Genomic DNA, 254477 nt, shown 5'->3' with positions numbered 1-254477 from the left:
GACACAGATTTATTTTTAATTATGAAATCTTGGCCTGTAGCTTAGGCTTGTCCCACAGCCTCTTATAACTTAAATTAACCCCTTTATATTAATCTATGTTTTTGCCTCATGACATTTTACCACTCTAGCATTTTGCACTTCCTGTTTCCTCTCCTTGTCCTTTGGTGTCTCCCCCAAGTCCTGCCTAACCTATTGGTCATTCAGCTCTGTTAAACCAATCAAAGGGCACCTTGCAAAGACACATCTTCAAAGTGTACAAAAAAGATTATCCTGCAACATTTATTTATATTGCGTCTGGATGTTGGGGGATGCCCTACGTGCCTAGGCACACGTGTGGAGGTCAGGGGACAGACAACTGATGGAGTTGGATCTCTCCTTCTTCCATGTGGGTCCTGGGAGAGGACACTCAGGTTGTCAGGCTTGGCAGCAGCTGTCTGAACATCTCACTAGCCCACGAATAATGCTAACTCTTGCTCTGTTATTGAAAGCATAATTCTGTGAGAACTTCTCCCATGTTCTTGCTGGGGATCCAGCTTAGTTGAGAGAGTACTAGAATGGACAGTCCTGGATTTGCTCTCTAATATCACATAAACAGGAAGTGGTGGGCCTATATTCCCAGTACGTGGGAAGTGGAGGAAGGATGATCAGAAGGCCATCCTCAGCTACACAGTGAGTTTGAGTCCAGCCTGGGCTCACCCTGACACAAAACAATACAAAAAGAACACCTCCAATTCTTGAAATGCCAGTAAAAAGATTTGAAAATTGTGTGTGTCTACCCCATCTACTTTCTTTCTACAAGACAGTATTTTTATTTATTATTTGAGAACTTCACATCATGCCCCTTGTCTAGTTAGGGTTTTTATTGCTGTGAAGAGACACCATGACCGTGGCAACTCTGATAAAGAAAACTTTTTTTTTTTTTTTGGTTTTTCGAGACAGGGTTTCTCTGTGGCTTTGGAGGCTGTCCTAGTACTAGCTCTTGTAAACCAGGCTGGCCTCGAACTCAGAGATCCGCCTGCCTCTGCCTCCCAAGTGCTGGGATTAAAGGCGTGCGCCACCAACGCCCAGCTAAAGAAAACATTTAATCGGGGTGACCCGCTTACAATTTCAGAGGTTCAGTCCATTATCATCATGGTATCGTGCAGGCAGACACGGTGCTGTAGCTGAGAGTCCTTACATCCTACAGGCAACAGGAAGTCAGAAGTCGATTGATTGCCATACTGAGTGAAGCTTGAGAAGAAGGTCTCAAAGCCCACCCCCACAGTGACTCACTTCCTCCAACAAGGCCACACCTCCTAATAGGGCCACGCCCTTTGGGGGCCAGTTTCTTTTCAAACCACCACACACTGCTCACATTTTCTTCCCAGTTTGCTCCCACCCTTGTGACTCCTCCACTCACCCCCCCAAAAAAAGAAAAAAAAAACATCCAAGTCCAATTTGTGTTGCTCATATACTCACTGGATCAGGGTCAAACTCCCAGTAGTCAGCCCCTTGAAGAAAACTGAGCCCTTCCCCACCCCACTCCTGCCAGAAGCCATCGGTTGAGGAGAACTACACCTCAGGCATACTTATCATAACTTTTCCTTTTTCTTTTTTTTGGGGGGGGTTCAAGACAGGGTGCCTCTGTATAACAGCCTTAGCTGTCCTGGAACTAGCTCTGTAGACCAGACCGACCTTGAACTCACAGAGAGATCTGCCTGCCTCTGCCTCTGACACTACTGCCTTATCACAGTTTCTTAGAGCTCTCTTCAATGTTTTCGGGTCTGGGCTGTTACTTTTTGGGGGGTGGGAGTATGGATTATGACAGGAACCTTCTATGTCCCTCTTTCTCATCCGTGATTCTGCAACCACCGATGCCACTGTCAACGTTGCTTCCTTGTCCTTTATAGTCAGTGGGAACATGGATCATGAACACCACATGGTCTCTGGTGTCAGTAAGTGCCACAGACCTCGGTATCTAGCAGGCAGTACACACCCCAAACATCAACATGGCCCTTTGCTGGAGCACCACAGACACCATCACAGACCCGGCAGCTACACAGGCCAAGGACTTCAACGTGGCCTCTGAGCAACACATGGCCACACCTACTGTCAAACTGCGTTTTCTCTTCATTCCTCTCAATAGTTCAGAAATTGGCAAAACTTGTTTTAAGAAACAAATTTGTTTGTTTTGCAGTTGCGGTTGGAACTGAACCCACGCCTCTTTTGTGAGGGCTAGACAAGCGTTCTACCACTGAGCTATACCTCAGACTCTACAATTCTTATTTTCACATACGGGCTTTTGTAGAATAAGTCAACAGTCTGCACGGATGTCACAGCAGCAGTTTCTGCGCGCTTTAAATATGCACAATTTTGCTTGAATACTTCTTCCAATTTACTTAGGGTGTTAGAGACTTCAGCAAGATGATGTTGCAGATTTGTAAACAAAATAATGCTTTCTGCCCCTGCCCTCCACTGGCACTCTACTGACATCCAGCCATGCAGTGGGGATCAACATTTTTATTTCAACTGTGGAATTGTAATACCACCTAGAGTTGTTCAATATCTGTTCTTTGAAACAGTACCAGGCACACAGTAGACAATACTAGGGGTGTGTTTCTTAGATCAGTCTGTTAATTAGCTTAGTACATTGCACATTGAGAACTACGGTCCATGCATTGAGCCAGGTGCTTGGAATATGATGGTGAATGAGATGGACACATAATCTCTTCCCATAACTTTGAGCCTGTAGAGACAGGCCATTTAAGATGAGGCTACAGGGCTGAATAAAACGTGGACTGTTTTGATGGAGGGAGGGAAAGGTGTTATGAGAACACAGCATGGGAGATCCTTCTAGCCAAGGTCACGTGGAGGTCTTGTTCTCAGAAGGAATTTGGCAGACACCTAAGGAGGTGTAGTCTACAGTTAAGTGATCCTGGGAAGCCCAGCTTTCCGCATGAGTACCACAGCATGGTGCCAGCTGCATCACTTAATAAACTCTTAAGGAGTGAAGATTAAAAGAGCTTGCACATCTCAGACAAAACTATTTGCAGAATATGAGATGAAAAACCCCAGGAACCTGATGAGTATTAGATATTAATATACAAGAATGAGTACTAATTCATGTGATAATTGGATAATAACTCCATAATGTTGATGCTATCAATTTTGTCTTCTTTAAGTAGAAAGCTCACCTCATCTTTCACCTTTTGTGAGCAAGGTAAACATTTTAGAATGATATACATTTGGGGGCCTTGTGAAGGTGCTTACTGGAGACTGACTTCAGGGACTTATGTATGCTAGGTAACCTCTACCAATGAGCCACACCCTAGCAGTACCTTGAGCATGGTAATGTTCCTGCCTCTTTTGCTTAAGTCAGTGTTGCAATCACTCTCTTTATTCCCCTTCAGTCTAGCCTTTAGTAGAAGATTTAAAAGAGACCTTTGTGGAAATATGAAAATGCAGTCTAGACTCTAGAGCTTCTTAAATGCACAGATGGCACCAGCATCACTTATAAAGGATTTCAGCTTTCTTCTTCTTCTTCTTCTTCTTCTTCTTCTTCTTCTTCTTCTTCTTCTTCTTCTTCTTCTTCTTCTTCTTCTTCTTCTTCTTCTTCTTCTTCTTCTTCTTCTTCTTCTTCTTCTTCTTCTTCTTCTTCTTCTTCTTCCGAGAGAGGGTTTCTCTGTATTGTTTTGGAGGCTGTACTGGGACTCACTATGTAGACCAGCCTGGCCTCAGAACTCACAGAGATCCACCTGCCTCTGCCTCCCCAGTACTGGGATTAAAGGCATGCGCCACCAACGCCCGGCTAAGCTTTCTTTTTCTAGAGGAACCTTACAGTTGGATCACGTAGGCTATGTCTAGCTGTGATACTTCTTGGATGACCTAGACAGGTCAATTGACTTGTCTGATCTGCAGTTTACCCACCTGTAAAATGGTCATGTATTGAACCTTTATGAGGAAAATTGAGTCGATACATGCAGAATGATCCTGCAAAGAAAGATCCATCCATTTGGAAATGCAGCCACACACATTTGTCTGTTGTTACCTGCTCTACTTTTGACGGCCGCTTCCACGAGCTATTCATATCGCCCCGTGAATTCTAAACTACCTGTCCCAAAAATTTGACTCCTTACTTTAATTCCACATCAATCCAAGAAGCCTACCTAGAGTTTAAATTCTTGGGTAGGGGTGGGTTTGTGGATTCGAGGAAAAAACCCTGAAGGATTTCTTTTCTTTTCTTTTTTTTACCCCATTCTCTTTCTCCCCTCTCTCCTTCACTTTTTGAAAATCCTTCATCTACTCATTCAATGAAAAAAAGAGACACAAGGAGTTTTATTCCCATCCTCTTATCTAAATTTCCATGGTGCTTTATTTTATTCGTTTACTCTTTAGCCTGTGGTGTGTGTGTGTGTGTGTGTGTGTGTGTGTGTGTGTGTCCATATGACCATATGTGCATATGTGTGTGCAGGTGCTCACAGAGGTCAGAAGAGGACATCAGATCCCTTGGAACCAGAATTTCAGACATTTGTGGTTGCAGGAATCAGGCCTCAGGATGGAGCAGCACATGCATTTACCTGCCTAGCCTTGTCTTACAGCTCCCCACGGTGCTTGCATTTCACAAAGTCGCTGGTGTGTGGTTACATGGGGATGCATCTATCACTAGCACTAGACCTCTTTCCTCTCTCCGTTTGTTTTCCTGAGTGGGGGGGAGGGTCTTAATAACTGCATTGAGACTATAATATAATTGAAGCTGTTCTGAGCTCAGAGCACAGTTCACACACTTAGATCAAGTGATTTACTCAAGGGAGTTTTTATGGGAGTTAAAAATAGAGATCTGAATCCAGACAGTTTTGTTCAGAGACTTTTGAGGGGCTGCAGACCAGGGTCTTTGTTAAGGGAAAAAATGCAACATACAAAGAACTGCACAACACCACTGGGGAAATGTCTGAATATTTTCGGCCCTTTGGCAGGGATGTGTTTGTCTGGACCACACTTCCTTTCCAGTTTGACCACAGTCCCAGTTTAACTCAGTGGCATATAATATGGTAGCAAAACTTGCAGAAATCTTTTATTAATCCAGATTCTTTGAAATTAATACCTGGAAATTCCTTCTTGCACCAAGAAATCAAGACAATTGCATGTCTTGGGTTTTTTTTTAACAGTTTCGATTTAAAGTACTTATTAGTATTAAACTTTGTCCCATTTTGGCTTATATTTTTGAAGGTCTTTTATGAAGAAAATATAATTTCACTTTATGAGTATGTGAGTGTCTGCATGTGTTTGCAAACATGCCTGCTAATGCCAGTGTAGGCCAGAAAAGGACATCGGATCCCCTAAAGCTGTAGTTACAGGCTGTTGTCACTGGCTTGATGTCATTGCTGGAAATCCAGCTCTGGTTTTCAAGACAGATCAGTGACTCTTCTTGACCACTAAGCCTTCTCTCCAGGCCCTGCTGTGAAATCCTTACTTACAAAGACTTAAACAAGCTGGGCACGGTGGTGGCACATGCCTTTAATCCCAGCACTGGGGATGCAGAGGCAAGCAGATTTCTGTGAGTTTGAGGCCAGCCTGGACTACAGGGTGAGTTCCAGGACAGGCTCCAAAGCTACAGAGGAACCCTGTCTTGAAAAGCAAAAAATCAAAACAACAACAACAAAAGACTAAGACAGGAGCTACTCTGTAAACTCAAAGCTGAGAGGACAGGTTTATAAATTACTATCGGTGCAGTCCACAGATCCGTGGTGTTTTTGGTGCTGGAACCCATGGCAGGGCGTAAGCGGGTTAGGCACTCCACCGCCATGCCATAGCTTGTACCCCAGAGAACATTAAAGTGCCATGAGCAGGAAGCTATCAACAAACCAGCCCCTCTTTTGCAAGCAGCTTGACTATCATCAGCGTTGGTTTGAACACTTCATAGACACTGTGGAGAAACTACCCCCTTTAAACGCCGGGAATACTGCTGCCTCAGCTCCTTACTGTGACTGTGTTTCAGGTCTTACTCAAGTCACCAGCATTCCAGGCAAAGTACACTGGCTTCGGAGGACTTCTCTTCAGACATCCTAGAACTCAAGGTGACCCTGATCACCCTGTGACTGTTTTTGCTCATACCCCGTGGAGGGGGACACGCTCCTGACACTCCTGACTCCACAGGAAGTTTGTGGTTCAAGAATCATAGTGTTAGCCGGGCGTTGGTGGCGCACGCCTTTAATCCCAGCACTCGGGAGGCAGAGGCAGGCGGATCGCTGTGAGTTCGAGACCAGCCTGGACTACCAAGCGAGTTCCAGGACAGCCTCCAAAGCCACAGAGAAACCCTGTCTCGAAAAACCAAAAAAAAAAAAAAAAAAAAAAAAAAGAATCGTAGTGTTTTTGACTGCTCATCACATAAGGCTTGTGGCTGGCAGTTTTCTGTGTTGTGACCGGTGGCCGTGACATCTGCATCCCCGTACCTGCCGCACCTTTTCTGGCAATACAGCCAAGCAGGTCCTCTTCTGTGTCACAGCACTGGGCTCAGAGAAGATCTTCTCTTTATTGTTTTCTTCTTGTCTGTTTGTGGCCCCAGTCACAAGTAGAGCGGACTGAGGCGGTAGCAGGATGAGAGAGTGACCGAGGTGGAGCAGCAGCAGTAACTGTTCCCTCGGACACCCATTTCCGTCTCGTTCTGATTGTAAGCCCATGCTCACCATTTGTTTTGTTTTTTTGTTTTGTTTTGTTTTTGTTTTTGTTTTTCGAGACGGGGGTTTCTCTGTATTGTTTTGGAGGCTGTCCTGGAACTCCATCTGTAGACCAGGATGGCTTTGAACTCACAGAGATCTGCCTGCCTCTGCCTCCCGAGTGCAGGGATTAAAGGCGTGCGCCACCACCACCTGGCTCATGCTCACCATTTGTAAGGTTGAGTTCAATCCCAGCCTCTTGACCCCACATTTGTTCTTTCCCTCTTTATGTGTGTGTGTGTGTGTGTGTGTGTGTGTGTGTGTGTGTGTGTGAATGTACCTGAGATTGATGTTGGGATTTCTGGATTTCTCTTTCACCTTATTCATTGGGCAAGGTCTTTTAATCAGATGCAGAGCTCAATGATGCGTCTAGTCTCCCTAGCCGGCTTTGCTGAGGGACTCTGTCTCTACCTCCGAAGGCTCGTGTGATGGCTGATCTTGGTTGTCAAGTTGATTACATCTGGAACCAACTGAAACTCAAGCAGCTGGACACAACTGTGAGGTGTTTTCTTGACTAGATCATTTGAGATAGGAAGACGCATCCTAAATCCTGGCCACAACTTCCGGTGGCAGCCCACATAAAGGGATATGGAAAAAGAAAAATTTCTGCATTTTTCCTGCTTGTCCTTACTCTCACTGGCAAGTTCATCTATGCTATTGCTAAGGCATTCCTTCACAATGGAGTTTTCTTAGGAGTCCAACATGGACTGAAGACCAGCAGCTCTCTGGGGATTCCCCAGGACTTCAGCACTAGATTGGGATTGCTGAGACAGCCAGTCTCACAGACTGAGCTACTACTGGATTCTCTGTCTTTTTGACAGGAGAGAGCCATTGTTAGACTACACAGACAACAACCTCCAAATCAATTTAATAAAATCGCGCGCACACGCAAGCTCGTGCCCACAGTCATACACATGAACACACACACATTCATTCGTAATTTCTGTTCCTGTAGAGAACCCTGCCTAATAAAGCTGGAATCACAGATTGGCCACTACACCACACAGCATTTCTGTGTGGGTTGGGGGAATCTGAATTTCAGTCATTACACTTGTGAAGTGAGCATTTTTTTTTTTTGTGGGTTTTGGTTTTTTGAGACAGGGTTTCTCTGTATTGTTTTGGAGGCTGTCCTAGAACTCTCTCTGTAGACCAGACTGGCCTCGAACTCACAGAGATCCGCCTGCCTCTGCCTCCCGAGTGCTGGGATTAAAGGCCTGCGCCACCAACGTCGGGCTCCTGAAGCGAGCATTTTAATCACAGGGTTATCTCCTCCATCTCAGACCCTATGAGGAAAATTGACTTGCTTCTGTGTTGTCATGCTTATGGCTGCAGATGGTCAGCGAGCACATGTGCACATGTGTGTTGTTCTGGATTGCATCTTAGGGCACTGAACATCTTAAGCAAGTCCTCTGTCACAGAGTCACAACACCAGAAGAGATGGGAAGATTAAACTAAGAGCAAAATTCTACTCTCCAGTTCCTGCTGACACGCAAACTTATTTTAGAAGCATTCAACTTAATCTTATTCAATGTGTACTTTAAAAACGTATAGAGCCGTGTAACACTGTAACATAATTTGTTCATGTGTTTGCATCAAGAGTGCCACGAGAACCTCAGCAATAGAATTCATTGATGCTGTAAGTGCTGAATTGATACATCTTTATTCAATAGCCCCTTTCATTTTTTTTCTTAATCTCTGTGCTTTATTCTCGGAATTCCTCTATGTCATCATCTTACTATGGCCAAGAATATCTTTTAAGTGCTTTGTGCTAAAGCCATATTTCATCGAATCCTCATGGCAACTCAAGGAAGAATTGTTTCTGTTTTAAATGGTTAAGAAACTCAGGCTCAGTGGAGTCAAAAACCTTGCTCTCTATCATACGGCAAATCACTGGCGAGTTAGGAGCTAGGTTCAGAGCAATTTGTTTAGAGAGTGTCTCCGCAAATCCACCAGCACCCACCCCATGGCCTCCACTGTTCCTCGTTCCCTCTTCCTGACATCACAGTGCTTTGGGAAATGGGAAGAGAAGGCACAAAATACACATTGGCAAAAAGTCACTGTAAGTCAAGGGAAGAGAAGAAAGGACACACTCGACAGTGTCGTTTTAGTCTAGAATTGTCTTTCTCTGACTTATTTATGTTTTTTCTTTCTCTTGCTCTTTGTTTTTGAGTTTTCATCATGTCCTGGGTAGTTCAGCAGTTTATTTGAGTTGGCGCTTTCTTGTTTCTGAAGGAACAGTTGCCTTGTGAGCATGCTTCTGAGGGGATAAATGCTCGGCTCTTTCCTTACCTACAGATCGAACCCCCAACTCTCCCAACTCTGCCTGTCCAGGGTCAGAACCACACAGTCATGCTACTCCCATAACACAGTCCAGGCTTTGGAGCAAAGGCTGTATAATGGTTATTATATTTTACCAAGGCACTGGAGAACCATGCAGTGTTGCCTTCATTGGTGGCAACTCTGGTCCAGAAGCCTGTACACTCCTTTGTAACTGATCTGTGACAGCGAAACCTTTCATCTTCCTTTTGTTTACTTCTGCATTATCTTCAAAACAAAGAAACACCCTATCTTTTCTTCAATATGACTTTCTTAATAAAATTAGCATAGATGGGTGGACCCTTCTCTTAGCTCTGGTTTGCCCTTTTTGGTTTTGGTTTTGTTTTGTTTTTGAGACAGGGTTTCTCTGTGTAACAGACCTGGTTGTCTTGGAACCCACTGTGTAGACCAGGCTGACTTTGAACTCACAGAGGCCTACTTGCCTCTGCCTCCATAGTGGTAGGGTTAAAAGCATGTGCTACCACACCTGGCTCTGGTTTGCATTATTTTTAACTGTGGCCCTCACTGTGACATCCACCAGCAGCAGGAAGTCTGTCCATTATCCCTTCAGTCCCTTCACAGACATGGTATTGCCAGCATAGTTGATCATAGCTCCTACTGGGAAACTCAGAGAAATCCAAAATTTCACTCTGGAGTACCCACCATGTCCTTGATTCAACATCTTGAGCACCCAGAAAGAGTGTAAAAGGAATTTATTTATTTAATGTATATGTATTTTTGCCTGCAAGTGCGTATATGCACCACGTGTGTGTAGTACCCACATTGGCCAGAAGATGGTATGTGATCTCCCCGACCTGGAGTTACAGCAGGTTGTCAGCTAGCATGCCAGTGCTGGGACTCAAACTCAAGTCCTCTGCAAGAGCAGCCAGTGCTCTGAGCCACTGCCGAGCCATCTCCGCAGCTTCCAATCCCGACTCTTTTTGATCATATGAATTGATTTGCAAATAGAAGTTTTACTTTGCATAACTTGGTGTTTTGTTTTAGGCTGAGTAATTATGGTTCATACCCTTGTCAGGGTTGGGGATTTGAGAAAGTATGGAGTGATCCACCCTTTTCATAGCCACACTTGTCCATCTGGTATTGGGAAAGGAATTCATCCTCCTAATCCCGGAATTTTTAGATATTCTCAAGAGAGTATTCCAACAGTTTAGTATGTTGGTGCACACCTTTAATCCCAGCACTCAGGAGGCAGAGGTAGGGACCTGTCAGGGTAAGGCTCTGTCCCAAGAAAACCAAAACCAAGAGAGAAAGGGAGGGAGGAAGAAAGGAATAGAAGGAGGGAGGGAGGGAGGGAGGGAAAAGGCTACCTGCTTACAGACCTGTCTTCCAAAGCCCAAGGTCCACTCTGGGAATGCATATGTGTTAGATTTTTATCACTGCAACAAATTGCCCAAGGCAATAAATAAAGAAGATTTACTTTAGCTTAGAGTTTCAAAGACTTTAGTCCATGGTTACACGGCTCCTTTGCTTTGGGCCTGTGGGGAGGCAAAACATCAAGGTGGGGAGTGTGGAGCGGAGCAGAGCTGCTCACCTCATGGTGTCCAGGAAGCAGAGGGGGCTTGCTTTTATAACAAAGTTTTGCCTCCTAAACATATTGAGCCACAAATCCATAAATGAAGCAATTCATCCATGAAGTCAGAGCCCTCACTTTCCAATCACTCCCAAAGACTCCACTTTCTGAACCTTGCTGCACTGGGAATAAGTTGCCAACACATGAGCTTCGGGGGATGAGACCAGGAGGGATGGAACTCTCCTTTAGTCCCAGCACCCAGAGCCAGAGTCAGTTGGATCTTCATGAGTTTGAGGCCAGCCTGGTTTACATAGTGAGTTCCAGGACAGCCAGGGCTACGTAGAGAGACTCAGTGATAACAAGGTGAATGATAGCAACCTTCTTTGCTCAGCCTTACTCATCCGACAGAAACTTTTATTCATTATTCACGGGGCACTTCTCTGTGTGTATATTTCTGTTCAGAAGGAAGAAGTTGCAAAAAAGTATAGTACATGGCAGGAGAGCACAGCAGGGCATTTTAACCCAGCCTGGGCTAGGAATGGAGTGAGGGAAGATAATACCTTAGTTGAGGCTTCAAGGCCAAAGAAGAGTAACACGATGAAGAAGGGATGCTCTGCAAAGATCTAATCAACAAACATTCAGAGAGAAAGAAGAGGTGGCAATAAGGAGAAGAGGAAGAGTTTTAGGAAGGGGCTGGCTATAGTATGGAAGATGAATTGTGAATAAGTAGGAGTGACTGGGGACATAAGGATGGGGTCTGAGGGTCTGCCTTAAGGGAAGTTGCCTTTTCACAAGACGGGTTTGCTGCATTGTGACCGTCAGTCCCTGGGGGCAGGGACTCTAAGGTAAAACATGTACTTCCTTCTCCACTACAAGATTGTCAGTGTTCCAGGGCAAGTGGGACTCAGTGGGAGCCTTTTAATACCATTGACTACAATAAGCTAATAGTTTTAGTGGGAGGATAAGTGTCATGGGACATAGGACTATCACGTAGATAGGTAAAATAGGGTAACGGGGAGAGAAGCCCCCAAGTCAGCTCTGATAGTAAGGAGGAATTGAGGATGACATCATGCAGTTTCCACTAGACCGTTTGACTTGGAGAAGTGCTGTGATTGGAGGACACGTTTGTGGGTGCTTCTCAGAGGGAAAGAACTCAGAGGGCAATTCAGACAATAGGGCTGCTGCAAGGGCTCTGGTACATGAGCCAATAAATTATGTTGTCCCAAGAGGCTGTCCACCATGCTCAGAGTAAAAGACACTAGAAAGCGGGTGGGAGGTTGAAGAAGGAGATTGTACCAGACCTGTCAGGAACTTGCCAAGACATTTTCAAATGACAGTACTAAGGAATAAAATATCAATGAGGACAAAATGTGACATCCATAGATTTGAAAAGCACTTTGGGAGTCTTCGAGGGGGAATGAGATGGAAATCAGGAAGACTACTTCAAATGCTGCAAGGTATCAAGTTGAAGATGGGATCTGTGGAGAAGAATGACATAGGAGCAAATAGAAAGAGGGCTCCCGAAATGTTTGTAAGGTAGAAATGGCCAAGTGCTGACAACTGAAGGAAACTTAGAGACAGACTCTTATGTTTCTGGCTTTGGCATTTTAAGGTTAAGAATGACATTACACCTGGGCAACAGTCTTGTTCCCAGATAGAAATCACAAGTGGGCCAGGCAAAGTTCTTTCCGTATGAGAGTCTTGCCATCCTGGAGGACCCAAGGCCTAGGATGCCGAGAGGAAGGCCCAGAGGCTTACAGCTCTAGGACCCGGAAGCAGAGGCCTATGGCTCCTGACTTTTGACGTTAGAGACCTACTCAAAGTACTCTGGTTCGAGATTTATGGCTCTGCCTTTACCCTCCGTCTCAAGTTTGTTTTCCTGTTGCTGTGATAAAAGTAAAAACAATGCTGTATTTGCTGCCATTGCCTTTCCCTGTCACCTTGGCTTCTTTGACTGATCTGCCGCCTCCTCAACTCTCCTGTTACCAGCTCAGCATGCTGTCCTAACCTTACAGATCAAAAAATATATTTTTTTACTTTTTGAGAGAGGACCTTTCATGGTCTTAAGGATGCAACAGCAAGGGTCAGTACAAAGAGGGTGTTTCCCAGCTGACTTGAAAAGAGAGCCAAACAGCCGGCTTGTATACCCAGAAAGGGTGCGCAGTAAGTAGGGGTGTTTGCACCAGTCAAGCCACAATACTTCATGCATATAAGAAATTATGATCGCGACCAATCAGAAACGCCCCGATGAGCCAACAGCAGGAAGAGTGCTCCCGCTGTAACCTGGGTAAAAATGACTCCTGGGTCATTTAAAGTTCACTTAGAGCTGGGCAGTGGTGGCGCACGTCTTTAATCCCAGCACTCGGGAGTCAGAGACAGGAAGATCTCTGTGAGTTCGAGGTCAGCCAGGTCTACAAAGAAAAAGGCTTTGCATAATATCTCAGTGCCAGAGTACTTGATCAACATGAGTTAGCCCTAGGTTTAGTCCTTGGTACTGTAAAAATAAACGCACGCGAAAGCATGTAAGTTAGCAAACTAAAATTTAGCAAGTGAGTTTAGTAATTTTGGTTGCTTAGGTAGAAAAACACTTGGTGTTTAATGTTGGGGACCTGGAACCAAATAGATGACATTTTTGAAATCGGGCAGATAGTGTTCAGGTTTTGTAGGTGTCTGAACATTCCATAATACGATGTGACTACGTCTACACAGTATACTTACCAAATAGAAATGCCATAATACCCTAGACTCACTTCGTTCTGCTCCCTCAAGGTAAGGAAGATATTCCAATAAAATCGAAATTGAAACGAAGGCAGTGACTTGTCTCTAAGAATTTTATAAAACCGTAAGTGGGTGTCTTTTGAAGAACTTTTCTTCTTTCCTACTATTCCATTATCTGCTATGCTTTTCACACTAGACAACGGTAGGTCTCCCCAGAGGTAAACTACAGGTCCCAGGATGCACTGCACGGCGAGTCTCGGAACAGGCCGTCCTCGCCTTATTTGAACCGCAATGGTGGTCGTGAGAATCCGTGACCGTGGGCCGGAGCAGAGCCTGGAGTCTTGCGTAACCCCTGTCCCCGGTCCCCCGCTCGAGCCTCGCACGCTGTCCTCAGGCGACCTCGGGACGCCATTCTGTTCAGGCGCCACCGCGGACAGGCCCTGCGGCCCGGGGTGGGGTCCTCCCTGCGGCCTGAGCGCTCCGGCAGTCCTCCTCCAAGATGGCGGCGCTGTTGGCGGTAAATTCTGGTGAGCGAGCGCGCCGGGGCCGTGGGGCGTCCACGGGCGCTCACAGGGGCCCACGGGGCAAGGGCGGGGCCTGTCCTGGGGGGGAGGGGCGGGGGGCGCCCGCGCGGCGAGGCTCTTGGGAGTGCGTGCGTGCGTGCGTGCGGGCCCCGAGACCCTGCGCGACGCCGGCTCCCGGCCTGCGGCCCCGCGGTTTGAATGGCGCGCGGCGCGGCTGCCTTCCTCTGGAGGAGTGTGTCCCTGGCGGAGGCGGAGCGGCGGGCCCGGGGTGAGTGGGGCGCGCGGGCCCCGGAGCCGCCTTCTTGCCGCCTCGCAGCCGTCGTGTGCGCCGCGCAACCCAGCTTCCCCGCCCGGGGACCGCGCCAGTCTCCCGGAGGCAGGGAGGCCGGGAGGCCGGGAGGCCGGGAGGCCGGGCCCAGGCTGGAAGGGGAGTTCGCCTCCCAGAGCAGGCGGCGGGGCCGGTCACAGGGCGGGGACCGGCACTGGAGGTGCCCGGCTAAGGGCGGGGGCGGGGTACGGGCACCGAGGGGCTTCGGCTGAGGCCTCCCGACTCGGCGGCTGTCGTCCCCCGCCTGCACCTCCGTAACCGCCGAGCGCGGTGGTGATGGAACGCTGGGAAAGGTTGGGGAGGGACGCCTCTCAGTGGTTGGATCCTCCGGGGATGCTTGAGAGACGGGATGGATTTCTTTTTTGACTTGTCACAGTACCGCAACACGTTGTTGGCTTGGTCATTAGCGGGGAGGACGTAGATGTCAAACACTTCGTATGAGCCGTGGCACTCCGAAAACAGATTTAGACACTCGGTTCCCGGGCCCCATTAACAGTCGGTCTAGCGAACGCGGACAGTGTTGTTCAGGAGGACCCTTGAGCGTTCTGCTTCTGAACCGGTTTGCTACCGGTTCTTGCCACATTGCCAGTAGTTCTAAAAAGTGCCCAAGTTTGGGTCTTGCACATTAAACCGTCAGAAGTGGTATGGTAAATTGCACTGTACACGTGAAACTTCCCGTTTATTAAATACGTAGTATATATGCCTCAGCGCTGGGACAAGTGTTAAGACTTGCTTTAAATCTCATTTAATCCCTTTATGCCCCACGGGGTAGTGCAGTGAAATAGCTCAGGTTTCATTTTTGAAACAAAGACTCCCATTGGTTTATTTCTTCAAATTAAACAGCTAATGGTTTTAAGCACAACTGCATTGAAATGTGACATCACATCATGCTTGCCCCCACAGGTAGATAAATAATATACTACTAATTTTTTTTCTTTTTTGTTTTTACGAGACAGGGTTTCTCTGTATTGTTTTGGAGGCTATCGGTCCAGCCCGGCCTCGAACTCACAGAGATCCGCCTGCCTCTGCCTCCCGAGTGCTGGGATTAAAGGCGTGCGCCACCACCGCCCGGCAATATATTACTAAATTATTTTTTTAAGGCACGGCTTCCATGTGGTAGCTGTGTTACATGCATTTTTAGCACATACTCTAACACACACCATTGAGGGAAAGAAGCAGTTGTCAGTAGCTCCCAGGAGTACACGTTGTACAGGAGAGCTTTAATTGGCAGCAAGAAAAGAAAGCATTTAAAAAAGCCAGGAGTCAAGAGAGTTATTTTCTTGTTATTTGTCATCTTCGGGAAGAGCTTAAGCATCCATAGGTGAATGGATGATGAGCAAATGGATGGATTAACAAGACAAGATGTGCACATAAAGGACTCATTCAGTATTAAAAAGAATCCTGTCACATGATACATGCAAGACCTTTGAGGACATTAAGTGAAATGCACCACAAGCACGAACAACAACAAAACAACTACACTTATCAAGTGTAGCTACGGTAAAAAGAAAACACCAACAAAAAGTAGTATTAGAATAGCAGTTGTCAGGGGCTAGAAAAGTGAGAGATGATAGTATATTTAGTGAGTGTAAAGTTTCAGATTTTTAAAAAAATGTGTGTGTTGGGCGATAATCTTATGATGTAGCCTGGGCTGGCCTGGAATTAACTGTGTAGCTCAGAATAGCCTTAAAACATAACATTCCCTCCCTCAGTCCCCCATGTGCTGTGTGCTTATTGGTTATAGACATGAACCTCCAGGCCTGCCGTAGCGGGATTAAAAAAGGCAACCCTATGTTGTAACAACTGTGTGAATAAGCTGAATGCTGCTGTTCATAAGAATAGTTAAGTTGCTATTGCTTGCCATGTTTTCTGTTATTTCTGCCGTCACAACATCTTAAATAGTGTGGAAGGAGAAGAGGGTGGTTAATGGCTGTAGAGTTTTATACCTGTCTTGGGTGTAACTGCAGGGCTCACACTGTTGTGACCTGTCATGCCCACCGAGTAGGTACATTCCCAGGCTTGTAAGCAGCCACCAACACTGCTAGACAGCCTGGTCACCCGTGCTTAATTCACTTCTCAAACCTCTACCCTCCAGTGGACCTAGAGAAAGAAAGCCAGTGGGCATCTTCTCACTCTCCTGTCTGACAATCTAGAAACTTCCCACACTGCTTCCTCTGCGACCTTGCCGTGGTAAATCTTCCTCTGTCTCTGTTTTATGTGGCTTCCTCTTGCTCCGTTTTCGCTCGCAGCCTGCCTTTGCTTTGATGTCGTGCTCAGTTTATGTGCCATCCTCCTCTTCTCTTCTCTGTCAAGCCTTGGAGGAGATTGTCAGTGTGCACTCCTGGCTCCCTGCCCACACTTCCTAGTGCTGCCAGCATTTAGTCTGCTCGTACCCTCCTCCGTGTTATAGTTCACCAAGTGTAGCAGGTGTCTTACATTGTGTGTGGAGTCCAGAAGAGGGCATTAGAGTCCCTGGAGCTGGAGCTCCGGGTAGTCGTGAGCCTTTGTAAGAGCAGCACTGACCCATCTCTGCAGCCCCAAGTTTAGCAGATGTTTTAAACTGTCACCAGTGAGCTTTCAGGATAAAGACCATAATCATACAGTACTCCTGCTGTCTTGATCTTTTTAGGTCTTTCATGGTGTGACCTGCTTTTTTTCCCCTGTGGAACCCTCTCTCAATCCTTAGTTCCTTGAATGCAAATCTTACCTCACAATATCGGTGCATTCTTATTTTTTTTTCAGATATTAGCTCAGACATATTTCCCAGGTCCTTCTCTCCCTGACCTCTCTGGCTAGGTCACAAACCCTTAGTATAAGCCCTCTTGCCCTGATGTCTCCTTTTAGGCCACTTATGTAATTGAGTTTGTTTTCTTATTAAGCTGAACTTACCAGTGTCTCATACATGGTGAATGAGTAAATGTGATATGTTGGAAGTATCCCAAAATATTAAAAGACATAGATGTGTTTCTCAAGCTGAGTAAGTTATATTAAAAAATACACATTTGGAGGTTTGACCTGTCATTTGTTACTTGTTAGAAAGATACTAAAATTGGGAAACTGTAGATAAATTTTATGTACTTATATATGTTGACGTGTTGATATACATCATGGACTGAGTAGACCAGTGATTTGTGTGCATATATTTTTGATCTGTTATTGACTGACTCATTAACAGGAAAAAACAGAACTTTTCTATGTAATTTACTGAACTTGTACACTAATCATGTATAATATATAGACAGTTATTAGTTCTTCAGAAGTCCTTTTAAAATATTTACCTTTTTCAATTACACGTATGCATATGTATGTTTGCACAGGAGTGCAGGTGTCCATGGAGACCAGAAGAGAGCATTGCATCCCCTGGAGTTGGAATTACAGACTGTTGTGTGTGAGCTGCCCGGATGGATGTTGGGAGGAACTTATCTTCTCAGAAGAGCTTTAAGCATTTGGCTATTGGGCTGCTTCTCCAGCCTCCTAGTCTGTGTCTAGTATTTTAAGGGAGAGAACTTGTGTGTGTGTGTGTGTGTGTGTGTGTGTGTGTGTGTGAGAGAGAGAGAGAGAGAGAGAGAGAGAGAGAGAGAGAGAGAGAGAGAGAGAGAGAATGAACATGTTTGTCTTACAATGTGGCCTAATCTGGGTCAAAGTTTTGATTCTCCTGCCTCAGCCTTCTAAGGATTGGGATTACAGATGTTTTTGAAATCTCTGTAATGAGGCTGTGTCTGGTTTGCCTAGAACTTTTTTCCCCATAACAGGGATTGAACCCAGGGCTTTGAGTTCTACACTGAGCTCCACCCTGAGTCAGTTTTGAGATTTTTTTTTCCTTTGTATCCTGTGCCCAAATAGTTGCCAATTCTAATTCCTTTCTACTCCTACAGGACTTTCATATTTTACTGTTCTTACCTTAGTTTACCTTTCATTACCACCATAATCTACTTATTAATTTGGCTTTCCAACATTTCTTAGTCTACTATCCATACTCTAGAATGCCATTGGCCATCCTGCTAATTGCATATTTGTGGTTTGGCTTTGTTTATTTTGGTTTTAGGTCACAAACTACAGGTTGAACCTCACTTATTTGAATAGCTGAGTCAAGAAGTGTTTGTGGGTCTTTCCTTCCTCCCTCCCTCCCTCCCTCCCTCCCTCCCTCCCTCCCTCCCTCCCTCCCTCCCTCCCTCCCTCCCTCCCTTTATTTTTGGTGTGTGTGGGGATGTGATTATATGGAGTGTACTAGTTGAGCAACCCTGACCTGTAGTATGAAACTTTTTGAGCCTCATGTTGCTGCTCAAACTGTTTAGTGTGTGCTGCAGTCCAAAGCTCAAACCTACGTTGTCCTTGACCTCTACAAAGAGAGGGCCAAGAATATGGGGGAAGTTACCAGTGTCAAGGGATAGGTCATCCTCTAGCAGTTCAGAAAAGACATGTAGGCAAGCATGCATGACCATGATGGTGGTAGCAGTATGTGTGCATGGTGTTTGTGTTACTTTTTTTTCTTTGTTTTGTTTTTTTTTTTGTTGTTGTTGTTTTGGTTTTTTGAGACAGGGTTTCTCTGTGGCTTTGGAGGCTGTCCTGGAACTAGCTCTGTAGACCAGGCTGGTCTCGAACTCACAGAGATCCGCCTGCCTCTGCCTCCCAAGTGCTGGGATTAAAGGCGTGCGCCACCAACGCCCGGCTTGTTTTGTTTTTTTACGAGACAGGGTTTCTCTGTATTGTTTTGGAGGCTGTCGGTCCAGCCTGGGGTGGCTGTCGGTCCAGCCTGGCCTCGAACTCACAGAGATCCACCTGCCTCTGCCTCCCGAGTGCTGGGATTAAAGGCGTGCGCCACCAACGCCTGGCGGGTGCTTGTGTTACTTTGTTAGCAGGCTCCTCACAGTAAAGAGTCACGTGACACGTTACAGTTTGTTTGGAAATGGGATCTTGACGTGTTATTCAGGCATGTCTCAGCCAAGGACTCCAGCTATTTCCTGCCTCAGCTGACTTAGTTGATATTTGTTAAAGGTTTGTACCACCACATCTGGCTGACAAAAAGCTATTCTTTTAATGAAAAGGTTAGCAGATAGGGGATTGGAGTAGAAGCAGTGATTGAAGTAGAAGGATGATCTTCCTAAGGAAGACTGAGATGTTGACCCCGTTTCCCTCATCTCACACAGAAGACCTGGACCTGCTTCCTGGTCCTGGGGAGTGAGCCAGGCCTTTTCATGATGAACATGTCTTCCACCGCCAAGACGCTCTCGTGGCCCCAGGCTCTCCCATTGGTCTCCTAAACTAATTGTGTTTGTGTGTGTGCTGTGGGTTGATCCAAGGTCCCCCACATGCCCTAGTCCCACTTACAAGTCCTGGCTCGTTTGTCTTATTGCCTGTGGTTCCACTTGCTGTCAGTTTGAATAAACAGTCTGGTTTGGTTCAGACAGGCTAGATCAATCTGATTCCCTCACTTATGGTATTTGCCACATATTTCTGGCATCCCTAATTCATCTTCTAAAATTTCCAACTTGCTAAGTATGTACAGAGGCGGTGTAACCCAGTGGTTAGGGAATGGATTGGTCAGCTGCAGATCCTCTACTCTGGTGTGACTGGCTGAGTGTTTCGACCGTCTTGGTTTTTATATTTGCAGCAGAGGAAGATACAATGCTGAATCAGATTTTGTAAAATACATAATGAAGCCGGGTGGTGGCGGTGCATGCCTTTAATCCTTGAACTTTTGAGGCAAAGTCAGGCAGAGATCTATGAGTTCAGAACAGCTTTGTCTACAGAGCAAGTTCCAGGACAGCTTCCAAAAGCTACAGAGAAACCCTGTCTAGAAAAACAAAGAAACAAAAGAAGGAAACTAGCCCACAGAGGTTACAAAGTGCTAAAACCAAGTTCAGCTGGCATTTTATTTTAGTTTCTGTTTGCTTTTTTAAAAAATCTTGTTAGAAAGCAAGTTTATATTGTTGTCAAAGAATTCTAATAAACTATACTGTTATTTTTGGCTGGTGTATATAACTTTTTATATTAAAAATGGACATTAATACTTCCTTTTTCTTAATTGTGTACTAAAAAGTAGGAGAGTGTGACTAACATGTAGAGACATTGATTATTTCACACTGGTTTTATTTTTTCTTTAAGCTGCCAGTTTATGGGGACCCTACCAAGACATTTGGCATACAGTCGGAAATGCTCTTTGGAGAAGACAACCTGAAGCTGTTCACCTTCTTGACATGATTTTGAAGAAACACAAACCTGACTTCATCTCACTGTTCAAGAACCCAGTAGGAAATTTTCTTCTTTGCTTCTTAGATTTGCTGTTTTGGTTTTAGATCTTTTTAGTCACATTAGTTTGTATTTGTTTGTTTGTTTATTCTGTGCCATGTGGGCATGAGCGTGCCGTGGTACACACGTGGAGGTAAGAGGAAACTTGTAGGAGCTCTCTCTCCTTTTAGTGCAGGGACCCAGGGTCTGACTGCAGACCCCCAGGCGGGGTGGCAGGAGACTTTGATGCTGAATCCTCTCACCAGAATAAAAGACAAGTAAAATCTCAGTGTGTCAAGATGTCCTTGAACTCTGTTGGTAGTTCAAGCTTTCTAAAAATGCCACTTTCCCAAACAATTTTTGTCTTTTTATTTTTCATAGAGCTAACTATTGAATTTATCTCTAGCTAAGTGGTAAGTGTAGTATCTAAGAATGATTTAGGAAATGTAGTATATCCCCAAATACTGGTTGTCTTACAAATTCTGCCTCTACTAGTACACATAGCCTTCATTGATTAAGTATTTCCAGATACGCTTCTGAATTTTAAATCTCTGTAGTGTAATGAATATTATGTTAGCTGAACTAATTATTTCTTAGTGAACACATCATTAGTCAATGTATCTTGAGACCTCAAGTCGGAAGGGACTGCAGTAGAGGGATTCACTTTTGCACACTTCTTCCCTTGTTCTTGGGAAATTTCCTTTTTTTTTTTTTTTGAGGTGGTATCTCACTCAGTTGTCTCTGTTTCTAAGGCTAGCCTGGAACTCTATGTAGCTGAGGCTGGCTTTTATCCTTCTGCCTTAGCTTCTGGAATGCAGGGATTATCACGTGACATGAGCAGTCATGTCTGTCTGACAGGTTGTTTTTGTAAATGTACTATCATCTAACATTTGCAGCATTGTATTATAAGAAATGACTTACTGCTTTAAAAAACTATATTTGTGTGTGCACACATGTGCGTAAATCCGTGCGCGCACACGTACACACTTCTAGAGATTAAATCTTATGTCCTTGTGTGTACTATGAAAGTATTCTACTGTTGAGGTATATTACCAGACCTTTTTGTACTTGATTTTTAAAAATCTTTGTATGTTTGAAACAGTCTTGCCAACTTGCCCAGTCTGGTCTTGAACCTGTGATCCTGAGTAGCTGGAATGGGGGCCTGTTCCACCAGGCCTGACTTTGTTGTGGTTTTCCTTAGTAGAAGGAGCCCTGGCTTGGAGCTGGGAACCAGCGAAGCTGAATCTCCTTTCTTGGCTTTTCCACTTGATGGCTTGCTTACCTCGGTGGCATTTCTGTCTGTGAGAGGAACTGGACTAAACAATCCAGGGAGTTCTTCAGGATCTAAACCTCGCCAGTTTGTGCCTGTCAGAGACTTCTCTGTGTCTTGTGTGAATATCTTAGTCAAGGAGTCTTTAATGGGAGCTAATGAGGTAGCTGGGTGCTAGAACCCTTGCCTAACATGTGTCTGTCTGTCTATGGGTTACAGCCCTACCACCACACACAAAAGACTATAGGAAATAAAGTCATTTTATTAATCTATGATTCACCCTACAAAGTGATACTATTGCTTGTTACTTAATATAATTCATATGTCCATTTGAATTACTGGTATGTAACTGGAAAAGTCGCTTAGACATGTAGAAAACAGAACAGTATTGTTTGTGTTTTCTCTGGGTTTATAGTTTAGTGGAAAGTTTTGAGAAGTAGTGTTGGATTAAAAAGTTGAAGGTGGTACCCTCCAGTTGTAGATTATTGGATAACAAACACCTTAGTTTGTCATGCTACCAGACTTTATTGTTTTTGTTTTTACCCAGGCTGCTCTTGACTCTGCTTGCCTGACTCTAAGTGTTAGAATTAGAGGCATATGCTACCATGCAAGCCAGTCTTCTGCCAGGGGTACCTATAGGACCTTGCCTCCAATATGCTATTCATTACTTGATTATAATTTTATCATTCTAGCCGAAAAATGTTCAACAGCATGAGAAGATTCAGAAAGCCAGTACGGAGGGTGTTGCCATCCAGGGGCAACAAGGAACCAGACTTCTCCCTGAGCAGCTCATTAAAGAAGCTTTTATCATCAGTGACCTTTTTGATATTGGGGAATTGTCAGCTGTTGAGCTTCTCCTTGCTGGTAAGTTGACATTTACCTGGAACTCTGATATGTATGTAATATTGCCTCATGAAGGTATGCACACCTAACTTAGAATTTTTATTCAACCATTGGGTTTTAAAATGTTTGTTTATTTCATGCATGCGTGTGTGTGCCTGAGTGTATGTATCCATCATGCTCATTCAGGAGCTCTGAGAGGCCAGAAGAGGGTATTAGATACCGGAAACTAGAGTTAATGGTGATTGTGAACCACTTTGTGATGCCGGAAAGGACTCTTAAATGCTGAGCTGTCTGCCTAGCCCCCCAACGGATTGTTTTTAAAGATATCATTTATTTGACAGAATGATTCAAAATATTTAATTTATCTTGGATTAAAGGGCAAGCTCAGTGATGCCAGTTGTTGATGAACTGCCTTAAGCTAGGCCTCCACATAGTAATTTACTAGCAAAGATTAAGTTGTATCTCTAGAATTGCATGGCTCAAGGCAAGTCCTTTCATGCAGTGAGTAAGGGGGCAACATTTACTGCTTTTTTTGGAGTGTCTTCTGCAAGGGGCTTTTTAGATAATGAATGACTAGGTGAAAAATTATAGAATTTTAATGACAATACTAGGAAGACAGTAAACTGGGCATCTGGGCATAGAGGCATCAGTGCTGATTAAGATAGTTTTGCTTTGTGGGCTTAGTCAAGGCCCCTCCCAGGTGAGGACATTTGACCCGAGGCCTCAGTCATGTGTCGATGCCAGCCACCCAGGCTTCTTGGGGAAGGCTGGTAGAGGTCTGAGTGAATGCATGTTTAAGGGAAGAAGATTCCTGGGCCTGGGGCCTGTGAATAGGGGAGGGTGGAGGAAAGTGCAGATGTTTAGATTTTATTCTCATCAAGGTATTACTGGAGGATTAGCACAAGTGTATGTAATGTAACCTCAGATCACTCAAAAATCAATTTGTGACCGCGATGTAAAGATCACTAGTTCCATAAAATATGCAGTTCACTAATGAGTGTACAGAGCCATGTAAAGAAAATCAGACGTCCTAGTTGAGCCGTAGTTTAGCTTGTTTAACTGTGTCATGTGACTCTGACTGAAGACAATCAGCTAATGAGAACGAAGAAGGTAGTTTTCCCTTTTGTGAGGGGTGCTGACTTGACCTGCTTGGGTTTTAATTTCAGAACTTTGATCTTTTTTCCTGGCAGTGCTGGAGGTAGAGCCAGATGGCCGATTTAACACACATGCCCTCTGGCTACGGTGTTCTGGCTACTGGGGGAAGACTTGTGTAAAATGAAGACAGATAAAGCCTCATTTAGGGTAAAGGAGCACAGTCTGACGGCTTGGGGGAGAGGTGGGGAGGATTGGCAGGAGGCAGTGCAGATTAGAGGAGAGTGGCCTTGCAAGGAGGAAACCCAGACATCCAGGAGTTCACATGAGTGAAGACAAGTGGGCACATCACAGGAAATCAGGAAGAGAGTTTGGAAAGTGGTCAGTTCTTTTTCTTATTACTATGTAGGGGTGGCCGGCCCTGTGAGTCTGCCATGCCAGGAATAATTCAGGGAGCAGAGGTCCTCAGAGTCCCCTTAAATCTGAGACTCTGCTTATTTGAATCAATTTTGGTGTAAGGATTTGCGTCTCATTTCAAACACATTTGAGCTTCATTACTAAACGATCAATTCCTTTTTTAGGAGAACATCAGCAGCCACATTTCCCTGGCCTCACCAGGGGATTGGTAGCTGTCCTTTTATACTGGGATGGAAAGCGGTGCATTGCAAACTCTCTGAAAACCCTGATACAGTCTAGACGAGGGAAGACATGGACATTAGAACTCAGGTCTGTTTGCTTTTTGGGACTGAAGGGGTTAATGTCAAATTACTTGAATTTGAATTAGTATATACAGTTTGAGTAAACTGTGATCTCAGGTCAGTAATATGCTGCACTGCTCTTTCCAGAGTGATAAGTTAGTTTAAATCTGCCTTGTTTGCAAGTGAAAAATCACTCAGAGGCTTATTTAAATCCAGTGACTGAGAAAGGGTAAAAAGAACAAACTGTAATTCATCCTAGTTGTTTGAAGTAATAGACTTCTGTCAAAACAGTATTTTAGTTCAAATATTGTTTATTTCTTTTCATTACAGTCCAGAGCTGGTTTCCATGACAACGCGCTTTACAGATGAGCTGATGGAGCAAGGATTGACTTACAAAGTCCTTACTTTGGTGTCACAGATTGATGTGAATAATGAGTTTGAGAAACTACAGAGAGATAGAGGTTTGGGCAGTGAGAAACACCGCAAAGAGGCAAGGGTTCTATAGGATAAATCCATGGGGGTCTTTGTCAGATCTGGGACAGAAGTGTAACGGTTGGAATATTCATTTCACTCGGGCATCTCATCATCATCATCACTGTTAGCTTTTTTATGTTTCATCTATCTTATCTTGTGTGTGTTGATCATTTGCCTACATATATGTTACTGTGAGGATGCCAGATCCCCTGGAACTGAAGTTGCAGATAGTTGTGAGCCACCATGTGGGTGCTGGGAATTGAACGTGGGTCCTCTGGACCATTTGCAAGTACTCTCAACCACTGAGAATTCTTTCCAGTCCCCCCCATATTTATTTATTTGTGCATGCACGAACGCTCAAGTACGTGTGCGTGCATGTGTGTGTGTCTGTCTGTCTAGGCTGCATGTATGTCTGTGTACTATGTGTATGCGGTACCTGCAGAGATCACAGAAGGGCAGTGGACTCCCTAGAACCCTAGAACTGTGTGAGCCTCTGTGATCCTGAGACTCAAACTCAGGTCCTTTGGAAAAGCAGCCAGTGCTTTTAGCCACTGCGTCATCTCTCCAGCCCCATAAAACAGATTCTTACTTTGATTTTGAACTAGGGTTTCTCTGGCTCTCCTGGAACTCACTGTGTAGACCAGGCTGGCCTGGAACTCAGAGATCCACCTGTCTCTGCCTCCCGAGTGCTGGGATTAAAGGTGTGCGCCACCACTGCCTCCCCTGCCCCCTGCTTTTTTTGTTTTGCTTTGTGTTTTTTGAAACAGGGTCCCACTATGTAGTATTTGACTGGTTTAGAACCTGCTATGTAGAATAGCTTAGCCTCCAATTCAGAGATCCACCTGCTTGTGGGATTCAAGGCATGAACAGCCATCCCTATTGAAACCCTGCATTTTAAATGTGTAGACGGCTCTGTGCATGGAATTGGTTTGCGGTTGTTCCGGTTGCTGTGTCACTGTTTCTGCCTCATCCAGGTCTTTCTGAAAGGAATTGAGCACCACAGTTTCTTAAGGAATTGAATAGAGGTTTACACCGTAGAGTTTGTTCAGAATTCCAACAATTTTCAGATCACTCAGGGATTGAAATTAGCTTATTTTGTTAACCTACACTTTGTTAACCTACATTTTGTAGTAGCAGACTTTGCTAAAATTTATATCACAGTCATGTTTTTACTTGTAGGTTTCTGACCTCATCAAGGAGTGCAGGCAATCTCTGGCAGAAAGTCTTTTTGCCTGGGCTTGCCAGTCACCATTAGGCAAAGATGACACCATCCTCCTTATTGGACATTTGGAAAGAGTGACAGTTGAGGCTAATGGCTCGCTGGATGCGGTGAATCTGGCTCTCCTCATGGCTCTTCTTTACTGTTTTGACACCAGCTTTCTCGAACAAGGCACAGAGGAACGAGATGGTATTGCATCTTATATTTATACCTTTTAATGCTGCCTTTTCCCTAGGGTCTCACTGTGTGGTTCAGGGTAGTTTATTGTGTGTGTGTGTGTGTGTGTGTGTGTGTGTGTGTGTGTGTGTGTGTGTGAGAGAGAGAGAGAGAGAGTGACTGAGACAAGACTACCTTCAAGAGTTAATTGTCTCTCTCCTTTCCCCATGAGTCCGGGAGGTAAACTTAGGTTGCCAGGTTTGGCAGCAAGCACAGTCACCCACTGAGCCATCTTGCCTTGAACTCTTGATCTTCCTGCTCTAGCCTTCCGAGTGCTGGGATTATAGGCATGTGCTACCACACCCACCAACGCATCTATTTTCACGAATCAAATTTTAAATTGGTGAGAGAACATTCAAGAAGGACAATATTTTAACTTCCACAATTAAAATTTTCCTCTTTGTTTCTGTCTGTGTAACTCAAGCATGTTTGAAACATTTTTAATGTACGATGCACATTTTTGTTGTTGTTGTTGTTTTGTATTTTGAGACAAGGTTTCTCTGTAGCTTTGGAGCCTGTTCTTGAATTCACTCTGAAGAACAGGCTGGCCTCAAACTCATATTACTGGGCTTAAAGGTGTACACCATCACTGCCTGGCTTAGGACAGCAGATTTTAAGGCTGAGGTCAGAGCTCAGTTATAGAGGGATTGCTTAGCATGCATGAGGTGCTGAGTCTGTTCCCTAAAGAGCCTTAGTGGTAGTTGTTCTGCCCCCTTTTTTTTTTTCTTTTGAGGCATGATCATTCTGTACCCCTGGCTGTTTTAGAACCTTTTGTAGACCAGCCTGGCCTTGAATTCACAGAAACCCCCTGCTTCTGCCTCCCAAGTGCTGGGTTTAAGGGTTTAGGTGTGTGCCATCATGCTTGGCTTTGTTCCTGTGCAGTTTGTTTCTTTTGAGATTTGAAATGGCTGTCTTATGTGATCGTTAACAATATGTTCACGAGTACACATGCCTAACTTCACTTTTTTGTTCCGTATTCACATTTTTAAAACTTAAGTGACAACACAATCTCTATTTCATCTTTGACATAGTTTTTTTTTGTGCGAAATATATAATTTATCTTTAGAAAGCATTTGTTTGTATTTTAGAAATCTTGACAGCCTTCAAAACAATACAGAGAAACCCTGTCTCGTAAAACCAAAAAAAAAAAAAAAAAAAAAGAAATCTTATATACAGGAAAAAGTGAGAGCCTCTTTTCTAATTTCTGCTATGTTTATGAAAATAATTTAAAGTTGTTAACTTAAAATTTAGGGTTATCTTTTCTTTTAGTTTTTGTGTATATCATACTTAACAGTAATAGGGATTTTTGATATATCAAATAATAATATTACTTAGTCATAATTCCTTTTGAAAATGCTTTTTTTACTTTTACATGTTCCTGTGTATCAAAAGTGAGAATTTATTTCTGTTCCTTTTTGGTGAAGTGATCTATTCTTGTGTTTTCAGATATGATTCACCACCTTCCACTGTTGACAGAGAGGCAGTACATTGCAACAATTCATTCTCGTCTCCAGGACTCGCAGCCTTGGAAGCTTCCTGGGCTGCAGGCCACTGTTAGACTTGCCTGGGCACTGGCGTTGAGGGGAATATCCCAGCTCCCTGATGTAACAGGTAAATTGGAGGTGTTCTTGTTATAAGAAAGGATGTATCAGCAGCTAATGAAAGTTTGAGATAACTGACTTTGTGCTGCCACACCTAGCAACGTTTCTATTTTCTTCTTTAAAACTTTTGAGATTGATTTTGTGGGCATATATCTGTATACCACATGTGTGCCTTACGTTTCTTGAGACCCAGGAATCCCATGGAGTTTGGAATGGCTTCTAGTGTGAGCTGGGAATGGAACCTGGGTCCTCTGGAAGAGCCGCCAGTGCTCTTAGCCACTGAGCCATCTCTCCAGCCCCAACTGCATTTATATTCAAATGTCAGATTTTAAATCAGGGAGAGAGGAGGTGTAAATATGAGAATGAGGAAATACAAGTTCTGTTTGTTTGATGAAAATTTGTAAGCCAGGAACTGTGTCCTATGCTAGCACTTTAATCCCAGCACTCAGGAGGCAGAGGAAGGTGAATCTCTGTGAGTTCAAGGCCAGCCTAGTCTACAGAGTAAATTCTAGGCCAGCCAGGATTACATAGACTATCTCAAAAACAACCCCCTGCCCCCAAATATTCACCAAAAAACCTTACAAAGTAGTTCTGAGATGCATTATCTTCTGTCTTAGAGAACTTCATAGGTTATTTCCCTTTCTTTTTTTTTTGTTTATCGAGACAGGGTTTCTCTGTATTGTTTTGGAGGCTGTCCTGGAACTCACTCTGTAGACCAGGCTGGCCTCGAACTCACAGAGATCCGCCTGCCTCTGCCTCTGCCTCCCGAGTGCTTAGATTTAAGGCGTGCGCCACCAACGCCCTGCTGGTTATTTCCCTTTCTTGGATCTAGTGATAGAGCCCCTTAACCTTCATAGTAAGAGTTAAAAGTTCAAAATTCCAACAGGCAGTCATACCAATTTTGTTTCTTTTTTGGGATGCTGATGATTGAATTTAGAACTTTCTGCATGTGTTAGGTGAGGGAAGGCTCTGCTACATTTCTAGTTCTTTCTTTTTTAAACAGGATCTCATGTGTCCCAGGCTGCCCTAAACCATGTAGTTGAGGATGTGCTTGATCCTCCTGCTACTTACCTCCAGACTTCTGAAAAATCCCAAGTAGACTAGCACATGTCTTTAAATTACAATTGTAGAGTACCGTGTTAGTGCAGTAGCTTCAGCAGTCATGTTCACGTTTTGGTCTTCACTCATGGCTTTGACATTGTTCTTGTAAGACCCAGGAGATTTCAGTGGAATTAAAGCCCTTGCATTGTTTTATTGTGTTAATGTTTGTATTAGCCAGCTCTTAATTAACAGGTCACTCATAGGAAGAGCATGTGTTTTTGTTTTTGTTTTTTTTTTGGTTTTTCGAGACAGGGTTTCTCTGTATTGTTTTGGAGGCTGTCCTAGAACTCACTCTGTAGACCAGGCTGGCCTCGAACTCACAGAGATCCACCTGCCTCTGCCTCCCGAGTGCTTGGATTTAAGGCGTACTCCACCAATGCCCGGCAAGAGCATGTGTTTTTGTTTGTTTGTTTTTGGTTTTGTTTTTTTAGAGACAAGGTCTCACTATGTAGTTCTAGCTGGCCTTCAGCTTGCTATGTAGACCAGGCTGACCCGAAACCCATAGAGATCCACCCATCTCTGTCTACTGAGTGCTGGTACTAAAGGCATGCACCACCATACTCACCTTCATGTGTTTCAGATGTACTACTCTTCAGTAGTTTTTGGAGTTTGTGAGTCCATTACAATTATACATAATCACATGTTGTGCATAGCACCTGTTAGGAGGCTGGAAAAATGTCTGAATATGAGCCACCAGCATTCAGTCATGAGATAGAATTTGAGTTAAAGATTTTTTTCTCAGTTTGCTTTTTTAATGTTCTAAATCTTTCTAGCCCTGGCTGAGTTCACGGAAGCAGATGAAGCAATTGCCGAACTTGCCATTGCTGATAACGTCTTCCTGTTCCTCACCGAGTCTGTCGTGCTGTCCGAAAACTTCTGTCAGGAAGAGTTCTACATTCGCAGAACCCATACTCTCATTACAGACTTCCTTGCATTTATGCCAATGAAAGTAAGTGTAGCAGTGTAGGATGAGCGTTTTAAGACAGCAACTGATAAAGTCAGTACAGACTAAGATCTGACAGTGATGCTTTACAAGTACAGTTTGGTTGGTGAGGTGAAATGATACAAACCTTAGTAACTGGAAAGATGTCTTCCAGAAGAAACATTGGATACTGAGGATGCAGAAGTAATGGGATTTTCAGACAGTAGTGGGTTAATAAGAATCTCTGTGGGTAGGTGATCACTGTTAATTCCCTGGTGCCTTGGGCAGCAGGTAACCTAGGGCCGAGGGTGCCGTGTTAATGCTCTTGGCTCTGTATGTCCATGTGTTCTGTGTTGTCAGAGTTAGCTAGCTTTGACTTGAAGTATTCAGGCTCAAAAAAGTGTCTGTGTCAGGTGTGGTGGCACACACCTTTAATCCCAGCACTTGGGAAGCAGAGACAGGTGAATTTCTGAGTTTGAGGCCAGCCTTGTCTACAGAGCGAGTTCTAGGACAACAGGGGCTGTTACACAGAGAAACCCTGTCTCAAAAAACCAGAAAACAAAACAAAAAACCCTAAAAAACAAAAAACCCTGAAACTGTCTAGACTTGTTTTTACTATTTCCTGTTTCCTTAACAATACAGATAATATATATATATATTAATTGCATTAGTTATTGTAAGTCATCTAGAGATGGCTTAAAGAGTAGATGGGAAGATGTCTGTAGGATGTATTTAACTTCCTTGCGTTTTTGCATAAGGATGTGAGTATCTGTAGATTGTTTTGGTATACTCAGGTGGTATTGGAACCAATCCTTCATGGATTTCAAGGGATTACTGTATTTTTGATACCTGAATTGGAAGAGGCATAGTGGAAAATCTCCTTTTATAGGTAGCTTAGACTTTCTATTTGTGGTACGCAGATGAATGAGCATGCATGTAAGGTGACATACGGATTCGGGAATGAATATAGCCGGGAGGGGTGGCTCAGACCTGTAATGTCAGCACCTATTCATTGTGTTCTCCTGTGGTCCAGGTGCTGGGCTGGGTGTGGAGCAAACGGATAAGGCTGGTACAGCACAGTGCTAGGTCCCCTAAGCCCCACTCTAAGGAGCAAAGGACAAAGGAAAGAAAGACTGAGAGCCAAATGAGTAAGACACTGTCTTCCTCGTAGCAGACCCATAATCCAGCAGGAAAGATGTGTTGTCTATAAGGAAAAGTGTGGATTACAGTAGCCCCTCCTCACAGGGACAGGCAGTAATGACAGTGGGTTTCTTTAGAATAGGGTTAGCTCAGTGAAGGACTAGAGTAGTCAGGATGAACAGGTAAGCCGGGACTCCAGCAACACTGAAGACAAAGATGAGCGGGACAGTTGGGAGTAGGAAGAAGCCTGCCTGTGCTTTCATTTTGTGTCTGGGGAAAGAAACCTGTAGAAAGGTTAAGGCTTAAAGTAGTTCTTCTGAATAACATCCTTCATGAGTATTTGATTCTGGAAAGATAAGACTGTCTGAAAAGATGAAGTTGAGGGAATTGTGCCAGAAGAGCCGGCAGTGTCTTGGGCAAGGGAAACAACAAGTTTAATCGTACAATTCTTGGATACTAGAATTCACTTAATAGATAATAGGATGACAGGGTTTTTTGTTTGTTTGGTTTTTTTAATGAGCATTAGTAATCTGTGTTTGCCAATGAATATGTGGGTTTTTCTCTTCTCCACCTTGTGGTTCTGGCTCATACTGGGGTTATCAGGTTTTGCAGCAAGCACCTACCCACTGAGCTGTCTGGCACACCCCTCCCTGAATTGCTTTTGGTACTGCGAGGGTGAGACACAGGCCACAGTCATACAAGGGTTTCTCACTGAGCCACTCTCTAGGTCCCTCATGTTCTCTAGATTATTGGTTTGAAACCTTCTTTGTAGGGTAAATACTTCAATGCTATGCATTTTCCTTTTTTTTTTTTGGTTTGGCTTAATACAGTTTTGCATTTTCCCCGAGTTGACTTTGTTAATTTTTAAATTCTTAGACTTCCTAATTATTTCTCTTTCACTAGTTCCTAGTCTAATCCTTATAGTCAGAGAATATACTTTACCATATTGCTTTAATGTTTAGGTGTGATGTTCTTCACAGCATGCTGGGCAATGAGTTTTGCTTGCTACCCCGCTGTAATATGTTCTTAGTAGTTCCAGGGATGTGAAGTTTCGTGCAGTATTTAGGACAGTCCATAAGTAGAGATGGGCTGCCCCAACTGTTAGTAATGTCTCAACTTCTGTGAAGTGGAAAACTCTGTGATTGCTGTTTAGTTTTTACATTTTATTATCTATTTATTGTGTTGTGTATGCATATGAGCATGTCGTGGTGGGCAGGATAGAGTGGAAATCAGGGCAACCTGTAGGAGTTGGTTCTTTCCCCTGTCTTGAGGTTAGCTGGCTTGGTGCAGGTGTCTTTACCTATTGAACCATCTCTCTGGCTCCCTGTGATCCTCAAGATACTATAATGTTAGTATTTTAGGGAAATTTCTAGTGTATTTTTCATGTTGCTAAAATATACAGGTGTTTAAGTGATGTTTTCGTATGTAGTGTTACTTAGTTACCTAATTTCTTGGTTTTGTTATTAACCAGTGCATAAGATAGATATTTGCATTAAGCTTTGTCTAATACATACAAAGGTGAAGCAGCTGAAGAACCGGGCAGATGAGGATGCTCGAATGATTCACATGAGTATCCAGATGGGTAATGAGCCCCCCATTTCACTTAGAAGGGACCTGGAACACTTGATGCTTCTGGTAAGTCATTCTATTGGAGAGTTTTGTTTTTTAATCTCTTTTCCATTATTTTTTCTTGAACCTTGAAAAATTTTAGCAAAAAAATTCAATACTAATGTTTTCTTATTTCTGTAATTTTTTTGTTGCAAACATTTCTTCATAGTTTTTGCTTATTCCCTGCAGATTGGTGAACTTTATAAAAAAAATCCTCTTCATTTGGAACTTGCTCTAGAATACTGGTGTCCCTCAGAGCCTCTACAGACTCCCACGATCATGGGCTCTTACCTGGGAGTGGCTCATCAGCGACCCCCTCAGCGCCAGGTGAGTTTTACGGCTTCTTATTTACTTTTTTGAGATTTTTTTCTTTTTTCTTTTTCCTTTTTTGGTTTTTCGAGACAGGGTTTCTCTGTGGCTTTGGAGGCTGTCCTGGCACTAGCTCTTGTAGACCAGGCTGGCCTCGAACTCACAGAGATCCGCCTGCCTCTGCCTCCCAAGTGCTGGGATTAAAGGCGTGCGCCACCAACGCCGGCTGAGATTTTTTTCTTATTAATTTACTTTTTACATTCCAATCCCAGTTCCTGCTCCCTCTTCTCCTTCCACTCTCCCCAGCTTTTTATCTTTATTCTCTGATTTGGTCATTGAAGAGTTTTGAACACAGGCAATAAGTTATTTAGAAAGCATCACTTATATTTAAGAAAATTTGAATCCATAATTTAAGTTCAGATCATCTTGAGTTTTATATAGTCAGTCCTTTATTTCATTCTAGACATGTGATAAATTGCTAGGGATAGAAAAGTTCCAAGCCTCATTATATATTTGAGATATTTTTTGGTGTAGTTGTCCTCTATAGGAGTGACAATAACCAGTACACATAATTCTGACCAGGTTGGGGAAGATGAGGTATAAGCATTATGGAAGACTTAGAGGTCATCATTGATGACATCACCCTGGGAGTCTTCATACATGTAGACAAGTACCATTTTCTGTCTTGTATTCTCTGTAATGTAATGTACAGAAATAAATGAAAATATTGTCATGTCAGAATTCATCATTTGGGATTTCACTTTTACAAGTTTGCATGCTGTGCATTCATTATCCCCTCCCTGGAGTCTAGAATGCACGCCTCCTTTTATTCTTACTACATTTCTTAGGCTTATTGTTTTGGATTTTTCCCCATGTAGAAAAATGTGTTCTCTAGAGGGATATATTAAAGCTTTCCAAAGGCTAATATGAAAAATAGAATAATTATAATGGATTTCCAGTGTCCGAATGTCACATTTCAAGTTGATATATTGCCATATTTGCTACATCTACAACTACAAGTGTATCTTGAGGAATGTTTTAAAGTAAACAGTTTGCAGCAAGATGTTTACCCCTCAGTGGTTAAATATTTTTCTTAGAAATAAGGATACTTTTTCCTACAGTATTATAAAACTGTTTTATATCTAACACTTCACAATAATTTCCAGGTATCTGAAAATGTACTTAGTTTTTAGTTTCACCTAGTTAAAAAATATGAGTAGTTGGGGGCTGGAGTGATAGCTCAGCAGATAAGAATACTTGCTGCTCTTCTGGAACCAGAGTTCAGTTCCCTGCACCTATGTCAGATGGCTCCCAGCTTCAGATCCAGAGATCTGATGCCTCTTCTGGCCTCTGGGGACCTGCACATATATACAGACACAGACATGCATGTGTACAAAAATTTTTAAAAATCTTTAAAATTATTAGCATTAAATGTTGTGACACTGAGGTGGAGATTGGACATTGGAAGAAAATGTGTTGAATGTTTATGATGTTCTCTAATTGTCTTATATTTATAATAACAACTTTAACAGTTTTTCATAAACAAAATAGCAGCTACTTTTGAGTTTTTTTAATGGCAAAGAATTAAATGATAGTACTGAGTTTGATTTAGTTTTTATGTGGTTTTTATTAGTTAGTCCAAATTACCTAATACATTTTTTTCTAAACTTTTGTTTTTCTTAATTTCAGGTTGTCTTGTCAAAATTTGTTAGACAAATGGGTGACCTGTTGCCGCCAACTATTTATATTCCTTATTTAAAAATGCTCCAGGGCTTGGCCAATGGGCCTCAGTGTGCGCACTACTGTTTTAGCCTGCTCAAAGTCAATGGTAGTAGTCACGGTAAGGGCAGTCTGCACATCAAATTTGTCTTTATGCTGCTGAGTTTGTGTACTGTTGTGTAGATTTTACCACAGGTATAAATTGTACTTATAATTGAGGGACAGAATTACACTGTGATTTTCATGCATGGTAATGCTTTGATTATGGTCTCAGAGATTGGGGATTTGCCACTTACCTTGTTAAATACAGTTAAGTGTAACAAGTCTGAAGCAGTATGTATAGTTTTCTAAGAACACATCTGGTTCATAAGACCAAGTCTGTTTCCTCGAAATGGAGGTCTTGTTTTGTTTTGGTGTACTTTGTTTTGAGATGGGGTCTCATTCCATAGCCTAAGCTGTCTTAGAATCACTCTAAAGCCCAGACTGGCTCTACACCTGTCACCATCCTCCTGCCTCAGCATTCACAGTACTGGAGTTACAGGTATAAGCCATCATGCATAGCTAATTTGATTTCTGTAATTTATCCTCATAATTCTTGTTTTCTTATTACTAATTTTCAGACTCAGGTCTGGTTAAACCCGATATACTGCTAAAAGGGAAAAGAAACTAAGTGTCTGCTTTGTTGACTGTATTTTTATATTCACTTTTGGATGTGAAGAAAATGAGGTTTGGACAAGTTAAGTTTTAGTATAGCCATGGTCACAGGTTGGGGGAAGAAGCCACAATTAAAACAGATCTGCCTGGCTCCCAAGCCAGCGTATGGGCTACTCTGTCAGTGCCTGTTTGTCTTATTTGTGATGCTCTGCCCCACAATGTTTGTTATATACTGGGATATTATAATTTGTGGCTCTACTCTTGTGAATTACTTGGTGGGGAGAAGTAGCCATTTTGTCACGTGGCAGCACAGAACTTCTGGGTAGGAGGCAGGTAAACAGCCGCAAAGTCACTTTATGTGGGCATCCCCCTCCTTACCATGTTCAGCATACTTCTTACCCGAGCAAGAACACTGCTCGTTGACTGTCTGCTAAGACAAAGGCGAACTAACGCCATTATAAATTATTCTTAGACTCCAAGCAAACAGCAAGACCGTTTGTTGTTGTGGGGCCAGTGCTTGGTCCTAGCGCCTCTTAGTGTGGTAGGCAGTATTCTACCTTTGAGCCACGAGTAGGCAGTGTTTGAAAGAAAACGCTGTTGCTTTTCTTTTCAGTTGAAAACATTCAGGGAGCAGGTGGCAGTCCTGTATCCTGGGAGCATTTCTTTCATTCCTTATTGCTTTACCATGAACATCTCCGAAAGGACCTGCCAAGTGCAGATAGTGTCCAGTACCGTCACCTTCCTTCACGTGGCATCACCCAGAAGGAGCAAGATGGACTGATTGCTTTTCTGCAGCTGACATCTACCATCATAACCTGGGTAGGTAACCCCACCCATAGCATTTGTGTGGTAGTGTGGTGAGATCTTAAGTGACCAAGCATTTCCCTTTAGTGATTAGTGTTTACTTAGCATTCATCCTTATGCTCTTGTTTCCTAGCCTCTAGAGGATATGTTTTTTTGCTAATTCTGTTCAGTAGCACAATCTTAATTTGAAAATTTATCCAGAATATCTAAGAAAGTAATCAAGAGAGGAAAGTAAGAGTAGGTTGTGTATGCATCCTTCTAGAACAGTGGTTCTCAAAATGTGGGTGGAGAACTCATAGGGGGCACCCAAGACTATCGGAAAACACAGATATATTTACATGTAACAGCAAAATTATGGTTGTGAAGCAGTGATGAAAATAATTTTATAGTTGGGGGTCACCACAACATGAGAAGATTAGGAAGCATTAGGAAGGTTGAGAACCATCGTTCTAGAAGGTAATTCTAGTAGAGGTTCTGAGGTAGACACATGCATTGATATATATGTGTGCAACAAGAATAGTTTTCATTAAAAAGGAAGTTACAGGGTTTTTTTGTTTTGTTTTTTCCAGTCAGGGTCTCTCTGTTAACCTGGTTGTCCTGGAACTTGCTCTGTAGACCAGGCCGCCTGCCTTTGTCTCCCAAGTGCTGGGATTAAAGGCTGTGCCACCCTCACCCCACCTCCGGCCACCCGCCCCTCCAGCAAGTTACAGTTCTTACCACATCATTCTGATTACTAAGTGAGGTGGGACTGGATTTTGAGGACCCCAGGCTGGTTGCCCAGAAGTCAGCCCTTGAGCTAGAGTCCCTCTGGTCCTGTTTGCACATCTTTCCTCTCCCGACCCTCTTGACACAGGGGCCAGGCAGGTGGCCTTGCAGAGTGCGTGTCCTGGTAGATGACAGAGCCGGGTTCCAGCCAGGCAGTCTCTCCAGCCTTTGCTTCTGAGCAGTGAGACATTCCTCCTCCTTCTCCTCTGGACTCAGGCTGGTTACACCCACTTGAACTTGTGGGTCACATGTGACGACTTTCTTCAGTTTTCTTAAGTTGAAATGAAGCCTATGTCTGTTTTGCCGTATCATGGAAAACACTGTGATACCAAGTCCCCTTGTGCCTTCCTCCTGCCCCCCCCAGTGTGTGTGTGTGTGTGTGTGTGTGTGTGTGTGTGTGTGTGTGTGTGTGTGTGTGTGTGTACGTACTTCATTTTTTTTCACCACTTAGAAATCCTAGTTGATCACTGCTCAGATTGACATTTTGTCTGGAGTATAGAATTGTATTTTTTAGATTTTTGATTTTTCTAATCATGTTTAGTATTATGCATTAAAATATCAAATTATTATAATGCCTTATTGAAATAAAATGAAGTTATCCTTGATAAAATATTTTTCATTTTTTTTCTCAAAAAAGAAAAGGTAGCCGGGCTGTGGTGGCGCACGCCTTTAATCCCAGCACTCGGGAAGCAGAGGCAGGCTGATCTCTGTGAGTTCGAGGCTGGGCTGGACCGATAGCCTCCAAAACAATACAGAGAAACCCTGTCTCGTAAAAACAAAAAAAAAAAAAAAAAAAAAAAGAAAGAAAGAAAGAAAAAAAGAAAAAAGGCATTTGTTGACTCATTCATGAATTAGATATATTTTAGTGTAGTAATACTATGTTGTTGTAGAAAGGACTTAAAAGTGCCTGAAGTTTGTCGCCCTATAGATTAGACTACTTATCTGTTTGTAGTAGTATTTTCTGTTCCTGGGTCTGCCAAAGAAGTTCTTTGAAATTTATCTTCCATTCCTTCCATAGCCAAACTAGTAATTTGATTTAATCTATCAATAAGCCTCAAGCTAAATGATGAATTCTTTCTTTGTTTTAGTGTGTATTCAATGTATATAGCTGATACAATGTGTTACTGATCATTTTTCTTAGCTGTGAAAACCAGAAAGCCGCACTTGGTAGTGGGTGCCTGTATTTACATGTTGAGAAGGTCAAGTCAGGAGAATGACTTGAGTTAATGGAGTTGGAGACCAGTATACATAACATAGCGAAAGCCACTCTCATAAAACAAAAGTCCTAGGTAAATAAATACAATAAATTTCGTCTTCAAATCTCAGAGTGAAAATGCTCGCTTGGCCCTTTGTGAACATCCTCAGTGGACGCCTGTGGTGGTGATTCTGGGACTCCTGCAGTGCAGTATTCCCCCGGTTCTCAAAGCCGAGCTCCTGAAGACACTTGCAGCTTTTGGAAAGTCTCCTGAAATTGCTGCTTCACTTTGGCAGTCATTGGAATATACTCAGGTATGCATGTATAGCTTGGAGAATGATTATTCTGTAGAAGCAAGAATATCTGGTTGAAACAGGGTATTCCAGGGAATTCCCATGTAGGAAGTTAGCATTTGGTAGCCAAGCATAGCATTAGAAACTGATAGTCTGGGTTATTTTCTCCTGGCTCACAACCTTACTAGGTTACCAAAGATAGGTTCTTCAGGTAACTCTGAAGATCTTGTTTCCCGAGATCTACTAGTGTGCTAAATTGCCACAGTTGTCTTTGAGACCAGACTAATTAATGTAAGACCTCAGTCCATAGCTCTAGTCATTAAATGCAGGAAGAAGATATTCGTGTTTCTCTACTGTTCCCTTTCCCCTATGTTCTTCCTGTCTCAAACTAGGAGAGTTAAGTTTTTAGGTAGCCTTCTATAAAAGGGCCACCCAGCTGTTTGCTGAGCTTTACAGAATTTTCAGAGCAGCTGGATGACTTTTCACTGGTGGACTTAAAGGCTCAGATTGGGCATGAGTGGAAGTGTGGTAGCAGGAACTCTTTTGACATCTCAGGGAATGATTTTTCTTTTTTCAGAAGCCAGTTCTGTTGGAATTTTTCCATTAAGTATTGTTTTCTCTATGATTCTCTTAAGTAGAAAAAATGTTTTATAGCAGTGGTTCTCAACCTCCCCAATAATATGATCCTTTTATATAGTTCCTTATGTTGTGGTGATCCCTAACAATAAAATTATTTTCGTTGCTAATAATGTCAATATCTGATATGCAGGGTATCTGATATGTGACCCCTGTGAAAAGGTCATTTGACCCTTAAAGAGCTCATGACCCATAGGTTGAGAACCTCTTTTATAAAAACACCTCCAGGGAGATGCTTAGGTAGAATATGCATCTGTCTCAGAGGTAATACAGTATAAGGGAGCCTGTGATTCTTGTTATTCACACAGACAACCACTTTCCAGTAGCTTCTGGATTTTTTCCAAATGTGTGTCCTGAAGATGAGAATAACAGTTACTAATAGAGTTGCTGTGTGCTGGTGGACTGAGATTGATGCCCTCTCCTGGTTCCTAGCCATCCAGTACTTACTTAGCAGTGTTCTGTGTGCTCACTGCTGTGTGTGACGGGGTGTTTTGTCTCTAGAGCAGCACTACTGTTGGTTGTTGGTTTTAGTCTGTATAGTAGGAGTGGCCCCTTAACTTTCAGCAGAGTAAGGATCTTGAGTAAGCGTGGTTTATTCTGCTGTGGAGCACTGAAGGGCTGTGGCACAGTCAGGAAGAGCTTTCCTTAGACTTACTGTTCTCACACTATTAGTTACGTATGGCTGGCTGTGAGCAGAGTGAGTCAAATGCTACTGTAAGATTCTCTTAAGAGCGAATTCCAGAGTGTCCAAGAGGAATTTGCTGAGAAAAGTAAATTGTGTGCTCTTAGAACTTAGCAGTTTTCTGTATGTTACAGTTCTGTCTGCCAGAACTGCTGCTGAGAGCTGATCAGGGAGTGGTGGGTGAGATGTGTAGCTGTGGGGCCATTACTGCTCCTTGGTGGACAAGGATGCTCTTGACATAGTTTCTTCTTCCTTCCAGATACTGCAGACCGTCAGGGTTCCAAGCCAGAGGCAAGCTATTGGTATTGAGGTAAGGTTTCCTTTTTTAGTTTCAACATTACATTCATTCATACAGTAGTGCCAAAATAAGATTGTCTGAAGTTATTTTTACACTATTAAGTTTCTGTAATTTTTATATTTAATATATTTGCTTTTGGAAGGTTTTCTTTAAGGTTCATTATGTATATGGTGTTCTGCCTGCATGTATGCCTGCAGGCCAGAAGAGGGTGCCAGATATCATTACAAATGGTTTTGAGCCACCATGTGGTTGCTGGGAATTGAACTGAGGACCCCTGGAAGAGCAGTTGGTGCTCTTAACCTCTGAGCCATCTCTCCAGTCCTCATAGGAAATTTTTTTAGTTGTTAGTTCTCTCTTGCAATGTAGATTCTGGGGATGAAATTCACATCCTCAGACTTTTGGTAGCAAGCACCCTTACCGACTGAGCCATCTATCACACTATCCCCTTCTTCTTCTTTTACTTTTGAGATTAACATTGTATTGTTTCTCTGGTTCCTTTCCTCCCTTCAAGCCCTCCCATATACGCCCCTTTGCTCTTTTTCAAAATCATGGCTATTTTTTATTAAGTGATATTAAACGCATATATGTATATAGACATATATTCCTAAATATAATGTGCTCAGTCTTTATAATGTCACCTGTATGTGTAATCAGTTGATGTGCTGTTCCCTTGTTTTTAAAAGAAGTGTGTAAAAATCTGTTTTATTCAAGGTTGAGACAGTATATGAGAATTTGAAATTCTCCTGACTCGTAAGAATGATATCCTTTGTTGTCTTTCCTGCTAAGTAGGAAGTGTTATTTGTTACTTTTTTGTGTGGTGATATATCATTGTTCATGAGTTAGTATCAGCAAAATGCTTTGTATTTCATAGTTACTGACTTTGTATTGCTAATTTTCTGTATTTTTCTTTGAAGGTTGAACTCAATGAAATAGAGTCCCGTTGTGAAGAATACCCCTTGACGCGGGCCTTTTGCCAGTTGATTAGTACCCTGGTGGAAAGCTCATTCCCTTCCAATCTGGGCGCTGGCCTGCGCCCCCCTGGCTTTGACCCTTATTTGCAGTTCCTCAGAGATTCTGTGTTTCTCCGATTCCGTACAAGAGCTTACCGGAGAGCAGCTGAAAAGGTTATGTTCAGAGTAACCATTTCTCTCCTTTTAACTTATTGTCACTTTGTGCACCCATGGTGTAAGGGGCTGTAAATTCAGTTTGGCTTTGGAAGTTAGTAAAATTTATAGTCCTAATTCTGTAATTCCCTACTTGGATTAATTCATGTGTCTTACAAATAACTTTGGGCAGTAAATTGGGCACATTTTAATGATCAGGAAATTTATAGTCTTAATTCTGTAATCCCTACTTGAATTAATTCATGTGTCTTACAGATAACTTTGGGCAGTAAAATGGACACATTTTAATGCTCAGTGACAGTTTCCTGACAGGAATTCACAGTCATAAACTGAACACTTTTTTGAGATAAAATTTCATCACGTGTCATTGAGTAGATTTTAACTAAAATTGAACTAAAACCTTTGCACCCTTGCTGGAAACACATGGGTGCTTTAGATAGGAACTGTATCAATTCCAGCTGAATTGCTATTCCAGCTTGCTAGTTCTCTTAGCAGTTCAGGGTTGTAGATTATTCACCCGAAGGAAGCTGTTTAATCAGTTTGTGGACTTAGCTACCCTGGGTGAATGCTGAGGGCAATGATGCTTACATACAACTTGGCTCTACTCTTAGATACCACTGAATTCATCGTATATATCATTTTATGTAATTCCAGTATTATCTCAAGGCAGGTACTATTAATGTTCCAATTTTTCAGATGGAGGCTTAGCAAAGTTAAGGAACTTGCCTAAGGTCCAGGACCAGGATTTGAACATAGGACTCTGTCTTCAGATCCAAGCTCATAACCACTAAGCTATGTAAGAGACCCTTCCAGGTTCTTATGTAGTTCACCTTTAGTATATAATACTGTTTATTATCTCACAGAATGTCCTTGGATGTAATTTATAGGACTGTTTCTGTTTTATTAGTTTGTTTTCACAGCCTGTTGGGTGTTTTGCTACAGTAATGATAATAGAAAGAACTTGGTTCATGTTAATATTGGACAATTCAGAACATAAGAAATTTTATCACCCCAAGCTCTGTTATCAAAAGAAAAATAATAATTTCCTGTCCTTTTTGTTTTTGTTGTACACACATTTAAATAACACTAGAAAGAATATCTTACATTACTTTGTATCTTCGTCATTTAGTATCATGGAGATTTTAAGTAATTATGAAGATTCACTTAAAAAATGGCTTTTAGATGGCTGCATAGTATCCATTCCTTATGTCTATACCTGGCATAGTCTGATGCATTGCATTTTCATCAACAGGGGTCATACATTTCTAATATTTAATCATAGAAACAGAAGTTCTCTTAGCTTTATAATTTATTTTTTAGTGATGATAAATGTAAGGGAATACATTTTATTTCATCTCTAGAACTTCCTTGTTAACATAAATTTCCTGATCTAATGACATATTAATAGCAACCCTGCTTCATTAAAGGTCATTTCAGATGAGCCAGCCGTACATGCGTGATCATTACAGTCTTTTCAGCAAAATGCTCTGACACGAGGTCATTATGACTGCAGTGATTGCAGGTCCAGTCAGCCACACTTGTTCCAGACGCTTTTGCCCGTGTGAAGCTAAGCCACCCCGCAGACAGTGCTGCTTTCTTTGCTGCCACTTACTTTCCCTGAAAAATCTGGTTTTTACTTGAAGCTTTCTTTAGTTTAGTAATTCTAATGACAACAATGCTTTGGGTTGAGATGAATACTACAGTGTTAGAGGTAGTAGATTTAACAATCTTCAAAATCTGTGGTGTGAGAATGCCTATTTTTGAAAATTCAAAAAGGCCACAGTGTAGTCCCATCCTAAAACTCAGCCCTGATAAACTTATATAGTTTAATGACTTTAAAATTATCATTAAAATAGGCAGTATTACCAGACATCTGTGCAGGGGGCTGCAGGTGTGTTGTGCTAGAGCAGTGGCCTTGCGTGTCAGCCTGTGTTCAGTCTCCAGCGCCTCAGAAGTAAATGTTGAAATACAACACTCTGTTCAGTGGGTTTCAAAGCAAAGCTTAAATTCTGCTGGACATAGCTGTACACACGTGTCCTTCCATGTAAAGTATTTTAAGTCCATCTTTAAAGTGAGACGGTCCTGGGCTCATTTGGGGCATTTTGACTGGTTGTTGGGTAGTGAATGAACCCTGCTCTGAGCATGTTTGCAGCTGAGCCATGTGGTCTGAGGGATTCTGTCAGTTTAGAGAAACCTGGTCTCGTGTACTTAGAAAGTGAACATGGCCAGGTGCTAAATACCTTAAGCTTGTAAAAGAGCTCAAACTTCAGCTAAAGACACTTAATATTAGAAAATGTTCTGTTTGGGGAAAAGGCCAACCTGTTATCCTTTGACAAATGACAACATGAATTAAGAATGTTTGCATAGATTAGTAAAGTAGACAAGGGACTTTTCTGGAGAGCAAAGTGGAGGGAGTGGGAAGTTGTGCAATTCCCACCTTGGACTGTTCATCATTGCTGAAATACTTGTTCTTTCCTGTAGTGGGAAGTTGCCGAGGTTGTCTTGGAAGTGTTTTATAAGTTACTGAGAGATTATGAGCCTCAGCTTGAAGATTTTGTAGATCAGTTTGTGGAGCTACAAGGTAATGATTATGTATATAAATGTAAGTTAAAATCTATGATTTAAATTAGAACTTAATCTTTGCCTTACTGTTTTAATCATGTTCTGTTCAAGAGAGAACGTAGAATTTTACTGTGTGAAAGATGAAATACTTAGCTTGTAGCTCCTTCCATGAGTTCACTTATTGATGATGGCACTGGTTCCCACCTGCATATCAGTCATTCCTCTGTGGGATTGCTGCTGTTAACGGTTTGTGTCACTGTCATGGCTTGAGGCTCACCTTCACCTGTGTTGATCCGATTTAAGTTCCAGTGCCATACATTTCACAAAAGCACAGGGGCGAACAAAAATTGCAATTGAGGGGCCAGTGAGATGGCCACTAACTGATTTTTATAGGTAATGGCACCTGGCCTGCACGACCTCCATTCAGACCTTGGGATTTACAATGGGAGAAAACTGACTCTTGCAGGCTGAACTCTGAACATGTGCGCGCCCGTGGACAGACGCACACGCACACACATACAGACACACACACACACACACAGACACACGCGCACACACACACACACAGACACGTATGTACGTTTTATGTCACTGCTGACTCACCATCTTACGGACTGTCTTATTTAGGAGAAGAAATCATAGCTTATAAGCCACCTGGCTTTAGTCTGATGTACCATCTTCTCAATGAGTCACCGATGTTGGAACTTGCTCTCAGTTTACTGGAAGAAGGCGTTAAGCAGCTGGATACCTACGCACCTTTCCCAGGTATGTGTCTGAAGGTCTCTGTGACTTCACAACTGATGACACCTTCGTCTTCTGTATTGGAAGAGTGTCTCATCTAACAGTGGTATTTTCAGTGAGTCATTCTGAGTGAAAATAGACTGAATTACAGGGACTCGCTCACTATGACTATCTCATTGTAGGGTCTTCTGCAGGTAATTAAAGTGATCTTTCTATTGCTGTCACATCTTTAACCTGAATCCTGTGATACCTACAGAAACACGTACTAGTCTGGTTCATAGTGTCCAGTAAATGTTATTTATTTTCATTGCCATTATGTACTATTAAGTGCTGTCTATGCAGTTGGCTCTTGAAACCATAGCATATGTTTTGATACATTTAACCTTCAAAGTAGCCTTATGCGGCAGATCTTATTTATATGTAACAAAATGCTGCACAGAGAAGTGACACGGAGAGCTGGAGTTTGACCCTAGGCAGTTGGGCCCCAGAGCCCGTGCTTCATGCTGCTGTGCAGCATTGTCTGTGTGGTCTGACACAGAGAAGTCAGATCCTAAACATAGGTCTGTAGCTGTATTATTCACAGGTAAGAAACTGTACAAAGATTGAGCCCAGCAAGTCATCCTTACTGTATTTTCTGCTTCTTTATTTCCTTTAAAATTTTTTGGAAGAGTTCTTTTTATTTTATGTGCATTAATGTTGTGTATGTGTGTTTACATGCACTTTGTGTGTGCCTTATGCCTGTGGAGGCCAGAAGAGGCTGTCAGATTCCCTGGAATTGGAGTTACAGTTGGTTGTGAGTTACCATTTAGGTGCTGGGACAGAACCCAGGTTCTCTGCAAGAGCCAAATACTTTTAACCACTGAGCTGTCTCTCCAGCTTGCGAGCACCTTTATTTTTACAGTGGTTCTGTCTTACCTGAAGTAACTTTCCTACCGTCAGCACTGTTGACAGTTTAGCTGATGGTTGTTTGTTGTGGGCGCTGTACTGTGTGCTGTATGCTTCTGTCCCCTGGATTCCAGTTCTACCTTCTTAGCTAGGACAAGTAAGAGTGCTTACAGTTGCTGTCAAATGTTCATTAGGACAAGTCACCCGTTCACTGAGCCATCATGGTGAAGCCGTGGTTCCCAACCCATGGGCCACTACTGCTTTTGGATCACATAGTGCATGTCCTGCATATCAGACTCTTACACTGCAATTCATAATAGCAGCAAAATTAGTTATGAAGTTGTAAACAATTTCATGGTTGGGGTCACCAAAACACGAGGAACTGTATTAAAGGGTCACAGCATTAGGAAGGTTGAAAACCACTGCCCTAGAGGATCAAGGGAAAGACATGAGAGAACCTAATATCCGAATAGCCTGGGTCACAGAAATAGCTGGTTCTATGTAGGTGAAAGCTACTGTGAAGGTGCTGTTGAAAAGTTTGTAAAAACAAGGGCTTTTTGATATTAAAACTTGCCTTTTAGTTTGTTTTTTCTGCAGCACTATGTTTCCAAGATTCATTTAAGTTCTAACTTCATTTGGGTTCACAGGAAAGAAACACCTGGAAAAAGCAGTTCAGCATTGCCTAGCACTTCTCAATCTTACTCTGCAAAAGGAGACCCTTTTCATGGACCTTCTGAGAGAGAGTCAGCTGCCTCTCATTGTCTCACCTTTGGAACAGCTCTTGCAGGGAATTAATCCCAGAACTAAGAAGGCAGACAATGTGGTTAACATTGCCAGGTAATTTCCATTTGTCAGTAGAGCAAGAGAATGACAGGGATATTCTAGCTTTGATTCTCTCTCTCTTGTTGCATATTAAAACATCACAGATTATTGGTTTTGGCCTGTTTTAATCCTATCTAATTTCATCCCTTTGATTTTAATCACTCTGAGCCTTACCATGTCTTTTCTTCTTTTTCTTCATAGGTCATTCTATATCCTATAAGTTTTAGTTTCAAAATGAGTGTTTGTTTTCTGTAGGGAAACGGAGTGTTTTGGGCGTTGGGGTGGGGATAGTCATCCCTAACATTCTGTTGGTTTGGTGTTGCATAGCTTGTGGAATCAATCCTTCACCTTTGCTTCATACGGTGATCTGTGGAAGTACTTCTGTCCACATACCCTTTTGTGAGGACACAGTCTTGTTGTACCCTTGTCTTAGTTAAGTTTCCCATTGCTGTGATAAAACAATGTGACCAAAAGCAATTTGGGAAGAGTTTTTCATTTTATAGCTCTCTGCTTGCACTCCCATCACTGATGGAAGTCAGGGAGTAACTCAAGGCAGAAATCTGGAGGTAGAACTTTTAATTAGAGGCCATGGAAGAATTCTGCTTGCTGGCCCTGCTCCTCATGGCTTGGTCAGCTTCTTACAGCATCCAGGACCATGCACCCTTGGGTGGTACCGCCCATAGAGCTGGACCCTTCCACATAAACCATCAATCAGGAAAAATCACTGGCTGGCCCATGGCCCAGTCTGGTAGAGACATGTTAGTTGAGATTTCCTCTTCCATAATGATTCTAGCTTGTGTCAGGCTGACATAAAACTAACTAGCATAATCCTTGTTAATCACCGTATCAGACTTGATTTGTGTTTGTGTGTGCCTGCTTGACTCTATGGGCGTCACTGCATATGTATACTGTGGAGGCCAGAGATGAGGGTGGATCCTCTAGAGCTGGAGCAAGCACATGGAAGTGCCGAGAGCCCAACCCGGTCCTCCTCAAATGCTCCTAAGCATTGAGAACAGTGAGAAGCCAGGCTTGGTTACATTGTTCCTCTTTGTTTTCTTCTGAAGGTATCTGTATCATGGGAACAGTAACCCTGAATTGGCATTTGAAAGTGCTAAGATCCTCTGCTGTATCTCTTGCAATTCCAACATTCAGATCAAACTGGTTGGCGATTTCACACATGACCAGGTAACTGATTCTGTTTTTGATGCGTTGTAGTGTCATGATATGTTTGGATGAATTGTATTTTTGTTTGTGGAGTGATCCTCAAAAGAGTGAGTACATTTATAAGGGATAGATGATGAACTAACCATGCACTTGACTGTGATTTGTCTTTGAAGTTAATGCATTTTGTCACAAAGCATCCTCTTCAGTGTGCTCTGTTAACACTCTAGTAGGTGACTATGGAGCCTACAAAATGGCTATTACTCTCAGCGTTTGAATGATTGATCTTGTAGCCACACTGTTTGCTAGCTAACTACCTTTGTTGTTTTGTGGTGATCCACAGTTGTGTTATATTGGCTACTATAGACTGCATTTCTTCTTCCTGAGACCATCCCTGTGTCGCTCCAATGATCCTCCTTGTGGAAAAGTTGACACTATGGGTCTGTGTTCTCTAACAACTCAGATGCTCCCTTTTCTTTGGTTCCTGATAGTTTCTGTTTCTCCTTTTCTCGTTTCAAATGGTGTTATGTGGCCTTGGCTGGCTCAAGATCCCTGTCTCATCCCATGGTGGCTTCGCTGCCTCACTGTCCTTGGTGGGTCGCTGCAGCTGCATCCTGGCTCTGTGTTTTTCCTGTAAATATCCAGTGTCTGTAGGCAGCTGTACTTGATTGAAATCGAGGCCTTTACTGCTTCCTCCTCAGCAGGGTTTTAAAGCAGGAGCCATTTTGTCACTTTGGATGAAATAGATCTTTATTTTGTTTGTTGTTGAAGTCAGCCTACTCTGCATAAAGAAAGCAGATCAAGTGTGGTGCACACCTTCAATCTCAGCCCTCGGTAGGCAGAGGCAGGCAGATCTCTTGAGGATGAGTCTGGATGTGTGGTCCACGTCGGATGAGAAGCTGTGGTCCTTCTCTGTCCTCTCCTCCCAAGTGCTGGGTTACCGGTGCGAGCCACCATGAAGAGCTTTAAATTAAATATAAGTTACCATTACTGATCAGAGCGTACTGTTTTCTGACAGATTTCTTTCCTTCCCTTTTCTTTTTATTTGTTGAGGCAGGGACTCACTATGTAACCTTGGTTGGCCTGGAACTCAGTATGTGGACCAGGCAAGTCTTGAAGGTGTACACCACACTTGGTCTGCTTTCTTTATTCAGAGTAGGCTGACTTCAAATTCAGATCATCCTACCTCAGCTTCTTGATTCCTTGGACTACAACTGCATGGCACTGTGCCTGGTTTAATTATTCATAGAATGAGCTTATGTGTAGCAATCTAAATAGCTAAGTTTTCTTTTAGTTAAAACAACTAAAATCTGAGGGTGGAAGACAGACAGGCAGACATACGTACGTAGTGGTAGTTAAGAGCACTGACTCCTCTTCCAGAAGACCTGGGTTTAAGTCTCAGGATCCACATGGTGTTTGTAACTCCATTTCCAGGGGCTCTGGTGGCTCTCTTTGCTTCCTTGAACACCAGGCATGTTCTTGGTGCACAGACATACATGCAGGCAAAATACCCACACACATAAAATTCAAAACAAAGCAAGCATAAAATCTAAGCACTGGGGCAGATTTGCCTTTGTTTTCACAGGTGGATGGCTGTGGATGTGCCATTTATCGCTGGTTGTCTAATATGTAAAGTTTGTTAACTTGTCATTTTTCTGTGTATGACTTCAGAGTGTGAGCCAGAAGCTGATGGCTGGATTCGTAGAGTGCTTGGATAGTGAAGACACGGAAGATTTTGTACGTGTGGAAGAGGGTATGGCTCTGATGACCCATGTGCTTTTATTTTATATACGTATGTAGTCTAAAGAGAAAAACCTTGAAACACTTTTGATTGTCTGGTACTGATGTAAGAGAAAATGAGAATTTGCTAGAATTTAAGATGGTTTCAATCAAAGCAGTGTGTTGAGCAGTCAAGAATCATGTAGATGTGAGTTTTCGAATACATGCTGCTTTTTGTTTCTGTTTTTTTCCAAGACAGGGTTTTCTCTGTGTAGCTTAGGAGACTGTCCTGGAACTAGCTCTTATAGACTAGGCTGGTCTTGAACTCTGCCTCCCAAGTACTGGGACTAAAGGTGTGCGCCACCACCACCTGGTTTATATGTCTGTATTAAAGTTTGGTGTGCTTACCTTACAGTGATTTGTGATTTTGTTCTATGGTTTCTGTATTCAGGATCAGAATCTGAAAAGAAGGTAGCTGTAATCCGCCATGAAACCAGAATCCACATCTTGAATCTTCTCATCACATCTCTAGAACGCAATCCACCCAATCTTGCTCTCTACTTGTTGGGCTTTGAATTGAAGAAACCTGTCAGTACCACAAATCTACAAGACCCAGGTATAGCTGTACTGAATCATTTCTTACATGTTTGCTGATGTAAGTCGTCATTTATTAAATATTGGGTTCACAGTAGTTCACTTAGAAAATAAGTGACATGTGGAAGGTATTGTGGTCAGACTTTAGGATCAAAGCTGTCTAAACAGATTTAGAGGATTGAGATTTGTAAATATTTCCCGTAGCATGTTCACACTTGAGCTTTTTTTTTTTTTAATTTGACTTTGATAAGTGGAGTCTCAGGTTTGTGATGCAGAATTCCTGAGAAAACTTGGGTTTCTTTTGGTTTCCTGTAGGAGTGTTAGGCTGCCCTCGGACCTGCCTTCATGCCATCTTCAACATCCTGGAGAAAGGGACAGAAGGGAGAACTGGTCCTGTGGCTGTGCAGGAGTATCCTCAGCTGGCTGAGCTGTGCTACCAGGTACGTAGTAGATAATACCTCGAGGAACTGAGCAGAAACTTGAGCAGCTGAGTTCATAGATGAAAGAGTAGCAGTTAGGAGAGAAATAAGTTCATTTAACAGTTTCTCCAGTCTTCATTTATGGATAAAATCCATGAGGCAAAGACATCAAAATCCTATAGAGCTGAAGATGCTGACACTGTGAGAAACAAGAACTATTAGGTGTTTTGATGGATTTTATAAGTGGTGCTGTATTTAAAGTTGCTTTTTGGGGAGGGTCTAGAGTGGGTGTGGGGCAAAAGATCCCTGGTTGCCACCTGTGTCCCCTGGCAGGCTGAGCTAGCTTGGGTAGGCTTTGTGGCTTCTCTGGTGGTGAGTTTTCTGTGTGTGACGTACGTGGATTGCTGAGGCACAGAGTGACAGTACAAGCAGCGCCTTTGAAGAAACATGAAAGGAAGGAAGTCCCGCAGCTGTGGAGATGGCAGGGTCCGATTAGAGTTGCTGGAGAACGTTCCCGTGCTTGTGTCTCATTTCCATTTTACAAGCGTGCTGAGAACTACACTTTGTCATTCTGATGGATTCCTCAGCCGAAGAGTGCTGTGGCTCACATTCCACGGCTTAAAATGTAGGGTTATTCTCTACATAAATGGAGGTGTTTCTCTTATTCTCATGCGTATCCTTGTAATTTTTCAGTATCACTTTTGTTCTCTGTGTTTTCCAAACATTCATACTCCTTTGAATCTGAACTAGATCTTCCTTAACGAGAGATCTGAGGTAATAGAAGCCCAGGGTTACAGAATCTGATATATTTGCAGAAGCAATTGATAAGCTTTGTCATCTAAACCAGGGCAGGTGAGGGTAAATGAAGCCAGGTTTGAGACAAGAAGAGAAGGTGAAAGTGCTCTCTGATCATTTAACCGATTGGTGTTTTGTTTAGCTGACTGGATACCAAAGCTGTCTGACGACGCATCCATATATCTGCAGCAGAAATGTTTGCCCCCCCCTCTCTCTGTCTCTCTCTCTGTCTCTCTCTCTCTCTGTGATTATTGTTTATTTTGTTGAGTTCAGCACACAGATGTTTTTGTGTTCTTTTAAACCTTTCTGTAATTCCTTTTCTCCCCCTTTGGCTATATTTTCTGTGCTATCAAAGTATAATTTACATGTACATTTTCCTACTCTCTTCTAGTGAGAATGTTATTGTTTTGTATTTCTTAAGAACATATTTTTAGGGCCTGAAAGATAGCTTAGCTGGTAAAAGTGCTTCCCAAAAACCTGACAACTGAGTTCAGTCTCTACTTGACACACTTAACCCACACATAAAATTAACAAGTAAAAACCAAAAATAAACATGGATTTCTTTTTTTTCTCCCCCCTGAGACAGGGTTTCTCTGTGGCTTTAGAGACTGTCCTGGAACTAGCTCTTGCAGATCAGGCTGGTCTTGAACTCACAGAGCTCCACTTGGCTCTGCCTCCTGAGTGGTGGGATTAAAGCAGCATGCCACCACCACCTGGTTTTTTAGGCAAGGATTTACAGTTATTTCTTCCTGGCTGTGGCATGGTCTATAAGGTCACTGAATACTGAACTGGCAAGTACTGCACTGTTGCTATTAGTGAAAATTCAGTTGGATTCCTACATTTCCCTGTTGCTACCGTTCTTGTTAACTGGTAAACCTATGGCCTTATTTTATATGCATTTCTGTTAAAAGGATCTTATATACTATGTATTGATGCTCCACTAATGTTCAGTTCAGATGGCAGTGGCACTGTAATCTGGGCTGTGTGGAGTTTACTAACAAGTAGTTTCTCTGAAAGGCAGTTTACCTCGCTGTTTTCTTTGACTTTAGAACTAAATAATACTGTAGAACTATGCTTGGTCCTGTTTTGTTTTATTTGTTTGTGTGCACGAGTGTGGGCACACACATACCCCCACACTAGGATGGAGGTCAGAGGGCATTGGAGCTTTGTTGATCCTGATGAACTGGCGTGAGCTGACAGATGCTATCACTGAACTGTCCAGCCTAAATTTAAAGACCAAGTGATGGGAACAAAGGACCTTGTTGTGGAACATGTGTTGCCTGTGTAAGTCACTGATCTTCTGCTGGAAAGATTGTATGGTTTTATATAAGTTGTCACCAAATTTAGATTCAACTCAAAGGAAGAATAGTGCTGATTTTCCCAAATAGTTAGACAGTTAATGTACTGAGGATGTAACCTAGTCATGAAAGGATTATAGCTAAAATGGATGACCATGAATGAAATACTAGTTTTTTAAAAATTATCTGATAAACAAAGTTGTATGATCCTTTGTGCTTCATTTATTATTTTTATTCTTTTTCAAGACATTGAGCCTGACGTGCAAACTAGCAGACTGGTTCAATCTAGCCTCTCCTCCGTGCGGGATACGACCACAGCTTTGATTATGTTTTGATTTTGGACAGGTTTTGGCAGGTCTTGGAATTTACTCAGTAGGCCAGGCTGGCCTCAGACTCAGAGATCTGCCTGCCTCTGCCTTAAAGGTGTGAGCCACCAACGCCCGGTAATTTATGTACTTTTAAGAGACATATTCTTCTCTTGCTTTCTCCGCTACCTATATTCAGACTAGTAGGCTCAAGCTTTCTGTCTTCTCCAGCTTTCCAAAGAGCTGGGATTGGGTGCTTGGCCACCACAACTCTCTTGAGTATTGTCTTTGTTTTATACATGCGATTAGCCATTTGTTTGGGTTATTTATCCATCTTAATTTTTTACTCACATTTTGTTATCTTAAAATTAGTACAAGATGAACTGACTGAGAGATTTTCTTACATTTCATTAGGTGATATATCAGTTGTGTGCGTGCTCTGATACATCGGGTCCTACTATGAGGTACTTGAGAACCAGCCAGGATTTCTTGTTTTCTCAGCTGCAGCATCTTCCTTTCTCTAACAAAGGTAGGACATTGTATTGCTTTATTACTATAGGAAGAGAACTCTTATCTGAAAGGCTTGGTATAAGAAGTGTTTCGGGGGGGGGGGTGTGCAGGAGGAGGGGAGAGAGAGGGAACTGGGATTGACATGTAAAACAAGCTATTTAAAATTAAAATAATAATAAAGTGTTTCAGAATTTGAACATTTGAATGATTGGTTAAGCCTTTCTCTGGACCTGGGCTTGGGATTTAAGGTACTCTTCCTCAGCTGGGATTATATACCACCATGCCCATTCCAGTCCCTTTTGATTTTGGAGTTTTTCTTACATATGAGGTATCTCGGGGACTGTACCCAGTTCTAAAGACGAAGTTCATGTGTGTGTATGTATAAACCTGATAGGAGTTGCCTAAAGTTAATTTTATCCCATAATTTTAGTCAAGTAGTCTTGATAAAACTTTGAAAAGTAATTTTAGAGGAAATTATAAATCCAGTTTGTTGACATGACTAAGAAGTGTTCTAGCATAATTTAAGTTTTATCAAGATTGTTTTCCTTTTCAAAATAAAAAAACATACATTTAAAAAATGTTTGTATTTTCCCTGCATGTATATCTGTACACCATATGTGTATATGTATGCTTGGTGTTCACTAAGGCCCAAATTCTATCTCTCCAGCCTCTATTATAAATAAATATATTTATGTTTGGGGTGTGTGTGTCTGTGTGTGTGTGTGTCTGTCTGTCTGTCTGTCTGTCTGTCTGTCTGTCTGTCTGTGTGTGTGTCTGTGTGTGTGTGTGTGTGTGTGCATTCACGCAGGCATGCACATGTGTGTTAGAGACAGGGTTTCCCTGTGTAGCCCTAGCTGTCCTGGAACTAGCTTTGTAGACCAGGCTGGCCTCAAACTCAAAGATCCAACCTGCCTCTACCTCCTGCGTGCTGGCATTAAAGGTGTATGCCACCACCCAGCTCTTTATTTTCTTTTGATTAACTATTTACAAATTCTTTTTCTTTACTTGTTTGTGTTAATCTCTTACACATATAGTGGACCTTACTATTTTTTATTACATTTTGCACAACAGCATGCCTGTAGACATTGAAAGACAACTTTCAGGAGGTGGTTCTCTCCTTTTACCTGTGTGTCCCAGGGATCAGTCTCAAGTTATTTGGGCCTGGTGTAGATGCCCTTATCTGCTGAGTCATGTTACATTTAAACCAAGAATGTCCTGAATTTGTGAGCTCAGACTGTTCTTCACTGCCTCTGCCTCCTGAGTAACTGGATCCACAGGCCTGCTCTAGCATACAGACCCGGAGCTTACCTATGTCACCATCATTTTGAAATTGAGGTCCACACATCCTGATAACACATTTCTCTTACTAGTAATTGTCAAATTCCTAATTTACCAATTAGAAAACTGTAACATCCCTGGGAAGTATCTAATTGACAAAACAGTCCTCTGTATTTTCATAATATTCACGTTTTTAATTATGAGATTTTGCTTATATAAAAACATAGAGACTTTAAAGTTTTATACATGGGTAAATCCAAAAGAATAGTTACTGTGTGTCTTGTGTTGCATGTGTTGTAAAGGACTTAGCTTGCTGTGTCTTGGCTGTGGCCTCTGTTGCTGTGCTGCACACCATGACGAAAAGCATGCTGGGAAGGGAAGGGTTGTGTTGTTGTACCAGTGTCAGGTCACACCCTGTCACTGAGAGACGTCAGGGCAGCTGCTCAAGAGCCCTTGAGGAGCGCCGCTTCCTGGCCTGCTCATCTATCCTCTTACCCTATCCAGATCAGGAGTCCACAGTGGGCCAGGCCCCCACATCAGTCTCCAGTTAAGACGGCGCCTCACTCCCCTGCCTACAGCCTGAGCTCTCAGTTGTGGTTCCTTCCTGGATACCTCTTACCTGTGTCAAGTTGGCACAAAGATAAACCAGGACAGACTGACATTTGTTAATATTATTATTTGGTCAGTTATATTTGCATTGTCATCATTTAGGACTTCAGAGCATAGGACCCACCAAGCGTAAAAATAATACTGAGCCAGGAATGATCACGCATGCCTGTAATCCCAGCATTGGGAGGCTGAGGCAGGTGAACTGTGTTCTTTTTTTAAGGATTTGTTTTTAAATTTTCTATGTGTGCATTTACCTTTGTTTTTACATGTACTGTGTGCCTTCAGGAATCCATGGAGGCCAGAAGAGAAGTGTCAGATCCCTTGGAACTTTAGTTCTAGGCAGTTGTGAGTGGCCACATGGGTGCCGGGGACTAAACCAGGGTCCTCTGCAAGAGTAGGAAGTGCTCTTAACTATGGAACCATCTCTCCAACCCCTTTAAATTTCTTTTATATATGGAATTTATAGCCCTAATTATATGTGAAGGCAAGAGCTCTACCAACTATCTTACCATATATCATAAAATTAATGTGAATTTAAGAATGATTTATGGAATAAAATTATGATTGTTTTCATGGATTGTTATATACTTGAAAATTACTTTTAAAGACAAAATATAAAGGGCCATTAATGTTAAATTGTGGCATATTTATAAGATCTTTGTGAAATTACTCTGATAATAAACTTTTTTTTGGAGACAGTGTCTTGCTATATATCTTGTGTTGGGATTAAAGGCATATATAACATCTGGCACTAATAGAAATTTTATTGTTCTTTTCATCTTTCATGGACATAGAATAACTTCTTTTTTCTTTGTATCCTGTTTTGATCATGCATTGCTAAGATGATTACTGTTTCATGAGGAAGTATCTGAAGATTTGTGGACTTTCTGATCTTGCATTACAGCTATGGGAGATGAAATGCTATTTGTTTAAATTCTAGAGTATGAAATCTCTATGCTGAATCAAATGTCGTGGCTCATGAAGACTGCCTCAATAGAACTACGAGTGACTTCTCTGAATCGCCAGCGGTCACATACTCAGAGGCTTCTGCACCTCCTCCTGGATGACATGCCCGTGAAGCCGTACTCAGGTGAGCGCTAGCAGACACTTGGGCTATGGCGTGCTCAGCGCCCTTGATGAGTGCACATCTTAGACTAAAGGTAACACTTTAGACAAAGCTGGTTCTTCCCAGCTCTAGTATAGTTATCCTTAAAACATAAAAATTGCCCCTTGGCCAGGTGTGGTGGCTCATGCCTTTCATTTCCAACACTTGGGTGGCAGAGGCAGGTGGATCTGTGTGAGTTTGAGGCCAGACTGCTGTATGTGTAGTGAGTTCCAGGACACACAGGGCTATGTAGAGAGACTGTTTCAAAAAGAAAACAAACAAAAAAACCAAAAAATGTCTTTTGATGTTATTTTGTTTTCCTCTTAATGCGTTTGCAGTAGTCACATTTTATACAAAATAGTTTGTCTCACTGAGCCAGTATGATCTGTGCTATTTCAATAACTATTATACATGCAAATGAAACATAAGCTCCTTTTTAATCATTTCCTTAGCATGATGGGGTCTTGCCAGTTTTGAAATTCTAATTATCCTCTTCAGAGTTGTGAATGAGTCCCATAGGGATGAAAAAAGTTAGATGCACATTGCTAGTAAATCCTTTTCATATTTGCATCTTAATTATCCATTTACAAAAGGCTCTTTGACCCAGAAGTAAAATTCATTATGTTTGCCATTTCTAAGTAAATGTAATTTCCAAGAGTGTTTTCCTTTTCTGATGTATTGCTATTGGTGCTCCAGCAGATGGTGAAGGAGGGATGGAAGAGGAAACGAGGTCTGTCTCTGGCTTCCTTCATTTTGACACTGCCACGAAAGGTGAAGAAGCCCTTGGGATTGTTGTACGTTCTAGACATACTATACTCCTTGAGACTGCAGGGGAGTTTACACATCCCTATAGATTCTGACCTGCATAGAAAAGCTCTGTAAAGGCTTATTTGTTGTCAGTAGCTAAGGGTTTACAGAGCAGAGGGGAACTACCTTAGCGAGTGGCCATATCAGAAATAAGTCAGATTTGGATTTCAGCAAGATCTTTGGTTTCAGAGAATAGCATGTTCAAAATGAGCTAAGTATGGTGGTTTGTTATTCACTTCAGTGCCTCAAATACAGTTTGTTTACTTCTTTTTTCTAGTACGGCGAAAAATTCTAAGTATTCTTGATTCGATTGACTTCAGTCAGGAGATTCCTGAGCCTTTGCAGCTGGATTTTTTTGACCGTGCTCAGATTGAGCAAGTCATTGCCAACTGTGAGCACAAGAATTTACAGGGGCAGACAGTCTGCAATGTGAAGGTGAGGGTTCTTTTAAAGAGCCTGCAGGGGCTGGGCAGTGGCAGCATACCTTTAATCCCAACACTCAAGAGGAAGGTAGGCAGATCTCTTTGAGTTCGAGGCCAGCCGGGTCTACAGGACAGCCTAAACCCAAAACCCAAAAACAAAAACAAAAACAAAAAAATAGCTTCAGACATCCAGCTATCAGAAAAGTGTGACCATTTTACATATATAATTTCCATTTATTAGCTTATTGGGCTGTTTTGTCTAATGATATTTTCCCATCCAGCTAAGACTACAGAGTTTTTCACCATTTAGTTCTCTACCAGGTGAATGGTAACATCCTCAGTAAAATGAGGAAGGTGTTGAGGCACCCAACATTAAGTTACTGCCTGAGTCCCCTTGGTACTACTGCTCCCTGGGACAAGGGGGGTGGCCTTGGCATTGTTATAGTGTGTGCACAGACACCCGGACCTTTACCAGTTAGGGTGGCTTTTGGTAATTGCTACTTATTATCCTACTGACATCTGATGATACTGTTTTTCTCTTTTTCACTAATTACTTAGCTTCTTCATAGGGTCCTCATAGCTGAAGTCAATGCTCTTCAGGGTATGGCAGCCATAGGACAGAGGCCTCTCCTGATAGAGGTAAGCTGTTTGTACTACTTTTGTGATTTTTACAGTTTTTCTAATAATGAATTTTTGGTCACATAATGAATAAATGTAATTTAAGTGAGTTTTCTGAATAAATGACAGGATTAAAAATAGAAAATTGTTTAACTCAGATACCATTTCCCTGAGTGTTAACCAGTTTGAATACTTATGATTTTAGGAAATCAGCACTATTCTTCAGTATGTTGTAGGAAGAAACAAGTTGCTGCAGGGTCTTCATGCAAAGCGGCATGCTCTGGAATCATGGAGGCAACTGGTAGAGATTATCCTGACGGCTTGTCCTCAGGAGCTCATTCAGGCAGAAGACCGGCAGCTGATTATTCGGGACCTTTTACAAGATCTACATGATAAGGTGATTTACTTCCTGAGTTACTTTATATGACTAAAGACATATATGTGAGTATATAGTATAGGTATATGCATTTGCCTTTAAGCAGATGTAATTTTTTTCTGTTTTTAGATTAGAAACAAAATAGAGTTTATAATATTGATGTGAAAACTTTCCTTGAGAAAGGTAAAGTCTGTACTGTAGGAGCTATGAGGTAGAGTGTTTCAGAATTATCTAGGGAGCTTTGTAAAAATAGACATGGGCAGATCCCACCCCATAACTACTGAGTGTGATCCAAGTAATGAAAACTACATATGTGTATTTCAAAGCAAAAACTGTCTGCATGGAATTCCCATAAGAATTAGTTACACACACTTGTTAAATATTTTTCTTTTGAATAGTTTTCACGTTCTTTTTCTTTTATTTTGGATTTTGGGATTTGGTTTTGTCTTGTTTTTTGAGACAGGGTTTCATGGTGTAGCTCTGACTGTCCTGAAACTTGCTCTGTGACTAGGCTGGCCTCCAACCTGTCTCTGTCTCCCCAGTGCTGGGATTAAAGGCATGTATCACCACTGCCTGTCTTAGTTCCTACTTCTTAAGGTAGTTGAAAGGCCTAGTGTGCGTGAGTCTTGTTCACAGCTCTGATGGAAGCTGGTCTCACTCTGACCCTTTGTACTTTAAGGTGCTGGATGACGAAGCAGCTCAGGAATTAATGCCAGTGGTTGCTGGTGCTGTGTTCACCCTGACCGCTCACCTAAGCCAGGCTGTACGCACGGAACAGAAGCAGCCGCTGGTCTCAGGGCCTGGCGAGGCCCATTATGCTTTCATGCTCGATGGCTCTGTCACCTCCCCTCCTGCAGCAGAGAGCCGGCCAGTGGGCTTTGCTTCCATTGGAGACTCCTCACTTCACATCATATTGAGGAAACTGCTAGACTTCATTTTGAAGACAGGTTTTTCATCTGTATTTTCTCTACATTACGACTCTGTTGTTCCTTCCGTTGATTGCGATAGTTCTCACTTGACTGCATGCTTTTGTCTTCCTAGGTGGTGGTTTCCAACGTGTGAGGACTCACCTGTATGGTTCTCTGCTTTATTACTTACAGATTGCCCAGAGACCAGATGAGCCAGACACATTGGAAGCTGGTAAAGTTGGACTGATTTCTAGCCTAGTCCTTTTTTTTTTCTTTCTTTTTTGGTTTTTCGAGACAGGGTTTCTCTGTATTGTTTTGGAGGCTTCCCTGGAACTAGCTCTGTAGACCAGGCTGGCCTCGAACTCACAGAAATTCGCCTGCCTCTGCCTCCCGAGTGCTGGGATTAGAGGCGTGCGCCACCAACTCTGGGCTAGTCTTTTCTATTTTTAACGATGGTAACTTCTAAAGCCTCAGTCACTTCTTTGTCTTTGGACTCCCCACAGCCACAGTTAGCATGTCTTGACATAAGTTTCTAAGGAAATAACCCTCAGGTAATGTGTAGTTTTCTATACTTGAACTACACTGTACTGTTTGTGAAGTTGCGCGGTGACTCTTCCCCTTGGATTACAGGGTATATCTACTGGAGTATTAAAAAATGACTGTTAATTCTGTAGTAAGGACATAACATTTAAACAGTTTCCTTATTCATAGGCTTAAAATTCTGATATCACAAAAATACCGTATCAAAAGTCTCATTCTTACTTTTCCAGAGGAAGATTTGTGGTAGAATTCCCATATGAAGCAGTATGCAGTTTTAATAGACTTTTTTTAAATGGCCATTTAAAAATAGTCTTACTTAGTGCAAATGCTCATCTATGGTATATGTGTATTTTACACTAGTTTATTTAGGATAAATTCAAGGTAGGGTTTCTTCATTTAAAGCAGTGGTTCTCAACCTTCCTAATGCTTCCACTCTTCCATACATTCTTTATGTGTGGTGACCCCTCAACCATAAAAAAAAAATCATTTTCTTGCTTGTTAAAACTGTAATTATGCTACTCTTACGAATCGAATATAAATATATTTTGGAGATAGGTTTGCCAAAGGGGTATGACTCACAGGTCGAGAACCAGTGATTTGAAGGAAGGCAGGGCCAGAGAGGTAGCTCAGCAATTAAGAACATTGTTGCTCTTTGAGAGTATGTGAGTTCAGATCCTAGCATCCATGTGGTAGGTTGAAACCCATAACTCCAGCTCTGGGGGAATAAAGGTTTTCATGGCTTTTATGGGCACCTGCACACAAGTGTACATAAATAAAAGTAAATCTGAAAGACATTGAAAATACTGAGCTAGGTACAGTGGCAAATCTGAAATCCTGCTCTGGGGAATACATATGAAATTACTTTCAGACAGAAAAAAATGACTGTTTTGTTGGGTATATTTATGAAGCATTTGGAAGACTTCATGTGAAACTGCTTACTTTCTTTTTCTGTTTGGTTTATCAAGGCAAGGTTTCTCTGTGTAGATTTGGCTGTCCTGGAACTTGCTTTGTAGACCAGGCTGGCCTTGAACTCACAGAGATCTGCCTGCCCCTGCCTGAGTGCTGGGATTAAAGGTTTGTGCCACCAGTGCCCATCAACTAATTTTTTTTCTCTTGAGGAAGATTTTTATCTATATTGTATCTGATCCTTCTTAGCCAAGTTATAGGTTTAAATTACCTTTACAATGTATATGATTTTCATTGTTAATTTTGTTTCAGTTAGAACTATTTGCTTTTTATTTTTAGTAATACGTTTTTCAACTAAAATATACTAAGAATTTTTCAGCAGCACCATCTGATAATGGGCTTTCTGTGTTTTCTTCCTTGTGAGTGTATTTCTTTCACACCATCCTTCTGGTGGCTGTCATTCATGCATGGTACCTTAGAAGATAACAACAGCCAATGGTAATTTTATAGAGCCATACGACCTACTTAATATGTGCATGTATGTAGACAGGTTTTTGTCCCTCCCAGTCCCATAGCTGTTTAGTCCCAAATAAACACACAGGCTAATACTAATTATGAACTGGCCAATGGCTAAGGCTTCTTATTGGCTAGCTTTCTCTAAATTATTAACCCATTTCTATGGTTTTGACTTACCAGAGAATGCCCAGACGTCCTACTTTCCCAGTAGCTACATGGTATCTCCTTGGCGACTCACTCTTAGTATTCTTCTTCCTAGCCTTCTAGTGTGGTAACCCCACCTATACTTGCTGCCTGACTACATTCTGCCTGTCCACTAGCTGAAACAATTTTATTCAAGCAACAAGAGAAACAATATTCAGAGCATACAGAAGGACTTCCCCATCATATATATGTTTCCTTTATTTCTTTGTTTTATGTGTCTGGGGTTTTGCCTGGATGTGTATCTGTGTGAGGTGTGTCTTAGGCTAGAACAAGACTCCAGAGCCCTTGGAAGTAGAGTTACACATGGTTGTGAGTTACCATATAGGTACTGGGAGTTAGCCCAAGTCCTCTGGAAGAGCAGTCAGTGCTCTTAACCCCTGAACCATCTTTACAGCCCCTGTGTGCAGGTATTTTTAAGGTCAAGAACAATAGTTTTTTGTTTGTTTGTTTTGTTTTGTTTTTGTTTTTTCTGAGATAGGGTTTCTCTATGGCTTTGGAGGCTGTCCTGAAACTAGCTCTGTAGACCAGGCTAGTCTTGAACTCACAGAGATCTGCCTGCCTCTGCTTCCTGAGTGCGCCACCCCTGCCCAGCAAGAAAAATAGTTTAAAGAACCTTTTTGAACAAATTCTTTTTTAAAAGTATGTTTTGTATTCTTTTAGTCAAAGTGGCAAACACTAGTTAACCACTAGGTGGAGGTCTACAACACACTTAGAACAGTCATCAAGACTCTGTATGGTTCAGGCCAGTTGCAAACTCAGGATCTTGTGCTGAGATCACAAGTGTGTGTTGTGTGCCTGGCTCAAGATGGTAGTTCAGAGTCGGGCATGGTGGTATATGTTAATCCCAGCACTCAAGAGGCAGGTGAATATCAATTAGAGACCCACCTGGTCTACAAAGTGAGTTCTGCAACATAGAAACCCTGCTTGAAAAACAGCAACAACAACAACAAAAAAATGGTAGTTCAGAAACTAAGGAGGAAAATCATAAAATTAGTTTGAAGTAAAAACTGTTACTTTATTTGGTTATGAAAGTTTTACAGGGTTTGCATGACTTTTAATGAAATGTATGTTCACATTACTAATGATAATATATTTAAATTACTCTTAAATGATAAAGCCTTTTAATACTTTAAGTTTTAAGACCCCAGATTAAGCCGGGCGTTGGTGGTGCACGCCTTTAATCCCAGCACTCGGGAGGCAGAGGCAGGGGGATCTCTGTGAGTTCGAGGCCAGCCTGGTCTACAGAGCGAGTTCCAGGACAGCCTCCAAAGCCACAGTGAAACCCTGTCTCGAAAAACCAAAAAAAAAAGACCCCAGATTAAAACTTTCTGTTTTTCTTTTTTGAGGAAGATTTTTATCTATATTGTATCTTTTTCTTCTTAGCCAAATTCTCCAAGATGGCAGTAAACTATAAAATCAAATTGATTAGCAGAGTAATTACAACTTACCAGTTCTCGTAGGGTCCATAATTAAACTTATCTTCTGAAGAGTCATACATTATAAGTATCACTAGTGACATATGCTTTTAAAGTCCATTTGTCTGGATTTGTTTATCTGATCTTTTGTATGCACATAGTAATGGGTTCCTTTTGTTGTTGGATATGAGATACTATTAGTTGCTCAACTGCTTTTTATCGGATTTTCCCCCCTTTTTTAATCCCTGTAGCTAAGAAAACGATGTGGGAAAGGCTCACAGCCCCTGAAGATGTGTTTAGTAAATTACAACGAGAAAACATGGCTATCATTGAAAGTTACGGTGCTGCCCTCATGGAAGTGGTCTGTCGAGACGCTTGCGATGGTCATGAGATTGGAAGGGTAAAATAACAGTTGTTTAGAACTGCTACCGAATAAGTATTGTGCATTTTTGAGGGTTTATATTGAATCAGCTTTTAAAATGTACATTGCATATAGAGAATTATTTTCTATATTATTTTAAAGTGAGTTTGCTCATCTGCTATGAATGTAACATCTGTTTTGTTACTCTGTGTTTTGTTTAGTTTTGTGGAATTTTAACTCAGAATTTCTCCTTAAAATTACCTTTGCTAAGTTTGATGTTTGCAGGTAGAACAACTTGGATAGAAACAACAAAAATACTGCCTGATAGATCTTTGTTCTATCTCCTTACTGAATGTGTTCTGTTTCATATGAGACCTTATGATGGGGGTGGGGTTGCATTTCCCCTTTAGTAAAACATTTGAGCATCCTGCTGACACGCTGAGGAGGAGTTCCTCCCAGTGGAAGATCATTTATTTCAAGGCCATCAGAGAAAAAATAATTAAGAAATAGGATAAAAAATACAAACTAGAGAGCAATCCCTAAATTATGCTTAAAATTTTTAAAGTACTTTTATACATAGAACAACCCCTGGGAGGAAGTAGACCAAAGTGGATTTAACTGTGTTTATTATATTACATCTATTTTTAATACTTTCCTAAGAGTCCTCAAAATAACACATACAAATTTAGAATTAAAGAAAGCTGGAGTTGGAGGGGTGGCTCACCAGTGAAGAGTGCGTACAACAAGTGTTGTTCTTGGAGTGAATCTGAGTTCAGTTCCCTCCTACCACCTGCATCAGGCAGCTCACAATGTCTAATTCCAGTTCCGCTAATCCAGTACCTTTTCTGGCCTTCATGATGCATGTAATCTCATACAGGCATGCACATACATGTTTTCAAAAAATTAGTTTTTCCAAAACAGTCAAATTTTTTTTCATAGATTTTCTTATAAGAAAACGTTCTCAGTACCCCGAGTAAAGGCAGCAGCTGTCTGTGGTTTGGTAGCCATCCACATGTTGGGCTTTGGTTCTGATTCATTCTTCCTTTAGATGCTGGCCCTGGCTCTCCTTGATCGGATTGTCTCTGTGGACAAGCAGCAGCAGTGGCTCCTGTACCTTTCCAACAGTGGTTATTTGAAGGTCCTTGTGGATAGCTTGGTGGAAGATGACCGTACTCTGCAGAGCTTACTGACTCCACAGCCTCCTCTCTTAAAAGCCCTTTATAGCTATGAATCCAAAATGGTAAGCCTTGGTGGACATTGGCATACGGTCAGCAGTCTTCTGTAGGGCGTGGAGATGTGTATTGGAAGGCTGCTGTGCTTACCAGTAGGCCACACCACCGGTGCACCCTGGATATTTCTATTACATAAGCTGTTGTTATTTTAAGAGCTTTACCTCTGGGGCTTTGTGCTGGAAATGTACCTTCAGAGTGTGAAGAGGTGCTGGAATCATCCTGAGAAGGTTTGAGGGTAATACCGTGTTGCCTGGCTGTCACTCAGGTGCTGCTGAGAGTGGCATGAAAGCCACAGCTGATGGGAAGGGAAGGGAACAGCGGTGTCTGCTTTTGTCATTCCCTTCCCTCCACATCTGTTGCTGTGTTTCCACGTTAAGTTTCTCACATAAGTCACAGTAGTGGAAGTCTTACAGTCTTCATCTCTTCATTCATTTTGTTCATAGGTGTTTACTAAATACCTGATATATACCAAGCATGGTATATTAGGTAGTTAAGACACTAGAAGTGAGCACAGCAAACATACCTGACCTGTTGACAGAAACTATATTGGAATTGAATAATTCACGATAATAATAATAATGTACAATATGCAACAATAATACATGTACAGTAATGTAAATGTACAGTATTTACCCCTGAGTTCCCATAAAAAGTCTTGTGAGAAAGGAGGTATAATGTGTCTTTGTAGGCAGCTCAGGATTTCCCCTCATTAGTGATCAATAAGGAATGTGCATGAGTGTCTTGTGTTCCTATGAGGCCCTGGGGCATGGTTTCAGCCCTGAAGTTTCCTTTTGTGACTTTGCAGGCATTTCTCACAAGAGTGGCTAAGTTGCAGCAAGGTGCATTGGAGCTGCTAAGGTCTGGGGTGGTTGTGAGGCTAGCACAGTGCCAGGTGTACGACATGCGCCCAGAGATGGACCCACATGGGTAAGTGTCCACGTGACCCAGCTTGCCTGTGCTGCTAGCAAGGGATTGGGAAGGATAGTGTTCCTGAGGAGCAGGCGGTGTTGTGGACCTTTGCTATGTACTAGTCAGTGTGAGTTGGTAAGGTAATAAAAGTGGGTGGGACCTAATTCTTTCCGTTTCAGGACAATATGGGAGAGAAGGGTGAGGATTGTGTTAGTCTTAGTCTATGAGTTCCATGGTACTTGTTTTCAGTCAGGGTCTTTACAGTACAGTAGTACAGTTAAACCTTGTTGGTTGGTAGGGTAGTACACATCTGCTTGTAAGTCCAGTGCTTGGGAGACTGAGGCAGGAAGATTATAATTTGAGGCTAGCCTGGGCTGTATATCAAGCAAGATAAGAAGGAAAAAAAAAAGAATTAATTTGTTCCATATTTCTGATCCAAATAATTTGGGCAGAATTTCAGGGTTCTTTTTTTCTTCTGGGTTTTAGTGTTTTAGTCACTGCTTACTAGTTTGAAATGATTTTCAAGTTTCAGGGGTGTTTGCTTGTTTATTTTGTTTTCCAAGACAGGGTGTCTCTGTATAACAGCTCTAGGTGTCTTGGAACATCCTTTGCAGACCACTCTGGCCTGGAACTCACAAAGATCCGCCTGCCTCTGCCTCTGAAGTGCTGGGATTAAAGGTGTGCGCCACCACTGCCCAGCCTCAAGTTTTAAGATTTTCGGCAGATGTCAGTTCAATTTGGATATGGAACATTCAGTTTGGTTTTTAAGTTAATTTCACTTATTTGGGGGAGTGTGTCTTACAGGCAGGCACTGCAGTGTGTGTGGAGGTCTGAGAACAACGTTTGGGAGTTGCTTCTCCTTTCCCTGTAGGATTCAGGGATTAAGACTGAGTCTTCCCATGGGCCCTGGTTTTCCCCTCTTCATTCTACAGATGGCAGCATTGTTGGGTAGTCAGTATACCTTCCTAGCAATAAAAATACTGAAGGTGGGTTTAGTTACTGTTTCAACTCAAAATCCATTGCCAAATTAATACCTGAGCTTTTTAGGCTTAACATAGAACCGTGTTGCCTCCGAAGAAGGGAAAGCACTGTCCCCGACCCCCCCCCCCACACTTTTAAAATTTAAAAATTAGAAACAAGCTTGTTCTGCATGTCAATCCCAGTTCATTCTCCATCCCCTCCTCCCCTGCCCCTCATGCATCCCCTACCCCCTATCCTATCCCCTTTCTGCTCCCCAGGGAGGGTGAGGCCTTCCATGGGGGGTCTTCAAAGTCTGTCATATCATTTGGAGCAGGGCCTAGGCCCTTCCTCATGTGTCTAGGCTGAGAGAGTATCCCTCTATGTGGAGTGGGATTCCAAAGTCCATTACTGTACTTGGGATAAATACTGATCCACTATCTGAGGCCCCATAGATTAACCAGACCTCCAAACTGACATCCACATTCAGGGAAGGACTATTTTCATACTGTGTTACAAGTTTTAAACATGGAAGTGAACTATTTTCTCTGTATGTAAAGAGATAGATCTTGGCATAGAATTACTTGTCTGTATGAAGCCTCTTACTTTCTTTTCCATTCTGCTTCTATTCCACTCAACAGCACCCATCTTATTTTGTCTAGAGATTTTAAAATATAAGTGTTTATAGTTTAGCATGTAAATGATGATGAATTTTAGGATCCAGTCTTAAATGTGGTGATTATAGTTTAGCATGCAAATGATGATGAATTGTTAAGACCCTGTCTTAACGCAGTGCTGCTTTCTCCTTGGTTGTTTGAAATGAATCAAGCATGTTTGGCATGCGAGATCCCCCAGTGTTCATCCCAACGCCCGTGGACCGATATCGGCAGATTCTCCTTCCAGCCCTCCAGCTCTGCCAGGTCATCCTCACATCTTGTATGGGCCAGCACTTGCAGGCAGCAGGGCAGGTAAGGTGACCGCTTTGTACAGAAGTCACTAATGCAGAACCCATTGAGAAATGCAGAGATTTTATAGGTAGAAAGCCCGCGTAAAGTCGTGTCCATCCTGCTGTTAGTGGCAAAGCAGAGTATAGAGCACAGTCCCTTGTACTTCACCATGAACTACTCTGGCCAATTTTGTACTCCTGTGTGAAAGGAACCTTATAACTCCTTATTAGAATCCTGAGATGGAAAGCAAGAGATGGAAGTTTGTTCTTGTAGAAAAGCAAGCAGTTGCTGGGTGTTGGTGGCGCACACCTTTAATCCCAGCACTTGGGAGGCAGAGGCAGATGGATCTCTGAGTTCGAGACCAGCCTGGTCTACAGATCGAGTTGCAGGAGAGGCTCCAAAGCAATACAGAGAATCCCTGTCTCGAAAAACCAAAAAGAAGGGAGGGAGGGAGGGAGGGAGGGAGGGAGGGAGGGAGGGACAGACAGAGAGACAGAGAATGCAGTTACTCTGAGAGGAATAAGCTGGCATTTAAGATGCAGTTTAGCCAGAGAGGGTATAGTAGGCATGTGTTAGTTACTTTCCTATTGCTGTTGCAAACATCATGACCAAGGCAACTTTAAAAAGAGCATCTAATTGAGCTTACAGTTTCAGGGCATTAAGAGTCCATGATAGCAGAGCAAAGGCGTGGCCATAGGAACAACTGAGAACTCATCATATCTTGTAGGAGGCAGAGAGAGAGAGAGAGAGCACACTGGGAATGGTGTGAGTCTTTTCAATTCTCAAGGCCCACCCCAGTGACATACCTCTTAATCTTTTCTAAACACTTCCGCCAGATGGGACCGAGTATTGAAACATACAAGACTATGGGGGCCATTTTTATTCAAACGAGGCCTTTAGAAGCTTCATATTTGTTAATTCCAGTACTAGGGAGGCTGAAGCTACACAATCAAGAGTTAGTCTGGCCTATATAGATAAACTTTGTCTCAAAAAATAAAAACAAAACCCCTAAAATTGAGCATGGCTGTCCATTCCTGTCATCCAAAAACTTAGTGAAGTAGAGGCAGAAAGGCAGGAGGACTAAGAGTTCAAGGTCTTCCATGGCTATGTGGCTAGTCCAAGGCCTTCGTGGACTCTGAGACTGTTTCCAACAAACAAAAAAAGTAGGAAATAAAGTGTGTGTGTGTGTGTGTATATAATTTTTTTTTTTTTGAGGCAGGGTTTCTCTGTGGCTTTGGAGGCTGTCCTGGAACTCACTCTGTAGACCAGGCTGGCCTCGAACTCACAGAGATCCGCCTGCCTCTGCCTCCCGAGTGCTGGGATTAAAGGCGTGTGCCACCAACGGCCGGCTAGAATTTTTTTTATATAGTATGAGGTAATGAGATGCTTTGGTTTCTGAATATTTTGTCTGTTTTTCCTACATTGCAGTCAGGGTTGCCTCACCAGGTAGAAGCTATGGTCTCTGAAGTGATGCCTTATTTGCACTGCAGCAATCCAAGGGACATCCTTTCGTACTCAGAATGGCTTTGAGCTAGTTCTTTTTTTTTTTTGATTTTCAAGACAGGGTTTCTCTGTATTGTTTTGGAAGCTGTCCTGGAACTTGCTCAGTAGACCATGCTGGTCTTGAACTCACAGAGATCCACCTGCCTCTGGCTCCTGAGTGCTGGGATTAAAGGCGTGCGCCACCAGCGCCTGGCTGAGCTAGTTCTTTAGACTCAGGTTTCCTTGTCTGCTTTACTCGATGAAGTGGTCCTCCCTGCCCCACTGGTGCCCACACACTCCTACACCTCCACTCCCTCACCAGTGCTCCAGAGAGCACCAAAGGCAGAACGGAGTTAGGACAAGGAATTCCTGTCCCTTTTGTTCTTACCATATCAAAAAGCAACAAAAACTTCCATGTGATTGAAGCTTGCCACCCAGGTCAGGCTTACAAAGAGTGACTTCTTGATCTTAGTGACTATTCATATGAAATCTCTTGAGTCCTCTTACATAATTAGTAAATGAAGTCATGGTTTCCTACAGCTAGTTCTGCTGTGCTAATATGCCAACTTTGAAGTAGTATAGCTTTGTGGTGCGGTGCGGTTATATTTTGCTTTGTGAGGAGATAGACCATTGAAGTTGAGAAAGCAGCTGCTTCTCTGTTGATTGCATACAGTTACTTGCTGAAAAGACGAATTATACAGTAATCCGTTTTCTTCTCCTCTTCCTCCATCTTGGGCTGCTCAGGTGCTGCAGTTTCTCATTTCACATTCCGACACCATCCAAGCAATTCTGCGCTGTCAGGATGTGAGCGTGGGCTCCTTGCAGGAATTAGCTCTGCTGACGGGCATCATAAGTAAAGCAGCACTTCCTGGTGAGTTGAATGTGAGCGCAGTGAATTCTCTACAGACGGACACAGGCTTCACAGGGAGGTTTTTATTACTCTATGGTTAGCATGTGACTGACTTGAAGTTGGGTACTGGTGACATTCAGCTGCCTTTACTACATAATAATTTATATAAACCACATACTCATAAAATATTCAAGGAGATAACCAAAAAGCATCAGAATCTCACTACCTGTATTTGATAAATAGCTTTCCAAACATTGCACTGTGTGTATTGGGGTAGCAGCATGTAGAGGTGATATATGAGACCATTACCTTTCAACTTGCTGGTTTAGAAGACTTTTATATAGACTTAATAGATTAAAAGCTTCTTGAAGAAAAATAAGAGGACTTGCTGAATTCTAGAAATATTTCAAGAGTATAGAGAAATATTAGTTATTAAAAGCTTACCATGATTAAGAAAAATGCGAGGAAATAATCGATTTTTTGCTTTTTCTTCAGTATATTTTATCTGCACTATGTAAATCCTAAAGTAGTGAGCACTCAGATGCGAGCCCTGAAGCAATGAGTCCTTTATACTTCTCCTCCTCCTGCAGATTGTTTTGTAATGTCCCATTCAGTCTCGGTTTTGTTTTGGTTTATCTCTTGGCATTTTAAACTTGCACTGCAGGTCTCTTCTCTAAGGAGGAAGTATATTCCCTGGGTTCCTCCTGTTTAAGGTTGTCTTGATGCTGCCACTGATCTTAAATGAGCACAGCTGACAGGACTTTTCCTCCCCTCGGCACATGCAGCACCAGTGGTAACGCATGTGTATTAGTCCCGTGTCAGGCACTGCTGTGCTAGCATGATAATGGAGTATGCAAGACTCTCAAGAGGTGGGACCGTTAGTGCTCATATTTAAACTCTGAAGCCAGAGCTGTTACAGAGTCCAGGCAGCGTGACTTCTGAGCCTTTGGACTTAACTCCACCTCCTCTCTGTGTGTGAGGCAACCCTAGTCGGCTATTCAGCACTTTGCCTGTTTGTGGATGTCTCTCTGTCTGAGCCCTCTGAGTGGGAAAGGCTGGGTGCAGTTCCAGTCAGGGTACTCGGAGCCTCGCTGCTTCCGAGGAGACTCCAGGGTCTTCCTTCTCAGCTGGTGGAGTATCAGGTTTGACTCCAGGGCAGTCCCTCTTTCTGGCCTCTACAACACCCGAACGCAGTGATTTTCCCATGCCTTAACCCTCAGTGTGCCTCTTGTGGGTTGGGTCTGCACGGGTTCTGTGAGTTTATCCTTTGTTCCAGCTGCTTCCGCGGGCGTAGATAAGCCCTGAGCGGAGGCACAGTGCTGGTCCCTCAGCTTAGTCTCCTTTTCTGTCATCTGTCCCTTAGTGTTTATGGCATAAGTTAGCTCCTCCTCCTCCTCTTTGTTAGGGGAAGGAGCACTGAAGTTCATTCATCTTGTAAGCCTTAAGCTCTCATTACTTATTAGAAGTATTTGATTCCTGATTTTAGAAAGGCTTAAGGTTTTTTTTCCTTTTTCATTTACAAACCAACTACAGTTTCCTCTCCCTCCTCTCCTCCTGAAAGTTGTAAGTAAAGGTTTTTTGTGGATTTTAGGTTGCAGCGAATGCCAATATGCTAGTGTTGCTAATATAGGAAAGATACTTAGAGTCTTTGGGGAAATTCCGTGTCTCAAACTTTCATGGCAGGAGTCTGCTTGCAGTATTAAGGGACAGAGAATGTAAGAAGCACTGTACATTACAGTGTTTTATTTTAGCATTAAGCTGTATTTACATACATCCCACATCTTACAGGTATGCTAAGTGAACTTGACGTTGATGTAAACGAAGGGTCCTTGATGGAGCTCCAGGGACACATTGGAAGATTTCAGGTAATGAACTGGTTCCTCAAATAGCCGTTTTAAGGTGCTGCCCCTGGACTAGAGCAGCTCCTTTCAGCTGTTTCATGGCTTCTTGATGAAGCTGAATGTTGTGCATTTTTGGGACTGCTTGGTTTTCCCAGAATCACCTTCTGACTTTCTACTGTGGATGAAGATGTAGTGTCTTTATTCCTGCTCTTCCAGTGTTTCCTAGCACACACTCCTAAAACTTTAACACAGCTGTATCACAGGGGTTGTTTTTGTTTTTGTTTTTAGAGTCAGGGTTTCTTTCTTTAGCTTTGGAGCCTGCCCTGGCACTCACTCTGTAGACCAGGCTGGTCTTGAGCTCACAGAGATCCACCTACCTCTGCCTCCCGAGTGCTGGGATTAAAGGCGTGCGCCACCACCGCCCAACTATCACAGGGTTTTTATATTACTGTTCAGCTATTATGACTATGTGAGTGTTGTTGATGAGCAACTGTTAATCTTACTGGTTTATTTGTTTTTTGAGAGGAACATTGGGGTGTAGCCCTGGCTGACCTGGAACTCTCTGGGTAGATAGACTAGGCTGGCCTTGAACTTGCAGCAGTCCTGATTCCTCTGCTTCCAGTGTGCTGGAACTACACCTGTGTGTCCCCCACCTGCTGCTGACACCTTTCTCCTGCAGTTGACAGCTGTCCCTGCTCCCTTGCTCCCTCTTGACTTTCTGAGGCACGGTCTCACATAGCCAGTCTGGCCTTGATCTACTAAGTGCTAAAAGTGGTTTTTGTGTATTATTAGTTTATTTCTAAATTATTCTTCATGCATATAATCCTCCAGCATATTTAAATGTATTAGTTTATCAATTAGGTATTTTCTCAGAGGCTTTCTAAAAGCCTACTGATCTGCTTTGACCTAAACATCCTCCCTTCTTACTAGCTATAAAATAATTACAAATAAGAATTTACATTTTTTAAGGTTTATGATGTATGCTGTGCTCTGCCTGCATGTATCTCTGCAGGCCAGAAGAGGGCACCAGATCTCATTATAGATGATTGTGAGCCATCATGTGATTGCCTGGGAATTGAACTTAGGACCTCTGGAAGAGCAACCAGTGCTCTTAACCTCTGAGCCCTCTCTCCAGCCCCACATTTTGTTGTTTTTATATAATAGTTTTCATAACCAGTTATCTTTTCATATTCTATTTTTTTCAAGTTTTCAAATAAAATTGCCAGGATAATAGAGGAGTGGTTTCCTGGCCTGTGCAGGGCACTGAATTTGAAGCCCTAGTCCTACGTAGGTGGTGATGGTGGCTACTGACTCGTACTTGGTTTTAAATGTTGGGTTTAGTTACATACATGATACAGTAGGTTCAAGTACATGCATATGGTATGTTTGACACCATGTTGTTAAATACCTTTCCAGAAGGACTTGCATTCACTACCAAATCTCCCCCCCCCAAATTTTCACTTTTTGTTCCTTCTTCATCAAAAGGGAAAAAAAAGACCTCTGGAAATATTGGAACATGGTTATTTTATCTGTAAAAGGAGCAAACATGGGGGAAAGTACTTAAGATTTCAATCTGACAATATTTACATTAAAGTTTTAAGTTATCTGTTTATTGTGTGTGTGTGTGCACACATGTGCCACTGTGTACACATGGAGGTCAGAGGGTAATTTTTGGGAGTCTGTTCCTACATATAGGCCACAGGGTCAAACATAAATTGTCAGCTTTGGCGTTTACCTGCTGACAAGACATCCCACAAGCCCTAACATTTGCATGTTAGCTGTCTATAAATTCCTAACTCCTCCAGGGAGTCCCCTGAAGCTGGAGTTAACAGCCTTTAAGCTTGAGTGCTGGTAAGATCACATATTTGTTACTGACTGTCTTGTAATTGCCTTCTTAGATATAGCTTTCATTTGTTTATTAACTAGTATTTCTTTTTATAGCTGTCTCATAAAGGATTATTAAATATTTTTATATAGGACACAAATTTTCTTCAGAAACATTTAGGCTATCTTGGAGATCCTTTGTGGAGAAGGAATCTTCCCTTTGAAAAAAGGTGGATTTTGTCAAGCCTAACTTAGAGGTAGTTGTCTTAGTAGTAAAGATACCATGTGGTTTCGAGAATAATTCCTCTCCCTGCTGAATTTTTTTCCCTTCTACCTCAAGAAAAATGAGGTAACTGATGGTAAACTCCTTCAGCCTGCAGTGAACAGTGTGCCTTTTCTCTGTAGCGCCAGTGTTTAGGACTACTAAGTCGCTTCGGTGGCTCCGACAGACTGCGGCAGTTTAAATTCCAGGAGGACAGTGTAGAGGGAGATCGAGTGAGCAAGAAAGATGAAATTGAGCTGGCCATGCAGCAGGTAAGAAGGCATGAAAATTGTGTGCCTGGAGTTTTTATGGTTTTGGAGATTTTGACAAAAATAACTATTGTGTGTAATTTTACAGATTGATTTGTGACCTTGTTCTCCTGCAGTCAAACTGCTGTGACTTTGAGGGATTCTTAGGCTAACGCCCTAGTTACTCCTTTTCCTCTGCTGTAGGTCTGTGCCAATGTAATGGAGTATTGCCAGTCACTCATGCTCCAGAACTCCCCTGCCTTCCAGAGTGCCGTGTGTCTCTTCACCCCCAGCCTTTCAGAGACCATTAACAGAGACGGGCCACGACAAGGTGAGCCCGGGTTTGGTTACTGTGTCTGAGGAACAGCTTCCTTTGTCATAGCTCCAATGAGATGCAGTTTGTTCTTGATGAATTACTAATGGGAAAACTTTAAAATGACTTTCTTTTTTTTTTCTGATTTTTTTGAGACAGGGTTTATCTGTGTATCCCTGGCTGCCCTGGAACTCACTTTGTAGACCTAGCTGACTTCTAATTCAGAGATCCTCCTGCTTCTGCCTCCTGACTGCTGGGATTAAAGGCGTGTACCACCACTGCCTGTTACAAAATGACTTTTTAAAGAAAACACATAAGGCTGGAAGCATAGAGATTAAGGAAAGTCTTTGGATTTTTGAGGCTAAAACTGTAAGAGCCATGTAGGGGAATGTAGTTTTAAATAATACCAGAGGTCCCCCCAAAAAGCCTCTAGAACTGAAGAGAGAGCTAGCTGGGTGAGATGTACGACACTTACTGAGTTAGCTTTCTGTGCTGAATTCAGGGTCTGAGTGGGCCATGTGTTACAGTTCCTCGTTTCTGTCACGTGACAGTAAACTTTTAGGTGTTAGGTAGTCTCTGGTGTCTTTAAAAGTTAGCAGTGAAGGTCAAATTGCCATCCTGTGGGACACACTAAAGACAAAGCTGTTGGACACTGGTTTAGTGGTAATGGAACTTGGTACTTTTCAGGGTGTCTTCCAAGTTTCTTGCAACAAAGTCTGGGTAGCTTAACTAGGTTGGGTATAGAATGATTATGAATCCTGTCCAGAGACCCCCATTTGATTTACAGTCACCCACCAGTGACTTCCTTCTTTCTATTCTTTGAGACAGTGTTTTCCTGTGTACCCCGGGCTAATCTTAAACTAAATTTGTAGCTCAGGCTATTCCTAACCTCACTGTCCTTTTGCATCCTCAGTGAAATGCAGCCTAGTAAAAGGCAAGTTGCTTTTTGTTTTGCTCTCATGGGGAGTTGTAGTGAGACAGGTTAAAATTAATTCCAGTTAATTTTTCATGTATTTCTTTGGAAGAATGACTTAAAGCTGTCAGTTCAGCAACCAGAACAGTGCAGATTAGAAGGAGAGAGAGAGAGAGAGAGAGAGAGAGAGAGAGGGAGGGAGGGAGGGAGGGAGGGAGGGAGGGAGGGAGGGAGAGAGAGAGAGAGAGAGAGAGAGAGAGAGAGAGAGAGAGAGAGAGAGAGAGAGAGAGAGAGAGAGAGAGAGGAGGGAGAGACTCTGAAGTGACGCAGCAGATAAGAACACTTATTTTTCTTCAAGAGGATTCAGGATCAATTTACAGCACCAACATTGTGGCTCACATCATCTGTAGGCATGACATGGTACACATACATAATATATGAAGGCAAAACACTCTTTGGAAAGTTTGTATATATGGGTGGGTGTGAAAGCCCACTAGCCTTTTTTTTTTTTTTTTTTTTTTGTTTTTGGTTTTTACGAGACAGGGTTTCTCTGTATTGTTTCGGAGGCTATCGGTCCAGCCCGGCCTCGAACTCACAGAGATCCGCCTGCCTCTGCCTCCCGAGTGCTGGGATTAAAGGCGTGCGCCACCACCGCCCGGTGCCATATTTCTTTACTGTCTATCTTGACTACAGTGGCACTTAACCCCTTGTGTTTAATCTAACAAGTGTTTATTTATTTTGAGATTGCGCTTTATTTTGTGTGCAGGGCCTTTGGAGACCAGGAGAGGGTATCGGCTCCTCTGACACTGGAGTCACAGAGGGCAGTTGTCAGCCCCGTGTGAGCGCTGGGAATTAAACTGGCTTCCCCTGGGAGAGGAGCCAGTGCTCTTCACCAGCGCAGCCGTGGTGCTTAAATGTGGCCTTGAGCTGTTCTTAGTCTTATCTTACATGACCTAAGTTATAGAGCATCTGTAGTTTTTACAGGTGGCTTAAAATTCACAGAAAGTTGTTTTTCCAAGGTGAGGCCCATCCATGGAACTCGAGGTTCGCTGACCCCTGTGAGTTGCCCAATGTGGGAATCTCCACTGTGTAATTTGTGTGACAGTAGAGGACTGCTTTCTTGTTCTCCTTTTGAAAAGAAGCAAGCGAAGGAAACTGATAGAAGATGTGTCTAAGGAGAGCACTGTTTTCTGTTACCTCTTAGATACTCAGCTTCCAATGGTTCCATATTGGCGCCTGCCTGGCTTGGGCATTATTGTCTACTTGCTGAAACAGAGTGCCAGTGATTTCTTTAGCTATTATGACAGTCACCGACGCAGTGTCAACAAGCTACAGAATGTAGAACAACTTCCCCCAGATGAGATAAAAGAGGTATGAACCTTATAATGAACTGTGGGGTTGGAAAAGTCTTTCCTGCACCAACAAGGGTCCGGGTACAAGGCTTGAACTCGGGGTAAAGATGAGACACTCAGTGTTACTAAAGGATCTGCACTGATTTCCCTTTGTGCATACCTTGTAAGCACGAACCTCTTGACTTCAGAAATAGTCAAGTGTCTCCTCAAGAAAATGGGAGGGTGGCCTCCCCAATAAAGAGCTTCCAGTAATCTCTTCAAATGTTGCAGAGAAATGGGACTTTCTGTTGCAAATGTTTTTGCAGTAGAACGTGGGCGGTTGTCTGTCTTCAGCGTCTTCCTGTTGTACTGAAGTTTCCAAACAGATGGCATGGCATATCAGTCCTGATCACTTATGTCTAACACATATCTGCCATTCCACTTTGTCCTGAAGATACTTGACAAAGTCATGCCAGTTTTTTCTCCTACTGCTTCAAAGGACTGTTTAATTTAATAGGACACCAAGGACTGGTGGGCCGCTTGTGGGTTGGAAGTGTCTGTCAGACTTTCAAAGGCAGCAGATAAACATTCATATGGGAATTGACTGCTTCTTTAAATCTTATCTTTTGATAATTAGCTCTTGTCCACAAAACTGTATAAATACATTTGAGTGTTTTCACAGTTCTTACTGTAATGACCTGTCCATAGTACATTATTTTGTTTTAAGTTGTTACAATTTATACTTTCTTTTCCTTAGTTGTGTCAGTCGGTGATGCCTGCTGGTGTTGATAAAATCTCTACTGCGCAAAAGTGTGTCTTAGCGAGGCGGCGTCTGGTGAAGCTAATCAATAACCGTGCCAAGCTGCTGTCCCTCTGTTCCTGTATCCTTCTGCAACCTCAGCCCAGAGTGCAGACCCTAACTGTGGCAGGACTTACTCGGTTCTTACATCATCCAGCTACCAAAACCATATGGAAGGGACATAATGATTGTTTAGTGGCCTATCTTTTTGCCCAGTAAATACCTGATGTATTTCCTCCTTGTTATTTTTATTCTTACCTCCTTAAGTAGCTAGGGGTACTGTAAAATCTGCAGATGCGTACTGTCTGGGCAAGAGGCTGCTGGCATAGTACCCTGTGGTCCTCACCTCCCATAGCTCATGTTGCAGCTTTTTCTGGAAGCATGTTCAGTGGAACTTCACCCCTGTCTGCTAGAGAAAGTTCATGGTGCATAATCAAGCACGGGCTCTTCTTTTCTCCTCCTTGGAAACTGGTTTGTAAAAAATATGTGATGAGATTCTTTAATCTGAACTCCAGTTATCATAGAGACCTGCCTGTTTATTCTTTGGCGCCATCTGGAGTACTACTTGTTACATTGCACGCCAACAGATTCCCAGGACTCCTTGTTTGCCTGCAGGACCTTATTTAAAAACAGAAGACTACAAGGTAAGCTGTTCTCAAAACAGATGAGCCAGGAAAGTGTCTACATTTTATTGCCCTGAAAAGCCAGCTGTTTTTGTTTGTTCTTTGCAGCAAGGTCTTGTTTTATTTCCCAAACAGGCCCTAAACTCCTGGGCTCAATTGATCCAGCCTCCTGAGTAGCTGGATTGTGGTGGATGTACACCACAAACTATTCCACGCCACCTTGAATTGTATGTTTCAGTTTTCTCCGTGAATCAAGTGCTGGAGAGCTAAATAGTAAACACAACTTTTTTTTTTTTTTTAACTCTCTGCCCCTGAGAAGTTTTTCTGGAGCCTGCTTATTTGTTGTCCTGTGTTTTCCTGTAGGTAGGTTTGCCCCAGCCGCAGAGTCACGTCAGAGCTGATTTTTCAGAAGAATAGATAGATGCAGGCGATTGTTGTGCTGGGGCTAGGATGTCGGTGAACATGTGTTAGACTCCTAAGGGAAGGGTGAGCCCCATCCTGGACTGGGACGTGGGTCCCAGGCTCCAGTGCTCAACGCTGAGTTTAGATCCTAATCACTGTGGTCCGTGTGCTGCTGCCGGCAGGTGCCTCTGCTGTGGCGTAGGCGCATGCTAGCAGAGCTGCTTCACTGTGTCTCTTATCTCCAGATTCCTTTTCCTCAGAACCCAATCTGGACTTCAGAAGTGGGCTGGCTCTAGTGAGCCAACATGATATAGACCAGGTAAGGCTGTCCTCATACTCTGTTTTCTTTAAAAGGGGAACTTGGTGTATTGATAAAAGTAGAGAGTAAAACTTGCTTTGTAGTCACTAAAAACACTCTTTTTTTTTTTTTGAGAATTCTTTATGTGTATATGAGAGAGTTTGTGTATATGTATGTGCACCGTGTGTGTGTGGTACCCTAGTAGGCCAGAAGAGGGCTTCAGATCCCCTGGAACTGGATTTAGAGGTGGCTGTGAGCTGCTTGATATGGGTGCTGGAAACTGAACCCTGGTTCTTTGTAAGAATACCAAGTGTTGCCAGGTGTTGGTGGCGCACACCTTTAATCCCAGTGCTCGGGAGGCAGAAGCAGGCGGATCTCTGTGAGTTCGAGGCCAGCCTGGTCTACAGAGAGAGTTCCAGGACAGCCTCTAAAACAAGACAGAGAAATCCTGTCTCGAAAAACAAAAACAAAAACAACAACAACAAAAAAGAATACCAAGTGTTCTTAACAACTTGCCTGACACTCAAAAAAATTTTTTTTAATTTTACTTATGGGCGTTTTGCTTTAAAGTGTATCTGTGCAACATGTGTGTGCTGGTGCCCACTGAGGTCAGAAAAGGGCATCAGGTCTCCTGGAACTGAAGTTACAGATGGTTGTGAGCTTCCATGTCAGTGCTGGGAATTGAACTCAGATCCCCTGGAAGAGCAGCTGGTGCTCCTTTTTTTTTTAACTTATTAATTTATTTTTTACATTCCAATCCCAGTTCTCCCTCCCTTCTCTCCTCCTTCCACTTCCTCCCACCCTGCCTCCCATCTGCTCCTCAGAGAGGGTAAGGCCTCCACTAGGAAGCTACTAAGTCTGTCCCATCGTCTCCGTGAGCAGCCAGTGCTCTTAACCATTGAGCCCCTTAACAACTTTACGTGTGGCCTTTAGGAGCTATTTTTGTATGTCAGTTTATCAGCAGTTGTGGCTATTGAAGTTATATCATTAGTTTATATACATTTGTACAGAAATTAAAACCAGAAAACATTCTAAGATAGAAATGTAAGGTTTTGATTCATTTAGTACCCCATAGCAAAATCTGATAGTGTTTGACGTTAGAAAAGTACCTTTGTGAATGTGTGTGTGGATGAGGTGGCTTGGGGTAATGCTGGTGCTGGGTTTCAAACCCAAGGCCTGGCACATGCTGGGTACATAGTCTGCCTCTGAGGTTTACCCCCATCCTATTTTATATAAGAGAGACCGCATTAGAATAGAATGTTTTAAATGGGAAGACAAAGAATGAAATGCCCGAGAAGACAATGTAATAATAAAAGGTTATCTGTGTTACCTCCAGCTTCAGTCTGATGCCATCAATGCTTTTGGAGAATCACTACAAAAGAAACTTCTCGACATTGAAGGGTTGTATTCGAAAGTTCGATCCCGCTATAGTTTCATACAGGCTCTTGTCAGACGTATCCGTGGCCTGCTGAGGATATCAAGGAGTTGAGAGCCGTGTTTTTACTCTTCTGTGGAAGAGATGAACTGAGGAAAACCGTCTCCTTTTTATAGATGACTTTATTTCTAAATTATGACCAAAAGATATTTTGCTATTTCTTTCTTGATATATGGACATCTTTTCTGTAAACCTCTGCCTTATTTCACCCTCACTTGTGAACAATAAAATACTTTTTAAAAAACAACAAAACAATATATGATCAGTCTTTTGAAATTATTAAGACTCAACATAAATGTTTTGATTTTCCTTGGAGAGACTCTGAATTAAAGCATAGTTTGTTTTCAGTTGTTTTGTTGATGCTGAGGTACTCCGTAGCAGAGTGGATAATGAACTAACTATAGCTATGCTCATGCTCGGAAACCAGAACTGCCTCAAATGTCACTCCTTCTCCTAAAGTTAGCTTTGTCTTTCTTTCTTGCATTTCAAATGGCAGCACAATCCGTCTTGGTTTCTTTGAAACGATTGTGATAAGTCTCAAATTAATCTTCCGCCTATATTCTCATGAATGTGGTTGCCGCTGGAGGTATGCTTTCCCTTCCAGCAGAATCTGGCTGGCTGCCCGAGAGGCTGCTGAGAAGGCCTGACTCACAAGAACACAGTGTTGCTGTCAGCCCATCCTATTGTAATTGGTGGCTTATGTTTTAAATTTCACAAAAAAATTCTAGCTTTTAATCATTTTCATTAAATGACTTGGTTATTGCTATATTTTGAGGCCGAGGGCCTCACTCATGGTAGCAAATGCCACATCACTGACCTCTGCCTCCAGCCCACTGTCACCAAGAACACAGCACTGCACCAGCAGCCAGGTGGCCAGGGACAAAGGTGTTTGCTGCCAGTCTGATGGCCTGAATTTGCATTTTGGAAACTACTTGGTAGAGATAGAGAACTAACTGTCTCATGTTGTCCTCTGTTGACTTCTACTGTGCATGGTGGCAAAGTATATCCACATACAAATAACTAAATGTGAACCTACCAACCATCAGCACCTGAGAGGCCTCCGAAGGCAGTGATAGCTTTCACAGGGTTCAGAGACAGCTTGGGGGAGCCAGTTTTCTTTTCACCTGAAGGTTTCAGGTGTTGAGCTTGGTGGCAAGTGCCTTTACCCTCTGAACTACCTTACTGGCTCAGCATTATCTTTCTTTTGTCATTCATTTCTTCTTCTTTTTTTTTTCTTTTGGTTTTTCAAGGCAGGGTTTCTCTGTCCTGGAACTTGCTCTGTAGACCATGCTGACCTCGAATTTAGCGATCCATCTGCCTCTGCCGGGATTAGCGGTAGGTGTGTGCAACCACCACCTGGCAAGCGTTATCGTTTTTATCTCACTCTTCCAGAAGTGCAGAGGCTGGCTCAGAGGTCAGCAGGGCAGCGGGAAGTGTGGGAGGGAGGGGTGCCGTTAGCAGCCGCAGTGCAGCTCACCAGAATTGCCACTTCATGCAGCAGAGGGTAATGGGTGGAAGTAGCCTGAGGCTCTAATACAGGAGACATAGGAAGAAAGGTTATTTATATATGGGCTCCCATGCAGAGCAAAGAAGCAGGTTTAAGATGTTTGATTTACGGCTTTAGCGTTTATAGGAAAGACTTCCTCAAAAAGGACTAAGTTAATGTCGGGCTTTAATTCATTCTACTGAGTTAATCAGTATACTGGAGCTAGTACTTCAAAAAAGTATGTTATCATTGCCATTACTGCTGTAGCTTTGACAAACCAGTTTATGTGCTGTGAAAACCATGAATTTAGTCCTCAAGTTCCTGTGAAAAATTTGGACCTTCTGAAGAGTTGGGAGCAAAAGACGAGGACTCCCTGTAACCTAGAGTCACTAGGTGTCAACCGTGTGTGCATTCCCTTTCTTTTTAATGCGTGCCTTCTGGGTTCTTCAGCTGATACCTGTGCCCAAATGATTCCTAACCAACAACATTTCCATGCTTTAGACATTTTACTATAAAATGCAAAACCTTGTAATGTGCCTTCCGTATCCAGATTTCCTCAGTTGTCTTTAAAACTTAGTTTAAAACTTTAAGAACATAAGATTCATTTAAGAATTACACAGCTAAGCCGGGCATTGGTGGTGCACGCCTTTAATCCCAGCACTCGGGAGGCAGAGGCAGGCGGATCTCTGTGAGTTCGAGACCAGCCTGGTCTACAAAGTGAGTTCCAGGACAGCCTCCAAAGCCACAGAGAAACCCTGTCTCGAAAAACAAAAAAACAAAAAAACAAAACAAAAAAAAAAAAAAGAATTACACAGCTAGGGGGCTGGAGAGATGGCTCAGAGGTTAAGAACACTGACTGTTCTTCCAGAGGTCCTAAATTCAATTCCTGGCAACCACATGGTGGCTCACAACCACCTTGATGAGATCTGGTGTCCTCTGCTGGCATGCAGGCAGAAGACTGTATACACAATAAGTAAATAAAATATTTTAAAAAAAGAATTACACAGCTAGGAGCAAGTTCTAGGACAGCAAGGACCACACAGAAAACTGCCTCCAAAAAAAAAAACAAAAACAAAAAACTTTTTTAAAAAGAGTCACATGGTACATATATTTACCTCTCTAGTCATCTGTATTGCTGCTCCCCTTCTAAGAGGATGAGGAGTTGACAGGTTGTAGCTGTTAGAAAGAGCATTCCTTCTTGTCCTTTGATTAGATTCATTAATAGTTTCCACCAGAATCAACTTGGCAGGTGATTTGTGCCCTCAGCATATCTCATCGAAGAGTTCACATCAGTGTGTCCTGTGGCACTGAGTGGTCATTTGGCAAGATGTGAGGGTCATTTCCCATTGGAGGAACTAATTTGTGGGACGATGTTTTCAGATTGGATATCCTTATTCCAGGAAAACCTTTAACATGTAATTAGTCATTTCAATTAAAATATTTAAAAATTGTATGCTTTAAGTTCAACAAGCCTGGGTATCCAGTCCTCTTTAATATCATACACCTAATTTTATACCTTAAAATAACTGTTTCAGGCTGCAGAAGTGGCTCAGTGAGTACGAGCCCTTGCTATACAAGCATGACTGATGGAGATTGGACTCAGGAACCAACATAGAAACCTGGACGTGGCTGCATATAGGTGCCAATAACCCCACCTGGCACAGATAGGAAGGAGGTTTTCTGGGTCTTCGATAGCTCCCAGTGGGAAGAACACTCAATGTCCTCTTACCTTCTGCACGGGCACAGTCACATACCTGCACACATGCTCACAGTGATTCGTACCGACTCATTTGCTCCAGGCCCCGTGTGGGAAAAGTGTAGTAAGCAGGACGAGGTCCCTATGATCCACCGAGCCTGCTTCCTTGCTTCCCTCCAGAGGTCACTTCGTAATTCATCACTGCTTCTTCAGACCCGAGTTTGATACTTCTAAGGGTGTGCTCATAGGTATTAAGTAGTAATACTTTGCAGAGCAAAATACAGTTACCTGTTTGATACTGTATGAAACAACTTATAATTGCTTTCCAGTTAGCATGCTTTTTGATAGTTTTGCATTCTTACAATTATTGAATAGTTACAATAGCCTGTTGTGCAAACACCCTTATTTATGCCTTATGCATCAGGAGACATTTAGGTCTCAATATTTTGCAAACTACAGTGCTGATTGTTATTTATTATATATTATATTTACACACATATGCCATGTAAGAGGGCTTCTGTACATTATGTAACTAGAAGTGGAAATCCTGCTTGGGAGGGTAATCATGGTCTGGACTCCTTTGTTCATATTCTCGATCCTTCCTCCTCTCTTCAATTGTGCTCCAGGAGCTTGGCCCATTGGTTAGTTGTGGATTTCTGCATCTGCTTCCGTCTGTTTCTGGAAGAGGGTTCTAGCTTCTCTGGGGTTGTGGATTGTAGACCTAAAGCTCTGACTTTCCTCTCACTGAGGGGTACTTCTTACTGGCTTGCTCAGCCTGCCTTCTTACAGAACCCAGAACCACCAGCCCTGAGAAGCTGTCATCCACACTGGGCTGGGCCCTCCTCCATCAATCATTAATTTTAAAAATGCCTTATAGCTGGATTTTTTTTTCTTTCAAGACAGAGTTTCTCTGTGTAGCCATGGCTGACCTGGAACTCACTCTGTAGAGCAGGCTGGCCTCGAACTTGCGGAGATCCACCTCTCTCTGCCTCCTGAGTGCTGGGATTAAAGGCATGTGCCACCACCACCATACATTACAGCTGTATCTTATAGAGGTAATTTCTCAGTTGAGGCCCGTGATGACTCTAGCTTTTATCAAGTGCACATAAAACTAGCCAGTACACTGGGTTATCTTTTTTTATGGGTATGAAGCAATTATATAATAAATTCGGAATGCTTCCCTCAACCATTTTTTCTGCAGACATTTACTTAAAGTTTACTAGGTTATTTTTCTCAGTTTTTACACATTGTAGGATGTCAAGTCTATCAATCTCCTTGGGGTGTGTGATCACAATGTTTTATTTTTTTCTATCCAGATCTTTTGTCAGTTTGGGAGTGGAGTGGAGGAGGAGGAGGGAAAGTGAGAAGTAACGAATGACATGGACGGAGAAAAGCAGACATGGAGAAAAAATTCTTAACGGGCTGGAGAGATGGCTCAGGGAGGGGTTAAGAGCACTTTCCTTCCAGAATCCCCAGGTTGAGTTTTCAGCAACAATATGGTGGCTAGCCACCATGCGTAACTCCAGTTCCGGGGGTGGGGGGTACAGTGCCCTCTCCTGACCTGCGAGGCCTCTCTCTGGGCACACACTTGGTACACCTACATATATGCAGGCTAAGCAATCATAAAATTAATAAATCTCAGAAATATCCATTATACTTTTTCTGTGTCTGTATAGCACACTCCCATTTGGTTTAAGCTAGTATGATCTGTTTTCCTATTTCTGAGCCACGCTCTTGCCATTCAGCTGATCCACCTAGGAGCGTGGTATGTCTAGCATGCTGACTTTGAACTTGCCTCAAGCCTACGGCTTTTGACTCCTCAGTGCCAAGATTATAGGCATGCACCACTAGGCACGGTTCTGATTTGTCTTTCTGTTATTTGAAACCAGAGTTCCAGGTAGGCAGATGAAGTGGAATTCGAAGACCGAGAGCAAAGTGGGAAGGGTGTTTTCTTGTGTTTGGGTCTGCAGGAGGTGGTCAGCAGGCCAAGAGTGGGTGACTGGGAAGAGATCTCCCAATGCTCCGGTCCACATTCGCCTTTGGCGTCTACGTGGTGGTAGCTGGTGCAAGCTCCGCCTTCTCAGGCCTTTAGCGAACCTCACGGAGATTAGGCAGTTGCTGGTGGCTGCCAGCAATCGCTTCATGGATCCGGCTGTGCCAGACTCCTAAGGTCTCTCTTCATTCCCTAGCGTAGGTCTGAGGACTGCGCTCAACTAGGCGGCACAGCACCATCTGTGGGCTTCTGGAGAAACGGGACATTGCCACTTTCCGTCTGGGAGTCCGCTGTGGGGGCGATTAGCGCGGACTTTGCAAAGGCTCACCCGGCCTGGGACCCGCCCCCTCACCCTCACCCTGGTTGAGTAGGCCAGGGAGCCCCAAGTCCGACTGTGGTATCATAATTGACAGCATCACTGGCATCAGGTAGATTCCCGGGCCTCGGCTTGACTCAGAGAGGCCTTGGTTCAAAGAGGACTAGACCCGCACTTCTCCCCCGGTGATGGCCGTCAGGGGGCGCTGCGGCATCGCAAGTCGCTTCCGGGAATGGAGAGGGCGGGGCCGGGCGTAAACCGGAACCTGACGGCGGGTTCCGCCCTCGAGCTGGGGAGGAGTCCGGGAGCAGAGCTGGAGCTGAAGCCGCTTTCACACCCTCCTCGCCCTCCCCGCCGTCATCATGCTCCAATTCCTGGTGAGTGGAGCCTCCGAGGATCGGGCGCCACGTCCTCTCGGGGTCCCGGGTCGGCGGTGCACGGCTCTGAAGTTGGGGCTCGAGCCGGTCGCCGCCCCTTGGGGTATCTCGCGCGGCTCTCCCCGGCCCCCTCCCAAGTCCCTGGGCCCTTTGCCTGGGTTTATATGCAGCCGTTCAAGTTCTGAAAACTTTGAGCTGTCTGGGAGATTGATGCGTTTTCAAAGCTACTCACTCTGAGCTCAAGGCGCAATCCTAGTTGGAAAAGTTTGGTCCGAGAGGTCCTTAATGACTCCTGCCCCCCAACCCGACCCCCACATCCCATACTCGGCCTGGTAATTGGCTTTTTTGAGGCCTTTCACAAGCCTTGCATTGGTCAGCCACCTCACGAGGTCGGAGCGTGAGACTCACGGAACACTCTTCAGACCGTCAGAGTTTGCACGCTTTGAGGAGTGAGTCAGATTGGCCTTCAAGTAGCTCGTAATAGAACAAGTTACCCCAGTTCTCCGTTTTCAATTAACAGGTTTTCTGGCAAAAATCAAGTGTTTCTAAAATGGCCTGTTGAGGATTCCAGGAGAACTTTCCAGTCCAATTTTCAGATGAAAGTTTTCAGACTTTGATGTTTCATCCTCTGCTTCTAATAAAGCAGATACCCCCTTTCTCAGTAGGCACCTGGTGCTCCAGGAAGGAGTTGCTTTTAATCCAGTTAATCCAAACAGGATTGTTGGCATAAACCGCCCCTCAAAGACAAGCCTGCTGCTCTCCTTGACTCGGGGGTTTCTTCAGTGTCCTAACTGCATTAGCTTAAGGAGGTAGGGGTAATTAACAGTTGTTTACTTGTTAGGAGTCACTTTAAAAAACAGCGTCAACCAGCTAGATGATATGACTCTTCGGCCGCATCTGATGCTCCTTGATAACAGGAATTCAGTTTACACAACATTTTACTAGCTTTTGTTGAATGGTGTATTTGGTGTGGGACTAAGCTGCTCTGTACTAATGTGGGTCGTTTTGGGAATTCAAAATTTTCACCATGGGTCTGTCTCCCCTTCATTGCTTTTGTTGGGGGAAAATGGATACAGGTGGACAGAGGCGGCATCAACTTTCATGTATGGTCAGACATGTAACTTCTGCAGATCTTGCTCCTTCTGTTGATTATTTCATCTAGAAAACACTGGCCATCGTGGCCTAGTGTTTGAGAGTTTAGACTCCACTGTAGGGCACTCAGAAGGCAGAGGCAGGCGGATCTGTGTTGAGTTCGAGGCCAGCCTGGTCTACAGAGCGAGTTCTAGGACAGCCAGGGCTACACAGAGAAACTCTGTCTTGGGAAATAACCACCACAACACCCCCCCCCCAAAAAAAGACCTGTTTAGAATTCAGAATCACACTCCGAATTTGTACCCTATCCTTATTATTCTCAAGATGTGGTGGTTGGGCAGATTATTGAACATTTCTGTGCTTCAGTCTGCACTTTGTGAGGTTTCAAAAGGAGCCAGTACGTGAAACACTTAAACACTGGCGCTTATGAAAGACATACCGCCCCTTCTCCCTTGTAAGGTATCAAGTGGGAGCTAGCCTCCCACAGACAGACAGATGATAGATAGGAGAGGGGTGGGTGGGATGGGAGGGTGATCCCAGTCCCCTCAGTCGTTGCTTAGAGGACTAATGTGAAACGTGTGCCTTTGACGTGTTGCTTGTGTTCCTTTCCCTTTGGATTAAGATGGCCACCCCTGGCCCCTCTTCCACACTCCACACCTCGACCCTACCAGGGCCGTAGTTATTTCAAGAACACTGAGATGGGAACTGTGTCTGGTCCTCTCTCCTCTTGAGCCCCCAGCAGCGGTTAAGTCACATCTTCCTTTAGCTTTGGGGGCCTGTGTACTCCACTGCCTAGGTTCTGTCGTGTTAAAACTCAGAGTCGCATAGTGGGGGTGACTGGTCGCCGCTCTCCAAGTGTGGACCATATCTGGGTGTCGCAGAGCTTTCCTGCTTTTACTGGCTGCTTCCCTCTGCTCTTAGTTACTGCGAATGGCTTCAGCCTGGGTCCGGAGCCTCTGTGCTCTCTGAACTTACTCTTAGGGACTGTGTTCGTTCTCAAGCTGTCCCCTTTCACGTCTTCACTGACACCTTCCAACACTTCTTTGAGCCCTTTTCTGTGTGCGTCAGATCCCTCTATTAACGGTCACCATCTCTTCATTCCCTTTCTCTCAGACTCATCTGGATTGATTGCCCCTGCCTACTTTGCCCACACTTAACTCCTACATTTGAAATGTTGACATAATCTTTTAGTCATTTTATTCTTTTTTTTCATGTACTTAAAAGGATTTGTTTATTATGTATACAGGGTTCTGCCTGCATGTATGCTGCAGGCCAGAAGAGGGCACCAGATCTCACTACAGATGGTTGTGAGCCACCCTTGTGGTTTCTGGGAATTGAACTCGGGACCTCTGGAAGAGTAGCCAGTGTTCTTAACCTCTGAGTCATCTCTCCAGTCCCTCATTTTATTCTTGAAAACTGCTTCATCGTTGATATCATAGGCCTGACATGTGTATTCACTTGTTTACATAATTTTTTCTTAAAATCATGTGATACAGTCAGTGGCACATCTTCCATGCAGCAGATTTTTCTATCTGTCTGTCTATATCCATCCATTCTTCTATGTATCTGCCTTCTGCATACGTCTCTACTGTGGGGGCATGCGCATGCGGAGGTCAGAGGATGGCTTTCAGGGACTGGTTCTTCTTCCCCCATATGGGTTCTGGGGATTGAACTCAGGTTGCCAGGCTTGGTGGCAAGGGTGTTTACCTGCTGAGCCATTTTCCAGGCCAGATCCGCCGTGTAGTCTTGACTAGGATCTTTCCCAGCGTGAATCTGGGCAATGATCGCGGTTTTATAAGGTTGTGAGGCTCAAGCGTGCACGAAAGAGACAGCCTGCTGCCTTTCATGCCGGCCTTGCGGTCTCCACGGCTGACCCGCGGAAGCTTGCTCTGCTCGCAGTGCTGCAGGGTGACTTGTCCTGCTCTTCTCGCAGAACAGCTGCACTAGCTGCCAGCTGTGGCTTCCAGCCCGGGAGCTAGAAGGGCTCTCGAGCCTGGCTGGCGTGCTGCTGCCCATCTTCACTACTGAGGACAAACAAGGGGCTGATTTCATTCACAGGCAGCTCTCCGTATTGCTGGGCCCGTCTGCATATTTAACTGTTAGGGAACAGTTGCGTATGTATTGCGTGTGTGTAGGCTTTCCTTGACATTCCTAAACAGTACAATGGGACGGATCGTCTCTGTGGCCTCTCGTTGCAGCCGGCATTGTGAGTGACCTAGCGGGTTAGAGTGTGCTCGGGCGATGTGGGTGGGTTTCTCTGCCGTTGTAACCAGCGTGAACAGCTCTAGATGTTAGTGTATGGCGTGCCCTGGAATGGATACCCTCATTAACTTTAGGTCTCCCTTTTCACTTCCTTACTGCTTTTGGTTATAAGATAGTTTTTGTTTTCACCAGCTTCTTTGAGAGCAGGCAAATCAGTAGACCCTTTCCAGAAGGATTTTCATGTGCCCCTGTTAAGAGTTAGTATTTTTCTTATTTTGTTTTTCTTTCTTCATTTCTACTCTAAGCAGTATTATTGAATATAAAACATAGCTTACCTTTTTTTTTTTTGTCTTCTTCTTTAAGACAGGGTTTCTCTGTGTAGCCCTGGTTGTCTTGGAACTCATTTTGTAGACCAAGTGGCCTTGAACTCACAGAGATCTGCCTGCTTCTGCCTCCTGAGTGCTCAGACTAAAGGCATGCGCCACTGCACCCGGCCATAGCTTCCCTCTTAAAAACTGCTTTTCTAGGAAGCATAGGAGGATTTTGTTTTAAATCACAGAATATAGATATTTTTGCTACTTGAAGCAGCTGTTAAGCATCTTATGATAGTGTTCACAACAAGTTAAAAAAGTAAGACACGGAAATGGTGGTGTGTGTACATGCTTCCTTCTTCTTCCTCCTCCTCCTCCTCCTCCTCCTCCTCCTCCTCTTCTTCTTCTTCTTCCTTCTTCTAATTTTTTTTCGAGATAGGGTTTCTCTGTATTGCTTTGGAAGCTGTCCTGGAACTTACTCTGTAGACCAGGTTGGCCTCGAACTCACAGAGATCCGCCTGCCTCTGCCTCCCGAGTGCTGGGATTAAAGGCGTGATCCACCAACGCCCAACCTGGTTTCTTCTTTTAAGTCTAATATTTAAGAATACTCTTACCAGGGCTGGAGAGATACCTCAGCTGTTAAGAGCACTCTTCCAAAGGATGTGGGTTTGATTTGCTGCACACACAGAGCGGTTCACAACATCTGTAATTCCAATTCTAGGGTATCTGATGTCGTCTTTTGGCCTTTGTGGGCACTGCACGAAAGTGGTGTACATTATAAATGCAGGCAAAATACCCATGCAGATAAAAATAAATAACACTTCAAATGCTGTTATCAACTTAGCTTTTTGTTACTTCTAGTTAGTTAATGTATAGTTTTGTGTTGTAGATGTTCTCACCACAGACCAAATATTTTTAGGCTTCCTTTTCAATGCTAGTGTGTAATTATATGTACTTAGTTTTTTTTAAAGATTTATTTTTATTATTTTGTGTATGTGTTTTGTGCATGCATGCACACACACACACACACACACCCTGGACGGCAGAGGCGTCAGGTTCTCTGGTGAGTTCCAGGTGTTTGTGGGCCTCCTGCTGTGGGTGCTGGGAACTGAACTCTCATCCTCTCCAAGAATGAATAGTACATGCTCCCAGCCACTGAGCCATCTCTCCACCCTTCTCTTTAGATTCTTAAACCCTCATCAGTAACTTGGGCCTGGGTATGTTATTTTTGAAAATATAATTTGACGAGTCATAGTTTGGACTTGTCACCACTTTGGGTCCTCGCCGGGAGCCATCCCCAGATAAATGTAGTTGTGTGTACTGATCTCCAGACACAGCCGCTTTCTGAAGGGAAGGGCTTGAGCAGTGTCCAGCTGCCTCTGTTCTGGAGTCGCCTTGTTCCTACTCACAGCCAGGGTTTTTTAATGTTAATGGACAAAGTATTGTTGACTGATCTGTTCATGTGTTAAGAAAAGTACTTGCACAATATTTTTAGATTTCTTTTGTGCAGGCTGTAACATTTTATTTGACTGCTTTTTTGTTCATCTGGCATTGCATTCTTTTTTTTAAAAAGTCAGTTTGGAAGCCATGAACTTGTCTTTGGTTTCTTCTATTTCACCCCAGGTAACTGAAATTATTTTATCAAATTTTAGTGTTTCTCTCTCTCTCTCTCTCTCTCTCTCTCTCTCTCTCTCTCTCTCTCTCTCTCTCTCTCTCTCTCTCTCTCTTTCTCTTTCTCTCTCTGTCTTTGTCTCTCTCTGGCATTGAGACGAAAATTCGCCCATCTGATGTCTGTAATTCGGTGGTTTTAGTGTACTCAGAGATTGTGTAACCATCACTCTGTCTTGTTTTCTATCAAAAAGAAACTATAATGTTAGGATTCTTTTCTCATCCCCTCTCTAACCCAGACAGCCACTGTTTTATTTCCTCTCGGATACCCTGCTGTTGCTGCAGCCATGGAGATCCTGTAGCTGTGGTTCTGTAGGACCTGCACCTTCATGTGCTCCAGCTGCTCATAGATGGGGTAGCTGTTGGGGTGGGCTTGGGTAGTAGCTGAGCTGGCTAGCCCAGATCTCTGCTGAACCTCCCTCCCCTCAGGAGCTCCCCCACATTCCCGCCATTGTCTACACTGCTGCTGTGGCCAGCTCTCCCATGCAGTGGCCTGTGAAGGCTAGGACTAGCTCTTCATGACCGGTGAAGGCCCAGGCCAGCTCAGCACTATGCTAGGACGTCAACATGGCTTCAGGCAGCAGCCTAGACCACAGACATACAAACGTCCTAGCTGGTAACTCCGGCCTCAGACCCAGTCATGGCCTCTGGCAGCAGCATGGGTGGATATCATCATAAACTCAGGTGACAGCGCCAGCCACTTAGTACTACCCTTGGATATCACCGTGGCCTCAGGCGGCTGCACAGGCCCTCACTCTGTCTGCCCCCCTTCCACAGCTCACGAGCTGCCCCGCTGTTCTCTCCCATCTCTCCCCTGTGCACGCTCTCTTTCCCACTCCACCTCACATGTCCGTTGTAGAGTCGCCTGCCAGCCATTCCGTGCTGCAGGGCGGGACTTAGTATCTTCCGTTCTGTTCTGTTCTGTTTTTTTCAATAAAGCCATCTTAGTGGGTGGTTCTTCATGGTTTTGATTTGCATTTCCCCAACAACTAACTGATGCCAGACATCTTAGGGGCTTGTTGACTGGGTGTCTTCTTTGGAGAAATCCACTCAAAGCTTTTGTTCATTTTTTAAATTGGATTATATGCCTTTGTCATTTAGTTGTGAAAGATCTTTATTCTGGATACGAATACAAACAGATCTATGATTCACAAATAATTCTATTTTGTGGTTTGTCCTTTATCTTTGATGGTATTATTTGAAAGGCAGAGATTTAAAAATTGTTATTTATTTTGCGTGTGTGTACATATGTGTGTGTGTACACATGAATATGTGCAGGTCTGCTTATAATTTAAGCGAAGCAGCCCATGAGAGAAAGATGCCATGTGATAGGGTTCAAGCAGAGGGTTTTTTTTAGGGAAAGGGATCATGAAAGAGGAAAGGGAAGAGGGGAGACCAGCCTCTGAAGACAGGAGCAGCAGGAGAGAGGAGAAAGGAAAGAGGGAGGGGCAGACAGGGAGAGAAAGAGAGAGAGAGGAGGACGGGAGGTAGACATAGTGAATGTGCACAGATGGTGTTCTCAGTGGCTGCAGCTGAGGGCGTATCCTGTCAGAACCCCAAGGACAGGCCAGTACGGATGCCCGAACACTAACACTGCTCGCCTGTGCACGTGGATGTGGAGGCCAGAGGTGAGGTTTAGTTTTTACTTTTCCTGCCTGTTCCTACCTGTTGACACCTCCTGAACACCATGCATGCTTTCCATGACTTCCTGGGTTTCCTCCATCGTTTCTCTGAGTGAGTGACACTTCTCAGATTGTGCTGTGTATCATTTTAAAATGTCTTATTGTTAAATCTGGTAGTATTCTGAAACTGGAACAGGGTGTTGTTTATAGAGGCCCATGGGTTTTGTTTTATGTTTTAAAATAACCGTTCTCTTGTGCTCCAGTGCTTGGTGACGTTGCCAAGACAGAACCACACCAGAGTGTTTATTTTAAGACACATATAGTAAGAACCAGGAATTTTAAGTGTGACATGGAACATTTCAGTGTTAGGCTATTTTAAGAGATCAGGAAGTCAGCTCGGCTCGGCAAAGCTGGGGCGGTTGAGTGGCATACCTGAAGGCGCACAGGTGGCCCAGACAACCAGAGTCCCCGTGCTGTTGATTCTTGACAGGCATTTCCTCCGTCCCGCTTTCCTTCTGTTCGATACTAGGGTTAGTTTCCTCAAGGTCTTTTTTTTTTTCTTTTAAAATTTGTCTCAAATTTAACTATCTTTCTGGATTTCAAGAACTTGTGGTTTGGATCTACTAGAGTGGAAAAAACAGTAATTTTGTTTCTTGGTGCCACTTTGGTAATGGTTTTTTAAAAGCACCAGAAAATGGTCAGTGATTAGAAACCAGATAGCTTTGTTTATGTTTCTTGCTAACAACAATCCAATTTAAAAATTGCTCTGGAATTTAAAGGTTAAATATAGGAAAGACCCAGTATTTCCCCCCCACTTAGGTTTTATTTTTACTGCTTTTAGTGGGGGTGGCAGTTTGTACACCAATGTGTGGGTGCCTGCAGGAAGCAGAATGGGGTGCTGGTTCCCTGGAGCTGGACTCAGGGTGAGCTGACTAACATGGGTGATGGGAACGGAACTCTGGTCCTCTGCAAGAACCCTGTCTGTATCCTTGCCCCTTCTGCATCGAGGTGGAAGATTTGATAGGCACCTCATACGTGATTAGCGAGGCAGTAGGTGATGTTCTTTGATTTCTGTTTTAACTTCTCTATCGAGCCGGAGCAGAGGCAACACTGTTGAAACAGAATAATGGGTGAAAAGGTGGATGCCAATTTGAATGTAGTAAGTTAGGAATTAGTTTGCTGTTACGAGCCCTGTAAGTAAAACGTCACGGGGGTGGGGGGAGAACAAGAATTGTCATCATTAAAATACAAAGCTGAGCACTCTACTGTTGACTGAGTAGGATAAACATGTACAGTTCTTGAGACGTGGTTCTTGTCCCTTCAGTGGTTGAGCGGAAGCCATGTCCCCACAGACCCTGAGGGTCCTCCCTTTAGCTCCCGCCCTTGGCCTTGTGCTGGGCAGGGAGCGTCTGGTTTCCTGTTCCTCTGCCCCTGTGGATCTTAGTTTGGGAGTAACTCAGGTTGTCCTGTGCTGCTTCTGTGAATAACCCTGTGCAAGCCACTATCGTTCCTCTGAAATATGGAGATACGGACCCTGAGAGCCCTTTTGTTTTCTGAACTTCCTTGATTCAAATGAGTTTTGTTGTTGTTCATTTGTTTGTTGTTTTGAGGCCAATCTTTCTTTTTCCTCCTTTTTTTTATTTATCTTTTTACACATGTTACTCTCAGTTTCCTCTCCCTCCCCTCTTCCCCCCACCTCCTCAATCCTCCCAACCTCCCACCCTACTCCATCCCCCCTTCACTCCCCAGGGAGGGTAAGAGCTTCCATGAGGGATTTTCAGAGTCTGTTATATCATCCTGGGCAGGGCCTAGGTCCTCCCCACTGTGTCCAGGCTGAGTGAGCATCCCTCCATGTGGAATGGGCTCCCAGAGTCTATTTGTATGCCAGGAATAAATACTGCTCTACTCTCCAAGGTCCCATAGATTGCTGAGGCCTCTTCTCTGACACCCAGGTTTAGGTAGGGGTGGGGGTGTCTGGATCAGTCCCATGCTGGCCTCTCAGTCATCAGTCTGGGGTCCATGCGTTCCCCCTTGTTCAGGTCAGCTGCCTCTGTGGGTTCCACCAGCCTGGTCTTGATTCCTTTGCTCGTCACTCCTCTTTGCAGCTGGGTTCCAGGAGTTTGGTTTTTAGCTGTGGGTGTCTGCCTCTGCTTCCATCAGCCACTAGATGAGGGTTCTAGGATGGCATATAAGGTAGTCATCAATCTCATTATGTCATTCTTGTAGATCTGTGAAGATCTCGCTAGTGCCAGATCTCTCCTCCAACTTATAATGGCTCCCTCTATTATGGTATCTCTCATCCTTCCCTCCTCTATTCTTACCCTGGCTCAACCTTGCTGCCCCCCCATGTCCTCCCCTCTTCTCCTCTCTTCCCCTCCCCCCCATCCAATTAGGAGATCTCGTCCCATAACCCTTCTCCGGGTTACCATGCATATCTCTCTTAGGGTCCTCCCTGCTTACCAGACTCTGGTGGTGGGATTGTAGGCTGGCAATGCCCTGCTCCATGTCTAAAATCCATATATGAGTGAGTACATAACATGTTTGTCTTTTTGTGACTGCGTTACGTCACTCGGGATGGTTTCTTCTAGTGCCATCCATTTGTGAGGCCAAGTCTTGCTGTGTAGGTGTGGGATGGAACTCTTGCTCCTGAAGACTCTCACTGGCCTCTTACTGTGGAGGATCATCCTCCTGCCTCTGTCTCCTGAAGGCCACCACACTCCCAGCACCAATAGATGTTTTTAACTGAATGCTTTTTATCAGCTGTGGACAGGAGTAACAGCACCTATAACAAAAGAAACCAAAAGGGGGACCAAGTAGCATTCAGTAACAAAATTGGATCCTTGCCTGGGTTTCTAGACCTCCATTAAGGATTTTATGGGGGCTTCATAGCCACTGTTTATTTCTGATGTTGGCGCATGACATACACATGTGTGTGCAATTGTTTCATAGAAGATGTGACTCCTATGTTGCATGCAATCTGACACCGAGCACCTGAGCAGTCACCTGCCATGCATCTTGAGAAGATGTAGCACATGTGTTCGGCTTGTGCAGGCTCATGATGAATTTTGTCTGCAGTATAACTCTCCTGTTCTGTTGTTTCAGCTCGGATTTACTTTGGGCAACGTGGTTGGAATGTATCTGGCTCAGAACTATGACGTAAGTGGCCATATTCACGTCTTTGTTGGCTCCCTGTCACTGTTTCATAGCTATTTTTCTCTCTCAAGGTGAAGTTTGCCTACTAGCATAAATAAGGTCCATAAGTATGAGTTCTTAGTTTTATGGGAAGTTTTTCTGTTGCTTGGAAAAATAATTGAAGTCTCAGAAGCATGTATGTCCCCACATCATCACAAGAGAATTGTAGATGTGGGTTCAAAGTGTGGCTCCTGTAAGGAAGACAGTTTGGGGGAGGGGGATTTGCATCAGCCTTACTCTAGGGATGAGGCGTGGAAAACTGCGTGTCACAACAAGATGGGGATCCTAAAAGGTGTTTGAGAAAGACAAGGGATTGTATTTTCTTCTGTATTAAAGGTTTTAGTGTGAGAAAAGGATTCCCATCGCTAGAATTTAGTTTTCTAGTCAGGGACTTTATTGCTTTATCATTTGTTGCATTTAGATATATATCTTTTAGTTGACACTGGGTTGAAGGGCTGGGTGTGTGTCTGAAGGGACAGCTGGGCCTAGCTTTCAGGGAGGGAACATAAACTTAACACTGGCTTTGTATGCAGGTAGAAATGCCTCTATTGAGCGGGTCTCCTCCAGAGGAAGTCAAAACCTTGCAGAGCCATTATTAAAAGAAGAGGCGTGAAGGAATATTGGTCAGGTAGATGCTAAATTATAATGCTCCCGTTTTTCTTTCATTTAAAGATGCCAAACCTGGCTAAAAAACTTGAAGATATTAAAAAGGACCTGGAAGCCAAGAAGAAGCCCCCTAGCTCCTGATGCCTGCCCGGCACTGCTCTCCGGACCCTCCAGTTCCATCCTGAGGGGCCGCCTCCTTCATAGTCGCAACCCAAAGCTGTGTTCCTCTTCAGTCTCACACCCTGCCTGCTGCCTCATAGCCAACATGGGGCCAGAAGTCAAGGTTACCTTACGTTTCAAGCAGCGCCCCTTCCTCCTGTAACATCCGTCCAGCTGCTTATGTATGAGTCCCGAGACTGGAACTCCGGTGCTAGGTTAGCAAATACATCCCTTATCAGTGCTCACTCACCTGTCCCCCGGGAGTCCTACCTCCTGTTGTCAAGAGAAAACAGGGAATGGATTTGGAGAGCTGATCGCACTGTCTAGCAGTTATAATAGGAGCTTGTTAGACGTTTGTTAACTCAATTTTTGTTGCCAGAGTAATTAAAGTTAGTGCTTTCAAGCGGTGTCCGGTGAATTATCCATTTATTTTGTTATCAGGGAACTCCATCATTGATAATTTAACCAATAAATCATTTGCTGGATTAACTGAATTCTGTAAGAACTGGGAAATTTTAGAACATGCAAAATAGTTGTTGTCTGAGTAGAGTTCCGTCTATTTAACCCGAGTGTCTTATTTTTAATGATGTATTTGCTCTGACTCTGTCAGCACAAGAACCGTCCTTTATGCTTGCACGCAACATTATATGACAGGCGGGTGAGTGAGAAGCTGCTGATAAGAGAATGTTGAATTTTTAACATTGAAGTATGTACTACTTGTATAACTTTACAGTGATCCCCCTCAGAGAAATGTCCGACTGTGTGATCAGACGAGACGGTGGGGAAAATGCCGCTTTTCTCCACAGTTGAAGCTTTTTTCCCTGAATCGGGATGGATCATCATGCATCACGCCATCATCAATCATCATTTTCTCTTAAAGACAGTTTCCCTGTGTTACCCAGGCTGGTTTTGAACTCCTGGGCTCAAGCAGTCTTCCTGCCTTAGCCTCCAGGTGCTAGTGTCTGACCTGGTCCATAATTTTTTTAAAGTAAGAAATATTTTAAAATGTAGCTGTTCCCACAGGAGATGAAGGAAAGTGGTTTCACACAAAGGTTCTTTCTAGCTTCTGTCTTGTCCCCTGGTACAGTTAGTTCCTCAGGCAATCCCGGGTCAGTTTCCTGTGTGCCTCTGAGAGAGTGTTTAAACACACATGTGCTTTTGTTTGTTTTTAAACACAGTACTCTTTGCTTTTGTCCCTTCCTTCCCTTCTATTTTGTTGACGCAGAGTGTCATTATAGTCAAGGATGACTTTGAACTTTTGATCCTCCTGCCCCTGCCTTCCATGTGCAAGGATTAAAGGCATGCGCCACCACTGCCTGGCCATTTATTTGTTTCTCTGAGACAGGGTCTCACTATGTAGCTCTGGCTGTCCTAGAACTCACTCTGTAGACCAGGCTGGTCTCAAACTCACAGAGATCCGCCTGCCTCTGCCTCCCGAGTGCTGGGACTAAAGGCCTGCTCTCTCGTGCCCAGCTTGCTCTTTTATTCTTAACGGAATGTATTCCATGACAGTGTGTTAAGAACAAGGAACCCTACCGCTCTGTGTGCAATGTAAGATCCTATCGAATGGATATTTAATGATTGAATGCACTGCCAGTGAATGCTTAGGTTGTTCTTTGGCTGGTGTGGTGACAGCAGCAAACCTGCTGTCCATATCTGCCCAGAGTTCAGCTATAAGATAAGGCCCTAAAAGCCCAGCTTGCATAAAGACAGAGCGTCTTGTTTCAGAGGGCTCGTTGGGCAGCTTCCTTGACAATGCTTCTCTGAAGATATTTTAGTGGACAACAGTAGCAAGGATTACTTAGTGACACCTGTTTTCAGAAAGTGAGGACACTGGCCCCATGTGGGAGTCAGAACATGGCCCTCACACACACTTGGGGACGCATGTTATCCCTGTAGAAGTCATCCTTTGGTGGGAGACAAGGGAAGACCAAATTATGGCTTGGCTTCTCCCTAATGCTGGGCAGTGTGCAAGTGGTGTGCTCTTCTGAAATGTAACACCTACCTCATGAGGGCTCCATGGGAAACAGTTGGGATGATGTATGTGCTCTGTTACACTGTGCTTTGCAAACTGTTCAATAAATAGCAAGTACTAGTTGAAACATGCTGCTTTGGGCCACAGTACTGTCGTGTTTCTGCAATCACTTTCAAACCAGTTGATGAGTCACGTAGAGTGCGGTGTATTCTGTGGTGAGTCTTTTATATTTCAATGAAAATATACAGTATGTGGTATCCACTGTTCTTGTACCACCAAGTTCACAAGATTTGATTGTAAATGACTAGGTCCTTAGCAGAAAAACTATAGCCCCAAAGAAGGAAGGGTTGTCACCTTGGAGGATATTCAGAATGCTGGGTAAAGGCTTCTTTAGCAAGCAGTTGGCAAAGAACCATCGTGACAACATTGTTGTATGGGTAGCTTTGGAGACAATGGGCTTTTAGATATTAGGAGATTAGGTGTTTGTATAAAGACTTATGTTAGTTTTTAAAAAGATTTATTTATTTTATGTATATAAATGATCTATCTGCATGTATGACTTTATGCCAGAAGAGGGCATCAGATCTCACTGTAGATGGTTGTGAGCCACCCTGTGGGTGCTGGGAATTGAACTCAGGACCTCTGGTAGAGCAGCCAGTGCCCTTAACCTCTGAGCCGTCTCTCCAGCCCCTTTTCATATTATTTTTAGCTATGTATATGTCTGCATAAGGGTGTGTTCATGTGAGTGCAGGTTCCCTGAGGAGACAAGAGGGTCGGATCCCATTCAGCTAGACTTACAGACGGTTGCGAGCCACCTGATGGGATGCTAGGAATGAACTCCGCTCCTTTGAAGGAGCAGTGAGTACTCTTAACCACTGAGCCATCTCTGCAGTCCCATAGTCTTCTTACATTATCTTATGTAGTCAAACTCTGGGGGACGGAGGGGTTCCTCAGGAGTGACCCTTACCTGTACCGATAGGATTGTTTCTATAAGGAGAACTGCCTTAATTTCGGCTCCACCACAGAAATCAGCATAGGCTAGTTGCACGTTTGCTGTTCAGGTACAGTCTCCTGCTTTTTTACTGCTTATTTTCTGGGGATCTGACCCATGACCTTGCACATGCTGGGCAAGTACTCACTCTGCTGTGCAGTTTTATCCCCAGCCCTGGCTTTCTGCCCTGTAGCAGTGAAAGGTAGCTCAGCTCTTGGGTAAGCATCTGCCAATGGCATAGGTGCTGGAAGCATCTGGAACTATTGAGTTGTGGGGGGCAGGCACTGGAAATTGGTGATGTGAGTGGGGTTGTGATTGTGGAGGCCCTGTCTTTCTCCATTTAAAAAAATACCCGAGAATTCTGTGGATATATTTTAAGAGAATTGCCTTGGGTGGCCGTAAGAGAGATACTCAAAATACTACCATAGCTCCTCTGACATGTGAAATTGAAGACTTCAGGATTATTGGAATTATTTTATGCATGTATGTATTTTGTTTCTTGAGGCAAGGTTTCTCTGTGTAGCCCTGGCTGCCCTGGACCAGGCTGACCTCAAACTCAGAGATCCGTCTATCTCTGTCTCTGCCTCCTGAGTACTGGGATTAAAGGTTTGTGCCAAGCTGGATGGTGGTGGCTAAGCCGGACGATGGGGTGTGTCTCTAATGCCAGCACTTGGGAAGCAGAGGCAGGCGGATCTCTGTGAGTTCGAGGCCAGCCTACAAAGTGAGTTCCAGTATAGCCAGGACTATACACAGAGAAAAAAAAAAAAAAGTGTGTGCCATCACGTCCTGGCATGATTGTTGGAAATTAAATAACCTAGAGGAAAAAAAAAAGCCAGCTAGTATTTAATATTCTCAAAGGGCAACCTTTTGTGAGCCATCACAGTGGCATCTTCTGAGTTGGTGATTTATAGGTAGATACTTGTAGTGTAAAGGAGAAAGCTTGTTTCTTTTTCTCTAACTTACTGTGGTTTTCCTCGCCGTCTGTCCTACTCGCCCTGGTGCACACGTCCACATGCGTAATGTTTTCATTTCCACTGGGCAGTTCACTCCCTAGATACTGTGCTAGTGTTTGTTTTTCTGTTGACTTCTCCCACATTTTAAACATTACTCTAAAGGTTCTCCTTGTGAAAGAACACGATAGTGTACTGTAGTAAATGAGGCCTTTCTTAAGCTCCCAGCCTTGAGTTTGCTCCCGATGCCTGCCAATGAGTTCTTTTCCCTGCTCTTAGGACCTTGCCTTATGGAAGGGGACAGGACATGAGTGGAGCGAAACTATTTTAAGACCTTGCTTCTTCTTTACGGGGAGTTTGTGGTACTTAGGACTTCAGGGGTTCGGTCTATAATTTTCCTGAGTCTGGTAGCGATATACTCAGCCAAGTAATGGATGGCAGTTTTATAAGGCACAGTGTGAGCAAAAGAGAACACAGGGATTTTTGTGGAAAGAGCGCAGGGTGGAGCCTTGCCTGAATCGTTGCCGCAGTGGCCAGACAGTGGGAAGGGTGTGGTGCGTCACCTCACGCGTGCAGATGCACAGGGCTAGCACAGAAAGTGCAGTGTAAAATAGTGTTCGCTTAGACACTTCAGCCTCTTTACTTGGGTTGCCCAAGCATCTTGAAGTACCGACAGTGGTTCTAGTGTTGAGAGATTCTAACAGTGGAGTGTCTGCATGTGAGACTAACTGTGCTGTCTTTGGTATTCACAGGGGATCGGTTCCAGGCCCCCTGTAGATAGCAAGATCCGAGATGCTCAAGTCCCCTGTAAACAGTGGTGTGCATCTGCATATAGCTGACACATACCCTCCATGGGAGGAGAGGGAGCAGTTTTTAGAAACCGTGATAATGGATGTGAGTCTCCGTGCTGTGTGAATAATAAGTGTGAGGGGTCATACTCGTGCTCACTGTTGCTGTGTTCTCGTAACACTCTGACCAACAGCAGCCTGTGAAGCAAAGAGTTCATTTTGCTTACAGGCTACAGTCCATCATCAACAAGACCCAGGAGCTCAAGGTAGGACCCTAAAGGCAGAAACGGAAGCAGAGGCCAAGGAGCAGTGCTGCCTACTGACTTGCTTCCCCTGGCTTGCTCAGCTGCCTTACACAGCGCAGGTACGTACCTGCCCAGGAATGGCACAGCTTCCAGCGGCTAGGTCCTCTTATGCCAGTTAGCAGTTAAGGAAATACTCCATAGACACGCCCACTGACCAATCTGATGGGGGCAGCTCTTCAGCTGAGGTTGCCTCTTTGCAGATGTGTCAAGTTGGCAACCAAAGGTAGCTATGACACAGATGACTTAACAGGGATTTCAAAGGCAGTGTTGAGCAAATTTGGTACGCAGCTTACAAGAATAAGATGCAGCCATACTTAATGTCCTCAGCTCCATTTCGTCATCTGGAAGATGAGCTAGTGGAAGATGATTGTATTTTCACAAATATCGTGTGATAGCAGAAAATAAAAACCAAGCCCTGCCACGACGGTCTGGAGTGAAATGCTTTTAGACAACAGCGAGCGGTAAATCACTCCTGCCACTCCATTGTCAAGGTAGGCAGTCATGCTTGGCCTGAGTCTGGGTTAGGGAAGGGGGTGCTGTTCTGCGCACAGCCCCGTCAAGACTGTGACGGTTGAAGGCGTCCGCTAATGGAGAGCCTGCGGCAGCGGCTGTGCGAGCTTTCCTTTGTCCTTTTAGCCCTGTTCTCCTGAGTCATATTACCTGTGCTTTTCTTGTCTAACCCAGGAGTTCTCTAATGGTTCTGAACGTCAAAACGTTTTAAAGCAAATTGCATTGGGATGCCATTAATTTGATGCCAGCTACCCTATTGGCATTGTGTATGGGCTTGTGAAGTCTTCGCTGCTGTGATTGGCTGTGCTCATTAGTAAGGTAGAAGTAAGTGGTCACAGTCCCGGTTAAACCTGCTTGGTTACGTTCTGTGGAGCCTAGAAGCATTGACTGGCACACCAGGAGCTTCACAACTCAGACTCGTGGTAAGCTAAAGGTGTGTTTTAACAGATAAATTGTCACAAGAAACTGTATGCCATCGGTAGTAAAGTTAAATCGGTTACAAAGTGTAGTTACTGCAGGAGACTCCTTTTCTAAGATACTTAACAAGCAATGATAGTGAAATCAGAAGCATGAATGTCAGCAAACAGAAGGGATGGAGATCTCTATGTAGCTGCCCAGCAAGGGCATCTGATGGGTAAAATGACGCTGTCCTCCAGCAGAAGGAGTAGGCCTTGCTTTGAAGTGATTTTTTTCCCATCAGAAACATTTATTAAGCAGTTAGAGTTTAATACATTGTAAAGAACCCAAGACACATCTTCCCCTTGTAGGGCTCAGGGATGCATGGGACTGGCAGGGACTTTGGGACTACTTAGGACTTGGTGTTCTCAGAAACAAGCTGGTCATTACATGGAGAAGCAAGTGTATATCAATAATACTGTGGTCTTAACTGGAGTTCTGGTCTCCCTAATGTGAACTTTCTTCTCCCTCACCATACTCACAAGGCAACGGCGTTTCAGTTAATGATAGTGCATAGAGATGCGGATCCCACAATGCTTTTTTTTTTTTAACCACCTATTTCCTTTGATGGAATAAGGCCAGCCTCTTTCTAAAGGGGATATTATTTCTTTGCAGCAATTTGGTGCCCAGGTAAAGGGGAACCACTAGAAAGAGACTTAAGGCAAATAAAACTGACCAAAGTACAGATTGCCACAAAGAGGCTCTCCCAGGAGTTGCCATTTTCTAGTCACAGACATGCTTGAGAACACTAAGCCTTGCCCCCCAGAAGAGAGGCCACAGGTCTCCTGGTCTGTGTAGGCAGAGTTTCTGCTCTCTCCGCTTCCTAGGAAAGCATGACAGGCAGCATGAAGCCAGGTGAGGCCAGTCGGTTAGTGAGGCTCCCCTCAGGGATCTAAGGCTTGCAGCGGTTCTGGTCTTCAGGAAGTGTTAAGGCTGGACACAGGGAGAGAGCAGATGTCGGCTTTCTTGAGAGTAGTGCTAAGGGAAGCAGGCAGGCTGGGAAGGAAACACGCCCAGCACGTCTGGTGGCAGGGATGTCCCCCGTGTGGGCCTGGGCTGTGTGCTCCTGGTGTTTCTGTTTGCCTGTGACTCTGCTAACGCCTGTCCACTTGCGTTAGGTCTGATCGGTGATGTTGCTGACCTTAGCCCAGGCTGGGAACGTGTCCAAGTGGAAGAGGCTAACTCCCCAGGTATTGATGGCCACCATCACTATCACCAGGCCAATGACATTGACTCCTAGGCCAGCTTTCACCTGTGGGACAAAAGCCAGAAAGCCCCAGTGATTCTGAGTCAACAGTAGCCCGATTGCCCCACAGTGAGCCCTCCCCAGGCCCCGCCTTAGCCTTGCCCCCAAGTTCCCAGGAGCTTTCTGGATGGTTCTAGCTCTATTCTCCCTCTTCAAGTTCTGTGGAAGGACTGGAAAGGCGGGGAAGGGAGGGGGAGCGGGGATGGCACAGAGTGATAAGAATCAGCTTCTTGCCTGTAGCACTCTCATCATGAAGTAGAAGCCTAGGAGGTCTGTGAGCTACCTGGGAAACCAGATCTGAGGACTGTTGTGATTTGTGTGACAAAATGATGGGGAACTATATTAAACATAAGGAGATCTCTGCTGCTGTGTGTGGCCACTGAGGAAAAGTTTCTCCTCAGCAAGGGTAATGGGACTGGCTTCAGACAGTTGGGCTTCACTGTATTAGTTTGTTTACTATCTCCTCGCCTGTGGTCGGCTTTGAGGATTAAGATCAGCCGTGATTACGGGCCGGGAGTGGAATGTGAGCATGCCCAGTGCTATGCAGCGCCATGTCTTGGAGACAGCTGGAAGCCAGAGTCTGGAGTGGAGGCGGTCTACTTGGTATCACTGCTTCGGGGCTTCCTTGCTTGGGTCAGAACTGAACAGAAGGATGCTGTTCTCACAGGACACCTTTCACCCGGGTTCATACAGTTTCTCGTACTCCACTGTCCATGAATGAATCAGCACTTGTCCAGGGAAGGTTTGTGCAAGCTCATGCCTTCTGGAACGAGGCCATAGCCTGTGCCCTGGTAGCTTTCTCTCTCCCCATGCCTGCTTTTTTCCACGTGACAGTTAGGGAAAGCCCATTGCTATTCCTGGAGCTTACAGGCCAACCAAGAGCCTTTTTACAGGAATCATTATTTCCACACACCAGCGAGAGCGCTGGGAGCCTGCTATGAAATGGGAGCTGCTCCAGGAGAAGCCCACACAGTGAACCATCGCAACCCTCACGGGACAGGCCTGGCAGAGGGCACCCACAGCTCACCATATCTTTGATCTGGCAGTGTCCATAGCTGAAGACGATGGCGTTGGGGGGGTTGCCCACCGGCAACATCACAGCGAAGGAGATTGACATGGTGACGGGGACCAGTGTGTATAGTGGATTGATGTGCAATGTCTCAGACTGGAAGAGAAAAGTCACAGTGACATTAACCCTGAGAATATGTTGGCATGGAATGTGCTTTAGTGCTGGCCTGGTGTCGGATGCCATGTTTTGGGGCTTGTTAGTTCCCTGCCCTCTGGGTATGCAGATACTTCTGCCCACAGGGCTGAGACTCAGAGGCAACTCCAAGGATGCATGTCTGAGTTTTGGTGGGAGGGGACATCTTAATGAAGTGTTTCTTGAAGTTCACTCTTTACTAAGAAATGCCTTCTTTAAGAAGAATCTCGCGGGGCGTTGGTGGCGCACGCCTTTAATCCCAGCACTCGGGAGGCAGAGGCAGGCGGATCTCTGTGAGTTCGAGGCCAGCCTGGTCTACAAAGCTAGTTCCAGGACAGCCTCCAAAACAATACAGAGAAACCCCGTCTCGAAAAAACCAAAAAAAAAAAAAAAAAAAAAGAAGAATCTCATGAATAAGTGTCTTTAATTGGGGCAAGAATCCCTCACCCTTGGGGTATAGATCTGAGGGACTTTCCAACCCTGGAAGATAGTTTAGTTGCTCTCTTTGGGATCTAAACCCATGGCCTTGCCTTCAGTATAGGAAAATGGTCTTGAAAGGCATTGTGGCATATGTATTTAGTTCCAGCACTCCTCCCTGTGCTGGAAGGCAGAGGCAAACACAGACATCTGAGCAGAGAGCAGAGAGCAGAGTAGCCTTGAGAGTTGGCATTGCACGGAGCGGGAAGGACTTTGTAGGAGATCAGCAGGGGTCTTCATGCCCTGCATTTCCTGGTGCAACATTCAATCAAGTGTATTACTTTGGGGACTTCAGCACTTGCTCCAGTCATTACAAACTGGCCTGAGGTCATGGAGTTAGGCTGACATTGGAGGTGGTGCCTGTTCAAGCTAGGGTCTTGTATATTTGTTTTCCTGAGATGGCTTCATTATGCAGTCCATGCTACTCTCAAATAAATTAATTCTGCTTTTTTTGAAAAGTGTTTCTAAACTATTGATATATTAATGTATAATTTTAATGTACTAATTGCCACTTGAAAAAATTCACTGCTTACACTACAGATTGAACACCAACACTGTAAGTGGAGAGTAGTGAGAGAGGAAGAGCTTTGAAAACTGCTTCCGGGTCAGGCTGGACACTGAGGCCCTGGGGCGCATGTCTCATCTACTCACCAGGGTACACAGGATGGGCAGGAAGATGGTGATGGTGGCTGGGTTGCTGACAAACTCCGTGACAATGGACACCAGGACGCACGCCAGCAGAGTGATAGCCCATGGTGGGAGGCTGCTCAGGGACAGCATCTGGTGTCCAATCCACGTGGAGAGGCCAGAGCTCTGCGGGAGGAGTACCGTGAGAGGAAAGGAGTGGCAGCATGTTCCAGAGGGAGTGTTCCAGAGGGAGCGTGTAGGCCGAGGGGTCGGTACTGCCCCCTGGGAGGGCTACCAGGCCTCAGCCCATCTGTCTGGCCTCACCAGAGCCCACGCTGAGTTTATGAGGAGATGAATTTTATAGCTCAGACATGTCTCAAGGTTGTACAACATTCTGTCTTTGGGGTTCCTGGTCATGGGGCATTAGAGCCACCCACCTTGGCCACAAGATCCTCTCTAGGCAGGATTGGGAGTCTCTACCCGCAGCTTTGCACGCCAAGGTCACCCTCAACGTTTTCTGTCCTTAGCCTCACTCTGTGCAGGTCCCTTGCAATGGTGAGGGCTACCCCTCCTCTCCTAAAAGACGCTCGATCGCATTGGGGTTCTGTACCGAGACATCCCAGATCCTCAGGTGCATTTTCTTTTTTCTCTTTTCTGTGGCTGACATGCTCAGGCTCTTCTTAGAGTAGCCCAGTGACTCCAAAGGTGATACGGAAATGGAGAGTAGGGTTTCAGTTCCCAACACCCCATGGTGGCTCACAACTGACCCTAACTCCAGTTCTTGGGGATCTACTGTCTACTGAACGCTGGCATACATACAGTATGCACATGTGTGCGTGCGTGTGCGTGCGTGCACACACACACACACGCAGGCAAAACACTCATACATTAAATCAATTTTAAGATTGCAAATATACCGAGTTTGGGGCAGGTTAGTGTATGTAGCCATGAGATAGGGAGAGGCAGCCTGAACCTTAATCCAATTCACTCACAGGGTTCTTTTCTTCATAGAGGGCTAGTGGTGGAGGGAGAGCTTCAATTATTTCCCACCAGCCTCACTAGAAAGATCCCAAGATGAGTGTTCCCAACCAGGAAGCCAATCAGACTTCCATCAGCTTCAGCTAAGATTCTCTGAGAGGCCCAGTCTAGGCGTGTAGACGGACAGAGGGACAATCTGCTGAATTGTCACGTGGGGTCTCTATGAGCCTTTGCAACCCACCTCATGTCAGTGGTACGAGACCCCAGAAAGGACATGTCTATAAAATACCCAATTCCTCTTGCTTGTGACAGTACGGGGCCTGCAAAGACAATATCTGTGCTGACTTGTGGCACCAACTAAGATGGCCAGGAAGGAGACAGCGACTGTCCTGTTGTGTTACCATCCTTCCTACTGACTCGGTGACCATCATGCTCTCCCTTGGCAACTTCTAGTCTCTCCTTCAGGGTTGTAATGGACTCCTTAGGAAGCTTCTGGACCAATATTTGATGGAGCGGAGAACTGAGTCGTTACCTTGCTGCCAGAAGCCAGGGCATAGCCTCCTCCAACCAGGATGACGATCTCCCAGGGCATAGTTTTCTGGAAGTCCTTCCATGTGATGATGGGCTCTATCCCCTGGGTGGGCTCCTGGCTTGCCCCTGGATCGCAGACAGGAAGAGATGGAGGCAGGCAAGAGCCCAGAGGGATGGCTTGTGAAGGGCCTACCTAATGCATACATGGCAGGGGTTGGGAGCCAGCTAGCTGGGTTGGACTCTGAAGGGCCTTGGAAAGTCTCTTGGAAATTCTGATATTCTCTGATTAAAGCCACCCCCAGCGTTGTCCCTTAAGGTCTTCTCTCACCATCACTCTTCTTCCCAAAGCAGGGCTTCTTTGCTGGAATGAGGAAAAGCAGGAAGCCAAGGAATACAGAGACGGTGGCATCAGTGCGGTAGCCTTTCCTAGCAAAGAGAGACACGTGGCAGCAGGAGGAGAGAAAGGAATCCTTGAGAGCAACACAAGTCTCAGGACAGGTTGTGGGAGCACAGCACCTCTTCATGGGACCTAACCCGGCAGCGACAAAAACAAGACTTTTGCCAGTTTTTGTGCTCGGCTATGGTGGACTCATAGGCAGGGTTAATGCCTTGGAGACAGACTCTGTGAGGGAGGGAGGTGTTCTTAGTGTCAAGTGACAGTCCTTGAGTTTAGGCATGATCAGAGGTGTTTAGATAACAGCAGACAAAGCACGGGCCTCTCTGCTGTGAGGACCACGGCTCAATGTTGGCGCTGGGAGAGCTTGTAAATCCACAGCGGTGGCCTGGAAACCTGTGTGCACCTCGCCTGGTGGCTTCGTCCTCCACGGGACTCTGAGGCCACAGTCTCATTAAGCTAGTCCTTTATAGATGTTTCCCCCTTAGCACCCTTGGCATCCTAGGAGATAGGGGAGGCACCAAGCACTTCTGTGAGATGACTAAGGTCACACAGCTGGTAAGTGGCGGCCCCTGGTTCCGACCCCCAGACAGGGACTCCCAGCACTGTTTCTTCCTGGCTCTGTACTGCCACTTCCTTAGAAAGAATGGTTTCCTCAAGGGCTAAAAACGCTTCTTGGGTTTGTGTAGCATATGGTTACAGCTTGAGGAATGAGTGGGGCTGGGGTTCGGGAAGAGACAGCGTCACTTACTTTTCAAAGAAAGAATCCCAGCCAGGGACGAAGCCAGGCTCGCGGGTAAACCACAGCACTGTCATCAGGATGAAGAAAAATGCAGTCACCATTTCAGGGTAGCTGTCAAAGAAAGCAGGAAGACCCCTCCTCAGGCGCTGGGAACTTAGAGCTTTTCCCCATGGCTCCTGGACGCTCCTATTCAGACCCCCAGCACCGATGGCGTAGAACGCAGCTGCTGCTTGAGCTACTTGAGTGCTAGCATGGCTGGCAGTGACTTAGAACGAGAGCTGACAAGGATGCTAGAGATGACAGAAACCACGTTTCCCGGAGAAAGGTAGGTGGGAGGGAGAGAGCACAGCATGAATACAACAGCCTAATCTTCTCTCAGGAGAGCACCAAATAGTGAGCACCGTTAGGTCCTGCTGGTGGCAGCACCAACTGCTACCAACCCGTGTTTTAGGGCAGTTTACCGTATGCCTTAGGAGCTTTAGTTTTGGATATTCCCTTTACCTGAGACAATAACTGGCAATGGACAGTGAGTTATTAACTATGGCAAAGGGAAGCAACAGCGTTGTTTTTCCAATTAGATTCAGTGACAGTGAATACATTTTGATATTATTGTTCAAATGAGATCCAACTATTAACAGTCATGCTGTCATGACAGAATGAATGACACAGGGACATAAATCAGAGCAGAAAAATGAAAGTAGACGGCATATACAGCAATGTTCCAAGTGAAAACAGACAGCATATACAACTATGTTCCAAGTGAAAACAGACAGCATATACAGCATTGTTCCAAGTGAAAACAGACAGCATATACAACTATGTTCCAAGTGAAAACAGACAGCATATACAGCATTGTTCCAAGTGAAAACAGACAGCATATACAACTATGTTCAGTATGAGTCTTATAAAATATATACATTAGATATGTATATGGATATACATATATTTATAATATGCAAATCCTGTAGTACTGAGGCTTGAATCCAGGGCTTTTTGCATGCTCAGTAAGTACTCTATCATTGAGTTAACCTTCCCAACTCCCTCTGACTTTAATTTGAAATAGTCTAAGTTGTTCAGTCTAGTCTTGAACTTACCTTCCTGCCTCAACCTTTGGAGTTAATTGGGACTATAAACCCAGCTTAATCACACACACACACACACACACACACACACACACACACACACACACACACACTGGAAAGGAATATATTATGCTAACAATTAACACTAGGATACAAGCCCATTTTATTTATTTATTTTCAGGACAGGGTTTCTCTGTGTAACAGCTCTTGCTGTCCTGGAACTCACTCTGTAGACCAGGCTGGCCTCTAACTGACAGAGATTTGCCTGCCTCTGCCTCCCAAGTACTGGGATTAAAAGCGTCCCTATATTTCATAAATGGCAAACCATGAATATTTATTCCTTTTATAAATTAAAGCTTTAAAATAGAATTTAAATCTGATTTTTTTACTCTAAGTTCTGTATGGGGAACACTCTTAAGAGAGGAGATACAGCATTAGTCAGATGGCTGAACCAGGGAGCTGTGGGAATGCTCACAGCGGTGTTAGTGATGTTGGAGTTGGTAGTGATGTCCTGGCCCTCCCATCTTCAAGTCTGTGGCTTGTGCTCTAAAGATAGCACTGAGGTCCCCAGCTGGGGTGACAGCTGATTACTGTGGTGGCCCATTTGATAAATGTAAAGATCCCTGGCTTTTCAAGGAGTCGAGCATGATCTGTGAGTGTCTGTGCTTTCTTCCTGTTGGTTTTTCTCCAACCGTCCCACTAGATACCCCGCCCCATGCCTTGGACTCTGAAGATAGAAGAGGGTGGCCCCTGAAATCTGGGCCAGCATGGCTCTGACATTAAATAGCACCTTCTACATGCTCCGATTTGGGGTTCTGGAAAACTCTGCTAACGTGGGGGACTGTCAGGACCAAGGCTGCTGGTTCCCTTCACCATTGCCTGGGCAGGGGAAAGGGGAACGGAGTAGTTCTTACCTAATGTCTCCCAGCTTCTCGTATTCCTCCCGGATCCTCTTCTCTGACAGCTCCTCCCTTTTGGTCTTCTTCTTCTTGCTCAGAGAACAGGTCTCTTTGAAGCTAAGAAGGGAGAGTGGGCACAGAAGTAAAATACACGTCTGAGGCCAGAAACACTGCTCCTCTCCTGCTGTGACCTCCTCGCCTCTTCATACACCATGCCCCACCCTCCTCCTGTCTGCCTAGTTACCCAGCCCGTCTTAGACCTTCCTCTGGCCCTTGTTTATATCCGTCCGGATGTGGTTGGGGTGTGTCAGTGTGGGGTTATGTCTTACAGATGTGTAGCTGGGTGCTTATACCTAGTTGCTTCCTCCACACCACTGTCTTGCATGTGAGTAGTCAGAGTGTTGGGGGGAGCGTGTGTGCATGTGTGCATGTGTGTGCACACACACACTTATTTGTCTAGGGACAAGGTTTGCCTGGGGTAAAAGTAGGTGCTAGCTTTATATGACAACACTGGCCTGTTGTACACAGCCTTCATTGGATTGACAATACGTTGAGAAAAAGGAAACATTTCTTGACCAACGGAGTGATGGGTTCCATACACCAAGAAAGCATCATATGTATTTTCCTCTTTTGCATCTGAGGTTGATCACATTTAGAGTAGACGGACGGTTATGAAGAAAAGGCTTACTAAGCAGTTTAATATTAGAAATAATATCACAAGGGTCATGTCCAACTTGTCATTTTGAGAAATCTGATCACATTCCATACAAACTTCTAAACAGAAATCTCCCCTGTCTATAGAATTAAAGTCAGGGCAGCTTTACTTAGAACCATGTTTCTAAGAGTGGTTGAGGTGACTCTCTGATTTGAGGCCAATGAAACTCTATCACTTTTTAAGGCTGTCTATAGACCGGTCAGTGGTTGGAATTAGGGACATCTCGCTGTTCACTGAGAGGGAAGTACAGAGTTCGTGAAATCTTCGCGTCTCCAGAAGACAATGTTCAGCTCCTGGTCCGACCTCCTTCATCCCCAGAGCACAGGCTGTTGGGTCTGGGTCTGCCCACTTGGAGCGGGGCCTTCCTGCTTGACCCACAGGCTTTGGGAAAACCTGGATGTGTGCCAGCAGGGCCCTGGCACTCACTTGCAGCCCAGGAAGAGCCAGTGCATCCAGAACCAGCTGACCACCAGCATGATGAGCGAGATGGGGAAGCTGAAGAGGAACCAGGTTCCGAAGTTCACCACCTCTGCCGCCGGATACTGGCTGGAGGGTAAAGATCAGGCCAGGGGTAAGGAATGGAGGCTATACTTGGGAGTGATAGCCAAGAGCTCCTTCAGAAGGGCCAAGGACAGAGGAAACTGCAGTAACATTTGATCAGACCTTATCTAGAACTGTGCAGACTCAACTCCGCTCCTCCTCCTCCTCCTCCTCCTCCTCCTCCTCCTCCTCCTCACTGGCACTCCCTCCCGAGACCACAAGGACTTCTGTCCCTAGGTCCCCTATTCCATGTTGCTCATCAACTATAACTCTGACTCCTCAACCTGAAGGCTTCTCATGGCCTTCCTGGTGCTGTCCAAGCTCTCTGTGGGTCTGGCCAGCTCTTTGGCATCTGTCCTTCTCCCTCCCTGGCCCCCTTTGCCCTGTCATTTCTTTTAAGTGCTCCACTCTGCAGCCTTGGAGTCCTCCCACTGCCGTAAGCTCTTTGGAAGGTTTCCATCTGGCTCCCCTGCCTCATCATCCGGGCGGCCCCATCCCCATCACCCTCCCTGAAGGTGGCCCCATCGTCACTGTCCCCTCTGAGGGTGGAAGAGCTCCCTGAGCAGCATCCTGAACTCCTCTAACTCTCCTCAACCGGCACAGAAGCCACCCTGCTCTGACTGCTGCTATGTCCCTGGCTCCTAGTCCCCTCCTGGTCCAGCCACCCATAGAGGGTGCTGGCCCAGTACTTGCTGACCGAGTGAATTACTTACTTGTTGAAATGCTCTAGGAAAATAAGGCTGGTCGACGTGCCAATAATGGTGGTCAGGCCGCCAATGGTAGCGGCGTAGGATATGCTCAGGGAGAGGCACTTGCAGATCATTTGGTCGTGGTGGGATCTGTACTTCTTCCTGTTCGGTTCTGGGTTCTTAGAGCTGGGGGTCAGGACTCCTGGCTTTTCCTACCAAAGGGAAAAACTCAGTGAATCGTGTCCAGTGTTACATGGTTGTGGAGGTAAAGGAACTAATATATGCAAGACACTTGGATTACTTCCTGCCCTTCATTAAAGAATGGGCTTCATTGGGGCTGGGGAGACGGCGACAGGTTAGGAGTGCTTCCTGCTTTTCCAGAGGACCTGGGTTCAGTTCCCAGGACACATCAGGAGGCTCACAACCAACGGTAACTCTGGTTTAAGGAGATCTGTCACCCTCTTCTGGCCCCTGAAGGCGACAAACATGGGTATGGTCCACATCTATACATGTAGACACCCACACATACATATAAAAACAAATCTTTTAAAAATGATAAGCTATTATGATATTTTTCTGTTTTGGAGACAAGGTATAAAGGAACCCCTATTGGTTTCATGCTTATGTAGCTGAGGTAACCTTGGACACCTCTTCCTCCTCCTTCAACTTCCCAAGTGCTAGCATTATAGGTGTGCTATGGATTAAACTGATTGGCCAATAGCAGGGCAAGAAGAGACTGGGAAAGACAGCCTGATGCAGAGAGAATGATGGGAGGAGGAAGGGCGGGGTCAGGGGCGTTAGAAGGGATGCCAGACAGCCAGACAGCCGCTGAGCAAGAAGGAAGTGTAAAAATTGAGGTAACAAGCCATGAACCAGGTGGCAGAGCAGAAACAGAAATATGGGTTAATTTAAGTGTAAGCATTAGCTGGTAACAAGCCTCAGCTATTGACTGAGCAGTCATAAATCATATTCAGTCTCTGAGTCGGTTATTTGGGATCAGGAAACATGCATCCATTTACATGGGTACGTGCCACCTACCACTCCTGGCTTATTAGGATTTTCGGTGTTATTGATGTTATTAATATGGATAGCATTGTTTGTTTTTCACTTGGACTCCAATAACACTCCACTTTTCAGTTAAGTCAACAGTAGATGGTTATTATTTTGATTAAAATGTTTATTTATTTAATATGTTTGAATGTATGTATGTGCACCATGTGCATGCAGTACCCAGGGAGGCCAGAAGAGGGTGGCAGATCCCCTGGAGTTGTTAGAGGCAGTTGTGAGCCCATGTGGGTGCTGGGGTGGGAATGGAGTTCAGTGTCAGAATGCTTACTTACTATGTGCAGGGCCTTGGGTTTGCCACCTAATGCCGCACAGCAAAGTCAAGGGAGCCTTCAATTACAGAAGAGCCTAGCTTTCACGAGGAGAAGGTGACACACATGATCTCTCCCTCCCTGCCCCGCTCTTTTCTCTCTCTTGCATGCCTGCCTTTCCTTGTCTTGGCATGGTTGCTTGTTCTAGTTCACAGCCTCAAGTATGGACTAAAGAAGCAGGTGCCCCCCCATTCCTTCTAGGCTGAATCCCCTCACTCTTTCATTAATTCTTTTAATTTTAAAGCACTTTTTGACCCATGGTCCGATTCGTGTGGCCTCACAAGCCATCGTAACTAAACCTCATAACTAAACTTGCTCTTAAATCCCTCATCTTGTTGCCTCCTCCTCCCAAGTGCGGAAACTACCATGCCTGGCTGTACAGACCTGGCGAAGCCTGGTGCAAACATCAGCAGGTTCAAATCATAAGAACAGTGATCTTGCCGGGCATTGGTGGCGCACGCCTTTAGTCCCAGCACTTGGGAGGCAGAGGCAGGCGGATCTCTGTGAGTTTGAGACCAGTCTGGACTACCAAGCGAGTTCCAGGACAGCCTCCAAAGCCACAGAGAAACCCTGTCTCGAAAAAACAAAACAACAACAACAACAACAAAAAAACCAAAAACAACAACAACAACAACAAAAAAGAACACTGATATTTAGAAGAGGGTTATCTTGCTAAGGACCATGCTTTTCATGGCCCTTAACTATTGTCCATCTTCTGAAGGCCAAAGTAAGACTTGGACGCTTCCAACCATCGGAAGATTCACTGCTGGCTTGAGTTGGAAAGGACCACTTAGATTCTCTGACTCAAGGCTTTCCCATGATCTTTTCTTCTAATGGAATTTATACTGAGCCTGAATACATGAACTAACTGCAGCTTTTAACTGGCCTCAATTTCGTAGCTGAAAGACTACGAGTGCTCAAGGAGACTGGCTTGGAATCCAGATGCTGTGCTTCCCAGTGCCCCCTGCTGGCTCCTGGTTTCATTGCTCTACCACATTTGTAAGACTGAAGTTCAAAATCACTATCAGCTGGGCGTTGGTGGCGCACGCCTTTAAACCCAGTACTTGGGAGGCAGAGGCAGGTGGATCTCTGTGAGTTCGAGGCCAGCCTGGTCTACAGAGCGAGTTCCAGGACAGCCTCCAAACAATACAGAGAAACCCTGTTTCCAAAACTGCAAAAACAAACAAACAAAACAAAACAAAACAAAAAAAGCCCCACTATCCTATCCAGCCAGGACTGTGGGGAAAATGCTTAGCGCTGTGTTAGTACATGTTCATGGAATGAACATTTAATTTCATAAATAATGGCATTCGTTAATGGTGACAGTGAAGGATGTAAAACAAGTGAAACCAATGATGGATTAAAAAAATCTGAAACCAAGGGCTATACATAGGTGACTCATGCCTCCCAGACCAGCCTCAGCATCCGCTGCATCCCAGACCAGCCTCAGCATCCGCTGCATTTCTGCATTTTGTTTTAGTATTACAGCAACAGGAAAAGACTCACTTGTGCAGAAGAGCAACCGTGCTTATCAAGTCAGGACAGTAAGAGACAATACTTACAGAGGGGATTGGTAAGATGGCTTACTGGGCTAAGGCACTAGTCTCCAACCCTGATGGCTTGAGTTGGATCCCTGGAATGCATCTACGTGGTAGACAGAGAGAACCGACTCCCAAAATTTGTTCTCTGACCTCCCCACTTGTATGATGTGGGATGTCCTTCTGTTTGCTGCAAATCTGTGTTGCTTTTATCGGTTGATGAATAAAGCTGTTTTGGCCTATGGCAGGGCAGAATATAACTAGGTGGAAATCCAAACAGAGATATGGAGTGAGAGAAGGCAGAGTCAGGGAGATGCCATGTAGCTGCCGAAGGAATGAGATGTCAGAACATTACTGGCAAGCCACAGCCACGTGGTGATACATAGATGAATGAAAATGGGTTAATTTAATTGTGAGAGCTCAGTCAGTAATATGCCTGAGCCATTGGCCAAACAATTAGAATTAATATTAAGCCTCTGAGTGTTTATTTGGTAACTGGCAGGCAGGAAGAAAGAAACCTCCATTTACATTTGGACCTGCACACACATTTTAAAAATGAAAAATATTTATAGTGCCCTTGAAGAATCATTTGAACCTCATACCTACCAACTTTAAGCATTTACAATTGAAAAACACATGACCCAGAAAGTGGCTCATCCCGGCTCTTGGTGATGTCCAGTGAGCCCAGGCACTTTCTTTTCATGGCACTCACATCAGACACATAACTGCTCACTAATGACAACATCAGGGCAGGACCTTTCAGAGGCCCAAGGTATTTCATACAGGGTTCAGTTACCTGTCCCGAATGCTGCCTCTTACGTTGCTGTTGGTTTGCTGTTTTGACAGGTTTGGTGACCATGGGCACACCATTCAGGTTCTGCTGGGACAAAACCATCACACTGTTAGGAAGAGGATGTGGTCCAAGTGCCTGGAGAGGTACCACTTGTCCCAGGGCTACCCTAGGAATTGCCACTATGGGATTCAGTCTGAGAGGGCATTCCTAAGGGCAGGCCCTACACAGGGTCAGGATCCATCGTCACAGCTTCCATCCTGCAGGGGAAGAAGCTTCGAAACCTTGGGATCATCACTTTGTCCTTACAACCAAGACTGGTTTTCTGGGAGTTCGTTAGCAGCTGAAGAACTCTACTACTTAAGAAAAAAAAACCCAAAACAGTAGCAATAATCTAACACAGTGAAATCCACAGTTTGGGGGCTGGAGAGATGGCTCAGCAGTTAAGAGTATGCACTGCTCTTGCAGAGGTCGTGAGTTCAGTTCCCAGCACCCAAGTCAGGTGGTTCACAGCTGCCTATAATTTCAACTCTAGGGGATCTGAAACCTTCTGTACTTTGCAGGCCACTGTGCTTACATGCGCGCACACACACACACACATACACATGCACACACACATGCACACGCACAATTAAAAATAAAACCTTAAAAAATGCAGTTTAGTTGGCCAGTGATTCCTGTGAAGAGGTTTAAAACCTTTATGGCGAGAGGGTGAGTCTGAGCAACAACATACAGGCAACCCTTCTATCCTTAGTGTTAAGATTTTGCAATTGGAAACCCCAGTGAGAATAAAATCCTGATCTTGAAAATGAGGCTTTTGAAATCAGGATGTCTGAATTTTGGTTTCCATAAAAGACTAACTTGCCGGGCGTTGGCGGTGCACGTCTTTAATCCCAGCACTCGGGAGGCAGAGGCAGGAGGATCTCTGTGAGTTCAAGACCAGCCTGGTCTACAGAGTGAGTTCTAGGACAGCCTCCAAAACAATACAGGGAAACCCTTCCTAGAAAAACCAACCAACCAACCAACCAACCAACCAACCAACCAACCAACCAACCAACCAACCAACCAACCAACTACCAAAAGGCTGACTTGTGTCTTACTTATTTAACTTGTATCGACTTGTTTAGCTGCCCAGGACTCAGAGCTGAGGTTCAGAACCCCTCATGCCCTTCTCAGAAGCCCCGCTGGCTTCTTGTGTCCACCCTGGGCGAGCACCTCTCTGGCCTTAATCCACCGAGGCTGCTGGCCTGTTGGAAAAGCTGCCAGGCATCTTGGTGCCTGAGTTATCTTGAGGGGCTTCCAGGTGATGTCAAAGGCCAGAGCAGGGGACCAGAGTCGTACCTTGTTCTGCATCAGGGACGTGAAGTCTGCAGCCGATGTGCTGAAAGGAAGAAAAGAAACAGGGTAACCGGAGTGGAGCAGTAGCTCTTCCTTGTGCTGAGCGTTTGGTATAAGGGTCTTAACGTTAGACTCCAGTTTTCTAGCCTCCAAAGAGGACCAGTCTTTCCCTAGCCTTCCCTGACCCCCGAGAGGCTCCCAGAGTCCAGGGGCTTGCTTCCTCCCAAGGATGGGGCAGCAGCTTCATTTGAAGTGACACCAATATTCCCAGTAGTAGCAGATATGGAGTCCTGATTGGGCACAGACACTTAGATATGGGCTTCCTTCTTTATGGCACTGTCAACCCTCAACAGATGCAGGCCACCAGCATCTATCTGCATCACCACCTCGTTCTAGGATGTCAGAAGTGGGTGTACATAGGTCTCTCACTGTCTCATTGGAGAACCTGCGCCCTGATGGTACCCTTATCAGCTGACTCGAGACGATGACGATCTAGAGACAGACATGTGTGAAATGCTTATCCGAGGTGGCAGCAGCAGGAAGCCAGGTGAGGGAGAAAACGAGATGGGGAAGAATTTTGGGCCAGTGGCTGCACCTCATGGAGGGGACAATTGCCTGTGCCTGCTGAGTCCCTCCCGCATTATGGCTTCTGCGGTCTTTCCCTTGAAGACAGAAATGGGAAACAAGGAGGGCTGAACCAGCAGAACTGACAAGATGGAAGATGTGTGGCCATCCAAGAACCATCAGGCCTGGGTGGTGAAGAGGCCACCTCAAGGGGGTGACCTGCGGTCCCTGAAGCTCTGTGCCCTCAAGGGACTGGTTCTCAGACAGGACACTAGCCTGGAACTTTTTTACTCCTTGGTCTTCTCCGTATCCTAGGTTTGTCCCACTCTGGAGTCTGTAGAAGCAGCAGAGTGAGGGGACAGTAGGAGAGGGGGCGGGGGACAATGGAAGGTCAGGTTTGTTCCTCTCTTTCACCTCTTTCTTCCGCAGGCTTAGGCCCAGAGGAAACAGGTGTGGACTCCAGGAGAGAAGAGCAGCTTTGGAAAGAGATCAGAGTTTTGCTATGAACCTGGGCTAGGCTGCTGAGGATCTGAAAGTGTGAGATTATTCTGCCTCTCTGAAAGGTCCGGAAAAGCTGTGCCACCTGCCTGAGATGTGAACAAAGGTAGAAGACACAGAGCTACAGGTCATGATGGAAGACAGAGGTCAGACAAAGATGCCATTGCCACCAGGTCCCCTCTGTGTCCGTCCAGCTATAGGGATTGACTTCACTTAGTGCGAGCCTCCAAAGACCCATTGCAAATACAACTTTTAAATGTGTAGTATTTACCATGGAACACCCTTACAGGACCACATTTGTGTAGAGATTCTGCAAGGAAGTTAGTTGTTGATAGATTCCACAACATATGAATGCCCAAGAACATATGAATACCCAAGAACATATGAATGCCCAAGAACATATGAATGCTCAAGAACATATGAGTGCCCAAGAACATATGAGTGCCCAAGAACATATGAGTGCCCAAGAACATATGAGTGCCCAAGAACATATGAGTGCCCAAGAACATATGAATGCCCAAGAACATATGAATACCCAAGAACATATGAGTGCCCAAGAACATATGAGTGCCCAAGAACATATGAGTGCCCAAGAACATATGAATGCCCAAGAACATGAGTGCCCAAGAACATGAGTGCCCAAGAACATGAGTGCCCAAGAACATATGAGTGCCCAAGAACATATGAATGTTCAAGAATATATGAATGTCCAAGAACATATGAATGCCCAAGAACATATGAGTGCCCAAGAACATATGAATGCCTAAGAACATATGAGTGCCCAAGAACATATGAGTGCCCAAGAACATATGAATGCCTAAGAACATGTCTCTCCTAGTTTTGCCTTTCCAGAGCATCATACATACAGCCTGCTGCCAACTGCCCCCTGGTATTCTAAGTGAAGGTGAAACTGTGCGTGGTAGCCATAGGGCAGCCCCCACATTTACTCAGATTTAATTTTTTTTTATTCCCAAGTGTTCTGGGATTAAGGGAGACTCCATCATGATCTTGAGAAGTAGATCCCATGGATGGAGACAAGACGGCGGGCTTGGTACACGGTCTCTAAAGGAGATGCGTTTGCTCCTGTCTTTCCCCGCACCTCCAGTGGACCCAAGAGGCTCTGCCTGTGAGGAGGGCAGTCATACTCACTCTTCATTGACAAAGATGAGCTCCATAGACGTTTGCCTTTTGTTTACGTCAAGACCTACAGTGGCAAAGAAACACAGGAAGTGAACACCGAGGCCAGAGTGGACACTGCGGGGAAGACCAGGGGCTCGGGGCAGGGGCAGAGGTGTAGCAGACGACCTCCTCCCCGTCTCTCTGGTCCGAAGGTACAGTGGGGCGGTAGATGCAGGCAGACCCCAGAGTTTTGCAATAACGCTTGAACGCTTGGGACACAAAGGGAATGGGGGGGGCGGGTTACCTGTAATCAAAGTAGGTAAAAGGGTACTTGGGTTATGACATCTGGCACGGGTAAGGGGGTGATGAAGATGAGGGGATGGGCACCGGGCTGGGCTGTGTCGCAGTGGAGACTGGCAGGGAATCCAGGGAGGAGGGCGGAGAAGCAGAGGGGAGGTAGCCACAGTGAGCCGTACCCATGAGCTCAGCCTCCTCGGTGCCGGAGTTGCCTGGCACCAGCTGCTCCTCCTCGGCGTCGATCAGCTCCTGCAGCACGGCCTCCACGATGGGCATCACCATGGCGGTGGTGGAGGTGTTGGAGAGCCACATGGACAGCATGGTGGTGCAGCACATGAAGCAGAGCAGGAGCCTGTGGGGACAGAGGGGAGGGGCAGAGCGTCAACCTGCCGCACTGCACCGCTGTGACCCACCAGGCGCCGGTCAGCTTCCGGTTCCCAACGCTTGGCGCAGAGTAACCTCGATTCCAGCACTGGGTTCAGCGCACAATTTGCATTGGTGGCTCACGCCTTTAATCTCAGCACTCGGGAGGCAGAGGCAGGCGGATCTCTGTGAGTTCGAGGCCAGCCTGGTCTAAAGAGCGAGTTCCAGGACAGCTTCCAAAACAATACTGAGACACCCTGTCTCGAAAAAACAAGGAAAAAAAAAAAACCCAAAACAACAACAACAAAAGGATAGCTTTGGTGGGAAGATCCCAGGGTACGAACTCACTGGTTACTCTTCTTGCTCTGTGGGCATTAGGTGGGGGCTCTGTGGTGTGTCCCTTAGGGACAAGGGGGCTCTTTTCCCCATCCCTGCAGCCAGCAAGTCTTGGGGCACAACTGCACCCCCTTGCTCTGTGCAAGTCAGCATAGCGATTTGGGAGCAAACCGATGAGTGTCTGGCACTCGGTTCTGCCTGCTACTTGTCTCAGCATCGATGGCTGCAAGGATGGCCACAGAGCCGGGGAAGCAGTCCCCGTCACCGCTTGTGCGCCTGATTCCAGCCGGTCTCTGGAAGAGTCAAGCTTGGAGGGACACAGAGCAAACGTAACCTTCACATTATTTCCCTTTGACTTAGAGGCGCCGTGCAAGCAGTGCCTGGACAGACCTGGTGCTAGTGGTGATTAGATAAACTGAAACAAAGATGACTTTGTTTATATTTTAGGTGACTTTGCACAATCCGGGGACAGACAGCACACACGTGAATTGCGCCCAAGTAGGGCAGAGTGCTGCCGGTGTTTTGTTTGAGCTGACAGCGACGTAGTTTGAATGCTTTCCACACCCACGGGGAGCATGCCATGCGGGTGCAAGCTTGCTTGGGTAGTGTGGTAAACAGGGAAGGAGGGGCTCACAGACGGGTGAAGACTCTCGTAGATAGTATCGAGTTTTCGAGAGTTCTGCAGGGGCTGGAGATGCGGCTCAGGGCTAGAGTGCTTGCCTCGGGTGAGGACCTGGGCCTGCCTCATTCATTCCTTCCACATGTACTCAGTACCACAAAAGAAACAAAACTAAACCAAACTTAAAAAAAAAAAGGAGCCGCAAGTTCCCAACGTGATGGAGGAAATGCCCCGTGTGCCTGGGAAGCTGAGTGGGCAGACGGTTGCAGTGCCTACAAGGATTAAGCTGGAGTTAGCAGCTCCCCCTAGCAACCTGGGAGGCAGGACCATGCTTTAGAGTCCCAACATATAGGTGCAAAAGACTAATGCTGAAAACAAATGCTCCGTTGTTTACAGTTTGCCCCTCTGACCAGTGAGGCAGCTTACATAAGACGGAGTGAAAAGTTATGACTAGGAGCGGAGGAAGGGAAGACGAACATGGGAGATCCCACAAAACTGTCCACCTTAAGGCCCCACATAGTCTTTGAGGGTGAGAATCTCTCCTTCGTTGGCTTCTTGATGGCAGAGCGGAAGGAGAGCGAGAGAGAGGTCAGCCACGGCACACCTGATGGATCGGCGGTCTGAAACCCCACCGGCAACTCGGGTGGATGGGAAGAGATGCCCATAATTTCTTTTTTTTTTTTTTTTTTTTTGGTTTTTACGAGACAGGGTTTCTCCGTATTGTTTTGGAGGCTGTCGGTCCAGCCCGGCCTCGAACTCACAGAGATCCGCCTGCCTCTGCCTCCCAAGTGCTGGGATTAAAGGCGTGCGCCACCACCGCCCGGCTGATGCCCATAATTTCTTAAATGACAATGGAAAAGCCACCCAATTCTTTGTCCAGTGTGCACCCTAACCTACAGGGAAACATTTGGGAAAATATTTCTCTTGGCCATTTTGTGCTGTCACAAGGCCTTTGGGTGTTGCAAACCTAGCTGTCCCTCCAGTCCAGGTTGTGAGGAGAATGCCTTAGATTCAGGCGATAGTTGTATCAGGGCTGCTGTCCAAATCTGTGTTCCAGGGTTATCGGATCTCTCTCATGGATGCGGGAGGTAAGAGTCCATCCTTCTGATGTCACCTCCACACTAGCAGAGGAACCCAAGTACACAGCCTGCGGTGACTCAGGCCACTGCCCCCACACCCCACATGTGACTCACATGCCCGGCTTGGCTCCGGCCATCAAGACCATACGCAGGGCGATGCGCTTGTGCAAATTCCACTTCTCCACAGCCGCCGCCACGCAGATGACGCCCACGAGCAGCAGTGTTGTGTTCTTGAAGTACTCGGCCGCCACCTGTAGGGAGGGCAGCAAGGTTAGCCACCAGCTGGGGAAGGGCGTGGCCAGTACAGTGTGTTCTGAGAGCCAGAGGCCAGCGAAGCAGAAGCAGGGAGGTGAGGCTTCTTCAGATAGATAGATGGCTGCTTCCTTCCCTTAGCTGCCTTCGGTTCTGGGGTCAAACGCAGGGCCTTTGCCAGGCCGGGCGAACACTCTAGCACGAGCCTCCACCACTAGCTAAAAAAGTTGGTTATTCAAAAGCAGTAACTCTTAAGCACCAGCCGACCTTGGACATCCCCATGCTAAGCTCTCCACAAAGGTCATCTCATTCCACCCCTCCAATAACTTCATGTAGCCAATGGTCTCTATTTGTAGAAGGCACTAAGTTTGGATTCGATACGAATGTGAGTTTTTCTTTAATAAATTTATTTTGATGACTGTGAGTATAAAGAAAACTAACTTACATATATATATACATTTATTTTGGTATTAAAAAAGTTACTAAGACAGGATGCAGTGGCACAGACCTGTGTTGGGATTATAGTCAAAGCTGTCACACTCAGTGGGATAGAATTCTGCCTTCCTTTTTTTCCTGCTCCACTCAAATGAAGAAAAACGGGCACATTTGTAAAGAAAGGATAAGATTATAGGCTATGATTAATTTTTCATCCTTCTTGTCCACATTGCCTCTCCTGTACATCTGCCCCTCCCTTGCTGAGCCTTCCACTCCCGGCATTCCCCTTCCTCATCCCCTACGACCGGCTGCGCTCTCACTTGGAACACTCTGTCTCCATCTCTGGCTGTGCATTCAGAATGGACTTCAAGGCCAAGTTCAGGCCAGGTGCCCTCCAGAAAGCCTTCCTGGGGTTCTCGCCCCTGATCGGTCCCTGTGGACCCGATTAATTCCGTACACTATAGGGTGCCTGGGGCAAAGCCGGGGTCGCAGCTTTAGTGAATTCTGTACATTGTAGAGAATGCCAATCCCACATACTTTACTATATATTTAAATGTAGGGCAAGGCTGGGGTGGTGGCTTGAGGCTTGGTTATTTTTTACATCTGCCTCTCCAGTCTTTATTAAAAAGTTTGGATTGCCAGCAGTGGGATAACATGAAAAAGTAGATGCTCAATAAATGGCAGTCACATAGTTGGAGGTACCGTGGCAGAAAGGGAGGAGTTGGACTTTTAAACTTAAAATGTCTCTTAGAGTGACAAAACAGGAACATTTTTAACTGCAGGAAAAATAACTGCACGATAAAGGACATTTAAATATATAGTAAAATATGTGGGATTGGCAGCCAATAATATTGACATAACCACACTAAGGGTTTCCTTTTGGTTATTGGATTAAAGGAAGTTGGGGGGCTAGAGAGATAGCTTGGTTGGTAAAAGTATGTGCCAGCCAGCCTGATGATATGAGCTTGGATCCCCTGAGAGTCCATGTAATAAGCACGGACCTGCAATCCCAGTACGCCTATGGGGAGACGAGAGGCAGAGACAGGAGTCATCTGGAAGCTCTCAGATCAGCTAGACTGTCACAGAAACGAGAGAGACCCCGCCTCAAACAAGGTGCGAAGCAAGGACTGGTTTCTTAAAACTGCCCCCTGACCTCCACATACATCCCTGCAGGCACCACTCCTCCAACAGTTACTTATTGGAGAGCGAAGGGAGGCACAGTGGGGGCATAGGGAGCACAGGTCCTACCAGCCACAATGGGAGGCGTCATTTAATAACGTCTAAAACCAGTGCCTCGTGGGAGCATGGCGGTTGATGGCGGGGGCTTAGCCTAGGTGAAAGACGTGGCGTCCGAGGCTGGCTGGGTGGGACTTGATAAAAATGAGGTGAGGGCCGGGCGTTGGTGGCGCACGCCTTTAATCCCAGCACTCGGGAGGCAGAGGCAGGCGGATCTCTGTGAGTTCGAGGCCAGCCTGGTCTACAGAGTGAGTTCCAGGACAGCCTCCAAAGCCACAGGGAAACCCTGTCTCGAAAAACCAAAAAAAAAAAAAAAAAAGTGAGGTGAGGAAGAGCTGGGGAAGGAGCCGGGCGGCTTCGGTGATAGACTCTTCATCATCCGGTTTTACGCTTTGTTCAGATAGCCCTCCGTAGCCGCAACCAAGACACCTGCTCCGCCTTCACTTTTTCCTTTTGTTCCATGGAAATTTTCACAGCGTGGTTCACGTCTGTGACCACTTCCAGGGAGGCAGAGCCCTGTGCTTCTGGCTGACGTAGCTCTTGTCCCCAAGCTTACTCCTCAGCTGATCACGGTTGCTAATGCTCCCAGAGGCCATGGAAGGTCTCCTACTATGAGTGGTTTGAAACTATTCTGGGAAAGATGCTGCCCCCTAGGAGGAGTGAGCGTGGCTGGGACGTCTGGCAGGCTCTGCTGTGGGGATTAGGACCTCTCTAGTTTCCTTCCTAGGCTTCTGTGGGTTAGCCTGGGGGCAGGATTGTATTTTTCCTTTGTCTATGTGACACATGGAAATTGTGGGCAGTGGTCCCTCTGCTACCCTATGACCCCTGCCTCCCAACACCGAAAAGTTAATGAAACTGTAATTCTTCTTCTCGGAGCTGGTAACGACAGCGTGTTCTCTATTTCTTTGGCATGTGTCTTCCCTTAACACCGGTTTGTCTGTGATGCCTTTTAGAAGGTTCAGTGCTACACAGAGGTAGGACTTCTTTCTCTGGGTCCCACCCAGGGGTAAGAGGAGGATCGTCAGTAGACTGGAATGCCTTCTACACTCCGGGAGATTTTCAGTTTGCATTTTCGTCCTCCCCTGAGCCCTGCAGAAGTTCTGCTGGACTTACACTGGTTGTGTTTAGCTTTAAGACGAGTGGACTCAGAGAGGTTGAGGAACCCGTATGAAGGGCAAAGGTGGGGTATCCAAGCATAGCTGGAGCTAAAACCTGCGTATAGCATGCTGTATGAGGTGGACCAACCAACCGAAAGCCAGCTGGGAGCAGACCATTCGATGTCTAGGAAGCACAGGCCAGCACCCGTTTCTAACCTTGATCCACAGTCACAGTCCTGACACTTGGCTGTAACTGCTGAGGCCTAGTGCCAATCAAACACTCTGTTTCAGTTATTGGCTCTGGGATGCTTTCTCATTGAGGGTCTGATGGACTTAGATCAGTTCAACTGTTGTATGTGAGCCAGGGGCTCTTGATAAAGGCTGTGAGTACTGAGGTAGCATAGTTAAGTGGGGGAGGTGAGAATTCCAGTCAGCCACCCCAGGAAGGCTATGCAACCCCTCCCAGCTTTATTCTCCTCTAAATGAAACCCAGGGTTACGTAAATCCCTACCTTGTAAAGTTGTTGCTGCGATTAAATGCCAGTTGCAGGCCTAGCTAGCGTAGCCTGCCACATCAGCAACCAGGATTTCTGGGGACTCTCTTCCTGTTCCTAGGAACTTTGCTTGAATCCTGACCCGATCTGGGGCCATCAGCACCCTGAACAGGCTCGTGCACGGAGCTAAGTCACAGGCTGCATGCTTCGTCACATAGGTAAATGGAAGCCCCGCTCAGTGGCAGTCTCTGCGGCTTTTCCTGCCACTGACTTTTCTTCCACAATGAGACCTGCTTCTGTAGAACCCTTCCAGGGAATCCCCAAGTCTCCAGATCCCTAAGGATCATCTTAACCATGTTCTAAAGTGTGCTCCGGGCTTCCCGACTTTAACTAGGGCTCTTACTTTGCCGCAGCCTCTTTCCAGCATGGACATCTCTCCTGCATCCTACTCACAATCCAGCCGTGCTCACACAGGGGCATGCACGTCCCACTGGCTGCTGCCAGCACGGAGTCTCCATTGCCTTGGCCACATCTTATACTTCTGTCTTGTTCTCAGGCCATGCAGTGTCCTTTATGGGGACAAAGGTCCTTAGCTGCCCTTTCCCCAAGTTCTAATATTTGTTGGCTTGGAAGACCTGCTAGCAGAACCTGTCAGAGTTATCTGTAAGAAGCTGTGGGTCCTAACAGGGCACTCCTCCCAGGAAGACAGCGCATGGATGGATTTGTGATGAGTGTGGGCAGCCATTGCCTTCTCTGCCTTTCTGCTCCGTGGCTTTCCTCAGGTGCCACATCCTTGACGTTGGAGCGTTTGGAGATTGCATTTTAGAAGAGATGGGTCCCCTTGAAAATATGTCATCACAGAGGTAGATGGTGAGGAGCCTGGGCTCTGGAGATCAGCCTGCGGCTGTTACCCTTCCCAGCATCCATCCAGCTCACCCATGAGTTGGAGGCTCTAGGGCAAGCTAACGAACCCCATATGGGTCACTCCAGCCTGTAAACTGGCAACAGCAGAGCTACATAACTCACTAAGTAATAGTCATGGCCTTGGCAGCCTTGAGTGAGACAGAACAGCTGGGTCCTTAGACGTGCTCAGCAGGAAGTACTTAGCAAAAAAAGCAAAAGAAACCAATGCCAGGGGCTGGGGGATGAGGAGAGGGTCGGCCAACACAAGCAAGAGGAAGGAACGAGAAGATACAGGAGGGACAGGGCAGACACACAAGATAGAAGTCCCTCAGTGAGAGGGACCGGATGGCTTTGAAAGAGCTACCGGCTTGGCCTTGGTTTAGGGAACCAAAGCCACACACAGGATGCCTGCTAACTAACTAGTCCTTTGTTAGGGAATTGCAGGTGACTTTAGCTAATGGTTGAGCTTTAAACTTTACTTTCCCTGGATACAAACATAACCTGGACACACCCACCTCCCTTTATCTGCAGTTTTACTTTTCTGTGGTTTTAGTGACCCGAGGCTAACAGTGGTTGGAGAATATTAAATGGAAAATTCCAGAAATAAACAATCCCTAAATTTTAACTTGTACTCTTCCCAGTAGCAGTATGAAATCTGCTGCCTCCTATCTGGGACATGAGTTATCCCCAGACCCAATCTACTCTGTGTGTGTTATTCTCCTGCTAGTCTGAAATCAGCCGTATTAGTCATTAGAATCACTGTTGTTTTGTGGTACCCGTGTTCATGTGACTCCTTGCATTTAAAAATGACCCTAAAGCAAGGAGTGGAATGACGCCAAGGTTGCAGTGGGCTTAAGCTCCAGAAGGACATTTGAACTCTGGTCCTCAGTGGCAAAACTGCAGGACACCAAGCAACATAATACACTTAGTGTTTAATGCTCCATGTTTCTAGGCAACCACAGGGCGACTGGGAACATAGCCCCTATGTGTAATGTATAAGCGTGTGTGTGGTGGGTGTGTAGTGGACTATGAAGTACTACTTTAATTTTTAAAACTTTTTTAATGGGTGGAGGGAGATTGTAGCCCTGTTCCAAGAAGTTTGAGAATGGAAATCTCAACTTCATCTTGCCGTTTTCCTCACAAAGGATGTGGGTGGGCTTGAACCTCTTTGGGGGCCTATCCTCATGGGAGGCAGACAGAGAGACAACAGACTCCTTGTTCTTGCCTGTAAGCTGTGCTGTGATAGGCAAGTCACACTCAGAACAGCCCAAGGGTCTCACAATGCCCATGGATAGGTACTTCCGCCTTGGCAGGTTTTACAATGTGGGCAAAGTTCTCACTGAGCCGAAAGCTTGCTATTTTGGCTAGGTTGGCCAGCCGTTGAGATTCCAGGATCCACCTTTCTCCAGCCCATGGGACTAGGGGCAGCACCCGACACCCATAGCCATACCTGGTGTTCTCATGGGTGCTAGAGATTTGAACTCAGGTCCTCCCAATGTCACAGAAAGTCCTCTAACTCACTAGGCCACCTCCCCATCCCCAGTTGATGTTTTACATTGGACTGAAATCATAGTTTCTTTAGGGTGCATGCAGTCTGGGGGCCACAGGCTGGATGCATCTGCAACTTTAGACCCAGAAGTGCAAGCCTGACTTAGCTCTCCTTTAACGCTGAGTCAAGTCAAAGCCAGGAATAATACTCCACTTTGACTAATGTCTAATGAGGACACGAAGGCCATCCATGTCTACCTCTTTCTTTGTCATTCCCTCCAGGCTGTGACACCATTATGCTGAGAATGCCCTGCAGGGGGTCCAGCCCCTTCTATCAGCGATCTGCATTCCTGGGAACACTGGTTTCCAAATACATCCGCTGCTGCAGCCCATCCCAGGGGTAGCCATGGGAAGGAAGGGACCAGGACCAGGGAAGTTCAAGTAACTGGTACCCCAGGCTCCCATCCCTATTTGAGCAGGCCTCACCCTTTCTCCTGTTTTGTAGTCCAGTCTCTTAGGACTGGGTTTAAAGAAAAGGTGTTGAGTCAGGTCTGGTGGTGCCAACTGAGGCAGGAGGATGGAAAGTTTGACTTCAGCCTGAGTTACACAGCAAGACACCCCCCCCCACTCCTCAACAAATAAACGAAGGGCCACAGAAAGGAAAAAAGGAGAGAAGAAAAAAGGCATTGTTGCTTATAAAAAACATTATTTTGGGGGCTGGAGAGATGGCTAGGTGGTAAAGAGCAGTGACTGCTTTTCCAGAGGACCTGGGTTCGGTTCCCAGCACCCATATCAGGTGGCTCACAACTGCCTGTAATTCCAGCTCCAGAGGATCTGACACTCTCCAGCCTCAAGGACACCTGCGTGAATGCCAGAGCACACAAACTCACCCAGGCATACGTACATACACATAAATAAAAAATAGTAAATAATAAAAATATAACACTCTACCTTAGCAAGGAGTCCTAGATGGACATCCAGGGAGACCCCAAACCTGGCCTAGCTCCCGTAAGGCAGGAGATCTTGATCTTATTCTCCACAACTCCAGTTTCTGACTTGGGGCTGTGTGAAGTGCAGAATGGGAGGATGTGAGGACCAGACATGAAGACTGGTCTGGAAATGGCTCTGAGGAAGCTGTTCCTCCCACAGAAACGAGAACTTAACCTCAAATGCTACAGGGTCTACAGCTTCCTGTACCCAGTCTGATATGGATTTAGTTCAGCTGAGGTTTCGGGCAGGCTGAGGGTCAGGGCAGATGGCCCCCCTGATGTGCTGCCCTGCATCTGATGTGCAGATCCCCAAAGGGCCTGCGTGCAGGAGGAGGGCCAGTCCTCTCTGACCTTGCGAGTGAGGTGGGGAGTGGTTCCAGGGCTGAACAAACAGAGAAAGCCAGGGTTTGTACAGCAGGCAGGCAGGCAGGCATCCAGAGGGTCAGAACGACTGGAAGCCAGCAGGGAAGCAGGTTCAGGACATCAGACTCCAGCAAGACATGGCTGCTATCCCAGTGGGGGCTGCCTCCAATCTCTCTTGCCCTGGCAGGAGCTTGAATCTGAGTGAGGCTGGCCTGGTGGCTTGCAGCGCCAGGGCAGAGGACGGAGAGGGAGGGGGGTTGTGTACAGACAGAACATGTAAACACCATCAGAAGTAATTTCAGTGCCTGGGTATCCCAGGAAACCGACCCAAGCTCCTCCCATGGTGCCACCATGCATCTCACACCACCCCTGACCTCCATCCTGGTCCTTTGGTGCTCACCGTGGACCAGTCCTCCTAAGCACAGTGAATCTGAGCTAGCTGGAGTGACACTGCTCTTGTGCCCAGGCTATCGGCATCACAAGCAACACAGCGGCAAGGGGCGAGAGGACTTTTAAGACAGATATAATGCCAGTAACAATCGCAGGGGAGCCCAAACAAACAAAGCGGAATGTAAACACCAACCCAAAGTCCAGGGCCTGAGTTCTGTGCACCAGCAGAGGGAAGTTGCTGGGTGCTCCTGGGAACAATGTAGGCAGGTACAGTGGAGAATGCTTGGGGCTATGTATGAAGATCTATTTTAAGAAAATGAGTGGCAGATTCCTAAAGTCAAGGAGTCCATGGTGTTCAATCACCTGCCAAGGCACGGAAGTCCATCTCTAGTCTAGTGGCCCTGATGGGATCATTTGGCTCAAACCTTTTGGAATGGGACTACGAGGACCACACACAGGCACTTGTTCCAGAGTTTTCCTTTATACATGGCACCCATGGTGGGAGCTGCTTCTAGTTCTTTGTTTAGTTTGGATTGAGCCTGCCATGGTAGGCCCAGAAGCCAGAAACAATGCATCTCTAAATCATTTCTTCATCTCACAGGCGCCTCGGGTTCCAGATCTTTGATGTTCTGGCCAGCTCACCTCTGGAAGAGCTCCCTGGGCAGCCTGCTGTGCTGTGCCCATCATTCATTAACTCAGCCAAAGCCTTTGGTACAGATGGCCCAAGGGTCAAGAGTTTAAGAATCACATGCCCCTGGACTCAAGTCCTGGTTCTATTGATTACTAGCTGTGCAAACACGGGTAAGTTACTTAACCTTTCTGAACTTCAATTTGCCCCTCTGTGAACAAAGATAGAAAACTACGGCTCCTTATAGAAGATTAAATAAGGCAGGGCCTGGAGATGGCGTTCATGGAGCCTGGCATAGAGTAAAGAGATGGGGAAGAGGCCCCCTTTCCCCAGCTCCGCTGCTTGAGTTGGGACCTCTCATCTGATTTCTGCTCCTTGGCTGGGATTTATGCCATCAGCTCCCCCGGGTCTCTGACCGTTGGACTCACAGAGCTCATGCCCTGTGCTCTGGGATTCCTGCTGTAGCAGCAGGTCATGAAATGCCTCCTCCTCATGGCTGAGGCAGCTTCTTATAACAAAGCCCTCTCATTCCGTGTGTCTGTCCCTACAGCTAAAGCTGTCCCACTCTCCTGTTGGATTGCTTCTGTTTTCTCCGGAGCTCTGACAACTATATAAATAGCCGCAGGTGGTGGGAACTCAGGAGCCAGAAATAAGACTGGAGTGGGCGGAGGTGACGTACTTACTTTCGTTACCTCTGGGTACTGTACCACCCTGAAGCGGAGATCTAGAAGTCAGGATGCAGAGTGAATGATATGAGGGACAAAAGCCACAGTCCCAGGGCCATGCCAACCCTGTTCCCATGCCTTCCTCCACATGGAGGCCGTGTTCTTTAGCTCCCAAAAGCACAGGAACCAAGAACCACGACCCGAGGGCGCTGGGACACACACAGGCCACGAGACAGACACCGCAAGTCCTAGAGAATGTGTGTCCGCAGAAAGTAATCTTTGTTATGCCCACAAACATCAAGCTGGCTCAGAGGGAAGGGAACTACTCTTCAGGCGAGGTCTTCGGAAACGTTTCATCAGAGCGTAATTGAGTAGGAGGATTTTAAAAATAAAGAGATTTCAAAGACTCAGAATGGAGAGGGCTGCCCAAGACTCAGCGAGGGGTCAGGCGAGCAGGAGCTGGGCTAGGAACAGAATGCATGACTCAGAGGCTCCAGGGGAGGTGGAGGGGGGCTGCCTAGCTTTTCTCAGGGAGCCATGACGACAGTGTAAGGGTGCAGCTAGAAAGAACGCAATGGGTGCTTCTTCTGGCCCATAAGGAGCCATCCCCCATGTCCTTCACCCTGCTGGCATTTTCCTTTGTCTGAGCTAAGGTCAGCTGAACAGACTATATTTGGACTAAGTTGCTCATTGTAGCCCAATTGCTAAATATAACCACCTGTCAAAACCACCTAAAGACACAGATGGATTAAGATTTTTTTTTTGCCTCAAATGATAAAATACATCTTCTTAATTCCACTCACCCAGTAACTGCAATACCTAATCACACATGGAGGCCATTCCTTTCAAGTTAAAAGACCCCCTCCTCAGACTCTTGCCTCCAAAGAGTCTCCCTGTTAGGTTGGCCTTCCTGGCTATGAAAAGGGGTGGGACTTGCATAGCTGTTGCCTAGCAACACTTCTATATTATATTGGGCTGTTGGGCTCACCTGGAGGATTCCTGCTTACCCTCCTCCAGTCACCCCCACCCCCACTCCCTAATGAAGTTCTTGTTCCACAATTTTAAGGAGCAATGGGGCAGAAAAAGTTTGCACTCTTTCCCTGAGAAAAGTTGTCTTTGAGGTCGATTGCTCTTTTAGATATGCATGGAAATCCATCACATCTCTCCTTCCACCCTCAAAAGAAGGGCGGGGGTGGAGGAGGAGATGGAGTCACTGTCTCGCTGACTGGTTTTTGTGTGTGCCCTCTTCTTATACCCATGTTACACACATCTGTAGGGACAGACACTTGCTCACTGTTGGGGGGATTCCGTCTTTAGGCTAACTACTCACAGAAGAAAGAAAAAGAAATCTAAGGCAAACTAACAAAAATTGGTCGGTAGAGTTCATCCCATAGAAAGAGCTGTTCAACCATCAAGGGAACATTCAAGAATGTTCTATTGTTCAAGGTTAAGGCAGCCCATAGGCCAATTTCATTCTTCCTCATAGCACAGAGACAGAGGTACCCACAGTTCCTAGCAATTGATAACACTGTGAAGGCCCATATGCTTTAGGAATTTTAGGAATTTCCTTCATATGGCAGAGTGAGCAAGAGTACAGGCCCTAAATTTAAACTGGAAAATAAAATTAAAAAAAAAAAAAAAGAGTACAGGCTCTGAAATCTGCCGATTTCTATTGTATGACTGGGGTCAGTTTTACTCTCTAAGCCTCTTTCCTGCTGTGTGGGCTGGAATTATCGACACCGACACCCCTTTCCTAGATCTCTTGAGGGTTCTCTATGGAAGAGCGAACTCCGACTTCTGACGTACAGCCTGATTCTTTTTTTGTTTGTTTGTTTTATGAGACGGAGTTTCTCTGTATTGTTTTGGAGGCTGTCGAGCCTGATTCTTAGGCAGACTCAGTCACCTGTCCTGACGTCCCCTGCCCCCCTGCACCTGCCAACTCTGCTTTTGGGTTTCTTCATCAGGTAACCTAGAGCAGAGATTCTCAACCTTTCTGACGCTGCGACCCTTTAATAAAGTTCCTCATGCTGTGGTGACCCCCGGCCACAAAATTATTTTTATTGCTACTTTGGAAGTGTGATTTTGCTCCTGTTATGAGTCGCCATGTAAATATCTATCTGATATGCTGCGATACCCCTCTGAAAGGCCGTTCAACCTCCAGAGGGTTGGTGACCCATAGGTTGAGAACCACTGCCCTATGGGAGGCAGGTGATAACAGAGGAGGTGTAGTACTCATCTGGCCCTCATCCTGCAGGAAATTTTTCATTTTTTAAAGCAGATGGGGTTCTATGAGTTCAAGGTCAGACTGGGCTATGGAATGAGTTCCAAGTCAGCCAGGGCTACATAATGAGACCCTTGTCTTAAATACAAACGAAAAACCCAGACCAAAAACTTGGAAAGTAAGGAACAATTGGCTGTGTTTGATCAGGGAAGACTTCAAAGCAGCAAGTTCTGAGCACTTTGAAGGAGCCGAAGGGGAAGGGTGGATGGGAAGAACCTAGTGTCTGACTCAGTGGATGTGGAGCCCAGTGCTCAGGAGCTCTTCCTGTGGGTAAGCACGGCCCCTCCCATCACGTGCCTCCCTCCTGTCACCTGAAGACCCCCTTCACTGGTCCAGCAGATCTGAGCACAGGGTTGGGTCATAAGTGGTCTAACCTCACTGGAGCGGAGAACTCCGAAGAATGGGTAGAGGAAGGCAGGAACAAGGGCCGCCGCTCCAAGAGGCACCGCCTCGGACACCCAGTACACAGCCGTCACGAGCAACACGTAAGCACACGCAGCCTCCTGGAAGGGGAGGAAAGAGGTAGTCAGTGGGACAGTTGTTGTCATGGGGACTCCAAATGAGACCCTGGGTGAAGACAATAGATACTTTTAGACTCCATGAGGATGCCAGGATACAGTCCTGGGAGGGGCTATGCTGACACTGGCTGGCGACTGTGGCAGTCGTCCTTTGTGGGTGAAGGCGTGGCTGCTCACAGGAAGAACCCCACGTTGTGCGCGTGTTTGACGCATGCATCCACGTGGGCCCTGGTCTTTGATGGAATCCCAGCTCTGGTGAGTCTTAAAGCTGTAGAGGGTGATGACTGATTTTGAGCACAGCATTTGGGCCAAGCGCACAAGGTGGAATTCAAGGTTTTAATTGGTACATGTTGGGTCAAGTTGTGCAGCTACTGGAGGCTCTTGGGGGTAGTGGAAGACAGATCGGTGTGTGGAAGATTGGTTCACCTGAGGGATCTGCGGTCAGCCATTCCAAACTTCAACCCAGGTCTGTACCCACCGAAAGGAATTGGTTTGGTGAGTTAAAAGAACTCACAAGGCGACCTCCATACTGTGTTCTCATAACCTCTAGGGAGAGCTCCTACCTCAGGACTCTCCTAGGGAGACCAGCAAGGCCTGAATCCACCCCTGTCTCTAGCCTCATTGGATTTACATACTGTTGTTACACTTATAATTTCCCTTGAAATATAAGCAGGCTTTACCTCTCTTAAAAATAAGTGAAGTTGCCGGTCGGTCGTGGCGCACGCCTTTAATCCCAGCACTTGGGAGGCAGAGGCAGGCGGATCTCTGTGAATTCGAGGCCGGGCTGGACCGACAGCCCCCAAAACAATACAGAGAAACCCTCTCATAAAAACAAACAAACAAAAAATTAAGTGAAGTTAAATCCCCTTGCTTCAAAATATTGTTCAAGCAATTCGATTCATTAGTTTTGTTTTGTTTTTGTTTGTGAGGGACAGGGTCTAGCTATGTTTCCAGGCTGGTTTCAGGCTCATGGGTTCAAGCGGTTTTCCTTAGCCTCTCGAGCAGCTGGGCCTTAGGCTTGCCACCAGGTCTGGCTTAGATGGTAATCCAATGAATTGCTAGGCAAAAACTGCTGGCTATTTCCCCCTCTGGGTCTCGGCCTGAGCTTGTACCACGTACTAGCAGTGAGTAGGGAGCTCTTCCCTGGAGGGTCTGGTGTTGACTGTGTGTGTGTGTGTGTGTGTGTGTGAGGCAGGCAGCAATCCCCAGACTGAGAGGCTCATTTTGGAGGAGGGACAACAGACTTGTTGTTTCTCAGCCTGGGCTGTAATGACACTTGGGATGGGCTCATTCTTTGCCCTTGGGTCGTCCCATGTAGAGCGCTGTGCCTGGTAGTATCACTGGCCTCTTCTAGCTGTCAGTATCGTCTTTCTGGTTACAATGATCCCAAAAACTGCACATTGTCCTTGGAGGCCACATCCATGGCCTGACGCCACAGAAACCTCCTTATACAGAGGGGATAGAATGCTATCCATCTGCAGGAGATAGCACGGTGGGAAATCTGGGAATTTACTAGCGTTTTCCTCAACTCACCAAAAATCACTCCGTGCAACCAAAGTGTGCAGAGGGTAAATAAATACAACTTTATAAAAAAAAAATCCCACCCTTCTTAGCCTTGGCTTCCAGCAATGTTGATTGTATGAATGGTGCCAGGAAGTGGTCCCGAGGAAGGTTCGGAGGTTTACTCTTGTGGGAGGTCACTCTCCAAGATCTTAATAATTGCAACATTCCAAGCTGCACACAGAGGGCAGTTAATTACCCAGAGGACCCAAGCCAGCTGTGCCTCTCTCAGTGTTCACACAGGGTGCAGGTGTGACCTGGCCCAATCTGCTGGCCCAACAAGGAACCTGACAAATCTTGCTCCGTTCCTGGACCAGGGATGGGCTTTGCTGGAAGGGACCTTGCACCCTCCAGATGGTCATGGATTATGGCAGGCTGGGTTAGGAAATGGGAAGTGAGCCCACTGTTGACTGCAGCTCCCAATGAAATTCCTTCCAAGGACAATAGATCAGATAAGAGATGAACCTTCTGGAAAGGCTGATAACATAACAGAAGTGATACCTTTGGGGGAAAAGGATGCAGTTTAGAGGAACAGCCTCCTGGGGGGGCAAAGAGGCAAGAGGAAGGGTTTTAATTCCAGGTTACGACAAAGGGGCAAAATGTTGTTTGTGCCTCACTGGGAGACCCTTGTCCTGGTTACTTTACAGGGTCCCAATTCTTTTGTTTTTTTATTTGTTTTCGAGACAGGGTTTCTCTGTATTGCTTTGGAGGCTGTCCTGGAACTCACTCTGTAGACCAGGCTGGTTTCAAACTCACAGAGATCCACCTGCCTCTGCCTCCCGAGTGCTGGGACTAAAGGCGTGCGCCACCAATGCCCGGCTTACAGAGGCCCGATTTAAGTGAGAAAAGGAGAGAGAGAGGAGAGAGAGAGAGAGAGAGAGAGAGAGAGAGAGAGAGAGAGACAGAGAGAGACAGACAGAGAGAGACAGAGACAGAGAGAGAGAGACAGAGACAGAGAGAGAGACAGAGACAGAGAGACAGAGACACAGAGACAGAGACACAGAGACAGAGAGCAACAGACCGATTTTCTTTTTGCTAGGCACTATTTGCTTGGAGTCTGGAAGAGTTAGGTGGGCAGGGGTGCCCTTTTCTGCTGTAAATAGCATCAGGAAACATTAACGATCACCTGTCTCCTACAGTACTGAGAAGAGAGTAGCCCACTGTCATTTTTGTCTAGCTTCCTTTAGAGTAGAAGGATGAAAGACATCTTTAGAGGATCTTTGGTCTGTGTCTCTCTTAGTTTGCCCACGGAACCCACACCAACTTTCTTCCATTCCCCATGCCTCTTCTCCTTCAGGTGACTGTGGAGTTAGACACCCGGGGACTCCACAGAGTCCCCTGCATCTGACCAGACTCCGGCACATGGATAAATCTACGTGGGCTAACAGGTCTCTTATCTTACTGTGTGTGGGTAGGTGCTCTGGAACCCCCAGGCCCCACACAAGCATTCAGGTCAGGAATGCCTCTAATAAGTAGTGCTTATTTCTTTTCGCTCCCTTCCTAGAATTAGAATGGAAGCCGGGCGTGGGAGGAAGATTGTGAATTTGAGGCTAGCCTGGGCTACATGGCAAGACACTGTCAGTAGAACAGGATAGAACCAAAACCCAACAAAGAAAACAGACCAATCAAACACACCATGAAAAGGGGAAGTGCTGGAAGTGGCGTTCCTTTCCCCTGTGTAGACAGTTTCCTTCCTTCCCTTAGGTTCCCTTCCTAGGAAGTTCACCCTTCAATCCCTCCTCAGTCATACCTCACTCAAACCTTAGTAGACGGGGCTTGAAGTCTGTTCCTTTGCTGTGACTGAGGGGCACTTTGATAAATCTCTTTTGGAAGACTGGGGTGCAACTTCCAGTAGGGACACAGAAGTGTTCGGATAAATGTCCTCTTTGGCGATCCTCTCTATGCTGGAGAGCAAGTCTAGGGCCTTTTGTATGCCAAGCAAGTGCCACACAGTCACCCCTACCCTCTTTTTCCGTAGCATCATAGAGTCTAGACTTTAAAGGCCTGGGCAAGGAGAGAGGAAAAAGTCATTTCGACACCTCCTAAGATGTGGCTGTGGCTCATCACTTGGAAGAATCAGCAGACTGTAAGCTAAGGGTTCCTGCCCAGACACTCAGCTGCCTCTCTCAAGGGCAGCCTAGAACAAGCAATTCTGTCTAGGAATTCTAAGGATTTTACTATCAGAATCCAGAGTTGGATGATGGTAGCCGAGAGACATAACCAGCATTGGGCAACTAGTTTGTGCCTCCTGTGGACACTAGTTAAGGTCCCCAAAGATGAAGGCTGACAGTGTGGGGGTGAGGGGTTAGGCAGGCAGGGCTTCCTAATACTGCTCAGTAGAAGAGGGCATTATGTGTTTCTCATGGGAATTTCTTTAAACTGACCTGACATTGGGAGAAAAATACCATGAGAAGAAAACTCGAAACAATCAGGTCTACTTAGACAAAGCAGAAAATTAACCGTTATACAGCCCAGAAAAAAAAAGTCATTGGCAATTACTGTCTGCTAATCTCAGACCAGAGTTAGTTGGGGTCTCCTTGGCACACTGAAGTGTTTATTTTGCTAAAGATTTAAGTCAGCTTGTGTTTAACAAGGCCATGATAATCCCTTCTGTTTAAGTGTTTAAATTTAATCTTGGTTACCCAGTCCCCCAGGGAACAGTGTGGGAGATATTCCTGTAGTCAACCTGCCTTAGCTTATTTTTTTCCTAAAGTCTCAAGGACAGTGCCTGCCCTGGGTGGGTTTATCTGCCCCCAGACATCTGAGGAGAGATGGGGGAAGAAGGGAAGGAAGACCATGAGGTGCATGAGGCCGCCTGGATGGAACGAAGCTTCAGCTCCTTAGTTCTCGAACCCCTGCTTTAGAATCAGGTCATGGTCTAGAGCTCTGGAGCTTGCATTTCTGTTTTCTTGTTGCTTTAAGTGCGGCTCTTTTTTTTTTTTTTTGAGCAGAAAAGAAAGCATAGAAGATTCAGATAGTCTGAGAACCAGAGTAACAGGCTAACCTATGCTTTCAACTTCAACAACCGTTTCCCAAAAGTTTGCGTAGAAGGTTGAGCATGGCCATTTTCACATTCTGATTTTCTGAGGCCACCATGATCTCTGGATAGACTCCTTCCCAGCCCCACTCCTTCTGGATTGATAGTGAAGGGCTTTTTGTATCTCTAATTACTATTACATAATGATAGCCACAGGTTGAGAAGCAGGGGCTCCCCAGCCTGTCCTTTCTATGGGGTCAACCACAGCTCCTCCCCTTTTCCAGCAGTTATTTCAGCTGTGGTCTCCTACTCTGTGGAGGGCAGAACAGGGGGAAGAGACAGAGGGATGGAAATGATAGTTTTAAGGAAGAAAGTACTTTGGTATCTCCTAGAAAAGCGTGACAATTTCATCCAAGTCACACTGAAGTCATTTTGGGGTGCCCCGCAAACACTCCACTCCCTCCAGACCCCTCTCCCTTGCTCCCAGACTCCCTCTGATGCCCTGATAGGGGTGGGCAGGCTGCTACTTACACTGGTGGGGTAGATGGTGGGCAGAGGCAGCAGTAGCAGTGGCACACAGATGACCAATAGCAGCTTTCTCGCTTGGAGAAGGCCCTGCAGCAAGCCCATGGTGGACCTGTCTGGGTTGAGTTCTCGATGGCGTTCTCTTCTGCTCCACACTATGCTCCGCTCTCAGTCCAGGAAGACTTCTCACGCCTTCCCTGTCTTCCAGAAGTCAGGCCTCTTTGGTCTTTGGAGCAGCAAAGCACAGTGGCTGTCCCCAGTTTCCACGGAAAGCTGGGCTCCTCGCCTTCTGCCTTAGGTGGGATGGAGCAGCATAGTGTTATGGCCATGGAAAAGGAGCTGGAGAAGGGTTAGATGCCGGGCACCGTGGGTTCTCGCTCCATGGTTAACAAGAGGGTGGCTTCATTCTAGGTATCAGTAAAAGCCCTCCCAAGCTGTGGGCTTGCGGCTGCTGATCAGCCTCGAAGAACCATTAGAAGGCTTTCAAAAATAAAAACAGTTGCTTTTCTTCTTTCCGATGACCTGTTTGGGGGCAGCTGCTGTTTCACCTCCGACCTGACTGACTGTTGGTAAGATTCTGGTAGCCCCTTCCCCTAAAGCAAGCACCGTTGTTAGTCTGAGGCACCTGCAGACCTCAGACTGGAGTGGGGTGGGGGTGGAGGCTGTCTCCTAGGACCTGACCTCTCAACTCTGTTTAGATTTCTTTCCTTCAAATTGGGCTCCTACTTAGTTGAGTTTTCCTGGAGTCTGGACTTCCAAAGCAGGCATGAAGAATCTCCAGGACATTCCTTTTTTGTTACAGGACTAAGACCTACTGGAGGTCCACCTTCAACTTTCCTGCACCAATGGGAAGCAGGCACAGGCCAGTTGTTCCGCCCATTCCTCAAAGCCTATCAGCAAGTTGAAAAGAATGAGCCAATGTCGCATGTGAAGGCAGCCCTTGATTGGTCACAGCAGGGGCCTGCTGATTTGGCAGAACCCAGGCGGCTTTCGAAGCTTGTTTTTCCATTTCTCAAACATCCCAGGGGCTGGATGTTGGTCAGCACCCTGAGCGTAATCCCACCTCCCCAAGCACGGCGGTGCTGTTTCCAAGCATGGGACCCAGCTTTCCCCGGAGAATCACTTGCTCACCACCTGGGGGAGAAGACACATTTGGGGCAGGAGAATATGGACATTGGTTCTGAACTGAACAGTATTAAGACTTCCCCTCAGGCAAACTTTGCTTCTTGGACACTTGGGGGTTAGAAAGGTCAGAGCCAGCAGGAAGAACAAGCCTGGAGGAAACACCCTGGGATGCTTGAGAAGAGGGGAGGCTCCCCTCTGTTCTGGAAGAGTCTAGATGCCAGTCTGAGTGGGTGCTCATGAAGCTCTCTGAGGCTCTTTACCAAGAAAGGAAGCAGGCAGACTTCCTTGATGGAGACACAGGGTAGAGACAGAATGCAGGGCCATGCTGGTTGATGGGGCAAGGGTCATCAGTAGTTAGAACCGGAATTTCTCCTGCTTACAGATTTGGACAAAAGATTAGCCTCTTTTTATATATTTTTTTCAATGTTCAGAAAGGACATGTGGATTTGGAACAAGATGAAAAAGAGAAAGAAAAGACCCTAACCTCTTCTACTAGATGGTCCTTGGCCAGATCCCCTTGATCTGGGAGATGCAGAGCCAGGGCTTGTGGGCATTCATAGGATTTGAGCACCTTGTGAGCTCTGTAGCCAAGCCCGTTGAAGTGATCCCTGGACTCAAAGTAGAGTGCCCAGAGAAGTGGCCCCACAAAACCAGTTCTCCTTGATTTGCAGGGCCAGTGAAACTACTGGCAGATCTTTGAAGTCATCTAGCTAATGCACGATGTCTGATGGACCATCTCTACCAGCATGTCAAAGACGGGCTAGTTCATCTACTCCATCCTTGCCTCATTTTTGTGACAGTTTGGAAATGCAGAATAAACAAGACCACATGCTTGTGATGTTTTGCTTACAGGGATGAGAGGGATTGGATAATAATGAACAGCTGTAGAAATCAAGATCTGTCAAACCCGGGAGCCGCTTCAAATTCCTCCATGAGATAATCTGAGGTGACAAAGATTCCAGTGAGTTTAGTAACTCAATCGGGACACTTGCATTACAGCACAGGTGAAATTTGTTGAATAAAATGAAGCAAGGTAAGTTGCACATTAGGGCCAGCAGTTCCCCTGGCCTATCCCACATGAAGAAAACATTTCCCAGAATAAGGAGTACAGGAGTACATGAAGAAGGTATCCAAAGTAGTCAAGCTCTCAAAATATTTGTTTTGCATTTTTGAGACAGAGTCTCATTCTCTAGGCCAGGATGGATTAGAACTCACTATGCAGCTCAGGCTGACCTCCAACTCATGGGGATCCTCCTATAGCAGCCTCCTGAGTGCTGAGAATACAGGTGTGAGACCCCCACCCCCTGCTAAAGTGGTCAATCTCTCATGAAAAGTAGAACAGTAGCCAAGATGTGGGGAGAAACGGGAAGAGAGTTGTTCAAAGCTCCTCAAGATGGAAACCTTTCAAGAGGGCGGGCGGTCACACATCAATGTGTAGGCTGCTAACGTGACTCAGTGGCAGAGCGCTTGCTCAGTGGGCAGGTGGCCCTGGGTCTGAACCTTGCACCTTCACCAAAAAAACAAAACAAAATGAAAGAAAAGAAGACTAAGAAGGCACTGTGCAGATACGTGAAAGTTTGGATACGTCAACACAGCTCTGATGGCAAGTTCATGTTGTGTGTGTTTTTAACTACAAAGAAAGGAGGATTGCAATATATGAAGACAGGCTAGGAAAGCAGGTGGCATTACAAAGTCACTTAGCTGGCATTATGTTTCATACTAGTTCACCTGGTGACATTCGTTTGACGGGGCGATTCCAGGGGTGACTCCTTCGTTAGATTCAGGTGAGGCGACTGAGCAACACAGCATCAGCTGTGATAGGTTTGTCATTGTAACGCCAGAGATGCAGAGGGCTGTGAGCGTCCCAACTGCACAAGAAGCTTCCAGACAGTGTGGAGATGATACGCAGGTCTCCCCAGCAAATTTCATGCCCCAAAACTCTGTGAGCACATATGATTGTCATGTGTAGGACGAGCAAACAGGAAGGTGTGTTTTTAACCTCTCTCCTCTGTCATTCACTGAGCCAACTGCGGGGTTGTTATTTTGGGGGGAGGGGTTACTTTGTTGGACATGATATTTGATTTAATGTATCAATGAAGTCAGTGTTATAAACTTTTTGTGTATAAAATTGATCTGAATTCATTCAGACTAGACTGATGTCTAAGAAACTAGTTATGCCAGGCAAGACTTCCGCTGGAGGGATTGGGACCCTGAACCAGCCACATAACTGTTGATCTACAATTTGCCCTGCCTACAGGAGATGCTGGAGTAAAGGTGACACAGAAATTATGCGAGTAGCCAATCAATGGCTGGTCCAGCTTGAGACCCATGCCACGAGTGGGAGCCTACCCCTGACACCGCCTGGTAGCCCAGAGACCCAGGATATAACCAAACATCACTGGTAAGAAAATGTTAACGAAATGATTCCTAATGATATTCTGCCATACTCATGGATTGGTGCCTAGCCCACTTGTCATCAGAGCGGCTTCACTCACCAACTGATGGTTTTTCCTCCTTATGTATCTCTAGTTCCCCTTCCCCGTAAGTTGCTGCTCTTACAGCATGGTAGGCAGCCAACGCAAAGGTGGGGTCTTCCACCGGACACCTGAGTACAAGAAGGAATCTGGTGCAGACTCAGGGTGGGGGCAAAGCTGCTCTGAGGGTTTTGCACAGTATCTAGGAGCTGAGGTATCGCTGGTCTCCTGCCCACTTCACTTCCAGGAAACTACACAGAGTAAAGGTCAGCCATGAATTACGGGTTCATTTCTGCAAAATCCAGGCATGTCTGCATGCTGACTTTTGTTATAGCTGAAGGAGGCAAAGGGAAAGTATGGGTGGGGTGGAATATTGAGAGGGGAGGAGAGGGGATAGAAACATAGAAAACCCTCCAAAGTATTCATAACTGGACCCAAGTATAACAGAAAAAGAGGCAAGCAGAGCAATGGACTGTCATAGAACATGTAATGTGCAAACGTGGAAAAATAAGTAAAAGCAGCATCAGGGCTGGGGGATAGCTCAGTGGGTAAGAACACTTACTGGGCAAGCATGAAGACTTGAGTTCAAATCCCCAGCACCCATGTTAAAATCTGGATGTGGCCATGAACCCCAGTAACTCCAGCACTGAAGGCTGGAGATTCTGGTAGCCAACCTGGCCTAAGTTCAGTGAGAGACCTTGTCCCAAGGGAATAAAGCAGAGAGAGAGAGAGAGAGAGAGAGAGAGAGAGAGAGAGAGAGAGAGAGGGAGGGAGGGAGGGAGGGAGGGAGGGAGGGAGGGAGGGAGGGAGGGATAGAAGCAGGACACCTGACACTCTCCTCTGACCTCTGTGTTCATTCCCTCCCATATACACACACTGTGCATGTGCGTGCTCACGCACACATGCACACACACACACACACACAGAGGAGAGAGAGGGAGGGGAGAGAGGGAGAGAGGGAGATCGGGAGGAAGGCAGCATTGGAAACCGTTTGGGCTACTGTTCTGAGCAGGAGACTTTGAGGACGAAACGCCATGCTTGTTCTTGGGAGGCACCTTCTTCCGGCACGCTGGCCTTTCTGCAGAGAGATCATGCAGCTAGAACATGCAGGCAAAGCTCACCTGGAAGACTTAGGGGAAGTCCAAACTCATCATGCTTCAGAGGAGATTGTAAAATACCATTTCCAGAATGTGGCCCAGCAGATGCCCTCACTCAAATATCAGACTCTGCAGTGTAGGTCCCAGAATCCAGTTGGAGCCCAGAAGAGAAGGAAGCTAGGTCTTTGCGCTGGGGCAAAGCCTTCAGTCCCCACACAGGTCATCAACTATGTGTCAGCACAGGGTGTTACGAAACCTGGCTTATGTGGGACCAGGCCACTCAAGAAGGATAGCTGTCAGGGGTAAGTGTATGGGTAACGGTGAAAAGTGCACTTTAATGACCTGAATGTCAGGTGACAGAGGATAGCCCAGGACCCCACACAGGATGGACAGAGCTTGCCTGGATCTTGTGTGTGAGATGGAAGGGGACAGGGACTCCCCAGACACAGGACTTTCCCTGTAGAACCCCACAGTTGCCAGATGGCTGCTGTCATGTCATGAGTAGAGGGGACCTGAGAGTTGTCTGCCTCCTTTAGCAGACTGTCCTAAGTAGTTTAGATATCAAACAAGGGTGGAAGACATTGCATACATATCATTTAAATATCGACCAGTGATTATTTAATATAAATAATGAGTAGATATTGAACCAGCATTTTGAAAACGAAAAGTTCAGCATTTGAAAGTAAACCACAAGTCATCTGAAAGTGATTTTTATCAGGAGCACCCAAATCTCTGACAAGACTGTAGCATCTCAGGACAGACGAGTATGGCGTCGCCACCTCTTTGACTAGGAGGGCGCTATGTGCTGTAGCTTGGCTTCCATGTTCAAACGGCAGGGCGTGGATGGACTCCCGGAACTTCCATGGGCCGTTCCTGTTTCTTCTGTCTCAGAGCAACTTCAGAAAAGATGAGTCAAGTCATTTGGTCACCACATTACTGGCTTTTTGACTGATTTCTTCTCCATGGCTTCGAGGAAAACAAAGTTTGCCTTTCCTGGCTAACGATGTATTTATTTGAATGTATCTCTGCCCTTTTAATATTTATCGTAGAACCTGCCAGAAAGTGTTCATTTAACACAGGTCCCTTAGAACCGAAGGAATCTGTCCACCATCTTCCCGCCATGCCCAGACTGCAGTCTGTACTTCTGTGTGTGTGTGTGTGTGTGTGTGTGTGTGTGTGTGTGTGTGTAAGTGTATCTTAGACTTATATTCATTACCAAGTAGACCAGTTGGTCTCTGGACGTATCTTGAAATCCCGATCTAGCCCTTTCTTTTAGCTTAGGTAACATCATATCATAGTTCAGAGATGTGTGTCAGAAAAACAAGAAATGAAAGAGTATTAGGATGACTCATTTATCTTTGTTATTCTGTGTGGGCAGTACATACTGTCTTCATGGTCTCTGTAAGCAGAGTAGCAGATGAATGTTCTGGAAGACTGTGTGTGTTTGTCCCTGCTTCACGGTCCTGGCATGGGCCAGTCTCTCAGGAAGACATGCCAGGGCCTGAGGACCGCATCAAGTCATGCCTCAGGGCCTGGAAAAGGCTAACGAGGGACTGGGCCCAGATGTCCTTCTGGTACCCTTCAGACAAGGCTGTTCTGTAGGCCGCATAAGCCAGGGTCAGTGCTGTCCTTTCAAAGTCTTCTTTCTTGAGGATTCCAGGGTAGTTGGCCAGGCTTGTGCTCAGCCTGCGGATATCTGGGATGTGCTTGGGGATTATATTATTGCAGATCGAGTGGAAGTTCAAAGCCTTCCTCAGTGAAGCCAGCTCCTCATCCTTGATGGAGATCTTCAGGTCCGGGCTGATCTCGATTTCCGCCAGCAAGAGCTGTGGAGAAAGATGGGATAAGGAAAAACACAGAGCCAGGCATTGCTGAAGACAGAGTAAGGGCCACTATCCCCATGTATCGAGGCAGCCATAGGAAGAGCTTAGAATCCAAGGGACCTGCGCCCCTGCTCGGATCTTCCTCATTGGCTTCTCTGAGCCTTACTTTTCTTTTCTGTAAAATGGTCACTTACAGCATCTGCTCCATTGGGACAGCACGAGAAGCAGGCAAGACAAATATGGACACACGTGACACGGGGCCTGGTGTCAATGTCATCGTTTAGTTAATTGATCCCATCTTCTCTTCTCCCTCTTACCCACTGGAGACCTTCTGAAGCCTAGACTGACCATCACAGATACAACTGTAACCAGAAGTTGGGAATTTCAAGACTTCAGGGGTTGCGCCGGGGGTGTTGGGCTACAGAGATGTCTTATCTCAGCTGGCTCACAAGAATAGGGGCTGTGTCATCTCCATCCCTGCCCTGTTCCATGAGGAATCTAGTAAATGCTCCAAGAATGGAAAGACTCCACATCTTAAGTGTCCTCCTCTCCCTCTGCTCTCCCCTGCCTTCCACGACACTATCTGTCATCTCTCTGTCCTCCTGTGCCTTCCACGATACTATTGTTTTTCTCAACCATTGATTTGTGACTCCCATTTTTAAGGCTTGGTAGAGGCTGTGCATGGCAGCTTGCTGCTCAGGGCAGTGTTTGGAAATCTCCTCCCTGGCTTCACTGTGTCACAGGGGTCAAAGCTGGAATGGACTTTTGGGTATCACACTTAAGCTCCATGTAACAGTTAAGATTTGGGCTCAGAGACTCTTGGCAAATGGACCGAAGTTCAGACTTTGAAGTTAAAGCCTCCAGCGCTGACCTGGACCGAGTAAGCTCAAGAAACTCACCTGGTGGTTTAGAGGCGGGGGGGGGGGGGGGTCTCAGGGAAGCAGCTGTAAGCGGAAGAAGAGAGCCTGTCTGGTAGTGCAGGCTTCTAGGAGCTTAGGTGGGCTAGTGGGGCAGCCAGCCAGCATCTCCACACAGCAGGCAAAGCCTCAGAGGCATGACAATGCCTGGGTCCCAGTGTGGCTTTGTCAGGATACTACTGATGAGTGATGTCTGGAGAGTTTGCCTCAGTGTGGTAGTGGCTCCTATGGAACAAATCCCACCTTTCCTTATGCCTGGACTGAATTCTGAATACCGCCATTTCTGTCAGGATGCGTGGGAAAGGTGAAGTGGTCCCAGGAGTCCCTTACGTTGACTTAGGCCAGATTTCATCCCCTCCAGGAATGAGCCTGGGCTATTCCCTGCTACAGCACAGATCATTCAAGTCCACGGGCCCAGGCCGACCATTTCTCAGAAAAGGAGAGAAGACACATGCCTTTGGGTGACGTAGGCCGATGGTTTTCCCTCTGCTTACCTCATAGAGGAGTTCCACGTCCTGCAGGGAGGTCTGCAGGACTGGATTCAATGGCAGTGCCAAGGACCTCTTTGGCCGGTGGGCAGCAGGGAACAGCGCAGCTGGAAGAGACAAGAGACTGACTTGTGGGACTGACACATGCTTTGGCCACCCCTCTAGACTTAACCCGTGGGAAGCCCTTAAGTGCATCTTGAAAGTGGATGGACACAGGAGCGGGGAGGTGACAGGATTGTCTTGTGTCTCGGAGAGCTCCCAGGCACGTCAGACCAGCAACTCATCAGAACCGTTCGAGAAACTGGAAAAACATTTATCAACCTGGGCTACGTTTTTACTAGGAAATTTAGGTTAAAGCAAAGCAGATGAGGCAAAATAGAAAAAAAAATCAAGCAAATAAGAGTTCCCTAATTCCACAAGGGAGTCCCTAAAACTGTTGCCTGACACACTGCGCTTCTGAGTGCCTAAAGCAGTCTGTGTGTAAGTGCTGCATTGCAGCCTCGTGAGCAGAGACTTCGGCTAAGCCAGGCATCTGACGTAGAAATGCCAAGGATCTTCGCACAGATGGCAAAGGAAAGGAAGGAGGCTGCTGTAAGACCTTGACACTGGGCTCTACGGGGGCCACGTGGCCGAGCTCAGAGCTTCCTGCAAGGACTAGATGATTTAGCAATGCATTTGTGGCCCAGCCAAGGCCAGGGACACATTTGGAAGCTGGAGGAAGGTGGGTGGGTTCCTGGTGGGATGCAGGATCCAAAACCCTCGGAACTGAGGGAGGCGTGAAGGAGAAGACCGAAAACTGTTGACCACGGAACGATTACGGGAAACCCCAGTTCTTTAGGACTGGGTCAAGCAGCCCCTGCCACCGGCTCAGCCCAGACACCAGTCACAGACGACTGATAAGCTTACGGGTAGGAAAGGGTTGTGACCTTTAGGAAACCAGAGAAAGACTTGTGAAAACCAGACGACTGTGTGGGTGGCCCTCCGAAGCTGTGAACTATACTCTTCATAGTCCTTGGTGGTTACTCTGCTGCTTGGTCAGACTGTGTTCTGTGCACTAAGTTCTGTTAGATGTGCTAAGGAGGGCAGGAGCAGTGTAAAGCGCTCCAGAGGGATTTCCACCAGAAGTGATAAAAGCCTACCTCAGCTTTAAAGGCCCTTCCTGAAAAGTCTACCCTTGGAATCTCCTGCTGTGGCTGGGTGCGGCTCTGCTGATGTGGCCTAGGCAGTAGCTTGTCACAAGTTCCTCAGGCCTGGGGTGAATGAGGTTTTGTGCTTCTGCGTGCCTGTTGCCTGGAAGCAGCAGGTGAGGGTCCCAGGGGGATGTGAATTTTGTCCCTGTCTTCTTCTTTGTAGGGGACGAAACATGGATACCTGGATAGATCAAGGAGTGAGCTATTTCTGTGTGTTGGTGTGTGTGCATGTGTGTACACGTATGTGTGATGGTGCACTTGCTTGCAGGGGCACGAGGTGGGGACCAGAGGTTGACATTCGGATATCTCCCTTAGTCAGCTCCTCAGCTTTGTATTTTGAGACAGGGTCTCCCACTGAACCTGGGGCTTCTGTTCTAGCTAGATTGGCTGGCCAGGGAGCCCCACGGGTCCTGTTGTCCCCATACCATAGCTCTGGGGTTACAGGTTCATGCTGCCATGCCTGGCTTTTACATGGGTGCTGAGAATTTGAACTCAGGTCCTCATGCTTGCCCAGCAAACACCTTACCCTCTGACCATCTCCCCGCTGTCCTTTTTATGGCTTTTCTTTTATACCTGTGTGAAAAGATGGAGGAGACTGACTCAAGCTAGGATCTGAGAGAAACTCCACTCCCCAGCTCTTGGGAACATCCTTATTTTTTTAATTTAGTTCTTGAGAATTTCACACGAGCACTGTATTTGCATCAGCACCTCTTCCCCTCCTCCATCCGTCTCCTCCCATGTTCCCCTTGATGCCTTCTCAAATTCATGGTCTCTTAGTCTTTAATCATAAGTTTTATATGTATATATGTGTGTGTATACACATACATGTATATACATAAATTTGTAAACACAACCTGCTGGATTCATTTAGTGTTGCTCATAAGTGTTTAAAGTTGGCCTCCTGGGGCCTGCTAACCTCCTGGGGGTGGGGATCTCATCCTAGGAGAAGACCGAATCTCCCTGCCCCTGAATCATCAATTGCCTGTAGCTCTTCTTCTCACTTTACGTAGCTGTATTTTACAGCCTCAGTCATCCCCTCACATAGACCCTTAACTGCTGCCTGGCAGTCCCTGGGTTTCCTGTCTCCTCCCATGCTCACACTTTCTCAGACAACTTCTTCCGGCCTTCAGCTCTTCCCTCATGCCGGTCACCTGCTCCTTGTACACACACACACACACACACACACACACACACACACACACACACACACACACCTTCTACGGTCTTGTGAGCCACAATCTCCATGTGTGCACCAAGCCTCTGTGAAGACGCAGAGCCAGAGATTCAAGCTTTTCTTCCCCCCACCACCCACCTCCCCCTCTCCACTGGATCTTACAGGGATCTGTAAACGCATGGCTGTGTCTTCCACGTAAACGCACGCTGTGTCTTCCACGTAAACGCACCCTGTGTCTCCCATGTAAACACACGACTGTGTCTTCCGAGTAAATGCATGCTGTGTCTTCACGCATGCTGTGTCTTCCACGTAAACACACACTGTGTCTTCCACGGAAATGCACGCTGTGTCTTCCACGTGTTTCTGCTTTCCCCTCGCCTCAGGTGTGCTTTCTGCTCCCTGGTCTGCTTGCAAAGTTACATGCTGGTCTCAGTCTTGTGTTTCCCCCTTTTCCTGGCCACACTGACCGCTGGACTGATGCTGCAACTTTTAGGATTCAAGGTAGATGCCCTTTCCTCCTGGAGCTTCCTTTGGTGATTTGTAATGGCTCCTCCCCCTTACCTCCAGCTTGGGGCTAAGGCCCTGCTTCCCACTTACACCCTCCGCTCTCACCCCATGACTACAGACAGGCCCAGCCACACGTGCTCTCTCCCACACACACTGTCTCAGGTTTTCCACTGCTGTGAAGAGACACTGTGCCCACAGCAACTCTTTTTTTTTTTAATTTTTAATTTTGTTTTTGAGACAGGGTTTCTCTGTGTAGCTTTGGGGCATGTTCTGGAACTCGATCTGTAGACCAGGCTGGCCTCGAACTCACAGAGATCCGCCTGCCTCTGCCTCCCAAGTGCTGGGATTAAAGGGATGCACTACAACTGCCTGACTCTTAAGTAGGAAAACATTTAATGAGGACTGGTTTACAGTTCCTAGGTTTAGTCCTTATCATCATAGTGGGAAGCATTGCAGGCAGACACGGTGCAGAGAAGGAGCAGAGAATTCTACATCCAGATCAGCAGGCAGCAGGAAGACACTGAGACACACTAGGCCCTCTTTGAGCTTCTGAGGCCTCAAAGCCAACCCCTTATTAACACACTTTTTCCAACGAAGCTACATCAACAAGGCCACATCTTCCAATAGTGCCAATCTCTATGAGCCTACAGGACCGTTATTATTCAACTACCACATGCACACGCTCACACGATCACACATGTGTGCTCGCACACATCTCCTGCATCAATCGCAGCCTTTTCCAGCTCCCTCAGTGGCTCAGCTGCCATCTTTGGCTTTTCCTCTCTTTGACACCCCATATCCAACTAATCACTCAATTTTGGTGATGGTCCTTTCCCAATTCATCAGGAACATGCCTGCATCTTGCCACATCCCAGTAGCTTCCTGGTCTTCTAACCCCGAGCATCTCCCCAAATGGTGCCTCCAGCTCGGTCCCCCGGCTCACCCTTAATCTGTTCTAAGCTCTCTATCTGAAGTAAGTCTGTGGAAACAAGGGCCTGCAGATGTCACTCCACCCAGAACCGTCTCTGGCTCTACTTCTTTCAGAGGACAATCTTCACATGGTACCAGGCGCTCCAAGATCAGAATCGCCATCGGATTTGCGTGCATCTCCCATCTCCCTGGCTCACATGGCTCTGGCCATCAACAGCCTCACTGTTTTTTAAGCACATCCGGCAAGCTTTGTCTCAAGGCTTTTGCCTATCTGTTTCTTCTGCCTGAAATACCTGCCCCCACGCTCCACAGAGGTCACAAGACTCCCTCCCCATTCAGGTTGTTTGTGATTTTTTTCAGTGGGGTCTTTCTGTGACTCCCATATTTAGGATGGTAAGCTTTTGCACACGCTCTAGCCTCTGTCCTTTCTTTACTGCTGTCCAACAAATCATATCTTCTTTATTCAGGTGTACATCTCTCCAGTCACTAGAATGGCAGCTCCACGAGGGAATGGACCTGTCTGTATTGTTTATCACTGTACTCCTGGTAACTAGCGTTGTGCCCACTGCTGTTTGTTGACTGGGTAAATGATACTGTAGAGACACACTGCTCACTCTGCCACTGAGCTGGTTCTTTGTAGAGTGCTTTCCAAAACCTTCCTGTTGGTCCTGCCTCAAGGAGATGATGGAACAAACTTAATAGACTTCCTGGGGGAAGGCCTTACCTTCTCCAAGGAGCAGATGGGAGGAGGGGTGGGGGGGATATGAGGGAGGGGGCTGGAGAAGAGGAGGGAGGGGGAAACTGGGATTGGCATGTGAAAAATGAATTAATAAAAAAGAATTCAAAACAAAAGCAAACAAACAAACAAACAAAACCCTTCCTCTTTGCAAGAGAGTAACTGTCGTCACTTGGAGTTTCGGGTCTGGTCTCAGCTAAGAAGAAGGCTTGACTTTGCTCTGCACACTCTTCTCCCTTATCTCTTAGGGGTTCCTGCTCCAGCTCAGAAGGAGCAGCTTTGCCTTTATCTTTGTTAGGGAAGCTGCTATCTCCCCACACTTTATCCTGTGTAGACTTTGTGACACACTGAGCAGCCAGAAGGCGCCTGAGGAGGAAGCTGGTTCAGGTCAGAGTCTGACCTCTGACTTGCTGTGATCCTGGTTCAAAAATCTCTCTGCCTTTCCTGCTCCCATTCCTGTGTGTGGAGTGCTCCCTTGGAGTCCCGTGCAGCCATATACAGCACTTGCACCAAAGGACTTGCTAGAAAGACTGCAGGCTGCAGACCACACCGAGCCAAAGCACAGCCCCACTGTGAATGAATCCTTGAAGCAATTCTGGGTGTGGAAGGGAAAATGTTCTTGCTTAGGAAAGATCTTCTGCCAGATTCTGATGTCGCTCACTTTTTTGGCTCCTGGGCCAGCCTTTTGGAAAATTGGTGCTGTTCGGAGAAAGCCACAGTAATAGCCTCTGTGCCAGGTACCCGTGGGACAGGGTTAGAGGCGCTATCTTTACTAGAAAGCTCCGCAGCAGGGGGATGAAATGATGCCAAGTGAGCAGGGTAGCAGGACTGATCTCAGATGGGCATGGCCCTGTAGCAGGGTCATTCGGGGCTTGTCCCCCCTTGCCCTGACCCTCTGCTTTTCTTATCTGCAAAAGGTCATCTGCGTGGGTGCTAGGTGACACTGCAGTGATCTCGCCAGCCATTGCTCTTACCTGGTAGAGCATCCAAGAGCAAGGACACACGTCTGAAGGCGGGATGCCCCCAACCCTCAGGGTTCGCTGCTTTACAAAACTGCTTCACAAATAAATACTTTAGGCGGGGCATGCATGACGGCTCAGCAGGAAAGGCGTCTGCCACCAAGCCTGACAACTTGAGGTCAGTCCCCAGGACGTACATGGCACAGAAGGAGCGAACTGGATCCTACAAGTTGTCCTCTGACCTCCACAAGTGCTCGGTGGTACACTTGCACAAGTAAATAAATGTAAGGAAATAGGAATAATTAATATGTATTTACAATATGGCTATGCCTATTGGTTATTATGTGTATATATATATACACATAATATATATATATATATTCTCTTTTTAAAGTCAGGCAAGTCCTCCCCCTTCAAACATTGCTCTGACAAGACGCTAGGCTGTGGCTGTGTGTAGGTCAGTGTCCTCAGGTTGGCCCTGCTAACCACAGTGACCACAGGTGAGTCATTGGGAGCTCATCATGCTGGGAGGGTGGAATGGACCACCCTGGAGCGTGCTGTGAAATCTACGCTGGGGGAATCCTGGAGAGCACTTCTTAGGGAGAGGGTGGGAGAAACGGGAGAAGGCAGTGGGCAGACTCCTTTTGCGTTTCTTTCTATATAGAGGAGTGGGGTGTCTGGACGGGTGCGGAGGGATGTGGGGGGGAAGGAGGGAAGTAGACAGTCTTATGAGGAGGGCTTCCCTCAGACTCATTTCAGGGAATTCACTGAAGGCAGGGTGGTGGTTGGGGGTTGGCATAAGATAAGATAGAAGGGGCAATACCTGTGGGAAATCCGTGTGTGTGTGTGTGTGTGTGTGTGTGTGTGTGTGTGTGTGTGTGCACGTGCGCATGCATGCATGTGTGGACAGCCTTGGGAATGTCACCTCAGGAGCTGTCCATCTTCTTTGAGGCCGAATGTCTTTGGCCGGGAACTCACTAGTTGGCTTAGGATGGTGGGCAGTGAACTCCGGGATCCCTCTGCTTCAGCCTCCGCCCCAATGCAGTGCGCTAGGATTACAAGCACAGATGGCCACACCCAGCTTTTCTATACAGAGTTTGGGGTAGCTTAGGTCCTCATGCTTGTATGGGAAAACGCTCTATTAACTGAGCCCACCTAAAAGTGACAAGAATTGTGTCCTTTTGTAATTAGAAAAAAGTGCTTAAGACGAAGGAAAAGTAAAAACCAACTACACAGAAGACTTGTGACGGAACCTGGAAGGACTCCATATCATTTGTTGCCTCTGGACACAATCTTGAACGATAAATTTAGCCCTTCATATCATAATGGCCTTTTGGTCATTTGTGTTGGCCTTGATCCTTCAGAGAGCCTGAGGGCTGCCGGCAAAGAGCCTCAGATGTTGCTATCAAACCTCTGCTGAGACCCTCAACTTTTTAGTAATGAATCATTTTTTAAAGTGATGTAGCCACGGACACTCAGGTAGTGTCTCATCGTTTTCAAAGCATATCTTTGAATATGGCCCTCAAGTCAGCCCTGTGAAGGCAGGATTTGCGACTGTCAAGATGCCACCTGCTAAGTACAGCCAGGGAAATTAGGAGCCTGCCAGAAGCAGCTGGCGTGTTTATCAGCCTTGTCACATGTCCAGTTGTCTCTTGGCTTCTGGACAGTCTATGCCTTCAGAAGAGTATATGCCTTTGTCTCCTTTGAATAGGCAAATTAACTTGTGCTCCTGGTGTGGCAAGAGTAAGTGACAGAATCCAATTGGAAGATCTCTCTGCTTTCCACCTCCAAGTGTGATTGTGTGCATGATGAGCAGGTAGGTGTGTGTGTGAGTGAGTGTGTGAGTGTGAGTGAGTGTGAGTGAGTGTGAGTGTGTGAGTGTGAGTGGGTGTGTGAGTGGGCGAGTGAGTGAGTATGTGAGTGTGTGAGCGTGTGAGTATGTGTGTGTAAGTGAGTGTGAGTGAGTGTGTGAGTGTGTGAGTGAGTGTGAGTGTGTGTGTGTGTGTGTGTGTGAGAAGAGTCTGTTATTTACATCTCAGCAACACTCGACTCCTTAGCTCTATTCAGAGGCCTGGCTAGTCCCTAATAACCAGGGTTAAGCACAAGGAGGATCAAATAAAAGATACGTGCCATGGCCTCCTCTCTCCCATCGTAGAAACTACAGCGCAGGCCACTCTTTCCTTCCATGACCTTGCATCTGAAAAGGAGGGGCACAGCCGTGTCACCATGCCAATCCTCATGCCATTTGGGGTGTTATAGAGCTTCTGGATTGATTTGCGGGAACACAGTTTTTCCAGATCTAATGTGAACTCAGCTGACTCCAGGCGGTGGAAACATTTCCCTTCAGACTGGCATGGGGTGGAGAGCATTCCCAGCTCTTCACGTCCCAATAGCGATAAACTAGCTGGCTTGATATGTTCCCAGTGCCTGCCAAGCACAGCCAGAGCCTGGGCACAGAGTGAGGATGCCACCCTGGTCCTGAGAAGTGACATCCTGAGGGAGGAGATGTCAGCACAAAAGGAAAACTTTTGCACAGACCCTTTTCTTTCCTTGGTGGCCCACAGGAGCTAAACACACTGGATGGGTGTCCACAAACATTCTTTCATTTTTACCTGCCACCGACGGCTCTGTCTGGCTGCAAAAATGCATCCACAGCAGCCCGGAGGCCTCATTCTTGGCCGGTGTGGCCAAGAATCTCTGTTTCAGTCCCTCAGGTAGCATCCCAGGGGCCACCATTCCTTCACACAGGCAGCAGAACTTGGTTAGTCTCTCAGGGGTCCAGGCAGTCCCAGCATGGATCTGGAGAGACTCTGTCCCCATTCCCTGAGGCAGTCAAGAACTTTCTGGTTCGCCAGCAGGGACAATCCCATGCGTTCTCAACCTACATCAGGCTCCCAAACCAGCTGCTTTGACGTTTTTCCAGTGTTATTTTTCCATCACCTTTTTACCAAGGAGGAGCATGCCAGGAAGCAGAGAGCACTGGCGGAATTGGTTTCCAAAGCAGTAACAGGGCTTCTGATTACTTCCCCCCTCTGACACCACTCACATCCACAATTCTATTGCAGAAAGATGAATGGGCAGCAGAGAAACACATGAATCAAAACAACTCACCTCTGTTCCACCTGCGGCACTCAGTAGCCTGGGTGCTGGAGAGCAGCAGCAGCAGCATCAAGGCCTTCCAGGGCATCTTCCAGAAGGGAGAAAAATTGACCTCCTATCCCCGAGGGACCCCGGGAGCTACAGGTGGGCCCTGAGTTCTTCCCCGAGGGATGACAGAGTTCTTACTGCCCTTGGCTACAAGGACAGCAAGGGCCTCTCCCTGGCTCCACAGGGTGGAGGCGGATGATGCCTCCTGGGTGGGACAGGAGTTGGTACCTAAGCTAAGTCTCTCTGGGATTGGGGGATCGGGCTTCCACACAGAGGCTCTGTTTTTGAGCACATCTGGAGTGACTCACGGGGCATGTGATCTCTCTGGCAGTGGGCTGGATAAATATAATTTCTGTACTTGAGTTCCATGTGTTGGATGCGCCCACTGGAATTTTTCTTTAGCAAACAGACCAGCGGAACTTGTTAGAGAGCCCGGCGAGAAGTTGGCTGTCCATCCCTCCACCCCCCCCCATACTACTTCAGAGCCAGGACTGAGGGCTGGAAGAAGAGCTGGGAGGTTGCCCAGCAGACAGTGGGGCTGGTGGAGCTCAGAGTTGCCTGTGGGACAGCGCGGTCATTGTAGCACTGGGGTGGAGTGTCTCTGCTACGCTTCCCTGGGGCTAGACTTGTGGGTCTTGGGGTCTGGCACCTCTCCTAGGTTCTGGGTAGGTGGGGAGTTGGCAGGTAGTGAGGAGCATACATGGACAGGTGCCATGGAAAATAGGTCTTGCCTCTCGAACCTACACAGATGATACCTCAGGAGGCTAATAAGAATGAGCTCCTGTTCACATCCACAATGCTTGTATTAGGTGCTTTCCATTGCTATGGCAAAAATACCTAAGGCTAGATAATTAGTAAAGAAAGAGGTCGATTTAGCTTACTCCTTCAGAGGGCCAAGAGCATGACACCAGCTGCTACATAGTTCTGGTTAGGATCTGATGGCAGAAGACACCCCGATGGGGAATGTTTGTATGGAAGGTATTTCATGGTAATCCAGGAGCCAGAGAGCTTCGGGGTCAGGCTTTGTCTATTTGCACAAACTTTTCAAGGTAACTAACCAGGGTCCCCAAAGAACTACATTAATCCCTTCCAAGGGCAATGCCCCACCCAACGACACAGTTACTTTGCATCACGCCTCCCCTCCATCTCGAAGGTTCTACTACATTTTAACCCCACTACGCTGGGGACCAAGCTTACAACACGACCCTTGGGGTCACTGAACCTCTCTATGCTGTACCCAGATCAGGGGCCAAGCCATTTCATTTCTGTCAAAACAGGAGCGTTTTTTTCCACGATCATTTAAACAGCATCGGGGATTTCACTTAGCGGACAAAGGGCTTTCTATGAAAGCATGAGGGCCTGAGTTCGACACCTCCCCCTCATACTCATAAAGTAAGCAGACACAGCAGTGTATGCCTGTAATCTCAGTGCTGGGGAGGCAGAGACAAGAGAGGCCCAGGTCTCACTCTCCAGCCAGTCTACCTGAACTGGTGAGCTCCGGGCTTAGTGTCTCAGTGAATAAGGCAGAGAGTGATTGAGGAAGATACCTAACATTGATCTCACACGTATGCACATGTGTATGCTCACTTGTCCCCCAAACATGTGGAGGTTCATGCACATGGAAATACTGTTGTAGACATGCCTTGACTATGTCCTTAATTATGTATCAACTTCTCCACCTTCTCTGACCTCCCGAGGAGAAGGCTAAAGCTTGAAGACCCGTGAGGATCTTTTACCTTTGAGGCTTTCTAGCCTGTGGAGATAGTGACCAGGATAAGTGGGCTGCCAGAGAGGACACCATGAGGGCTCCCTCGCTTCCTTCAGAGTTCCCTGTTACATGGTGAATGTCACTGATGTCACTAAGATGAATAATGACCCTCAAGTGTTTAGTGTGTTTGGGGTTCCATGCTAGACTCAATGCTTACAACAGGCAATGAGATCAGCCTGGGGTATCATTCCTCACAGGCATACAGAGTCCCAGATATAATTACAAATTCTATCAGCCCTTTTAAAGACAAAAAAAGAGGTGTAGTTAAATTTGATTCTACTTATTTAATGTACCATCTCCAAAGTATCATTTCTGTATATAATCAATACAGCATTAACAAGGCGTCACACACACACCTACACCCCCCCCCACTAAAAATCTCTGAAATGCCTTACATGTGTCTCACATCACATACTTCAATTTCAATTAACCAAACTGAAGTCCTCTGTAGTGCGAGGTGGCCCATGACCACTGTATCAGGCAGCGCAGGGCTGGAAGCCAGTCTGGGCTCTCAGGCCGGGTTTGCTCCCATTCTACAGCCAGTCACAATGAGATCTTAGTACAGTCCCTCTGTCTGCCTTTGCCTCCATTTCCCCTCTCCAGAATGGGGGGACTGATAGGTTTCATTCCCAGAGATTGCTCTTAGGTATTGATGAACTAGTGTAAGTGCCGAGACCAACACCTGCTACAGGCTAAACAGTCAATGCATAGGTATTACCCACGATGAAACAGACTCAGATGGGTCAAGGAATCTGCTTAGGGTCACCTGTTGGGGAGCTGGGTTTCAGCTTGAGCCTATAAGATTCTGCTTGCAAAATCAATCCTCTAGCCTGCCTCTAGCCTCTTGTTTTGAGAACCCCCAAGTAAAGTGTTGGTAAACCAGTTCTCAGGGAGGGGGCAGACGCCCTAATTTGCTTGGCAATTTCTTTGGTGAAAATTCTCCCACCAAAGCTGATCTGAAGTTACTAAACGGTTTAAAAAGCAAGGTTCTGAAACACTAACAGTAGGCTCTTGGGCACCCTGTTACGAGCTAGCCCAGCATAGGATCGCATCTTAAGTTAATTCTGCTGGCTTTGATACTTGCCGGCTTCCGGGCCCCTTTTTCTCATAGAACTTATTTTGTAAATCTGCAAACATCCCTGACTGGTTCTGAGGCTGGGCCACCCTAGGTCTTGCTGTCCTTTGGCTGTCACTCTCTAGGCCCTCGACGTTCACCTTCTAGCTTCCGCTCCCCGTATCCTGACCCACGAGGCAGCCGAAAGGCAGGCGAGCTTGGCGATGCGACCCACAGAAGTCATCCACCTGGATACAGAGAAGCGCGGCCAAGGGGAGGATGACGGGCAAGATGAACAGACCCATCCCGTCTGTAGGAAACGTGTCGGATGGGTGAGCAGATGGAACAGTGAGAATGCCTGTGACAGCTTCCAGCCTTCTCTTCTGGCTTGGGACCCTGAGTCTGAGTCTACTCAATCCTCCCCCTTTGTCTACACAGCCAGCACCTTTGGTCTGGATTCTATTTTAAACCCATAAGTGAGGTAGCCTGGTTTGACACCAGAAGCTGAGGTTACAGAGGACTTGCAGAAGAGTCACCCAGCCTCCAGGCCTGCCATCATCAATGACTCAGTTACTTGTAGGCTTGCGCCAGGCCGTGCCAGAGTGTTGTCCCACAAGGTTCACGTGCGTAGAGTATTCCCTGCCGGGTGCAAACGTCCTTTTGTGTAATTCAGCTCCAGTGTCTGTGAGGCTGGAGTACCTAGCTGTTGCTGGAAGTTCTTCTTGCCAGAGCAGTGTATCAGGGGAGGAAGGGGTAGGGCCCACCAATGGCTGGGCTTGCTGAGCACTTCGGACCAAATCTGCCAACTTTGTGGGGTTCACACAGTGCACTCTGGGATCTCTGTTCTTTATGTTCCAAACTGAAGAAGAACCTCTCGGTTCCATAAAAATGCACACACTCCTGTTCCCTAAAGAACTGTGACTTAGAAAGTAAAAAATGTAATTTAGAAAATAACAAACAATAAGAAAACCCCAACCAAACAAAACCCTTTGTAGTCGTGATCCAACGTGGCAAGATCAGCAGATATTAAATGTGAGTGAATGTGAAACTATCATTGTGCTAATTCACTGAGATGTTGGGGGTGTTTATTGTAGCAACTAGCCTACCCTGACTGACTGACTGTCTTTCTTTCCTGTGTGAGTGTGTGTGGGGTAGAGGTGGGTATAATACCAGAAAGAATATTCTAGAATGGAAAGTTCCCTGGAGAGAATATTTTGGTTGCTTATTGGCTGTGTTACTTAGAAGACACGTGGAGAACTTATGGAGAGAGTGGGTAGTGTCTTTCCTATCTTCTCCCCTGAACTCTGGCCTAGAAGAATCGGCCTGAACATTTGCTGTGACTTCTGTAATAGTGAGTGGATGGTCGGACATGATCAGACCCAGAGAGTAGCAGTCTGGGAACAGGAGAGAGCCCAGGGAGGAGCTGGAGTCTCCTGCTCCCAGTTATGTAAGGCATTTCCCGCCTTGAATCGCCACGCCAATAACCACAGCTCAGCAGCTTGTCTTCTGTCCACTGTCCGTGAATTTCCAAAAACACCTCAGAAGAAGCAATTTCACATTTGTCCTTAACAGTCAAATTCAGCCCAGGGCCAGTTCATTTGTGAATCTGATTTGGGGTAAGAAACTAACAATTGGTTTATTTTCATTCACCATCAAAATGGAAGAAGACCTTTCTTTTCTCTCTTTTGAATTTGGATGGTGGAGGACGGGAGGGGTTAGGAAAACTCCCTGGTGTTTAGAGCCCTGGCAGGCATGGACTGAAGCAGGATGACACTGGCTGGCTGATTATACAACGTGGCTTTCACGTGCTGAGGGTGGGTCCAGTTAGAGAAAGGACAGTTACAGATCAGAACCAGGTCCGTGTGTTGCCAGGCTGGGAGCCTGGAGCTCAGGGCTTCCAGCCGCCCCTTGGCATCTCAGGAACCATTTCCTCCCTGACCTTAGAAAAGTCAGGAGGGTGGGATGTTGCCTTGACCCCCACATGGCACTAGGGGAAACTGAGGCAGTGGGTCAGCTGAGGTCCCCAGAAGCCGCTCTAGGCACATGTGAGATGTTGAGGGAACAGCAGTTCTAAAGAGGGATGTGGGGACCCAAACAGATTGGGCAAACACTCTTGAGCAGTCAGGTCTACATTTCATTGCTCTCTATCCTCTTCTCCAGAAGCCACAAAGGACAGAGATCAGTAGGGAGCAGGGACCAGCTGCCACAGGAGGAGAGAGAGGTATCAAGGGGGAGCCCAAAGGGGATGGGGTGGGATTGGTGCCTCTCCATCCTGCAGATGGTGTTTGGGTTGCAGTCAGAGGGCCTCAGTAGGTATGTTAGTTACTTTTCTTACAGATGTGACCAAATACCCGACAAGAAGCAACTTGAAGGAAGGGCATTGGTTCTTATCACGGCAAGGAAGGCATGGTGGCATGGGGTGGCTGGTCACATGCATCTTCAGTTAAGAAGCAGAGAGATGGATAATGGTCTTATCTGTCTGTTGTATTCCCTTTTAGATCTATTTATTTTATGTGTGTGAGTGCTAGCCTGCACACACACACACACACACACACACACACACACACACACACGCTCTATGTTAGTACCTAGTTTCTAGGACCATCAGATTCCTTGGAACTGGAGTTATAGATTGTTGTCAGCCAGCATGTGGGTGCTGGGAACCAAACCAAACAGCCAGTGCTCTTAACTACTGAGCCATCTCTTCAACCCCTCTTTCTAGTTTCTATTCAATAGGGAACTCTAGTCCATGGAATGGTTTCATTCACAGTTAGGATGAGTCTCTATGCCTCAGGGAATCTAATCTATATAATGCATCACAGACATGCCCAGGGGCTTGTCTCCTTGGTAATTCTAGATCCTGATAAGCCAGCATTCACAGATGACCACTAGGCATTTGGTGGGTGCCTGTGTAAGACGCTATGTCCTACAAATGTGGTTAATTCTGACTTTGGGCAGTTCAGTACTCATGGCTTAGTAGACCCTTATAGATTAAGTTTCCAGCAAAATCATTTTTTAAAAAAAATGTGTGCATTATTCAAGTGATGGTTTGCTGTTTCCTTCGAATGTCCATGGTTGCCTCTCTTCGTGATGGAGTAAGGCTGTATGTTCCACTTAGGTTCGGCAGGTAGAGGTGGTGTCAGAGAAACACATAACCAGGATAAGAGTCAGGTAGGATGCAGGAAGTGTGGTCAATGGATAAGCTTTGGAGGGAGTCCAGGTCCATGGCTCTGCTGTAGGCTTTGCTCTTTTTCATACACCCCCAAGAGAAACTGCTGTTGATTTTCATGGAGGCAAGGGAGTAGTAACTTGACCCATTTTCTGCTACTACCACAGAATACCCGAAGTTAGGTAACTTACAATGAAAAGAAATGGGTTTTGGTTTGGGGTTCTGGGAGTTTAAGAGCATGGTACCAGCTTTAGCCTGGTTCTGCTGAGAGCTCCATTGTGAGAGATAGAAGGGCAAGGAGACTTGTGGGGAAGATGGAGGAGGTGGAGAAAGGCTTGCCTTGTAACAGCCCATTCCAGCCCATTCCAGAGCTAACCAATCCAGTCTTGAGACTGAGAGCCTGCTTCCAGGAGGGAAGTGTCAATTCTTCTTGCAGATTCAAATCTCTCCCAGGTGCTCCTCAGTGCTGCTCTGTCTGTCCCTGTGACAGAGGGAAGCCAGCATGAGTTCTGATGGGAAAAACCATATTTAAACCAAAGCAGTTTTTTTTTGGAAGTTGCTCTTCGCTGGGAATGTGTGTGTGTGGGGGGGGTTGGGGGCGGTGGAGAAGATTGTTTTCTTTTCTTTTCTCTTTGGTTGGGGAATACATGTCACCTGAAGAGTCGAAGAGGGATTGGCATGTTTCTTACGCTTGCGTAAAACCCCTGGTCTTAGCTGGTAAGTTTTCAGGTGCATAGGTCCCGTCTCTGTGTAGAGGTAACGTTCCTCTGTGCCGGGGCTCGGAATAAATGCATCTGTAATTTTGCCCAAGCAGGCAGGAAACAGCAGCCACCAGGCAGAAAGGAGATGCCATTAGAGGGTTGACGCTGGAAAGACCTCCTAGGGTATCTAGCACATCCTCCTGACTCATTTTTTTTCTGAGACCTTTGGAGGATGACTTGATTAGCTTTTGTTTGGAGAGGAGTTAAAGCCAGGCTAAGTTAACATTATCACCACCAACAACCGAGTCCTCACCTAACTCTTATCTTTAGAACAAATAACCATAAAAGCCAAAACCTAAAAACAACTCAAATATCATCAATAAGAGGATGGATAAATGTAAGTGCGTTCATACAATACATTACCCCATGCTGAAAGGAGCAAAATGTCACAACACAGAAAGCTTGTTAGACAAAAGAGTACGAGACTGATGGTGTGGGGGCTAGATTAAACTAAACTATCATGGTAGAAGTAAAAAGTATTTACAGAAAGGGGTTTGGCTCTTGAGTAAAACAGGAGGAAGGGATTTTCTAGGGTGGTAATGACTTGCATGTTGGTCTTCTTGCACCTGCACAAGAGGGCATGCCTGTGGAAGTCACTTAACTACACGTATGATCTGCTACACAGGTGCTGATGGGTCAGCAGTTAAGAGAGCTTGCTACTCTTCCTGATGACCTGAGTTCGGTTTCCAGCATCCACATCCAGCAACTCACAACTTCCTCCGTGGGAACCAATGCCCTCCCCTGGCCTTCTGTGGGCACTATAGTCATGTGCACCGACACACACACATTCACACACACACACACACATACACACTCACAAACAACACACACATACACAGACAACACACACTCACAGACAACACACACACACAGACAACATACACACACAGACAACACACACACACAGATAACACACACATACACAGACAACACACACTCACAGACAACACACACACACACAGACAACATACACACACAGACAGCACACATACACACAGATAACACACACATAGACAACACACACTCACAGACAACACACACACACACAGACAACATACACACACAGACAGCACACACACACAGATAACACACACATAGACAACACACACTCATAGACAACACACACACACAGACAGCAAACACATACACACACACAGACAACATACACACACAGACAACATACACACACAGACAGCACACACACACAGATAACACACACATAGACAACACACACTCATAGACAATACACACACACAGACAGCACACACACACACACACAGACAACATACACACACAGACAGCACACACACACAGATAACACACACATAGACAACACACACTCATAGACAACACACACACACAGACAGCACACACACACACACACACACACACACACAGACAAACTAAAAAATAAGTCTTAAGAAAGATTTCCAGCTGGGTGTTGGTGGCACACGCCTTTAATCCCAACACTTGGGAGGCAGAGGAAGGCGGATCTCTCTGATTTGGAGGCCAGCCTGGTCTACAGAATGAGTTCTAGGACAGCCTCCGAAACCACAGAGAAACCCTGTCTCGAAAAACAAAAACAAATAAGACAAAACAAAAAAGGAAGATTTCCATTTACTCTTGGATATAAATCATATTGTCCTCTTTCCTAACAAAATCACACACACACACACACACACACACACACACACACACACACCAAATGCAAGGTATGTGTCTAGCTGACTTGGGAACGTTTATTGTCTATGAAGCCACTTTGAAGGATTCCCTCTAGTCTAGCAGCTGAAGTAACTTGGGCGTGTTACTGAATATGTCTGGGATTCAGTTTTTTCTTTCTGTTGAAAAGGACTTGTTTTTCGTTGCTTTCAGACTGCTCACCTCAAATGGCTCCTGGGTGTCAGTGGAGAGGACACAATGGTGTTCCAGTTGCAGACCTGGATGCTCTTCCATGGGGACAGTGAGTCTAGTGACACTGGAACCAGGGTATCTGCCAAAGCCACCCTGCCCTTGGCTGCCTTTTCCTGCCTCTCTGGTGACAGCTAGCCTAGCTTGGGTACTGAGGCGGCCTTACATTCTGGAACTTCTGTAGTCCCTTCTCCCAGCCCTCGGCTCCTCTGTGTCTCCTACCTGCTCTTGTCTTCCAGTCTGCCAGCGCTGAGCGGGTCTTCCTGTTAGGCAGACAATCTTAGAAAACATCACAGGAGAAAGGGAGCAGGAATGAGTTCCTGGGTGTTTGATTCACACACCCTTACAGTCTTGAATATGTGGCAAAGAGTCCAGTCAACCCTGTCTTCAAGGAGACATGACAAGAGGTCCCCTCTGAGGCTGCCCGCAGACACTTCCTCTCCATAGTTCACTGTCCCACACCATTGGTGTGGCCCCTCCTGCTCCATCACTGCCTCAGACCACCCCCCCAAAAGGGGATAAAATATCATTTGTGGTTGGTTCTAATCATCGAAACAGCATCTGGGTAAATTTTGACTCTGCTTCATTCACTCAAAAACCTTTTCTGCTGACCCGAGAGGCAAGTTAAATGGCTCTTGGGTATTGATGGGGAAGGTTTAGTTGTGATAGAACAGTCCTAAGCCAGGGTGTTTGGGCTTCCTCCTTGATTCATGCTCATAACAGCACAGGAAGCTAGTTTATCTCCCTGACCCAAAGCAGGGCAGGGTCACTGGTTCCAGCATTATCCTGTTGGGAGCAGAGTTCAGTGGAAGCGCAAACATGGGCCCAATAAACTGCAGACTCCCCGAGTGGAAGAGATTTAGATCTTAGACATCTGGACTCTGTTCTGTAGATGAAGCTATGGGGGTAGAAGCATCTGGCTGAGGGGAGAAAGCCAGACAGCAGTGGAGGTGGGAGAAGAAGAGGGGTGACCGAAGGGACCCAGATACGGAGCTGGCCGGATGGAACTGACCATATCGCAACGCGTTTCCTTGAGATTCCCAGTCTGGCACCACTGACAGTTTGGGCTGGATGGTCCCTCACCATGGTGGTGGTGGGGGGCTGGTTATCCTAAGCACTGGGGGGTGTTTAGTTGCATCCCTGGCCTCTAGATACCAGTTAGAACTCTTACCCAATCTATGACAAGCAAAGATGTCTCTAGATATGACAAATGTCCTCCGGGAGCAAAGTCAGCCCTGGATGATGTTCTTTTAGCTTAACATTTCAAGGCACACTGTGGCATTCTTACGGTCGGTAGGTCCCTAATTCTTTGTTTCAGCCTGTAATTCTTTGAATGGAAGGATGGTTCTTTATTGAGCTTCTTGTTTCTTGCCTTGCGTAGTAGTTGGCATGTGAGAAATGGAATGAGCGGCTTTAACAAAGGATCGAGTGGCTGGTCCCACTGTGAGCCTCTGAGGACAACGTTTCATGTGCTGGCTGTGTAGTATCCTGCTAGGTATCAGACTGGCATCGTGTGGCAGGACTGAGTGGGAGCATGTCCTGATGGCCTTCTCCCTGATGATGTCTGGGGGTCCTGATCCCCTCTGCTTTGCCATCCTCCATTACGGTCCACAGCAGGCCTCCTCTCAGCTGCCCTCTGCAGGCTTAATCTCGTAGCTTCTTTTCATTCTTGGGAAGCCACAGGGATGGATACTACACAGAGGAGCCTCTTCTCACTGGGGGATACAACTAACATTCAGGAACATTAACCCTTGAAGACCAAGCACCCAAGCACAGCTACAAGAAGCCATTCGAGCCACGGGAGAGTATGTGTCACAGAGTCATGAAGTTTGGTCCCTGGAAAAAGTCACAAGTAAAATACAAAAGGAAACATCTCTACCACAAATCTGATTGCATTTTTCTTAACCCCTCAAATTTTTAGCACTGCTGGCTCTGCTGAAAGTGACAATTCTTCTTCTGTTTTCTAGACGGTAAATCCTGAAGAGTGTAGAGTCCTCTTTCAGGATTCACAACAAACGGCACCAGCAACCACAACAAGTAGTTCTTGGTGTCTTCGGAACGTCTGTGCCTGGTGGTAAAATCCGGCTTCCGTTAGGGAAGAGGAGGGGAATCAGGGAGTGGGAGTGGATAAGAAGGGGGTAGATGTGGCCACAGTATGTTACGTAAGACAGTCACAGTGTGCTGGGTGTGGCTGCACATGCCTCTGATTCTAGCACATATGAGCCAGAGGCGGGAGGACCAAGAGTCCAAGGCCAGTCTCACCTTCATGGTGAGTTAAGACCAGGCTGGGCCGCATGAAACGCCGTCCCAGCAAACAAAGTCACAATGAAGCCCATTATTTTGTGCAATCAGTATACTGTCTAGATAGCTCTTATAAGAGAATTACACATTAAGGCTGACTTTACATGTCAGTTCATTCAAAGGGACAAGCTGGGCATCGGTATGGGAAGGGGACATGTTTACAACAGCCGCAAAGACAGAAAAGGGAGTGGATAGGGGACTAAGAGGGAAACAGCATATTAGAAGGTGACTTGATGTGCCCTGCTTGGCTGACATCCCTGGGAGGCCTTCCCTGTTCTGAAGGGCAACGGAGGAGGAGTGGATCTGGTGGGGGTGGGGTCCAGAGGGGAGGGACTGGGAGGAGTGGAGGGAGGGGAGACTTGCTCTAGATGTAGTATGTGGGAGAAGACTTTAAAAAAAGAAAGTTGCTGTCTACTTGTAAGCCCGATGACCTGAGTCTGATTCTTGGAACCTTTGCAGAGGTGACGAGAGAACTGATTCCTCAGAGTTATCTTCTATCGTGGCGTGCTTACACCTGGATACACACAAATAACAGCAGTTATTAACAATATGCTACTATGTGATATATAGTATTGCTAATTATATGATATGTAATACTACGTTAAGATAATATTATTACGTATTGCTATCACATGATAGTGATTAATTATTATTATCAAATGGATAAAAGTGAATTTTACCAAGCACTGAAGTGCAGCCAGGGTGCCATATAAAGTCCTCCTATCTCGTTCTCTTTGTGTTAGAAGCTGTGTGCTTGCTTTACAGTCTTTAACTGAAGCGTCACTCTCAGGGATGAGATCTGCTGCTGGCTAGTTTTATGCCAACTTGACAAAAGCTATACTCATCTGAGAAGAGGGAACCCCAAATGAGAAAATGGCTGTATAAAATTGAGGTTTAGATAGGCAAGCCTGTAGGGCATTTTCTTAATTAGTGATTGATAGGGGAGGGCCCAGCCTTGTGGGTGGAGCTCTGTTTTTGTAGGTGGAGCTGTCGCTGGGCTGGTGGTCCTGGGTTCTATAAGAATGTGGGCTGAACAAGCCAGGAGGACTGAGGAGCAAGCCGGTAAGCATCATTCCTCCATGGCCTCTGCATCAGCTCCTGTCTCCAAGCTCCTGTCCTTCAGTGGTGAACGTGACGTGGAAGTGTAAGCCACATAAATCCTTTTCTCCTCGAATTGCTTTGGTCGTGGTGTCTTATCACAGAAATGATAACCCCCAACTAAGACACTTCCTGTTGATTGGCTGCTTTGGGGGAAAGGGGTTGGGGTCCAGCTCTGGGGAGGATGCCCTGATAGGACCAGCCTTCTGGCCGGGGAGAGGGGAGCTGCTAGACATGTGTGAGGTATTTTAAGGATTGTGAGCAAGTGGCATGTGTGCCTGGTGACTCTAGGGAGAGAAGCTGTTGCAGGGGTCTGTGCCCTGGGAGTTGGGACTGAGCAGAGCCTGCAGACCCTAAGCCCCAAGTCTCCTGGGGGAGTCTATAAGCAGAGGCTTCTAGCTGGAGCTTCAGGAATCCTTACAGTTGCAACTTTACGGTTTTCAGACGAGCTTGGAGAGGTGCTTCCCACCTCCTCCCCTGTATGCAAGGGAAGATTCCCTCTTGGGCTCCCATGGAGGAAACGGCCTCTGCTCATGCAGACAGCACCATACATATTTATTTGCTTTCCATGTGTTCAGAGTCATTTTAGGCATTCGGGCCTGGAACAGCTCGTGTGACTCCAGGTGAGGGCTATCTCTGATAATCATCACTTGACTAGCACACTCCTATGTGTATCTGGTTGAACCCATCCCCCCAAGTCTTCCTCCATAGCCGAGGAATTCTGCTGTGCTTCATGAGGCCTGTATAAGGCTGAGTCATGGCCAGGGATGGATGGAGATGAGAGGTGCGTTGTGATGAGCTGCCAGATTTAGCGCATGAAAATGTAGGACACCCCAATTTGAATTTGAGATGAACAGTGGATCATTTTTAAAATGTCTAGCCATGTGATATTTAAGACACACTAAATGCCATTTGCTGCTTGTTTGAAATTCAAATTGAGCCGAGTGTCCTGCATTTTGTCTGGCAATTCTTGAAGACTCTCAGCAGCAAAGATGCCTGCAAGCTTGATGGTAGTGGATTTGAGGGTGTGGTGCCACTCCTGTTCCAAAGTTCTCTCTCATCTGCTTGGGGTCCTTAGGAGACAGACGATGCTAATGTCTTTCGGAAGGACGGAGAAAGAAGCTTTCTGAGGTCATGGCTGCAGCGAATCTCTCTCCAGTTTCCTTTGGTGTTGCTCCAGTGAGGAGCAACACACTCTCTAAGGATTGAGGACAGACAGGGAGTGGGTAGATGAAGGAAGCTCACACTGCAGCTTGTGTCCTGGGGAGATAATGGCCCCGAACCTGCTAAAATAAATGCTCAGCTTTGTTCTTGAATAATAAGCAGTTAGCTGCTTTGTTCTGTCTTCCCAGCAGCTGGAGGAGATTTTTATTTCAGAGGAAAAGTAAATGACCCCAGGCTGACCCTAGGGCACAGGGGAGAAGGGAAATTTACCACCACAGCTCCCTGAGGTAGTGGTAGGACATTTTTGATGCAAAGTACCTCCCTGTCACCTACCATGATGTCCAAGATTCTACCCTTAAGTATTATGGCTAATGGCCTTTCCCCTAAAAGAGCAAATATCCCTGAACAACACAATATATTATCACGTCCTTCGGTCCCCTGGCCTCAGGCATTGGAGGAAGGCTACGAGTGTCACCCAACACTTTTGTAGATGACGATGGCGTGTCACAACGGTAAAAAGTTATGCATTCCTGCAATAATGTTTCCTTGGGGGTGTTTCTGGCCCGCATCTGATGGAGAGAAGGGTTTTGAGAGTGTTGAATTCAGAAATACTGAATGATGAATGGGGCTTCGCATAGCTTGAATACAAAGAAAGCCCAGGAACAAGAGAATATGGGTGGTTTAGGAGAGCAAGGTAAATGGGGAGAGCAGTTGGAGCAAGCCATGCAGTCTTCTGTTAAGAGTGACTCAAGCTGCCTTCCTGCTCCAGAAGGCCTGCAGCTCCAAGAGTTTTCCCTTCAAGTACCCAATCTTGGCCAGTTGACTGACTGTTTCTAGTTCAAGTAAGAGCAGAATCTGGAGTACAATGAAGCCTGCACAGTTCTCCCCTTGGATGGCTAGAGCCTGGTGCTGCTGTACTCGTAAGGGTCAGAGACCAGGCCTCAGGCACTTTAACAATACGCCTGCCCACAGTAGGCCAGTTAAAGAGACAAGTTATAGTGGTAAGTAGAGAAAGGAAGTTTATTTAATGTGGACATATCAGGAAGAGAAACAAACACAGTGGCCCAGCAGCCCCTACTCCCCAAGTCCACCTGAAGATGGTTTAAGTTAAATACAGGTTTGCACAGCTGTGAGGCCCTGTGTAACGTGTATTCTTTCCCACCAGCTGCCTGGGTTCTGTCACTGTCTTGGCCCCCAAATAACACACGAGACACTACATTAATTATGAATCTGTTGGCCCTTTGCTATGGTTTCTTAATGGCTAGCTCTGACTTAATTATTAACCCATAATTACTAATATATATTTTTATAAGGTTTTATCTTACCTAGAACGCCAGACTTGCATCCTCTCCTCCCAGGATCACATGGTGACCCTCTACCCTTGACTACATTTCCCAGAATCCTCCTTGACTCCTAGTCCCACCTCTCTTGCTTTCCTATTGGCCAACAGTGTTTTATTTATCAACCAATAGGACAACATATACACAGAAGGACCTCCCCCATCAGTCCTGGCCAAGGTTTGGTCCTGCCCAGTGTTGATCCATCAGTTTCTAGGTCTAGTGACCGTCTCTCCTGCAAGGTGTTCTGACAAGCTGTCAGACCCTGTGAAATCTCTTTCTAGGACACAAGTTCCCCTTCTGTCTGGGTTTGGGTTTCAGCCTCTTTCTTCTCTCTGAATGAGACTCCTGGGGAAATCCCAATTTCTTGGAGTCCATTTCTTTTTTCAATAATCTTACAGCCAAAGGGAAGGACTCAATGTCTTGTGGGGACATCATCATTCTTTTCAGGGCAGTTGCATTGGTAAATGAGGACTAGGGGTTTGGGAGTCCTAACCTGTACCCCACTTTTAGCCAGTGCTTGTAGAAATGTGTCCTGCAGGTTTAAAAGGGCAAACGATATGTAGCTGTTGCCTCCGTGTGACAACCGTGTCTGGTGATGATAAGAACTCTGTCAAGAGCACAGGGGACGGTGAGGAGGCTTACTGGAATGGTGCAGTACAAGACCAGTTATCTCTCCACCATAAGGAAAGGATGTGAGTCCCAGCTTGCGCCTCTCCTCGACAGGCTATAGACAGGCATGTTTATTTCAGATGCTTAGCTATGCTGTCGTGTAGTAAGTCTCTTTTGCGGATGTGATCACAACTGTGGATGGAAAGAGACAATTTCAACAAGGGGCATCCCATCTAGTACTCTGACTCTGTGGACCCTGAGACAGAGGCTTCTAAGACAGAGCCTTAAATATGGAGCTGCCAATCAAAGAACATGTGACATGAACTGGTCCTCATGAACAGATGGAGAAGGGCCTCTCACCTCATGCTTCTTTCAGCCCTGTCAAGGACTGCAGCTGCTGTCATCCGACTGTGTTGTTCAGAGGTGTGTACTTCTGGGATACGATGTATCACTAAATGAGCCCCTGAGCGTGGGCTGGGGACCAATAAAACAAAGTCTGCTTTTGCCTGAACAGATGTAGGCTATGTTGTTTGGCTCTAGCTCTGGTCTTCCTGGGAACTCTCCTTTGCTACCAAATGTATCTCTTCCTTTTCTGAAATGTTATTTATTTTTATTTATTTTACATTTGTTTGTGTATGTGTGTACACACATGCTCACATACCACGCCATGCTTGTGAAGATCTGAGGACAGTTTTTTAGGAGTCAGTTCTCTCCTTTGTCCATGTATGCTCTGGGGATTGAACTGAGGTCATTAGGCTTGATGGCAAGCGCTCTACCTGTCTCACTTTTCCAGATTTTAAGGAAAACATAATGGCATTAAAAAATCTTTAACTCCAAAATAGTTTATGGAAGTAAATTATCCAAATGACTCAAGTCAAACCTTGGTTGATCTGGGCAGTACATGCAGTGATATCAGGATACAAAAGAACACACACACACACACACACACACACACACACACACACACACACACGATGGGTGGGACTTATGGATAGTGTGCATGAGCGGTTTGCACATATTACTGTGGTTGATTCTCAGAATGGCCTATAGGAAGGTTATTACCTATGCTGCTGGTGTCAAGGAAACGGAGGAAGCTCTGGGAGGCCAAGCAATGTTCCCTTCCCAGTAGATTTTTTTTTTTTGAAACAAGGTCTTACATAGTTTAGGCTGGCCTCAAATTCCTGCTTTTCCTGCTTCTGTTTTCTAAGTTCTGAGATTACAGGCATGTACTACCATGCCTGGCTCCCATCCACTTAGGGAGTTAGGGCTACAAATGAAACCCAGAACTATTTGGTACCAAATTGTGTGTTCTTTTTTTATTTAAATTAGAAACAAGCTTGTTTTACATGTCAATACCAGTTCCCTCTTCCTCCCATCCTCCCCTGCCCCTCACCAACTCTCTAGTCCATTCCCTTTCTGCTCCCCAGGGAGGGTGAGGCCTTCCATGGGGATCTTCAAAGTCTGTCACATCATTTGGAGCAGGGCCTTGGCCCTCTCCCATGTGTCTAGACAGAGATTATCCCTCTATATGGAATGGGCTCCCAAAGTCCATTTCTATACTAGAGATAAATACTGATTCACTACCAGAGGCCCTATAGATTTCTCAGGCCTCCTAACTGACAACCATGTTCAGGGGGTCTGGGTCGGTCCTATGCTAGTTTTCCAGTTATCAGTCTGGGGCCCATGAGCTCCTCCTTGTTCAGGTCAGCTGTTTCTGTGGGTTTCTCCAGCCTGGTCTTGACCCCTTTGCTCTTCACTCGTCCCTTTCTACAACTGGATTTCAGGAGTATAGTTCAGTACTTAGCTGTGGGTGTCTGCTTCTGCTTCCATCAGCTACTGGATGAAGGCTCTAGGATGGCACACAAGGTAGTCATCAATCTCATTATTCGAGAAGGGCATTTAAGGTAGCCTTTCGACTATTGCTTAGATTGCTAATTGGGGTCAGTCTTGTAGATCTCTGCACATTTTCCTAGTGCCATATTTCTCTTTAAACCTATAATGGCACCTCTTTTCTTGCTCTCCTCCCTTCTTGCCCTGACTCTCTTCCTGCTCCCTCATGTCCTCCCCTCCCCCCATGCTCCCAATTTGCTGTCGAAAACTTGTCCCTTTCCCCTTCTCTGGGGGCCATGTTTGTCTCTCTAAGGTTCTCCTTGTTTCCTAGCTTCTCTGGCAGTGTGGATTGTAGGCTGATAATCTTTTGCTGTATGTCTAAAATCCATATGTGAGTGAGTGCATACTATGTGTGTCTTTTTGTGACTGGGTTACCTCCAAATTGTGTGTTCTTTTTTTTTTTTTTTTTTTTTGGTTTTTACGAGACAGGGTTTCTCTATATTGTTTCGGAGGCTATCGGTCCAGCCTGGCCTCGAACGCACAGAGATCCGCCTGCCTCTGCCTCCCGAGTGCTGGGATTAAAGGCGTGTGCCACCACCGCCCGGCCAAATTGTGTGTTCTTAACCACTAATCCAATGTTTATGTTTTGCCTTATTTCTCTCCATGTTGTAGTTTCCAAGCAACCAACCAGAAAACCTATCCCCATTGCCCTTGAAATATGTGTATTAATAACTTGACTCCTTGCCGTTACAAAACCCCTGGAGGAAGCGACTTAAGGAAGGAAGGCTTTATTTTGCTCATACAATATAACAACTATTACAGAGCACTTCCACGAGATAGCTCTTTCTCAGGCTGGCTTGGAAGCTGTCGGCAGCAAGGACCTCTGCTTTCTCAATAACTGAGGGTATTGCAGATTCCCCGTGTCTTAGTTAGGGTTTTCACTGCTGCAAAGAGACGCCATGACCACAGCAACTCTCATAAAGAAATCATCTAATCAGGGCTGGCTTACGGTTCAGAGGTTGAGTTCATTATCATCATGGGGGCGGAACCCTGGAAGCAGGCAGGCAGACATGGTACTGGAGAGGCAGCTGAGGGTTTTACGCCCAGATCCACAAGAAGAGAGAGACACTGGGCCTGGCTTGAGCATTTGAAACCCCAAAGCCCACCCCTACTGACACACTTCCTCCTACAAGGCCACACCTACTCCAACAAGGCCACACCTCCTAATGCTGCTCCCTGAGCATTCAGATAGGAGTCTACGGTGGCCATTCTTGTTCAAACCACCACACCCCTGAACTCCTTAAAGAGGCAGAGTGACAAATGTCAGGAATAGGATGCTCCCCTACCAAAGGACATTCCCTGAAGCTGGCAGGGACTCTGCTTTACTCTCCTGGCACTGTTCCTCAGTCCCAACCCATTGGAACACCTAGGGGCAGAGAGGGTGGTCGTCTCACTTCCTCCATCTTTGAAATGGACATAATGATGCCACACCAACAAGTGTATTCTGCCAATTGTTACAGTGCTCTGGTTTTTAATCAACTTGATGCAAACTAGAGTCATCTGGGAAGGGAGAGCCTCAGTTGAAGGATTAGCCTCCCTCAGATTGGCCTGGTCTGTTGGTTGGTAATTGATGCAGGTGGGCTCAGCCCACTGTTGATGATACCATAAGGCAGGTGGGCCTGGGACCTATAAGAGAGGCAGCTGAGCAAGCCAGGGAAGGCAAGCCAGCAAGTTGTGCTCCTCTGAGGCTTGTTTCAGGTTCCTGCCTTGAATTCTTGTGTTGGCTTCCCTCGTGGGTTGATAGTAACTTGCAAGTCAAACAGAGAAGCAAACTGGAGCGGATGGCCTCAGAACCCACCTAGTGCCTCCTCCTTGTGAGCCTTCTTGCAGAAACTCGGTGGCTGCAGGCATTCAAACGCTGTCGAGCCTGTACTCAAGTCATACCTCCCGAGAGTCTTCTCTGGAGGACCAGGCTGGGTAAGGTGGCTTTCCTCCGCGTGCTCTTTTACTAGAGGATGAGTGTCATTAGAGCATTTGCTGCCAGTTCTCTGGCCAGTCCTGCCCTACACCAGACACTCTCCAAGGGTGGGGGGCCGGGGAGACAGACCTTATTATCTGCACCTAATAGATATTTGAACCATTCAGCAGAATTGCTGAAAAACTCAACGTATAGGCCTGGTGAACTTGTCGTGCAAACGGGAGGGCTTGTGTTTGGATTTCCAGCATGCAAGTTAAAAGCCAGGTTCAGCGGCAGGCAGTTGTAACTACAGTGTTGATGAAGACCGGAAGATATCTGGAGCTCGCCCACCTGGCCAGTCCTGCTGCGTCTCATGAGCTCCGGTGTCAGTGATGATCGTTATCTAAAAAAGGAAGGTGGAGAGCAGAGGAGGAGGACAACCTCAGACCTCCACATATGTGTGTGTGCACGTGTGCACATGCGTGTGCATGCACGAGTGTGTACACACACACACAGAGACAGAGATACACAAAGAGTTTGCATATAGACGGCACACGCACAGAGACACAGAGAGACACACACACACAGAGTTCAGTACTTAAGTATCCCAAAGAGTTTTTGTTTGTTTTTAATACCCAACTCTTACACCCTTTTGGCAGAGCTGTTCCTTGGAACTCTGTTTTTTTCTTCAGATGTCTTTAGAAGTCTCCTAGCCTCATTCAGATCTCTGGGTCATGACTTAGTGTTCCAGGGAATTCCAAGGGAATAGAAATCATCTCACTTCTGCAAACTAATGTCCACTGTTCTGATAAAGGATCCCAGCTGTGACAAGGAGATAATTTACTTGAAATTAATGAGCAAAGCTAATTCTGGCAGTAGATTTGGGCAGGGACAGAGTGTACCAGAGCAGAACACTGGCAAGTGTTCCTAACCCTCTGGCTTGACTTCTGAGTTGGGGAGCTCCCCGACGTGTCAGTGATTTTCTTTTTTTTTTTTTTTTTTTTTGGTCCCTGAATTGCTTGCTGAACAGTAAATAGACTTAAGATGATGGGCAGGGGCTCCACTGTCTGCTGAGAACCACGAGTGAATTTCTGTGGCTTGTTCTTTTCATCACTGGCTCCAGTTTTGTAAGATATGTAGGATAATTAATGTCTGGCTTTTTGAGGGTGTGGGATTTTGGATCCACAACTTCATTCCTCAAACTTCCCACAGGGTCCCACCCCTCTAGAGTGGAACACCTACTTCTTGTCTCTCTGAACTCAAAAATGACTTTGGCTTTCCTGTTTCGTTTTCTCTGTCCAGTGTTGGAGTCACTTAACAGTTATGTTCACCTGCCAGGAAATCACTGCCGTTGTCCCCACCTGATGATGTTCAAGCCTTTGTTATATTTGTACAGGATGCCAAATCCCTTCATTGTGAACTGTGTGTAGCTTCCAAATTCTTTCCATGTGGTACAGTTTAGTTAATGTGCCATCTGGGAGGAGGTCCTAATGAGTGGTAGAGGGAGATAAAAAATGATTAGTCCGTAGCCTGGGATAATTTATGTAGATTGTTTCAGTATACCTCTTTAGGACATACATTGTAAACCCAGCCTTATAATCTACCCTGGGGGGAAAACCCTCATACATAAGCCATGGTCTTTGTTCTCAAATGGCTTTGTGTATCAGAGGAGAACGGGGAGACACATGCACACAGAAAGGTAGACATGATTGATATACAGATAATGATGATAGCCGATGCTATAGGGGATACAATATATTTATTTACCAGAGAAAGAGAGAGTCACACAAGCCAGGAGTTAGAAGCGTGGCTGGCTTCCAAAGGAGGAGGTCCTTTTTCCTTTCACTTCCTTTTATCTCTACCTGTGCTAATTTACTTGACTCTGCCCTCATGGGCGGATAGCTTTGTGGGGTTCACTCCTACACATGAATGCTGATGGTGACGAGGGTTATGGGAAAAGGAGGCAGGCAGAGGAGTTCTCGGACCGAGAGTGTTAGCAGGACACCCATGGGTGATGTTAAAAGCTTAGTGGTAAAGGCAAATAAGAAAGTGTAAGTTCGTATTTGTCAGAGGCCATTGAAATAGGCACCCTGGCTGTGAGGACCACTGTGTAGAAGTGTTACTGTGGCAACAAGGATGGTGGAGGTACAGGGTCCTATGGACCACAAGTAGTGTCTGTAGGAGATGAGGGTATGATGACATCTGTGGTTGAATCACCGGGGAGACAGACTATCAGGAGCTGGAGCAACAGCAACTTCTCCAGAGGGGTTGGTGATGGTGGGCGTTGCAGAATGTGAGAAAGGTAAGCCTCGGTGTGCCTTGAACTTGTGGATGAGAAGCATGGCTCAGCACTAGTTAGGAGCAGGCAGGAAGTGAAAGTCTGTGTTTGGGAAGAGTGGGGGTAGAGGCATCCCCTGGGGAATGGTAGGTTCAGCTACAGTGACACTGCAGGGAAGAGGAGGAAGAGGCTTGTGACAAGGGCAGTTTGGTCTTGGAGACTGAGACATCATTGGGCAAACCTCGGGTGAGAAGACAGGACACTCATGGCAAGGAAGACTGCAGGCATGTTTGGATGTGTGTGTCTACGTGAACGTGCAAACTGAATTAACCGACATACCCACTGGTCTGGGCTGTGAATTCTTAAAGAGAAACAAGGAATTTTAGTGGCTTGAAGTTCTTAATTTTTTAGACAGGGTCTCATGTTGCCTAAGCTAGCCTTGAACTTTCAGTGTAGTCAAGACTGTTCTTGAACCGTTCATATTTCTGCTTCTACCTTCTCAGTGCTGGGATTACACTCCTATACCACCTTGTCTGATGAGCTATTAATTTTAAACTTGTAATAGAGGGATTTTTCCTTTAGTAGCATCAAAGAGTAGGTCAAAAGGAAGGGGGAAGTTGAATAAAACTAAAGTTTACTATCTTAAATATTTTATTTTACATTAAACATAATCTTTGTCTGTTCCCTGACATGTTAACTTGAGACTAGGCTAGACCCTTTGTTAGAAATATCTACATTCACAATGGGTCAGCAATGGGTGTAATCCTCCCACTCATCCCCTTGTGAGGATTCTTTTCTTGAATGTGACCAGGACTTTTTCTTGGCCAACAGGATACAATAAAAGTAACATTCAGGGATTTCTGCAGCTGTGTTTGAAATACTCTCTGGGTTCCTTGGAGGGTCCCCCAAGCCCCTGAGAGGCCACATGAGAAGTTCATTGCCTCGAGTTGCCCATGCTTGAAAGGCTGCCTGTAGGTGCTCCGGAGGAGGGCCCACCTGAGCTCAGCTTCTAGCCATCCTACCGAGAAACCAGGCATTTGGCTGGGTGTGCTGGCACTTAGGAGCCCAGGCAGGTGGATCTCTGTACGTCTGAGGCCAGCATGGTCTACAGAGTGAGTTCCAGGACAGCTAGGGCTTGCTTGTTCTCTCTCTCTCTCTCTCTCTCTCTCTCTCTCTCTCTCTCTCTCTCTCTCTCTCTCTCTCTCTCTCTCTCTCTCTCTCTCTCCTTCCTCCACCCTTTCCTCTCTCTCTTCCTCCCTTCCTTTTTCTTTTTTTGAGACAAGGTTTTTCTGTATAGCCCTGGCTGTCCTGAAACTCATTTTGTAGACCAGGCTGGCCTGAACTCAGAGATCCTCCTGCCTTTGCCTTGAGAGACCCTTTATTTTTTTTAATTATTTTTAATTGGCTATTTGAGAATCTCATGTACACACCCTGATCATGCTCACCTCCCAGCCTTCCCATGTCTGTCCATACCCCCTCCCCGCCCCCATATAGTCACTGGAGCATGGTCAAATTCCTAGTGGCCATCCCCACCAGGGGAGGAGGATGAGTCTTCCTCCATCTGCCTGTGAGCCAGAAGCCGTCAACTAGGTCGAGCCATAGGAGGCTAGAGCAGGGTGGGGCCAGCCTCTTGCACCCATGGCTCCATCGCTGTTGCAGAGTGGCTGCCACCAAGGGACAGGGTCAGGAGAGACCCATTCTTAAGAAAAGAAAGGGAAAGAAAGGAAAGGCCTGGAATGCGAGGGACGCCACGGTGGCTCCTCTAGGTCATTCTGTCCAGTGTCAAATGACTTTTTTATGGAATAGAAAAGCTGAATTGTTGAGTGCCGTCTGGATGACTTACAAACAGAATTGTGAAACGTAGTAGAATTTTGGATATCTTAAGGCACCAAATTTCAGAATAGTTTGTGGTAGGAGAGAGACCATTAGAATTTTATTGGAGAGAAGACTAGACATAAGCTCATCCAGCTGGAGAGACCTAGAGTTCTGTGGTTTATACATCACAACTCCAAACACTGGGGCTGGCGATGGTTTGGAGAGGTAGAGGCCCTGGGTCCCATCCCTAGTCCTGAATATTGTCAGAGACCTCTGAAAGTTGACCACAACATGCAGTAATCCCACAGAAGGCACCTAAGCCTCTACTTGTACCTCCCCTTTCCTGCCCTTGACAGTGACAGGTCAGCCGAGCTCCTCTTCCTGTTGGAGAAGTGCCTCAGGTGTCCAGATGGCCTGCTCACCCAGTCCTCTACGTGAAGCGGCTCTGAGGATCTCCAGTTGGCGCCCGTCTGCCTCTCCCACGGCCAGGGAGGGCTCATTGGGATTGGGTCTTCATTTTCTTTCTCACTTCCCTCTTCCCCTTCCTTCTAGCAGGCTCACAGTGGAGAAGCTCCTTCCAGCTAGTAGGGGAAGCCGCCCTGCTTAGGGAGAGCTCTAAGTTTCCCACCTAAATGCTAAGGCATGGGAGCCACGCGCGATCGCTTTGAGCAGGCTCTACTCCATCAGCATGGCCGCACGCAGGGCCCACTGCTCTGAAGAGTGCTCGGTTTCACACTTTGCTCTCACCATCTTGAATTTCCTGCTATTCTTTTAAATTTCTTTTTGAGGGAGGGGTTTGACATTTTGGCTTTGTACTGGGTTCTGAAAATTATGCAGCTGACCTTGTCCAAGGCTCGGGGTGGGTATGATGAGGCTGGGCCGCAGCCCACAGTCTCACGGAGAACTGGGTGAAGAGTGGCCGATGGGGGCGTACAGACCCTATGAAAAACTGAGCGCAGACCTCCCTCCCTCTGCTGGACAGACCCTCCCGTTCCCCACAATGGACAACATGGTCTCCTCTGGCACGACTAAGTGGGTGGTGGGGATGACAGACTGGAAGTAGACAGTGTAGCCCAGGCTAGACCCAACAAATCCAGAATGTGCTGACTCTGAACCCGTTGGAACCTCGATGGGAAGCACCTTTCCCATTGGCTGGTTTTCCTACAGGGGAGACAAAAGGAAGTCCGTCAGGTGTCACAGCTTCTATGAGGAGTAATGGCCCTGAGCTGAGTCCCCAAGGTTTAGGACTCTAGGGCAGCAGTGACCCAGGCTCATAGCGCCTTGGAGAGCAGAGGTCAATTCCACTTTGCCTAAGTTGTTTCACTCTTGGATATCATTTTGAAGCACCTCTGCCCGCTGTGGGCTTGCCAGCTGGCATGTCTTCCTCCATTCAAAGCACAGCTGCCTCTCTTGTCTACCAACTGTGTCTCAGACACACAGCGAGGCCAGATCGGAGGCTTAGCTTGTGTTCCCTCGCCGCCTCTCCTACCGTTTTGTTGGCTCAGAACTGTCATTCTTCAGTCATGGTCCCTAAACTTGGGGCATCAAGCATCAGCTGACGAATGAATGGAAATGCTGACTTTGGGGTCTCCACCCCCACCCTGAGGAGTCTAAAACCTAGGGGCTGGCACACTGCACTTTCCAGAGCCTTCCAGGTGGCCCTAATGCTCAGGGAGGTTTGAGAACTATTCTCTTCGAAGTGTGTGGCGGAAAGGGGGGTCCTCTTTTTACTGCCACCCCAAGCTGTTGAGCTGACACCTGTGTGAAGGGTGGGAGACAGGTTTGCAAGGGAAAGAAAGAATAACTTTGTGTACAGATCACAACCCTCACCCCGCCCCGCCCCGCCACGTGACAGGGAAGCTCTACCTCACGCCCCATTCCTCCTCCATCAAACATCTGTTCGCCACGCTTTGGGCTGTTTGAACAAGAGAATCGGTGTCAGAATAAACTTGCTTGCAGGGCGTCTGGAAGGCAGGTGCGGCCTGCCACTTTTAATGCAAGCTGAGAACAAAAACAGCACACTGAGCCCGAATCAGCCTTCTGCTGCTAGAGACAGGGCTGGAATTTATGTTTTGCTGGTCCTGGACTCCCTAATGTGCTGCTTTACCTTGGGGTCTTAATTAGAAGCAGCAGTGGCTCTGGGGCCCGCTGTGTTTCTATTTGATGTGACGGAGCAAAAGCCATTCGATGGAAACCAGGCCTTTTGTTATTTCATGGGGTTCTGAAGAGCTGTTTCATAAAAGCCCCTTGTTAGGTTCCCCTTTGCTCTCCCATGCAGCAACATAATAAAAAAATCCTTTACAGAGGGAGGTGATTGCTAAGCTCTAACTCCTCCATGTATCATGGCTTCTTAGGTTCAATTTAGGTCATTTTAGACAGCATGGCTCTCTGCTAAGAGAGCCTTCTCCTACCCAGCCACCCTCCCTTTTATTCACCATTCTCTTTCTCCCATCCACTTTCTTGGGGGTCTTTCTAGAAACATTCTGGTCTACAGTATTAGCTTAAAAGCTTGGAGCCTAAGAAAAAGCCAGGAGTCAGTCATGACGTTAACCCTTGAAATGCTTGTGATCAAGTCAGTCATGACGTTAACCCTTGGAATGCTTGTGATCAAGTCAGTCATGACATTAACCCTTGGAATGCTTGTGATCCCAGCACTTGGGAGGAGAAGCAGGAAGATATCAAGCTCAAGGGCATTATGGGGCTCTACAGTGAGACCCTGCCTGAAAAAAATGTTGCTCACCAGCATGTCACCCAGTTGGTGGCATGCCTGCCCAGTATTCACAATGGCCTGGTTTCAATCCCAGAACCACGTAAAATCTGGTCTCTTAGGGCTTCTATTGACGCCATGAAACACTGTGACCAAAAACCCAGCTGGGGAGGAAAGGGTTTACTTGGCTTACACTTCCACAGCACTGTTCATCACTGAAGGAATCAGGACAGGAACTCAAACAGGGCAGGATCCTGGAGGCAGGAGGCGATGCAGAGGCCACAGTTTGCTTCCCATGGCTTGCTCAGCCTACTTTCTTTTTCTTTTTCTTTTTGAGACAGGGTTTCTCTGTCTTGTTTTGGAGGCTGTCCTGGAACTCACTCTGTAGACCAGGCTGGCCTCGAACTCACAGAGATCCGCCTGCCTCTGCCTCCCGAGTGCTGGGATTAAAGGCGTGCGCCACCAATGCCCGGCTCATACAGCGGTTTTTTAGACAGGATCTCACATAACCTAGATAGACCTCAACTTCAATAAATAATTGAAGAGCTTTATTTTCTGATATTTCTGAGGGTTGGGATTATTGATACATACACTACCTGTGCTGGCTAGTTTTATGTCAACTTGATACACAAACTGTAGTTATTAGAAAAGAGGAAACCTCAATTGAGAAAATGTCTCCAGAAGATCTGCACTCCAGTGCAGGCAACGAAGGATGCGCTGTAGGCTGCAAGACGTTAGCCCATCTGAATGGCTGATAAGGGTCAGAATAGAGGAGACAGTCAGCTTTGCTTCTGCATCTGTCGCATGTATTGTGTACAAGAGTTCACACTATCCAGTGATGGAGGTTGCTGGCTCATGGTGAGTGTGAACTGTCCTGTTGGGCAGAGTTGCTTTACTCTGCATTAACCGGACACACAGAAGAACTGGTGCTTGATGGCGCATTGACGATTTTGCACCTGGGTCTGTATTGATTGCACAGGGTCTCTCACTGTTCTTGCTACCACCAACCCCACCATTGTAAGTGTGGTGTATATGTGTGTGGTGCGTGCACACACACACACACACACACACACACACACACACACACGCATGCGCGCACGCACGCCACACTGGTGTGTCACATGTCCTCAATCGCTCTGCCTTACTGTCTTGAGGCAGGGTCTCCCACTGAACTGGAAGCTCATCATTTCATCTAGGCTGACTGGTCTGTGAGCTGGGTCCTAAGTACTCCCAGTCCCGAATGCTCGGGTGACAGGCAGGGGCAGCCATGCCCGGCTTTGTGAGTTCTGGGATTTAGACTCAGGTCCTCACACTTGCACAGCAAGTGCTCTTAGGCATTGGGCTCTTTCCCAGCCTTTCTCCCTCAGTCCTTCAGACTTTATTCTCTCCCTTCTTGCTTAATTCCCTTTCTTAATTATTGGAAGGACATGGGGATATTTCACAGAAACTGCAGCCTAAGCCCATTAAGCTTCCTGAAGGACAGGACCAGGAAGCGTACAGAAAACCGTCAGAACAGAGTTGGTTTGTATTCACTCATTCATTTTCTTTCTCTTTTATCCTCACATCTCTCTCCTTCTTCCTCCTTCTGCCCATGCGAATTCCTCATTTCTTCATGGCTAAAGTGGCGTCTTTTCTCCATAAGACAGCTTTTTCTTCTTTAGCATGGCCATAAACTAACATAGCTGCCACAAATGATAAGACTGTATTCCCTCATTCAAGGGGAGCAGCCCTGAGGATGTACCCAAACTCAATACCTAACAGGTGAGTTTGGGACAACTGTGACCTAGGCTATGGGTAGGGACAGGATGTGATGCCAACATTACTGTCCATGGTTCATTTCAAGAGATGTGACTTTGTTCTGATAAGAAAAATTATCTCAAACTAGGAAATGAAGCAAAAGGACGTGTGTGTCCTTGTGTCCTACCAGAGTTACACATCTGCTTGACTCACCCTCTATGGCTGATTAGAGCCCTGATCTGTGATGTTCCATGTTAGCCTGTAGATTTTTCAGTAGAGAAGTGAAGGACTTGTATCGGTAGGGAAGACCACCAGAGGTCTTGGGTTTATTATACATTAACCATGGTCATATCTAGTACTTGCGTTCTACACTTTCTTTCACTAATGACTGTAGAACCATCTACTTCCATACAACTATGCCTGGCCCGTGGATGAGTCTCAGTGTCCGGCTGCTTTCCTCATATGTGAGGTAAACCAGTCTTGATAAAGTCTATTTTATGTTTATATGAGACTCATGTCTTTGAAAAATTTATTCTTAGAAAAATGATTTAGATGACATCTCAATTGTATCTTTTCTTTCCTTCAAGTTCCCTCCCTGCCTCCCTCCATCCCTGCTTCTGTCCCTCCCTCCTTCCCTCCCTCCCTCCCTGTCTCCCTGTCTCCCTGTCTCCCTGTCTCCCTGTCTCCCTTCCCTGCCTCCTCTCACCCTTCTTCCCTCACCCTTCCCTTTCCCCCCTCATCCTTCCTCCCTCCTTCCTTCCTTCCTTTTTTCTTCATGTCTTCTATGACGTTTTATGAACTGTTTGGCTTTTTGTTTTAGTGGGTGTCTGACATTAGGGAATTGTCTATTTTTGTTGACTTGAAATATATTTCCTTCATCTCTGTTCCTGAAACAAACTTTCAGCAAATGAGCATCGGAAGTTGACTTTTTCTAAGGCCTCTTATCTTTCTTTTCTTGAGACAGGGTATTGTTACGGGTGACTGCACTAACACATATTTGCAGCCCAGGTTGGCCTTGAATTTAAAGAAATTCTCCAGTCTAAGTCTCTTGAGCGCTGAGACTTAAAGGGGCTATCCACGACACCAAGATTAAATCTTTGTAAACATTATTCTGTCTTCTGGCTGCATTTGCTGCTCTTCAGAAATCAGAATTAATGGCATTGTGTCTCAGGGAATGAATCACTCTTCTTGTTTTGGTGACCACATATTTGAAAAGCAGCATTCTGCACGAGGAAGGGCAGACAGGCCCAAGGGATACTTGATGGCGTGGCAGTGGGAGCTTGAGTCAGCTGGTCGCATTACATGCCAAGGCAGGAAGCAGAGAGCAGGCAGGAAGTGGGACCTTAGCCACTCCCCCTACACTTTCTCTAGCTGGATCAGAGCGCTCTAGCTAGGGGTCTGTATGGGACGTTTCTCAGTCTAAACCCAATTCATACCTTCTCTTTGGTAGTCAGAACTTTACTGTAAGGGCCTTAATGAGGATTCATTCTTATGTCTACTGCTTAGAATTTATGGAACTTTATGATTTAGAAAGTTTGTATTTTTCATTTTATTTAGGGAATAACTAAGTTAATTATTACTTCAAATATTACTTCTTTTCATTATCTGTATGCTCACATTCCATAATTTCAAATAACTGCATGTTAAATGTTTTAAAATTATCTTCCATATCATTTAGTAATCTTTACATTTAATAATCTTTCCCTCACAGCCAACTTACAAGGGCTCCATCCAGGTCATTCTCTGGATTTTCCAAACCTGTAATATACTTTTATTGGCAGCACCTAGTATTCTCTTCTACCCAATAGGAATTATTATACTGTGATCAGAATGACTAAACCTTAAAAGTAGGATAATTCAAGGTGATAAGACTATGGAACAGGGCAGTGGTGGTACACACTTTTAACCTCAGCACTTGGGAGGCAGAGGCAAGTGGATCTCTGTGAGTTCGAGACCAGCCTGGTCTACAAGAGCAAGTTCCAGGATATGCTACAAAGATACACAGATAATCCCTGTCTAGAAGAAAAAAAAAAGAAGAAAGAAAGAAAGAATATGGAGAAGGGAGGAGATGAGGGAGAGGAATTGCAATTGGGATGTAAATCAATGAAAAAAATTAGTTAATAAAAAAGAATATGGAGAAGCTGGGGAATATAACTTAGCAGAGCCCTTTTAGAAAACAATGGTCATTACCTACTGTTGCTAACAATTTTCATACCCTTTGAGATAGCACATCTACTCGCAAGTGTAGAATGAATCAACATCTAATTATATGTGCACTCATAAACCCATAAGATCTTATAGCAACATTGTTCATTATGGATCGAATTGGAAAAAGTGTCCCTTGGGGAAGAATGACAAACTGTGACATAGAGTCATAGAATGAAAAACTACAAGGGCTGTACTGGACACACCATAGTTACACCTGATATCATGGGTATGTCTCCTAAGCATGATAACGGATGACAGAAACAAGAATCAGGCATTTTGGATGAAACTGTTGTATAAATAAGTGAAAACCAATTGACCCTGTATTACAAATTGCATGTGTAGGGATGACTGCAGAGGAGTGTTTTTAAATAAACTATGAAAGAAAAAGAACTCCAAAGGTCTAGTAGTATGTTGATCACTTCATCAAGAGTGGGGAGGTTTAGTGACTGAGAAGGGACACCATTTCCTTACTTAGTGATTACCCAAGTGTCATCTTATGATAGAGCATGGACAGCATGATATTTCATGAAAAGCAAAATTTTATTTGTAAAATAATGAAGGCACTGAAAGTCTAAATGGCATTTGGAGAAGTTTATAGCCTTATAATGCTTGTATTATAAATCAGAATGGCAAATACCAAGGAACTTAAGGAGTTAGTAATAGAGAGCTGCGGTGATATCTTGGCTGTGCTCTAAGAAATAAAGCTTGCCTGAAGATCAGATGGTGGAGCTAGCCACTAGCTAACCACAGAGTTCTGGAGGTCTGTGCAGACAGACAGGAACTGATATGGCTGGGCAGAGAGAGGAGTATAAGGCTGGAGACAGGAGCTCAGTCTTTTCTCGATCTGAGGGTTTTGTAGAGGTAACAGCTCTAGTGGCTGGATGCTCTGCTTCTCTGATCTTTCAGCTTTCACCCCCTAATATTTGACTCCAGTTTTTATTATTGAGACCAAGTAGAACTCATGCTACAGAGGACGGGGGATTTGGTTTAGCAGTCAAGAGCCTCCACTGCTGGTTAAAAGCCTATACTACAGTGCTTCTCAACCTGAGGGTCATGCCCCCCTTTGGGGCTGCATGGCAGATGTCTGCATTACAATTCGTAACACTAACAAAATTACAGTTATGCAGTAGCAATGGAATAATTTTATAGTTAGGGTCACCACATGAAGAACTGTATTATAACGGGTCACGCACTAGGAAGGTTGAGAACCACCCCTCTACTCCTCTTGGAGAGGACCTGCGTTCCATCTTCAGCTCTTATATCAGGAGGCTCACAGCCCCCTGTGATGCCAGCTTCGGAGAGAATTGTAGCTGTATCCAATTAACGTTTCTAAATGTTACTTGCCGATAAAACACCACTGACTCGTCTGTATTAAGTTTATCACTAACCCCTTTTCATTATTCCAAACTCATGTTTCTGTGTGATCATTACCAACAAGGAAAGCCAGCTGTGTTTCCTCCTTTCTGGTTCCTATACCTTTTCCTGTTCCCTGCTTCCTCTTCCAGCTGGGAAGTGGTAAAAGCAAGAGTCATTATCTTATTTCTGCTTTCTTCTATTTTACATTAAGTGTTGTGTTTACCATGAATTATTTGATAGGGACAGAGGTAGATGTCCTTTATCAGGTTCTGAAAGTTCTATTCTTGGTTTGCCAAAACTCTTCATCACAAACTGATGCTATGTGTAATTTGGATAGGCTTTACTCTTTCACGAGAGAAACACCATGTGGATTTTCTCATTCAACTTGTGGATATGGTAAATTCCAGAGATTCAGTAGATTTCAAGTTTTGAATCAGTCTCCACTTCTGTCATTAGTCACAACCATTTTCAAAACTACTTATAAATACATATATGTGTATGCATATATACACACCCACATATATATACATATATATGTGCATATGCCATATGTATATATATGGATGTGTATATACATATAGACACATATAAATCTATATACCATGCTCAAGCACACCACACCCAACCCCCACACACAAATAATATGCTCTATTTCTGAAAACATATTTAAAACAGGGTCTCATTTATATAGCCCACGTTGGTTTCTAGTTTGCTTTGTAGGCCAGGCTGGACTTGACTGATGGTTTTCCTGCTTCAGCCTGCACACCACCCAGATGGTTTGCTAAGATTCTGTTTTGAACATTCGTATCCATGTTCAGGAATATGACCAGCCTATGGTTTTCCTTTGTTCACTCTCTTTTCAGATGAAGAATTTTTATAACCTCAAACTGAACTGAGAGTGGTCCTTCATCTGTTCTCAGAGCTTGTCAATTATTTCGGTAGAGAAGTCTAATGTCTGATAGGATCTGCTTTGAAACCATCTAAAGTAGCATGCTTTTAAAGGGGAGTTCGTTTATTTACTCCTAATTCAATTTGTTTAGTGATTCTGGAACAAGTCAGTCTTTCTTTCCATTGGAAACCAGTTTCTATGACTCATTTTCCCACTTATTTCGTCCCTTTCACTGGTTTGTCTTCACTGGTATAAATTTTTCCATAGTGGTTTTCTCTAATCTTGGTGAATCTGCTGCTGTATGTTTCTTTTCCGTTGCTAATATTGACTTAACTTTTTTCTTTCATTATCAATATTGCCAGAAGTTTGTTAATTTTTGGTAGTCATAACAAAAACCAAAATTCTCCGTATTGAACATTTTAATTCTATATTTAAATGGTATTCTAAATTGCTGATATATTTTCAAATCTCCATTGTTTTTATTCTACTTTCTTTGGGATGTCTTGATCTTTATTTTGGTAAATATTTTAAAAATATTTTATTTTTTTAAGTGTTTGAGTTCTGCATGTACATACAAGTGCAGGTTCCTGCAGAGGCCAGAGGAACATTAAGGAAAATTAAGACCCTTAGACATAAATATAATAAAAATGAATAAAATCTAAGTAGGTGAGTGTGTCTATCTTTACTAATAGAAAACCCATAGAGAAGATACATATGTGGAGGAATACATGGTCTTGGAAATTCTGTTCCCCTTCCTAATTTTGAGCTCTAGGTTGAAAGCATTTCTCTTTAAGAGTACCAATGTGACTTTTCATGGAATTTGACAAGCTGATCCTAATATTTATTTGGAAAGGCAAGGTTCCAAGAATAGCCAACACAATCTAGAACAAAAAGAGTTGGAGTGTTAAGTCTCATTATGAAGAAAAAAATCATTAAGATCGTGGATTGTTAGTGTCACAATTAGGAGGCATTGCGGCACATACCTTTAATCCTAATAGTTGAGATGCAGAGGATCTCTGAGTTTGAGGTCAGTCTGGTCAACACAGTGAGTTTCAGGACAGCCAGGGCTATGTAGAATAGTGGCTTTATAGGGTAGGACAGAGAAAAAAGCAACCTCATAGGAATATCACAGAGTTCAGTATGAATCTAAGCATTTGCAAACTTGACAAATGGTGAAAGTGACAAAATAGGAAAGCAGGGACACATTAGATTGTCCAACCGCTAACCACATGAGACATAAATAACTAGAGCCCTATATTACATCATGTACAAAGATCCATTCTGTACTGGTCAAGGACTCAAGTATGAAAGGCAGAATTTAAGCCTTTTAGAAAAACATGAAGCAGTCTGGAGAGGTGGCTCAGTTGTGGAAGGCTAGGCTCACACTCAAAAACGTAAGAAAAACACGAAGAATCTTCAAGATATAAGATCTTTCTTTTCTTAAAAATAATATTTTTTCCTTGAGAATGAAGGTCTTTCTGTCATATTCACTTTAACTCCTCCTATATCTACCCTCTTCTCCTTTCCTACTCAATTTTGTGTTTTCTCTTTTTCTTTTCTCTCCCCATCGATGCCCGTTCGTGCTGGCCAACTCTTCTTGGATGCCTAACAGGTTGGCAGCTTGACACGTATTCAGTCTCGTTGAAACCAACCACCCTTATCTCTTAGCACATTACGTTCATAGGTTACTATTTTTTACGTTTCAAACACAGGGACTTAGTCTGAGAGGTGGACTGGGGAACATTTGAGTACAGCCAGAGGAAACATTGGCAGACGCATGAGGAGCCAGTTTCTGGGGCAGGAGGGCCAGAGAGCTTGGCTCCAGGTGCTTCTAATCCTGAGATGTCGCGCTGAACTCATGAGCCGGCTTCTTCTCCCATTGCTGTGGTTCTGGTGTGATCCTGAAAAGTAGGAGGGAAGATGATGGGGGCGTGGCTAGGGGCGTGGCTAGGGCGTGGCGGGGGGCGGAAAGAAAGGCGTAAAGCAAGGGGAAGGGTGGAGTAGGAGAGCTGGCCGTGGGCATGCCAGTAGAGTGAGGAAATCCCCAACAGACTCTTCATTCATCCAGGCAGCCCATTTCTTCCCCACAGAAGGGTCATTCATTAGCCCAGCAGCTCCTGGAATGTAGGCAGGGGAGCTCAGTCCAGGGGGGCAGCCCTCCTCTCCCCAGGATGCCAATCACAGCCTAAAAATAGCCTTCACCATTCCCCCAGCCCTCCCGAGCCAGAGCTTTCCAGGGACTCCCTCTCCCAGGTTGACTCAGTTTGGGACAGGGCGTGTTATTTCTGGGAAAATATTCCTAGCCTGAATTGCCTTTTTTCCCTTCCAAGTCAGACAAGTTCAAAACCCTGGTCTCTGTAAAAAGCTGAAATGCCACACAACTGGAACACCTGGTTCACAACCAAACCAAGCCAAAGAGCGCGTCCGAATGTGCAAACACACACATTAGGGGTTGGTGGGTGCGAGCAGGCCTGCCTGCTAGCTGCTCCTGACGGCTGCTTATGGCTCGTCTAGAGCAGGCTCATCAATGGAACTGATCAAGACAGGCGTGCAAACGGCGAGCGCCAACACGAGCCACCGGAAACTCCCGCACCGGGTTAGCATGTAAGCAGATGAACTTGACAGCAATATAAATGTTATCGCCTCCCGTTAATGTGAGGCGCTGTGGTGACCAGTAGGAAAGCCACTCAGGGTCCCTCCAAGTCCAGAGGCACCCGTGGGACTTAGTCCAAAAGAGCCTGCCATCGCCTCCATGCTCCCCGCAGTCTCAGCAATTAGCTTCATTCCCCCTTTCCCTACCTTCCCAGATCCCCTCCTCAGTTACCCCAGTCTCACTGGAGAAACTTCCGGTCTTTCAGACAAGGCTGTAGTCACACTGGACTGCCGTATAAGTCTTCCTTCGTTCACACCTTGCAGCCAGTCTGCCCTCAGGGCAGCGATTATGACTATTATTTTTGAAATGAAAATTGAAAACAGCTTGAGTTCCCGCTGACTCCCACCATTCTGCCCGCTCCTCAGGAAGACTCCCTGATTAGCCTCGCTGTCACCCAGTAGACCTGTGACTTATGCCCTGAATGCCTTTTTGTCCTGTCGATTTTATCCAAAAAAACAAAACCGGCCGCTTTGGCCACACTCTTCCTTGAGAGAACACCATAGCTCCCTACTGCTCCTCTGCACAGAAGTTCGCTCGGATGACTCTTCTGTTTTTACAGTTGCGTAGGCTCTCTGCTCTAGTCACACAGGGCTCTGTCCTCTGCATCTTCCCTAACATTATTCCTCCTCTTTGATTCTGTGTCAGATTGCCTTTCCTTGCTAGATTCTGGCCACCATATCATAATTGGACTTTTCTTTTACTTATCTCTGTGTTTTTTTAAATTTTTTTGTCGTCATAATCCAAAATGGTATCTGAGGCATGGGCCTTATACCACACCCAAGCTGGTGAGTAGCAGAAGACAGTAACAGTAAGACATCGCTTCTGAGAGTCCCAGGACACCAGCACCACATCTAAAAAGCCACTGAGTGTGGACATACAGACTCACTTCTAAGGGAATTTGGACCTCACACCATAGCAGCTACCAGTCCTGTGGTTTTGTTAAGTGCCAAACTAACACGAATTCATTCTCAGTCTCTCATACGTTTTCAGAAATTTAGTTTCCCAAAGAAAGATTTCTGGGGTCAGGCTGCCTGCTTTTCCATCCTTTTTTTACTTCCCCAGCTACAGCTGGGGTGGGGCTTCGAAGCGGACATCCCTGTCCTCACAGTGCTGGTGGAAATTCCGGAGGGCTGGAGTCCTGGACTGATCAAAGGGAAAATGGAGTCAAGCTCTCCCTCCTGGCTTCAGGTGCCCTGTGAGCGGCTGTCTCAAGCTCCTGCTGTCACGTTCTGCCCGTCCCCAATTTGGGCTCCACCCTCAGACTGGGAGCCAAGACAAACCCTTCCAGAAGGCACTTTTGTTAGCTGTTTCGTCACAGATGAGCTAAGTGACCAACGCACCTGCTTTATTCTGCGGCAGGATGCCTCTACGTAAGAGTGGCTTCTCACACATGGGGGAGTGAGGGGAGCGCCATCTTGCTTTGAATATTGTTTGGTTTTTAAATGCAGAGAATACATCTGCATAATTCAGAGTTAAAAATCTCTGAAGGAATCTGGTAAGATGGCAGCATCTCACATCTGGCTCCACTCCCCCAGTCTGTACTCATTCATCAGGCACCCAAGGGGATTTAGTTTCTTGGAGAAGCTGTTAATTTTTTTTTTTAATTCTGAGATGGGGCTGGCAAGATAGCTCAGTGGGTATGGCTGCCTGTTGTCAAGGGGGAGGAGTTGAGCTTGATCTTTAGAACCCATGCAGTAGGAGAGAATCAACTCCTGCAACTTGTCCCTGGACTTCCATATATGAGTGGTGGTGTGTGTACACACACACACACACACACAGACACACACACAGACACAGACACACACACACAGACACACACACAGACACACAGACACACACACACACAGACACACAGACACACACACAGACACACAGACACACACACACACAGACACACACACAGACACAGACACACATACACAGACACACACACAGACACACACAGACACAGACACACACACACAGACACACACAGACACACACACAGACACACACACACACAGACACACACACACAGACATACACACAGACACACAGACACACACACAGACACACACACAGACACACACACACAGACACACACACAGACACACACACACAGACACACAGACACAGACACACAGACACACAGACACACAGACACACAGACACACACACAGACACACAGACACACACACACACAGACACACACACAGACACAGACACACATACACAGACACACACAGACACAGACACACACACACAGACACACACAGACACACACACAGACACACACACACACAGACACACACACACAGACATACACACAGACACACAGACACACACACAGACACACACACAGACACACACACACAGACACACACACAGACACACACACACACAGACACACAGACACAGACACACAGACACACAGACACACAGACACACAGACACACACAGACACAGACACACACACAGACACAGACACACAGACACACAGACACAGACACACAGACACACACACACAGACACACACACACAGACACACACACAGACACACACACACACACAGACACACAGACACACAGACACACACAGACACAGACACACAGACACAGACACACAGACACACACACACAGACACACACAGACACACACAGACACACACACACAGACACACACACAGACACACACACGTCTCACATTGGTGACAGTCCTGTCTCCCCTCTCCCCTGCTAGAGTTAGGAGTGTACTGCTGTGCTAGGCTGGTGGAGATGAGCTTTAAGAAACATTTTAAAGATGCGTACAAAGAGATAACTTTGTAGTCTTTCTTAAATTAAAAAGCAAGAACTTATAATTTGTAAATTCTATCCTGACCCATATTCTATCTCTTTTTTGTTTTTTTCTTTTTTCTTTTTGAGACATATTCTATCTCTTAAAATCCTGTCTTGAAGCTGGGTGTCATAGCTCATGACTGTAATCCCAGCACTCAGAAGGCTGAGGAAGGAGGATTTCTGTGATTCCAGGAGCTTTTTGGTGAGTTCCAGGCTAGCCTAAAGTACAGTATGAGGCCCTTGTCTCAATAACCTCCTCTAAAGAAAGATCTTAGTTAGGAGATCTTGAATAATTGTCTCCCTGTTCACTTCATTTTCCTTTTTTAGAGCTGCATAATATTCCACCAGATGGCTATATTATTTAAGAGATGCTTTATTCATATATTTCTGATCTCATTCCATCATTACTCTAATGCATATTATATTTTTTGTAAGCTATCCTATACCTAGGTCATTTTGTGTATATAAAGAAGTAACTATAGCATAAATTCTTAGATGTGAGATTGTTGGTCTAAAGGGATCATGCCCTTGTGACTGAAGAGATATTGCCAATTTACTTGTGAATAGAGTTTCAACCCATGCCCCACCAGCCAAGCTCCACCAGCCGCTGAGACCTGCCTCCTCTGCAGGCTTCTGCTTCATGAAGCTTTTACTTGTCAAATAGGAGAACGGCATCCCAGTGGCTTTAATTCTAAAGTTTTATTGTGAGTCATGTGGAGTGTCATTGCAGGGTACACCACTCTCTTGATCGTCAGATTTACACGGAATATGAGTGGCAAGCATCCTTCTGTTGGCCATTGGCCTCACTCAGCTAGCTGTTTTGGTCTACATAGTAGTTCCAGTGTTCAGGAGTAAAGGTTTTCACTTCTTTTTCTTTTCTGGCATCTGGATTTCTGAGCTATTTTAGGAATGGTTCCCGGTCTCTAAAAGAATTCTCCTGTGTTTTCTGATAGCCATCTTGTTGTTGCATTCAACAAGTTCTTGTTTTACTCATCATCTTGTGTATGTGTATGTGTATGTGTCTGTGTCTGTGTCTGTGTATGTGTATGTGTATGTGTATGTGTATGTGTATGTGTATGTGTATGTGTATGTGTATGTGTACAAGTGTGTAGTGCATGTGTAATCCAGAGAGTAGCTTTTGGGAACTGGTCTGCTCTTTCCACCATGTGGGTCCTGGGGATTGAACTCACGTTGTCAGGCTCAGCAACAAGCACCTTTACTTGCTGAGCTATTTTGCCAGCCCATATTTGAGGGTTTGCTTCATATGAAGATGGACCTGGCGTGTGGCATACCATGCAGCTTACCCACTTGTCATAATACCAGTCACTGAGAAAAATGTGTCTCCCCCACCACAAACCCTTCAATCCTTCATAGGACAAATTCCTCTGTGTGTTTAAGACTATTTCTTGACTTTATTATCTGTTACATTAGCCCATACCATTATTTATATACCAGTACCGTGCAATTTAAAATTCAGACATTTATTATTCTTTTTTTTTTTTTGGTTTTTTGAGACAGGGTTTCTCTGTATTGTTTTGTAGGCTGTCCTGGAACTCTCTCTGTAGACCAGGCTGGCCTCAAACTCACAGAGATCCGCCTGCCTCTGCCTCCTGAGTGCTGGGATTAAAGGCGTGCGCTATCACTGCCCAGCTCATTATTCTATCTTAATGGCAGTATACCAATATGTCAATTCTTAAATACCAGGGTCTGCTAATGTTTTCCTTCTTCTCCAGAATACTCTTGGAGGATTGTAAAATAATGCTTTAGACTTACATCGATGTGTTAAATCTAGGAATTCCCTTCAAGGGTGCTGTGATAACGTGGTTTATCTGGTTCTTCTCCCAGTCCTCTTCTGCGTCCTCCAGGGCTGTCTTCAAGGTTTCTCTTTCCTTCTAGAGAAGAAAGACGAATATCGCACATTGCTCTCACAATGCAGCCCAGACTTATAGATACAGGGATGGACATGACATGGCAGCATGAGAGGGAGCACTTACATACAGCAGGAGGGGCCAGGACTTTGGTGAGAGACACAAGTGGAAGGGGTTTGATAAGAAGAGTACAATGGTATGCATATGTACAGATATCACTATGGAAATCTATTATTTTGTGTGTTAATAAAGACAGAATGCTAGTTTTGTCTTTAGGACACTTAAGTCTTGTCCCATGTGAAGATGAACTTTTGGTTGTTTATGTTTTTTTCCTCCTATGGTTTCCATGGTAAGTGGAGTCCTCCTCACACTTGCATCTTTTGACTGAGTCTATGGCATACTAAATATTCTTATTGCTAAGGTAGTGTTTCTGTTGGTTTTCCTGAGTTTTCTGGCATATCATCATAGAACCTCTGAATAGTGATTTTTAAATTTTTAGTTAAATCTAATTACAACACTCCCCTCCCTTCACGTCCCCCCTAGGGTGAATGTTGGTATTTTACTTTTTTTCTCCTCAATTTTTTCATCTCTACTTTCTTGACCTTCTCTAGGAAGTTCACGGAATGTCTCTATTGTGACACACGTGCCAGATGAGGTCTCTGCAGTGGCAGACTTTGGAGAAGTTTCACCAGAAGCACAGGTATGTCTAGAGGAACAAAGTTGAGACCTTGGAACCTTCCGGGTAAAGTTCACTGTTCTAGAAATGTCTACTGTAGGCTGAGTTGGCCCAGAAGGTACAGGAGTCAGGAATGGAAGCTCTGAAGAAGACCTCACCACAGGGCTCAGAGAGGGTGTCAGGGTTGGAGCTATGATGCTTGACCCAATTCTAGAAGCCTTGGATGTGAATTTGGGAAAATACGGCTATGGTATGTGTTCACCTGTGTGTATGTGCATGTGTGTATGCGCACACGTGTACTTTCCTTTAGGTATGCATGGAAAAAGTAGGCTTTGACTTCTAACATTTGAAGTTTGGGTTCTTACCCTCTTCCAAGGCATGTACTGGGTACAGTTCTCAGGGAGGGAGTCTTTGCATGGGCCACTCTGTCCTGTGACTTCCAGGAACATCTTTCCTAGTGCCCTGGTACTGGAGGTGTGCTGCCTAGACACAGAGACACACAGGCCAAACCTAGAGAAGACTGAACAGTGCGCATGAGCGTCTTCATCTGCAAGCTGCCAACCTGCAGAGCTCCAGAGCTGACCTCTTCAGCTCTACCCACTCCCAGGCGGTGGTCACAGTGGACGCCACACAGAGTCCTCTTGTGGCAGCCACACTGGTCAGTGTTTACTATGTGTCCACATATGGCAGGGAGGAGAAGGAGAATATTATTACTAGCTGCTAAGGCTGGAGGACAAAGAGCAGTTTTACAAAGAAATACCTGTAAAATATCAAGGAGAAAAGGACAAGAGGTCCTAAAACCAAAGACATTTATACTGCAGCAGAAGATGAACACCGTTGCTGCTCACCCTGACCTAATGTTGGTTCAGGTGATGGCCTGGAGTTTGGTCAGGACCTTGAAGTCCTTATCCAGTCTGGCTGTGGAACCATGGGTGCTGTAGCTGACTCACAGCTTCATTGCTGTTCAGATTTGCTCAGCAGGGAAGAGAAAGTTGGAGAGAGTGAGACAAGACAAGATGTAACGTCCTGAGATTACAGTCCCACTAAGTCCCACATAGAGAGTCCACCCAGAAGGGGAGAGACGATGGAAAGACTGTCCCAAAGAACGCAAACCATCCCCCAGTATTCAAACTTCACGTCTGAGTCACTGCCTTTTTAAACAAATAGTATTTTCAGCTAGCGTACAAAATAATAGGTTTCCTCATAACTTTTTTTTTATCAGTGCATACCATTGTAGTTTGCTTGTCTCATGACCCCCTGCCCCATTGTCCCCTATCCCAGCTCCTGCTGGGCCCCTTACACCATAGTCCCTCTTCTGCTTTCATGCCACATCTGTACCTGCAAGTCTAGATTCCAGGTGTGGGAGTGGACACACTGTAGTTATCTTCCTTCCCCAGCCCTGCTGCCCTCCCCCTTTCCCTTACTGCCCTCTAGATCATTGCTCCCCCTTCATAGTCCCCCTTCTACCTTTGTGACATTCAAACATAGATACACATATTTACATGGCTTATGCTGTATTATCTATATCACGTAGATAACGTTTAGATCGATATAAGAGGAAAAATACAGTGTTTGTCTTTCTGAGTCTGGCTTACTTCAAAACTCTGATCTCCAAATCTGCTTTGATGCCTACATGAGAGTCCACTATGTGTATAGACCAGATTTATCCCTCCTGTTGATCGGTGGCTACGTTGGTTCCACATCTTGGCTATTGGGAATCACAATCCTTCACTGAGTGAACCCAGAGATGGCGCGTCAACTTCGGACTTTGGGTCCTTGGGATTCTGACGCACAGCAGGCAGGAAATTTGTGCACCCAGCGGCCATGCAGTGAGCTCAGGAAGGACAGCCCTTGAGTTTGCATAATTTTTTTAATACACTTGAGAAGGAAAGTTCTAGAAATCAGAGTAGGCTGGACAGCTGAGGACTTTGAGATGTAGGAGAAACATGCCTTTTATGTCACCCCTTCCAGTCAGCTCAGTGGCTATTTCTTGCTCTTTCTGATGAGACAGGGTGTACTCAGGGTGACACGGCCATGGAGTCTCCCTCTTCTGCATTCATTTTGCCACGGGAAACACAGTAGGCCCAGGATGTGCAGCGGTAAACTCTGGTTTGACCGTATTCTGTTTCTCATGGGGAAGCACAGTTGCTAAACCCATGACATTGGCCAGAAGCTGTGCCGGTAGCAGCCCTCCCAGGCAGCAGATGTGCGATCCTTGGTTCTCAGCCCTGATGCGGTGTGTGGTAAGTAAGAATGAAAAGAGCCAGGAGGCCTGGTCCAGAGTCGTCCACTCTGGCCCTGGGTCAGGATGGGGAGTGCTTCTGGAGCCTCTGCAGGTCCAGCTGCTTCCCTCGAATCTCCATGCAGTGAAGTCTGGGCTGGGCCAACAAATGTATCATGTCCAGATAGTGTAGTAACCACTGATCCAGATGGCCCTTGGCACAGGCACTACACAGCTGTGTGACCATTGGCAAATCCTTCTCAATTCCCTGGACTGCGGTTTTGACAATGACTTGGGCTTGGAGGGATCAAACTTTGGCTATAAACCAACACCTCCCAGGGAGTGTTAGAGACACAGATTCCCAGGGCCGTAGAGATGGCTCAGTGGTTAAGGTCAGTGGCTGCTCTTCCAGAGGACCAGGGTTTAGGTCCCAACAACCACATAACAGCTCACAACCATCAGCAACTCTAGTTCCAGAGGCCTCTTTGGGCCTCCTTGGCACTGGGCCTTCATGTGGTGCTCAGACACACATGCAGGCAAAATACCCACATATATAAAATAAAACAAATACATCTTTTAAAAAAAAGAAATACAGAAAATTCAGTCCCATGACAAACCTCTTGGACTGGAATCTCTGGGACCCAGGTTTGGGGACCTAAAGCTTTAGGGGGTTTCTGGGAGGTCCAGATGCAGCCCTCACTGGTTAGATCCACTTGGAGTCAGTGATGGTCTGGGTCCCCTTCACACCTGATACACCTGAATAATTAGCCATACACTCAAGAGGCTAATCTTACACTGAGTGTTAGCAGCTGCCATGATTTGCTTGCATTCTGTCTGTCTGTCTGTCCGGTATCATCCTTGCAGGTATGTCTGGTAGCCTGTAGGCTGCAATGTAGCTGCAGATGTGATACACCACAAAATTGTAGACTTCCTTAAAATATTATGTGGCTCACACACATGCGTGTGTACGTGTGTGTGTGTGTGTGTGTGTGTGTGTGTGTGTGTAACATGGGGAAGAGTGTCACAGTGGGTTATGGATGTGGCCGGGGTTCTGTCCTGCTCTTGGGGGATCCAGGGGTGAAGTCCCAGCCAGGGGTGAAGTCCCAAGGCTCCCTCCCTGTCACATTCCCATGGTTCACCTTGGGTGCTTGGATGGTGGCACATCATATCTACCTTAAAGTTGACACTCTCTGTTGCTTTTCTTCTTGTGACAAAACACCATCAAAATCAATTTAAGGAAAGGAGAGTGCATTCTGGCTTTGAGGGGATGCAGCCCACCATGGCGAGGAAGGCCTGGCAGCAGGTGCACAAGACAGCTGATCACACGGCCAGGAAACAGAAAGCAACAGAAGCAGCTAGCTAGCTATTCAGTGTGCTGGTTCTTTGAGCAGGACCCCAGTCCCTAGAACGACATGTCCCACAGTTAAGGACGGAAGTCTCATCTCAGCTAATCTCCTCTAGAAACTCCCTCTCAGACATGCCCAGAGATGTGTCTCTAAGGTTTAAATGCTGTCAAGCTGATATCAGTGTTAAAGTCCACACCCTTGTGCTTATGACACATTTACACACATTGTCACGGTGAATTTATTTGCAGTGAGTTTCTCATTGGCTTTGCAGGGTGCTGAGGTAGAAATTCATACTTTAGTGTCTTTGGCCAGAAGCACCGATGTCGTCTCCTCCCTGGGAGCTGGCTGTGCTCTGCTCCTCGTCTCACTGGATTCAGCGAGTGTATTTCTTAGGCCAGCGTTTTCTTCCTGCTTCTCTCTGCTGTAGAGTTTTGTGTTGAGCTGACAGCAGCAGCTAGTGAAATGATGTACAAAGCAGGATGCACTTAGAAGAGGGGGTTAGAGATGCTTATGCAGCTGCCCCTCAGTACCCGAGGAGGGATGGACCAAGGACCCTTGCGACCACCAGCATCCAAGGCGGCTTGAGGCCTTGTGTAAGATGGCGTTACATTTGTGTACGATCTCTGTAACCCTCTGGCATGCTGTAGTAATCTCTGGGTTGCTTGTCACACCTATCTCGTGGAAGTGCTCTGTAATAGTTGTTATATTGTATTGTCTAGGAATAATGGCAGGAAAAAGTCTGCATCTACTCAGGACAGTTCTTTCCTTTTTTTTTTTTTTGTTAAATCAGTGTCTCATTGTGTATCTCTGGCTGTCCTTGAGCTCACAGACCTGCCTTTTCCTCCTGAGTGCTGGGATTAAGGTAAATGCCACCATGCTTGGCCCAATAATTATTTAATTAATTAATTTGAGGCAGAAACTTTCTGCATAGATCTGGCTGTCTGGAACTCACTATATAGACTAGGCTGGCCTCAGATTCATTCAGAGATCTGCCTGCCTCTGCCTCCTGAGTGATGATGGATTTAAGGCATGTGTCACCATGCCTAGTTATTTATTTATTATTTTATTCTGTGTGTGCCCATGGCATGGCATGTATATAAACATCAGAGGGGGAAACTCGTAGGAGTCAGTTCTCTTTTTCTACTATGTGGGTCCTAGGGATTGGACTTAGGCCTTCAGACTTTTTGGCAAGCTCCCTGGCCCACTGAGTCATCTCATGGTCCTTCCTGAATGTATATGATCCATGGTTGGTTCAGCCCACAGCTGTGGAATCCAAGGACTCAGAGGGTCAACTGTGTATCCACAGCCCCAGCAACAGCAAATTTGCAGCAATGGTGAACGTCTACACAGTGCTTTTTTAGAAGCCATCTCAGCCCTTTCATTTGACAACGTGGGCCTTCAATGGCAGTGACTTGCCCATAGATAACATAAAACTAAGGATTCAAGGTGTACCATTCATTCTCAGTGGCATTTTGCATGTTTATGTGCAGGTATCAGCTCTTGTGCGTTTTAAGCACCCCCAAAAGGAAACCCTGTGAATATATGTCTCAGTAGATTTACCTATTCTGGAAACTTAACATAAGTAGAATTGTTCAACAGGGAATCTTTTGTGTCTGGCTTCTTTCACTTAGCAGAATGTTTGTGAGGTGCATCTGTATTGTGGTATATGTTAGCACTGCATTAATTTTTATGGCTAAATAATATTCCACTGATGGACATACCACATTCTAAGAACCCATTTGTTCTCAATATTTGTTCATTTTGACTAGCACTGCTGTAAACGTTCATGCTTAAGAATTTAAACACTAGTTTATTTGAGTGTGTGTGTGCACTAAGTATGGATATGTACGCCTGTGCATATATGCAGAAGCTGGAATAGAACATCAGGACTCCTGCTGTAACACTGTCCACCTCATTCCTTTGAGACAGGGTCTCTCTCTAAACCTGGAGCTAGGTTGGTGGCCAGTGAACCTCAGGGGTCCTCCTGTCTCCACCCTTCATAGTGCTGGGATTATTACAGGTGCCCATAGTCTGTGTGGCTTTCTTACACAGGGAATTTGAACTCAGGTCTTCACGACTGTTCAGCAAGCACTCTTCACCAGCTAATCCATCCCTCTGACATCCTAAATATTCGTTTCTAATTAATTTGTCTATGTAACGGTTCAGTTGCCAAATCAAGTATTGATTCCATGTTTAACTTTTTGGGGACCCTTGCAGCTCTTTTGAGTGGACTGAGTCCCTCCTGGCACTGAGGACTCTGATGTGCGCCTCCTTCCCACTGAGAGCATCTGACTTAGGAGGTGGGAGGAAAAGGACGGGGCTGGGGAATAAAATTAAGGTGCTGCTCTAGTTTGCTTGAGTCGCTAGCCAGGTTCAAAGTGTGGGGTCCTCCATGGGGATCCCCAAAGTCTGTCATATCATCCGGGGCAGGGCCTAGGCCCTCCCCTGTGTGTCCAGGCTGAGAGAGCATCCCTCCATGTGGAATGGGCTCCCAAAGTCCATTCGTACACCAGGGATAAATACTGATCTGTTGCCCCAGGCCCCATAGATTGTCAAGGCTGGGGAGGATGATTTTATAAGAACTGTGCTCCAGCCCAAAATACAGAGAGTAAATGACAGTTGTGGGCCCAGCCCTAAAATGCTTCTTATGCTGCTCACTCAAGGCTCAGGGAACATTCCAGAAGTGGGGATGGATGCTTTGTTGATAACCATGGGGGGCCCTGCCCCTTTTTGAACAGAAACAGAGGGGGAGTGAGTGGGGGTAGGAGCTGGGAGAGGTGGAGGGAGGGAAGGAGAGGAGGGAGGAGAAACTGAAGTTGGGATGTAAAATAAATGAAAGAAATTTAATTAATAAAACTATAAAAAGTACATAAGAGTCAGATGAGGTGGTAAAGACTGTGAAGTGTTGTTCTCTAGACCTGATACAACTATTACAATCCCTGGCTCACATCAGCTCTATTGCCCACACTGGGCTCACGGCATCGTGCTCATGCTCAAGTTGGGAAGGAGCTCAAAGGTGTGACCAGCAATGAACTCCTCCTCACCCAATAAAGACCATTTTAGAAGACTTTCTCTTAAATGGCAGGAATAACATTGTATCACACAACCAGAGCCACGCTGGACAGGAGCTAGGAGGGTGTGCGTTCTGTTAGGAAGTGAGAGGGGAGACAGGGGGGACTTGGTGTCGGGCGAGGCCACCATCGGCGTCTATCCTGCTGTCCTCTTCTCCATTTTCTTGTTCAGACGCAAAGGTGCCTTCCCCATTTATACTCATATGTTCTTATATTGATTTCAACACAGATACACTCTCACGGAGGACAGGGAGTACTTGTTTTTGTGTCCCTCTTCTCTTCCGCCCAGATCAGAAGCTTCTCAAGAGCAGAGACCACATCTAGTGTCTCCTAGAGCAGCCAGAAGTGGTCCCTCAAACAAACTCAACTGGAAGTTTGAGTAGTTGCAATAACTTGAACTAAGCACTGCACTTTGCTGCCCACTAAAAGCTCCCTTCACAGTTTTATCCACTAATGTTTTAGAGATACAGACAGACACTACAACCAACACCTGAGTGTGTCTTACCATTTGCAAAGCATGTGATAACACCCCCAAGACCTCAGCATTCTTCAAGGCCTGCCCTTTGAGCACTCAATGTCCCCTGAAGTTGGTGCTGTCATTATGCTTGCCATCACCAATGGGACTTTCTTTTTAACTCGATAAGAAACCACATTGGAAGCTGTGTACTCATTCTTAGAGAAGGTCAGTTTCTTGTGTCCAAAGATCAACTATGTTGTAGAAAAACTGGGATAGGAACCTTGAACCTAAGAACCCTAATGTGAACCATTTGCTGTGCTGTTCCCAGACTAGACTACATTTCCTTCCTTAACTCCCTCAGGGTCTTCAGTTTAGTTGGGGGTTATGCTCCAGGGCATCAATTTATTACTTTAAAAGTTTAGTTGGCATATAATAATTGTATAACAATGGGCTACACGGAGGAGTGAGAGATGGCTCAGCAGCTAAGAGCACCGGTTGCTCTTCCAGAAGACCTGGGTTCAATTCCCAGCACCCACATGATAGCTCACAATTATTTGTGACTCCAGTTCCAGGGGATCCATCCAATGCCTTCTTTTGGCTTCCATGGGCACTGCACACACGGTGCACAGACATGCATGTAGGCAGAACACACCATACATACATTAACACAAACACAAACAAAAACCCCAGCCAGTGGGCTTCTTCATGACATTTTCATACATGTGCATAATGGATTTGTCATTGTCACTGTCCTCTTTATCATCGAGTCCCCTCCCACTTGTGCTAAACGCCTTTCTCTTCCCGACTAGGATCATGACAACTTGTTTTTTGCACGTCACCCTTCATTCTCTGGGCCTGGAATCTGGAGCACTCACTTAGATGAACCTGAGAACCTGGGCAGAGAATGAATTGATGACCGTTGATCTTGTCAGCTGTTAGGCTCTGTGACTGAGTCCCCTGAGAAAGCTGCTCTTAAACAGGACCAGAAGATCCAAGGCCCTTTCTACAGCTGGATCTGCTGACCAGTGCTGGAGTGAGTCTGCTGTAGCCAAGGCCCAGCCCTTCAGCCCCATCCACGGAAACCATCTTGGGATCCATCCTCTGCGTTGAATGATGGTTCCTTCATCTTTAACCATGTTGGCTGTGGTTCCAGCAGTAGGGCTTTCTCTAGCTTCGCTTCAAAAGCTCTTTGTGGTTTACCTGCCCTTTGGTCTCCCTGTCTTTGGTGACATTGGGCCAATCTGAGTTGACTTCAGTCCTGCCAAGGCTCTATCTGGGATCTGTCTACTTGGACCCTCTATAATGAAGAACCTCAGACAAAACAGAACTTCAGCCCTGTGAAAATGTTCACCAGCTTTAGAAATAAAAGAAAAAGATTTCCATGTAGCTCCACCCTGTCACTAGCCAGCCTTGGGCATCCTTGGGCTTTATTATTGAAAACTAACCATCTTCACACAGTGCCAAATATCTAAAGGAAAACTCAACTGTGTGGATGTTCATTCTCAACGTTGTGCAATCCAAACAGTTGGCCCCAGAGAGAATCTGGCATCTGTGTGTATTTAGCACACAGACACCCAAACATTTGGACAAGGAATAGAAAACTCAGCAAACAGGGAATTCTGGCATTTGTAGAAGGGAGAGTTGCAAGGCTGAGGAGTCCATAGAGGGTTTCGGGCTGGTGTGGACAGCCCCAGCATCTCTGAGAGCAGTTGACTCTGATGAGAGACCCATCCCAGCCTGATGAAGTGAGGACAGGCGGCGGGTCAATAGGGTCAATACTCGCCTCCCTGTGTGACCTCTCTGTCCTTTCTAGCTTCTGGGCTGAGAAGCATGTGTCAACTTGCAGAGCCCCCAGCAATCAGATTTCTCGGCCCTGGCTTACCTTAGAAGGCAAAAACAAGTTCTTTGTTCCAACATACCACAGCTACTTAGATGTGGAAACTTAGCCTTCTTAAGATCAAAATCCTATGACTTGCCCTGTCTCCTACTTTATTAGAAAGCATGTGGCCCTACAGTTAGCATTGTTGGGTTAGCTAGAAATGTACCTATCTTAAGAAAGGTGACAGCCAGCCAGGAGCTAGCATATTTGGCCTGAAGTTGGCACACAAAGAACTATACACAAGGCAGACTGTTTTGCAAGCTTTGGCCTTCATTCCTTTTCAATGGTGGTAGGCGGAGAAGGGTCTAGGCTCTCTGAGCTATGTGCCTCTTCTCACCTAAATGGCTCCAAAGAAATAATTTGCCTTTGTTCGGCTAAGACTGATTGGAGTGATAGGGTCTTCCTATGCAAGGCTCTATGAGCCTCAACCTTCCTGCCTCTGTCTCCTGAGTGCTGCAATGCATAGTAAGTTCAAGGCTAACTCGAGCTGCCTAATGAGACTGTCTTAAAAAGTAATGAGCTGGGAGTATAACTCGGTGGTTGAGTGCAAAAGTGCAAGGCCCTGAGTTCAAGCTCCAGCACAGTCATGAAGAAAACTAGAAGAAAAATTCACACGGCTTCTTGCGATGTAGGTATAACTGGAATGTTGCTTCCCTTATCCTGTCCTTCCTTTTCATTCTAGGCTGAAAGAATTCTGTTTCTCAAAAGGTGCATTCTTTCCCCAAAACATCAACAAACCCTGTTGCCTTTGAACACAGGAATCAGAGCAAAGCAAACAAGCAAAGCAGAGAAACCCGTAGTGACCGTGGGAGGAACTTGGCTCCCAGCCTTGAGCTGGTTAAGCTGGTGGAGCCCTCAGGTCAGGTGCCTCTACAGTCTCCAGCAGAGCAGCGCCTCCTATTGTTAAAGCCCTTACCTTTTCTTTCACAACCCCAAGTCTTCCAGCTTGCTGACCCGCCCAGCTTAGCAACTCCGTCCTCAAACATTTAGTACCCATGTGCAGTCCTTGCAATCTGCAAGCTGTCTGGAGTTGCATTTCTGGGTTAATGGAGCCATGTTTATTACACCACACATGACAGAAGGAAGCCATTTCCACCCAGTCTCTTTTCTTTAATTAAAAAAATTAGTTCTTATATGAACACTTTGCCTGAATATGTGTCTGTGCACCACATATATGCCTGGTGCCTCCAGAACCCCAAAGAGGGCATTCGATACCCTGGAACTGGAGTTATAGACTGTTGTAAACTGCCATTTGGGTGCCAAGGACTCCAGCCCAGTTCCTCAGGAAGAACAGCCAGTGTTAACTGCTGAGTTACCACTCCAGCTCGGGCCTTTTTATGATGGGAAAAACGCTCCCGGACCTTCCCACCCCAGATTTCCCCATCAGCTCCTCCATGGGCAGGGGCTCAGGTAGGAGAACTGGGTGAGGCTCTCAGAGCACACATTGCTGCACCTGGGCGACTAGGGATCAACCTGATTTGCCCTGTGACGTTCCCTCTGAATCTCTCCTGCTAGAGTTGTCATTTTCTCCTTCTGTCACCTGCTCTTATGTAAGCCAGTATCAGGGTGAACCTCCCACAGGCAAAGCAAATAGCTCATCTTGGCTTGACCCTTCAACTTCCTCAATTCCAGGGGTCTGGTGCAGACAGGGCCACTGTGGTCTCCGGTCCCCAAGCCCTCACTTTTTGCATTCTGTCCCCTACACCTGGGCCACCAGACGTGACCACGGTTGCTCCTTCATTGCCAAGGACCCATGCACTGGGGTCAAAGGCGTTTCACAAAGCAGTTGCCTAAGATACTCCCCGGAGCTGACTCCTGCTTCCCCCTACCTTGCCAGGTGTCCCTCGTCCTCTGCTTCCATTTTGCCCTCACCTGCACCGGCAGCCCTGGTTTTCCTATGCTCCTGGCCTCCTGGCCCTCAAGACTCAACCATCCAGCCCTGGGCTCTGCAGAGCTTATTTCCAAACGGGGCTGAGTGGAAAGGGTGTGTCTTCCTGGATCTTTGTTCTACAGGGGTGTAGGGTGGAGAAGAGAAAACAGACCTGGGATTCAAGTACCAGAGAAGAGGGGACAGAAATACACGTGGTTCCACAAGGGTACACAGGGTCTACACTGCATAAATCCGGGGTCTTATTCGAATAGGATTGTGATGTGGAAAATGTCTCCACTGAGCTCCGTTTTCTTCCACTGAAGGCAATATGGAGAGACTGACACACTTGAATTCTGAAGGTCACCCACGAGTCACTTCAGCTGCGCCACTATGCCATTGAATAGCCCAGAACAGCTCCCTCACTGTCCCTGGGACCCCATTCCTTGTTTAACAACTGAGTTGATAGCGCTGTTGTTACAGAGTTGCTTCAAGGATACAATGAGATCTTATGCTGGCTTCCTGGCATGTGTCCGGTGCTGAACTAATAATGTCACTGTCTCAGAAGCATTGTCCTGCTGTAAGGACTGTTTACCCCTCTTACTATTGGCCCTTTTAATGTAAAACAATCCTCAGAACCTCCTAGGAGACACTGAAAGAAGATGGGGGAGAGGGTGAGATTGTTCTCGGAGCTACTTGAAGAGAATCACACATCTACCAAGGTGCACCGCTTTCTAGAATTTTTAACAAGTGTCTCCCACTCTTCTGAAAACCATCTCCAGGGGAACAGACATCCAAGACCTGTAAACCTTCTGTCTCTCTAATAAATGGGAAAATATAGTTTCTCTGTTATTCCTAATGTTTAGCAATTCTGTATTTAGATTTCTAGGTTCTAGATCTGGCCTTTTCTAGATATTTTTGTTTATTCTTTTCCTTCCATCTCGCCATCCCTCCTTCCTCCCCCCTCCATGTCTCTCTCTGTCTCTGGATGTAAATCATGTCTTATGCTTCAAGACAAAAACTCCATAGATTGTGCTCTTTTCCCAGCTCTTATGCAATGCTTCAGAAGAAGTTTATACTTTGGTATGCATTCTGGGGTTTGGGTGCATCTTTATTGTCGTGTTCTATACTTGACAACATTGTAAAATATGTAGCAACTTCTTAGGCTTCTTGTAATGCCTGTCTATGTCCATTCTGGAAATTAAAGAAGAGGACACAGGCTAGTGTGGTGCGAACTACAAGATATTGGAGTAGCATAGGCCTGACTCCTTTGAGTCTCCACGAGATGGCGCTCTCTTCTTAGGAGAAAGGGACCTTTAAAGAAAACTACTGCGGAGCCAGCTGCCTGAGGGCTGGGCTCCCGTTTGCCTGCTCTAATCCATTGCATTTGTGCAGCTGGCTTGAGTTAGGCAGCAATAAGGCCAAAATAAGTGGTCTTATACCTTATAAATGTGTCTCTGTGACCATTTGTGTCAGCATTAATTGCTGCCAGTGCTAGGGACAGGAAGGGAGTAGAATATACACAGCCCAAGGGCGAGCCTAAACTGATGGTGAATCTTGTGTTTGGAGACTAAGGGGAGGACATTAGAACTGATCCTGCAGCTCTATGATGCGACCAAATGGCTCTCCACAGTCCAGACGGAAGATGTATGATGTGTCTGAGACCCCTTTGTAGATTCTGAGTTCTTGGCCTTCCCTTGTCCCTCCTGGTTGCTCTACACACCATCGATCCACGCTGACAGTGAAACCCTGTGAGTTCTGGAGACTGCGGTAAGTCAACACTTCCATGACCGCTTGCCGAGCTAACGGCTACTGGTGGAGCCCCAGAGTCCTCATCTGCGCAGACACACTCGGTCCCGCTTTGGCAGCCTTCCCAGTGGCATTCCTCTGCTTAGGGGTTTCCGTTTTCCTCCGATGCCAACGGCCTGGGTGCCTGAACGTTTCCTCTGTTGTGCCCGCCCAATGCTGCAGGTCAAGTCCCCTCACCAGGAAACCAAGAGCCCTCATTGAGCATGGCAAGTATGCTCTTTGTACCCCCTTTCTATAGATTCTGTAATTGGAAAGTGGGCTAGTAAGGAGTTTTGTGAGATGTCGCTGTTCTCTCTGCTAAGTGTGCTGCTGTGATGGTTGCTTTAGTCCACACGGCAGAGTCAAGAGCAACAAGATGGCCTCACCTCACAGACTGTGGCCAGGCCAACACCCTCCCCAGACAGTCGTGGCCTGGCTGCTCAAGTCTCACTGTGCTGCTTCGGGGGAAGCAACCGTGTCAGGACACTGACACCTCTTCCTCATCCTTCTCTCTAGTTAGAGAGTGTCAGGGTATGGGAAGGCTCACAGAGTGGTGTATGTTCCCTCAAGGGGAACAGATTGCGTTTGAATGCCTAAGGGAAACATGAAGCCGGCATGAGGAACAAAAATATTTAAGGTTGTTGACAGTGAAGAAGAAAACCACCCGGCCTTTTAGCCACTCACTGTCCAAGCTTTCTCCAGGCACGGGCATGGAAAATTTGAGGCTAAGTCAGTAGGTCCATCTGTAATACCATCCATCCTGCTGCGAAAGGCTCACTTACAATGCTACCATCCCTCTCCTAATTTTGCCACAGAGCTCTCTTGTCTCAGCTCAAGCTCTTGATCCGCTTTTGGAATTTTAGTCTCTTCCAGTCTTTTTCCTTTTAGGTTCTGTGGCAAACTGACATCATCAGTGGCCCAGGAATGGCCTCTGTAAATCTTGCCCTTTGGGCTATAACTCCCCAGTCCCTGCCTACGTTGGCTGGTTCAAGGCTACACACTATAGGGTACATAGTGAGATTTCCCTTCCTCAATCTACTGCCTTCCTCTCCCTTCTCCCCTCTAACTATAGTAATAAATTTGCAAAACAGAATTTTTTCTCTTAATACAAGCAGTAACAAGATGAAATTTGATACAAACTCGAGTGTCACAATGCTAAGCTTATCTTCAATTGAAGGAGCTCTCCAGTGTTATCACTGAAGCAAGCAGTTGAGAATTTCATGCTTGTAAGTTTTGGTTAAGCCTGAGGCCTGATTATTCTCGACTAGCAGACAAAGTCTCGAAACTGTTAATATCATAATTTTGAGCAGCACTCCTCTGTAAATAGGCCCTCACTGAATTAGTACCACACAGACAGACTACAAAGACGATTAAAGAGCTAGCCAGTCCTGAGGTTCTTTCTGTCATTGAACTCAACACTGCTAATTTGGTTCCAGTAAAACACTATCTTTAAAATAGTGTTGTTAATTTGGATATTATTAGTTTTACAAAAGGTTTTCTTCTTGGTGTGTCTTTTGCAGATTTTCCTTGCATTTATTTGTAAGCTAAAAAAAATTGGACCAAGTTTTATACTTATACATGTCTAAGTGACATGATAAAATCATTTCAAATTACCCTGGAAGGTTCCTGAAATTTTTTCCTTTGAGAGGACTCACTATTCATTATCCCAATTTGAGAAAACCCAGCTGGGCAGAAAAATCCTTGGATTACATACATGCTATTGACATGAGAAATTGTCTTCCAATCGTGTCCCGCTGATTAATTTATTACACACCTTTGGTATGCTGTACCTGGAATGTGTAGGTCAATAAATACTGACTAAATAGGGATGATTGCCTTTATTTGCGAAGTATGAAATGCCTTGGGAGAGAGTGAGGATCCATCCCTCTGTTGCAGAGTTCTCTAACGAGGCTGTAAATTCTAACAGTGTAAGGGCCAGGGATGTTTAATCTTGATTTCCACCTTGGTTAGACTGAGAGGTGCCAAGAGATGAAAGTGCACATCTGGGTGTGTCTTTGAGGACGTTTCCGGAAAGAACCGAGGCCAGTTTGTGTGGGACTGCAGCTGAGACCAGTTCTGCACACGGGCAGCATCCCCACCCGGCAGCCAGGGTCCAGATGGATTGAAGTGACGAGGTAGCACATGGAAACCCCATTCTCCTCAAATAAGTGGTCCACCAAGGCTGCCATTGCCCATGGAGATCTAACCGAGGTCAGAGTCCTCTTTCTTCAGCCTTTCAACATGGACCATCCCGCAAACTCCAGGGAGTTTCTGGACCTTCAGCTCTGGTCTTGGGCTATGTCATTGGTCCCCACTGACGTGTGACTTCTAGCTTCTTGGACTGAGTAGCCACTGGGTTTCTGCCTTACCGGTGTGCAGAAAGTCACTGTGAGACTACCCAACCTCCAATAGTGTAAGCCAGTCTAGCAAACCGTCTATTGCTTCTGCTCTGGAGAAACCTGACTAATAGAACACTTTTGCATCTCTCGTGGTTCAATACACAGATGTTCAAGTGACACTTATACATTTGAAGGATTTTATCTTAAGATAAAGGAGGTTAGCACACACATATGTATAAATATATAAATATAAGTATATTTTATATATATCAACTGAGACCCTTTATTTCTGTGTACACACACATGCACATACACACACATGTATATATATTTTCTCTATATATGTATTATACGTATATACATATACATATATTTCCTACATGTTTACTGAGACCATTACTTTTGTGTACCCCCAGTCTGTGAGTACACACACACACACACACACACACACACACACACACACACACTTTCATTACAGGGTAGTGTGATAGCTCTAAGTGGAACACTGAATGACAGAGGAGCCTTGTCCCCACATGGCCTCTCCTGCACCTGGAAATCTGAGCAGACCAGCTCAAAAAGGCAGTAATCTAACCCTGGTCACATTGTCAGTGAATTCTCAAGTGTCATGGCCGTCCTGACACATACCCACAACCGAGTTTCCCTTAGGTGAGGCCAGGCCGTATAACTGTTTCAGAATAAGAAGATCACAGCTCCTGCCAGTGTAGGCCTAGCTACAACCCAAGTTTTGAGGGCAGGCTGACCTCCTGGGGACTCACTTCATCACTGTTTGTTGGAAGTCAAACAGACCATGGCTGATGAGTCTGTGAGGAAGCCGTGAGGAGACCGTCTCATTTCCTAATGACTCATAAATAGTCTAGTATTGGGGCAAAAGCTACTGTGGGTGCGCCCCAGGAATGTGAACCTTAACAAGCTTTCTGGGTGATTCTGGCGCTCAGCAACCTAGGGAACTACTGAGGAAAGTTACAGATACTGTTTGTCCTTCTCGTGTCCTCCAAGGTCAGAGGCCCTCCCTTTTCACGGAGAGGTGCTGTTCTGTGAGGGCTCAGGGTTGCTCAGCTGGCTAGGCCTAGAAATTGAGCTATAGCCCAAGGCAAACTGTTCCCACAGGCACATCTCACTCCCCTGATGCAAAATGTCTTAATCACCCACCAAAGGCTTCCCTTGTCCTTGCCTCCTCCTCACCTCGGTAGCTGGCTGCTCCCTCCCCCCCCCCTTTTTGTGCAGCAACCACATGTCTGACTTGAGGAGAGAAAAGAGCTCAAGTAGCTGGTGGCTGCGATATCCTATCTCTTGCTCACGTTAAGAGCTGTGAGCCTCGTCTAGATCAAGGGAACCATTACCAATATTATCAGGGCAAGGGCACAGTGCCAAGGACGACTTCTTTTCCCAGCGGATGTTCAGGGAGAGCGAAAGATTAGAATAGGCCCAGAGAGTTTCCTCCACCCTTCCAAACCTCCCTCCCCGGGCACCTTATTGCATTCTGACATCTAACAAACACCGAATAAGATGTGACGGACCAAGGGCACCCATTGCTGTCTCCCTATCCTTAATAGCCAAGCTCCTTTCTGTTCCTAAAAGGATATGGTGCTTGCATGTCCTTAATTTAGTGTTCTTGTCACTCCATAAATTATAATTATGATCCTGAAGGGCAGATATAGTCATTGCAGAGAAACTGGTCAGAAGTAGAGGCCTGTACAGTCACGGGGATTCTTTACTCGCAGATGGAGAAACTATTTCCCTTCTGTCTTCTTTTGTTCTCTGACTTGGTTGACCAGATGGTCAGATTCCAATATACAACCAGCAGAGGAGTACCTACTGTACGCTTTCCTTCTTCTGAAGCTCACCTCTCACTAGACTTGAGTCATTGGGAAAATCTGAAAAATGAAATTTTGGGCTTTCTGCAATAGTATGGCACACTGAGTTTGAGCCGATGTGAAAAACTAGCTGTGGTGATTCATGCCTTTAATTCCAGTGGGAAGGAGTTGGAGAAGGTATATTCCCTGAGGCTTGCCAGTTGCTTAATTGGCAACTGTCAGGATGTGTCAGTTTCCTCTCCTGCTTCTGTAGTGAAGGATCCTGGCAAAAGCAACTTAGGGGAGAAAGGGCTTATTCCGGCTCATAGTTCAAAGCTCAGTCAGTTACAGGAGTCAAGGCAGCAGGAGCTCCAAGTGGCTGGTCACATCGCATCCAATCGAGGAGCAGAGAGCAACCGGTACATGATTTCTTCTGCTCAGCTCCCTTTCTCCATTTATACAGTCCAGGGTCCCCTGACCAGGGAATGGCCCCACCTATAATTCCCCTATCAGTTCATGTAACCAAGATGCCCCAAAGGCACACAAAGAAGCCCATCCCCCAGGTTATTCCAGATTGGTGGTTCTCAACCTGTGAGTTGCAACCCCTTTGGACAAACCTCTTCTCTCCAAAACTATTTACATTATGATTCACAGCAGCAGCAAAATTGCAGTTATGAAATAGCAATGAAAATATTTTATGGTTGTGGGGGGGCACCACAACACTAGGAACTGTACTAAGGGAATGCAGGTTGAGAACCACTGCTATAGGTTCTGTCAAGGCCAATTCGAGACCCTGCCTTGCAAAACAGGTAGGTGACAGCTGAGGAATGACCGCTGAGGTTTTCTGGCCTTCACACTTTATGCATACATGTGCACATGTACTGGCACACACATATGCATGTGAACACAAAGGAACACATACATAATACATACATACATACATACACACACACACACACACACACACACATATACAAACATGCATACACCAAAACCAAAAAACCAAAGCCTCAAACAAAACAGATTTCTGCTCCTCAAGATTCTGAGCGAGCTGGCCCTGAGATGAAGTGTAGCTCTAGGCTTTTCACTCGAATGCATTTGAGAACCTGCACCCTAGACTCTGGCAAGTGCTGTGAGTAACCGGGAAGAATCCTGACAATCTCACCAACTCTGGGGGGATTAATGTCTAGTAGGGTACTATTAACATTCCAGTATCGTGCTCCATCATATTTATAAGATGGCTGTAGAACCTCTCTATGTTGGAAAAGCCTTAGAATTGGGTAAAAAGTGGACTTTTCCGCAGTGTGTTTGTGAGTAAAATTTGTAGACTTTCCCACTGCCTCTCAGGTCAGTTGTATTATTGGGGTCTGAGGAAGGGAGAGAGTGCCAGGATCATTGTGCTTAAGTGTCTTAATGTCATCCAAACACCTCTGTTGACAACTGATACACCGAGTTCCAGAAAGGTGATGTGACTGGGCAGGAGTCATGCAGCAAGCTCTTGGTGGCGGTGGCAGTGGTGCGTGTGAGAACTTCAGGCTCACGTGTCAGTCTCTGCATCGCTTGTCCGGGGACAGACAAACTCAGTGCATCACCAGACAGCAGCAAGAGCTTTAGGATAGAGTAGGATGGAAGGCATCCTTCAGAACTGCCATCCTGATCCTCAGGGTTCCACACAGTTCTGGTGCTCTGGGATGCGTTTCTCTTCACTGACATTTCTCCCAGGCTGAGGGAATTCACAGGACAGACTATTAGCCTTGGGCTGTTGCAACCCTGCTTGCCATTTGAAAAAGATTGCAAAGAACATTGCACAATTGGGTGCTGAAATCCACCCCAAAGGCATTAGAGGGTAGAACATTCCACACTATGGGACATCCTGTCCTGCTCTGTAGTGCTTCTCTTCTGGAAAACTGTAGTTAAAACAGGCACCTAGAGAAACTGCTATCACTGGCATAGACTCCACAGAGAGGCCAGTGTTCTATCTGGGGTCCTCTAGTGAAATGCATCCATTAGGTTAAAGAGGTCAAAACACCCTGCCCCCTGCTCTGGGCAGGCTTGAGAACCAGTAAAAGTAGATACTAATTTCTAAGTCCAAAGATGGGAGAGCCCAAGGCGCCAGTCCAAGGGCATAAAAAGACCCACAACACCCCGAGTCCTGTTCAGGTGGCAGAAAGTGAAAGAGGAAAATTCCTGCCTGTTCGTTTTTTGTTCTAGTTTTGGAGACGGAGTCTGGCTGTGTGTCCAGGCTGGTCTGAAATTCCCTGGCTTAAGGGACGCCCCTGCCCCAGCTTCTGGAGCTGCCGGGGCCGACAGTACGTGCTCTCACGCCCTTGTTCTATCCAGTGCTTCCACACGCTGGACGACGCCATCTGCATTAGGGAGGGAGATCTACTTCTCGGGTCCACAGATTGGAATTCTGGGAATTCCTTCACAGACACTTAGATTTTAATTTGGATATCGCTACCCCGGTGCAAATTGACAATTAAAATTAATCAGAGTAACCAGTCAGCAGTAGAACTCAAGAGGAGGCCAGAGAAGCCAGAAAGAAAAGTGGCCTCTGGGATCTGGAAGAGGGTTGGAGTGTGGGGGGTAGAATAGAAATATGCACCGTTGGTTCGGGAAGCCAGAACAATTGTCCTGCCTCTGATGAAAGGGAGAAGGTGCTGCGAGCTTAGATTTGTTTCGAATTGTTTCTGTGCAGGATGTGGGTGTGTCTCTGTCACCATTTTCACTCACCTGCCCCAAGTGATGGACAGCAAGGTGAAATACTTGAGGGGCCCTCTGGCGACTCTGTATTTCCATCAGCTGACAGACTTCCCAATTTTTATCTTTACAATGGGTAGCAGGGTGATTAGCATCCTCTCAGGTAGAAGGGCTGAAAGGAGTTGGTCTAGTGTTAAAATTAAAACACACACACACACACACACACACACACACACACACAGAGAAAGGAAGCAGGATTCTTTCACATTTTAGTATCCTGAATGTTTGTAGTGGGCGGTGATGTTGCAGTGAGGTGATTCGAGGCAGTGAGCACTTCCATAGTGCACTCCTTCCAAGTCCAAATTCATCCAATAGGAGCATGGAAAAGCCATCTAGAGTGCTAGGTTACCCTTTTCTAGGCGACACAACTTGAAGGACCTCTGACTCGGGAACCAAGGAAGCCCAACACCTAGTCAAAGCTCTTCAGGCTGCTCTGATCTTGTGAGTGGAGAGTCTGCCTGGTTTTCCTGGCAGGAGCCTACCTCCTGTTTAGTCACCCTGTCTATGAATTCTGCCTGGGTTATTTACATTGAGGTCCATCTCCAAATGATGGCACCCCAACACCTTCTTGCTAGTTCTTCATAAGGTCTGGGGGCCTGTCTCTAAATGTGATCATTCTAGTTTCAATTCTTTGTTGCTATATCCTGTTGAAAGTAAGAGTTGTTCTAGGACAGACCAGGAAAGCCATTTATCACCAAGAGTGCCCCAAGTAATGACCTCCAAAGACATCCACAGGTGAACACCTAAAACCTTTGAATGAGTAGATTAGATAACATGGCAAAGGGGGCTTGGAACATGTAATTGAGATAAAAGTCCCTAAAACAGGGAGATAATCATAGCTCATCCGAGTGAGCAGACCCGTTATGATAATACATGGTCTTAAAGTAGAGAGGAAGACGCACGGGATGCAGCAGAAGCTCGAGGCAGAGATGCTCTGGGCAGGAGGCAAATCTGATGTGTCATCTCTGGTTCTGAGATGCAGGTGCCCCACACAAAGACCTATGCAAGGCCTCTGAGCCCTAAAGACAGCTTTGCCTCCCAGCCAGCAGCAAAACAGAGACCTCTGCCCTAGAGTGAAAGGAGTTGGATTTATTTATCCAATAACCTGAGCAAGTTTGGAATTGTTCTTCTTCAGGGCCAGGAAGGAATGTAGTCCTGATACAATAGCTTTGACTCCAGTCCAGCGAGACCCACATCGGCCTTATGAACCGCAGAAACTGCAACAATAACCTTGCGTTATTCCAATCTCCCACGTTTGTGGTAATTTGTCATGACTGTAATAAAAGCAGGGGTATTTAAATAATAAAAGTGTAATCGCCATGGAAGCCAAGAACTCAGGAAAATAGTGTTGGTCGCTTTTGCTTTTCTGTTTGCAATTACCGTCAGTGGCAAAATCAAGATGCCTATTAACCAAGCTTCATCATGACTATCCCGCATTTATCAGTGTTTCTTACGACGGACATCTTCCGAACCCAGTGACTTCTGACTGCTGCAGATAGGCAAGGGTTGTGGAGATATGTGCGTGATAATAGCTACTGTTTGGTGCTGCTTCTTATGGGCCATTAGCTGTGCAAGCTCCATTGCATTTGTGATGCACGATAGTCATAGGAGGAGACAGGGATTGATGCAATTACATTCAGGCCTTCTTCTTGCTTTAATATCTCAAAGGCTGATGAAGGAGAATTAAGTAAAGCAAACAGCCAGGGGTCTCCCTGACGAGTTTAGAAGGGGATGAAACAATGAGAGAAAGCCTTGGTGTCATTCTCCATGCAACTAAGGTATCTGCCGGAAGGAGATGGAGCATCCTTGCCAGGGTTTAGGCATGCTTGGTGTCTCCATTTCCCCTCCTGTTTATGTGATAAAACACTCTGACACAGAGCAGTTTATGGGAGGGAGGGCTTATTCCAGTTCACAGTTGAAGGGTACAGTCCTGATGACAGGGTAACCAGTGGGCCCCCCTCAATGGTTAGGTCTTCCCATCTTAACTAAGGTAATCAATATAATCAGGAATGCCCAAGAGCCACTCCCTAGGTGACACTAGATTAGGCCACACTAACTGTCACACCCAGCGTTTGTGTTCCTTCTTGATTACTCTTGGTCTGTATGTCCCCTGGAGCGCTGTTAATGGCCTAGGAATCCAATCAGTATTTTATTTTAGTTGGCTTATTTGTGAATAGGTTTTTCTTCATAATCATGAGAAATACGAATAGCATCTGTCTCCTGAAATGGATCTTGAAAATGACAAAAGACAAGGTGGGTAATGGGATTTTCACCGAGGAAGAAAGGCAGCCATGGGAACTGGCAGAGAAATTGTGCCTCAAGATTCCATTTGTGTGGAACCAGGGAAAGAAGTAAAATGTAGGTCTCCCTGGCTCTTTGATAACTTTTTGGACAGTAGGAGTTGCAGCAGTGGTCAGAGAGCCTTGCCAAAGCATCGGTTACAGTGATCGCGCTGTTCAGTACATTACCCTAATCTCATCAGGCTTCTCTCATACAAAAGTTTCCCAAAGCACTCCACGAACTCAGAAATTTCTGGGAGAAGCCCAGTCCCCTAAAAGCAAGTTCTTCATCACCGCCATCATCATCATCATCATCATCATCACTACTATATCATCATCATACTAAAAATCATTATTATAATCACCGTCACCATCACCACCACCACCACCACCACCACCATCATCATCATCATCATCATCATCATCACTACTATATCATCATCATAATAAAAATCGTTATTATATTACTGCTACCATCACCGTAATTATCAAAAATGGTCTGTACATAGACCATGCTGAAGATCCTGACTTCAAAGCATGAAATAAAAGTTCAGTAGAAAGCTAGAACGTGATACCTGCCAGGAGAGAAATACTGAAGCTTCTCTGGATTCCTGGAGATATTATTCACGCCCCATAGAGGCACACTAAATTTCTTTTGGCCATCTCAAGAGATTCATGATTGTGTCCAAATCGAAGACGTTTGCACTTGAGTGCAGGGAGGTTGGTTTACAGAGTGGAGCTGAAGATAGCTGATGTGGGTGCCTCATGTCTGAGATTATCCCGGACTTGTAGACTCCATCCGCATCTCTTAGGTTTTCACAAAGACTGTGTAGAAAGCTGCCCTTGGGCATCTGTGGGCAGGAGAGCATCCACAAGAGCAAAGTGGGAGAGCGTCTCATCCAGCTGGGCTCTCTGAGATGCTCTTGGCTGTACTTTAGCATCCCAGTTTGAAAGGAAGCTGGTTTTGCTTTGGCTCTGGAACTGGGGACCCTGGGTTTCAACACTCTTGGCTTTTAGTGGTCCTAGGACCTTAGTCTTCCCTGTCAGCAGGACTGTTAGAATCTTTTTTTCTTCCTCTTTGCTCTCTCAAATCAGTCTCAAATAGTTTTTTATAGTAAACAGGAAACAGATAATGACATATTATGAAATTCTCCCTCTTATAAATTACTTAGTCTCTTAGACACAAAACAGATACAGACACATTATGGTTAAGACCTAGCAGAATATCTGGCTTAAGGTATGTGTTTTAAGAGTATTTGTTGAGCAAATAATTATCTTTTCCAAGGAGACTCTATTGCCTTTTCAGGTGAAGGCTAGCACTGTTTGCTCAATGCTTGCTCCTAATGTGAGCAAATATGAAAACAGGGCATGTAAGGAATATCTGTCTCAGCTTTTGAAAGTACGTTTTGCTTTTGGCATTTTTTTCTGTCTTTCTCTCTAACTGTATTAATGAGCTTAGACTGTGAGACAGAGAAGGTCTAGAAGCCATCCTGGTACCATTTAAATGAGGCTCAAAAGGAAATGCTTCTGGGGGCACAGAAGAAAGGGACCTCTATGTGGCAGAGAGCAGGTTGGTCCCAGGTGGGACCCTTCCAAGCTTGTTAAAGATGATTTGCTTCCGGCCCCTGTGGTCTCCCCTCCGTGGGCGGTGAGTGGCTGACTTACTGGAAGCTGGAGAATTCAGAGGGCTCTGAGGCAGACAAATGATCAGTTGCTCAGGGCCCCTTCCTTGCCGAGGAAAATGAGGAGCTCCTGGGTGCCAAGGGAGTCAGTGGGGCTGGCAGAGGCTACATTTATGCTACTCCTCCTCCTGGTCAACTCAATCAAACCTTCTCTACCGTATGGAGTTTGGATCACAAGAAACAAGAGCAATTTCATTGACCTCACTGAATCCCAGACGCAAATAGAACTTTGTCGTTAGCAGACATGGGCACCTCTCTTTGCTGGGGGCTCCCTGTCATCTGTCACGGGGTAGCTGTTTCTGCACTAGCTATATCAGGGAGCATGTATTCCCTTGTCTGAGAGTGGTAGCCACTAATGATACCTTGTGAACTATCAGGGAAATACATTTGACATACACTTAAATTTGGAATCCTCAAGCCAAAGACCCTCATATTCTTTAAAGAAAAACAGACAGATGCTTCCTGGAGATCAGCACTTTGCCTTGCGGTGTGGAATGTAGTCCTGGAGATAATGATGTACGGGCTGGTGAGAGACTTACCCAATGGATGCTTTCCCAGGCTGTTGTTTTTGCGCAACACAAAGTCAGACTGCATATTTACGTAATGAGGCCCTGCATGGTCTCTGAGCGGACAAAGTGATGATCCAGAGTTTGTTTCCCGAGGGGAAGTGGTCTCCATATGTGGTCTGTGCTAGGTACTAGGGGGGAGGGGCGTCTGTGATACCCATTGTATCAAAATAATTGACCAGGATGTACTGTGCTCTGGGAAGATTCAAGACGGAACCCAAGGCCATATGAAACTTTAGGAACTGTGTGCAGGTTGCCTGAACGTAGTCTTGGGATTCTCCCTGATCCTGTGGGATGCTGTGTGACCTCTCACGCCTCACCCCATCAACCTGACGAGGGAGCAAGCAGCAGACACTAGGCAGAATGGAGTTTCGAAATGTACTGTAGATCACAACCCAGGAAGCCACAGGATTCAGGCACGCTCTGGCTCAGTGGTCTGCCTCAGGGCACAGGTCTGGGTTTGGAGGTGGCTTTGCATCTGGGCTGCAATTCCAGCTGTGCAGAAGCAAGCAGGGTCACCCCAGCCTCCCCTTCTTGCATGAGAGCAACCCTCAACTAAGTAGCACCAGACTCAGGTTGTGACGCCCTCTCTCTGCCCCTTTTCTGGTTCAGTGGGGGCAGGTTGGAACCTGGGGGGGGACTGTGCTGCTGCCAGTCAGGGACCTCTGAGATGCTCTGCTCTGGAAGCAGGTTCAGCTCAACACTGACAAGAGACCAGGCTTCCTGGAGAGAGAGGAGTCCTTCCGGCTGGTCGCCTTACTGAACAGGCTGCTGAGCGAGGACATGCCAGGTAATCTCCTGCTGATGTTTTGTCATCAAGCCTTATGCAAAGCCATTTTATTCCATCACGTGAAATGTAAGAGGAGCCTTGTGAACTTGCAGCCATTGCCCTTTCTAGCCTCTTACTGCCTACGAGACAAGTGTCTTAGGGAGCCCGGCCTCTCGTGTGCCTGATGGGGCAAATGGTAAGCAAATTGGTCACTACGTTCTCAAAGGTCAAGCCGTGTGCCAAATGTGTAGTATCTGGGCCCGCTGTCCACCACTATTCTCATGCCCGTGTTGGATGGTGGCACTTTATGAGATGACAGTGAATGTCAGTGCACAGGAGAGCTCCTAGCATGTGTGTGTGTGTGTGTGTGTGTGTGTGTGTGTGTGTGTGTGTGTGTGTGTGTGCGCGCGCCCGCTTCTATTTCCACAGCTTGGAGGAAACTCTGTAATGTGATTGTCATGGATAGACTTTGCTGGAGAGGAACTGCAGAGGGGTGGAGGTTGTTGCTAAGGTCACAGGCTCCATTTGCCTGAATCTCGTTTATAAAAGGGCACAGTGAAAGTCTTGGAAAGGGCAAGGCTGTGTTGAATCTTGAGCCCTGGACCAGACCTATGGTTAGGACACTGCTCTGAACAGTAGTCACACTTACCATTTGCAAACACACTGACTTGTCAGTGGTTCCCCTGGGCCAGGCTGGCTCCACGTCTTCCTGGCTCCACCTCTGAACAAGACGGGCAGATATGGGCAGGGACCGCTTCCGGGTGTCAACCTGAGCAGTCACACAGGGCTTCCAACACTTTGGGCAAGATTTGAAGTCTGAAATCATGTGGCCCTTAGGAAAACGAGAGCCTCGGGAGGCGTCAGGGACTTGGCATCACCCAGCCAATGAGTGCCATCTCCTGACTCTGTCCCATCTCTGCCCGGAGCACATGCTACAGCCCTCCAGGCACGCTGCTATGGGATCATTGGTTCCCTTATTGTTGCGGGGCTGGACAACGGTGGACTACCTCTAGGTGGTCACAACGAACACTTTCCTCAGCCTTTTACAAACTGCTGAAGAGCTAAGAGGCCACTAAGATCCCAGTGCAGGGGGAGCGGGGACACGGGCCTGCAGATAGGTCCCATTGCCGACCGTTCCCTCCTTTACTTCGGGCACCTCTTCCCGTTTCACCTTCAGAATGGGCTTTAAAGAATCAGCCTTTTATATATCCAAAAGATGCCCATTCATACAACAAGGACATCTATTCCACTATGTTCATAGCAGCATTATTTGTAATAGCCAGAGCTTGGAAGCAACCTAGATCCTCAACTGAAGAGTGGATAGAGAAAATGTAGTACATTTACACAATGGAGTACTATTCAGCAGAAAAAAAACCACAATGAAATCTTGAAATTTGCAGGCAAATGGATGGCACTTGAAGAAACCATACTGAGTGATGTAACACAGTCACAAAAAGAGAAACATGATACGTACTCTCTCATTTATGGATTTTAGACATAGATCTGGGGAGTGCCAGCCTACAGTCTTACTGACAGAGAGTCTGGGAAACAAAACCTTCATTCAATGACTGATGGAAGCAGAGGCAGACTCCTACAGCTAAGCACTGAGCTGAACTCAAGAAATCCAGTGGACAGAGAGGGAGGACTGATGACCAAAGGGATTAAGATTGGGTGGTTTAACCCCCAGAAACAGCTGACCTGACAAGGGTTACCTCTCGAATCCCAGACTGATGGCTGGGAATCCAGCATGGGACTGATCAAGACCCCCTGAATGTGGATGTCAATGAGGAGGCCTAGGCAATCTATGGGGCTTTGGGTAGTAGATCAATATTTATCTCTCGCATACAAATGGGCTTTGGGTGCCCATCCCACAATGTGAGATGCACTCTCATCCTGGACTCTTGGGGGAGGGTCTAGGCCTTGCCCTAGGTGAAACAACAGACTATGGACACCCCATGGAGGGCCTTACCCTCCCTGGGGAAATGAGGGGATACTGGGGGGTGTTGGTGGGAGGGTATGGGAGGAGGGGAGGGAAAAGGAGAGGGACTTGGGATTGACATGTGAAGCAACCTCGTTTCTAATTTAAATTTAAAAATAAAAAAAAATTAAAAAAAAAAGAATCAGCCTTTTACAACTCAGAAAGGGACCTCGGGCTTTTGTTTGCCCACATGCTCCTGGGCCCCAGGGGCTCCATTTTGGATCCACAGCATGGAGTGAAGCAGGCTGGGTCCCAGCATTGAGCAGACAACAGACAGGCCCTGTCTCTGGCAAGACTCCAGGCTTCCTGCGGCAGCCCGGAAGGTGACTTTCTGCATTCCCTACACTCTTTACTGGCATTGCGTTCGTTGCACACTTGAGGCTTGTTTCTCAAAAAAAATTTCCCTTGGTCCTTTTCCACGCAGGGAGGGCAAACACCGGGACCTGTGCTTGGAGCTCCCTGTGTGGGGGGAAATGTAAAGGGACAACAGTTCCAGCATCCTTCAAGAGCTGGCTCCCACTCCCTCCCCAGCTCCCCCTGGGGCTCTGCCTGCCTCTGTTGATTCCTGGATGAGGTTAACAAACAGCTATTTCTGAAGGGTTACAAGGACTTTTCAGAATTTCCTGGAGTGTGTGAATGTGTCTGGAAAGGAGAGGCATTATTGGACTTAAAGCCTCAAATGCATTTTTAAAAAAGATTTATAAATATAATTATATATGTTGTGTATTTATATATAACTTAAAATATAAGTTATGTATTATTTTCATACATTTAGCTATGCATGTGTAACTGTGTATGGGTATATGCATGTTGAGTGCAAGTGCCTATGGAGGCCAGAAGAGGGTCTCCTGGAGCTGGAGTTACACAGATTTGTGAGTTGCCCAACATGGATGCTGGGAACTGAAGTCTAGTCCTTTGCAAGAACAAATGCTCCTAATTGCTTAGCCATCTCTTTAGCCCCCAAGCCTTTTGATAATTAGGTCACCTACTCCACCTCTTTTATGCTATTGAAATCCCTGTGTAATAAAGCTGTTATCCATGGGAACAAGTGATGTTTGTGAATGATATTGGGGCAGAGGAAAGACAGAAGAATGTTTCTTTCATTCATTCATTCATTTCTTCTCAAACACTGAGCATGGCTGTGAATCAGGCACTCTCTTTGGCCCTGGAGATAATGACATGAGTTGAAGGTTGAAGGAAACCTTGTGGGCATCTGTCTTAGATTACTATTGCTGGGATAAAATACCATGCCCAAAGCAACCTGGGAAGGAAAGGGTTTATCTGGCTTGCACTTCCATCATCAAAGGAAGTCAGGACAGGAACTCAAGCAAGGCAGGATCCTGGAGGCAGGAACTGAGCAGAGTCCTGGGAGGGGGGCTGCTTACCAACTTGTTCCTCATGGCTTGCTCAGCCTGCTTTCTTATAGAACCCTGGGGAGGCACCACACATGATGGGCTGGACCCTCCCCCATCAATCACTAAGGTAATGTCCTACAGGTTTGCCCACAGCTGGAGCTTAGGAAGGCATTTTTTGTAATTCAGGTTACAGCGTCTCAGATGACTCCAGCTTGTGTCAAGTCAACATAAAACCAGCCAGAACAGCATCTTACGGTGAAGCTTTGAGAACTTTGTCAGAGGAAAAAAAAGCCTCTTAACTCACTTCTTCACTTTGGATGCTGTACTAGTTAGTTTTTGTTGTTGTTAATGTAATATAATTCAGGGTCATTTGGGAAGAGCAAACTTTAATTGAGAAAATGGCATCATCAGATCGGCCTGTAGGTGTTTTCTTTACTATGATTAACGTGGGAAGGCTCAGTCCATTGTGAACCTTGGGCAGGTGGTCCTTTGTTACATAAGAAAGCAGGTTGAGAAATCCATAAGGAATGAACCAGAAGACATGATTCATCCATGGTCTCTGCTTCAGGTCCTGCCCTGGCTTCCCTTCATGATGGACTGTAAACTCTAAGGTGAAATAAACCCTTCCTTCCTCAGTTTGTGTTTGGTCATAGTGTTCATCCCCTAGACAGAAACGGACTAGAACAGAAGCCATCACTGTTCCTCTGGGGTTCCTGCCTTATGTAAGAAGCTCAGAACCAAGAATACTCCAGTGCCTCACCTAATGTTTTCTCTCGGTTGACCTGACCTGGGTGCCCGGAATAATATGATGTGGGTTCAGTCCTGAGGGAAACCAGTTAACTAATCAAAGGGAGAGCTAGTCATAGCAGACATTTTGCAAGTTATGTGCATGGTTCTAGGATATATAATATGCTGTTGTAAAAATGTCTATAAGGATTCTTCATCCAAGACAAACAAACAAAGCATGATGTTTGTTGACTTATTTGGTCTATGTTGGCGTTTAACCTTTGTTACTTACGTATTTAGATATCAGCTATCACGTGTACACCTGGCAAAGATTTCTCCCACTCTGCAGTCTGTCTCTCCGTGTTTGTTGCCTGTGCAGGGCAGAGACTTTTTAATTTCATGTGACCCATCTCTCAATTCTTGCTATTATTTCCTGGATGATGGAAGTCCTTTTCAGAGAGTCTCTGCCTATTTTTCTTTGGTGTTTTGAAAGCTTCATGTCTTACATTAAGGCCTTTGATCCAGTCTGAATTGATTTTCGTAAGAGGTGAATGATGGGGCACAGTTTCGTTCTGCATGTGGACGCCCAGTTTCCTCAGCACCATTTGTTAAAGTCTTTTCTCCAGTGCATATTTTGGGCATCTAGTTGAAAATCAGGTGCTGCAGGTGTGTAAGTCTCTTTCTGTTCCATCGCTCCACAGGGTTTTGCGCCGGTACCATGTTATTTTGTTGCTTCTCTATCATAAGTGAAATCAAGCATCATCATACCCCACTGTTGCTCTTTTGTTTTGGCCATTTGGGGCCTTTCATGTCTCCATATGAAATGTAGGACTTTTCCTCCTGTGTTTGGTGTGTGTGTGTGTGTGTGTGTGTGTGTGTGTGTGTGTGAAGAATGTTATTGGAATTTTGATGGGGACTGTGTCCAAACTTTAGACAGCATTCAGTAACGCTATGAAGGCATGTTCTTGACTCAGCTATGCTCCTCTGTGTTTATACCTCCCATCTTGCAGGTCTGGGAATTGTTCTCTTTGGACAGACTTAACTCCATGGTCCTTCTTGCATGATTCTTTTGCTGAACTAGAACAGCACTGGTAACTTCTTGTTGTCCCTTTGTGCTGCCAAACCAGAAACATTATGTGCTCTCCTCAGGCATGAGAAGCAGTCATTGACATTGATTCTAAGTTGGTTAAGATGTAGGCTAGAAATTCTTTCTCTTATAGGTAGAATTATATCAGTGAAATGAAGAAAGCTGATTCACCCTGTGGTTTGATTGGTGAGTTTCACTTAGCCATGTCTCCAGGAAGAATCTTTGGGGTGCTTAAAGAGATGATGAGATCATCTCCTTTTGTTATGTTTGAGCCAGGAAAACATTGAGAAAGGGGCTCAGACTTTGATTATCAGTATTTCTGAGCTTGGCTAGCTAATGGAGTCTGTATTTCATTTTGCTAATTCACCCTTTATCTGATCAAGTACTTATGTATCTGGCTCCTTTGTAGCTGACACCTTTGTACTCAAAGTTCCAACATTTCCCCAGTAGATTCAATACACATTTATACACCATGGCCTTATCTTTCCATGAAGAAGTCTTAACACATCCTTTCCCTGGGGGTGATAGTCAACATGCTTAGCCTTTGTGGTCCATCCCAGGTTGTTGTAGCTCCAGTAGGCTGCCATATAAGGGTGACCTTGGAGGAAGTGTAGGCTGTTAGTGGGGTAGCTACTGCCTCAGGACCAGATGGGCATTGAACATCTCCAGGGCCTGGGGCTACCTTAACCATGGAGACGTGTATGGATAATGCTTAAAATGATGGGGGATATGGTGGGTTGGCAGGTGCTGGGATGGTTTCCAAGATGAAATTCTAAGGGTTAACCATCCCCCATATTGATCACAGTGAACCAGGCCACATGAAGTTCTTATATGATCCAAGTCCTCAGAAGCAATCGATCTTCTCCTTGCCTTGCCTGGTCTCCAAGCTCAGGACCTTGCGGCCTCCTTTTGCTGTTCTCTGGACCCTCACAGTAAGACCAGAGTTTCTGTGGTCAGAAGTTTCTTCAGGACTTTTTAGTCAGCTCCACCCATTACTGAACACTCCATCTGGTGCAATTGGCCCCTAGCTCTGGTTTGCCTTTTTCTTCTGCTGTGTCTACACTGCAGAGGGGAAAATAGTGCTAGTTTAAGACAATGGGTTGGCTTCTTCAAGGGAACCTTTGGTTGACACAGACACCAAAGATTGTTTGGGATATAGTCTTCTTTGCTGTGACAAAACACCATGGCCAAAGAACAAGTTGGGGAGGAAAGGATCTATTCGGTTTAAACTTCCGTATCACTGTTCATCATAAAGGAAGTCAGGGCAGGAACTCAAACAGGGCTGGAACCTAGAGGCAGGAGCTGATGTAGACGACATTTATTGGCTTGTTCCCCATGACTTGCTCAGCCTGCTTTCTTATAGAACCAGGATCACCAGCCCAGGGCTGGCACCACAGGCAATGAGCTGGGTCTTCCCCTATTAATCACTAATCAACAAAATGCCCTACAGGTTTACCTACTGCCCTGATCTCATGGAGACATTTTCTTAGTTGAAGCTCTCTCCTCTCAGATGACTTTAGCATGTGTCAAGTTGACATGAATGTATTCAGCACATAGTTGTCATGTGTTTTTTCATTGCTGTCCTTGCCTGCCGTGGGTCAGGATATCAAGGGTCATGATGATCGGTGCTACAGTCACAACATAAAGCCAACAACACCAACTCATGGGGTTTATCAGGACAAAGGTAATAGCTTTGCCTAACATGAGTGAGGCCCAGAGTCCATTCCATCTCCAGTATTGCACAACCACCACAACAGCAGCAACAACAACCACCACCTATAATTTAAAGAGAGGAACAAGAGATGATTTCTCCAGGACTTTTAATTTTGGACTTGACCTGGATCTGGGAAGGTTTTTAAGGCTTTGTGCCTCAGTAGGCACAAAAAATGGTGGTGTCCCAGCTAGGCAGCGTGAGGTTCATGGGGAGAGAGAGCTATAGGCATGGACCACCGCCTGCCTGGCTTAGCTGAGCCCTCACAGAGTATGTCCTCCTCACTTTTGTCTCTCTCCACAGTTTCCTGTGTGGGTACGGAACTGCCAGCTTGACATTTGCCTGGCCTCTTGTTCTCCCTTTTCCCCCAGGAAAGTAGGGGTTAGGGAAGTCTTAGCCGGGGAGAGCAATTCATTTCCAAAGCTCTAGCCAGCCTGTGTTTGTCTTCCCGACCTCTAGACTATTTTAATCTTGTAAACGGTAATGATGTGTGTGGGGAACAATTTTGTTGTTTACTGAAGCAGTTGAATGATAATTGTAGAGAAGGCGGAAGGCATTTCCCACAGACTATTTCTTGCTGTCGGTCTCTATGCTAATACAGGCTCCCATGTAATGTCTTGTGAATCACGATGATGCCAGAACCCAGAAAGAAGCCCAGCAGGAGGTGAGGGATTGAAGAGGAGAGTCCTGGAAATGGGGCAGTCACAGTGCTAGCTCCCCTGTGGGTCCCAATGAAGAGGGGTACAGTGCATCTCAATCCTCTGCCCACAAGATAGATCACCTTCAGGGATACAGCTGTAGGGGTGAAGGGGAAACTTCCAAATTTCCATTTGGATATGCATTCTGTGGCGACATGATGAAGACAGACAGAACAGAACCTAAACAAAATGGTTTCTTTCTTGGTTAATGTGCTTATCTGTTTCTGTGTGACAGTAGCTCATTAGATATTCTCTCAGCTTGAAGAGTCAACACATATTTCTCTTTTAATACTGTTCTCTCTTAAATGAGTTTCTTGTCGCTCCACACAGGTAAGTTATTTAGTTTTTAATGAAATTCTTATTGTATATATGTAAAGTGTACAACATAATGTTTTGCTATCTGTGTGTACCCAGTATCTGAAGGGTTGGTTCTAGGATTTGAACAGGTATCCCACCAGACCCCACTGACACTCAAGGCCCTTACGTGACCTGGCATGCTAAATGCAGATAATCTAAGCATAACCTCACACATTAAATAGTCTCTAGATTACTTGTAATACCTAGACATTGTGTTGCTATGCATAGAATTCATTGTTTCAGGAACCATTTCCCAGAGAGCCAATTTGGGGGAACATTGCCCATGGGGAGAAGAGGTGCCGCAGCATCGTGGTCTTGATCATACAGTATGTGAACAAGACATGTTTGGGCAAGCAAGCCCCAATGCAGACAGGCACAGGGGCCGAGGAGCCATGAGGCTCAGGAGGCTGCAGCAGGGTTAGTGTGCCCGTCCGTCACGCACTTTGTGTGCGGCAGTGCCGTGTTTGGAGTGGGGAACTCAGGTTCTGCTTTATGGAGCTTTCCAGACTTTCTCCCCAGCCTCTGCTTTGGCTGAATCTGTGGGTACAACAATACGATCAATGGCTCTGTACGCAGTGCGGTGATGACTACAGTCAAATAGCTTTACCCGTCTGTCACCCTGCATAGTTTTCTTTTCGTGTGTGACTGGTGAGGTCGTCTGCTCTCATCGTTTAGCAAACTTTTGAGAATACAGTGTGACATTTTTTATCTTGTTTGCTATAGAAAGTGCCAGATACGAGTCCTTCCTGGGGCTCGTGTTCTGCATTAGATTTCTGGATGTCTATGGCACTCTTTGATCCACTGTTCCAGCCTGTGTTTTCAGTTTATTCAACTTAGAAAGATCCTGTACGTAAATGAGGGTGTTTATCTCCCCGTGTCTAGCTTATTTAGCTTACTACAATATCCTTTGGGTTCATCCCTCCCTGTCCCTGTCGTAGCAAATGACAGCGCCTCCCCCTTTTAAGGCTGAACAATACTCCATCAGCTACAAAGTTAATTAACTTCTTGATGTGTGTCAGGAGTCTACACATGAGTTAGAATCTGGAGTCAGGGTGCAATTTAAGAGTTTTGTGAGGTTGTGAGACAGCACATGTCCTGAGAACAAAGGGCGTTTGGAATACAATACAAAGAATAACAAAAGGCTGTGGACCGTGTTGCTTTGGTGGGGAGGGACTGGGGAGCTGGCAGGGAGCACAGGGGAGATGTATGAGGTTGGCCTGGAGTTTTTTCTTCACTCAGGCGGTTATGCTTGTGAATTCTCAGATTCCTCCCAGGGTTTGAACCACCCAGGATTACGGGTCAGCAGGTGGGACAGGCTCATGAATCAGCAATCTGCAGGCAAATGAGACTTCTCACTGTACAGTCTGACTTCAAGGACCTGAGCTTTAGGGTGTTCAGGTCAGCACTCCAGCGGTGCCTGTCCAGGGGCGGCATGGGTATAGTTTTGGGGTCTAGATAATTTGCTTCCTTAAGAAGGGTGCTCCCAGTCAGTTGCATGCTCACAGAGAACTTGACTGTGGGTTGACTCGAGGTTATGAGCTGGTGGGCATGAGGACATCCAGCCTCCACTGCAGGCTCCCAGGCTCAGTGGTAGCACGATCTGCTCTGTATCTTTTGAATGTCTGAGAGTCTCAGTTTCTCTTTCCTGCTTCAGTCAGCGTTGGCTGAGGTTGAGGCTGCAGGTGCTAAGCCCTGGCAGGAGAGACTCAGGGTTATAGGGAGGAAATTTTTTACACATTTAAATGACATCACTTTCCTCCCTCCAGCCCTTCCCAAGTCCCCCGCTCAGGCCTCTCCTCCCCCACCCCAATCAATCCCACTCTTTAAGCGTCCTCCTCCTAAATTGATAGCTTCCCTTTTCACTCCAAATATATATGTATATATAAAACCTGCTGGATTATTATTATTGTTAAAGGTGTGTGTGTGTGTGTGTGTTTGTATGTGTGTGCGCGTGTGCCTGTGCATGTGCCTGTGCATGTGCCTGTGCGTGTGTATTCACAAATATACCCTGCTGAATCCATTTTTCTTGTTTGTGTGTATATGGTTTTAGGGTTGACCACTTTGGACTTTGTTGAGGGGTAATATTGACATTCATCTGTGGGGATAAGAAGATTTAGGATGTAGTTAGGCGTTATGCTAGTCTAGCAAAATAGCGGTGGTAGATCCTTTTCTCACATCCATGACCTTGGCCTCATTAGCCCTGCGGAATTTGCTAGGCTTCCAGCACCAGGTGTAGTTCCCCTCCTGTTGAGTGACCTTAAGTTCATTTGGACAGCTGCAGGTTACCTCCAACATGTGAGTGACTCTTACTGTACCTCTATGGGTATCTTGTCATGTGGGTCATTGCTGTGGTTCACAGATGTCACACCTGGGTAGGACTATTAATTGCTTTCCTCCCTTGGAACCTTGCATAGTATTTTCTGGTACCATGGAAGCTAGACCACAGGAAGAAGGCTTTCAGGTTAGATCTAGCATTGGTAATCTGAGCCTCATGGCCTAAGCATGCAGTGTCTTTAGCACTATGGGCTTTACCTTCAACCTTCGAGGAACAACAACGGGCAATGGCCACAGACTACACCATGTTTGGAGTTACATGGACTACCCTACCCAATCATTCTCAGGAGATTTCTTGTGCCTGGTCCTGAGGTTTTTGTTATTCTATGGTTCTTGTAGGGAGTCCTGTCAGTCCTAGTAGTAGAACTTTCTTAAGCATAGTGCGTGTGCGCATGTGTGTGTGCTCCCCCCCCCCACGCTTCCAATGTGGTCCCCTCATACATGGTTTCTGCACTTGCTCCATGTTGTCTAGTTGTATCTGAGAACTTGAAGCTAGGAATTGAAAATGAGAAGAGCATTCAGCATTTGTCTTTCTGGGTTTGGGTCATTTCATTCCTAGGTAGGTCCACCCATTTACTAGTGAGGTTCCATTTTTCTTTACAGCTGAATCATATTTCATTGTGTTTATATCCTGCATTTTCCTTAGCCATTCATTTGTTGAAGGACACGCAAGCTGTCTTCACTTCCTATCTATTGCTAATAGAACAGCAATGAATATGACTGAGCAAGTATCTGTGGAGATAGGATGTCAGCTCCTTTGGGCGTTTGCCATGGAGTGGTGTGGCTGGTTGATTTATTTTTAGGCTTGAGGGTTTTCATGTTTATTTCCAGAGTGGCTGTACCAGGTTTCATTCCCACCAACAATGAATGAGGTGTTTCCTTTCCCCACAATCTCACTGGTATTTGTTTTGTTGATCTCAGCCTCTCTGACTGGGATGAGATGGAATCTCCAAGTAGTTTTAATTTGCATTTCCCTAATTGCTAAGGATGATGAGTACTTTTTTAAAAATTTCTTCAGTTGAGAACTCTTGCTTTAGAGCCTGAGCCCATTTTAATTGGGTCATTTGCTTCCTTGACTCTTTCTCAGTTCTTTGTATATTCTGGATATTAATCCTCTGTCAGATGTGTAGCTGGGAAGGATTCGCTCCCATTCTGTGGGTTTCTTCTTTGTTCATTGATTATTTCCTTAGTTCTACAGAAGCGTTTTAGTTCTATGATGTTCTGCTTCTCAGTTGTTGACATTGATTTCTTGGCAACGGGAGTCCTATTCAGAGTCCTTTAAGTACTGTTTTCTTCCAGCAGTTTTAGAGTTTTGGGTTTTAGATTGAGGTCTCTGATCCACTTGGCACTGTGTGTGTGTGTGTGTGTGTGTGTGTGTGTGTGTGTGTGTGTGTGTGTGTGTGTGCGTGCGCGTCTGTGTGCAGGGTGATAGATAACCATATGACTCCATTCTTCTGCTCATGGACATCTGGCTTTGCCAGCAGCATCTGTTGTGGATACTGTCTTTTCTCCAGTGTATGTTTTTGCTTCTTTGTCAAGTATCAGATGGCTATTCTCATGTGTAGGTACATTGTTCCATTGGTCTACATGTCTGTTTTGGGCTAGTACCATATTATTTTTATTTCTACAAATCTATACTATCTTGAAGCCTAAGATGGTACTCCCTGCACTATTATTCTTTTAGCTCAGGATTGCTTTGGTTGGCTAGAGTCTTTTCTGCTTCTATATGAATTTGTAAAAAAACAATCATGGCTCACTGCAGATCAGCTCATTTGAACCAATGCAGATGGGCAGCAGAAACCGTGGACTTTCTGGGCATGGTGGCACGTATCAGTAATCCCAGCTCTTAGGAGTCAGAGACAGGAAGATCAGGAGCTCAAAGTCATCCTCAGCTACATGTTGAGTTGGAGGTCAGGCTGTGCACATGAGACCCTGTTTAAAAAAACAGAATGAAACAAACAAACAAACATTTCATCAAACAAGCACAACTCTAGACTTTTTCTGCTTTAGTTTCTTTAAGCTAAGCAGTCTCTTGATTAATTCTCCAATGCAGCTTCAACAGCACTCCCGTCCAATTAGAGGCTGTTTCCCTTTCAGGACCTTACATAAGACAGAGCAAACCCTTTCCTACTTTCAAGCCTTGGCCTCTTTTACCCACAGCCTCTTATTTGTTCTGTTTTTTCAAACAATTCCCAAGTCAGAGTAAAGGGCAGTTTTCTGGGACAAAACAAAAATGCCTAAGAGGCCTCCATTGTCTCTTGAGTTGCTTAGTGTGTCGGAAAGGTAAGAGCTCTCTCCCCTGACTGTTCCTAGCACACTTGGCCAAGGCTGTGCTGACTGCAGGCTGTCCCACCCTTCTGAGCCAGCACATCCAATGTTCTCTGACTAAGGAGGCAAAGGGCTGGGAGAACTCTGCAAACACTATTTCTTTCAGCCAGTGAGTAAATAGATGTAACTTTTAGAAAAAAATGTTTAAAAATTTGAATGTAAGAGTGTAGCTTTCCCCCTGTGGTTTGCTCTTATAACCCAGAGATCTTTGTCTTCTGTCGGGCCTGTTTCTAGAACACGGGATGTGGGAAGGAGTGGTGTGTGTGAGACTGGGTTGGAGAATCAGGCTTGGCTATACTTTAAGCTGCTCACCATCTCTTGGCTCCCTCTTCCCTCACCCAGCCCCTTATATCCTATTCACCAATGAAACATTGCTTATGTGTTTGTTAAATTGTATGGCCGGGGTTGGCTATGTTGCTTCTAAATGAGGAGGTTCTTCCCATTCCCTCCTGTGGTGTGTGTGTGTGTGTGTGTGTGTGTGTGTGTGTGTGTGTGTGTGTGTATTGTAGCCTTGTGTGTGTGTGCCTGGAAGCAAGATAAAGACACCGAGTTTCTTCTTTTACTTGCCACCTTGTTGCTTTGAGGCAGGATCTCTCTTCCAACTTAAGTTAGGCTGCTGGCCAGCCAACCCTGGTGATCTGCTTTGTCTCTGCTCCACAGGGCATGGGGCGGGGGCAGTTACAGATACATGTGAAGTCAAGCCAATCTTGCTCCACGGAGCTGGAACCTGAACCCAGGTCTCCATGGCTGCAAAATAAGCACTCTTATCTGCTAACCCTTCTCTCTAGTCCACCCTAAATGTGTTTCTATGTCAAAGTTCCAACGCTAGTAAGCCACCCACAAAACCCAGTTTGTTCCCATGTTGTGGTCCGAGGCTCCAAATCAACCCAAGCAGACACAAGAGATTACTGCAAATCAAGATTTAATACAGGCAGCACAACAGTAGATCAGGGCTTCAGGACAGACTCAGGAGCTGAACTGCAACCCTTAGTGCCAATTGAAGCAAGTATTTAAGCATAAAATCATAAACACTTGTTACCAAGTTACAGTTACAATTTTTCAGCAATCAGAATTCAAAGATTAGGGTCTTTCCTTAAGTGTTCCATCACTATAATCAACATACAATTCAAGTTTTTTTTTTCGTTCAACCAATCAGATTCATTTGTTCTTTCAGTTGTTAGGAACAGTTATAATGTTTCTAGAGAAGTAAAGATACAAACCTTTTGGAGGGTTTCCAGCTCTCCTAGGGCTTGGGAACCTGAACTTTGTCTCACCCTATGGGTAAAATGGAGTCTAAAGTCTAAGTGGCATCACTTAGGACAAGGTGATTTTTCCCTGTTCTCAACACCCCCACCTTTCAGATCTTTGGGCAGGTCTTACTGCTTTGTTGATTTAGCTCCTGTAAGAAATCAAAAACTGAGACCACATTTGATTATAGAATAAAACGAATGAAAACAAGAGCTATTGGATTGGATTCTCAACAAACAGTGATCTATTTTGAGGAGATGATGACATGCCATGGTTACAGATGTCACCCTAACCGGGGCTAGACATTCCTCAGATATTTATGCACATCTCTATAAGATTGTTTCTCGGAGCTGGGGATATAGCTCAGACGGCAGAGTGCTTGCCTAGCACTAAGACACTCGGAATTTGATCCTCAGCACTGCATGAAGAAGGCACATGCTATAATCCCAGCACTCAGGAGTGGAGGCAGGGGGATCAGAACTTTAAGGTCATTGCTGGCACATGGTGGAGAGTTTGAAGCCAGCCTGAGCTATCTAAGACCCTGCTTTAAAAAAATAAAAATAAGAGGTGGACCTTCCAGAGTGGCTCACAGCCCCAGAGACTTCTTAGAAACACACGTGACCAGACCTTACTGCAGACCTACTGGGTTGGAAATTGAGCATGGGTTCTAGAAATGTATGCTCTAATAAAACTACCCATGGGGTTGAGAACCACTGCTTTTGATAACCTGCACTAGCCAGATTTTTAGAACTATAACAAAATATACACTATGGACAACTTAAAAAGAGACAAGACTTATTTGGCTCCAGTCCATGGTGAGTTGCTTGTGGGCCTTTAGGTGTGTGTGACCGAGCCAAACAACAGAAAAGAGAAAATAAAATGGGTCAGAACCCATAATCCCTTGCAGATCACAACTTCAGTAATTTACCTACCTCCTACAGGCCCAGTCTTTGAAAGGTCCTACCACATTCCCCTGGAGATGAAGCCTTGCATGCATAGGCTTTGGGGCACATTTGACATCCAACCACAGCATAGGCCAAGTGCATTTTTCTGTTTTGAAAACAGACAGAGGCAGAGCTGATGCCCTCCTGTTGTAGGCAAAGAAGAGTGGAGTCCTGTCTAGGAGCACTGGAAGCTGTTGCAGTTTGAATCCTCTTATTTCTTTGTGTCTCCTAGGATCATCTGACCTGGACCTCTCTCCACTACCACATCTATAACCTTTGTCACAGGACTCGTTGCTGGATATGAACAAGGAGTTTGGAGTGTTCTACTACTTCTCACCTTCATGGGTCCCCTCCTCCTGGCTGCTCTGACTTCTGAGGTCTTTGGTTCGTGAGTCTGGAAATTGCTCAGTTTCCAAAACACAGGTGTGAGACCACAGCCCCCAGTTAACAGACTGGTGGTTGGTGTCTGCGGCTATGAGTCATACCCCCTCAGTTTTTAAATCTCTTTCGTCTTCTGTTCCATCACCTGGGGCTTGCTGATCTCTCTGTCAGCTGTGATAGTTATTTCTTTATATACAGGATGACATATTTGCTTTTGAATGTTGCACCATGGACTGCAAATCTCAACTCTGTAAATTGGTACATTTAAACCAACTGTCATTACTGTGGCAGAAGAAACCTGAACTGAAAAACAGTTCTTTAACCGGCTTTCTCTGGCACCAAGAGTCCCCCTCAGGCTCACATTGACTTTACATGCCTCCTGGATGGTGGAATCACCACCCACCTCAGATGACAGAGGACAGCACCATATAGATCCCACTCTGGTTACCTCTACTGAGGAGAGAGAGTTGGTTTTGCATGGGTTAGTATTATTTTTTGATGTGTTATGGACTGAATTTATGCTTTCCTCCCCACATTCCTGTGATGGATTTCCAAATCCCAGTTCCTCATCTGAGTTAAGGTATTTAAAGGGGTAATCAGGCTAAGTTCATCAGGGCAGGCCTGGGATCTAGTGAGTGCAGGCTCTGCTGAGTGGCATGTATTTCTTCTCACAGCCCATTTTTTCCTACCTCAGATCTCCATGTCCATACTCATAACCTGCCTTCCCCTACCTACCCCTCAGCCCCTTCAGAGAGGCTTCTTCTCATTGTCTTGTGACTATTGATGTTCATGCTTAATGCTGTTGGCCAGTGTCTTGGGCTTCTTATTGGCTAGCTCCGTCTTAACTATTAACCCATTTCTATTCATCTAAGTATTTCCACGTGGTCTTGGCTTACTGGAGAACACCTGGTGCACCCTCTCTTTCCAGACTCTACACGAAGACTCCGTCTGCCTATGTTTCCCAGAATTCTCCTCATCTCCTAGCCCTGCCTATACTTCCTGCCTGGCCAGTCAGCCAATCAGTGTTTTATCCATCAACCAATAAGAGAAACATATATACAGAAGGGCATCTCCATCATGTCACAGAGCTCAGCAGAGCTCTGTATCCCTAGCAGCTCCAGGGATATCCAGCTTTGGGATATTATCCATATGTGTTATAGTCTGTCATGGAGAGATGCCAAGGCAGGAGCTCCAGACTGGAACTTAAATGGAGGACAGGCAGTATTGCTGCTTTCTGGCTGGCTTGCTTCTTCCGACTTACTTAGCTAGCTTCCTTATACAGTCGTGGTCTAAGGATGTCGTCGTCACCCACAGAGGAGGCGCTGGGTCCTCCCATATCAATTAGCAATTAAGAAAATGTGTCCATAAGCTATTTGGATGGACATAATTTCTCAACTGGGGTCCCCTTGTTAAGCCTGAAATCCAGAACTGGAATCATCACCACCACAAGACCAACTCTGATGTAAAACAGAGTCTTTATTTGTGAGTTAACTTGGGTCCCCCATCTGTTCAAAGTAGTGGCAGCAGCAGCAGCAGCAGCTACAGGAGCAGAGCAGGAGATACACCCAGAGCAGTGAGGGAAAGGAGTTTATATTATAGCCAGGCATGAGGGAGGGGATTGGGGAATTCCTAACTGTAGGCTTGTGATTGGCTCAAGTCCTCCAAAATTGCATAGTTACAGCCTTGAGATTGGCTCAAACATAAACTGATCGGATTGGCTGTCCTGGGTCTAGGGGGAATTCCAAGTTCTCTGGATGGTGATTGGCTGTCCTCATGAAGTGGTGGGAATAGGGAAGCCCCAGCTTGAGGAGATTCCAAACCCAGGGGGAAGTCTAAGCCTGCTGGCCTGGGATTGGTCAGTTTTTCTAGCTCAGGGATTGGCTAGTTTTGAGTCGGGGCAGAGATGGCTCCAATTCTAGGGCTAAAATGTGTTTCTTTCTATGGTTGTTTTTGGCTTTTTGGGTCCAGTTCTAGGGCCTGGGTGAGTTTCTTTTACATGTCCCTAATCTAAGGGCCAAGTGTGTCCTTTTGGCGCTAGTTTCAGAGTTAGGGCGTTTCTCCCTGGCTCTAGGCTTAGGATAAAGTGTCTCTTTTGCTGACTCAGGTCTCAAATTCAGGGTGTGTTTATTTCACTGTGTTGGGGCTTGGAGCTGACCCATTCAGGGTCTGTGTAGGAGTTTCGGATCAGGGATTTTCTGGGGCCTGGTCTCTCACCCTCAACTAAAGCTGACAATGATGGTCACTGAGAAAACTATCAGCAAAAGGTATATGAGCAAGACAGCATGACTGACATGGGTTAAATGATAATTCCTTAATTTATTTACCTTTTATTGAAAACAGATTTTTCTCATCTAATTTATCCTGATTGCAGTTTCTTCTCCCTCTATTCCTCCAAGTTCTTTCCCCTCCCATCCAGATCCATTCCCTTTCTGTCTCCCAGAAAACAACCAGGCTTCTAAAAGATAATACATTATAAAACCATAGAATTAGACTAAACAAAATACATTAAAATTGGACAAAACAAGCAGAAAGAAAAGAGCCCAAGAGCAGGTTACAAGAAATGGATATAGACTCAGAGACCCATTTGTTCTCACACTCAGAAATCCCATAAAAACACTAAACTGGAAACCATAATATATAAACAGAGAACCTTTAGGGTGAAAAGAGAGAAGAAAAATGTAAATAAAGTAAAAATAAATAAAAATATTAAGATAAAATAAAAAACACAAGTGAAAAAGGAAACGCCCTGACACAACATTATGAGACAAGAAACACCCAAAGATGCCATTGACTTCATTTTCTGTTGGCCATCTGCTGCTGGGCATACAGCCTAGCCTTAAGAGTAGTTTGGAGGAAACTAAGTTTTCTTTTGCAAGTGGTTATCAATTGGAGATTGTTTCTGGGTGAGGGATGGAGCATGTGTCTACTTCTGCTTTCAGTTCTAGGGCTCCACGTGGTACAGACTCGTATACACTCTAGGATACTGTGGAACGAGCTTTTGGTTCACTGTGAGTATGTGTTATTCTCGTTGGTTAATAAAGAGTGGCTGGCCAATAGCTAGACAGGAAAAGGTTAGGCAGGACTTGTGGACAAGAAGAGAGCACGGGGTGGAAGAGGGCAGAGTTGCCAGGAGACCCAGAGGGAAGCAAAATGAACATGCCATGCTAGAAAGAGGTTCTGCCGTGTGGTAGAGCATAGATAAGGAATATGGGTTAATTTAAGTTGTGAGAGCTAGTTAGCTCTCAAGCCCAAACTATCAGCTGAGCATTTATAGTTGAATATTAAGTCTCTGTGTGGTTATTTGGGAGCTGGCTGGCAGACAGAAAACTCCACCTACACTGGGACTATATTTTAAAAACAGAGTGGTACACAAATGAAGGCATTCATACCCATCTTGTTCCACTAGAATTTTAAGATAGCCCATGGGAAGTACAGAAATAAAAATCAGCAGTTAGTTTTATCATCTCCCTTATCAAGACATGGTTATAAAGGGATTCAGAGAGCCAAACAAAAGTAGGGGTGAGGTAAATCAGAACGTGCCCTGAAGGATGTGTTCACTAACTTGATGGTGGGAATCATTTCACAATGCACGCCATGCAGGCATGAGGACCTGAGTTCAAACCCTAGAATTCATGTAAGAAATCCAGGCACAGTGATACATTTTCAGGTTTGTTTTATTATTGTATGTCCCATGGGTGTTTTAACTGCAGTGTATGCACAATGAGTGTAAAATGTTCACAGAGGCCAGAAGAGGGCATCATATGCCCTAGAACTGGAGTTACAGATGATTTTTGAGCTACCACGTGGGTGCTGGGAACTGAGCCCAGGCCCTCTGAGAGAACAGTAAGGGCTTTGGATTGCCAAGGCATATCTCCAGCCCCCAAAGCACATTTTTAATCCCAGCTCTGAGGAGGCAGAGGCAGGGGGATTCCCTGGGGCTCACCAGCCAGTGACCTAGTAGAATTGGTAGCTCTTGGCCAGAGTAAGGGAGCTTTATCAAAATACAAGATGGAGAGTGACAGAAGAAGACACTTGAGGTTGACCCCTGATCACCACACATACCCACAAATGTACACATGTACCTTCACACAATATGAACCCTTGAATGTACATACCCCCACACATGAGCATTCGTAAATCGATGCATAAACACAAGCACAGAGCCAACCAATCAGTCAGGCACTGTAAATTTTAAAAGAAAGATCCTTGAAAGAAATGGAAGATGGCACAGTGGCCCCATCCCTCCAAGGAGGCTTGAGACTGGAGACTTGGGACTTGGGGCAGGGGGTGTCCTTTTGTCTCCTGTCCTTTGAGGTGTGGGATATTTTCGGGAGATCTCGGGCTTCGACGTTTAGGAAAACTTGGGCTCTGCTGCTCTCTCACACCTCATTCAGGCTAGAGGAGTGATTTTGGTTTTGGAAAAGTCTGTGATTTCAGTGGCAAGGTATAATTTTAAGTAAAGGTCTCTTTCCCTTAACTAGGTCACAACAGCCAGGAGAGCAGGGGTTTCCATTTAATTCCCACACAGCAAGGAGAACAGAGCCCATGCTAGGGTTTGCTTGTTTTAACTAATTGCAATGTGGGTACATTTTCTTATTGATTATTTTTGGAGGCTGCCTCTTAAGCCTGGGAACATTTTTTCCTGTGCCTTTCCAGTCCTTATCAGACTCTGACAGGCCTTTCAAGGACTCTGGTCACAACCTCTAGAAGATGGCCACTGTAGCCCACTGTGGCTAACATTTGGGGTAATCTATGTAGAAGGAATATAACCCTAAAGTCACCAAGGCCAGAGAAAGAGATGCTGATGGGTGCCAGCTTAGCATTCTACTGTCTTCCCCAGGTCTTTTGCGGGTGTCTGTTTTTGTTTTGGAGACAGGGTCTGGCACAGTTCAGGGTGATCTCAAAATGCTATGTTGACAAGGATGCTTTTGAACTTTGTATCCTCTTGCTCCTACCTCCCAAGCAATGGGAAAACAGGCACTGCTATGCCTGGTTTATGCAGTGCTGGGATTTGAACCCAGGGTTTGTGCACAGCAACCAACCACTCTGTCCACTGAGCCACATCTCCAGATGACCTCTGGATTCTTAAAATCGACCCCTATCCTCCCAGAACTTCCTGCTAGGGGTCAATATTCAGCACAATCTACAAATTTCTGCCCACTCCCTTTGAGCTGGAGGAGCTGGAAATGATTCTGGTTTTTTTTTTTTTTAGAATTGGCAATTGTCCTTTTCTTAGATACTCAATTGAGGAAAATGGCTTAGACAAGGGGTAATATCTAAAATACTTGTCACTTCCCCAGGTCACTGGGTCTGCTCGCCAGTAACACTTGTTTAAGAGGAATATTATCCTTCAAGGGCTGTGTCCATCAGAAAGCTCCCTGATGGGATTGACAGGTAAAGCTGGGTTCCATGTATAAGGCTCCCTGGGTTCATCTCAGGACATGCTGTCACCCTGTGCCAGGCTGATGCCTAGGTACCCACAGGGAAGTGACAGTGCTAGCAGAGGTTGAGCAGAGACACCTTCATGTGCTCAGTGCATAGCTTTTTAACTCACACTTCACAATTGTATGTCCCCATTTACTCTTGGTAACACAGTATATTTCTAACTTTCTCTTGCATAATCTGCGGATTGATAAAATGCTTAGTCAAGGTTGATAACTACACCCAAGGGTAGAAAGAGGCATACCTTGGGTTAAATTCTTGGCTGGGAGAGGCAAACTCTGATTATTAGTTAGTTTACACCCACAGGAGGGCTATCAGGATGTGTCTGGTGGTCCGGAAGTGAGAGACATCAGAGGTAGGGGGTGGGTCTGGGAAGTGAGAACGACAGGCAGGAAAGAATTCTCTATATCACATGACATCACTACATATTAAATAGTCCATTTAAGTACAGAGGACAGAAGATCACTGTTTCAGGAGATTCGGACAAAAGACACAATGACTAAGCTGAGAACCAGGGTGAGGCAATGGAAATCCAATGTGCTGATGCTGTAGATATTCTCTGCGTCCCCCGCAGAGATGGGGGCGTACGGTGGTTTCGGATGCGCGAGGGAGCACAGTCATGGTCCCGGAGGTAACCACAGTTTGGTGTGATGAGAGGACAAGGGAAGGGGTTTGATCTTTGACTCAGGGAATGTGAAGTCACCGAGTTTCAAGCAGGCAGTGAGGGACAAGTGCGGGAGAAGCCAGAGCAGACACAAAACCTCCTGGGACGATGTTGTCTCAGCTCCCAGTAGGAATCCCGCAAAGACGCCAGAAGTGTCTGGAGCAGAGGCTAAGCAGTGTGATCTGAGAGCATATGTTAGAGGTCTCTAGGGAAAGAGACCACGATATCAAGCCAGGCATAGCTTGAGAGATTTATTATGAAGAGTCGACTTACCTGCTATGGAAGCTGAGAAGGCTAGTTGCAAACTGGAGATCTACAAGAGCTGGTGGTGCAAGGTCCAAAGACCTGAGACCTAGAGGCTAAGAATTGGAGCCCAAAAGAGGGATGGATGGATATCTTAAGCTCTAGGCTGGAAGCAAAAGGGGGCAGATTCCCCCGGCCCTACCCTTTGAACATACACCAGCGTTCTACCCCTGAACTGCACTCCAGCCCATGAGACATTTTTTCTGTTCTTACTGCTGGAGAGGTCCTGCGGGCATCTAATGAGTGGAGGGTAGTGATGCTGCCCTACAGCTTACAGTGACTAGGGCAGCCCCCACCTCAAGGAATTATCTTACTCAAACGCCAAGTGTGAGGAGTCTGGGCCTAAATTGGGAACCAGTGTGGCCCACTTAAGGGCTGGAAATGAGGTCAGTGCCTGGCAACTGGTCTGCAGAGTGAGTGGTGGGGCATGAGTCAGAGAGATGGGTGTGGACAGCTGACAGAGCCCCGCTAGGACTTGATGAGGGCCTGAAGCTATTAGGGGGTTTAAGAGAGAGGTGGCTTGATACAATCCTCATCCTAGAATGACACTCTACTATTTGGACATGGATGGTTGTGGGATGGGACAGGGAGGCTGCTGTAGTTGTCAGCTGAGAGGGACAGTGGCTTGGGAAGTGGGACTTAGGAGAAGAATGGGATGTAAATGAAATATGAATAGAGCTGATGGGGTTTGTTCGACGGGTTGGGTTGAAGGTTGAGGAAAAGAAAAGACTCAAGCATTAGTTCAAAGGATTTGGCTTGAGCGAGAGAGTAAGCGAGGATATAATTTACTATGATGAAATGACAGGACAAGTTTGGATTTAGAAAAGGTATAGAGTATGGACTCTCTGTCTGTCTGTCTATTTCTCTCTCTCTCTGTCACACACACACACACACCCACACACACCCTGTATAATCCTGGGTGGCTTGGAACTTGATATATAGATCAGGCTGGCCCTGAATCATCTAGATCTCTCAGTCATTGCCTCCTGGACACTGGGGGGGGGGGAAAGACTGCACCACCATGCCGGGCAGTGAAACGCATATTGGGAGCATCATCTCAGGGCTAGTGAGAAGGCTCGGTGGGTAAGGGTGCTTGCTGCCAACCTGATGACCTGCGTTTGGTCCTTGGAACCCACATGATGGAAGGAGAGGACCAGCTCCCCCAAGTTGTTCTGACCTTCACATAGATGAGGTGGTGTGGAGGAAGTCCTGTGATTATGTCAATAAAGCACTGTTGGGCCAATAGGAATCTAGACAGGTGGGACTAGGAGTCCAGGAGGACTCTGGGAAGGAGAAACACAGAGAGTCAAGATGTCACGCCATGGGGTAGGAAGCCCGGAAACTTCTCCAGTAAGAGACATACTTAGATTAACAATTATGGGGTAAATACTTAAGTCAGAGCTAGCCAGTAAGAAACAAGCAAGGCCAACAGCTTCATAATTAATATAGCCTCCTGTGTGTTTATTTGGGACTGATGCAGCTCTAGAACCAGGCTGGCGGGAATGCTTCTCTCAAGGAAAAAGCTTCCCTTTACAAGGTGGCACTTGTGTGCCCTCCCCAGCACACGCAAACATACACACATAATAAATAAATGTAAAAAGCATTACAGAAAGCATTATTCAAGTAATGAATGAGAGTTTAGCTTCTGTTATGTTAATTGCAGTGTAGTTTAATGCAATTGCAGACAACCTAATTGCCAGGAATAAAAGACTGATCAAATAAATTGTGGAACCAGTATAAAGTAATGATATATATAAATATGTCCATGAAGATTAAAATGTGGTCACAGTGAGCACGTGAGAGAATGAAGCGAAAAGAACCAGGCTGCAGAATCTGGTTCCATGGGAAACCAATTCCACCGTTGCTGCCAAAATCAGTACCCCATGAAGCAACAAGTTAAGTGGAGAAGCCAAGTCACAAAAATATTAGAAGAAAATCTGGATGACTATTTTTTTTCTGGTTTTCTGAGACAGGATTTCTCTGTGTAGCTTTGGAGCCTGTCCTGGAACTCACTCTGTAGACCAAGCTGGCCTCGAACTCACAGAGATCCGCCTGCCTCTGCCTCCCAAGTGCTGGGATTAAAGGCGTGTGCCACCATGGGGTAAAATATGAAAATCATTGGATGATGGGAAAGTTTGATCTCTTATGGAAGAAGAAACTTACAAAGTATAAAGGCTAGAAGGAAAGGGGAAAATAACTGGGGATAATTACTCATGATCAATATCACAAAGTAATATTCTAAATAGTTTTAATTTAATTTTTAAGATTTATTTTACTTTATATGTATGAATGTTTTAATGTATGTATACCAGGTGTGTGCTCTAAGTAACTTTTATAAATGTATCGATAAGGCGAATAGTCTATCAGAGACATGGACGAGACAGGAATAGGGAAGCCATGCTGTCCGTACACGAGAAGTACCATACTCTTTTAAAAGATTTATGTATTTTTATTTTATGTAGATGTGTTTTGCCAGCATATGTATGTGTACCATATGCATGTCTGGTATTCAAAGAGGTCAGAGGAAGGTATCAGCTTCCCTAGAACTGGAGTTACTGATGATTATGTGTTACCACGGGGGTGCTAGGAACCCATCCTTTGCAAGAGCATCCAGTGCTCTTAACCACTGAGCCACCTCTCCAGCCCCAAAGTTTCATATTCTTGATTATGAAGAAAATACTGGCTGGTCCTGGGGGGTGTGTGCCTTTAATCCTAGAACCAAGGATGTGGAGGAGAGTAGATCTATGTCAATTCAAGACCAGTGCAAAGCTACCTACCAAGTTATAGGCCAGCTAAAGCTACATGAGATCCTGTCTCAAAGAAAAAAGCTATTTTAGATCATTTTTAAATTATCAGATTGGTAAAGATGAAATGCCATGTAGCGATAGAGCACTATACAAAGTTCTCCACTCAACTCACAACAACCCAACAAGATGTAGGAAGTCTAGAATTTCCATTCTCAGAGAAGATAGGGAGGGTGAATTAACAAAATTTTTCTAAAGCATTATTGGGTACCATAAGAATGCGGTTTAATAATGTGTCAGGGAGCTTGTCACTGGAGAAAAATTCTCTCTCTCTCTCTCTCTCTCTCTCTCTCTCTGTCTGTCTGTCTGTCTCTCTCTGTCTCTGTCTGTCACTCTGTCTCTGTCTCTCTGTCTGTCTCTCTGTCTCTGTCTCTGTCTCTCTCTCTGGTTCTCTCTCTCTGTCTGTCTCTCTGTCTCTCTGTCTCTCTCTCTCTCTCTCAGCAGTTGTCTGTAGCTCTTCATCTAGGGATGGGACCTTGGGAAATTTCCTCTATCTACATTGGCATTTGATGGGTGTTGTCATTGTGAAGGTCTTCTTTCGGGCCACCATGTTGTTGACATTTCACAGGCGCATTGTCTAGAAGACATTAGCAGCAGGCATCCTGGTCCTCTGGCTCCTACAATCTTTTTTCTCCTCTTTTCTTCAGAGTTCTCTGAGCCTTCAGTGTAGGGATTGTGTTGAATATGTGTTGGTTAGGGCTGAGCACCCCAGAGTCACTTGTTCTCTGAAGAAGTCACCGTCTGTCCGCTGCTGCAGAATAGCACTCCTTTGGCGAGGGGTGAAAGCCACACGTACCAGGTGGCGCTAACGCTCAGGCTAAATGATTGGGAGCTAGACCTGTAAGTGTGGGGACAACATGGGTGGGTAGGGACCTCCAGGCCCATTACTTCTACATATGGATGTCTCTAAGTATGAAGAATAATGCCCATTATGTTTTCATTTTGGCAACGGTGTATTCAGATTAATTATGAATGAAAAATACATCCCCTACGTAATCATGTCTTAGGATTGCCTCCACTGTCCCTTCATATCTGTTTTGTTGTCATTGAGACATAGTCATGGAGCCCAGGCTGGCCTCAAACTCTGTGCAGCTGAGGATGACCTTGAACTTCTTTTTAAAAAACCTTTTGCGGGTTTGTTGTTGTTGGTGTGTGTGTGGGGGGGTGAGTGTTCATGTTGTGGAGTACAGGACACTATAGGCATTTGGAAATGGGAAGATGACCTTGACTTTTGGTGTTAGTCCTTGAGTTTTGCTTTATTTGAGGCAGGTTCTTTTCTGTGCTAGAGAAGCTGGCCCTGGAGTGTCTGAGGACTCTCCTGTGTCCACTTCCCCACTCACCACAGACACACTGGGGTTAGAAGAATGTGCACTTCTGTGTCTGGCTTTAGGTGTGTTTGTGTGGTGACATATTGTTTATCATTTAATAAAGCTTGCCTGGCAATCAGGACACAAAGCTAGCCACAGCCACCGAGTCCAGGCAGTGGTGATACACCCACCTTTAATCCCAGCACTCAGGAGGCAGAGGCAGGCGGATCTCTGTGAGTTCAAGGCCACCCAGGGCTACATGAAAGTGAATTGTCTAATAGAGAAACAAAGCTCACACCTTTCATCCTAGAACAAGACAGGATCAGGGTCTCAGAGATGGCAATTAGTCTCCAGTCACACTGAGGATTCATGGAGACAGGATCTCCTTTTCAGTCGGAGGTAGTGGTAAGAGCTGGTTAGTGTCTGACTGCTTTGCTTCTATGCTCTTCAGGCAAGCTTTATTAGATCATAAACAATATATCACCACAGGTCTATTTGAACTCAAGTCTTCACACTTGTATAGTAAGTGCTTTAATGATAGAGCTATCTGCACAGCTCAACCTCGAACTTAGAATCCAACAGCTTCTTGTCCTTGTGATAGGATTCCACACTGGCACCCATACACCTGGTTTATGCAGTCCTGGGATCGAACCCAGGACATTTTACCCAACAAGATGCTACAGCCCTAGCATCTCCTTTTAGTCCTTTGTTTGTTTACCCTTCATTGCTTTTCTTTGCACATCCTGGGCAACACCTCAGCTCTGTCTCTTCAGATCTTAACATCACAATATGTGCAACCGGAAGATAAATGAATCATCTTACTTGATGGGGGTGTTGAGCCAACTCCATGTCCTTTATTTAGTTCTAACTAGTCTTTGACACATGAATGGGTGTGCCAAGTTGTCACAAAGCCCTTTCTTCTGGTGTATCCATAAATCTTTATATAATCCAGCGAGAGCAGGAGACACAAGACATTTTTTGATTTATGTAAGATACGAGACATAAAACAAAACAGCTTACATCTCTTGAGAAGAAATTTTGGCACCACTTCCCACATTCGTGTCTTTTTGTTTTGCAACTGGGTTTAACTAGGGTTTTTTTTGTGACCATGGGTGTGGAACTGTTCCATGGATCCTGGTTGGCTCACCATTGAGTGATGTGTGAAGATAGTGAGTCTCCCTTCCCAGAATCCAGTGTGTGTGTGTGTGTGTGTGTGTGTGTGTGTGTGTGTGTGTGTGTGTGTGTGTTATGGGTAGACTTTACTATCAGCTTAATGGGATCTGGAATCAACCAAGAGCCTCTTGTTGGGTCTGTAAGGACATTTCTAGAATGGATTAATGGCGGGGAGACCTTCTCTCAGAATGGGCAGCACTTTCCCGCGGTAACCCTAGATAGAAAGAGTTCTGAGACAGGCAGTATTTCCTGTGTGTCTTTGCTTCTTGCTGGTGAGCATTGTTGCTGCCACACTGCCTGCTGTTGCTGCTGCCTTGGCCATCTTTTGTTGGTATCAGACTCCAGCTTCTTATGACTGTTGAAGCATCCAGCTTCATTGACCATTGGGGTCTCAGACACTCCAGCATGCGCAGCTGAGCTATGCAATCCCTGTAGTGTAAGTTATTCTAATGAATCTCCCCCTTTAATATGTACACATCCCATCAGTTCTGGGACCTTATACACAAGCAAAGAATTGCTAGGGCTTCCCCCTTGTGATTTCTATCTTCTCACTGAAATGAGAAGTGAACATCTTATTGAAATGCTGTGGTGATATTTTATGATCTAATAAAGCTTGCCTAGAGAGCAGAGTGCAAAGCTAGCCACAGCCATAGAAGCCAGGCAGTGGTGGTGCATACTTTTAATCCTAGTACTCAGGGGACAGAGGCAGATGGATCTCTGGGAGTTCAAGGCCACAGGAGAGTGAAGCAGTCTAAAAGAGAAACAGAGCTCACACCTTTAATCCCAGTGCTTGGGAGGTAGACACAGGAGCGACATGGATGGTTGAGAGAGGAACATAAGGCAGGAGGAGACAGGAACTCATGGCAGTCCAGGCAGTATAAGGAACAATGCAGTCTGGAGATGCAATCAGAGAATAGGAGCACCTCTTCCGTTTGAGCATTGACTGGCCGCTTAGCTTCTCAGGTCTTTGGCTTTAACCCCAATGTCTGTCTCTGGGTTTTTATTATTCATGCTACAAAATACCATGATGAGGGAGAATTCTCTTCTGAATTGGTCTGAGTTGTTTGTGTGACAGAATTCAGAAGATATTTTCAGTTCAGCTTAATACTATGCAACTCCACAATGGCAAAGGGCCCAGGGGCTAATGAATTCCATCTTATAGGCAGAAGTCTAATCTAGATGAACAGTTACCAAGTCCATTGGGAGAAGAAGAGAGTGAACATATACAGAAAAAAAGAAGGGTGTGGCTTGACAAAGGGATACCAGAAATGCCCAAAGATGTCTGGATTCCCCGCTTTTAGAGAGGAAATTATTATTATTATTATTATTATTATTATTATTATTATAACTATTATTTTAAACAGGGTTTCACCAAGTTGCCCAGGCTGGTCTTGGGTTCATGATGTAGTCCAGTCAGGCATCCAAATAGAGTTCCTCCTGCATCAGCCTGTGGAGTGCATAACCACAGCTGGTATGAAAGAAAACTTAGCCATCTTTACAAATAGACTACAGTTCTGAGATATGAAAGCCTCAAGTACACACTAAGCAGAATCCAGCTGAATTCCATGGCAGAAAAAGAAAGATGGTGTCAATGAGAAGTAATAATGCGATTTTCAGTCATCTGCAGGTTTCAGAGGCTGGTGGGAATGAAAGAAAGACGAAACATCTTGGACTTATTCATCTTCTGGATCTCAGACCTGGTGTGTCGATTTGAATTAGAAGAATGCCCCCTTCCCATAGGTTCATATATTTGAATGATTGGTCCACAGTCTGGGAAAGATTAGGGGGTGTGGCCTTGTTGTAGGAGGAGAGGACTTGAGGTTTTAAAATCCCACATCATTCCCAGTTAGCTCCTTCTCTGCCTCCGTCTTGTGGATCAGATGCAAGCTCTCAGCCGCTGCTCCAGGGCCATGTATACCTGCCTGTAATCACACGATGGTCTTGGATTCACCCTCTGAAGCTATAAGCAAGCCCTCAGTTAAATGCTTTCTTTTGTAAGTTGCCTTGGTCATGGCCACTTCACGTTAATAGAAAAGTCACTATGACTTCTGGTTAGAGTCTTATTCGGGGAACAATAAATCCTTAAATCGTTCCTCAAATCCATCAGCCTTCCTCATAAGCTTATGTTAGATTAACTCTGGGGACACAGAGAAGCCATTTTGCATGTATGGGGAAGGGGAAAAAAGTAATGGATTTTTCTTCAGAGTTCCCAGTCCTTCCCCTGTCACATGGCAGAGACAGGTGGCACTTAATGTATATAAAAAGTCTGAATATGTTTTTCTCTAAATGGATCAAAATCTTTCATTTGATAAGTGACAGTGTCCCGTGGGTTTTCAAGGACTCACCCTGTCTAAGGGTGAGCCTGTGAATATCCTGGGAATAAAGTAAATAAACAGGCTTCCTTGGTAAGACCAAAGGCTTTTAAACTACAGTGTAGTTGAAGTCTTCGGTAATGACTATTGCCTGGCTTCTTTGAGCTGAGGTGCTTCTGACGTGGGCTTGCTGTAAGTGTAGGGCTCTTCATCCTAATGCTGTGAAGCCCCTTAAACCACCACAAAGGCAACTGTTTATTTCCATCTCCACCTAAAACACCTGCTGACTGATGCTTGATTATGTGTTTTGAGGCCTGTGATTGAGAGCCTAACACCTGGCTGATTAGGTTGTTTGCGAAGGTTTCGGCATGCAATTTCACTGCTTAGCAAGAAGTTCCATGCTGCAATGCATTCAGTGGCTTGGTGGCCTCAAAGCTCTTATATTTTTGTTTGAAAAATAATTATCACACAATAATAGCTTGTTTTTATTAAAGAGGAAACAAAAGCTCTTATCCTGTGATGTGGAGTCATCCTTCATGATAGTGTTTTCAAACCATGCTACATGCTCTCCATAAACTATGGAGGGGCACATGAGAAACCCCACAAATGAATTCTATAGGCTGCAATTGTGACTTTAAGAGACAGTACTTTCAAATGGACTTTGAGGTAGAACAGGTAAGTTTTTGGATTGAGAATTCTGGGATCCTAATCTGCACTGAGAGTTTCGAGTGTGTCTGTTTTGGAGAACACTATCCTGTGTAAAACCCGAGTCATGGTTGTTTGAGCAGTGTCCTGTTAAGATAGATACCTACAAATGACAGTCCATAAAAATCCTCTTTATTTACAAATGAGGAAATTGAGACCCAGAAAAGACAATAGAAAAGAGAGTTTGATTTAGATAGAGACTCAAACCTACTTACTTATTGCTCTTGATCTCAAGTTCCTAAGGTGAGAATGCTTAAGAACATGAGTTTTGGGGATGGTTTTTATTGCCCACTCTATCCGAGACAGTTCAGTTGAGATATCAACCTGAACTACAGTGAACTTCTTCCTGCTGACCTATTTGAATTGCTAGTCAAGCGCTCTTTGCCCTCTGACTTCTGGTTGAGTTTAGTTGGTGGGATTCTCCAGCGGAAGACAGAAAATAGGAGCTGATTGACTGACCAGAAGATGCTTCAAGAGTTTGGCGAAGCCCATAGTGTAACTAATTGTGGTAATCCTTTCCCAGAGAAACACAGCCAACATATGATAACTCTCTCTATATACTATCTATCTTCTGTCTGTCTGTCTGTCTGTCTGTCTGTCTGACAATCATGAACAATTGGATTATTCAATTACAGAGGTCAAGAAGGCCCACATATGTCATCTGTCAGCTGGAGACCCAGGAGAGTGAGTGGTATAATTGAGTTCCTGTCTAAAAGCCTGAGAATCAGTTTGTTGATGGCATAAATCCAAGTCTAAGGGCAGAAAAGGATGGATATCACATGGGAAGCAGCATGCAGGAAGGAGTAGGGAAATCCCTGCTTTTCCTAGCTCTTCTTCTGTTCAATGGCCTGGATGATGTTCATTGGCGATAGGAGGGTGACCAGTCAGCTGAGTCCACAAAACTAATGCTGTTCCTTTCTAGAAGCCTCCTCAGAGTTGCACCTAGGAAGAATGTTCTTATTGGCCCTTTGGGCCTGGCTGAGTTGTCAAAGAAAACCAACCGTCCTAGATGAGAACGAGAGACGAGAAACGTATACTGACACATTCATTTGTAGTAAGGAAGGAAATCCTCATGACAACTAGTATTCCTATAGCTTACACATGGTGGTGGCTGGTATTGATAACCACTCTCTTCCAGTCTACTGTGTTCCTTTGTGTTCAGGAAGCACCTCGGCTAGTTTTGGTTCTTTATCCAGTAGACTGACCAAACCTTTATTTCTACAGAGTCTGGTTAATTAGTCCTGCCTGCATTCAGTCGTTTCTCTGGCCTTGGTCCCAGGGCTTAAGACTGAGAGAAGTTCAAGGATTCTCTTGTCAGCACAAGCATTTTTATATCATGGGATAAACAATAGTAACTTTGGTTGGAACTTGTTTATCTTCCAGCTGTAGTCAAGGGTATGACGTTTTTAATATGTTTAGCTGTTTGTGGCTCTCCTTCCTCCCTGATAGAATGTCAGGCACCAGCCTGACCAAGGACAGGGAGTCTTAGAGGAGACTTGAGATAAGCTTGCTCCAGTCTGAGAAAAGGGGCCAATCTTTTCTTCCCAGAGTCTGCACAAATAGTATACGGTGATATAATTTATGTTGCAAATGGCAAGGGAGGATGCTTTCATCAGGAACACAGCAATGGCAATGATTCCTTTGAACTGGGATTAAGATTGCCACTTTTGAAAGAGGCTGTCTTAGTGTTTTATTACTGCGAATTGTTTGGGTTTTACTCTCTGGCTCTTTACTCATTGGGGGAGGGGTCCCACAACCCAGCTCCCAAATAAATCACATGGAGTCTTATTCTTTTTTATGAATGCCTGGCTCTTGGCTTTGCTTGTTTCTAGCCAGCTTTTCTTAAATTATCCCATCTATCTTTTGCCTCTGGGCCTTTATCTTTCTCTATATCTCTTTACCTTTCTTTACTTTTTTCTCTGTGGCTTACCCTTGTACCTGGGTGGATGGCCCCTGATGTCCTTCTCTTCACTCCTCAATCCTTTTCTTCTCAGATTTCTCCTATTTATTCTCTCTGCTTGCCAGCCCTGCCTCAAAATTTGCTGTTCAGCTCTTGACTAGACAATTCAGGTGATTTAGACAGGCAAAGTAACACAGCTTCGCAGACTTAAACGAATGCAACATAAAAGAATGCAACATGTCTTTGCATCATTAAACAAATGTTCCACGCATAAACAAATGTAACACACCTTAAAATAATATTCAATAACAATGAATAGACACTATGACCATGGCAACTCTTTTTTGTTTGTTTGTTTTTCGAGATAAGGTTTCTCTGTAGCTTTGGATCCTGTCCTGGAACTCACTCTGTAAACCAGGCTGGCCTCGAACTCACAGAGATCCGCCTGCCTCTGCCTCCGGAGTGCTGGGATTAAAGGAGTGTGCCATCAACGCCCAAGACCATGGCAACTCTTATAAATGAAAACATTTAATTGGGGCCTGCTTACACATTCAGAGTTTTAGTCCACTATCATTATAATGGGGAGCATGATGGCACTCAGGCAGATGTGGTGCTGGAGAAGTCACTGAGAGTTCTACATCTGGATCAGCAGGCAGCAGGAGAGAGTGACACTGGGCCTGGCTTGGGCTTCTGAAACCTCAAAGGCCACCCGCTGTGACACACTTCTTCCAACAAGGCCACACCTAATCCAACAAGCCCCCTTCCTTCACCAGTAACACCGCTCCTCACTCCTATGAGAGTCATCTTCATTCAAACTGCCAGAGGCCCACTTTGACCCCCCTGTGTCTCTGAATGAACAGACGAATACAGGACTCTTGTTGCTGGCTGGGAAAGTTGATGTGGATTGCAAGGGAGAAAATGGACTATATCCAATCACATTGCTAATCAGAATTAACCGCTCTGCATCTATTAGGAAGTCTCTTTTGTTTCTTGTTCTTTATCAGTTTTCCTCCTGAGAGGCTGAGTCCACTGTCTTTGGAGATCCTTCCAAAGACATGCTATGTCTACTTAGACTCTCCAGGATATTATTGTAAATAGCCAAGTGGCAGTGTTCTGCAGTTTGCCTTGCCTTTTGCACTTAATAGCCTTCAGATTTTCAGCAGCAGGTCGTAAAGGATGGCTGTCCTCTCTTTGATGGCTAACCTACTCATTTGTCTGCATTTACCCTGTGGTTATTTATGAGTCTAGCAAACTACCTATACAGAGACTTTGAGTCTGTGTCCAACCCAGGGTTACAAGATCAAGCAGTTCAGACACAAGTCTCCTTAAGCATCTAAATCACAGGGAGTGTGAATTCAAATCTGTGAGATTCAAGGCCGATTGCTGTCCACAGAGGCTGAACTAATTTACCCTCTTGCCTGTAGTATACTAAAGAGCGTGGCTGTCCCCAGTCTCGACGGACATACATCCCGTGAATCCGACAAAACCAAGGCACAGGCCAGCAAATCTTCATTTTTGCTAATAAATCAGGTCTCTCATTTTACTTTCTAACTGGCCACCAAGGCAAAAAAACTCTCCTCTAGCCAAGGCCGTTTCCTGTTTTTTTTTTTTTTCCTGCTTTTGCTGAGTCAGCTCATTAGCCTTAATTGTTTATAAAATGATCCCCAGCTGTGTCATTCTTTCCCCGGACCTGCAGTTATGGGAAATGTTGTCAAAGCCTGGGCTGTGACTGTAGGGATACAGAGTGAGCTCTGTGCAACCAGTAGCCAAAGCTGGCAACTGGAGAATCAATCAGCATTTTTTTTTTCCTGGTCTGAAAATAGGTCAAATCGGCAATGGTGGGAGGAGCTGGAGCCCAGCACAGCAGGGGCCACACCAGAGCCCAGACTTCATCCTTTCCAGCAGCTGCAACTGCTCTCGAAGACGCAGAACATCTGGGGGAGTAGCTGGTCCAAGTCTGTCACCCACCTCTCCCATCGCCAGAGATTCTGTGTACAGGGACAGGGAGGTGCGACCCTCCCCAGGCCTCCTCTGTCCACGGATGTTCTGAGGACTGGAAGTTTTTAGGACTTTTGTGAGCTGCATGCGTGCATGCATGCATGTGTATGTGAATGTAGATTCATGTATTTTTGGTTATGAGCCTAGCTTTTTAAATATAGATTAATAGAACAAGCCTGTAAATATAGATTTAAAATGAAATAGTTTAGTGACAGCTAGGGTAGAAGGACTTGGGGGATGGCTAACGGGGTAGAGCGCTGTTGTCCAAGCATAATGCCTTGAC

At 45.6% G+C, this 254477-nt stretch overlaps 4 protein-coding genes, 2 long non-coding RNA genes and 1 other non-coding gene across 12 annotated transcripts; 4 read left to right on the top strand and 3 right to left on the bottom strand.

Moving 5' to 3' along the window:
- The first annotated feature begins 13569 nt into the window (after nt 1–13569).
- Nup205 (nucleoporin 205) lies at nt 13570–79797 on the top strand. 6 transcript variants are annotated; one of them, XM_005082399.4, is made up of 43 exons: nt 13570–13784; nt 20215–20357; nt 22300–22471; nt 24124–24268; nt 24571–24730; nt 25894–26122; nt 27596–27760; nt 29625–29800; nt 32432–32548; nt 32711–32848; nt 34520–34670; nt 35817–36022; nt 38099–38281; nt 39838–39888; nt 40791–41000; nt 43482–43581; nt 44190–44327; nt 45836–46025; nt 47075–47195; nt 48843–48924; nt 49342–49506; nt 49800–49924; nt 52716–52830; nt 55639–55788; nt 56503–56574; nt 56888–57045; nt 57591–57671; nt 57856–58047; nt 58706–58973; nt 59068–59166; nt 62767–62915; nt 63925–64116; nt 64914–65035; nt 66804–66942; nt 69148–69274; nt 71042–71118; nt 73324–73452; nt 73633–73759; nt 75859–76025; nt 76743–76866; nt 77300–77428; nt 78070–78128; nt 79444–79797. In XM_005082399.4, exons 1-43 carry the CDS (start codon nt 13757–13759, stop codon nt 79594–79596), a joined length of 6024 nt encoding a protein of 2007 aa, XP_005082456.1. In that variant the 5' UTR covers nt 13570–13756; the 3' UTR covers nt 79597–79797. The 6 variants fall into 6 exon arrangements, with proteins under 6 accessions (XP_005082456.1, XP_012977713.1, XP_005082455.1 ...); XM_013122259.3 differs by having other exon boundaries at nt 13571–13784; nt 56500–56574; nt 78055–78128; XM_005082398.4 differs by having other exon boundaries at nt 13572–13784; nt 78055–78128.
- LOC121132984 lies at nt 38018–44301 on the bottom strand. The gene is made up of 2 exons (XR_005869698.1): nt 44166–44301; nt 38018–38312 (listed from the first exon to the last, which is right to left on the bottom strand). It is a non-coding gene; the product is annotated as an uncharacterized LOC121132984 (long non-coding RNA).
- LOC121133068 lies at nt 75626–75787 on the top strand. Its single transcript, XR_005869815.1, has one exon. It is a non-coding gene; the product is annotated as a U1 spliceosomal RNA (small nuclear RNA).
- A 5367-nt stretch (nt 79798–85164) lies between the features above and the next one.
- Stmp1 (short transmembrane mitochondrial protein 1) lies at nt 85165–96665 on the top strand. Its single transcript, XM_040728565.1, has 3 exons — nt 85165–85410; nt 95408–95461; nt 96170–96665. The coding sequence occupies exons 1-3, from the start codon at nt 85396–85398 to the stop codon at nt 96242–96244; spliced, it is 144 nt and encodes a 47-aa protein (XP_040584499.1). The 5' UTR covers nt 85165–85395; the 3' UTR covers nt 96245–96665.
- A 5791-nt stretch (nt 96666–102456) lies between these two features.
- Nucleotides 102457–139865, bottom strand: Slc13a4 (solute carrier family 13 member 4). Its single transcript, XM_005082400.4, has 16 exons — nt 139082–139865; nt 133870–133998; nt 122390–122526; nt 120058–120230; nt 119612–119666; nt 117404–117443; nt 116069–116149; nt 112383–112570; nt 111556–111675; nt 110430–110531; nt 108443–108544; nt 107626–107723; nt 107299–107423; nt 105813–105974; nt 104511–104648; nt 102457–103489 (listed from the first exon to the last, which is right to left on the bottom strand). The coding sequence occupies exons 1-16, from the start codon at nt 139178–139180 to the stop codon at nt 103352–103354; spliced, it is 1887 nt and encodes a 628-aa protein (XP_005082457.1). The 5' UTR covers nt 139181–139865; the 3' UTR covers nt 102457–103351.
- Nucleotides 139866–144366: 4501 nt separating this feature from the next.
- On the bottom strand, nt 144367–155926 carry Fam180a (family with sequence similarity 180 member A). Its single transcript, XM_005082401.4, has 3 exons — nt 155607–155926; nt 147006–147106; nt 144367–145597 (listed from the first exon to the last, which is right to left on the bottom strand). The coding sequence occupies exons 1-3, from the start codon at nt 155680–155682 to the stop codon at nt 145253–145255; spliced, it is 522 nt and encodes a 173-aa protein (XP_005082458.1). The 5' UTR covers nt 155683–155926; the 3' UTR covers nt 144367–145252.
- Nucleotides 155927–174356: 18430 nt separating this feature from the next.
- On the top strand, nt 174357–204082 carry LOC110343176. Its single transcript, XR_002385371.2, has 3 exons — nt 174357–174621; nt 195537–195625; nt 203506–204082. It is a non-coding gene; the product is annotated as an uncharacterized LOC110343176 (long non-coding RNA).
- Nucleotides 204083–254477: the final 50395 nt, after the last annotated feature.

The sequence above is a fragment of the Mesocricetus auratus genome, unplaced genomic scaffold (genome assembly GCF_017639785.1).
Source record: "Mesocricetus auratus isolate SY011 unplaced genomic scaffold, BCM_Maur_2.0 Super-Scaffold_100019, whole genome shotgun sequence".
Lineage (NCBI taxonomy): Eukaryota > Metazoa > Chordata > Mammalia > Rodentia > Cricetidae > Mesocricetus > Mesocricetus auratus.
The sequence above is the reverse complement of the archived record's forward strand: the minus strand, read 5'-3'. Positions and strand labels throughout refer to the sequence as shown.

Bases quoted from the DNA above. Each gene is read 5' to 3' on its own strand.
- Slc13a4 (XM_005082400.4), bottom strand. From the start codon at position 139,180: ATGGGCTTGCTGCAGGGCCTTCTCCAAGCGAGAAAGCTGCTATTGGTC. The intron at 107,724-108,442 runs GTAAGTGACGCT...TCTCTTTGCTAG, and splicing joins TGGGATTCTTTCTTTGAAAA to GAAAGGCTACCGCACTGATG. The intron at 103,490-104,510 runs GTGAGCTGTGGG...TTTGTCCCACAG, and splicing joins ACTGCCAGATCAAAGATATG to GTGAAAGCTGGCCTAGGAGT.
- Fam180a (XM_005082401.4), bottom strand. From the start codon at position 155,682: ATGCCCTGGAAGGCCTTGATGCTGCTGCTGCTGCTCTCCAGCACCCAG. The intron at 147,107-155,606 runs GTGAGTTGTTTT...TGTCTCTTCCAG, and splicing joins GTGCCGCAGGTGGAACAGAG to CTGCGCTGTTCCCTGCTGCC. The intron at 145,598-147,005 runs GTAAGCAGAGGG...CTTTCTCCACAG, and splicing joins ACGTGGAACTCCTCTATGAG to CTCTTGCTGGCGGAAATCGA.
- Nup205 (XM_021234295.2), top strand. From the start codon at position 13,980: ATGGCGCGCGGCGCGGCTGCCTTCCTCTGGAGGAGTGTGTCCCTGGCG. The intron at 56,575-56,887 runs GTGAAGAAGCCC...TCTTTTTTCTAG, and splicing joins TTTTGACACTGCCACGAAAG to TACGGCGAAAAATTCTAAGT. The intron at 58,974-59,067 runs GTTTTTCATCTG...TTGTCTTCCTAG, and splicing joins AGACTTCATTTTGAAGACAG to GTGGTGGTTTCCAACGTGTG.
- Stmp1 (XM_040728565.1), top strand. The intron at 95,462-96,169 runs GTAAGTGGCCAT...TTTCATTTAAAG, and splicing joins ATCTGGCTCAGAACTATGAC to ATGCCAAACCTGGCTAAAAA.